This window comes from Hippichthys cyanospilos, chromosome 4 (genome assembly GCF_059441005.1).
Source record: "Hippichthys cyanospilos isolate Australia breed blue-spotted pipefish chromosome 4, RoL_Hcya_1.0, whole genome shotgun sequence".
NCBI lineage: Eukaryota > Metazoa > Chordata > Actinopteri > Syngnathiformes > Syngnathidae > Hippichthys > Hippichthys cyanospilos.
In genome coordinates this window covers 7,277,339-7,552,027 of record NC_142372.1, presented here as the reverse complement: position 1 = coordinate 7,552,027, position 274,689 = coordinate 7,277,339, and the positions used below count along the sequence as shown (strand labels likewise).

At 40.2% G+C, this 274,689-nt stretch overlaps 2 protein-coding genes across 2 annotated transcripts; one reads left to right on the top strand and one right to left on the bottom strand.

The window, feature by feature from the left end:
• The first annotated feature begins 13,816 nt into the window (after window positions 1–13,816).
• Window positions 13,817–17,013, top strand: irx3a (iroquois homeobox 3a). Its single transcript, XM_088412167.1, has 2 exons — window positions 13,817–14,288; window positions 15,188–17,013. Exons 1-2 carry the CDS (start codon window positions 14,034–14,036, stop codon window positions 16,211–16,213), a joined length of 1,281 nt encoding a protein of 426 aa, XP_088268293.1. The 5' UTR covers window positions 13,817–14,033; the 3' UTR covers window positions 16,214–17,013.
• Window positions 17,014–64,801: 47,788 nt separating this feature from the next.
• fto (FTO alpha-ketoglutarate dependent dioxygenase) lies at window positions 64,802–206,442 on the bottom strand. Its single transcript, XM_088413839.1, has 10 exons — window positions 206,293–206,442; window positions 179,926–180,003; window positions 178,767–179,775; window positions 174,868–174,990; window positions 170,583–170,662; window positions 170,236–170,379; window positions 160,356–160,475; window positions 142,281–142,405; window positions 66,518–66,658; window positions 64,802–66,110 (listed from the first exon to the last, which is right to left on the bottom strand). Exons 1-10 carry the CDS (start codon window positions 206,332–206,334, stop codon window positions 66,104–66,106), a joined length of 1,869 nt encoding a protein of 622 aa, XP_088269965.1. The 5' UTR covers window positions 206,335–206,442; the 3' UTR covers window positions 64,802–66,103.
• Window positions 206,443–274,689: the final 68,247 nt, after the last annotated feature.

Here is a 274,689-nt window from a genome sequence, read left to right as displayed (position 1 = left end):
TACATTTATTTACATATTTATTTTTAAAAAAACGTATATAAAATTATTTACATATTTATTAAAAAATTATTCACATATTTCATCAATGAATTCTGAACATTTTAGGAAAACCTCTATAAAGTGAATCTCTCTTCATAGTGAACTTCTCTCCTCGGACCCTTGAAGTTCACTATGTAGAGGTTCGACTGTATATATATATATATATATATATATATATATATATATATATATATATATATATATATATATATATATATATATATATATATATATATATATATATATATATATATATATATATATATATAGACACTGTAACTGAACAGTTACCCCTTTCCACCATTTGTAGTCTCATGGCAGCCGTGGTCATGTTAGCTACAACCAGAAGTCGAATTTATGTCAAAGGTGTACATTATCAAACATGATACCGAGAGTTTACAGCTGAAATATCATTTTACTATAAAAGAAATTTCGGTAAGAGATTTCCAATGGTCCGATGAAGGTCTTTGCTCCACTGCCCTGGTGGAATATCAGCCTGCGTGTTTTACGAATGAGACAGACCGGCACGCCCAGGTGTTAATAAGAAGCGGGAGTTGGGGCGGGAGTAGATTACAACTCCTGCCGTCATTGGTCGATGGTCTCACCGGGAGCCAATCGCGTGTCGTATAGAAGACCTTATATTGACCTGCAAGACACTCAAACTTGATTTCAAGAGGGGGATTGGCACTTTTATAAGACACGCGAAAGGCTCCTGGCGGGACCATCGACCAATTTTGGGAGGGAGGCACTCACCTAGTGCCCATTTCACATAAGACAACTTAACATTATTTTCAAGTTTTGATCCTCATACAGGAGTATGGACTCCACCGGGTCATTTTATGCTGCCACTATGTAGACTGTGCTCCTCCAGTGGTCAGGAACCTCTCCAAAAATCATTTGTGTTCACCCCCACGATGGCGCAAACACCCTTTTGTGAAATCTTGCTTGACTCTCATAATGGGACTTTACTTGTGAAACATTGCAATGGAACAGCCTACTTTCATATTCTTTTATTCATGTAACATTACAAATGCATTATTTTGATTCAATGCATTATTTTGATTCAACATCATTCTTGTGAACGCTATCACTTTTACTCGAAAGAATGCAAGACAACTAACAAATAATATAAGCAGCCAAGTAATCAATGACGAGGTCAAGCAGGGCTGAGCTGAAGTGAGGAGAGAAAATAAAAAATGTTCAATTACAGTGCAAACACGTTTTTTTTTCTCGCCCTCTCCCCCATCCTTTTGTTTTTTTAAAGAAGTGATTTTGCAGTGCAAATCAATGTTGGCAGGTCAGGCTGCCCGCTACTAATCTTGGCATTACAAGTCGCCAATCAGAATCGCTCAGGTAATGGAGTTGTTATTGAACTTCATAGTCTGGATTAGATTCTCGCTTGGAGATCAATGCCGCGGCGAGATGAGACTGATAAAGCCTTGATAGCAATCTGAATCCCCGCAAGCCTCTGAGTGAAGCATGCTAAGGCTCCAAAAGCGTAGGAGGATGAGGAGGAGGAGGAGGAAGGGAGGGGGGGGGGGGGGGGGGGGTGGAGGGGGATCTGGACACGTCGTTTTCCCCCACTTCCAAAGAAATGGAAACATAACAACCCGCATCGAAGCTCTTATTTTCCCACATGGACTATGACTGTGCAATTTGGGCAACATCCTTGCAGACACAGCTGCCATCACTACTATTTGTTTTTGTTAGTATTTTGTTCTAATATGAATAAATGTCTTTGAATACTTCAATACATAATTTAGTATTTTATTTCACATTCGCAACACTTTGTATTGTGTATATAACAATTTAAAATGTGTTATTATTGTTATTTTTGAGATAAATATGTGTTTTCCGTCATCTGTACTGTCGGACTATCTGTAAGTTAGTCACCGTCTAACGTTTTCTTGATGGATCTCGGAATGATGAAAACGTTTTTAAAAAAGATGAACTAAGGCAGACAGTGTATTACAGTATATTTTGTCTGTTATTTTAATCCATTATTGTAGTCATCACCACTTTTCATAATCTCACTCTGACCGACCGACTCTTAGCCAGGAAATTCAGGTTAGATGGTAGGAAGTATGTAAAAAAAATGTTTTGGAGAGTTTTACGTTGTTGTTTTTTTTTTTTTTAACATGAAACAAAAACATTGGTTTGATGTTGTTGTTATCGTTCAGAGCAATACATGTGCACAAATCAATAAATGCAGTCCGACATACAGTATGCTCCCCTAGTGGATATGATTGCTGATTGCTGTCTATTGCTAAGGAAACACATACTTGGCATAGTGATGTGTGATTAGTTTATTTTGTGTTTTTATTTGAAATTTAGATAATTGACTGTAAAGTTGTTTGCTCTTTGTTGAAAGTCAGGTTGTGGACAATATTGTTTAAAGTTATATTTTGTTTTGTTATTAGAGGTTTCATTTTTTATTTTTTAGCGGAATGACCTAGATTTAACGAAAGATGACAGGAGTGAGTAACTGACTGACGATTGGCTGACGGACCAACAATTACAATTTTCAGCTTGAAAACAATGGCGGACCGATGATGAAGGGTGAGTATAACATGAATCGCCCTTGTGTAAAAAAACCACAACACTGAATTAGAGGCAGTTTCCAAACTTTTGACTAATACTTGAGTTGCTCCTATCGCAATCTGATACTTGTCCGATACCTAGTGGGATGCATTTCCTCAATTCATTTCCAGTTTTCATTTGGTATACCGTTACATGATACCGAATTGGATTTTAGGTGCTCAATGCTATTTATTTTACGCACAAGTCAAAAACAAAAGTAATAGCTCATACATGTACACCACAATAACAAAAACAAAGTGAATACCTCTCTGAGTGTGTCAGTCAAAAGCGTAAAGGACAAATTATTGACGCTCATATGTTGGATCCCAGTGTATAAATGATAATAAGGCGCTAATCTATTTGAACGTATTTTCTTCTGGTAGGAACAACACTGAGTGACTCCAAACAAGTTGGCGATAAGAGGAGGGAGAGTTAATGAATGTGCTTTTATCTTAATGAGGAGACTTTTAATCCACACGTTTCCCTCTAATAGGATTATTGATAGGAACATCTTTGGTTTTTCTTTTACTCCTTATATCTATTAGCATATTGGCCATTGCGCTGTCTGCCTGGAGGATGAGAAACATTACATTTCATAACCTACAAAATATGCAGCAACTGATGTTTGTTCCTGCTCGAGTGCTTGTTAACTATTTATTCCAGCGGCTCAACCTCACCATTTAGCATTAACCCAGCCGGGCCAACAAAACGGCGCTCGCTCGATGGTGGATCAATGCGGACGGCGAATCAATCACGCCGCATTTTCTTTCTCCAAATATTTAATTAAACACAGTGGCAAATAACTGCAGGATTTATTGTTTGATGCTAAGAGCATTAGTGATTTTTTTTTTTTTCCTCTTCCGACTTCCCGAATGCTTTGGCGCTCCGGAGAGTCTTAAAGGGACCAAGGGAATAGCATGCAGACACTTTTCCAATACATAATCATGTGGATATATACATGAATATATACTCCCCTGCCTGGTGTTCCTAATCCACTGCTGCTCTGGGGGGGCTCATTTCATTAGGCGAAGGCTGGCATGGCTGACAGCCTATGAGGCCTTTTTAATATATGCTCTAATGGCTATCCAATACCGGGAAAACGCCGCTGATGAGCGATGTGCTCAGCCTATAAGTCTGCTAATGCCTAACAGAGTCACTGCTCAATAGTCTTCATAGGCAATGCAGTGGTAGCGCTTTAACTCTCCTGTTATTCTGTGGGTCAAACCGCCCCGTTTGAAAGTTACGTCGTTTTTTCAGAACTTCTGATTGGCTAATATATAATCACCGTGTCCATTAAAAACATACATTTGTTTGTATTTGTAAGGCGGCTCATCAGCGCAGTGAATAGCAGGTCTGCTGAACCCGAGTTCAAATCCACCTCGCTCCGGCCTTCCGGTGAGGGGTTTGCATGTTCTCCCCAAACCAGCGTGGCTTCTCGATGCACAGGCAACTGTGGGGCCTTTTATAGAAAGGTGTGTACCTTTCCATGTCATGTCTAATCAACTAAATGTACCGATCAACTCAAATTAAGATGTTGAATCTTCTCAAGGATAATCAGTGAAAAAAAAAAGGATGCAACTGAGCTCAATTTTGAGCTACATGGCAAAATCTCGGAATACTTTTGTAAATGTGATTTCTTAGTTATCTGCCTTTAATAAATTCAGAAATTCCCTCCATTTTCTCGAGCTGCGTATCCTCACAAGAGTCGCAGGCTTGCTGGTGCCTATCTCAGCAGGCTTCAGGCAATAGGCGGGGTACAGCCTGGCCTGAACTGTTTTTGGAGGGTGGTAGGAAGTCCGAGTAACCAGAGAGGACAGACGCAGGCTCGGGGAGAACATGCAAACTCCTCACAGGAAAGCCGGAGCGAGGTGGATTGGGACTCGGATCCCACTGTGCCACTGAGCTGCCCAAATTCAGAAAATTTCCGAAGTTTCATTGTTACAATAGAGTATTGAATGTAGAATGTTGAGGCAAGAGATTAATTTCATAAAATTTCGACTGAGGCTGTAAGATGACAAAAGCAAAGCACTGTGAATAATTTCTGGGTGCACTGTAACTATCTACCTTGATGACTTTTAAAACAGATCACACGGTCCTTTTTCACTATATATTGAAGATGTGAAGAGCTATTATGACAGTAAAGTCAAAAAAAAGCATAGTTTTATTAAAATAAAACGTAAAAAAAAGAACTTTACCAAACAACCAACGGAACCATGGTTTGGAGTACCATCTTTAGAACTTCTCATTTACTTGAAAACCTGCATAGGAAGTTTGGAAAAGAACCAATTGTCAATGAGATTATTGAACCTATGCCAGATAAGGTGGATGACACTTATAAAAAATATTTTCGCTGAACTAAATTTTCCACGATTAACAGCATTGTAAAATATCAGGTGCCTCCTTTGACAACATTGTCAAATATATTATTTTCAGCATGCTACTTGTATTCCTCCTACGTTTTCCTCATATCTTCTTGTTCCAACACGGATATTCTTGCAAGGCACTTAATTTAATTGGATATTAGCTTTGTTAAACCATCATTTTGAAAATGTCTTGCTTCCTTAAATAAAACTCTGTGACATATATTCCTGTCATCGGATAAGAGCGATACATATCGATTTGCGTTTAATCTAGCATCGCCAGAAGGACCCTGAAACCATTTAAGGGCTTGGAGAGAAAATGGCAGATGAGCGGTTCTCAACGAGTTCAAAAAATAAAAAACAGACAGATACTGAAAGATAAGCAGATCTCCACACGGCGAAATGGGTTCTGGCCGGGGCCCCTCCGAGGGTTGATAAGAGTGGGCGTGGGGTGATGATGAGGCCCACTCATGGATGCATTGTTCTCCGAAAGGAGGCGGATCTCCTGTGCGTTTGGCGGTAATGAAGCAGGGATTGAGGAGCAGGGAGAGGGTAATCATTATTGGCTGTGACAGCAGTGACCTGACAGCTGGGTCCAGTCGTGCTCCACTGCTTGTTGTACAACACGCACACACGCATACGTCTGTAAGCGCATGTGTTTGCACGAGTGTGTGCTTGCGCTTATATATACTCCAAACGAGACAAAAAGGCTTGTTTGTTGTGGATTGTTGGCCTACATTGGAAGATCTTGTGTCCACTGCAGCCTAAAATTGGAAAGTATTTGACTGATTGAACAACATAGTGACAACATAGCTGCCCCGAGTCGTTTTAGACTGTCGCCAACTACAATCTTGGAATGGTGGTTTGTCTTTTGGTTTGATCAGATGTCACCAAAGGGAGACTATTTGGAGCTTGGATATTAAATGTGGTGGTTCAAATATATGCGTTGCGGTGTAGTCTTTTGAATTGCATTTTTCTGATGTTTTTAACGTTAATGATGTCGCAGCCTGGAACAAGGCTTCACATCTGGATGTCTGACAGTACGATTCAATAATTTGGAAAACATATTCTCTTTTATTTGTCATTATGTAAAAATAATAGTAATAATATCTGGAAATGAATACTCGCATTCTTCATCAAAGTAGTAATGTTGTAGCGTGATGCATTTGACCAAAGAATGAATTTAATTTGACACCTGTGCATTTTCAAGAGGCAATCACATGAATTTATTGACTTATTAATGTTTTTGAGATCATAGCAGTCTAAAGCTGTTTTCAGACTTTTGATTAGTACCAAAAACTTGTAACTTAAAGGCTTAACATGCACATGCATTTGCAAATTGTTGGAACAAACTTCAAAACTACTCTCAGTAAAAAAAGTTTGGTTAAAAATAACTCCAGTTTTATGGGTCAAACAGGAGACACCAATTTGGGTAAATTTCACCCAACATTCTGAGATCTGTTGCACAAAACAATCACAAAAATGAGTCATTTTGTACAAGACAACTTCAAAAATTAGATTGTTTTGGATAAAACATCCTAGAAAGTTGGATCAAATTGACCCCAATAATGAGTCAGTCCTTTTTTTGAGCCTTTATTTAGTTATTTTCACCCAAAGTTTTTTAGAGTATAAAAATGCAAATAACGTTATAACCTTTACAGCAATCTTCCAATCACATGACAGATATAAACCTATTCATTCCTTAATATCAAAGATCATTTTTTACAGGGCTAACAGTGAATGAGTTAACTCATTCATTCCCTTAGGCTTGTTATATGACATATCAATCATTTTAAATCACTTATTATAAACTTTATGTTTACATTATTCTCACATAAAAACTTAGCAAGTCCTAATTTGCTGATTTTTTTAATTCAACGGGGCTTCACAACTATTGATAATGTCAGATGTGATTTGGTAAAAGCTTTGAGGAATCCTAACCTAAAAAGTTGAAAAGTTTCTCATCCATAGTACCTCCACAGTATGAACGTTCACCGCTGTCATCATAATGCTTGTGCTACGAGGGGTCAGTCTTTATCAAAGCTTCCCGGCTTAGCTCGAGTGTTTGTTCATAAAAGCCGTCTATGACCTCAGCCTCAAGGCATGCTGGGCCACTCAATGGAGCTGATTAGGAAACGCCAATGAGCCCCACAACATGACAACACATCAGGAACATTTCAGAGCCAGGTTCTTCACTTTCATATATGTCCAGAAATGACCTCACCAGTAAAGGAGAAGCCAGAATAAATGCTTCATATGGATTTTATCGACCAAAGATCTTGAGATAATGCTTACACGTGTAATATGTGACGGTTTCACAAACTAATTAGCCACACACCCCTTTAAAGTCCTGGCTGTTGCCACACCCTCATTGCTGCACATCCTCGCTCCCCCTTGTTTGTCCTATAACCTGCGGTCATCAAGTTTCCCTTTCCAGACGTCATTATATCTCCTATAACATTTAATGTTTGATGATCATTGCTAACTACGGTTGTGCATGACTTCCAAGGATATTGTCCTTTGTGACTTTATCTCGTACCCCCTGCGAGGCTCATGGCAGAAGATAAGGAGGCTTTACTTGAGTATGTTGGTACAGCTGCCTGCTCCTTGCCAGCAGCAGCAACAGCTGGAAAGACGGAGGAGGCTTTTGTCTGTTGGCCCGCTAAGCCAATGTAGCTGGGAAAGCAAACCCATGTCTGGACCCCGGGCCTGGCGCTGGGCTGTCATTGGCTCTTTCTGACATAAAACCGACATACGGGATCCGCGAAGGAATCAGATCAGTCGCATTGGCATGTTTCATCTCATCTAAGATTTGACTTATTGCTTCTGGCCAAAGAATTTCCCAGAATGCAATGGGTTGAATGAACAGAGAAAATGCTAATTTAGGAAAGTAATCAACATCATTGTAGTATGAACCATAATAGCAGCACCTTAACACTGACAACAGAGCCTGTTTAAAAACGATGTTGCTAACCGAAACAGCAGCACCAAACCATTTCAAACAAGCCTCATCTACAGCTTGCTAAGGAGCTCCCTCACCAGGATTAAAGGTGGCATTATGCCATCAAAAGACAACAGCTCGGGGCAGTAAGATGACCTAATCAGTTTGCTACATAACTGTAGTTTAGCATAGCACCAGCTAGCATGTTAGCATGTGACCAACTCATTTTAAATAGTACATACTTGAACAAAGGACCGAACACTTGAACACTTTCTCCAACACTTCCTCAACACTTGCATCTTGTGCAAAATGTTTAAAATGCTTCATATCTATTGTGCAGTGCTAATCAAGTTTGGAACACCTTTGAGTTCAAAATGGCTGAATAAGAAGTCAAGAAATTCAAGCTATTAACTCTTGAAAATAGACAGCTGTGAATGAAAGTCATTGGATTTAATAAAACATCATCCACATCTTAAAGATGAAAATATACCAAGATGGACAAAACTGTTATTTGAGCAAAGATCAACTAATTTGAATTGAATGTAAATTATAGGGTGTTTCAAATTTTTGAATGGTGCTGTCAAAAATCTGTAACTCAGACTTGGCACCTTTTACAGTCACCTTTCAATCTCATTTTAGCATACTAACAGATAGCAAGTTAGCATTTAATTTTGGAGTGTGGGAGGAAGTTGGAGTGTCCAATCTTTTGACCTTTACAGCCGATGCATTTCACATCAAAGTCAAAGCATTAAAAAGACACTAGGAAGCTGAAATTTCACCCAGATGGTGATAACAGTCAACGTTCAAAACAACATGGCATGTTAGTTATCACGATACCAGGAGTCTGCCATCATCGCTTGGCTAAACTACTACAAGAATTATTGGGATGAAAATGTCCCAAAAATTGTCAGAGTACTGCACACGGATTTTAATGAAGGCGTCACTAATAACAATAGCTTATTTGCCTTTTGCTGTCATTGTTATTGGCAACCTGAGAGCAGACATACTAATTACACTCATCGGAATGAAAGGAAACTAAGCTTGTCTCCCCCTTCCTCCCCCTCCCGCTGTCACCTTTCAGCTTGGCAGCATGGAGGCAGCATGCATTTTAATTTGCCCCCGTCCCGCCCTCCGAAGTTACTTATTTCATTATCGATCATCCGTAATGCCGAATCAATGTTCATCTTGTTACGTGGGCCGTAGCCGTGTAATACAGTGATAGCGGGGCCCGCAGACTCACTGGCTGACTTTACAAAGTGACTTTACCGTAAAATCGATGAATCGTACCGCCGCCGATGCAGGCCGAGCAACGCGGGCCGAAAGGAAACAAACCAAAAAAATAACGCCTTCGGGTGTGCTTCTTGAAGCCGGTGTCATTTGAAGGTAATCATTTATGGATCCGTGATTTCACGCCAGCCACGGGCAGTGGCGGTGATGGTTTTGCATACCGTATGCAAGCCTTGCAAATGATTTTTTTATTGATGTGGTGCCACAAAGTATAACATTTACAGAAAGATGATATATTATTTATTTTTTCACTATTCAAAATGGTTGCCAGGTGTCTTTGCCTGTCACGTGGGTTCATCAAAATATACAAAAAGAATACAGTCCACAAACCCCTTCGTCGTAGTCAACCTTTTTTGTTTGTCTGTTTTATTTTTTCCTGAGGAAAAATAAATCAATAAACTTAAAAAAAACTTACCTATTTGCAATTGTTCTCAGTTTTTTGATCTTTTTATCCAAGTACTCCTTAACCAGTCAAACATTTTATTCATTTATTTATATATATATATATATATATATTTATATATATATATATATATATATATATATATATATATATATATATATATATATATATATATATATATATATATATATATATATGGTATTAAATTAATCAATTAATAGTACCTTTAGTACCTAATGACTTTAGGTACTAAAGTATTGGATTATTTAGTACTTATTACTAAAGTATTTCATGACTTTACATAATTACATGTACATAATTACATAAGGTAATCCATTACTTTATAACTTTAGTAAACAAAATCAATTCCTTTAATACGTTGGTACCTGAACTGACTGATTACTCTAGGTAATAAGTATTATAGTAATGTGTTACTACGTTACAAATATTAAGCAAAAAGCTGTCCGGATGTGAACATTTTCCAAACAAATCAAAGTTAGTTGTTTAATATGCATGCTTGGTTAGTGCAATGGTAATTTAAAAGTGGGGGAAATTATTCCCGTCTTAATCTAGCCTTAAAGTAAAGACAAAATAACTTTAAATGCGTTTTCAAAGTACACTTGCTTCCGTCGGAGAGAACAATTAATTTATGACTAATTCATTTATTGGATTAAGCTCCAATGTGCTTTGAACACAGTGAGATTCATTGGGGCTTTATTTGGGCCTAATGGGACGCCCCTTTGAAATCCTTCATGTGGACTTTGGAGATTATTCAATGAGAGAATTTGGTTATATTTCCACTGAAGATGAAATGTGTCATTGCATGTGAATTGGCCCACATTTAAGATTTTGCTGGGTTAGGACAAGAAAATACAATTTTCCTTTACATGTCATTGTTTTTTTATATACATTATATATTTTTCTTGAATCTTTACAACATTATTTTGTAAAATAGAGAGTTTGGATTTTTTTTATATTTTTATATGTTCTTGTCAAACCATTGCTTAACTTTTTTCAATGTTTTGAATATTATAAAATAAATATTTGGGGGGGAGATTGACATTTTGCAGGGCAATTTTTTTGGAGAACAGTGCTTAAAATGTTCATCTTAAGTTTCTGACTTCTAAAGACTATAATTATATTTCTTTGACAATTAGGTTTCTGAAAGATTTTTTTAATGAAATGTTGAGTCAATTCGATTTCTTAGGTGAAATCACAATTCGGTAAGCATGATGGGACTTTGTAAAATTGTAAATTTTAAAAATTGTAAATTTGATAGTTTTTATGAAATATAATACTTGCATTATGCCCTTATTCTTGTTTAGTTATGACTTTTCCTTGAGGCATGTCTACCTTTAATGTCATTTTATCCTCATGAAATGACAAATTTTTGTCAGCAGAATTTTACTACTTTTCATAATCATAAGTACTATTTTTGAACATCTGTTTTCAATGATTACCTTTTTAGGCTTTTTTCTTGTTTTTGTTTTGTGCAACTATAACTTTATTTTTGTAATATTACAACTTTATAATGTGTGACTATTTTCTTTTGTTATAATTCTACTCAAAACAATATGACTGTGTTTACTTAAAATGAACAGTTTCTATAAAACTTAGATAACTCACTAACATGAGGTGTCCCTTGATTTATTATTATAATATGTGTTTGCTTTTCCTTTCACGTGGTTCTGATATTCTTGCGCTCAAAATGAAAAACGTGCACGTGTGTACAGATTGCATCAGAAGTCACCATGTACGGTTTTTTTTCAATGCGGAAATTGTGTCATGTGCATAATTACCATCTTAGTTATCACAGCACTCCAGCATAAGTGGCCTCTTTTTTTTTTTCAATTTTGCATGCGTGTGTGTGTGTTTTTGGGGGGTGGGTGTGTTGTTTGTGTCAACGTAATGCTTTTATGGCAGAGCCAGTTTCCCGAATGGTGTGAAAGTGTTAAGTTAGTGAGTGGTGCGTTTGATTGGAGATAGTAAATCACTGCGTGTGTGAGAGAAAGTGGAGGGGAAGGGGGGCGCTTTGGAGTCGGGGGTAGCGGATCTAGAGTTCCAAGGGAGGGAGTGAGAGACGTTGTCCATCCCGCCTATAGGAACGCTGTGTCGCGGACAGACGTACAGACGCGTACTCTCTCTCTCTCTCTCTCTCTTTCTCTCTCTCTCTCTCTCTCTCTTTCTCTCTCTCTTTCTCTCTCTCTCTCTCTCTCTCTCTCTCGCTCTCTCTCTCGCTCGCTCGCTCGCTCGCTCCCCCCCCTCCCTGTTTTGTGTCATCAAAATCAATGTATGTGATTACCATTCTGGTCGAGTGGCACCAGCAAGGCGCTGTAATGAATAACCTCGTAATCCGGTTGAATGGAAGACACACATACGCACGCACACACACACACACACACACTCCACACACTCGTGCTTGTTACAAATGTGAAGAGAGATTCCAGAGTTTTTTATTTTACATATTGAAGGGTTAAAAAGCAAATTATAGCTGTATGCTATCATCCCTTCCATTCATAGACAATGATCTGCTGAGTTCCAAAAGAAGATTAAAACATATTACACACAAAAACTGAAATATCGTAATATTAATAATAACAATATTGCATTAAGACTTGAGCGGTATTCAAATAAAAAGCGGGAGATTGGAGTAATCTGTCAAAAAGAAAACAGATGTTTCCCTTCTTATCCCCCCTCCCTCCTTTTCCTAACACACTTTTTTATATGCTTCGAGGAATTTTAATTTTTGAGCGCCTTGTTTGCTGGGGAAATCGTCTTATTGACACGAAAAGTTCCAATTGTGGTGGGGATTTATTTGTGCTTGATTATGATACGTGTTTCTTTTCAAGAACATTTATCATTACATTTATTATTATTAGAATTTTTAAGTCCCCCCCCCCCAATACACATTCCGAGTGTGTGTGTGTGTGTGTTTTTCAATCCACGTTTCAACTAAACGTGTTAATGATGATCAGCCTGCTCTTTCATGTCTAAAATGTCTATCTGCTGTATATTCCACCCCATACAAGAATAGATTTAAAGAACCACCCAACACCTCCAGCAAAAAGTGTCGGAAGTGCCAGTTAGTGGGTGGGGGGAAAAAATCCCTTGATTTTTAAGCAGGGGACAGCATGGCAACGTGTTCCCAAATACAATAATTAATTATTCTGATTGATGCGTGTCATCGAGTCTGACTGGAGGAGTCTGTTTGAATTTCAGGCACATTTACCAAACAAAAGACTAAGCTCTTTAAAATATGTTTTTCAAATTTGTTTTGGTATTACTTAGTGGAATTAAAGTTAATACAGTAGTCAGTTAATATATTGAAGAGAGCATTTTTTTACTACATATTCAATTCACAGTTTATTTAATTATATTTTATTGTTGTTTCTTGACTGTGGGCGGAACGACAAATTTAGAAACGTTAAGTCATGATGACTTGCATGTGAACTATAATTTTATATAATTATTCCTAATAGATAAAAGTACTATTTAATTAAACGCCATTGTGACTCGTTGTAACACGTGGATGTTTGTTCAAGAGACTAAAACATCGAATTTTGAATATATATATACTATATTAATTTATGAGTTTCTGTGTTTCTCTCTCACACACGCTCTCTCTATCTTCATATGCGTGTACATGTGCGCGTGCGCGGGTACCCTTGGACGAAATGAATATTGCTTCACTCATAACTCGTCAAGGCTCATTTGATTGTCAAAACGCACAGTATGTTTTTTTCATTTTATCAAAAAACGTTCATGTTTATTCAATTGCAATCATTTTAATGCGCGTCAGTCTAACTGTAGCACATGCACATATCCTTACTTGAAAAATTGAACGCATGTGTGTATGTGTAATATTGCGTTTTTAGTAAAAAAAAAAAAAAAAAAGTACGACTTTAAATCAGTTTATAAGAACATGCATTATCATTATTTTTATTTGCGAGCGCTGGCAAATGAAGACAATCAGAAAAAAAATGTAGCCGCCGACTGGTGGAAGAGATAAATGAGATTGGAGAGTGTATTCAAATGGGACAGTGCATTTATCCAAGTGGAAGGAGGGAGGGGAAAGAGAGAAAGAGGGGAGAGAGAGGGAGAGGGAGTGAGAAGGGGGTGAGATTTGAGAAAGGGGCGGGGCTTGTAAAGGACTAGAAATGTCAATCTGAGCAAGGGAGTCCCAATAATCTAAAGCAATCTGTAAGGACCTGACCTTAGTCCATCCAGATCAATAGAAGAAGAAGAGGAAGAAGAAGAAGAAGAGAGCGGAGCATCGGCTTTGGAACTACTCTTCCTCCCCTCCGCTCTCGCACCTTCCCCTCGGCCCTCATGCTTTCCACACTCTAACAAACCAAGCTCCCCTCCCCAAAAAAAAGTGGATATTCCTCCTTGTCGCTCGCTCGTGTCTCCGCCGCCGGCCGCCATGTCTTTCCCGCAGCTGGGCTACCAGTACATCCGGCCCGTGTACCCACCGGAGCGCCAGGGCATGGCCGGCAACGCCCGCAGCGCCGCCGCCGCCGCGGCCGCCGCAGCTGCCGCCGCCGAGCTCAGCCCGTCGGGCGCGCTCTCCAACGTGCTGTCGTCCGTGTACGGAGCGCCCTTCGCCGCAGCCGCCGCCGCGCAGGGCTACGGAGCATTCCTGCCCTACTCCAACGACATCTCCATTTTCAACCAGCTGGTGAGTCCATCCCGCAAAAAAAAAAAAAAAAATCAACATAAACCTAAGCTTTGCTCTCTTACGTTTCTGAAGCGCGCAACTTTTTTTTGCGGAGAATGTCTTGGGAGCGGTTTAAAAATTAATAACACGAGACACAAAGTGTTCACAGAAGATTTCAGTTCAACTCAATGCAGGAAAACAACAAAAGTGAAGTAACTGTAAAAAAAAATTTGGGGAAATCATGTGTTGACAAACTCATTCAAAGTGATTATCAATGTACGGGTTACTGTTTGAGATTTAAAATAGAGTCAAAATAAAGTAAGCACCGCATTTAAATGACTTTACTGGGGTGTAGAAGTAGAAGAAAAAACTTTGACGTGGAGAAAAGATCAAAGTGTTGCATTTCAAGCGTCTATAGAAAAAAGTCAATAAACAAAGCGTCAAGAGTGCCTGTAGTATTTTAAGGTTTTCAATTAATAAAAAATAAAAACCCTTGAACGTATTTTAAAAGATGACCAAAGTGGATTTATTGTGATTATTGGAGTTTGAAAGTAAAAGAATAAACCTAAATTGCGTCAAAATAAAGTTAAAAATATGTTTTAAACATGATCATAAAAGTGTAGTTTAAAATACATCAGAGTGTGCATGTAAAATAAATGTACTTTTAATAAAAGTCATAAAAATACACGTTTGAAAGTCGTGATAGGCTAATGCATGTAAATAATCATCAAAGAGAGAGAGTTTGGGTCTATAAATTAAAATAAAATAATGATTAAATGTGGAAATACAAGTTGAAAGTGATTGTAAAGGAGTTTAAAAGTTGAAAATAAACGCACACACGCATACACACACACACACACAGGTTCAAAAGTCGCAATAAACAAAAGAGGTGAGCGTAACCGTGTTGTGAACGTGCGCAGGGGGCCCAGTACGAACTGAAGGACGGGCCCGGGGTTCAGCACGCCGGCTTCGCCCACCACCACCCGGCCTTCTATCCGTACGGCCAGTACCAGTTCGGCGACCCGTCCCGGCCCAAGAACGCCACGCGGGAGAGCACCAGCACCCTGAAGGCCTGGCTCAGCGAGCACCGCAAGAACCCGTACCCCACCAAGGGCGAGAAGATCATGCTGGCCATCATCACCAAGATGACCCTGACCCAGGTGTCCACCTGGTTCGCCAACGCCCGGCGGAGGCTCAAGAAGGAGAACAAGATGACGTGGGCGCCTCGGAACCGAACCGACGAGGAGGGCAACGTCTACCCCAGCGACCACGAGGGCGAGGAGGGCGACAAGCGCGAGGACGAGGAGGAGATCGATCTGGAGAACATCGACACGGAGAATATCGAGAGTAAAGACGATCTGGACGAGCAGGACGATTCGGAACTGAAAATTGACGCGAGGAGCGACTCGGAGGGTTCGGACGGCTATGAGGATTTATCCGAGCAGAGGTTTCTCAAGGCGGGCCTGCACCACCACCATCACCTTCAGATCCACCACCGCGGCTCGTCTCCGCTGGAGATCAAACCGGACGGGGACAAACTCAATTCGGGTCCGGTCAGCTCCCCGCCCTCGGAGAACAGCCAGGCGCCGGCCCAGAAACCCAAAATCTGGTCCCTGGCGGAGACGGCCGCGGCCCCGGACAACCCACGCAAGTCTCCGCAAGTCCCCCCCACGCCCCCCGCCTCCCACCAGCAGCACGGCTTGGTGGCCCCGCACAGACTCATTGCGTCTTGTCCCTCCGTGGGGAAGATCCAGTCGTGGACGAACCGAGCCTTCTCGGCGCATCAGCTGGCCCTGTTCAACTCCAACCACTATCTGGGCCTGGCCAACCAGGCCGGAGGCGGACTGGCGCTCTACGGAAGCCGGCACACGGACGACAAGGGGCCCGGGGTCGGAACCGGGACCGGGGCGGACTCTGCGCTCACAGGTACCGGTCCACGACACTGAGAACCAGCATGTGTGCGTGAGTGAGTGTGTGTGTTTTTGTGTGAACGCGCAAAAGACTCCAAAGGCCACTTCCACTCTTTTTCTCCTTTATGGTCCATTTTGGATATTTTTTTTTCCCCCCTTTGGCCACAAACAAAGTGTGTGCGTGTGCGCGCGCACGCGCGAAGACGAGAAAGCATTTAAAAATAATACTATTAATAATGTCCTAATTTTATTTGAAGTTTTCGTGATTTCACATTTTTCCCAACATTGTTATTGTTTACAATGTAAGACAGAAACAGTCCAACGTGTGTTCTTAATAGGCAGTCATTGCAATCTTAATTTTTACGTGGCCACTCAAGAGGGAATCTTTAGTGCCTTTTGGCTGCACAACATTTGTTTTTTTTTCAAGAAACGATGTCGGTTCGTTGACTTCATTTTCCCAACTTTATTTTTCCTGGTTTCTTATTCAAAAGGCAACTGTCACTTTGTTTTTTTTTAAATCCCCTGGCCTCTTCTGCTTCTTTTTTTCTTGCTTTCAATCTCAATATGGAATGTAAAATAGACAATAATACCATCTGTGTATAGCTACATTGTAAGCATGTCTTGTGTTTTTTTTTAAAGGTGTAATAATGTATGAACCCTGTGTGTAGTCTGAGTTTTTTCTTTTTTGTTTCCCCCTCTTCTTTTTTTTCAATTTGTGAGGATTTGATGTTATTTTTTTGTATATAAAGTCCAGAATATGTACATACTTGTGAACCAAAATTGTACAAGAAAAGTCTATATTTTTGGCTAATAATAAATGAATTGCTGCAACTTTACCGAGGACCGCTTGTGTTGAAAGTCAATTTTACAGAAAAAGAACTATATACACTCGCCTTAAATGGATTTTAATACTAATCAGGCAATATCGCGAAATATAATTATGAGGTTATCCTTCCATTGAAAATGAATAATTGAAAAACGTGTTCATAAAGAAACCACTGTTAGAATTTTTTTCAAGGTGTTTTTTTTTTTTTTTTAAATTCCAGATTCGAGCTCCATTTCAACAGCACACACATTTCACACACACACTCTCCATTAACGACGCCGCTATAATTGTAATTTATTGTGGGTGTAAAACTAATAATAACGTCATTTATTTGTGTTTGCGCCCGGGGAGAGTGTGTGCATGAGGGCGTTAAAGTTGGTGTTGGAGCTCCCTCTACAGTCTGCTGCACACACACACTCACACACACTCTTTGATTATGCTTTGAACTCACTCATATTTGATATTTCTATGTTAATCAGTTAAATAGACCGGTGCAGGTGCAAATGTAATGAAGAAAAAAAAGTGTTTTGAGTCTAATAGTGCGGTTTTGTTATTTAAAAGGCAGCCAATCGAAACTTGGGAATCAAATGCTTCAAAGGAACTCACTACTGACGTAGTCAAAACAACTCCCGAATGATGAAAAACATCACTTTTATTAAATATTGACTTTGCAATTAAAAATCTTTATTCAAAAGCCAACCTGTGAAAAAAAAAGTCTTTTTAGACTGTTAAGATCTCCTTAAAATGACAGCGAAAGATGAATGAAAGCAGTCGTAGTTTTACTAACTCAAGTGAGAGTTTATGTATTCGATGACGATTTTTACTTAGTTTCTTAAAAAAAAAAATAAGATACAGTACCGTATCTGGATACGAAGTGTAATTTAAAATAAATATTAATTAAAAGAGGTTGAAAACAAAAGTTCAATTGAGGTAAAATGCTACGTTTACTAGTCGTAGAAATTCAAAACGATACTAACACAACCGCGCAATCGCTTCAAGTTAACACCGTGATGCAAAGTTTTTGTTTAATCAAATATGCGAGCATGACTTCCTAAACACATAAGATTACTGTTTATTAGGATTTCTTTCTGTAAAACGTCCATGTGCGTATTTAATTTCCATAGTTGTTTTATATTAAGAAGACAACTGGCGAGTGTGTTTAAACGTCTCAAACGTTGGCGCGGAACACGCATGCGTCTGTCCAATCAATTATCCAGCTTGAAAGGCTCATCTGAAAGCACCATCATTAATATTCACAAGTAGCATCAGCTGATTGAGCCCCCACCCTTTCTTTTTCTTTTTAGTTGCTTTATTTTACCCACCTTCTGTTCGTACAGTGGAAGTAACGGTCACTTTGACGTTACACGAAACGGAAGTTGGGCTGAGTGTGCACAAGAAATTAAAATATTAATTTAATGTACATGATTTTTAAAAGAAAGTAATGTTAGATATATTGTATATTTGTGGTTCTTTTATTTAATCGGGATTTTTTTTTTTTGACTAGCTGCTCTTGGGAATGCCAAAACATGCCTTTTCTCACCATCCTTTGTCGAGATGATTTCATTAATGTTTATGATTAAAAAGTACAGTAATAGCCTCTATAGTTTGTATCAAAAACAAAACAAATGTTTTGGTTTGTTTAGGACTCTAACCCCCCCAAAAAGAAAAAAAAAACATGGAGTCATTAAAAGGAAATCTAATCTGTCTTGCTCAAAAAGTGTTCATTGATCCAGTTTTGGACAGAAAGAAAAGGGGGTGCGATGGAGCCATCAGAGGGCCCCCTTGTGTGAATGAACTCGGAGTAAATAAACACCAGGGCGATCCATTAAAAGAAGATAGGGGGGTTGGCATAGCCCCCCCTTCTTGGAAGAAGCTCCAAATAAAGAAGGTCAGTCTTGTGTTTTCACCTCATCCACCCTTTCTGTCACGTCCCCCCCGACACACAAACGTCACCTCCTTTGTGGCCCCAGTCAGGCTTAGAACCCCTCCACTGTCTTTGTGAGCCAAGCTAATCCTTTTATGAGCCACTGTCCGACGGGGCCTCCTCGATCGCCGCGGCGCACACCTCGGAAGGCCAGTTGAGCGCACCCCTTAAGTTGAGAACGTGAGAGAAAGTTAAAGAACAGCCGGCGAGTTGTTGTTGTTGACAAAAGGCCCAGAGGAGTGAGTGACATTCTCCAGAGGGAGGGTTGCCAATTTCATGCCTTTTGTTCAGGCAAGTTAGCGATAGAAATTCTTTTGGGCAACAAGTGGGGGTTAAGAAAAAAGAAGAGGGGGGTGGGGGGTGGGGGGGGGATAGGCCGGAGGCAAAGGGGGCGGTTGAAGGATATAGGTGAACTCTTTTGCCGTTCAGCCAGCTGAAAGATTGCACTTTTCTCAGCCCTGCCTCCAGACAGGCCCGAGTTACAGGGCAATTATGGAAATGCGGCTTTGAAGCCGAGCACGGGCTCTTTTTCACTTGCTCCTCGGGACAAAGCATCTGCGAAAAGGGGATTTATGCACGCTTGCCTCCATAAAACAGCTTTGAGACTCGTCGCCGATAGCTTTACCTTCGCCACAGTCGGCGCCAAAGTTAGGCCTAATTCTTAAGTTAGGGTTGTTTTTGAGTGACTATCAAGAACTGGCAACATTGTAGAGGGCCATTATGTGTGAAAACAAAAATGTGTCATTACATTCTCAAGAGTATGTAGAGCACAACAAATTGATCGGTAAATAGTTTTGAATGATTTGGTTTGCTAAAGTTTTTTTCGAAGTTACAGTAGTAAAGTGTAACAAAATCTCAAATGGTTATTTATTACATATGAAAAAGAGAAAAGTTGGTACATATTTTAGCAGACATCATGGAAGTTGATGGAAGCAGGCCAGACCTGGACCGCAGTTCTTGAGTTTGACATATGTGTGTTCACCATCATCAAATGTCTCACTTTTATTATTGAGATGTGATGGAATGATTGCCAGGATGCACAAACCAAAAATACGGTCAATATGGTACTGGTCCATATTTCCAATGGTAAATCATTTTCACTTCACGAAAATGATTATGAGGAGACAAAAAGAAAAAAAAATGCAGGAAACGATGCATTTGGATCCACATGTTTGTCCAAAGCTTCAGGAAAATTTTATGGTTTCTTGTTACAGTTATATACTGTGTGTGTATGTATATATATATATATATATATATATATATATATATATATATATATATATATATATATATATATATATATATATATATAAATACTCTTTAATTGGGTGCATACATACATACATTTTTTTTTTTGTGATAGCCCCTATTTTTATTTATTTATTTATTTATTTTGGAAGTGGGGGATCTTTCTTCCTTGCTGGCATTGCAAAACTGTCTATGTCTGCAAGGAAGGTTTGCATAGCAAACGGTGGCGCAAGCATGCTTCCAGCGGAGCTTCGAGGCAGATATTTTTAGTCAACCTATTTGTACCATTGAAATACCCGACTTGGTCTATTCAGGGAGGGTCAATTCAATAGGGACGTGGTGTGCGTGGTGTGACTCGCACAGTCGTAAGCCCGTACACTGACCAACAAGTTGGAATTTTGGAATTGTTGTTGATGTTGTAAAGCGGGGATAAAAACGTAACAAGCGGAAAAAAAAACTTTGTATTCCACTTAGTAAAAAAACTTAAGCTAGGGACACCATAACCTGGGAGTTCACTGTCGCAGCTCTTCCTTGCAGAGCCAAAGAAAAATAATTCCAGTAGAAATAATTCTTTATAAAAAACAAGGACTGGTTAAAATCACCTTGTTTGTTTGCAGGAAATGTTTTTTTTTTTTCAATTCAACATTATGCGTGTGGAGGTATTGTGATCTAGATGTTTTTTTTTTTTTAATCAGGTTGCTTTCAAGCAAACTTCCTGACCTCAACATCTGCATGCTTTCTACCAGCCTGACGTTCCCCGCCCAGCTCACACGTCACTGTCAGGGACCCGCCAAACCCACGGGCCCTGCTCTTTCTCAGCTTTGTACATTAGTCGGCGGTGTAGCATGGAATTTCGCCGCCTCACGTCAACTCATAAGACACATTTTCTCCGGCCGCCGAGAGGATGGCGAGGGAGTGATTTCTCGACACGGGCCGACACAGCGGAGGCCTTGTACGACACTCCGAGCCTCCCCGACAAATGCCGAGCCCTCGGCTTTCGCCCATCTGTGTTAATGAGGGGACATATTTTTACACATTGCTAATATTTGTACAGACTTCATAGGTTTGGAGGATGAGCGCTCTTTGATTCACAGGCAGAAGGCTTAGTCACGAGTAGGCGTGCACCTTCCTCGGATTGGCTTCATAAATTCTTCCTACTCAGGAACACTGACAAACCAGTCCTGTCTTACATCTCCTATGAATACATTAGCGGCCCCCTTTGATTGATCGGAGACCCTCGCCGGAGGGTGAGCCGGTGAACCGACTCTTCCACAGTGATTAATAGACTTTATTCAAGAGCATCTTCATCCACTTCCTTCTAATGTACGCGTAAACGAGGGCATGGCAGGAGAAGGGGCGAGGCCTATCTATCTATCTATCTATCTATCTATCTATCTATCTATCTATCTATCTATCTATCTATCTATCTATCTATCTATCTATCTATCTATCTATCTATCTATCTATCTATCTATCTATCTATCTATCTATCTATCTATCTATCTATCTATCTATCTATCTATCTATCTATCTATCTATCTATCTGTCATCAGGCTAGCTAGCTAGCCAAAGACAATTTAAAGGACTAGCTAGCTAGCTAGTCATGTAGTCTCAACAAGAACTCATTGAATGTATGCAATGCCACTAAAATAAAACAGGTTTTTGCTGCCCTTTGGAATTTGTAATCTTGCCAATGAAAAATGAAAATGCCTGTAGTTCTAAAAATAAAAGCATAACTTCCTTAGCGGAATGATATTTGGAATGAAGTAGATGAAACAATTGAGGATTCTTTTTTTTTCTGATTAAACTATTTTCAACAATTTAATTGTTTTCATGTTGTGGCCTGTTTGACTGGAATTCAAATTGATACATTTGATTTTGGTGAAATGAAAACGACAACTAGGTTAGCTAATTTTAGAGCACTGCTGTAGTGCATGATATGACTTTTCTGTTTCAGGTAAATGTATTTTTATTTTAGTATTTATTCATTAATTTATCCATCTTTTTAATTACCTTTACTCTCTTTTAATTAGGGTTAGCTGAAATTAGCTGAAAAATGATATGGCCCCCTACCCAGGCACTACTTGCCTTTCGAAGTGTTTCAAATTTTGCTCAATTGTGACGTTTTCCCACATATTCACACATGTTTGAGGAAGTGCTACTGGGAAAGTCTTGCACGAGGCAGGAATGTTTATCCAAACAGCTTCGCTGGCTAATCATTGTTCTTGAGAGCTAGTTGAGTTCAGGCCCTGGCTCAAAGCGTGTCCAGGAAGTTATTCGACCAGCCGGCAGTAGATGCCCTCGCCTTATCAGCCAAACAACAGAAATGTCTAGAAGCATGTTTTAAAGGGCCCAGCACCAGTGATTCATTTAAACATGGATAGTCGTTGGGAGCGCGCTCTTCTTTTATTTCCTCTTCGTCTTTTAAGAAAACACATAATAGTCCTAGAAATAACTTGAAATAAAGGAAAGTAAAATCAAAAGGTGCGGTCCAACAGGAAATTTGAAAGAAGCAAAGTGAAAAGCATCTATAGTTACTTCTCATTTAAAACCTTGTGCAGTATTTTGACCATTTTTATCATTTGTTTCCACATCAGTCTTGCAGGGATTGCACACTCCTGGTACTGTGATAATAAAATGCTCGTTGTCATCATCTGGGTGAAATTTCAGCTCCCTAAGTGTCTTTTTTCAATGCTTTATGTTTAATGTAAAATACCTTTGATGTAAAGCTAAAAGCATTGGACAAAAGGGTTAAATAAATTCACATCTAATGAGATGTGTAAAAACAAACTTTGTTTAATAGTAAACTGAAGTTTATAGATTAATGTCCGCTTAAAGTTTGACTTTCATTTTTACAGGGTGAATAATTTGAATGATTCAGCTTCAAGGAAACAGCGTTTGGTGTGTAAATTCATACATATACCAAATGGGAATCACATTTGGACAGGGCACAAAAATTCAAATAAGATAATGGTTCATGTAGTCACAAAGAGACTCCTAATTAAAACCTCAGTTTCTTTAGAACACCATGTACCTTAAGAGGTACTTAGCTGCCACTGTAATTAATTTATGTAACCTGTTCACTTGTCTTTCAGATCATTTTCGCTCACACCTAGTGAGAAAATCTCTTCAGCCCTTCCAGGTGTGGAAGGTGACTTCACCAGTTGCATGTTTTAGCATTTCCCACAGATGTTCAATGGTTTAGCTCAGGGCTGGTCAGAATGTTTTGTACACTTTTAGGGGTCTTATGGCTGCTAAACTTTGGTTTAGATTAAACCTTTTGACACATTTGGTTTGAAAATATATTTAAAGACTTCATGGATTGACAAAACTGCCCAAGAACAAAACTAAGTCTGTTATTTGTTTCTAAGTACACTGCTCTTTTCTGTTCACACAGAACAAAATTGTTGGTACCTTCCGTTAGAAGGGAAAAAAATCCCACAATGGTCACGAAAATAGAGCAGAATTTGCTGGAATGCATATTGACAAGCCAAAAGGTTTCTGTGAGCATGTGTTTTGGATAGATGAGAAGAAGCTGGAACTTTTTTGCAACCTACATGAGTGCTTTGCTTACCAACACATAAAAAGAACTAGAAGATATTCTGCAAGTCATGTGACCTTCCCATAAAAACCCAACAATGAACAATCATCCAATTCTGAAGAGCAACCTGTTGAAAGGTGAACAAGTCACTGAAATATGTGGAAAGGAAGTAAGTACATACATACTGTATATATATATATATATATATATATATATATATATATATATATATATATATATATATATATATATATATATATATATATATATATATATATATATATATATATTACTATTTTTGTCTACTAAAGTTATAAAGTAATTGATTACCATAAGTAATTCAGTACATGTAATTTTGTAAAGTCATAAAATACTTTTGGTAAGAATTACTAAATAATCAGCTAATTTAAGTACTGGAGACTTGCTTTAATTTACATTAATTTAGTACCTAAAGTCAGTAGGTACTTACTATATGTACTCGTAATTGAATAATTTAATACTGAGTTATCAATTTTACCAAATTTAGACTCATTTTTAGAATTATCATTAAATTTATTTATAGATATATATATATATATATATATATATATATATATATATATATATATATATATATATATATATATATATATATATATATATATATAGGTAACTAGGATTGAAAATCTTGACTCATTAAAAAAAAAAAAATATTGAAGGAATTAAGGGTGTGAACATTTTTGTCCAGATCAGTGCACTGAAATGAAATGTATAGAATAATGTGTTTGGTTAATTGAGCAATGACTGATTTTCATAAGTTCATTTCGCGACATGTTTTTATTTATTATTACTTTTGCTCAAATTATTTCAGAGGCCATTGATTTTCTTCTCGCCACAACTTGGCCACAACATGAAGTACACTCACACTACCTGTTACTTTCTTTTCATCACAAAACTGGAGCTGGTGAAGGAAAAAAAAAAAAAGTTTATTGTCTTGTGCATGCATTGAACTCTTTGAATATTTCCTCAGCGTCTTTGGGAAGTTTCAAAGCGCGTTCAATGGAAATGCAAGCTAGGCTTTTCCTTAAATTAACTCTTCCACTCCATTTAATTAACAGCATTAATGAAAGCAATCCAACGTCAAAAAAAACAAAACAAAAGCATCAGAGAATTTGGCAAGAGCTGCCACGCGCTCAAGTGTGACAGCAAATTCCAGCGTAATGAAGTTGTGTGAAGCAAGCCGCGCCCTCACTTCACACGGCCCAAACAGCAGATTATCAGGCAAACAATATACTGAACTAATTGGAATAATGAGCCATGTCGTTAGTAGGGAGAGTACACTCATCAACATGGCAGTGAAGTTTTTGTTCTTAAATTTATGAGGTTCTATTTTTTCTGACGGTGCATTTTGGTTTCCATGCAGGTGCAAGCCTCGTTGTACCTGTTTGGGAATTTGGTTTAATCCTTTGATGTGTCCAGCACATCAAATATTTTGGTGGCAGAAATGTGACTAAAGCTCACACCTGGTGTATCCACCTTTAAGTTATGGCAGACAGAATTTGAGTTCTACAGATATGTATGTTCAATGGCATCATATTTCATGCGTGAATATGAAAACAGCAGGTAATGAACTTTAGATTAAATAAGTCTCACCCTACCCTATGTTTAAAGGTAATGAAAGGGAGCTGCTTCTTTGATTTGAGTCAATTGTGTACACACCCACACCGACGCAAAACACCCTCTTTTAACATTGTCACATTGCGTTTGCTTGCATCTTCAAAAATATCAACATACAATACAATACCAGATTGTGAGCACACCTTTTGCAGGACACAAAAATGGCTTGATGAGTTATTCTTTGATCTTACTCAAAAAGAGGACTTAATTTCTTAATATCAAATAATTGCTTGACCCGATTTTCAGTGAAAATGTGAGCAAAGAGTTATGCGTGAACACACATTGTTCACTTCACTTCTGACATTTTTTCCTATGTGGAAACAGGGGTAAAATGTAGTAGGCCTGGACGATGTGGCCAAAAACAAAGATGATTAATGATTTCAATCATTTAACGTAATGTCTAAACCTTAAAAAAAACACTGTATTAAAAGGATTGAGTCATTAAAAAAAATGACATTACATATTATTATCATTCATAACTTGTGAATAACTTTAATGTATTAAATTCAATAAAAATTTAAATGATTAAATTTAATTAAATGTTTTTTTAATTATTAATTGTACTTTGAAAATAATTTATCATGTGAACAAATACGTATTATAAAATTTTTAAGAGTTCAGACATTCCATCACAGATACCTACTTATATATTTTTTAATTATAATTATAAAAAAATCATAGCTGCGTGATATTATTGTTTGTCATAATAGATTCATAGACACATTAAGTCATTTTAAAAAACATACTCAGTATCAGTACAGCACTGTTACTTTTACTTTAAAATCATATGATGGATGGATGAATCCAAGTAAAATTACTGTATTCGGAGAAAAAAAAAACAAAAAATGAATAATTGATGAGTAACTTTAAATGCATTTATTATGTGGTTAGTATAATTATTCATTTTAATCCAAACGGAATGTCAGCTAGACAATAATCTATGAAATGCAAAGGTTTTTCTTTTTTTAATGAGAATTTCTTTTCCCCCTTTAAAGGCTTAACTCATCAATAAATAGTAAGATTTTTGCCACAATAAACTGTCTTGAATAAACTACTCTGAGAATTCACTCCAAAATCTAATCAGTGGTAAGTAAATGTGATGAGTTATTACCCACTCCTACTCATAAGGCACGCACGCTCTCCAACTCTGTGTAAAAGATGGACGTCCGACTCGTGTAGACATTTCCGTAACAGTGCCACTGTAGTAACAGAAACCCGCGGATGCCGAGCAGACTAGGGAAATGGCTGCTACCCTCAATAGTTTTCCCATTTGTTGAAATTTTGCCCAGCCCACGCTCCGCTTCTTTGGACGCTTCTAAGAAGGAAACGCTTTCACACAAATGCACGTTGCTTTTACCGATCTGCGAACACGCTCAATTAGCAGATGACTTAAGGGCGGAGAGTATTAACCCAAAGCCCCCATGGGAGCCATCTGGAGAGAGTGCCCCCCAATAACTCCCTCTCTGTAAAAGTGCATGAGAAAAAGCATAGCTAATGTCATTTTACAGGTAGATAGAGCAGGAGATTGAGGTCTAATTGGACGTAATAACGCATCGTTCCCGCTCAATCCGGCAAAGGACTTGCCCACTCGGCATATTTGCCATGGAAGTAAATATACAGCAGATGATCTTTGACCTTTGCTCCTCCACTTTCCTGAAGGTCAGCCGTCCGCTTTACATACACAGATGAGGCCTTCTTCTTCCGGAAATTATAAGACAAAGCAGCCAGGAGAGGTAAGGTCAGAGAGTTAAACCAACAGCTAGGATGACATTTAATTGGCTGGAGGCTAGTGTAACTGTCATCCCTTTCCCCTAGGCTGACTTGGGAATCCCCCCCGCCCCCTCTGGGACTACAACCTCGCACTTGTCAGCTGTCTCCCATAGGTCCAACCAGTGGACATTAGCGGGCAGGGTCTGAAAATATTATAATGCCTCCCGTTTGATTATTTCTTCATCATTACTGTTTATGTGATGGTAATACACAGTAAAAAGTGTGACAAGTGAGAAGATTAAATGTCAGAGTGAATTAAAGGCATATGTGTGAGCTGGCTCGCAAATCAGATGGTTGAGCTAAAAGGTCCAGCTTGCTAATTGCTCATATCCGACGTCCGGTTGACTTTGGGTGTCCTCATAAGACTGGACCGTTGATCTAAGGACTTGTTTTTCACACATATAGAGGACAAAATGGAGGGAACAATAACTGTGCATCTTGACAGTACTGTTTATTGATACGACTTGTGCAAGCTGTCTGAATAATTTCCCTGAGTTTTTCAGACATGGCGTCATTTCTGCACGCCATTCGAAGCTTCCCTCGCGTGCAGCTGGCACACAGCTGGTCATCCAACCCGCCACCGCCCCTCTACATCCCCTTTTATTATCATTCTCTTCCTGCACTACCCACCCGCCTACAGAATGCCAGGCATGCAGAGTAAGACAATACAGGAGGATGGGAGGATGCGGAATAGCAGGGAGGAAGATATAATGGGGGGGGTCAAGGGATCCGTTATGGAGGACTGGCACGAGAGGATCAGACAGGTGCTTCTCAAATTGACATTATCTGTGTCGAGATCTGACTTTCCAGGAGTAAAACTTGATGCTAGCGTAGCATCAGTCGCAAATCAGCACATTGTACATCTGTTTTTTTTAATTCAAAAGTTTTTTAAGGGGAAATCAACCCCATTTTTCTTTGCAGTAATATGTTCTATGGATCCCCACTAGTCTGATCACTATATTAAGATTTTTCTACTCACTGGGCAGCCTTTTTAACACTTCCTGTCACCTGAAAATTGCACTACAGTCTGAAGTGCTTGAAAACAGCATGAAAACATCACATGACTAAACTCAGAAAACTGGTGAAATGTGATTGGCGATGAGCTGAGCCCTGAGAAAATGTAATGTCATTTTCAATGTCAGATGTGTCAAAATGCCCGCTCGTGACACAAATAGACTGCCACAATTTGAAACACTTTTCGACTGATCATCAACCAAAGTTTAATCTTTATTATAATTTCCCACCAGCCAATAGGTTTACATCTTATTTGAAGTGTGAAAAAGTAAGGGATTAGTAGACAATACGCACTAATGATAACCAAAACTAATGTTTCTCAAAACTAGGGATTTCAAACAAAACATTGTGACCTCATCATTTTTTCAGCTACCTCCTTGTACTGGACATCATTTTAAAGTAATTGAGTTTAGATTTAGAATCCATTAATACATCCATATATACATACAGTCTGCAAGTGCAAATTATTTAAAGTGTTCAATGTGTAATAAATAATAACGTGGAGATTTTGCAATGTTTTTTGTTTCCTTTTTCGCAGCAACAACAGCTGTGTCTGTCTTCTGATTTCTCTATCAATGTGTTGTGTATTCTGTAATAACATGATGAGACAGGTAAACATTTATTTGGTTTTACCTAATGAATGCATAATGACCTTCTGTGGGAAGCTGGAACTACAAAGTGACTCGTGACAAAAAAAAATGAGTTTGACAAACCTGCCTCATGTCACGTGTCAAGTCATTAAAGTTAGGTTGTTTGTTTAAGTTTTAATTCAGGCTAATTATGAGGAACATCTAAAAGCCAACACCCAGGTCAATAATGGGAAGACAAGAGAGACGAGTTGCGTTCTTGGCAAATTTCCAGAAACGGTTTACAAAAAAGAAAAAATGCAAAAATAGCTGTGTAAATCATTTGCATACAAAAGTTACAGTGAGGGCGGGCTGAAAAAAAATGGCTGAACCACATGATGGCAAGGTTGTGGCGAGGCAGTGATGTAGATAAGAAGCGTGCAGAGTTGAGGACAGCAAAAGCACATCCAGATGACTGCGAGTCAACACAATGTAACCCCGTGACATGAGTGGCAATCTAAAATGAGATGACTCTGCGCAGAGCTACAAATTAAGTAAAGACCAAATCTGGATTCTATTATCGTGTCTCCAATTTTGTAGCATTTAAGTGGTACAATAAATATGAATGTCGCAGCAGCCAATGGAGCTCTAACCAGTATTTGTTTTGCGGGAAAAGTGCAAGAAAAATGAGAAGCTATGGCGTTATAAACACAGTTCCTTTGGCCTGAAAAATGCGAGCGGTACCAAATGTTCCTTGGTGTAGTAATTGTTGCTAGATTTGTAGACGTGTGTCTTCATAAGTTCGAAGTTAGCTGATTGACTGAGACAACAACTGTCAACTGAAAATCACATGCACTCAGGACTCAGGTAAAAACCGCGATTCAGCTTCTGACTGTCACCAAACCCCAAACATTTTCGACCAACTTACATTTTAAAGTAACAAATAAATCAAGAGCAAACAAAATGGCATCAACACGAACTTCTGTAGGAGAAGGTGGACTTCTCTGGAAACAATGTATGGACATTAGTTTTAATATTATTATTACTGTATTGTCTCATTTGATAGAACTTCCTTGTTCGTTTTTGTACTTTAATGATGACGCAATCTCGTTTGCTCATTCACACAACAAACATTCTAATTGGAGAGCAAGCTGTCAATCAATGTACTTTTACTCGCTTTGATTGGCTGGATTTGTGGCACATTCGTATCGTGTGTGCCACACTGAGCGCGCAGAGAGTACATAACTCCAGCGAGCAGAGAGCGAGATGCTATCGTGATCAATCAATGAGAGATTTTGGGCGAGTTAAACATTTTTTTGTTCACAAAATCCATCGTTGCTTGCTCACACGCTTACTGTTACTCGCTCAATATTTTTTTCCCTGCTAAAAATCCATCCTTGCTCGGTCAATATGCTTAGGACATCAGCGAAGGCCTAAGCTAAAATGCACGGACCGCCACTTATATATAGGTATCAAATAATTCAGAAGTAATATGACCTTTTTACTGCTGTAAATGGCCAAATAAGTTTAGTGTCCCTTAAAATTCTGCTAGGGTCGCAAATCATCATCGTAGGGCCCCCTAGTTGGGGGTAAGAGATCCCTGTTTTATGTAATGCTATAATTAAACTAGTATGCTCAAACCGGTCCAAGGGGAGCCAGCCCAATAAAATGCTTTTTGCCTGATATCCTCCTAAGATCCAGGCTATTTAATGGACATGACTTGTTTTTTTATGTATATCTATTTTAATAAGTCCTAGTGTGCTCGGTAGAGGACAAGCCGGCTAAAATGAACATAATACAAATAACCCTGGATCTCAGGAGGATAAGAATACCCATTTAAAATGTGTCCTTATGATGTATGTTGGCGGTGATGGCGGCGAATGAGTTAATGTTGGCTCTGTGGTGTGTATTTTCAGAGTGGCCGGTCACAAGTGTGCTCAACAACTTGTCAGCCCGGTGCGACACGTAACGCAATCACCAAAAGTCACACTTCAACATGTGTTTGCCAGGCCTATCACTTGGGCAGCAATTTCACAACGGGTCTGGAATCCCCCACCCACACGCCCACCCCCAAACATATCATAAATGAGTCAGAACCACTTTAGAACTCGCTTGTTCTTGTGAAAAAAAAAAAAAAATACGATTTAATCACCAAGCTCACCAGTTTTGGTAAATCGCTCGAGTTGAATCTGAAATTTGCCTAATTGGTTTTAATCTAACTCACTGTCTGTTTCCTGTATGTCTTTTTCAAATGTCGTGCTTAACTGTGTCTTTGTGTGTCTCCTTGAAGTCTACTTTTCTCCTGGCTGCTACCACAGAATGGTGCATCCCTTCTATTACGTGCAATTTCCCGTCTTTTTATAAGGTACGTTGACTCCCTTGCCCCCTCTCATATCATGGAAACCATTATCTGGTGCAGCAGGATTAGTAGAGAAAAGTTTGCCTGTGGGTGACACCCCAAGCAGATTTGTACACGCTGTGTGCGTTAAGGCATAATTCACTCTAATTATAACCTCACACTAAGAGTGCATCGTAGTCCCTGTCGATACGTCTGGCAAGTTGAAGAGGAAGCCATACTTAATTGTCATTCCATCATAATTATATTAAGTGGTTTAATGAGGGCACAACAACTAAGTGGATAACTGCGTAAAAGCAGCGTCTTGATGGCGTAATGAAATGTTGCGATAGAACCTTCACCCAGTTCTTTTATCTTTATTGCACTTTAAAGTTCTAGGCTAACAATAACTACCATTATTACCCTGAAAATCACTTTTATATCATCTTGACATTCCACACTGTCATTCCTACAATTGTTACACCCTCTTACGGTTAAAAAAGAAAAAAAAAAGACACGCCTGTAGATCAAAAGACTGTTAGCTTAGCAGGTCCAAAAGACCTCTCACCCACCCTTAAAAAAGAAAAAAAATCCTCCTTTTCAAAAACATGGTGAAAATGACATTTAGGTTGAGGCGGCTAATAAATCTTGGCAGTAGGCGGCCGGAGGAGTGGAAGTATGCGCTCCCTCGTCAGCGATGTGGACGGTGATGGCGGGTGGAGGGGGAAGAAGGCTAGCCACATAAGAGAAGGTTTGTGTTAGCACGGGGGCGAGATGAGGTGCACAGGGAATTGGATGGATTCGAAAGAATGAAACATCTTGCTGTCGAATTTGTGTGTGTCAGTTCGTGTTCCTGAGATGTGTTTATTATGATGGCCAAATGATATAATAATGGTTGAGACTTTGCTGTTTCCACTCATTCAATCCCAAAGACGTATTTTTACGTTTTTTAATCATTCAATCCCAAATATTTATTTTTATTTATTTTTTTTAAACTCCAGACACTCAATGCCATATATATATATATATATATATATATATATATATATATATATATATATATATATATATATATATATATATATATATATATATATATTTTGCACTTTACCCAAAGTAATGGCTGTTTTAGTTACTTAACTATTGAGCATAATCAAATATTTTAGGACTTAATTACAATTGTTTTAGAGCCTCCTTTAGCCAAACACTTGAATAAAATGGAAAGAATTGTGAAAAAGTACATGGAATTAAATGGTCTTAAAAAAACAAACAAAAAATAACATTAAAATATATAATTAGGGTTGACTGAGTTAAGAGTTCAGACTTTCAATCCAAGGTACATACTCACAAATTTTCTTCCAATTTTTTAGTTTGCATAAAGGATTAAAAACAGAACTGAGCATATTGTTTGCTGTTACTTATGAGACAAGTTCCAAAGTGTGTGTCTTTTGTGGAGACCATTTCAACAAAAGCATGTACAGTTATTTTAAGGCTTGGGATGTTTTTATAATCCTTGAAGTGTATTTTACTGAAAATCCACGCACGCGCGAGCATGTAGTGACACGAGCAGACGTGCGCCACTTTCAATCCTTTTTTTTTTGAGAGAGAGCCCAATCAAACGAATTTCTCAAAAGCAATAAAGCGCTCTTTATTTTACTTGGCCGGGCATCAATCCCTCCTCGCACAAAAAAAAAAGAAAAAAAAAAACCTTCTCCACCCTCCGCTCAACCTTCCAACCACACTACGGTGGGATCAGTTTCTCCCCACAATCCCATTGAAGCGCTGCCATGTCGGCTGGAGACAATCAGCCCAAATACTGCTTTTAGATATTCCTGCTCCTGCCCCAAATTCAATTTACGGACACATTTATTACCACGTCTGTCGGTGACTAAAAGGGAGTTTTATAATCAGGAGCACGCATCTGATTTGGTCACAGCAGGCCCGCCGCGCTTTATTACACGGTCACAACGAGGCGATCTGTAGAGGAAAGGGAAAACATGAGCAAACAAAAGAGTCGGTAGTTACACATGGGATAAAATGGGAGGGCCTTAGATCTGATTTGGAAGCCGCTGGGAGAAGAATCGGTACCAGTAAAATCCCGAACGGGCATAAATGGATGCATAACAGTGCTTCTGTGAGTCTGGTAGTGAAGGGTTTTAAAAATACAATGGAACTTATCATTGTTGTCCGTTGAGTTACATGTTTTGTTTTTTTAGTATCTTTGGCGATCTTCTTTTATGCTTGAGAATGGAACATTGAAAAGGAACATAATCCCTTCATCATTCACCAAGAGATATTGATCACTATAAAAGTGGTGGTCAGTTAATGAGTTCTGTCACTACAACTGGGACCCATCTTGGATTTGTTGGAGCACTTTGACCCTTGTGCAGTATTTATTTCAGTATTCTGTTGTGGATTCAGTTTGTTTTTTTCTGTTTGAGGGATTTTGGTATCTGGGTATTTTGGGATTCTGTTTAGTTCTTGTGTCAAGTTCCTAGTTGATTTCCCTCGCGTCCGTCCTCATTAGTGTGATTTGTTTCCACCTGTCTGTTTTATGTTTCCTTGTCGAGTCTCTAGTCTATTTAAGTCAGAGTTTGCGGTCGGTTAGTTGTAGGGTCATTGTCTGTGTCACGTGTTGTTGTTTTTACTTTTAGTCCAATGTCCACACCTGAGTTGCCTGATGTTGCTAAAGTCAAATCCGCATTGCCCCCTTCGAGCCAGGTACTCCAAAAACATCTATGCTAGGTGTATTGAGAACTCGGAATTGTCCATAGGTGTGATTGTGAGTGTGATTGGTTTGTCTCTGTGTGCCCTGAGATTGTCTGGCAACCAGTCCAGGGTGTCCCCCGCCTGTTGCCCAAAGATGGCTTGGATAGGCACCAGCAGGCTAGCCATCCTTGTGAGATTGCATGAGCAATTATATTATTGATTCAATTCCCATTACTTTTTTTTCCTTCCGTAAAATCCAAGCAAACACGAGGTTGACCAGCATCCTTGAACAAATTCCGTTAAGTCTCGTGCTATATATTGGAAAAGATCAAGTCTTAATCGTCTTGCGGATTTGTTTCTAACACCAATATGTTCCAGTGTTGGTCACATTTAATTCCCCCATGTTGCCAAAAATGACATGGCATTCACTTTTAAACTGTGGTAATGTAGACAGAGACCAGCTTGTTGGAGCCAGTTAAAACAACATGCTGGTGGTTTGAAGGATTTACAGTCCTTGCTCGGCTTGTGAAACATAGAATCTAATGAGCGCTCCACTGGGTTGTATGTCATTCGGTTTCGGAGCACGGACTGGACTGAGGAACAGTGATTAAGGGTCCTGTCTACTACTAAATACACACACACACTTACAATCCCACAGACCACACACACCACTAATGTGGTTTTTCATTGGACAGTCTTCAGTGGAAGTTATAGACAGTATTGTATGTATCTACCTGAGACCAAGCCTATTCATTTGTGTCAAATGCCGTGGACGTTTGTTTTTGGAGTTCATGTCCTAAGTCCTAGTGCGCTCAGTAAAGGACATCCTAGCCTTTAAAATTATACCTCGTTTGGTTAAGATGCAATTAATGTTTCTGTCTTGCTATGACAAAATAGACACCAAGAGTTTACTGGATTAAAATTAAATGATTATGTTGACACACTTACAAATACTTATTTACTTCCAATAAAAAGAAAACAACAGCAAAAAACGTTAATAACTTGGGATGTAGGGAATCCGATCATGTGACTGGAAATTGACACAAACACATCATTTTTAGTTGATTGGAATTGGAAAAAAACAGAGCAGGGTTTGGGTTCTGGAAATTACCAAACAAATTTTATTGGGACAGCCCCAATGGCTGGAGCCTTTAGTTCATTTGAAGAAAAACATCCATACATTCATCCATTTTCTTCAAGTCATGTCCTCACTAGGGTCGCGGGCTTGCTGGCCAATGTTAAAAATCAATATATTATTTAAAAATAAATAAAAAATGGGCATTTTCTCAGCCTTCAAAAATTAACATCAAATGGATAAGGCCCAATTCTAAGTACAGATAGGCAGTTTACTTCTCAAAAAGGAACTGAGGTCAACAAAGTAAAAATAGACATCAGTCCAAGCGATGTGGAGACTTGGACTAAAATATTCTGTGTGGAATAGGGCACGCATAGTGCGTGGTTGAGTCTGAAGGCCACTGTTCACCCAGGCTGGAACCCTGGAGAACTGCTCAACTCAGGTCACAGTCATAAATCCTAACTTCTTCCACAAACGGCCACCTCAACACTTGCCAGTTCAATAAAAAAGAGGAATAAGCGCCCCCTAGAGGCTAAAAGTAGAATGTGAGTCTGTTCGGAAAACTGAGAAGGCTTTTAATGGCGTGAGGGGCTCTGCGATATGTCAACGCTACCCTGTTCGAGGCTAATTAGCATGCTATCACCTGACACAGGTAATCTTCTGGATGCCTGCCAGAACTGAATTTCGCCACCACCTCCTTTGGACCGATTGCTGCGGATTCCCGAAACAGAGAAACCAAACACTATAACCACCCCAAACCCCAGGTTAGAAAAAAAAAAAAAGTCTTGTCCCGTGTTGGTTTTGGAGGCGATCTCTCGGATAGTCGTGCCAGATCCTTAAAAATTAGTAACCGATACCCCCCAAATGTCCCCCCTCCGCAAACAAAACTGCAAATGTTCAGTTATTAAAATGGAAGCAAATCCCTGTGGAATGCTTTACACATTTACGGGGTGTGCGTCAAGGTGAGAGACAACACTGCTGAATTATAGCTGGCATTTGGACCTGAAAGAAGGCGAGTCAGGGGAGGGTTTTAACTGCGTATGACAGGTCTGACTGCTGGGGGATTTAAGGCGAGCGTACTGCATAGAAACCACAGTGCCCCCTACAGCTAAAACCCGCAAGTCAAACTTTATTGGCCCGGCTCGTAAATGCCAGAACGATGAATAAAACAGTATCAAGAGTCCTGCTGCGAGGAGTTTAGTATGAAAGATCAATGAGTGTGTGTCTACGGGGAGCAAGCTAAAAGCATCCGTGCCATCTGCGGAAGCAGTGGGTCGACATGGCACACTAATCTCTTCTGGTTTGTGTGTTCGGGATCCAGGATGTCCAACAGGCTCGTGCGACAGCTGCGAGGGGGGGAGGCGGATCTAAAAGGCCCGCATGCGAACGCAAGGCAACTGTGAGCTTTGTTTGTCGACAAAAAAAAAAAAAATGTTTTGCTTCTCGCGCCTTTATCGCAGGTCTGCGTAATAGCGCGGCAATTAGGGCCTACGCACCACACGCGCCGGCTTCGCTTGTTTCTAAAGCACTTAAAATGAGGGTGAAACGATCAAATGGGGCGTCTGTGTTTCAATGGTGTTTTCCTCAAAGAGCAAAGTGGCTTTAATAACAGAGCGGCGCTATGTGGGATGGAGACAGCAAACATTTAGCTGGAGGTAGTTAATCAGATATGCAGGAAACATGTGCTTAGCACACACCAGTCACAAGATTTGGCTTGCCGTAATATACAGTAAATACTATATGGCGGGAGTGGGACGAGACACAAATCCCACGAGATGAGACGTGTCACGAGATTGAGACCGTGAGATGAGACTGAATTCTTGCAAAATGTGTGGGAATTTCTCATTAAAATAATGGCGATAGCATAGATTTTCCAGTTTTTTCATGTTTTCTTTTCAATGAGCAGACTGCAATCAAATCATACCGCTCCAGTAAAATGCTGTATTTATTTATTTATTTTTTTAGTTTCACACGGTTTTTTTCACACAGTTTTTCACGGTTATTTTTTCTGTTTTAGACTAAGCTATAAAAATGCTGTAAATAATAATAATGATAGTTGTTGTTAATGTTAAAAAAGATACAGGATTAGGTATACTTTTTACTGTATACTTTAGGTCTACACGATTTTTACATAAAAGTGCGTCGCAAACCTTTATAGAACCCTTCTTTACACAAATATTTGAAGACAAAAAATACTGCAAATAAGTCCCTGTGATTCAATGTGTAGACTAGAGTGAATGACCATTCAGTTTTTTGTAGACCCTTTTTCAAGTTCTTATTTGAAAAAAAATGAAAATAACAATTTAGGGTTATGTTTCACAAATAGAAAGTAAACAATTATGGGTTAAAAAAAAAAAAAGAACGGACCAGTCAAATTGACCCAAATATAAGGTGGTTCTTTTTTGACCCATATTTTATTTTTTAACTCAACAGTGTTTTGAGTGTAGATATCTGTAAAAATTGGCAGACCCCAGCAAATAATTGTCAATGGCAAAGTGACGTTTGTACAAGATGAGCAGACGCTGCAGGCATTGTTTGACATGCTAATTGTGGGAGATACATCCTCGCTGTTAATGTCAAGTGGGCTTGCCATGAGCATATCTATCAATCACTCTGTCTATTTGTGATTCCAAGGCTGGGAAAATAACTTATGTCTCAATTCAAACATCAAAAAGAGAATTTTCACAAAAGGGAGATTTTATAGTCCGGCTGTCCACTAGCTAGTTGGCATGCCAGCTAACTGATGATGATATAAAATAAGATGTCTGTGTCATTTTTGTTCATTTATTTTTATTCTGAGATTATGAACAAAAGACTCCAAAACACAAACTCAATTCATTTGACAAAAGGGGAAAACTATTTTTTGCATCAGATTTGTGTGTTTGTAGACATGTGCTAGCTCCTATGCTACTAGTTGTTTCATGTAGGATAAGACCAGATCTCAAGAACAGGACGATGGCTTGATGACGATGCTGGTATTCAATGTCATTTTTTTCAAAATCCTTTTACTTTATTGTTACAACATTATGCCACTTCCGCTAACTTCTCTTGTCTTTAATGTTAGCATAAAGACAAAAGAGTCTTTGGCATGGTATCAGGTTCAGGTTGCAAACCATTTTTTACTCTCCGCTAACCGTTCAAACAAGCTAGGTCAGTGAGGACATGGCTGGAAAAGACAGTAGATTAAAAAAAAAAAAAATTCTGAGCCCTAATAACTTTTTTATAGCTCAGTCAAGCATAGCAAGACTATCATGTGTATAAAAACACCAACGTGGGGAGGTATGCGAACGTTTTGGAATGATAGCATTCACTCGCCCCAAAAAATTGATATTGTCACGGTCTCCACTCCCTCCCATCCAGATGAGCCACTCCGCTTGTACAAACAGACCACGTCAGAGTCGCAGATCACTTTACACGGATAACTGTGGACATCTGTTTGGGAAATGAAATAACAAAACTCCACCAGCTTTTTACATGTTCGCCGGAATTCAATTAAAATGCGATTAGCTGGAGTATTAAGGGACGGCTGGCTCCGCCGACGCATGTGCGCCCGACGCGATCCCTCGGCTTGGTCAGGTTACTGTTGGGGATTAGTCCCGACAGGGTGACCTTTCACCCCCAGACAGGTGCCTGTGGGAAGGATGGGACGGCGTTTATGTCATGCCACCCCAAGTGGGATTCTCACAGACTTGGTGACATCATTCCAGAGGATGCTAGCACGCTAGTCGCTTATGCCAGACAAATGGGTTACATCGGAAATCACAATGACTGTATGTTTATTTCCAATGTATTATGTATTAGCTCAAAATTGAATTAAGCTGTTACGGAAAATAAAAACGTTATTATGTCACATTCAGCTCATAGATGTGGATTCTCAAAAGTTAATTGCTTATTAAGAGTTATCTTGTGGGTCAAATTGACCCATTTGAAAATTAAAGTCAATGTTGAATGTGATTTTTCAGTACAAGATGTTCTCTTGGCTTATGTACTGTATAATCAACATATCCATTAACCCATTTAAGGCCATTTTTTTCCTGGACATGCCATTGGTAACCCTTTGAAATAATCAAGAACTAATAAAAAAAAAGTGAAATAGTTGACAAAAAGGTGTGTCATAACAATGTAAATACTCCTTGTGCAAACACACCAAACCAATTTGAGTAAGTGCAAATGCATATATCGTCTTAAAGATCACATGTGGGAAAAAATCTTTGTTCTATGTTTATTTTAACATACTTTACTAACCTTTTGTTTGGGAGCTTTGAGGCTGTCATCTTTCTCTTGAAATGCAACCACAAAGTAAACAGCTCTGGTCATGTGATAATCTTCTCTGAACATGTGACATTGCACACGTTCCACATACACATTGTAGTATTTCAGTACTTCATGAAAAATGATTGAAAAATCATTTATAGAGCCTCATGAATATAATTTTCTTCATGACCGATGGGTTGAAATGGGTCAAAGTGGCATTTGTTTGAAATTTTGTCACAATGCTTATTTTTTTGTGTTTGAAACTTTTTGGATCATTACACTGGGTCAAGTTGACCCATGATGTTATTGCAATTCCAGAGAAAGACATGTAAATGTAAAAAATGAGTTTTTGACAAGTTTCAAAAAATACTCCCACCTCTGTGTCATTTGGACATTATTGCAGATCTTGAGAAATCAAAATAAATCTCAATTTAAAAGAAAATATGCTTGGATTATACACATTTCAGACATGGTTTGGTTGACTAAATACACCCGGGTCAAAGTGACCCTGAGACACTACTGCTGTTGCTTCCAAACAAAAATAACTGACTGTGAAGTCAAAGGTGTTTTCAAATATTTGTCTGGTACTGTATATATAATTAATCGAAATTCAAAATACAATAGGAATAAAAAATGAAACAAAAAATGAATTTCCTGTTCAGACAAACCAACCAGCAGTGAAAACAACCTCCACGACAAATGTCGAAAAAATTCAATTTGGCTTCTCACAGCACGATTTTGCCATCCCGTCAAACTAAATATGCCTGTGTTTATGCTACAAGCACTCCAAACCTGAGACCTGTACTTAGTCTCCATGTGGAATAAGCAGCTTTTCCTCAGCGGGCCTGCGAGCCGAGCCGCCATTGGAGAGGTGAGTGGCCGTCTCATTGGATGAGCCGTTATCTCGGGCCAACACAGCACAGATGCGAGAACGCTTTTTTTTTTTAAATATATATTTACATCTTCTGGTAGCAACATTATTGGATAATCAGCGGTCTGCTTTCCACGCCTGGCTGCGCTCCCAATGACCAAATTATGTAAAGACATAGGGAACGGCGCTGACAGTGTTTTTGAGCCTAATACGCCAAGATTTGTCCAAGCCCGGAGGTAGGACATCAACCCAAAGTGTTTTCAAACAGCGGATCTTCGCTGTGGAAAAAGCGAAAGGAGGACTGTAAACACACCGAAGCAAATACGCAGCGCCGGTAAAATTCCCTCATTTAAGGATCGTGACCTCCTCCTAGCGAGCAAATTATCTCGGGAAGAAAGCCCCCCCGCGCTGCGAAATCAATTAAAAACCAGCAGACAGAATGGAAGGATTAAAAAAAAAAAAGAGTGCAAGTGCACAGCTGATAAGAGTGTTTGAAATCCTCATTTATCAGATAAAATGATTATCCTGGAAAGTATTTTGGAGTGGCCAATAAAAACAATGCCGTGGGATTATGAGGTCTCTCAAAGTTTACAGTTAAATGCCAAACAGTCTTGATTGACTCACTGGAGGCTGGTCTATGCTAAAATGAAATGGGCTCATATGCCCAGTAAGACAAAAAAACCCCCCCAAAACTGCAGTTTATATGGTTGAGCTTTATTTGGGTAAAAAGTGATTTACAGACCTACATTGGAAAATAAACAAGAAAAAAACAGCCCTCTATGGTTTGCTCCCATTTTTCACAATTTCCTTTTTCTTCATTTCAATCAGGATATTGAAACCCGACTTTGAAACCTTAACCTCAAAGTAAAAAAACGAAAAAAAAAAATGAAATTCTAATACGTTTGAAACCCTACTTTAAAAACCTAACCCAACCTTAAATTGAAACCTGTGACCTTTTTGAAACACAATAGTTGAAAACCCTACATTGAAACCCTAACCCTGGAATACATTTCTACAGTGAAACCGTAATCCTAGTTTTAAACCCTGCTTTCAAACCTTAAACTCATTTTAAAGCCCTACACCACCATATATGTGTAGGATTTATTGATTCATCTTCCGAAAAACACAAACACATATGTAAGGTAAGGCATTTTTTTTCTTGAAAAATAACTGTATAGCAGAGGTCCCCAAATTCTTTCATCCGAGGGCCACATTACTCTCTGGGTCACAAAAGTGTGATGATCGCAGAGATGTCTGAACGTGAACGTTTATTATTTTCCAGAATTCCACACATAACCTATAGTAATAGACCTTTTTAGAATCTCCCTTTCAATTCCTGTGTATGTCTCGATTGTGTGGTCAGAAAGAAAAGAAAAAAAAGTTGTTTTGGGGGCCGGGCAAAATGTGGAAGCAGGCCGGATCCGGCCCGCAGGCCGTAGTTTGGGGACATTCGGTGTATAGTAAGCTCACTTTTGGAATAAAAACAAAACAAATGTGAATTCAGAAAAATGACCAAGCAAAGTTTTTATACTTTGAAAACCGACCATGTCGACAGAAAGAAGACCATGTATAGCAGCTGTGTCAAACTTTTTTTAGACGATACATATTCCCAAGTGGGCTGGATCAATAATATCATGCTATATATTTATATAATTTTAAAAGAACAACTTCATTCATTTTAATGCTGTCCAAAATAGTACAACGTCAATATTCATCAGAAAACAAACAACAACAAAAAATCTGTTCATTTTTATACTTTACATTACAAAATCATCTCATGGGCCCGATTAACCCATTTGCGGGCCAGAGTCGGCCCGCAGGCCATATGTTTGACACCGCTGATGTCTAGTAAGGCCTTTTTTTTCTAACAGGTGTTTACAACAATAATGACATAGCTCAATGCTAAAAGGGTAATCTCCCAAAGCAGAGGTCTTGGGTTTGATCCATGGCTGTTGTGATCGTGCGCACATCAACAAGAAGTTAAAAAAACATGTGTAGGAATGTTTTATTTTTGCATCCCCAGAAAACTTGACCATTCAGTTTTTTTTTTTATTTCTATCTTTAATGACCAAGTGCTTTTTGTTGTGAGATAAAAACTTTTTCTTTTAATACAATCATGTTTAAGGCCTGTATTTATTGTTTGTATGTATACAATTGGAGAAATTGAGGTTGTGGGATCAATCGTTGTCCATTTTGATGGTGTAAAAATGTTTTTTTTTCATCAAAAATGTATAATATTGCATATATAATAATGCATATTCAATAATGCAAAAAGGTAGGTTTTTTTTTGTCTTTTGGGTTTAAAAAAAAAAGAAGCGGAAATTATGCTGACAAAAGGTGGAATGGCTCAGCGCCAAAATGAAATGACCATGCATTTGGATATATTTCAAGGCGGGGAGACATTTTAATAAGCGTCACTGAGTCAAATGACTGTAATTGATTGTAATCATGCATAGAAATGAATACAATAAAAGGATCCATCCCAAATTAGCCTGGGCTTGAGCGAGTGGTTTGCCAAACAGCCTCCCAAAGATCGATACACGCAACACTTTGAAACTTGTATCATTTTGGTTTTGCCCACCTTTTTCCATTCCGCGCAGCAGCGCCGTCGAGGGAGAGGCTCGAGGTCGGAGCGGCTTTGTTCTGAGGCGATGCTGACAGTCTCTTTATCTCCTCCTGTCAGACAGAACTCTGTTTGATCTGCAGCTTCTTTTGCACATCTTCCACATTCTGGTCAGATGACCTCAGCCTGCTGCTTTTTCTGCAACAAGAGAAAAACGTGCCAGGGAAAAGTAGTTGTGTTGCAATTAGGGAGTGACCTTTACATGCTTTGTCAGGTTCGCGCATGGAACACAGTAACAACGTATTTTCTTTATCCACACAATCCAAGCGAGGGTTCTCGGCCTCCGCTATCAAACGGAGTTGAAGCGAATCTCCGCCTAGGTCTCCCTCTCCCAAGGTGACTTTATTTTTGTTTTAGTAGTTCACCACAAACGGCAATTAAAAGAGATGTGCCACACTAGCGATGTATAGAGAGAGACAGGGCTAGAAAAAGAAGTACGCCTCACTCAAAAAAAAGTAAAAAAGAGCCACTGACGCCACCTGCCTATTGATCTTTATTACAATAGCAGCAAGCTGTACAGCGTTTGATGGTTTTATACAGATCTTAGCCGCCCTCATTCATAATTAGCACTACACATGTAGAACCAAGGGCAACTTCAGACGGGACGGCGTTTGAAAAAGCCGCCAGACTGGAGGGGATGATGGGAAATCTCAACGGGGCCCTCGCAGTGTAGCGCCGCGAGCCCCGAGGCTATCGCTCCTCCCGCCGCACACCTGCAGCAACTTAAGTTTTACAAAGATCAAATTATGGAGCTGATTCCAAATGAGCCAACGGGGCCGACCTCGTTTTTGTGCGCTCGAGGTACGAAGGAAAAAAAATGGTGTCTTTGCAATTGACTTGAATGACTTCAACATGCAATGAAATTGAACAATATTTGATTCTTTCAAACATGTAAATGTTGATAACTGTTCAACAAAGTATAAACTTTGCAATCTTAGTCCATGCTTGAAACCCTACTTTGAAACACTAAACCGAGATTGAAACTCTACTTTGAGAGCCCTTACTTTGTTTAAAACCTAAATCTGAAACACTAACTAGTTTGAATTCTACTTTAAAACCCTAATCTTTAAAACCCAAGCTTGAAACCCTATTTTAAAACCCTAAACCTAGCGTGAACCCTACTTTGAAACTGTAATCTGGGATTGAAACTCAAATGTGCAACACCTTATTATTTTTTAATCAAGGTCAAAACCCTGAATCTGAAACCCTACTTTGAAAATTTAATACATATTTTTTTAATTTAATATTTCAAACTCCACTTTGAAACATCATACTTTGTTTAAAATCCAAGCAAGCCTCAAACACTAAATTTAAAACCACACGTTGCAACCCCAATCCCAATTTAAACCCTACTTTAAAACCCTAAATGTAGTAGAACCCTAATCTGAGATTGGAACTCGATTTTGAAACATGATACTTTGTTAAAAACCCAAGACCAAAACCTTACTTTGAAACCCTAATCTAAGATTGAAACACCTTACTTTTTTTAAAGACCAGATCAAAACCCTAAATTTGAAACCCTGCTTTGAAACCTAAATTCAACATTGAAGTTCTACTTTGAAACCCTTTACTCTGTTTAAAACCCAAGACTGAAACCCTACATTTAAAACCCCACTTTGTAACCTTAATCGCAGTTGAAACCCTACTTTAAAAACCTAAACCTTGTTCAAACCCTGCTTTGAAACCCTAATTCGAGATTAACACTGTATTTGGTGATGCCTTGATTATTTTTAAAAACCCACGTTTAAACACTAATCCGAGACCTTAATCCAAGATTGGAACTCGACTTTGAAAATCGTTTACTTTCTTCACTACCCAAACCTGAAACCCAAAATTTAAACCATCACTTTGCAACCCTAATCCCGATTAAAACCCTACTTTGAAACCCTGAACCTAGTTTAAACCCAATTTTAAAAAACTAATCTGAGATTCAAACCCAAAACCTAGTTTAAAACACATTTTAAAATCCTACATTTCATAACAATACTTTGAAACCTCAACACTAATAATAACAATAGTTTACCTGGTAAAACACAAACTCTCCATATTTCCATTTCCATATTTGTGTTTGGTTGCCAGGGAACGTTTAGATGAAGCGTGAGTATGAGCAAACACGGTGATGCAACTTTGACTCGAGCATGAAGAACATTGTCCTTGTGAGAGGACTGTTGCCTTCAGCAGCGGAGAACAAGAAGAGCCGTCTTTTAGCCGGGCGCGCCCTTTGAATAATGCATCAGCCTCGGCGGAGCCGGCCAGATATACAGTAGTGATTTCTTTGCCCCCTGGCATTGTGGAAGAAATAAATAATGGATAGGTTAAACGCTCGTGTTTGGGATGAATTAGTAGTGGAGCTGTTGATGTAATAATGTGACGTGCGCTCTTCAAAGGCGCACATATTATAACGCTACGTGCATTGTGCTTAAGGATTATGGCAAAATTGTTGAGACCGTTGGAGAGGTGCGGATTTTCGCTTCCATATTAAAACCTTACTCTAATGTTATTTTAAAACCTTATTTTGAAACCTCACTTTTTAAAGCCCGAACCTAGTTTACTAAGTAAACTAATCCAAGTATAAACAGCTCCATTGAAACCATACTTTGAGGTTAAGACCCCACTTTCGAGTCTTAAACTTCTACTTTAAACCAGGATTAGGTTTTCTTAGTTTAGAACCCTAATTTGAAACTTTATCCATAGTATAAAACCCTATATTGAAAACCAGTTCAAGTATAAACTCCAGCTTTGAAAACTTAACCCTAGTTTAAAACCCTACTTTGAAACCTTAACCATAGTTTAAAACCCAGTTTAAAAACCCAATTTTGAAACGCTAGTTTAAAACCAATTGATGAGAGTTTGACATCCTAACTTTAGACTAAAACCTTATTTTGAAACCCTATTCAAAACCTTGAACCTAGTTTGAAACCCTAGCCTGAGTTTAACACCCCACTTTAGGATCTTTAAAGTCAGGTTTGGGCAGTGCTCCTCAATTTTATTTTGCCAAGCCCCCCTTAGGAAAGAGAGAATATTTCCCGCCCCCCACTCAACGTGCTGACTATAAATAAGATTAATATCCATAAAAATTGTATGCCTAAACCAGTGTTCTTTTTAACATCAACAAAAGCAAAACACAGAATAAATCAATTTTCAACAATTGTTAATTATTTTGACAGCATTTATATGGGTTACAGTATAGTCTAAAACTGAAAAAAAATGTTTAACCAAGTGCATCAAAGTGCCTCAAATTAAAATAAAATTAAAAAAAAAAATACAATTGCAATAACACTTCACACGACATAAAAAAGCCTTATGCCTGAGGCCTCGTGACCCGCCACTATTAGAGAAGCACTGCATTCGGGTTTCGTAGTTTAAAAACTTACTTTGAAACCCTAAGCATGAATCATATTCAAAAAACAATTTAAAACTGTAACCGTGCAAACCAGGAAATTTCCTTCGGTTGGCACCTCGCATTTTTCGCATGTGCTACCCGCTCGGAGGCGGAGCTTTCAACAGTGATGGAGCCACGGTGAGAATGGCCGCCCCGGTCGGGCCGTCCCGCTGGTCATGTTGGAGGAAATCCGTCGACCGTACCCGCTTTGTGTTTAGACAGTCTGACAGCTCTGAAGCTGGAACAGGCAGGGAACTAGAGGAGTCCACGCAACCCCCACCCTCCCCCCGAAGCCCCCTCCTTGCTTCAGCCAACATCTACATCCTCTCTATCGCCGCTTTCTGCGTCTCTTCATCCTCCCTCCGACTATTTTCTCCCTTTTCTCCGCGGGTAGCCCTTCAACTCTGCTCTTTCGTGTTCTCTCATGCTCCCCACCCACCACCACCCTTCTGCTTTTCCAGATTCAATAAGCACCCCGGAGGCAGGAGAGGGAGAACGGGTGAACGGAGGGGTTGCGAGGGGGTGTAAAAACATCTATGGCTTTATTTACAAAGGGCCCAGGTATTGCTCGGCGTTAAATCCGAGGGAAATGATTTATTTTCCGCCCCGTGTGTGGCACTGATCCCCGAGGCGTAACTCAACGGCGGACCGGCTTCGCGCCGGCAATTTACGGTGGCTGCAGAGGCTCATAAAGGAAGAATGGATTAATCTGGAACACGACATAAACAATCCGCCTCTGACAGCCCTATTAAAAGCCGCGCCACTCGGCATCAATCGCCCGCGTCCACCCGTTGGAAAAACGGACCGGAGCCTTGTTATTGTCATTCCCAGAGTATCGGATTCGTCTACATATAGCAACCGGGCCTTTTAACTATTTAGCCCATGCGGACACCATCAGAGGTATCGGATGCGAGCGCTCCCACAGCGCTCGTTAGGCTTCCTGTCCGAGAACCCTCGGCTTCTCCTTTTTCCATCAAGTGGCTTCTTTTGAGAACGCGCCGCTTGCACTCATGTCAAAATTTGCGGGGAAACATGCCGTGCCTGCGATACTCGATACGGATCCTTCCGTGCACGCGTACGCAGTCGAGACGCCCGCAAATAAACACGCGGTCCTCAGCTGCTCCCGGGGCTCCCTCTTGGGAAGAGGTCACTCAGCATCTTCATTGACCCCCCAACCGACCGGAGACTGATGACACTCATGCAGCCTGTCCTTTGGTTAGCTTGGCCTCAGGAAGGGGACAGGTGCACCCTAAGTCATGTAGAAAGTGGCACGGGAGCCCTTAACACATTTAGAAACAGCATTTCCAAGCAAGCTTCCAGCACTTTCAAACCAATTGCCTAATGCAATTCTAAACAGTCAACTAATCCTGCTAAAACACTTGCATGGCTTGGTCCACCATCAGGTTGCTTAAAAAGACGCCAAATAAAGAGTTTGTCTTCTTATACGAAACTCGTACCGAACCGTGACGAGGTAAGGACCAAATCGTGACTTCTGTGAAATATATCATCCATTTTTATATATGCCTGACATTTGAAAATATTTGATTGACGGAATACTGAAAAACTTAAAAATACGTCTTTGGGATTGACTGTGTTAATTTGAGAGCTGAATTGTTTTCCACGTACAATTAATACTTTTAGCTTGGAAATATTTTACCATATTTTTCAGACTATAAACCGTATCAGTATTTTTGTCACAGATAAGCCGCACTGGACTATAAGCCCCAGATCTTAACATCAGATATTTTCGCAAAAAGATGGTATATTAGTCATTTATTTATTTATTTATATTTTAATTGTCTGCCAACAGCAGCATCCTCACTTTAACAGACTGAACATGAACATATTTAGTCCCCACACATTTATAGAAAATGAATGGATGGATATACCAGAATACTAATATTTAAATAGCAGTTCAAAACTGAAATCAATCCTTCATTATCATATTCTTTTGTCTTCCTTTGTTTGATAGATTATTTTACTGAACTTAATATAAACACATTGCACATAATTTGTACATACATTCATAAATAAATGTACACGTAACAAATTTACCCAAACTTTTCTACAATCTCTGATTAAATTTATACTTTTTTATTTATTTTTTTAATATTAAAGACAAAAAACAAACAAACAAACAAACAAACAAAAACACATAAGCCACACTGGACTATAAGCCGCGGGGCTCAAATCATGAGAAAAAAGTCGTGGCTTATAGTCCAAAAAATACAGTAATATATAATATTATATATATGTATATATAATATAAATCATTTTATTCACTTGCATCATTTGAATTCTATTTTTTTTAACTGCATCAAGTCAAACCACGGCTAGACTGTACCACTTATTTGAAAAAAACAAAACAGGGTGTTTTTCTTATGCTCGCAAGCTACCTATTTACAATGAAGGATGTTAAAACACTTACTTAGATGAAATCAACAGTAGATTTTGTGTAATCCTGCAAAGAAACAAACAACCATTATATAGCAAGATCTTTCCACTTGTGTCTTGGAAAAAAATCAGGAAAACTCCCCGGAACGAGAGTTACTAATTTATCTCCAGCGATGGATGGATGCTTCAGGAGCGCGAGGCGAGCGCAGGCCTGAAATTGAAATCAATAAGTTCATTAGACTGCTGAGGCTTTCCGTGCCTCTGACCTGCACTTCCCCTGCAGACAAACACAGCAGCACCACGAATAAAAAGCACACATGAAAAAAAAATAAAGAAAACATGGAGAAACACGGCTTGACCTATGTCCACCGGCTGGCCGTTCCATTTATTTCGGCCCGTATCGGCGGTTTGATCAGAGGAGGCAGCTACGCACTGATAACGCCCTGAGATGTGGATAATAGTCACACCAGACCAAAGACACCAAAGGAAGGGACTCATAGTCAAAAGAAAACTAAATAAAGAAAATGCATCGGGGACTTGCTCAATGTTGATTCTAGTTTTCACATCCAGTGTTGAAATATGAAAGAACCCCGGGGAAACCTTTTGCAAGTTTTCTTTTTTCTTTTTCCGTGCCTGTAATTTAGCAGATCCCCCCCATTAATAAGTGAGCAAAAAGTTTTGGTCTGACGGCTAACAAGACCCCCAGTCGGCCTGCACCAAACACAAAGAATGACTAACCCTGTTTTTTTTTTTTCTTTTTTTACGTGTGTGTGTGTACACTGAAAAAAACAGTCTCATCATTCATGTAGAAGTGCATTGCTGTTGTTTTTTTTTTTTCTTCTTACCATTTGTGTTACTTGTGTAGTGTTTCTAGTGGAACAATCTCCACAGCCCTGCAGGCTGCTTTAAGATCAGTGAAGCCGATGTTGCCTTGGACTGATGGATCGTGTTAGTCTGTCCCTGACAGATCTCCATTTTGCTGTTGAATTATGAGAAATAAAAAAATAAAAAAAAGATGTACAGACAGGTGCCAAAAATTGTAATGTGCTAGTTAGCATGTACGCCTAATTGTGCAGGGGTCACCGGTTCGATTCCATCTTCAGCCTTCCTGTTTGGAGTTTTCATGTTCTCCCCATGCCCGTGTTTTTTTTTTTTTCTCTCAGGTATTCCTTTTTCCTCGTACATTCTCTAACACATGCATGGGGGTTACATTGGGCAGTCTGAGTTGGGTTTGTGAATGTAAAAGGTTGTTTGTCAACGTGTGCCCAGTGATTGGCTGGCAAACAGTTAGAGGTGTGCCCTATGATAGCCATCATTGGAGTTGTATGCTCCCTCTTACAAGCATCATTTAGGAGACAAGCAGTAGCATTTTTGACCAACCGGAGTCATTGATGGAGGACTGGCTGATTCCAAAATAATCAAGCCGAGACGTAACAAAAAGATGGATTACTCTTCAGAAGTTTTGTCATTCAAAAATATTGACAGTATATAAGAACTGGACACTCAAGAGATTGTAATTCCAGCCGCAGACTCCACAAGGCATAAATTGTCCATGACCTGAGCTCAACCCAAAGACAAACCTGTCTTCAAGGGCGCCTTTATCAAGCACCCAATGCCCTGCACCCTCCCTTTTCACCTGCAGATTAGCGTACGGGGCTAAACGTCCCAAGTCCAGCCAGACCCTATCTTTATTCGCACAAATGAAATACAAATGGATTTATATATCTACAAAAGAAAATCTGGACTTCAATCCCTCTTATCCTAATAGCCTTACCATTTGAATCGGACATTTCACCCCCCTTAAATATAAAGGCGACAGTGTTCACCATTTTATCCGGAAGCTTGGGCACAAGGGGGGGTCGGCTATCCCAAGGGGGTCTCTGGGAATGCAAACACATTGGCGCAGTTGGCGAGTGTCCCATTAGACTCGAGAGTTCAACAGAAGCCAAAACAGTTGTTACGGGGCTCACTTCATTTCCTGCTCCAAGGAAGACCAATGTGAGAACATGCATTGGGATCAGAGGCGAGCGGGAGGGATCATTTCACAGGAAGTGGGTAGAAGGTAACTCGTTTGTAGGAGAATGGCAGGGAGGAAATGGTCGGACTTTTGAGAGTCCGACTGCAGCACGGAGCAATTCAATGGCAGATTAAATGTAAAATTTTCTTTTTATTCACCTGTTTTGTGTGTTTGGCCATATGACATCCACGAGCTGAGCTGTGATTGGTCTTTACCTGAGCTCTGAGAAACTACGCTTCCACATCAGTGCTCCACCAACTTTTTGGAAAGGATCGCTTGTGACGGGGTGTCCTGTTAATTTTTTTCACATCAGATATGCTCGAGATTAAAGCCAATCAACTGATAATAACTAGAAAGCAGTAATATTTTTTCATAAGAAACATTAGAAGAGACTTGATCTTGTTGATCTAGTCCGCTAGTTGCTCCTGATGCTGCGTCATCAGTAGGTAATTGACTAGTTATTGTAAAGCGCTTTGGGTACAAGGTAGAAAGGCGCTATAGAAGTGAAAGTCTGTTTACCAAGTCCATCAAGTGATATTAAGAATCTAAGAACAAAGCACCAGTATGAGAAAAAATGACACATTTACTCCAAATATTTAGGTTATATACTATAAATTCAAGCTCAAACATGATAATGTATTACTCCTGAATAAAATATACAAAACAACTTGAGGGATGCTGAGGGGGGAAAAAATCTAATAAAGTTAGTTGAAATCTATATAGAAACAAGTGCAAAATAATGCTGTTTTATTTCAGTACATTTAGAATCCCCTTACATTTAGTGGGAACAGATGGCAGGACAAAAAAAAAGTGCAGTCTGGAATGTACTGCTTGTATATAAATCAATATGTTCCTAAAAATGCTAAGAATAGAGATTTTGAATGTAAACTGACATAATCCGATATTTTATTCTGTTTGTATCATATCCTCTTTTAAGTCTTTCAGAGCCACGGACGTGATTTCTCCTCTTTTAAAATAGTAATGGTAAAAAACACTAAATTCTCGTCAAATACATTTTTATGGAGGGTAGCTGACACCCTTGAACTAATGCTTAGCTGATATAAACCTATTGAGCACTATAGTGATAACCACGATCATTGGATAGCAGTGTTTCCACACTTATAACACAGATATGACCTACATGCAATTCAAAGTAAGGAATGGAAGTCAATCTTTCATATATTAGCACCCACATTTGCACAGACAAAGCACGCAATATTCTGTCAGCCTTGAAAGATGAGTGAAAATGCAAAATATACTTTCTTTTCCGATATTACTTTCAGATTAGAACATCAAGAATAGAGGTTTCCTCTATATGGAATATATAAAACATCTACAACAATTGGTCATTTTTGGTCACTGAAAAATATTTAAGTCTATGAACCAGTACAAGATTGGACAAAGTATGAATAACTTGTTGTTACCTTCCTGAATCAATTTTGTCGCAGAGATTATGAGTGTTTGGTGCTAAAGTTGGGTAAGAACACTGGTTTCTGGCTTGGCATTTTTTTTTCATATCGTTTCAAAGAAAAAAAAAGCAAAAGAAAAGAAAATATGACAGTGACAGCAGCTTGCTTTTATCTGTCAACTAGCATTGCTTCTCTCAAGATGGCATATGTGTTTAATATTTAATTTCTTTTTTAAACTACATAGGTAGTGTGTCCAGAGGCTTTTCACTGCTTATCCATATTTAAGGCTTGAAACTTACTGGAAGTGTTTTAGCCTCGGGCATGAACAACACAACCATATAGTTCCCATACAGGCGCATAAAAGGCCACTGTCGGCCATTTTATTTATGAGGTCACAAACTCTGCGGCAAACAAGCGTTCCACAGCAACTTTAATATCCAAGCTTAATATTTCATCGTCAGACCTGCGTTCCCTTTGGAGTCGGGGCTTCATACTTTCATGCTTGAAGTAAACAGGTGAGCTTGTGGAAAAAAAAGACGATGGATGTAAGAACACGAAAGGAGGAAAGAAGACTCTCAATCCTCTTGAAGGTCGGAAGAAGGAGAAGCTTAGTATTCGCGCTCCAGTCGATCCTGCCGTGTCGGAAAACTTCTGACGTAATGACGGGGCCTGTTGAGGACATAAAAGAAGCATCAGAAAAGGAGATGTTGAGCACTGATATGACATCATCCGGGGGAGCTTCCCATCTCCAGGAAGTACTGCGGTGCACAGCGAGCGAGTGAGAGAGAGAGAGATGCTTCTCACTGGGAATGGTAAACGGCAGAGGGGAGCCTTCTCCTCCTCCTTCGCTTTGCTCTTCTTTTATTTTGATCTGTCTATCCACAGCTGCTGCGAGAAGCGGCTGGCAGGTGATATTGAAGCCTATGAAATATTTACCGAAGCAATAATGACTCCCTGGACAGAAGGGAGGAAGACAAGAATGGAAGTGCAAGTGCAAAATGTTGAAATTGAGAATACAGGACCTGTCTTGGATTTCTGATCAGATATAAAGAAGGTATATATATATATATATATATATATATATATATATATATATATATATATATATATATATATATGGACACCAGTTCTTAGAATATCATTTCCCAGCATAAGAAATTTCTGTTGCTGTTTGATTTGTTTCCTAAGCTTATGAGTAGACAGTTTTACAGTTTTGAATCATGGTGGTCAGCATCTATAATAACTATAACTTCCCTTAGGCTTTGTTTACATGATGCATCCGGCAGTCTGGGCAAAACAGAATGGGAATGAATACAATGCCAGGGGGCCATGGTTGTGGTGGATGCTTGGCAAGTCCTTCAAATCGTATGTATCGATGCACTCGCAAGGAGACTAAGAAACCTAGTCGTGTATAGTAAAACAGGGAGTGCATAAATAGACATGACAGTTTATAATAGGGCAAAACACAACTTTGAGGTAATCCACTGTGTTTGGGAAGGATTGCCTTCCCTGGTGTCTCTCACTAGACACCTAATATTTCTTTTGCTGTGAAAATGATGACCCTTTATTCCCACTTTGAACCCGTGAGGCCCGACTGTGAGGAGGATTTTACCTGATGGCCTCACCTGCTCTCAAGGCCTCTTTTCACTGGACACCTGCCTAATATGGCACAATGTGTTTTTTTTTTTCAGCACTCTGCATCTAGTGCAACCAGTTGAGCCTGGAAGGGGGCTCCTCCCACCTGCAATCCCTTCTGAAGGTTTCTTATTTTTACCATATGGGGTTTTTGAGATTTTCCTTCCTTTTCGGAGAGCTTCGTTCGGGGGACGGTGTTGTGTATTTATGATTTATGCTGAAAACCCTTTCAGATCTTGGTGATTCTGGGCTAAACAAATAAACGACTAATTTGACCTGCAATTGTTGTTAAAATGTATATTTACACTTTTAATATACATTCCCATACATGCATAGCACTACGCGGAAGGTGTCAAACGTAGTTTAATTAAAAACTAGAAGGATCGACAGAAGCCCCAACCCTTCAGTGAATACCGTCTTCTGGTTGATGCAATGTTCCAAGACAGCCACAAACTAAGCACCAGGGAAAATAATCCTTACTCTCCATTGTTTTTGTTATGTATGGTCGCCGACATCACTGGTGAGGTAAGGAGCGGATTCTCAGCGGAAACGTAATGTTAGTTGTTGTGGATCTGAGTAGTGTTGGGTAGAAACTGTAATTGGAAAGAGCAGACACAAAATAAAATTGTATCAACTCGTCATAGGTTCCTTATCATAATTTCAACCCTTGTGGTACCTCTATTTCTAACTGTGTGATACCGGTAACCGACGACGTAATCTTTGAGTATGTAAAATTTGTAGCGAACAAGAAATTCATCTGTAACACGAGTCTCTCCAAAGTCTTCACAGAGTAAAACTTCTCACACGGCCCCCCGCCCCCGCAGCGAGCCTTTACCGCGGGGGCCTCCGTTTGTTTGCAGACGGGACTCCGCATCGCACTTCGGGCCAGCTTGATCCGGGCAACCAACAGAGATTGTTCACAATGAGACAAGGGAAGGAAAGCGGGCCCACATAGCGCGTCCAGGATGCCGGGGTGGCTCAGAACAACAGTGAGCTCTCTAACCTAAGGCTTTGGGTTCAAGGATGGAAGGAAGGGCTGGCTCAGTACAGCGGGGGTACACTTTGGATGTGTCTACAATGGGAGTGAGCCGTGGATAGAGAGCAAGGGTTGGGACAAACAAACATGAACCTTTGCGTTGGACTCTATGTGAAAGCGCGCCGCAGATGGCAGGAAAACACTTTCGCTCAGAGCTGTCAGGCCTCGCTCAAGCTTCACAACACGCACTCGCAGTCAAAACAAACTTGAGGTGAAACAAAAGCATAGTTTTGCCATGGACTCCAGCTTCATTGAGTTCTCATATCAGCTTTACACTAAGCACTGTAAACAAGAGCGGTGCAATATTCAAAGTCGAAAATGGTCGTTTGTGTTAATGTTAGCTCGCTAACTACGGTATTGTATCTGAGTATCTGAGTTGTAACTTTTTGGATTATTTTCTTCCAGATCATTTTCGCAGTACAGTGTTTTAAGTCAAGGGATGGCACACTGCTGGTAGTGTGATAACTAAGTCAACGTGCCATGTTGAACTTTAACTTGAAATTTCAGCTTCTTAGCATCTTCTCTCAATACTTTCCCTTTGCTCTGAAATGCCTTTGATGAAAGGTCAAACGATTGGACAAAATACTGCACAGGTGTTAAACAGGACAAATATTGAGTTGAATACGGGATAAACGGGAATAAATAAAATACCAAGTTAAGAAAATATTTAAACATTACACGGTCAATAGGAGGGAATCATGTGAAAATTCAAATTTTACAGGGGACCCAACACCAACAAAGGGATGAAAAACCAAGATGCAATGTTGAATACAGTAAAGATGTTTTTTTTCACTCTATTTTCTACAAAACTGAGATTATGAAATACAAAAACGGAATATTTTGCTGCGAAAGTTTGTTGGATTTGGCGACGATAAACGGCGTCTTTAATTTCGTAGCCATTCAGCGTCCTCTGCGACGAGATGTTTTGGATTGCTCGCATTAAACAGGAAAGTAGTAGCAGTAAAGTCAAACAATCAGCTCAGCTTGGAGTAGCAGTTTGCGGCGCCCTCTGACCCACCCCTTTAACCCCCCCTCGCCGCCCTCCCGTCCTCCCTTCCTGCCTCTCACGGACTTCGCCTGGGCCGCGTGTAAGATTTATGTCAAAGTGCGAGTATGTGTCGACGACACGACGCTCCCTGTGTACTCCCCTAAGCGAGGGGCTACACTTCCTGATCAGCAAGCTTGACACACTGGACAGCTGACCCCTGACCTCTGGGTTTCACCTGAGTTGCAGAGGGGCGGAGGGTGGGGAGGTCACAGTTGACACAGCAGTACTCTGTTATGCGGCGCGTTGAGAGTCCGTGCATATCGCCGTCACCCCTTCACTCAGCAAATCAGTGTCAGACCAAATAGAATTCGCAGAAGCATTTGGGGGGGGTGTGAGTTTGTTTCCATTAAACAGTGGTTCAAAAACCTTTTGTCCGTGATGGACCTCCTGTGAAATATCATTTCATCCAAGTACCACATAACAAGTGCAAACCATTTGGGGGTTTAAAAAAAATAGACTTGATACATGCCATCAGTGTTTGATTTATTAAACATTAAAACCCCTCACATCTAAAGTCATCTAAAGTTTCCTCTTTTGGATCATAGAAGAGATCATTTTTTTAAAATAACTAAAAAATAAATCAATATTCAACATAAAGCGGTAAAAGGTTAGGGTTAGATATTTAGGGATATTTATGGATGAATTATTAACCTAATTATTAATAAATATCTGTCCACAAAAAACAAAAAGTGTCAGACCTGTTCTCAAAAAGAAACATTTATAAATAAATATTTCCCCACGGAAAAATATTCAACTTGAAGTCTAAGTTTGGGACTGTAGTCGAGATGTGTTCACAAAAATAAATCATTAATAAATAAATTAATGAAATAAATTTGTTTTATAATCTTTTATTTTCATGAAACATTTAATTAACTCAAAAATTATTTAAAAATATTTTTGCATTTTATTTGTTTTTCAATTTAAAATCTGTTTAATTCCATTCCGGGTCAATTCCATTTTTTTTTCTTTCCTTTGTCAGAAGTCAAGAAAAATAAATAAAAAGCTTAATAAAATGCGACCGTGCTCACTGACGCAAACTATTTTGCAGTAAGCTAACTGCTCCACAAAAAAAGGCATACGGGATCAAATAACCACGATACAATTTTACTGTCAAATTTAGAATCTAATTTGGAATTGTGCTAACTGAAATATGTTCCACTTTTAAGGTCTTCATATATTTCCTTATCACGATTCACTGCACATGTTGACGTATCGAGCTTCACATGAGGAATTCTCCTTCATTGTAAATATTGATTTAGTTTCCCACGCTCCATGCTTTATTCATAGAAATATTAATGTGTCCAGATGCAGATTGTGTAAAACGAAAGAGCAACAGGAGGAGGGAGGGAGGGAGGCGCATGCACGACAAACGTTAAAGGCCTGTACGTCATGCGGCTTGTTTCCAAAGGAGGCTGTCACGTGTGATCTGCAGTCGATCAGGATGACGGAATGGAGGATTCGCCGACTCCCTCATCCCGCTTGCAGTATATGACAACAACATTAAGTGTTTGCAGCACTATAACGCTACAAAAGAGGAATAAGTCATATTATATTTGGCCCAAGAAGAATATACAACAATGTTATGCAAGAAGGTTTATTGAAAAAAAAAAAATGCCATTTGAAGTCAAACAACAATAAACGTTAGCATGATTAGAGTGCTAGTTTGTTAGCAAGCGGAATAATGGTGTAGCACAGCTCCCATTAGCATGCATGCTTTTAAAAGCCCTTGCTTAAGTTGTCAATGCTGACAATTTTATTTATTAGTAAATCGAGACAGATGGTGATGAGGAGCTTGTATTGACCAGACTGGCCATTGCCTTCTAAATAGGAATCAATGAGATCTGAGGCGGTGGCATTAAGTTGCTCATAAAAAGCTTTAGCATGGGGCAAAAAGGAGCTTCTATGCATTCCCCATGATTGTGTTGATCATTTGTTCTTTGCATTTAGATATTGCAATCATAAATCAAAAAAATGAAAAATTGAGCATTATTAACATGGGCAGCACGAAAAACAGTCCTATACTAAAACAATACCAAAACATGCATCCATCATCCATCCATCCATCCATCCATCCATTCATCGTAAAATCTTGTTCTCATAAAGACTATCCATTCATCTGTACATCCATCCGTCCGTCCATTCATTGTAAAATCTTATTCTCATAAGAACTATCCATTCATCTGTACATCTATCCATAAGTCCATCTAGCCATCATCCATCCATCCATCCATCCATCCATTTGTGTCCATCCATCCCTCCACTAATAAGAATATGTATGAAAATATGAAAAGTATTTACTATCTGAGCTCTTGAAACAGACAACCTGGAAGGCCCTTGCCTTCCACTGCCATTATCTCGCACACGGAGCGCCTGGTTTGCAGCGAGCCAGCGCAGAGGCAATTAAGAGTTTAACCTGGACGCAGCCCACGGGACCCCCGAGAAGACATCGCAGTCAAATAGAACGAGGCTGTGCACCAAGACTGGCCGGGGGGGGAGGGCGTCAGTTTTACCGGAGCGTACGAGAGACGGGCGCAGCCAGAAAGGGACAGATAAGGAGAAGGGAAGAAATGGTTGGATTGAGAAGAGGCAAAGAAAGGGAGCAGAGTGTACACAAGCCGGTTCCTCCATGAGAAGAAGGTCACCAGCTCTCTCAGAGGAGTTCCTTAAATAAAGTCCCGTATCCTGCTGCTCTTCACTGGGCAAACAACCTCCTCTGCTCTTTATTAACTAAATATGAGGGGACTCTGACCGGGGGACAAAAATTCAATATTTCCCCCCTCCTCTCTTCCACCGCCGCCACCAAATATTTAAAGCAAGCAAATAAACAGACAAATAAATAGACCTCTGCCAGAGGGAGAGAGGGCCAGCCGGTCCCTTGGATGTAATTTGACGGCCCACTTACTCGGAGGCCAAGAGCCCAGCGCTACTCGAGATGCTCATTTGAAGAGCTGTCAATCAAGTGGGGCGGCGGCGTTGGGGATATTTGTGCCAGTTTGTGGATGTGAGTGTGAGTGTTTAGGAGGCGAGCGGCAATTCATCTTCAAGGTTGGAGCAGATAAGGTGAGCGTTTTCCTGATGAATTCATCATCTCCGCGCCACACGGCTATTTCCCAATATGCGTTGACAAAGTTTCCCAGACTTGAGCCAAAATGGCCGCGCGCCTCGCAATTCTGCAGTCGTGTGATTTTTATCCGGCCGATCAGGAACCGTATTTTGGGTGCATAAACTTGAACCAAAATCAAGACTATCATTATCAATTGTGTATTTTTTCCCCCAGCTAATTAGCAATGAGAGATAATAACAGCACAAGAAACTTTGCTAACTTTACCTTAACAAACTAGCACCACATTTTTTGTTCACAAGGAACTTCACTTTGCCAACTTGGGTTCGAGCCAAATTTCTAAGTTTGGCAGGAGTTTGAGTTCTGTTAACCAGCCCCAAAAACTAAAAATATCACAAGGAAAGGAAGCATACTAAATTAGGTAAACCTGAACCAAAATAGCACCTCACAATAAGTAAATACAACCACATGTATTTATGCACCACCAAAGAAAGGTATTACGGGTACAATGACTCACAATTGGTAACATAAACTTGAACCATAAATTGTGCTGTATGTATTTCACATTAATATATGAATTTGAAAAAACAAATAATCAATAACAAATCGATTCACTGCCATTGGCAGCTAAGCAGCTAAAAGATCCATTTTAACGTACCTTATTTTTCGGACTATAAGCCGTGACTTTTTTCTCGATATTTGAGCCCTGTGGTTTGTAGTCGGGAGACAATTCACCAGTCAAGCAATTTCATGTATCTGTTCTAAGTGTCGATTTATGGGACACCTATGAAATAAATCTGAAAAGATGTGAATCAATGGCTTAACTCAAAAAGAGTTTTAAAAAGAAATTATTAACTATATGTATATATATATATATATATATATATATATATATATATATATATATATATATATATATATATTCATATATAATGATATATAAATGATATATCATTATATATATATATATATATATATATATATATATATATATATATATATATATATATATATATATATATATATATTTTTTTTTTTTTTTTTTAATTTTTTTAAAACTTCCATATACCATCTTTTTGAATAAATATCTGATGTTATGACCTGCATCTTATAGTCCAGTTCGGCTTATCTGTGACATTTTTTTTTCTCAATTTTTGCTGCTGCGGCTTATACAACGGTGGTAAAAAAGTGTAAAATACACACACTACAACAGTTTAAAATAAAATGATGTTTCATTGAATTGATTCATTTGACAAAGTCACAATTAACAAAGGTTGACAATTTGTTTCAATAACTAAAAAAAAGAAATTTAACCCGTGTCATGCTGGAGCAACAGAAAGTCAAGAAATACGCAAAAGTGCCTATGTTGATGTTTCTCATCTGGACTTCCTTTCTTATCCCGCTCCTCTATGGAGTGATGGAGGGGGATGCATGAGAGGTGGTGATATCAAAAAGTCCTTTCATCCATTTTAGATGAGATGTAGATGACTCAATTATGCTTGGCCTGACATCAAGACCACTTGGCGGCGAAGCGGCTGCTAACGCCGGAAAATGATCCACTTAATCCTGCTCATATGAATGGCGGGGCGCTAACTCGGCTCACGATGCTAAGCGAGTGAGACGCGATGCTCTCCGCGAGCAGAGCTTTCTGATTATGAAGGGTGGGAAAGAGAAATGAAGGAAGTTTTTGCAAAAAGATGGAGGGAAAAGATGCTGCTATTTAGGGCTGAAAGAAGAGTCCTGCAGGACGCATGATGTCGGGCATGAGTGTAGTGACCCACAAACATGCTCCACATTTAGGGGTCTGAGGTGTTTGATCTGTGAGCCCCCCCACCGTACCCAACAGACCTCCTCCAGACTGCTGCAATGCTCATCCTGTTTGAACGTCAACATCATCACGCTGGTCCTCAACATGGCTGGTCTGACTAAGAAACTCAAGTGGTTCTCAAATGGGGGTACACCAGTGCACCTCAAGGGAAGTGTGAGAGTTTAACAGGCTTTCTGCAAATTTAACGTTTTTATTGCTTTGTCAGGATGAGAACAGTTTTCTTTTCAAATTAAGATCAAATCAATTGGAACATGAACTTACTGTTCAATTGTGTTGTAGTGACATCTTGCCGCATGCAAAATTGTGTATCGCTTTCTTAAAATGCACCTAGTTAGATGGCTATAATGTACTGTAAATGTCATTACATGAGCAGTAGGTTTTCTTTTCAAATTAAGAGCAAATTAATTGGAAGATGAAACAAGCTATTGCTAAATTGTGTTAAAGTAGTCCTTCTCAAATAGAGGGAAACTGCTATGATTTTACCATGTGGAGTGTAATTGTAATTTTCCCTTTTCTGTTTTCAAAACATTAAGATCGATAACAATGCAGGTTGTCATTGCCGACACAAATTTCCGACACACAAACTGCTGTCAATTATAAACTGTCAATTTACTTTGCCTGGTATCTTATTAAACTAAATATTGTAAAGGGCCATATTTAAGCTAATATACGCCCCAAAAAGTGTGTGATATGATTTAGTCCAATCAAATAGCCAAGAAGGTCAAACAACAATATTTGGTGATGTAGAGACAAAATGGATGCCACACACCCCACTACAAAGCAAAAGTATTATTTCTTCCTGTCATTCAATCAAAACATATAATGTAACATCATTTGAAAAGAAACATTTGACAAACACAGCGGTGTTTCGTCACGAGCAGGCAATGCACTTCCTGGTTGATGGAGGTTACCCGAGGACGCTATTGTAATAACTCAATCGCTTTAAAATACAAGTAGAACCAAGCCTGCCGTCCACCGACCCAAACCGTCTACAGTGTGCCACATCGGTGACCTCAGCATTGGCGCTGGGATAAGTCAGCGCCGATTGGTGTTCGTCTGCGCCACTGACAAATGAGCGCGGCCCGTTGCGGCGACGACAGCCGCCCCGAAGCTGCAATGCTATCTTTGTCTCTTCTACAATTACCTCTTCTGCCTCTGCGGGCCCCCAAGGGCCCTCGGGCAATGGCTTGCACTCTGAAACCTGCTACGCACATGAGATACGTTTGTGCTCATCTGTCCCTTCGTACAAACATTCCCACGGACAACTGTACACATGTCGTTTGCTGTGAGATGCTCTGTAAATAAGAAGGATTAAACATAGGGTCTCATTTTTGTCTCTGTGTAAACACTCCTTGGATAACGTGTTTCTTCATTTACGGGTACATTTTTGCCATTTCTGGCACTAAAACGTCAATATTCGGTCTAATTGGATAAATTCGATAAAAGGTCAGGCGTAATACTGATATTATGGATTTGGTATACTTGGCATAGATACTAGAAATTCTTCTTAACCACATTAGCAGCCCAAAAGAGAGACTTACCTTTTCCAAAATGGATTTTCAGCAATATGTGATGAAATTAACGGATTCAATACCTATTGTGAAAAAAATAAATAAATAACAAAGTGAACTCGCCAATGGGAGTAACTGAAATAATTATACATCTAATCTCTAGATTAAAATGTCTCAATACGTTTAGTATATTTTTAAGGTTCATGTTCAATGGTTGGAGACTTAACGATACACGTTATTATAGTTTTTAAATATATGTTATTTTCATAAGTGTCCATATTTTTATACAATAAAATAATTGTGTAAAAGGGTTATGTTTAATTTGGTTTTGTAAGATTCCCTCAAAAGATTGTAAATTAGTACAACTGACAGATTCCATTATCAAAACATAATATGTTAACGTCATTTCATTTGTACTTAGTTGCATATGATATTAATATAAATATTGGAAAAAGAAATCATTCCAATTTATACGGATTTAAATGGCTTTCTGACTCATTGGCTATCCTTTCCAGTCTACTATATCAGCAAATTTCCCGACTTAGGGATCAATAGACACATTCGTCATGGTTAGCTGGAATGGGAAATGAAATATATTTTCATGAGTTAACAATCAATGAGTGAACCATTTTGAATTTCTTTGGCCTAATGCCTAAACGTTCCTACACAACTGGGGTCAGTTTACAGAACGTTTTTGACCTAAAACAGATTTAGTCTGTTGTTGACAGCATCTGTCGCCACAACCTACTTTTATACTAGCAAGATGAATCTGATCATGTTACCTAAATAATTCCGTTTCTGTCTAAAGTGTAACATTTGACTGGACTATGACCCCAAAGCGATACCTTTCCCTAGCGCACACCTGGTTATTTTATCTCTCTGCGCACCTATTGTTGGGCCTAATTGACGGTGGCCCGGCTGGTTGTGACCCCGAGCACAACAATGCAGAGCCTACCTGTAGCCATCAGCACCGGCGCTGCGTAATTGTCTCTCCAAGTGGGGGCCCTTTTGTCCCAGTCGGCCCCTGGGGGGAGAGGCCACTGCGACCATCCATCACTCAGTCGCTCAGCCACAACAGGAAGTAGTTAACATGGCTGACCTCGGAGCTCGGTGTGTGTGCGAGGGAGGAGTCGGCGCTCCGGCGTGGGGGACGGGAGTTCTCGGTGGGACACGCACAGAACATTAGCCGTCTTTTCATCCCTTCCACTGGCGTGGGTCCTTCGGTCGATCCATCAATCAGTGCGATGTGGCGCTCGACGCTAATCCGGCCGTGTCGTTTGAACCTTTGAGGAACAGACGGCACCGAGACTACGGAAAAAGACCAAAAATAAAGAGTCCGATTACACGGGAGTGACGAGAAGACAGGCCGTGTGACTGAGCGGTTTCGGGTAAAGAATGACGGATGGTTGGAAAACACCTGTTTGTGTTTTTTTAAGAATGTAATAAAATCTACAGACGGCACTTAGGGAGTTAGCAGGTGACATCACTTACGCGACTCTGCCGTCCCTGAAAAATTGCTTACACGACATTTTCACAGTAGTTGTGAAAAGTGTAGAGCAGGCCACGTAAACCGTCGATAACGAGCAACCGATCATCACCCTAGGGATTGGGGTAATCCAACGTCATTAATAAAGTACCGTATTTTTTCCAGTATGTCGAGTAAAAATCAGAGAAATTTTCTCCACACATCTGTGTTTGACAACACTCATTTGATTGTGAGATAACAGTTTACTTTGAATATCGTAAACATCCACTCTCATCAAGTGTCGCTTATGGTCGAAAACGAGGCTGCGTGGTTTATTTTTTTTTTGACGCATTGAAACTTCAAAGAAACTACACCACACAAGAAAAGCAGTGTACATATCCTCTATTCTACATCGACAAAATTGCATGTTACTGAACGAAGACGGCCGGCTGAGGTTAGCATGTGCCGCCCGTTTGGAATTGCGCAGTGTCTGGGGGGTCTCACAGTCTTGTTGGGTCTGGAAAGATGATGCTAGGACTTGGACTTTCGCTAAAAGATGAACAATTCACAAGATACGATATGTGTAAAATGTCAGTTCCCGTAAGTAGCACGATTCACAAAAGTTTAGAAAAACCTCTAAAAGTAATTTAATCATTAACATAAACCATGGTGTGTTTTAATTGGATGATAAATGTAACCACTCAAGTCAGCCGGATTGACATAATTGGGTCAAAATCAGCAGGATTGCAGGAAAAACGAGTGGTCAATTTATAGTCCAGATCGACTTGTACTCGAAAAAATACGGGAGATGCCAGCCTATGAAAAAGTAGATATCAGCATATCATCCGTTATGAGATGTATCACTTGCTGACTTCTCATTTGTTTCGTTTATGTTAAACTCAAGAAATTGTATAAAAATATTAGAGGATCAAGTAGAGATGCTCCAAACTTACCTCATCAATATGGAGTGGGAGGAGAGCCTCTTTTTCAGACCTGCCTGTGTACTGACTTCACAGAAAAAGGGAAATGTGGAGCGGCATATTCCGACAGTTGATAAAAACAACCACCATGACTTTATAGATGGTTTCGCTTTTTTTTTTTAGTCGGTAGATCATTTAGTTGTGGTCATTTTAATAAAATAGTTTGCATGCTTAAGAAATAAGAAATGTGGGTACCCTAGGTGCACAAATTCAATACATGTTCTAGGTGCACAAATTCAATACATGTTACGCAAGATGTTTGTCAGAATGTTGGGTTAGACAAAATTCAAAACCAGCAATGATTTCACGAAAACTAAAGAGCAATTAAAAAAAAATAGCAACCGAGAACAACCTATAAACTTGCACCGATGAAGATGAACATATTTCAACCACTGAGCAAATGTACTTGACTTTTGCTTTGACATATAAAAAGATGAAAAAATTCGAATGGTTTCAGACTTTATTGGTGCTAAAAGAAGTACAATCAGGATTTTTTCTTCAATGAAATTGAATAATCCATTTACCATTGACAGCAACAGAGAGCAAGACAATCGCGGCGAAAACGCCATATTTGATTAGATTTTTTTCCCACTCCTATTTTGTCACACAGACAAGCTGTGGCAAAGGGAGAACGCAGAGGGATGCGTACAACGCTAATGTCGCTCGAAGCAAGATGAACAATGTTTGGCAACCAACAATTTAAATCTGAAAAAAAAGTGCAATATGAGTTTTCCATTTTAGCTATAAAGAAATGTGGAGAGCTGCTATGCTGCCTCGTCGTCTGCCCCCATTTATAGCATCTTGTCAAAAACGTTAGATGGCCGTTTGGCCCGCAAATTTCCAATGAGGACAAACAACCAGTTGTAGAATTCATTGCAGGTCGCTGCTTTCTTTCTTTGGTCAGTCTGGGAATTAAAAACTGACACGATTCTTTCCCTAGTAAAACAGAAAGTGCCAAAGAGTTGCGGATGCACTCTGTAATTTCTAGTGCTCAAAATAGGTCCTTTTCACTTGAAATGAGTCGAAAGAAATTGTTGGTCAAACGTCTTGCTGACAAATTTTAGCAGCTGTTTAGCGGTCGTTGTTCCTTTTAACTAATTTGCCTGGCTCAGACAGAAATCAAAATCAAAAAAAGATTCTTGCTCTAGGATTCCGGCTCCAATATAGAACAATAAAGTGACAGAAAGGTGGCAAATGGCAGCAGCTAGAGAGCCGACGACAACTTTCTCAGCTCAGCTCCTATTCAAAATCAACGTTAGGTTTTGCTTCAAAACGGATCATACTGCAAGGTTCATGGATTCCTTCTTTGGTCGGTCTGGGGAAATAAAAGGTTTTTTTCCTCAAGAATCATTTCTAACACTGTGATTTTCTGATGAATACTGACAACGCCCCCTCTAAACAAAGCTGGATTATATGATATTAGGTGATACAATGACATGATAAATAGTTACACACTGAAATGCGGATACCACATTCGGTACGTGTGGTTACACTAGTAGCTTGATGCTAAGCTTGCGTTGTTAGCATGTCACTAAAGCGCTACGATGCATTTATATTGAGGGGGGCGGGGTTTGGGCTGCCCAGGATGAAGATGAAGCAATGAAAAATTCCTCTGGGTCGGGATCGCGACAGATTTGTCCGCAACGGTGCTGCCGCCGCCTCGGTTGACGTCGGGGTCGTTCGGAAAAGCTGGTGTTTGTTTATTTTCCGTTTTCTTGCACATCCTTCATGAGGCCTTGTTGAGTCCTTCACATTCTGGTTGAAAGAGAGACAGCAGCAAAATGTAAAATTGTCAAAACTTCGGGAAGTTCATTTTAGACTTGTAAGTTCAGAGGAGCTTCGATTCGAATGTTTGAAAGTGACTTCAGCGTGACTTCAGCGTGACTTCAGCGTGAGGGTGAGATCTCAGCAAAGCAATTTCCTTTGCTTTTGTTGTAAATATGACAAATGACTTCAATTAGTGGATCCAAACTCAGCTGTCAAGAATGACCGAAGCATTTAAGGAGTTATTTACGTGTGCCTGAAACATAGAATTCCAGTATCGTTACCGTGCTGTAAAGCACCTTTAATCCGGTGTGCCTTTATATGAAAACGGACCTGTTCATTGAGACTATGCTACAGAATCAGAAATAAATAGGGTAAAACCCATTTTAAAAAGTCACCTCCACAGCAGCGACTCCACTCTGTTGATGATGTCAGCCAGATCAAACGGCAGCGGCATGCCAGGGTCATCCACGCCCCAGAAGGGCCTATCTACCGGAGCCTCCTCAGGGGGTAATGTTTGGGCCAGGCTGGAGTGGCACCTAAGATGGCGGGACACAGGCAACATAAGTAAACATTATCTCTTTCGTTAAAAAACAAAAATGGCTTACCGCCAGGTCTTATTACATATATAAACATCTGGAATACATTAAAGACAGGTATGGCAGAGATCCAGAAAAGTTGGGGCAAACACATAATAGAAGCCAGAGGAGTTGCTTACAGCAGCTTTTGTTTGTCAAGGTTGTAAACATTATTTTCATTAAAAGAAGCAAGCAGACGGAACCAACGTCTGAATCCATCTGTGTTCACAACAGGGGCATTAAGATGATATTTATTCTGAGTTAAGAATCCTTCAAGTGCTCTTGTTTGTATTTACTTACCTGTGTTATCTTATTTTTCTCCGTTCGTGGTTACCAAGGTTGTTACCTTCTTGGTTTTAAGAAAAGAACCAGCAGACTGACCCCATGTTTGAGTCCATCCTTGTTCACTTGCTGACACTGATGACATTTATTTTGTGTAAAGAATTCTTCAAGTTTTTAACGATCAGTTATATCTTACTTTGAAAAGGTCTGCTTTTAATCTGGAAGGTCGCACTATATTTCTGTTTCCTGTGCTTACCTTCCCCAAAACAATCGTCTGTCTCGAGTCACATTTCATGTCCCGTGGCACCAAAAACGTCCAATAAATATCACCCTATTACCGAATTACACAAACATCATCGGCTGCAATTCAAATGCGTCGCTTGTTATGCCGTCAATGTAGTCCATCTGAAGCACGCATTATTTAGTTTCCCAAACCACTGAGAGCCGCAACATAAATATAAAAGAGCCACATGCGACTCTGGAACCGCAGGTTGTAGACCCCTGGTGTAGATGATGACAGCGGATGTCCTGATATATACATTTTTATGATTGGCACCAACTGTTCCTGTGGCGAGTTAGCAAAGCGTCTCTCGTGTAAGCCGCGACGTAAACGCCACGGAAATGCAGCCTATGATGGATAATGGCAGGTTAAGAGTAAATGTGACAGCATATGACGGCCCACGGTAGACCCAGGTCACATCTTTTGTCAGAGCAGTGTAAATATTTACTGCGCTGCTAGCGGGTTGTCATTGTAAATCTGCTCCCCCCGAGCCCTCATCCCCGCCGCCTTTTGGCAGACGAGATGGACCTTTAACCCCAGGGTGCAAGAGGGAGAGGAGCGGCGCGGCGAGGCTATGTCAGTCGCGTTAGTTACCATTCGGTCCAACAAGATGTTTTCAGAAGGCAGGAAATTCTAAGCAAACCACACTTTTGGAGTCTGCCTGAGCAAAAGTCAAGAATACTTAGGTGTCGCTTGTCATATGCTAGCATACACATATGCGCGCACGCACACAACCGCACACCGTAAGACAAGAGGGAGGTGGGGCGTTTGTGCTCGGTTATGGATGAGGTGAAGGGACATTAGGTTGCCACAGTTTGCGGTTATATATTTTAACGTGAGCCACTTAATGTTCCACTGGCGCTCGGCCTAAGTGCTGCTTTTTTGGTGCGGTTAGCGCGGGAACGGCATTAACATCGCGCCGCTCCAATATATCTTGGGCGCCTTGGATCGAGGCCTGATAATAGCATCTGTTAACACGCGCTAAGTACCATTATGTAGCACATCACTTCATAAATAATACGATTAGGCGACCTTGGGGCTTTGCAACGAGCCTAGTGTTTAAATGTTCTCATCATTTATTTAGGGCGCGAATTAAAGGAAGCGCCACTTCAGAAAAAGAGGACGAGGAGGAGGAGGGAAAGGCACGGCCGGCCATCTTTTCCAGTGTGAAGTGAAATGTTGCCAAGATGGCATTGGTGTCCCGCTGACATCAGTGTGATTTCACCATCGCATCATGGGGAAAAAGCAATTCTTGATTCTCAATATACAAGTGCAATAAGCCACTTTCTGTATGAAGTCATACCTTGGTCGGTAGATTGCTTTGTTGCGTGATCCAAAATGTAAATTATGAGTGACCTTCAAGTTAATTACAGGATTGCACATGTACAAAGTGAACAATTACAAAATGAGAGCACTTGTGAGACTAAACCGACATTCACACCCAGACACTCAAAGACTAACAAGCCATGTTCTTGTTGTCAAACAATCATATAATACTCAAGTTGTTGTGAGTCATCTTATCTCAAAATATAGTAATTGCACATGAAACCAGCTTATTTGCATTCACTTTTGTTCTTATACAAAATAATGTCTTTTTTGATGACTAAAAACACATCACAACAAATTGTGTTGATTCAGGGGGCTGAAACGGATGATTAGATTCTTGAATCTAAAAAAAATCTGAAAAAAAATCTAAGCAACACTATAATAAATCTATTTTAAACTACTGTTCTCTTCTTGACATTTTTGTTGTGATGTAAAACTTAAAAAAAAAAATACATAGCATATACATGCCTAACTAGCTGTGAAAATTAAGCACAGCTGACTTTGCGCTGCAAATTTAATTATTATCCTTACAAACCTTTGCTGTATTGCATTCAGTAACCAGGACAGACATCTTGCACTATGTTTTTTGTCACATTTATTCACATGCAAAATCAAATAAAATGGGGAAAAAAATCTACATATACCATTGATGCGCAATGTTTGACAAATTCACTGCCATTGACAGCTATACAACAAAAATCAGTTTAAAATGGGCAGGCCGTAAACGAGTTAACACAAAAGTAACCAGTCCAGGGGAGATGATGTCTCTCAACCAAAGTCAGCTGGGACAATCAGCCCACTAAACCACGGAGAATGCAAAGATGGAATACGATCAGAGATAACAATGTGCATGTATTCCAGCACACATTTCCAGTCAGTGTATTCCTGCTTGCCAGCTTGCTAAAATAGAACCACAACAAAAAGTCAATTCCAAGCAAAGTGCCTTTAAGATCTCCTGGGAGATGGCGTGTACAAACACCTAGGTTCACTCGTGCCTCAATGCTGAGGTGAAAGACAAAAAGAGAAGTTGCAGAAATGATGCTTTCTTGGGAGTCCACTCTGTTCCAATGGATTAACCCCAGTCAGATATGGACCTAACTATCCCATCTGGCGCTCAGTCAAGAGAGATAGGCAATACAATCAGTCATTTCATTTGCCCTGAAATCTTCTAGCCAGGGCAGGCTCATGCTCAAATGGTATGCTAATGTGAAAGGTATCTGGGTTTCTATCGTCTCTATTCCACCGGGGCATCCCCTAACTCCACCCCCCGCTCCCAAACTGCACTTGAACTGAAGCCCGGGTGGGCGCTCGGAAGGTTTCGCAATCGGCGCTGGAACACCCCCAACCGCTTTGCGCTCAAACTAACCACTTTAGCTAAAGTGAGTGTTAATTATGGACAGGCAAAGCAGTCAATAAAAGGTTAATGCAAAAGTCAAAGGATAAATTCCTTTAAGCATTGCATCATTCCACCATCTCCACGACCACGGGCTACCTCGCAGGTCTCCTAATCAATACGTTTTACTGTAATGCGCTCCTCATCGATTTTTGCCCTTCCTCAGTCCCTTCTATTACTCCATTAAACAGAGACACAGAAACATAAGGAGAAACAAGTAAATAAAATAATTAACCTTGCTTTGGCTTTGTTTTGTATACTTGGTGTTTCTCCTCAAGGCTTGCGAAGAAAGCGTAGGCTGGTCCACTGTCACCACAGCTACACTTCATCATCAACTGCTGCGTAATCGTGTAGCGGTCCACTCAAGTGGGGGATGAAGCGGCCATACATTAAATGGCCCTCAGCTCTTAACAGAATGGAAATCCACCTAATAGACAACATCAGTGCTTCCGACCAGCGTAATTACACTGATAAATGCACAATTTTGTCAGGCTGAGTGAAAAAGAACCCGTAGTGGAAGGACAGGAGACTACACTTACTGTGTTACACATGCACAAGGTCCAAGGACCAAGAAGGGGTCAGGACTCTTGGGGCAAAGGTGGAGCTGTAATGATCAAGAGCTTTTGGGAGGTGTAGCAAGATAATTGTTTTCATTTTGGAGCATAAAAACCTTGGCACTGTATTTTTTTCCTGCACTGAAGCTCCACAAGAGCTTATGTTAAGGTACCTCAACTTCTTGGAGATGATTCGCAGTAGTTTCACCCCAAAAAAAAAAAAAAAAAAAAGCTGGGATGGGATCCAAACACCATGGTGAATGATAAAATGTCTTCGAAATATATTATTTTTTGCCGCGATATAGAGTGAGAGCTCGATCATTTGGGAGGAACCCAGAGTCGAGCCACTGCTTCTCCATGATGAGAGGAGAAAGATGAAGTTACTAGGGACTACTCTGGTTAGGATGTCTGGATGTACTACCGACAGGAGGCCCTGAGACAACCAGGATACTCTAGAAAACTATGACTACCTGCTGGTTTTGAAACACCTTAGGATACCCCTGGAAGGAGTTAGGGGAAGTTGCTGGGAGGACAGAAGTTCCCTACTGAAGCGGTTGTCCTCACGACCAGATTCCAAATAAAGGATGGATGGACGGACAGATGGATGGATATATTTTGTCTACAGCTCTTCCTGTTTAGGACCAAGAGTGATATGGCGCCTCCATCTGATTGGGACAACCAAGAACAAAGTCCACTTTTCTTCAATTGGAATTTTGTGGGCTTGCCAATAATATTCAGCGTAGGTATCAACACCATTTCCGCCTCACCGTATTTCGACAAACGGCAAAATTTTGAAGTATTGACTCACTTCAATTTGAGTACCTAAGATCACCTGTTCTCTAGTGCTAGTACTGTCAAATTGTTCCACGCAGGTGTGAACATTTATGGCCTTGGCAACCCCTCATTCTTTAATTGCTGAGAATGCAATCAAACGAGTTGCGAAAAAACAGGCATGTTTCTCATAAATCACGTCGACCCTGAAGGTAAAGTGCGCAACGCAAGACAAAGAGCAAATTACCCGAGCATATTTCTGTAACAGTTGTGAAAGTCGAAGGAACACGTGTGTATTTCATACGGTAGGAGGCGGGCAGACAGACAGACAGGTAGAGTTTAACTGTGCGCAAATCCGTCAACAGTTCAGCAAAACGTTAGTGAAGTCAAGCAGAGGGCATCGACAAAGCCAAATGTTAAGTACAATGCTTAACCTGTGATGTTATATCTTAGCGCACCACCCGTGCCAGCTACCATAAAAGTATGGCTCCACTGGCGGAGTTTTTACGGCTTTGTGATTGTGATGAGTGTGATTCACATCCATCAGCTTGTACGGCATGCATCCAGCCATGTTTTTTTCCCTACTAACCTATTAACCAATGAAGCCGACTAAACTTGACAGCTATCTTCATTAATCCTTTCAATCCATTCGCCAAGTAAGCATGTAACTAAATAACCAACTAACCAACCAAACCAGCAACGGGAGACAGCCTCTCGTCTGTCAATCCATTCATTCTTTCACCATCCATTATTTCACACTCTTTCCGGCCTGCGAGCGAGCCAGCACCTTTGCCATCCATCTGCCAGCGTGGGCGGGGCCACATCTCAAGCATTCACTTAGCATTAATCACATGCCATTGTGTCCGCAGACAGCTGCTGACTGTACAACTTTTACGATTGTTTGAGGTGGGCACTCATGTGGAGGAGGGAAGCAGAAAAAAAGGCGGATGGAGGGTAGGCGGGTGTCCTTCAAATGCATGACATATGTTCATTTCTCTTTTGATTCCATCGAAAGAGCCTCGTCTAATAAAACTAACATCTAATGCACTGCTCTGCCTTTAATCAGTGCGAGCGCACACCACGCAGAAATAAACCAGCAAGTTGAAGCCGGCACGACCGCTCAAGCTGCTGTTGAGGCACCTCAGAGGTAGTCCGGGCCAATTCAGAGAGTCTGTGAGGTCCCCCCGATTTTGCAAGCCAACGTGGAGACCGCTCGTTAAACCGCCTGAAACAAATGAGGCTCGTTATTGGCATCGGACGTCATCGGGGAGCGTGGCGACCAGCGTTTTCATTATGCCAAGGTCTGAAAACGCCCTAAAGCTAGCTGGCACACACATGTAAGGATCAGTGTACCTGACCAGCCTTGGCTTCCTTCACACCCTGAACGTTTGATGTGGCCTGGCAGAATGCCCTGTCTTAAAGCGTGCTAATCCACATGCAACTGAAAAAGTTGCAGCCAGCCAGGTAGCCTCTAAAAAGCCTCCCATAATTGGAGGCCATAAAACACTATTGCCGTCTGGAAGTGCAAAGGAGGTAAAGCCCCTGAACTGCAGCTCCTGTTTAAAAAAAAAATCAGGTGGACGTCCATTGGGTGCTTAACAGCGTAACAAATTAGCAAACACCTCGGCCTGCTCCCGCTCTTCCTCAGGCTATCAGATGGAATGTGGCCCTAATGACAACACAGTGGCCAAATTTACAATCAGACAAGTATTGTTCCAATGTAATCAGGCTCCAATAAAAAAATAAAGAAAAAAGGTTGGAGAAAGACAAATACATACGACGCGACTGACTGTTTACTCTTCCAACAAGGGGGAGAGATAGATTGCCCCTGGGGGCACTGGATAGCTCCGAGTAGCTTTGCGAAAAAGGCAAGGTGTGTTTGTGTCTGTGAGCTTCAGGCAGACGAGAAAAATAATTCTTGTTCAAACCACCTGTGCCAAACTAGCTCAAGAATTTGCCTAAATGAGTAATTCAAGCGGAAGGGAACATGCTCAAGACAACTAAATAACAACGTGTGTAGAGGTAAAGTGAGTGCTAATGTTTTCCGGGACAAAGTCAAACATTGGTCCAGGTCTGTTGTTGTTCCCGGATTACAATACGATTATTTTGAAGTCTTAACTTATAAAAGTTGCAATAATGCCGATGATGGATGAGGCTCCCCACGACAGCCGCTGGACGACACCTGACCCCAGTCACGTGATAAGTAGGGCACAATGGCAGCAGGGTCAAACCGCCCTAGCTAATGATATATCTATTCTATCCTCAATTGCCAGGTCGAGTCATCTTCGTTGCTGCAGGGGATACGGTTTTAAGTTAGGGAAACCTTTGTGTAACGCCAGAGGCCTTTTTGGTGTTTTGCGCTGGAAAAGATATCAAGTTTAAGAAATAGCTGCTCGACAAAGACAAGCAAAAACACTGAAGTGGTTGTTGGAAACTGGAAAGTAGTAGCAGACAACATGAATATTTTGGAAATGGGAAAATAGCAATTGTATAGAGACAGTGGGAAAGTAGGAAAAAAAAAACGGTGAAAGTTTGGACATATCCATGCATATGAATACATGCATGTATGTCAATAAATGAAAGTTATGAATTATATTAAATGTTAATTAAGAAATAATTTTGTAAAAGAAACATTTGATTAATGATATTAGCTGATTCATATGACGGACAAGGCTGCAAAGTCAAAACTTAAAAAAAAAACATTACGCAATGATGGACGTATCTTGTATAACAGCATGACGCTTTGCTAAAACAAAAACTTTTTTTTTTTTTTTTACAGAATTTAACTTTTCCTGTGTGCATCGTGAGGTTTTCAGCAACAATCATGACTATTTCTTCATAAAAGCCTCAAAATTGAGCTTAACTATTATGACTACATGTGTAATGTGATTTCCCGCCCCCTCCCAAAATGCAACTTTTACTTTGCTCATGATGTTTTTCTTAAAAGCTAATAATTGTAATTCAGTAAATCTTTGCACAATCAAAAGCCAATTTGAAATGATTATCATAAAGATGTTGAAAGGGATGCAAGAATTTAAAAAAAAGTAAGACAAATGTAGCATTGTAGTCTAGATTTGAAAAAAATCAACAAAACCCTTTCAAAAGTATGTAATTCATGAAACCCACAGCAAATAACATTTAAATACCAACAAAAACGTAAGCACATTGAATTTTGAACAAACAAACTCACTACACAGGACACCGTTTGATCATTTCCCTGGCCAATAACAATTAAGGCTTTGATGACCTTTTACCTGCTGCTATCTTGACACAAACGAAATGTCATATGCTAAAGGTTAGCGATAGCGATGATTGCGAGCATCAGACCTAAGATGACATTTGACTGGGCAAACAACGCAGAAGCCAAGTACAGTACACACTTAAAATTCCACCGCCGAGACTTCTTTTCCTTTTATTTTTTTTGTTATTTACAGTACAGGATGAAGCCACTCTGGAAATGTCAAGTAGGGGCAGACGTATGGGTTTAGCGCTGTTGAACTCTGGCCTAGTGTCGAGCGAACGTGTTCAGTATGCGCTCGAATGTGTGAGTCAAGTCTTTGTTTTAGCCTGCTAAGCAAATAGTGTCATTAAAGGGCCTCGGCATTTAAAATGCTGTCAACTGCCAACAATTTGTTTGGAGGAGCAGCCAAGCTTGGGCCCCGAGGCTGGAGAAGGCACTATAATGGTGTGTTTATGTGCGTGTGGGCGTTGGTGAACACATGTGTACCTGCCTGCCCGGATGATTCGGGTGTGTTTGTGTAACCTTTGTGTAAATGGCTCACTGAAAGTTGCTCAAAACACCTGTTTGCGGTCTAACAGGTATTAAATGGAGTTTTGTTTGGTGTTCTAACATGTGACGATGGTGTGAAGAAAAAGCCGCGCTTCCAGTATTGGAACATCTCTGCGTACAAGCCTTTTTTTCATGGTGTAATTGTTTTTTTCCTAGGGTGCCAAGTTAAAAACAGTTTATGCAAAGACAGCACACTCTTTTGTGTACATCTGAATTGTGATGGTATGACGTAAAAAAAAAATATGTGTAATTATGTCAGTAGATAAAACATCTGAGAACAAAAGGGAAACCAAACAATACCAACTGTTTAGCAGTCAATAATCTAAAAAGCAAGTCATTGATGGCAATTCTGTTGCACCTTTTGATGTTCCAGCAACAAAGGTCCGCTTTGCCCGAGAAGGGAAACGGTCAATTTTGCATGAACCAGGCAACCTGCTAAAAAGCAAATATGTCATTTCATAAATTTTGCATTGATTTTTTTAATTTATGTTTTTAACAACATCGCCAGGCTGATAAACGTCAAATACATCTACTCCCCCAGATTTTTTCTTTTTTTTATGTGTAGCATTTTGTTGCATATTTTTAAATCTTTGGACCAACTTCAATTTGTCAGACAGGTTCTATTTAAGTGATTTATTCATCTCACGGGTGTGAAGGCAATCAGGCTTGGGTGTAGTCAGGAAATATTTCCAAAAAGATGATTACCTAAAGGTAATTTTCGATTAAACAATTACTTCTCCAGGTAGCTTTGAATAGGTTTTACTTTTCCAACGCAAAATACCCTTTTATAAAACTGCATTTTATATTTACGTGGGTTATCTATGACCTAGACTATACTTGCTTAGGTTTTCTTGATACCACGTTTTGTGAAGTGAAACCAACTGCATTTTGTATTCGCTAGCTCTCCCGCTCGCTTAGCAAAAGCTTGCAAAATTTGGTCTCTCTTAGACACCGGTGTGCATGCTGCACCCCTTGAAATATCACACACCGAGAGGTTAAAAGGTTTTAGCCCCATACCAGTGGTATGTATACACTATGTGAGTTTCCATTACCTTCGTATTTGCACAAATACAAGTTGCGCACAAAGCAAACTGGGAATGAAACCAAATTTTGAAAAAAACGTAGACTAGTGGGCTGATGTGTTTGCTTGCATGCCACTGAAAACGACGGAAGCGGCAAACCCTGCACAAGCCCCATGCGTTGTTGCCCAGGCCTGTGCCTGTACCAAATTCTGCGCCTTTACTGCAAGGGATAACCTCTTCCTTAGCCTTTCGCAGACGCACAGATGGCGACTGATCCAAAAACTAGCTGAGAAACTGAGCTGCTGTGGCCGCAGTTTAACCCGCTCCGCCAGTTCCTCAGCCCGGGTGACGGCCAAGGTCGCAGACGCTCACTCGAGAGGCGGAATGAGAGAGTTGAAGGAATTAGATCCGGGCTGAGTGGCCCTCATCTGGCTAAGCCTGGTAAGTAGCAAGACTAACAAGCTCAGGCACGGCGCGTTGGCTTTTTATACACACACGCATGTACACGCACACATACACACACGCTTGCGTGTGCTCGTTAGCCTGCACGCAACAAGGGAGGTAAACACACAGGGAAGGAAGCACTCCGAGGGGCTACAGATGGTGCGCCCTGGGCCTAGTGACTGAAGCTCCGATTGAGCTGCTTTTGGAATCTGTGTGGTACTGATGAGTACGGTGGAAGACAAAGCACACCAAGGGGGGCATGAGATGCTGCGAGAGAGAGTTGGACCCGTTTTTTTTCTTCAAGGGGGTGAGAATAAGACTTCACGGAGCCTTGCAAATGTCCAAATGGTTGATTCAAACTTGAAATGACAGGAAAGTTAATGGTTTGTAAGGATGGGTCATCAAAGATTTACGCGGATCTGCTCAAGGTCGCCATGCCAACAAAATGCTACCAAGTGAAACCGGATTCGGGGGGTTGATTTTCAAATCATTCACTTTTTGTTTTGTTTTCTCATTCACTGCCATTGAGGTAATTAGCTGAAAATAATATATTTTCATAGGACATTTATTCACTGTCATTGAGATTATTTAAATCTGAAATCCATTTAAACTTGGATGGCAATACATGAGTTCCTATCAATCTCATTATAATTCCTAAATTACTGAAATTGTCCCATAGTCATTAAGGTTCCCTATATGGCTTACTTCTGTATATTTTACTTCATAGCGACCAAAAATAACGTTGCTTAGTTAAACCTAAATGCATCCTTAAAATATCGAATAGATATAAATTTAACCTGGTTGAGTTTGAAGTCTGAATCCAGATTTTGGCCTTCCTGTGAAGAGTTTCTCCTTGTGCTTATGTGGGCAGGCTAGCAAGTAAAAACTAAATTTGTATCAGGATGGGCATTGCCTGTTGGCTGAAGTCTTCTGGGATGGGCTCCAGCAGATGAATGGGTTATTGTGATTTTTTTTTTGTTGTTGTTGAAAAATTCAGGCTTCTTAAAGTTTTTTTTGCTCAGTGTTAAGGGGCCAATAATTTCCAAGTTCAAAATGTTTTAATTTAAAATTTCACCAGCATGCTAGATTTAGTTTAGAGTTCTGGAAAATACCTAAAAAATGATATTCATTCCGTCAAAGAATTGAACAAACTTAATTATAAGAGGGCCTAAACTTTAAAAAAAAAAAAAAAAAAAATCGAAACATGCCAATGAAACACCCTGAAAAAATTCGACTATGGCAGGGGACAAAGAGGAGTGAGGACAACAAGCTGTGAATATGGGAAGAGGCAGAAAATCATTGAGACGCTTGCCTTTATGAATCTTTGATGAAGGAGAATGGGGGTCGGCTGCACCTGGTTAAATCAGAGCATTCAGTGTGTGTGTGCGTGTGTCCGCATGTGTGTATTGTGTCGATAAACAAGACTTGGACCGGGCCCGGGTCTCTGCATTTGTTGTCCCCCGCATCTGTCCTCCCGCCTTCACATCGCATGTCCTGTAAGCAGAACCGCTAACGCTAAAGCTAACCTGCCGTTGACCAAGGCATGCTCGAGTGCAGCGCATCTTCTATATTTAATACTGCAGCTGTCAACATGGCGTAAAGTCATAAACGCACGCTGTCAGATAACATGTCAAGTTGAATGCAATGTCAGTAAACCTGTCACGAAGCAAAGAGGACATAACATTGTGAAAAATGCTTGCAGAATGTCATTACATCCAGTAGGACAAGTTCCTGTAATAATTTACTTGTAAAACCAAACTGCACGTACATATGTAATGATTTTAACATTTTCCTTATATATGCATATCGCTGGTGTCAGACCAAAACATCAAAACTCAAATTTAAGTGGACTTCGTATTTTTTCAAAAAAACATACTCTGTTGTTTGCATTTGATCGGTTTGGTTTTTGTACCCTAGGTTTGTCATCTTGAATTCTTTCATGAAAGCAGCAACGTGACACTTAAATCTAAGGTACTTTCCTGTCACCTGTTGAATGCTCATTCATGGCATTGAAGCGTCTTAAAACTTGCGCAGGTAACACAGCCGGACTGATGCGGCTTTCGGGATTAGCCTCCATGTCCATCGAAAAAGATTTACTAAAGGACGATTTATTGATGGTTCTTAAAGGCTCTGATATTTTGCTCAGAAGTTTTAGTCGGTCAACCGTGGAGACGGTTGTCAAAGACAATGTCCGTATCTTACCTTCAAGCTCGTCCGTATGATGTATAATACGTGGATTTGGATAGTTATTTAGAAATTAGAGGATATTTAGGGTCTTTAAAAGGTTCGTTCCGACTTACGTGGAAATTCGAGTTACGTCGCCAGCGTGGGAATGGAACTCGTTCATTACCTGAGGAATGTCCGTATTATGAGGCGTATTAATTCAGGTAGGAATAAATATGACATCACTTAAACCCCGGGTTGAACCGTACGACCCGCCACTGAGTCCAAATGTATCTACGTGCCAAAAGTGTACTCGATTGAACTTTTAAAAACCTTTGAAGTATTCAGTGGGATACTTTTTGATATAATTCAATGTTTCCATTGCGGCGCTTACTGTTAATAACCGCCTTAAGAAGTGCCTTTTGTCACTCTCCTAACAAAGGGCCCATTCAGCAAGCATCATGACGTTTGCGTTACGCCACCGCGTGCACTGTTTTGCACTCGGCCGCGATGTGTGTCGCAATGTCTTGTCAAGACAATCTTCCAATTAACACACACACACTGACACAAACACATACTTGAGGGTTTTCCCTTCATTGTTTCAGCTTCACACCTGTTCTCGGCTTTCGGACACATGAAACGCTGCTGACAACTGTTGGGCGGTTGTTTTAATTAAAATACAAGACGTGTTACAACAACCATCCTTCACATCCTCACCGAAACTTCCTTCTAATGGATGTCACCGAGGTACCAATTATCTCCTCAGGATAACACGGGCTTGGTTACGAAACAAGACGAGCAGCGTCGTTGTGCTTGTCTAATCTGGCACCTGCGAAGCCTTAAAACCTGGCCGCTCGTGTGTGTGTGTGCGTGTTTTATATCCGCCAGAGGGTTTTCTGAAGAAGAGTATTTGTTGAGCCAGAACAGAGATGCCGCAGACGCATAGTACGTTTGGCATGTTAGCGATTCGTCTCAGAGTTGTCTCAGCTTGCGTGTGTGTAGCAGGTACACACTTGGCTATGCTATCCAGAAATAAGTATGGTAAACGGTCTAAATTTAGTTCTGGAGCTGCTGGTTTTGAAAAGAGCCAGGAATTTTAGGGACGGGGATTGGATGCATTTCAACTGGATGCATTATGGATCATGGAAGTCCCTATATGAGGGGCAGAGTTGGTTCTGCAGTGCTGATCATATTGGACTGGATCAATTTTAACTTCCTTAACCAGCAATTTTCCATTCACTCATTCATGACCAAATATGGCTAGAAAATAGAATAGAATAGCTGGCCATTAAGCTTTCAAACTGTTTAGCCTGGTTAGCACCAAAGTGCTCAAAAAAGCTGGACAAACAGACACAGAGATAGATTATTTTCCCGTAGCTATTAACACTTGTTGATTTGTTAGTTTTTGATCATGTGTCCTCGCAACACCTCCACACATTGTAACACACATACCGCTGCCTTAAGCGGAAATGTATTTTTTCCCATCCTCCTTCCTCGAGTAGAAGGAAGCAATTGTCCGTAGCATACTGTTGTTGGTGTGTCATAGTCATAACTGTACACCAGACTATTGGATGAGTAGTATGAGTAAATATCAGCATGATCGTGCTGATTTAAACAAGACATGTAATTGGGTGTGTAATGTGTACTAAAATTCTTCAGCATTGTCCTGGGGAATTCATGTCATAGACATGTTACTGAGACACCTGGGAACCATTTTGAACAGTGAAAATGTTTCCTGTAAAGTAGTGGACAGATTGACAACTTAAGTGCCTGACTTTGGAAGCTTGCAGAACTGCAATTCTTCTCGTAGCCTCAGGTGAAGACGGCAGAGCCAGTTCTTGGAACCTTGAGAGCCTCGCAGTGCCCCCTAATGGTCCATGAGTGTTTTTTTTTTTGTCACAGCACAGCCAAGGATAAAAAATTCCAGTACTTAGTGGAGCTTCTAACTTGCACTTCTTATGCGGCGGACAAATCAATAGCAGCGTCTGAGAGGTGAGTTGAGTATGCTAGAGGGGGAGCTAGAGGGGCCCTCGCCTCGGCCCGCTGCCCCTCGGGCGCCTCCTGAGGGGGTTTGAGGGTCCATGTGGTACCTTCCTACCTGTCTCCTCATCCTGCATATGTTCTGCATGGATGAGCCTACACAGATAGTGTGCATGCACACATAGGATGACGCCTAAACAAAGGACAGTCTCAAACGATACACAGGAGTGTATGGAGCGCTATAAAAGCAAATCGTATACACTCTGCCCCATCCCCTGATACCTGAGAGTACATGCATCATGGTCCAGACAAGACTCACCCCATGGTGGTGGTCTTTCACACAAGAACAGGGGCAGAAAAGACCCAAGAGACAATTGCAACCACGGCGGTACTCATCTAAAAACTGCTGGGATTGATCGAGGACACTAAAAAGTCCAAGAGCACCCCCGCCCCCTCCTGTTTTTCTTTTACTTTCAATCACAGCGAACATCACTTGACAAGAAGAAGTGGTGAAGGAGGAAGAGGAGGCGGTGAAACACAAGCCCACTGCAGCGTGTGCACTTGTCTGGCAGATGCCTGCGCTGACATTTGAGGCCATGGGGACCGTGTTGAGAGAGCAGATGCTCGCTGATGTACAGACACAGGCAAGTACATGGCAAGCACACAAGCGGCTCAAGCAGAAGGAAATCCGTGCAAACGCAAGACAGAAAACAAGGCAAGAGGAAGGAGATGGAAGGAGAAAGCTTCAAATGCTGGGACAACAGTTGAATGGCTAAACTGAAATGATAGGATGTTTCAGATGGAATTGTTCCAAATTTGATAAAGAACCAGGTGGAACTAAATAAAAATGTGTGGTCTCCGGCTAATAAAAGTGATGTATAGGGGAGGAAAAAGAAAAAAAAAAAAATCAAAACACCCACATTAATGAACACTCTAAGGATTTGGGTAAAGTGGGTCAAAAAGGGGCAGTTGCAACTTGGGAGACTGACGCTTTTTGGGTTCCTCACGTCTCCCCAAAATGTTACGTGAAATATATTGTTTACTGGATTAATTTTCTTTTAGCCATTTGGATGCCAGCGAAAGTAACAACAGTCCCATCTGTTGTTGCACTACTGATTTCAATCCTAAAATGTGTTTAATGCACCTAAAGGGTATTCGTAAAATACCCAAAATGGGGTTGTTTTGTAGTTTATTCATATAACTTTGCAAATGGGTTGTTAACACAGCAAATATTTTGAATATTCTATTGATATTAGGCAAAGTATATGTCATCCAATGGCAAATCTTTAACAAAAAACCCATTGGCAAGGTATCAAATGCCATTTTAGCCAATTAGAAGCCAGAAAAACAGCAGTGACATTTGTTGTGAAAACCAAACCCAGAAAATTTGGGAACTGTAACTCAGACATGCTAACCACCAGGCCCACCATAATGCCGAAGAGAACAAGCTGCGAATCAGTGCCGAGAAGTTAACAAGAACAAAGTGCAGTGTGAAATCAGCACCGCAGCTCATCTCCGGGTGAGAGGAACTAAGTTTATCCGACGGAGGTCCGCAGGCGCCATTATGGAAATAGCTAGCTTGGAGCTTCTTTGGTTGCCCGTAAACAGGATCTTGGTAAGGCATATAGCCTCCGGTGGGGCCCTTGGAGGGAAGCTGGCTTGGTGGCGCTTGCCGAATCCCTACGACGGTCCCTCCCTCTATGACACGCCTTCCTTTGCTGCAACCTGCCCGAAATGCAATATTGAGTAATTTATGAAGTGAGGCGGGGGCGGCAGCGGAAGCGGTATCTGCACATCCTGACACCGACTACATGACATGTTCCACATGTCTTGCCGTGAAACTACAAAGAGCCCTTTTGTTCTGACGAAGAAAATGAAACTTTTTTTTTCTAGGGGATAGAGTATTAAGGAGTGCGTGCATCATTGCATTAAATGAGAAAATATGAAATGATGTTACCAAAAATATGACTGGTTTGGGGAAAGAAACATTTGAAACTTTCAGGTAGCTGCCGTCTAAAAGTTTACATGTCTCTAGGGGCATAAAAAACTAAATGTGCGAGTACCAATACTTACTAAGTATTGGTATTTGGCCTTATTTCAAGGTAAGCTGATACTAGTCTCGGCTGCTCACTTGAAGCAAGGTTTATGGTCGCATAAAACTAGAAATTACACATGAGGAATAATAGGGAATTGCTTAACGATAATATAATGACCTTTTAAGTAAAATATTATTTGCGCTGGTATTGATTTGAATTTTGAAATGGCGTCGAACTAGCAATAATTGTGGTTAGCATTAGCCACTGTATACTGATGATCCTTACTATAAGATTAAATGAAAAGTTGTGCGTGCCCATGAAGGGACGAGACATGCAAACCAGACTGTAAATGTTGTACTGCATTTTTGAAAATTTCTTTCACCTTTTGTGAGTACAAATTCCCACAGCAGCGAATAAATGGATGGTGCACAACTTCGGGTACTTATGGCAAAATGAACTCAAGCTGCATCGCGAGGAAAAGCACTCAAAATGAGGGAAATGTGAAAAACACTGAACTTAACCCGTAACAAATGGAGATGACCACAAGAAAATATGAAGACAAAGATGAGACTTATTCTGTTTTACTATAGTTTTTACATCATTGCCAAACTGTTGGTGTGTCCTATACATGGTATCATAGAAAATACCACAATTTGAATCAAAAATTAAGGATGCACCCTATGTGCAGGCGCGTGTAATAGTTAGGGAATTACAGCAAGTATTGTGACAGGCCTACAAAGGAGCACGTTAAGCTGCTCATTTTGTCAAGCTTTGTTTTAAATGAAAGTCTACAATAAGCCTTGAGTGAGGTCAGGCTAATGACCATAAGGATTCAGAAGTTCCATTAAAACCATTAGAGATGCTTGGCTTTGCCCACAAACGTCCCACGCCAACATCCCAATCGCTGCTGTGTGAACTGTAAGGTGATTTTGTTGTCAAATAAAAAGCTCTTGACACACTCGCATGTGTTTGTGTTCCGCTTTCGTAACACGTCAGTCGCACTCTGGGATCGCCTCTTGTTTCTCCGCCACTAAGATGCTGTAGCTGACACAATTAGTGCCCCAAATTATCTTCGGTGTACACAAAAGTGGCGCTGGCGTAATACGAGTCGCTACACAAAAGTAAACAACTTCATCTCGTGTCGGAAATGTGTGTCAATGTGATTGTGAAAAAAAAAAAAAAAATAGCTGCCCTGTGTATTGGGTTAAGGGACCGTCTGCTAATTAACGAGAAGTCTCTTCTGCTCGTCAGTTTGCCTTCAAACAAAAAAACTTCCTGCGGGACTCCTTTGTTTGGACCAAAGCATCATGGGTAGCCTTATTTACAGACTTATAATTGCTCTGGTGATCTGAGGGTACAACGCGACTTGTCGTAATAATCCAGCAATAGAATGGTTTCACTCGCTGACAATTGTAATAAAAAGCTGTACAGTGTCAAAAGGGAAAAGGGGTCGACAAGGTAGAAAACAAAAATAAATAAAAAATAAGGTCCGACATTCCTGTCGGAGATTTAGAAAACAATTGGTCACTAACCTACAAAAATGTTGTTCAATAAATATTGAAACCTTGTCATTTTTTAAAGATACAGCGGGCCCTCGTGTTGCGAGATTTCATCCGTTCTGTGGTTGGGCTCGTAAGGCGAATTCACCATATGACGGGCCATCCAAACCTATGTTAAATAGCTAATGCGTTTAGAACCACAGGAAAAACCATCAAAATTGTACATACATATTAAAAATTGGTACCAAAATAGTACCAAAATAGTAAAAAAAAGTGCTATGTATATATAATATTCATGTATACAATCAGAAAACTTATATAAAGGATTTATTTACCTTTGAGTAGCACTTGTTATGCCCATATTCCCTAGTAAGGGTTATCTCTAGCATCATTTCCAAATGAATCATCTTCTTACTTCTCTCTTTAACATCACTAGCAACCATGGCTAATCCTTTAAAATGCACTATAAATACGGTTTTGTAACCACTTGCAATAGTCAAAGCTTTACCATTCCGCCATTTTGAAACAAGTGAGGCTGACCAACCAGCATTTCCGTCATGTGACGGCAACAGAAATAAGTGCAATTACCTAAAAACGTCTGGAGATGGAGACAAAACAACACAAATACGGCCAACCCCCTAGGGTCATGACAGTTTTTTGTCGCAAAACCGGAACGCTGTAAAATGGGGGTCCACTGTACATCCATGTATTATATGACATAAAAAAGGGAATTAAGTGTACAATTAGAATACCTCCATTTTAATTTTCGCCATCATAAGCCTGGTTTTGTGAAAACATTTGTATGAAATCATGCTATTTTGGTAACGGGGCTAAATTCTGAACTTGTACCGGTACAATGCACAAATAAACCAGGGGGGAAAAAGGCACAAAAAGGTGAGAATATTTTGGATGCAAATATTCCCTTCATGGGAGGAACTAATCCGAGCAGGCGGGAAGCAGCGATGGGGACGGGACTGTTGTCCAAGGAAATGATTGCTCTCCCACCTCAACGTGACAGCCATGAGAAGCTCACCGCTCCCGGACCTCTGAAGTGGAACCGTGGAGGAGACGTGCGGCGTAACCATCACACAACACACACCTTAATACAAACACACCAGAGATACACATAAATCTCGAAAGAGGAGCTGGGTTACTTACAGGAAGAGATTAGCGTCAGCGAGAGTGTGACTGTCAACTGCTGCTGTCCCGAAATTGAGCCTCAGCTCCCTATTATGTACTAAAATAGTCGTTTAAGAACATTAAGACCTAAATTAAAATGTAGTTTACTCACTATGATATTGATTCTGAAAATTGACCCTCAGCGGAGCCAGGTAATCCAGATTACGCCCACATTCCCAAAGTATGCATGTTAGACTCACTAAAAATGTGGATCTTAATGTGTCCATCATTTTTAATCTGATTAAAAAAAAAAAAAGATTTGACTAAATTCAAAACAGGACAATATTGACAACAGAACATTCTAAATAGAAATTAAGATACAGTAAGTGGTTGGTGGGTAATACGTCCGAAAAAAATGAGCAAAACAGGTTTTTGTTTAGTTTAGTTTAGTTTAGTTTTTTGTTTTTCTCCAAAAAATGTAACACAAACAACAGACATTTCATCTTTAAAGGCGATTTCAAATGAAAATAAGAGAGCTGTGGATTTTTCTTTGCTTTCTTAATATTTTTTCTAAGTAGCTGCTAATATTGAAATGATCAGTTTTCAGAGGAATAGAATTCGCAGGTAGATAGATATAGATAGGCAAGCCTGGAAAGTCATCTTGTGGTTTTCAGAGTGAAAATAATGTGAAATTATATAATACGTAATGTGTTAATATTCTCACATATGAGTCACTGGAGTGTAATTCGCATCCTACTCCAAACTGGTACAAAACTGCAACTTAAGGGTCCAAAATGTAATCAGTTAATCATTGCAGGTTTACTGGTAAATGCTCGACAGTTTGCCCAACATCTCGTCCAAAGCTGAGATCGAAATGAGGACAAGCACAGCGACGGCAAGAAAGTTTCCATAAAAAATTAAACAGCCAATCAGCTGGCAATTATTCTCTTTAATCTCCTAGAGGCAGCCAATGGGGATATGCCCTGCGGTGGTGGCGGTGGCCCACGGGGCTCTGAACGCCTTCGGTTCTGCGCAATTCAAATACTTTTTTTGCATTTTCCTCGCAGAATTAAGTTTGAGAACAGCATATAAAGGCGAGCTGTGATTGGTCGTTAGCCGTTAGCAACTCAGATGCAATTTTCCGCCGACAGCAAATGACAAAATGGCCAACCACTGACAATTGATAAAAACGTGGATTTCGTCGCTTAATTTTTATTCCACAAACAAAGTATTCATCGGAATGTCATGTTTAGATGACATTTTTGACTTGAAATCCCTTTTAACCACCTTGTTAATAATGATGGCCAAGATTTAACAACGTGTTTCTATTTTTAACCTGTAATGACACGGAGTGTTTGTTTCCTGTCAATGTAGTCTGTTTGATAGACTCTCCTGTCCAATCCATCTACACAAACACCGACGTCGTCCTCGCTCTGATCGATCGGCGCGTGGAGAAGCTCAATACCAGCATTACCTTTAGCAGCACATCAGACACGAGCAACATCACCAAACCATCGACAAGCGCGCTGGGAACATCATATGCTTTGAGCCTTTTTTTTTTACACTGCATTTTATGAATAAAAACACGTAAAGCAATGGAAACTGACTAATGCTCAAGGTGATGATTTTTGACAATTTTGGCAAAAAGGGCCGTGGCTGCATTCTTTTCATTCTGTACAGTGAAACTCTTTGACAACAAAACCAGCAAAAATACCCCCCTTCCTCATACAAAGAAAAATTCCCCTGTCGCATAATGTTTTTTTTTTTTCTGCATTTGCGTCGCACAAATTCATTACGGGGAAAAAAAGCCCGGAGCAAAGGTCTAGCTTGGTTTATACTAGACGCGTGGGCACGCGTTTTGCAGCACTTTTTACACAAAGCGGCTTTCCCTCGCAGTCAGATGATAGTCTCCCATACTATAGGTGGCAGCAAATGGACTCTACAGCATACAAACAACACTATAAAATGTTTGAAGAATCCTGGTTGATTGAAATGATGAAAGCAAAGTGAAAGACATGATGAAAGATATTGATGTAAGTATGAAAATGAATGCTTATTGTAGATTTGGAACTACAGGGTCTTCACAAATAAGGTATCATTAGAAAGAGAATTCAACAAGTTTATCAACTTGACCTTATGATCAATAACTTGAACTTGACCAAAAAAAAATTGTCTAAAAACAGAAACGTTTCAGTGATGTAAATATTTTTGTTGCCATAGCCTCCAAACCCATGCTTTGATTGGCCTAAAATTTTAGGTATGGTGTTGCCATCGCTGTTACCAAGTTTCATGAAAATCAATATTGGTTAAATCCACCAGGTGGGAGTGACCCACATGCTTGTGAAATATAAATCGAGTTTTTTTTCGGCCCACGTTATCTCACCACCATACTACACAGTATGCTTAATCCATTTCCATTTAAACATCTACAGTTAACACAAAACAGATCTGTACCCCCGTGCAAATTTTGCACAGCACGATAAGATCATCTGAATACTCTTGACTCCATTTTTCTAATGGTACCACGTCTAGAGGAAAAAAAAAAAAGACTGCGATGACAAAAAGGCAGACGGAGGCTTGGATCAATGGCGGAAAGTAGCAGCGGCAGCAGCTTGACAGGCTCCTTAGCCGCATGGCTGAGTGCGTAACGAGGAACACTGCCGCTGAACACCTCGGCACAAAGACGAGGCTATTTAGTGTGGCGATGAGGGGAAGCACAAACCCGTCAAGAGCGCCAAATGCCGCTACACACATGTTGACTTTATTGGAGCACATACGCTGACGTTACTCAAATATACGCGCATATTCGCGTATACACCACTGAGGGACTCAATAGTGCTGATTTTCCTTGTCAGCTGCTGGGCAGGCACTGCTTTAAAGAGACATCAATCTGTGATGTCAGCACTTACCTAATGAACCTTTTCGGATCGATGGAAGCACTGGTTCGCTACACGCCCCGACTGTGCTGCCTGCCTCGCTTTTATGTTCTCTCACGCTATGCTAGGAGCGTCCGTGCCAAAGAAGGCCAACAAAAGCACCCCAAAGGCGCAGTTCAAGGGAGTTCATCACGATTGGCTTGATCATAATTAACCGGGCTGAAAGAAGATATTCATAGAGCTATTTTATGGTGTCTGTGCTACAAATACAATAGCTTACTTGTTCTTCATAGAATAAACAAAACATTTTGATTTTAATGTTGGTGCATTTTACAGTGAAGAGATTCAATTTGTTTCCGTTTTTCTCTGATAACCTTCTGTCACATTGCGTATAGCGCGGGGCTCAAGACCGATTACTGGCCAGACCGATCAGCAGGGCCAATTATCAGTGGCGATATCCAGCTTTTTGACCAATATCGGTATTGGCAGATATAAAAACCTGATGGCTTGTGTAAGCACCAGCAAACTAAAGTTCCAGGTAACTACGAGTATCTGCTGATACGCTGAGAAGTCTGTCTTTTGTTTTGTTTGAAATTAAAACAAAGATGAGTGAAGTTTTCCTGATAGTTTAAAATTTTGAAGAACTTTCTTTACGGCACCAAAAAATAAACTCTTCACGTCTTATAATTTTAAGACATCATGTCGACTCTCGGGCCTACCAATTTTTTTTGTTAAATTTTTGCCACTATAAGAAATACAATAACCAATTTAAAAAACACACACACAAATGTGAACGGTAGTTAAATAAATACATGTGTAATTATATTTCCACAGTTAAATGTTAAAAGCTTTTGATACCCTTCACTGAAAATTACACAAATATCCATTCTCAGGCTTCTACTCTACTAATAATTGTTACCTGTAAGAGCCCTGAAAAAAACATCATCTTATCTCTAGAAAATATGTACTCAATAACCGCAGAGTGTTTTCATTCAGAAAAAAAAAAAATCCAAGGTCACTAACATGGACTTGAAAGAGGGCCTGGCCCAAAGCCTTATCATCACCTCTGCACCTATGTGGAATATGTACGCTGTCCCCACACAATCAGCACAAGATGGCAGCGGATGAAGCTATGGAGACAGCACAATCAGATTAGTTCCATTTCCTTTGATCGGGCCGCCGCCCTCGTCCCATCTCGAATGTGCCACATTGAAATACGGTCACCTTCCCCCCGCGCCACTTAATTGACCAGAATAAACATATTATATTGCGATAAGTGCCGCGATTGTAACAAATTGTGTGGCGTGACTGACACAAATCACGGCATTAGCCGCACATCTCTTATCACCGTGGCCTTCCAGCGCCTTTTTTTTTTTTTTTTTTTTTCAATAAACAATCCTCGCCGACAGCAAGGTGCCGGCGGGTGCGGTCAGGAGGCGGTGAGGGTTCGGGGGTTTGAAAGTGGGCGTGCCGAATGGGCTCACGATCCCACGTTCACCCACTTAAGCATTCAAAAAGTCATCTCCTTCCATCAGTGCCTCGCTCAGCGCTGCATGAGAAGCATTATCTTTCCACAGGGGCTATCACTCACAAATGCTTTCTGCTATACGTAGCAGCCTGGCCTAGATAGTTTGTGTACATCCGTGTGCATTTCGCTGTGCGCTTGACACTGGGTGTCTATTGTTGAGGGGACGTGCCTTTGGTTTGGAGGAAAAGATGATATATGGGTTTTGTGTGTTCACATATTAGCACAGTGGTCCAGTGGGTTCGCATTGGCACATCAGAGCAAAAAGTCTGATTTTTAGGACCTTGGATCTTATGGTCTTCATTGTTACCAATATCAAATCTGAACATGCAGAATGTACTTGTTGTATATTCCTGGCAACAGGCCAAAATCTCAATGTCTCATTATGCATTTGTGCATGTGTTTGCATTTTAAATGCAAACCATTAGTGGGTTATTTTTGCAAATTATTGACCTATGAAATTCAGTGCGGAAAATCGCTTGCTAACTTTCACAATGCAATCAAAATAGTTGAACAAACTTGTCCTTTTGGGGGCCTCCTGAAGTGATGATTTTGGACATGCAAGGTTCCTGCATGATGCTAGTGATAATAATAAAAAAAAATTAGAACAAAAAACATTTATTTTTACTGGTTTTAAGAAAGAAAGAAATGCAACCCCATTGACTAAAAACGGTCGATTTATGAGGAAAAAATGTTGCGTAAAACATTTACACAACTCATACCTGTCACCATATACGTTTTTCCGGTATTTTATGTTTTTGATCATTTCAGATTGTGTTCCACGTACAACAACTTTTGTACGGGGGAAAAAAAAAGTACGTTTTTCAGCTCAGCCATTTCGGCCGTAATCCGGATCCTCTCGGTCACTGGTATCAGACGGCAACCTCATTGCTACCATTGTCGCGGTACACTAGCAAAAGTTATATTTTGAAGTCAGGCATTTGTGTTGTAATGGAAGAATCAACCCGTTATAATCGTGAAAGTAAGCACGGAAGGACCGCCAAGTAGGAAGAAAAGAACTCAGGGATCGGGTCGACACCAAACAGAATGGGAGTCTCTTCAAGGTGCATATTCTGGATGGATTTAATAACTTATTAACACAAATTATCTTTGTTTTTATTCTACATTGTCTTGCTGTGAGTAAATATGTGCCACGTTGTGTTTGTAACGTTTATTATCGCTTAATAAGGGGAACTGCGATCATTAAGGGAAGCAATTGGCCGAGGTTGATATGTATGACAACTGTAATGTATACTGATTATAAATCAGCTTTAGAGTAAATATAAGCATAAATTAAACTCATATTAATATTCAAAGCTTGTGCATAACTTGCTTAAATGCCACAATGAAGTAGTCAGTGATTATTGTAAAACACTACCAGAAGAGTACGGTATATAACTGGGTATATTCCAACGGTAACTTCAACCCAAAACTCCAGAATATGAGGCAGGTGTGCAAACCACTTCTCCTGTGTGCTCCTAAATACTTTTTCTGCCATAAAAGAGAAAAATGGCAAACTGAGATACAATATCAACTAAAGTAAACTGAAGTGAACTGGAAAAATGGAGTCTTCCGTCTGGCAGGCGACGAATCCAAGGTGTACCGCCAACTGGGACCCCTTGTGGTCAGGAAAACAAATGGACAAATTTTCCAAATGGCCCATTGCAGAGGATTTGAAGTACTACTGTTGGAATGAGGAGGAACGAGGCGGGGCAGTTACGACGTGAGGAAGCTGACGTGTTAATCAGTGAATCAGCGTCCCACCACTAATGTCTGCCTGTGTAAATAAGGCCCTCATCTTCTGCCGTCACATACGCTGGCTTTCCAGCCCATTAGGCCCAAGCTGGCTGCCTGAGACGGCCCACTGCTCACTGGAGACTCATTTAAGTGTCTATAGGCATCTGTGGCTGCTGATAGGGAGCCCTCACCAAATTAATGGGACTGTGGGCGCTGCCAGCCAGTTCTCTTGTGCTCCGCACTCACAGATCACCAGCAGGTATGCTTGAATGCATGAGCGGGCACACCTACCTGCACACACATACACATTCGCTGGGAAACAGATGCACACCCACTCTGTGGTTTTTATGCATGCAGGCTAAACTAACCTTTGCAATAAAGACTGAGCAGCTTTATTAGTTTAGGAAATGGCTGTAATTATGGATAATTCTTAATGACTGCTTCTCGCCCCTTAGCAGTATTACAAAGGAGGGCTAGGCTAATTTTGGCTGCTTGCAGTTTGTGCGCAAAAGCACAAAAATGACAAAGGCACGGTGGAAACTCAAAATCGGAGCAATCGAAGAGGAAGTTGACTGCTAAAGTTAGCTGATAGTGCTGAAACAGATCCAGTGTTGCTTAGTGTAATCTCAATAGCAACAATAAAGGATTGAAAAATGGCGAAAATTTGTTAAAGTGTAGGATAAAGGAGAATTCTGAAAATCAAATTGAGCCTTCTGGATAGATTGAGCGTTTGGCGTGGGAGAAATGGCCTTTTGGAGGAATGTTCTAAAGTGATACTGCCTTTGGAAAACTAGGTTAAAAACATCTTCTAATTGAAGTACGGTGACCCCTTGCCAATTTGCGCTTCACAGTTTATGGGTTAAATAATAATTGTTTCTTCTTCTTAAGAGAACCATCTTTATTATTGTTGTGTTTTTAAATCCCCAAATATGGCCGCCATTTGAGACTTCGTTAATACAAAAACATTACATGAGGTCTTGGCAAATCATATAGGACTTCAGCTCTACCACAAAGATCGCTTAAAAAATACCAGTCAGCATTGTTCCTTTTTTTAGTTTTATTGTGCTGTAGTTAACCTTTATAAGTATTTTTTGTAGCAGCAATGACCATGAAGAAAGAAAACCGACATAATAAGGATTCTTCAACACATTCCTTGCAGTTATTGATCACCTTGCAACATTTTATGTTGATTTAACCATAGGCACGCAATATGCGTATGCTAACGTGTATTTCATGTGAAAAGTTGGCAAGGGCTGCTTACATATTGCAGGGCACACAATCACTGTCAATCTACTTAACGGCCACCGTGCCTTCCGGTTGGAGTGCAAGTGAAGCTTGGGCGGAGACCCCGGGAGTGCAAAACATGAAGCGGAATGAAGAGCATCCTCCATGTTGAAAGGCCTCATAACCCACCCACTCTCCAGACGCTTCCCCGCTTTTTCTTTAGAGAGATCAAAGACCATGAGGCCCTTAAGCAGAAGTACTGTAGTACAGATCCACCCAACCTGGGGGAAGTCGCGCAGGAGTTCGGCACAGCAACATATTCTGTCAATTCTGTTCCATCCAAGTGTGTTGACAATGGATGGAAAAAAAAAAAAAACTCCCCATCCCACTCCCTCTTTCCCCCATCTCAGTGAGAGAGGAAGCATTTGATTCTCTTTTCCCCCCAAAAATCCTTCTTCTACAACTCGATCCGATTGGGCCTGCCAGGCAAAATGAATGGCAAACGCTTGTAGGACAGAGGTGAGACCCACCGGAGATAGGAGCTGGAGAGTGCAGGGCCGACTTGATCAAATTCCAAGGTAAAAGAGGTCAGGTGGGGAAAAGGGTGGGAGTGGGCAGAGTGTAAAGCTGAGTGAAAACACAAGCGCTCCTCTAATACCTTTCATAAAAAGAAAAGCCCGCTCATCTGGCCAGCTCTGATTAAATACAACCTGAGTGCTCAAGAACGAACCCCCCTTAACCCCCAAACTCTGCACCCTGCCCACAATTCCTAGTTTGTGCACATACGGACACTGGCTCCAGGGTGAGGAGGGTAAAAGCAATTTGTGAAGAACTTGTCAGGTGAATGGAGTGGATGTTTTGGGGTGACTCCCGAGACGAAGGGGAGCCAATGCGGGGGTGTGATGGTGGGCCAGAAGCTCTCAGACGAAAGCGAGGCTGCGGTTAATGCGGTTGTCCCAAAGTAGTGTTGTCATCAGCGGATCTTTGCCGAGAGCGACAGCACAAGGGCGAGACGTATTTATTTTGTTGTGGAAATCAGTGCATCCAACAACGCTGCAAATCTCACATTTTAGTTCCTGCGATACTACCACTTTTGTATGATGTCACAATGTCAATACTCACAGTTGAATATTGCTTGCTAAGCTAATTTAGGATCTCTAGCTGTTAATTTTACAGTGGGGCATCTATAATGTAAAGACTGTTTCTGGCTAGAACACAGTTAAAATATTATTCGTGCACCATTTTAGACTTGTAAGACTAAGAGAAGCAGCTCAGCGAAAAGAATATGTTAACACATGCTAACACATCCCTGGCATTCCAGAAATGTATTTTCGCATTTATTAAGGGCCCAGACATTCAATCCCAGATACTTAAGTATCGATTTAATACTTCATTATGGAAATTAATGTCCTTAATGTACTTAAGTGTCGATTCATTACTGAAGTATTTGGGATTAATTGTCCGGACTCTTAAAAAAAAAAACAACAACAATGTGAAAATACGTCCCTGGCAGTGAATGAGTTAAGAAGGATACAAGTTGAGGTATACTTTTACAGTTTTTACAGATAATAATCTTATTTTTAGTCAGCGCGTCGACTGGGGTAGATGCGCGAAAAGGTTTCTGTAAAATATAATTAAGAAACACTGGCCTAGCTCATTGTTTAACTACCATTACTGCGCCAAAGTACATTATATTTTACATTTGAAATATCTGAAGGCAAATTTACTCCGTATGACATTTGGGCCTCTTAATTTGAACATGCCAATTTTTGGACACAACTTAAAAGTCCTTTTGTCATGCAATGAAATAAGATGACATTTTTCTTATTGTTGCTTTATGACGCTGGCAAAGATAGATGTGAAAAAAAGGTGTATGGAGCTACAATGTTAGCGGTGGCCTTTTGCACAGTACTGCCAATATTAAGAAACGCTCCAGCAGGAGCCTTGAAAACAAGCAAGAGCAATGACACATGCATGTGAGGAGCCACTATACAGCATAACCAGATTACATATGGCTATGTGGTCCTCGGAGATAGACAGAAATTGGACCATCAGTGTCACAGTGCTGAGGCTTGTTTTAGGTGATCTAATAGAAGGCGATGATCCGCAGGCATCCTCTAAGGCGACCGGGGCCTCCAGGGGCTCCTCTAGCCCCCCTCCCCTCGCAATATGAATAAATACATGCGGGCGGTGGAGTCTATTTGGCCAAGAGAGAGTGATGGCTAGCATGTCGCCTATGCCGGCTCAATAAATCTCCATACGGGCCAGAGAGATGAGCACCACTTATCTCATCAGCAGCGCCACGGATGCCTCGCGACCGCTCGCCGCCCGCCGCTCACACCTCCGATTTATCATAGACAAGCGAGGGGAGGAGCAAATATGGATGGGAGATGCAAAAAAAAAAAAAGGCAGAGGGGGGAGAAAATGAAATAAAATGTGTGAGGTGGTGGCGGAGGGGAAGAAAAGACATATTGAGAGGCAGAGGGCAAGGGCACATAATGCAGAAATATCGAGAGCAAAGAGAAAGGTTTTGCAGGGAAAACATGGGCGGCTCAGGCGCAATAAACTAAAAATAAAAAACTGCAGGGAGATGGAGAGGAGAGCGTAGGGGCTAAATGTCACCAACTTCTTGTCAAAGGGGAAGAACCGAGTGGGAATTGCTGTTGATGGCTAGATTCGGGGAGATTCAGCAGTTTTTACAAAGAAACCGGCCTTTTTTTAGCTGATTTTTTTCATCCATTTATAGACGCATCATAGCATTTGCCTAGTACTGTATGCTTGATCATTTTTACGTCAATAATTTCGTTTTGTGTCCTATCCAAGCAAAGGTTAAAGTGTTAACCAAAATATCATACATTTGGACACATATTGCATATTACATATTTATATTCCTTTTTAAAATGTATTTGACTCTTTTATCTCTTGTTTGCTATAGAAAATGAATGGATGGATGTATTTGGTGGTTAATTTTTATTTTGCATTTGTTAGCACTGTACTCTATCTTTTTAACATGAATGTCGCTTCTCTTTTAATGAATCTTAGTTCATTAGTTTTTTTAAATATAAATAAATAAATATAAATAAATACATTCAAAATGTTATTATTCAAAAATATAATTCCACAGTTTGTACTCTTTATAATTGTACAAATTCATGTGCAAAATACACATATTCAAACATTGAATTATTTATTGTCAATGGATTTTGTTAATTCTTTTTGTATTACTTTATAATAATCACATAACTATATATATTTTTAATATATATTATCATAAATAAATATATAATATATATATTTTTTTATTAAAGGTATTTCTTTGTTTTGACATTTTTAAACATCTTCGGTTTGGAAAAGAAGATTTTACTGCTTTCCTGTTTTATCTATTCATTTTTTTTACACTGAGCAAAGTTGCGAGTGCTATCAATGTCAATTGATGTCAGTTACTTTTTTTTTATTTTTCTTTAATGGGAATGAGCAGAGACAAGTTTTATGTGAAAAATTGGCTAGGTTCTTTTTTTTTAAATGAGTAAGAAAAAAAAATCACATTCTGGGTCATGTCGAGATGATTTAAGATCACAATATGTGGTTATTTCAATTAAATAGTGTGACAGTGCAGTGAGAAGAAATTGATTGCCACTATTATCTATTTTGTTACTCAACCACAAAAACATGGCTTGATTGTCAAAGAAGAAGCGATCGTACCATCGGTTTCAACCAAATTGCTCGGTGGGCGTCAAGTCAACGGAATAAACAGCGAGTCAGAAAGTTCGAAGAGAGCACGCGGTTGGAGCTTGCGATGGTTAAAAAGAGAATCATCAGTCGGGGGTACATCAAGGCATTGAGGCGACCCTGTCCGTGCAGTGTCGCCGCCTCCCTTCCGCACTCTCCCTGTGAATTAGTGCGGCGGGGAATGAAGGAGGGTTGCGAAGGGGGACGGCGGGGTGGGCGAAGGGAAACAGATGGGTATAATATTCTCATCATTCTTCAGTCGGCGGCGAGAGCGTGGCCCAGGGCATTCGGCGGCCCAGCCAGCCGCCTCGCAGACCCCGCAAATATTCCTAAAGCTCCATTTTTCATATTTCCCTGTATGCATAAGGAGATGAAAAATCATCCCATCATTTGTATTGTCTGACTGAGGTTATACACAAATATTAGTTTATATACTGCACCTAAGATTGCCTCTCTAAGCAAGATGGATTGGTCCTTTGTAGGGTGGGGGTAGAGGGTGGGGGTGGGGGGGTGGGGGTGGGGGGGGGCAATATTCCCTTGAAACATATTCAGTCCATCACTTTTGGTGTGCTGCAAGCAGGTATATACGAGACACTGTTCACGGACTGCATTAGGGCCTTAATTGGCAATTTTCAGTCGGATAAAACTCGTGGTTTTCCCCCTATATTCATTCCGCACACTTAGCGGACACTTAGCGAAAATAAATATTAAAGCAAACAGGCAAAGGAATCAATTGGACTGGCGAGAAGCGTCTTCAAATCACAGCGCAATTGATTTCCGTTAGCTCTCGCGTGAACGCTGAGAGAGGGCGGAAAAAAAAGTGGAGGAAGGAAAGGGAGGTGTGAAGAAGTTCTGGGTCAGAAAGCAGCGAGTGATTATTTGCCACTCAGCCAAGTGTAAAACTCATTAGACAATGTTTAAATGCCTTTATTCAAATCAATGGCCAACAGACGGCCCCAAAAATGCGTGGCAAATTTTTCATCGGCGCACAAAGTGTAAGTGGTGAAAAGTAATTATCAAAGTCCATCGTGAGACTAATTGTCTCGCTGTCTTTGGTTCGATACCGCGGTGGAAAATAAGCAGCTTTAATGGCAAAAGTAAAGAATGGAATCTATACATATACAAAAAAACCCAAAAAACTACAGTATAAGAAACTGTTAACCATGAATGGAATCTGTAAAAACTAACAATCTTTAATCATCCTCATTGGAAATCAAAGCAGTTCGTCATATTAAAACCTTCATTAATGCATACGTTTTTAAATTGCCAAAAAAAAGTCCCAACAAGAGTCATCATGTCAACACACAAATACTCTCATCTGTAGAAATATGAATGAATGCTTGAGTGGAATCAGAAAAAAAATCGAAATGTTTTTATCCATCTCAGGTTGTAGCCATTTTGACATCACAGTTGTTCAGGGCTCAGGGAACATCCAATCACAGATCTCATTTTTTCTATTTGGTTATGTGACATCTGCAAGCTGAGTTGTGTTTCTGAATCGCAATCAACTTGTGATGTCATTTTCAATCGACAGCAAAAATTCTACCCATTCACAGCACCGGTGTTAAATCATATTCCACCAACACAATAAAAACTCCAGGACCAACACATTTGTATCTTTTCGCCACTAGCTGGTACCCTTGATGGTAACATTCGCTCTGGTGTTCATGCTAGCATAGAGGTACTCAGTGATAAGTGTTTTTGTTTTGGCGATTGGGATATTTATCACCCAAATTACGCACAACCAAGGTTCCCCATCCTTTTAAAATTTTGCAAACTCACTTTCTCCTTGGACTTCTGAGACAGTTCATAGGAAGTGTTTGGGTGTCTGTGGCTAATTAGGCGGGGCGGCGGTACAGATGCTGCGCTCGCGAGGACACCAAAGAGCGCCAACGCATGCGTAACCCTGCATCTGCCTTCCTCCTGTCAGCTCTAACTACCTTGCTTTGTTGGCCTTCATTTTTTACCGCTGACAGGCGGTGTTATTTCCGTCATTTTGAGGCATCTGCTTTGGTTGTTTTGCCAGGGCGAAGGAGAGCGGGGAGGGAGTTGCGGGGACGTACGCACATACGCTCACACACATCACGCTTTTAATTAATTGCGGGGGAGATTACATGGTCTTCCAAGCGTGTAGTTTGTCATCAGAGCCCATTACACACTTCTATTAGATGTTTCTCCACAGTGTCAAGTGTAATTTGAAGGAGAGTCTTGGCGGAGGATCTCAGTGTACGGCAAGAGGCCTAATCGCAGCTTCCAAAATAACAAACTCCACCGCACGTCAATTAGCGCCGGGCCGAGGGTAAACAGCTAAGTTTCGCTCATTTCATGGCGCGTCACTCATTCACTCATACGGGCCCGTGACGCCATTGCTCTTCATTTCAGCCCCGGGGCGGCTTTATTTTCATTGCCGAGCAATGAAGTGTCTTTGCGCGCCGCCGCCATTAATCTTACACCAGCTGAGTTAAACAGGACAGAAAGCGATGCAGCCGTTAGTCGGCACAGAACATTACCGGTGTATGGACTCATTATTCATCAGAGGCTCCATTAGACGGCGCCACGCTGCACGGGAGGCGGAGCGGCGCGGCAAGTCAACGTGGAAAGACGAACACGCCGTTGCGCCGTATGTTGCAAAATGAAAGGTTTGCTGACTCAATGGCGGCAAACCGTGTGAGCACGTACTTATTATCTGATCAAAGAAATTAACTGTCTTTTTTTATGATTATTACCAACATCCTGTAATTTAACCATGCTTTTGTACTTTTATTAGGATTATATTAACTCCACTAGGTAATATGAGCACTAAAAGTTAATACTAGTCATCACAATATCCATTAAAGAGTCCGTATTGATGGTAAAAAACGAAACCTTTTATTATCTGCAAATGATGCGGGAAAAATAAGAAAACAAATACAGTATGTGTACTATGAGAGATCTCTTGGCTTATGTTTAATCAACATATCCGTAAAAATGCCACATTTATTGACAAATTAAAAAAAAAAATCTGAAACTTTTGGATAATTACACATGACCACAGGTCAAATTGACTGAGCATGTTATTACTACGTATTCCAAAGTAAGAAAAAATACACATTAAGTATTGCCGTATAACTTTGTGAATGGGTGTCCAATCAAAAAAAAAAAAAAAAAAAATGTTTTTGACACTGTTTACATACACACTCCTGATATTGACCCAGAGACATTAATGCTGTTTTGGAAAAATCAACACATTTTACTTGTTAAAATAAAATATTGCATTCGGATTGTCCATATTTCAGACATGTTCGGGCGACTAAAATGCCCCGGGTCAAAGTGACACAGGCACATTATTACTGTTCCTTGATACAAACAATAACAGGAGGGGTTTCTAGGTCCGGCACAAAGATTTTACTGAGCAAAAATGTACTCTACAAAGCTGTAAGCCAAACTAAATTTTAAACATGCGTTTTGAGTGTTTCCGAACCTACTGAGGCACCGCATGTGTAGTTGCTTTACTCACCGCTATGTCTAGTGTATTTTGAGTATTGGGCATGTTTAGTTAGAAAGGAGGATGCACCATAGAGACTGTATGGGATACTAAATGGCCAAAAACATTTTTGAATTGGAGGGGATTTGATTTTGACATATAGGAGCAGACAGAAGCCTCAAACTAACACCAACAAATGGTGCTAACACCAATAGCCACGAAATCTCTGCTCAACAAGGCTTTTAGATGCCACAGCTCTGAAAATACCCAAAGAGGCAAAGCTGCGTTTTTAAAACCACAGAGAACAGATTCAAAATTGTCTTTATTGAATATAGTTGCTATATATTCGCACTCTAATCAGTCTTTAATGACAGTTACGCTTTCTGGAGAAAAACTTTTCATTCCCACATCATTAAAACATTCAATATGCTTATTTTACTTTTAAGTTGTTTAACGTATACTAGATCCTCCTTACACTGTGCTCTAATGGAATCACAAACTGGATTCCCAGATTCCCAGACCATAACCATTTGCTCATTTCTTTAACAAGCGACAAATGTTTTAGCCTTGGTGCACGCCAGCACTCTTGTCGAAAATGTAAACTGGTGAAAAAGAATGTTCAAATTAAAGCCATTACTTTTCATTTAATTGGATGGCAGCAACAATGTGGTTTTGCCCTCCTAAAAGCGGGCGAGACGACAGCCGGTATGTGCAGGCGCCCACAGGGACACATGCACGACAGACTTCCTGTGCCACCGCCGCCATTGCTGACTAATGTCACATCATTTTAATGGTCAACATGAGAGAGTCATTGACTGTAATCCACATGCCTACCTCATAAGCGCAAGCTCTAATTGGCCACACATACTGTGGGATAGAACGCATGTAGGACTTTACGGCATCAGTGCTCAACTTCTAAAATGTCCTCTTTCATGGTGAGCAACGCCAAAATCCACAAAATGTTGACTTGTGTTGGACAAAGAAGACACAGGATAATTGTCACCGATTTTCATGGTGTTTTCATAGTGAAAACTGCAATTTAGGTGGGCCTGACTTTGCAAAAATGGCTCTGTAAAGCACCTCTGAATTTTCTAAAGGAAAACAGAAATAGGAAAGCTGGTGGCCATGTCTATCAAGACTGGGAGTACAAAAAAATAGATATTCAAAATAATATGCCGTACTTATTTCGTCATTTCTAGCAGTAAAAAGACATTTGGCCTCTTGCTGACAACTGAAAATGACATCACATGTACTTAGGACTTTGGCAACAACCAATCATGGCTCAGATTGTGAATATGCCAAGCGATGGTCGTTACCAGAGCTTCTGAGCAAGTGATGTCACTTTCAGTTGACAGCAAGTAGAGAACGGTGTTTTTAACAGTGTTAATTGTACTTGAAAAATAATATAGTCATGAACTTGGCTGAATAGGTTTAGTATCACTTTAAAAGATACACAGAAAGTCAGCCATTTTGATTTGAAGAAGACAATCTCAGGTGATCTTGATGCTTTCGTGGTACCCCCCATTCCTAACCATTCAAAAAATAGCTTGGCGACACAGCTTTTTTTTTTTTCTTTTTTAAATTCAGCTGCATAAAAACATGGCCATGTCAATCATGAGAAGATCCCCCCAAAATATCAAAAAAAAATTCCTTAAAACAAAAATTGCCTTTTGAGCTTGACCTGCTGCTTTCAGGGTCTTTCAAGACGTCATTCAAAAAACAACTTTTCTTTGGTCTGATTAGCATTTGTGCCACTCAATCATTAGATTTGAAGTTGAACTTCTGCTTTGTGAGTTTTCACCTTCTCCCTTTGATTTTGTTGTTTTCATACATCCCAAAAAATTGCATGGTAGGTTCACCAAAGACTCAAAATTACCCATTCTTGTTAATTCTAGTTAACTATATTTTTCTGTCACATATTTGAGGGTGTTACCCGCCCCTTGTCCAAAGTCAGCTGGGATTAGAACCAGCTCAGCCGTGACCCTAATGAGGACAAGTGACATATTAAATGCCGCTTTGCAGTCAAACCATTAAAATCCTGCAACGGCTTTACTGGTACCGCCATATCCCACCACCACAAACATCCACCTTAGCTTTTTCTCTAGCATCAGCTCACCAGAACCCTCCTGGCCTGGAACCACAACCCCACGGAAATCGGGCTTTCTCACTCTGGGAGCCAACCAGCACACAGGGGAACATTCCTGTCTTGCCACAAAAGGCATGTTTTAAAAAGGTGCAGCATGCAAACAAACGTCCCCTGGGAAGCGAGCCTCGGTAACATCGGTTGGGTAGCGGGGACCAGAATATGGTCAGGGAAAACAGGAAGCGCTCCCACGGGCAGGAAGTGACAATCTAATTCTGATAACGTGAGAGGAGGGGGTGTTAGCGGTGCTGGGGAATAAAAAGAACAAGCTAATGAGAAGAGCAAAGACATACAGTAGGTAGGATTGTTTACAAGTGGCTGCCTTCAATTTAAGTGGGAACTGAAATGGAAATGGAGAACAAACAATCAATGCCTCATTATAATCTCACATCATGTACGCTGCCTTGTTTTTATACCCCTGTCAGTTTATTGTGAGAGACTAATTTTGGCTTGTGTTTGTTATGCTGCTGCAATTACAGGCTGATGTGTCCTCATTCGAAAAAAAAAAAAAAAATCTGTCCCAGTTACGTTCTTGTTTATATTCACTTTTCCTGTTGTAATTTTTTCCCCTCGCTTAAATGAAACTTTTTTGTCGAGCCACGTGACTGCTTCGGCGTCAGTGAAGTAGCAAAGCAGCACACCTTTTGCTCGTTGCTTTATCTGCGATATATATTTTTTTTTATTCTCACTTTCCCCGGCCCAAAGGGGGAGCGCTGACGTCTGCTAACTCGAGCCCGACTCGCAGTCAAAACCTGCAATTACCTCTATGTCAATCCCTACCTTAAACATTGCTCAACAAGAAAAATATGCGGATACGCCGCAGAAAAAAAAAAAAAAACTAAATTAAACAAGCGGCTCGTAGGCGCGTTGTAAATTACCCCGAGGAATGTGCGACCGGGTTCAGAAACAAAGAGCACATCACGTAAACTGTCTCAATGGCAGAGCACTTATAATTTGTAACATTTTACACATATTTATTATGTTTCTTTTCCCCCGCCAGAGTCTGTTCTTTGTCCAATTGCTAGCCTCGCTAGCCTCGGGGCTTGAAGTGCTTATCTGATTAGCGTGTCATGTCAGGGATTTGTCACAAAGCCATAACATACACTTTGGATTTGCAAAAGGCGTTCCGGTACTTCCTTAGCATGTAAAGACACGTATGAAGGTTGCAAGTTGTACGTTGTTTTTTTTTTGTTTTTTTTATAGTTAACATGACCAAAAAAACGTCATTTACAAAGTATTCTGACATATACGTTAGGATACGAACCACAAGTGGAAATATTTCAGCTTTGGTTTTAGGCATGTACTGCTTGTTGCAGTCACTTGAGCAAAACAAAGGTAACCGAAAGTATAGTGTCGGACAAAAAAAACACAATTAATTTCTTCACTTGTCAAACTGTCCACAACATAAAATGGCAACCATTTAAACATTCTTAACTGTCATAAAAAAATAACAAATCAATAACAAATCAAATAAATGAAACACTACTTTTGCAACCTAGAATACTATTTGATACCCATTCTGTATGATATCAGCAGTAAATATACATGCACATACGAAATAAATTAAAAGATGCTGAGAAAAAACCCTTAAGGTCCCCATCTCACCGAGGGTGGAATGTTAGCAAGAGTCCAAGTGTGTCCAAGTTCACCAGCCTTCATCAAATTTGCGTCAAAGGTCGCCACACGTTTGCTTATACTGCTTTCTTGAACGTGTTCAAAATCTACTTGCAACAAGCACAGAAAAAAAACAAAACATTAAAAATGTTTGGAAACCTTTGGCAACATTTTGGCAAATATTTGCGACCATGAATAAACCCCTCAAATAACCGCAACCATCACCACACTCAACATAGTTTGCCCCCAGTAGGATGGGAGGTTAAAAGTCAATCAAAACAAGTTATTTTTTTCAAGTGATAATTCATGTTCATTTTAGTATATGCCAAATAGTTTTTTTTTTTTACATTCAGTATATGGTAAACAGTGCTTGATCAATATAATTAATGATCATATCTGTGGAAATTATGTTCAAAATATAGAAGCAGATATTTCCGATGTCAAATTTAAATGACATCCTTAACTTATGCAATGCAATAAAAACATAAATATTACTTGGAAATAACCAAAAAGTATCTTTACGTCCATAAAGAAAATACGGAAGAAATTTGATTCTCAATTCACCCTTTTCTCACCTTAATTTTTGGGTATATAAAAGACTACAACGTACAGCGCACAGCGTTGTTAGATCTGAAGCTGTATTTGGTGTGTTGTGATTTGTTGAATTAAACTCCCAGTGACCACTAGCACCTGGGGATAAGTGGTATGGACCAGGGGTCCAGAGCAATCCTCAATACCTGGTGTCCCGCCCGAGGCTCCTGTCAGCACACTTGATGGATCAGACACGCAGATGGCTCTATCTCTAACAAGCATCTCCTGAACCCTCATCAGAGCGCTTTACTGAATGGTGATTAATTCCCGCCAAAGTCACTGACAGACAAGGTGCTTCATCCGTCATCGTACGATTTGCCTGCACGGGCCCCCGAGCGCACAAGATGGAGCGATGCGAGGCACGGGGGAAGGAGGGGGGGGTGTAAATGTAATGCCGTTTAACTGCTGGGTAAAACAAACAATATTGAGAGAGAGAAAGAGAAACAAAGAGTGCGAGTGATCCGCCGGAACAAAGGGAGGACAGTCGGGGCCGCAAAAGGAGGTTGACAAGAAGAGAGCGGGAGGCGTAAAAGAAAATGGCAGGCGAACAACAAAGGGATTACGGGAGGGAGAAAGACGCAGCCGAGACGTCGCCTGCGCGGTAAGCGAGGGAGACAAAGACAATCCTGCTTTTGACACCTTCGCACGTTAATTGCCAAAATAAGAAATTAGCACCGGGCTCTTTGTGTTCTCTCCCGAGGAGACGGCGCGCTGACAAGCAAAAGCAGCAATCGACAGGAAAAAAAGAACAACGCACACAAAAGGACGCATCCGGATGTCAAAGTGGAAGCCTCTATCTGCAGCCTCGCGAGGTGTATGCAAAGAGGCAATTTGTATATGTAGAGCCTATGGACGGGTACTGGAAGAGGCCGACCTCTCCTTGTCAAACCACAGAGACTGTCACAAGCTATAAAAACAGAGTGTGCTGAAAGTGAGAAAAGAGGGGGGGGAGTAACTACCAAATCAACATCCCGTACTTCTGAGTGCGTTGAATAATCCGCATCGATTTCAAATAGTGACTCGTACCGCCTTTTGATGGCGAGTTAGCATATTAGCAGTCAGATCGGGTTAGCATTCGATTAGCGGGAAGCGGGCTGCGAGTATCCGCCGTTGTGCTGCTCAGGCCTCTGAGGCTGAAAGAGAGTAACGGTAAATCAATGCTAGCTGTCATCGTTGATATCATAAGAAAGTGCTAATTAACTTACTGCAACCTCTGGAACAGCTCTGACCAGAGGGCTAATGTAGCCTAATCGCTTGCAGGGTGGGATGGGGGGGGCGTACCCCACGCTAGATTCCCGAGGACTTTCGACTTTCCCCGTCTGGCGAGATCGATTGTAAACTGCAGCTGGGGTCGTAGCTGCCCGCAAGTTCCTCCGCTGACCCATGCGCAGCCCCGGGCAGGACCTTAATGGAGCCACGCTCCCTGAAAATCAATACTCAAACTGGGCATGGATTACGATGGGACTCCTTCCCCTGATTAGATTTGAAAACAGGGCTGCGGCCTTGAATGTCAAAACGCCGCCACCTGACTATAGAGCAGAATTTATAGATTATGGAGGATTATTAAAGATCATTAAAAAGAAAGCTTTTTTCTTAACAATAATACCTTCTACTAGCTATTGAAGTCTACAGACAGCAAAGATCCATTTTAACTGGAATGGCACTCAATTAGTTAACTCATTCGTTGCTAGCCCAGTCAGAATTTATCTTTACGTCCATAATCGTCTGTGGCACTGAATGAGTTGTAAATTGGGACATGATATCCTAAAACTGTAGAAAATAATATTTTTTGATGATTGCTAATTGGTTTGAGTCAGAAAATAGGCAAAATACTGATCATTGTTTTCCAATATAAACATCATGTTTATATATACATTTCATCTTTATTTAACACAATACAGTAAGGTTTTTTATTTGAACTAAAAAATATGATCATATTTAACGAGTGAAAGGCTGCAATTTTGCATTATTGCTTAGGTCTCTAAATATTTAATTGCTTATCAAAAATAGAAATCGATTAATCTTTTTAAATTGCTGAATACTTGTTACACCTCTAATAATGTGTTTGTGTTATGTGAATCAGCAGCACCATCCACCCATTTTCATCCATTTTGCTCTTAGTGCTCTGCTGGAAATGACAATGCAATATCTCAGGCCTCTGGGAACAACCAAAGCTCTGTTTTCTGAAGATGGTGTTATGAAGTTTGCAATCTTAGCTGTGACTGGTCGTTATCTGAGCCCTGAGCAACTATGATGTGATTTTCAGTCAACATTTTCAGCTAACTGAGAAGAACATGCAACATGTTATAGAACATGCAAAGACAAATGCTGAATCGAGTCCTTCTTTACTAAAATTTCACTCCATGGTTAACATTTTTGTCCGCATCCAGTGTGCAAAAAAAACCAAAAATCATTTCTGGACAAGCTCACCTCGTGAGACATCTAAGCCAAGGTGGCAAACGACCGAAACGACAATAGCGGCCAGAACCAATAAGCCATCCGCTCTAATTCCCCCTCACCTTGGGATAACTTGTTTGAGTGTTACGTCCCATTCGGATTAATTCCCGCCTAATACTAATTGGTTCTTTAGCTGTGAGGGGGCCCCGGGGGCCGGCGATGCACTCGGGAAGGGTTCCCTGCGGTCCCCGCTCACTGGGGCTCACCGGCGTCATTGACGGTGGCGCGCTGATGAGCTGGCGTTTTTTATCAGCCTCTGCATTCCGCCAGAGCTCCCTCCCTCGTCGAACCCCCGGGGCTCCGCGCTCGCTATAATTAAGTCTCGCACAATCCATAATTGCTGTGTTTACAATTACTGTGTAAGAGGAACACAGAAGCGGGAGAGGAGGGGAAAGTAAGATGAGAGAAGACTGAGCTTCAGATTAAAAGGTGAAAATTTCATATTCACTTTTTCTGCTGCCCCATCAACCCTAATAAGCTCGCAGGGTTTTTCGGCAGGGTCAAACAAAGGCGTCGTATTTGTTTTTCTCAGAAAGACCTATTAATTTCTCCCAAGGATCCTTAGTCCATTGGGAACCGGCTCGAGGAAGAGCCATAAACGATCCAAATGAAAGGGGTACTTTTTTGAAGGCTGAAACGAAAGGCGCCGCTGCCATTAAAACTAAATGAAGTGTTTATTAGCCATGCCGACAGCGCTCTCTAAACACAGCCGGATCAAGGGCAGTTAGGGTAAATCTGTCTCTCCCCAACCCTTTGACTTTTAGAACGCCTCCTCTTTGAGATTTCACCCACCTGAGTCTTTCTTCATCTTTTTCCACTCCAGTCTCGGTCACGGTGAAAAAAAAAGCCTATATACAGTCAACACCGGTTTCCATGGGGAACGTTAATAGCCATTATAAGATGAAAATCAACCGGCGATGAATGGGCTCAATTTTCAACGGCATAATCGTGATACGTTGGTGTTGTGTTTCTCATCTAAAATCAATTTAGCGGCACTGACCTATCCAAGATAACCGTTTCCAGTTGACGTTCAATAGGCATATTACGATTCACCACTAGTACACAAGTTTGTCAAGATTTTCATCAAAGACCAACCCTGGGACTAAAATAATTTCTTCAAACCAATATGGCTGACGTTGTGTTGCCAAGTCTATTCAAATCTGTGGTACTGGTCAAAAATCTGTTGTCGAGTGCTCATAATTCCTCTTATTTTCACAAAATATGACAAATATCCTTTGCAATGCATATAGAACACTAATAAAGCCTGGCTGGGCATGAGACAGACAACAAAAGTGGAGTTTAAGCCTGTGATTACTCGGTATTCCCCCTTAACAGTTTCCCTTTCCCTCTAATTATGTTTCATTTTCGACAAACTGTAAAGGAGCAGATAAAAAAAAAAAGAAGAAAATCCAGGCTCCATTTCATTTGATTTCTCCTTTCTAACAAGGCGTCTCGAGTTTATAATGAAAGAAATGTGGCAAAATGAGATAAAATTGAGAAATAAACTCTCCATTTATCTTCCTTATACTTTTCCCTCGAATAGACAGGAGTGACATAAAACAGGCATTTACATTTGCGGAAACACATTTCATCGCAAAGGCGGCGTTTCGGTGGCTTTGTCACTTGTTTCAACGACGCCTAAAAGTGACTTGCAGAGTGCTATTTTCTCATTAACTCATATTTTAATGTGTTTTTTTTTTCCCTCTCCTCACAGCTTGGGTATATAAATTCCCTCCACCACAAGTGAGTGAGAATAATGACACTCATTTAGGAGTTGAATTAAAAGTTTGCTGTGAAACTTTTTAAAAGGCGTTTTTTTTCCCCCCCCTTTCACACAGATCTCTAATTATTTTTCATAACCTGCAGCGGTGAGCGGTAATATTGACGCTTCCTGTTGAAACTTGCATACAGTGCAGAGGGCTGACATGGTTGAAAGCATCTCTCCACACATACCCGCGCTTAAAGCAGAGATAAGGAACAGCTGTTGCGGCTCCAGGGCGCCCCCTCCAGGTGTAAAGTCTCTAATAATTGGACAATGGTAAATATGCATTTGTGGAAGAGTACATTGAAATTAGTGTTGTGCTGCACTTATTCACTTCCTTAGATGACAATAGACATCAAAGATCCGTTTGAAATGGAGAGCAAAATAAGTGAAAAACCTGTTTAAACTTATTCAATGCCAAGGACGTATTTTTATGTCTTAAGAATCTCTACATTCCATTCCAGGTACGTCCTCCTATGTTTTCCTTCATTTTGTGTTTGCAGAAATGCAAACCGGCAAGGTTTCCTCACGTAGCCATCAATTAATATTAATTAATTATCATGGCAAAAAACTGAGATAATGGTCACATAAACCCTTGTTCAGTATTTTGAGATTTTTGGGTAATTTTCTTGAACATCATTCTCACAGTGTTTTAGCCAATGAATGGCACATTCCTGGTAATGTGATAACTACGTAGTTGCACCATTTTGAACTTTGACATGTCACCACATGGGTGAAATTTCAGCTCCCTGGTGCCATCTTTCAATACTTTCCCTGTAATGTGAAGTATTTTTGATGAAAGATCAAAGCATTGGGCAAAATAATGCACACGAGTTAAATTAACTTCAGTGCTTGGAAAAAAATAAATTCTGCATGAAAAGTGTATACATTTCAAATATTGATTAAAAACAGATATATAGAACGCTAACTCCAAAAGTTATTATACAGTTATTGAACTCTTTAACAAAGTTCAGAGACAATATTTTCACATCGTACGTATGGCAATAGAAATTTTGAAGCAGATGTACAATGCACAATGTACTTCACATCATCCAAACTGTGTTATCATGAGTATATGTAACAGAATTAGTTTAGCAATGCATTTATCATGAAAAATAGTTTTGAGAGATGTCACAACACAAAATTAAATGCATAAACTATATACGGTCACTTTAAGGAATCCATTCTGAAAGATTCTGCAGAGGTAAATAAAGTGGTCCTCCTCGGCGATCTCTAAGATGGATGGTGGACACTAAACTCCACCAAGTCAAGAAGCTGCAATTACAATCCAGAGTGATTATCCTTGGCCATTAATAGCAGCAGATAACATGCCACAATCAAGTATGCGCATAATTAATCAGCGGTTACTCGTTGTTAACCCTCCCACCTCTTGCTTTCTTTCCCTGCTGGCTATTTCCAATGTAAAACAGGGTTACGGACAATTCCCAGCAGTGTAACTAAACGCATCGCCCAAAGCATACAAGACAAAAGCGAGTCGCGCCATTGACAAAACATCAGCGAGTGCGGTAATGAACATGGCGAGTGCTCTGACTGCCTCTTAATTCGCCAATCTATCATCCTTAAGCGTGATTAGAAGAAAAAGCACCTCTTGGAGACATTAGGGCAATGCTCTTTTTTTTTTCCTTTTAATTTAATTTCAACTTCATCATGAGGTCACATTTTCCTTGACTTTTACACATACTATGTACATACATACACATACATACATACATACATACATACATACATACATACATACATACATACATACATACATACATACATACATACATACATACATACATACATACATACATACATATATATATATATATATATATATATATATATAGATAGATAGATAGATAGATAGATAGATAGATAGATAGATAGATAGATAGATAGATAGATAGATAGATAGATAGATACTTTATTCATCCCCGTAGGGAAATTCACATTTTATTTTTTTTTTAAATATATATATATATATATATCACTTTTAGCTGCCATGCTATAACAGTGAAGTTTATTTATTGCCATGCCTCATAAATTTATCTCAATAGCTGGATCATAGATGTTTTTTATTCCATTGCATGTAATGTTTGCGGTTATCGTGACAGTTTATCGTTTCAAAAGTTATTGGGCAATTCCTAATTCTCACAATGAAAGGTTGACTGACCTTGGTTGAGGTAGGTGCGACTGCCGGAACATTCTGGTTATTTATGTTCTTTGTTAATATTCCCTCTTTAAAGAGAAGTCTGTGTATTTTCTGCATGTTCATAGCGAGACAAGGCAACGTTCATCTGAATTCAGACTTCCTTAAATAAAGAAATATATAAAACTTCACCTGTCTGAGGGAGACACACTGTTTGGAGATGACTATCAAAGCTTTAGCGCTGTTTGACCTTCATTCCCAGATGAAAAACTCAGGCTTATTTCCCTTCACAACAAAACACTGTCAAGCACAAAGACCACAGACTTTCAAACTTCCAACATCAGCATTGCCCTTATGGGTCCTCAGGGGAACCAGACCTCCATCAGCAGCAGAACCCAAATTGCGGTACTTGCTGCTCATGCCTTGTAATTTATTTAACTTATTATATTCCATTGAAGGGGGGCAAAAAAGATGTCATGTCAGGATCTATGCCAAACTAATGGAAACCCACGAGTCACGTCCGGTACACGCTTGAACTGTCAGCACACATTGTCTTTCATTGAATTTGGAACATGGTCTTGTTTCTGTTCAATTCAAACACAGTGATGTTGACAAACCAGAACACTTGTCCTGTAATCCACCTCAAAATTAGATTCTTGCAAAGGGTACTCTGCCTCTTCATTCTGCAAATCTCTAACCTATTTGCATTCAAAGCAATTGGTTTCAAGTCAGTCATCAAGTATTGTTACAATTGCATTGATGATCTGGTGGTGTGACAAGTTTCTCCGTTCGTAGTTCAGGTTTCTTCAAAGTTGAAAGTTCCCCTCATAGCATGAGGAAAGTCCAACAAGAATGATGTGGAAATCTATTGTCGTGAAACACTGGTTTCGGCCTATGTGAATGTAAAAGGCGGATTCAAAGATTGTATGACGTACAGCTGGCAGGAAAATAGGACCACAGATATTTCACAGAGATATACTGCATGCAATTGTAGATAAATACAGTAGACACAGTAGATAGCTAGATGGATAATTCCTCCTCTGAGAAAATTAACATGAAATGGATGACTGATTTGGTACTGACTAAGTTCATTGTTGTTTATGAATTTGACAACTTTTCCGGGAACTACTCCATTCAAAACAATCACATGGCATCCCAATGACTGATGAGCTATTGACGATTGTGTGCCAATTCATTAACAAAGACATGTTCACAGGTATGAGATGACTTAACGTCAATGATCCCATCGTGACAGAAAGGCTCAGAAATGTGTTCAGTTTGCTAACCCAAAGCCTTGTGAATTAGTTGGTTCTAATGTGGCCATTTTTTTCACAAGATCAAACATTGAAGAGGTGAGTCATTGCCGAAGGGATCGGCTTGATGGCATGCCTGTGCAAAGACGTTCTGATTCGCACCATCTTCATATTCCGACACTAATGATGAGACTTGTACATCTGTTCATGACAAACACCCCGGGCAAAATATTACAAGGGTAGGATCAAGACATAATTCATTTTGTTTATACGATGCTTTAAAAACAAAATACAGCACACACACACACACACAGTGTTGTGCTCTTTGGTGACGTTAGTGTTTGATCTCTATCTCTGATAAAAAACACTAACTCACCCAGACTAACTTGCTCGGCCATGTTCTTCCCAGATTGCCTGCAGGGGTTTTACCGCACACCTGCACAAAGAGTGGCATTGGAGGAGGATTTGGGGAGAAGTCGAACAGGAAACAAAGTAAGAGTTGGGTGGGATTTTGGTACTAGTTGACCAGAACAAGAGTAGGACAGATAAAATAAGAGCAGAATTTGGTCAAATTTAGAACTAGTCTTAGCCAGGAATTAAGTGAACGTGAAAACTACTCGGTCTGAAATGAGAGGTGTTACAGACTTCAGGATTTAAAAATCAAGATATAAGAGTTTTATTGTCAAATACATAGTAATATCACATGATGAAATTCTTAATCTGTTCACTTCCCTGAGCAGACTACATTCCATAATCGAGCAAAAAATAAGGTAGGCAATAAAACAAAACAAAAAAAATAAAACCGTAATAAAGCAATGAGGGCAGTAATAATGAACCATAAATAAATGAGCATAGTACGGAGTAGAGTGAGTGAACAGACTGTATGAGCAATCCTTCTGTAGGACTACAACAAGACTGGAGTATCAGTTGAAGATGACAAGACTAGACTAGTGCTACTGTAGGGCTTGAGCTGAACTTGGGAAAAATATGGGTTTGACCCTATTTGCACTTCCATACTTACTTCCATGTCACTACAAGTTTTCATTAACGCAAGTAGGCACTGGCATTACACAAGACATAGGACAAAGAGATTATCAACATGACTTTGGCAATAAATGGACCAGACTTGATCAGGACTTGAGCGCTACCTTGGAGGCACTTGGGCCGGAGAGCCACGAGGGCTTAAGTAAAATTTGGGGCGAGTAAGAAACGAACAGGCTTCGAAGTACCTCGACCAGGACTTGAACATGATTTGAACAGAACTTGGAGGGGACTTGAGCAAAACTAGACCAGGATTTAAGCAGGACTGGGACCATGACTAGGATACAGTTCGATATGGGTAAGACTGAGTATAAAACCTTCAGCAGAATTTAGCAGGACTTAGGAAGGATCTGAGCAAGACTTGAGCCATATATTAACAGGACCTAGGGTAGGACCTGGCACAGATGAGAGCAGAAATTGAGTCGGATCAGATCCACACCTTCGCCGGAAGATTTAAATTTGAAAGTAGGTTTTTACTAAAACCAATATGTGTTGATTAGTAATAGTGTTTGACTCGAGCCGGATGAAGGAATGACTTGAGTAGTATCTGACAGTATTCTTGTGAGATTTCCCAGAACCTGGTCGGCACTTTAAAGAATTTAAAAGGAGAGTGACTTGGGCAAGATCTGAGTCAGATATGAGAATAAGTGTTCTCAACTTGCATAGTATGCCTGCCTCCTGGTGGCATACAGGTATCAGTGCTGTACATGAACAAACTCAAATCGCATCTCCTTTAGAATAAACCAACAAAAGCCTAGGTAGACTCCATCACCTTAAGACTTTAAAGCCCGAACGTACCATTGCACCCCTTCAAAGGTGCATTCCTATCACGTGTGCGCAGCCACCGCCATCTGCATAAGAGTGCGCAGCCATTTGCATGTTGTCATGCCTATGTGAGCGGCAGCTGGGTGTAAATTGTGCGAGGGTGTGGCGTAATGAGGACTGATGGCTCATGCCTGCCGTATATTCCGAGAGGGTGTCTTCTGACAGCTCTGGGAGGCGATAAAGTAATAACTAATAACGCGGCAGATAGCGGCGCAACCGTGTGACAACTGTGCTGAGAGAGTGCAAGGCTTGCGTCGTGGTGTCGAGGAGGGAATGGAGGTAGCGGTGCCTGTGCTAGGGGGGGCTTCCTTTCAAGTTTCAAAGACAACCTCCGGTGATGGTTTCAAACTTAATTCGCTACCTCCAATAAACACACAGGCAGAAAGAGAATACATAAACTGTTTAACAATGCCTCACTTTGAAAATGAAAGCAAGGAGAACGCGAGCAGCCATCAGTTCGCTATTGCTTTTTCATAATCCATCACGACTAGAAACAGAAATTGAAATGAGAGGAGCAGCAGTAGGTTCGCAAAAGAAGCACCGGGGACAGGAGAGGACCCCCTGCTCAGGCCCTCTTCTATTCCTACAGAGGTGTGCATGATCATCCTCAGGTCCTTAAAGGTAAGAGGTTCTTCCATAAATCATGCCCCCCCCCCCCTCCCCCTCATGCAGAAACATTGAAGAGTCTTCGCTATGTGACACTGTTTCTTCTTGGCTTCAGTGTGTTACCATCAGGGTCATGGCTTTTAAAGGTACTGAATTAATATTGAAGTGAAATGGTTGTAGCTTTGGCAATGCTCAAAACATCAATTGGTCATTGTTAGGTTTGGGTAACTTTTGATTTAAAAAAAAATGTGACAGTTATGAAGTACTGTTTTGTTTCCCTGTCCGTAATTGACCTCAAGTTGGTTGTTCTTTAGTCTGAATCAAGAGTTTCTCTGCCGCCAATTTGTGAGCTCCAATGTGTCTCAATTGATTCAAGGCGCCATATTTCAACAACCAATTCGACCCTAGTCGTCGCCATCGTATTGATCTAATAATCAATTAACAAATTATAGTGTCCATTCCAAGTGGTTACTGTGTACCAGATATCAAAAATATGGGATATCTGATATCGATTTTCTTTTGTTCGATTTCGAAAAGGTTAGTGAGGACAACCGTCCGTCTTGTGTGATATTACATATGGCAATTGTTGTTTAGTTCTTTGTTGTCACAAAACAATGCCAAATAAGTAACAATTAGTAATCATCTGGGATAATAGTTTTGTAAAACACTTTCATAAATACAATTTTCACATTATTCAACTAACCAATGGAATAGTGTTAGTAAGGAGATCCGTTGGTCTCATGGGACATTACAGTTAACATTTGTTGTTTAATTTATTGTTGTCACTCACAACACCAAATAAATGATAATTTATTAAAACCATTTTGTGAAATCATTATGTAAAACAGATTATTCAATTAATAGAAGACATCTTCAATAGAAATCAAGTTCTAAAAATATTTGAGAATGACAGTCCAACTGTGCTGTGTAAATTGTGGTGGATTAACTGCAAAAACATTTCAATGGATGGTGCAAAAGCAAAGGCTAGCTGGCTAGCTAGCTCAAGTTTTGAGAGTGCGGGGGAAAACTGGAGAAGACACACACAAGAAAACAGGCAGCATGTAAACTCCACAAACTCGAAATATACTAAAAATATGTATATTTAGAAAAATACATTTCAAACACACCAAGATCCGCTGTTCAGAGACAAAACAGGCAAAACGGCAAACAAGCAAATGGTGGAAAGAGAATCGCTGCAGACTATAAAGTCATTTCAGCAAAATTGTGAACAAATCTGTTGTGGACGTCACTTGTGTCATGATGACATTAACAAGCCAAAATCAATTCGCTTGGCTTGGACTCTGCCGGCGCAGATGGAAAGTCTCTTCGGCCGCACGGCTTGAAAGCTAATTTTAAACACCGTGCACGGCATCAACACTCGGCTGTCAGACCACATTTTGGCGCTGCCGCTAATCTGTTTATTTACAGATCTGCAGCTGCATGATCAATTCTGATCAAGTTTAGCCGTACGAGAAAGGCGTCGCGACAGCGGGCCAGAGAGCCCAAAAGAAAGCACAGACACGTGCGGTTTTGTTTCAAGAGGTAAACCGCAGGTTTGGGTATCGGTCGGGGGGGTGGGCGGCAGTACCGATCCGTATTTTCCCCCGCTGCGCCATCGGGTCTCTCATTAGGAGCCAAGCCTTGTAACCGGAGCGCCGGCTAATGCTTGACTAGTGTTTGGAGAAGCACAGAAAGCATTTAGCTATAATAGCTAGCCCATTTTCATAACAAACCTCAAGAAATAAAAAACGGCTAGAATTGCAAAAAAGCACAAGGCGGGGCCTTCTAAAAATGGTGATTCCTTCAAATAAACCACGTCTCCATTTTGTTCTCTACCTGCGGGTGTTCATCTGCCTTTTACTCACCTTTATCATTGCCATGAGTGGTGTCAAAGGGGACATTCTCACATACGCGCTCACTCACTAGGCCCTCCATTCCTAACTGATGCTGTCACACGATAAAGATGCCCCGCTTGTCAGTTATCGTTAATTTACGGCTACTTTTTCACCCGCCCGTTTGTCTTTCATGCAAAATAAGCTTGTTTCACCCTGAGCAATATGACTGCTGCTGCAAAAAGGGCACGTATGCGCCCCGAACACGTCCAAATGCAATGTGCGCGGAAAGTTTTTGAACTGGAAACATCAAAACAATGTCGTTTTTAGCCGTTAGTTTTCCTGGCGGCGTTGTTTTTGGAGACTGAATAAAAAAAGTTTTTGAAAACAACATGCTTTCATTTTGTCTAATGGCTTAGTGTGCTCACCTTTGAAAATTGAGAATGTATTTTCTAAAGTGGTTCGCACAATACCAAATATTGATAATGCAGGTATCAATACTGATAGAGTGATGACATTGATAAGTTTCTTGCATTAGATATGATATTAATTACTATTGTAAGCTGTTCCTTGGTTAAAAAAAATACGGATGGTGAATTTATGAACATGTTCACTCACTCGCTACGCCATGTCTCTGTTTGTTTTTCTTTTTGGGGTGGGGGACGAAAATTTATGTTGGAGGTTTATTTCATGTATATGCATATTTTAGTTTATAGACTACCAGAAACTCTGCCCTCAGGGAATAATGAGCTTCCACTACAGCTTTAAGTTGTAATATCACCAGTCACCACTTGATGGCAGGCATCATGGGTCTCATACTTCACTATAATTAACATTTTTTTGCAGATTTGTTTAGTACTTTTGAAAAAAGTGGTGCCTTTGAGTCGATCCTCGATGACAGTGCTACACTTTCCGTTAACGACAATATATTTGTATAGTTAAACTAATGCAATGGTGTTGGTGATTTTGACTGCATGGTCTTGAATTTCTGCCTTAAAACAGAAATCCTCCCATTGCATAATTAATGAAGGCTATTCTGGCGTGGAAATTCCACCATTTGAAGTCATATTTGTAGCCCAGGTTGAACAAGGATAATTTTGACAACGTTGCAGTGGAACTTTCCCATCAGTCAGTCTTATTGTCATTGTGCCTCGACATGCACTGCTGATCATATCAGCCACTATGTTCACACCTTGATCAATGAGAATTCCTCAAGTCAATATGTCTGTTCACATGACCTGTTTAAATAGCAGTAAGAGGTATCTGAGTTTATGGTCATGGCCAATGGGCGTGGAGGTGATCTTAAAAGTAAGACCTGGATGCTGCGGGGGACAGGCCGTCAAAACGAGAAGCATGCCACCCTCTTACGAAACAGGAGATGAAGCCCAAGGGGCGTCCACCGGTGACAGCTCCCATGTCAAGTCCGTGGAGCGCCGGTAGTGCACCCCGGGGGCCTGCTCGGAGGTAATAAAAAAAAAAAAAAAAAAACATACACCAGGACACCTGTCACTGAAGCTGTAATTTGTCTTCTCCCATGTTCAAGGTGTTTTATGAGCATGAGAGGACAAGGTGAAACAGCGAGCAAAAATGGTAATCCTCAAACTCCTGGCAAACACCTACTTTTAAGTTTTGATGTATAATTCCTCAACTTTGATGCAATTCGAAAAGTTTACTCGGGAAGTATTTCTCGGTTGTTGTGGGGGTAACCGGGCATGAGTGGCTGGGGGTGACTTGTGATCCTTGCCTCCTGCTGTATATCTAATACTAGAGTATTAGCGAGGGTCCCTCCCAGAGGCAGTGACTACACAGGCTCTGGCGAGAAGCCCCCCCCCCCCCCCCCCCCCCCCTCAACAGTCCTCCCCCCCTTTCAAAGACGGCTTTAGCCATTCAAAGCAATCAGCCCGCTCGGGTCGGCCCATCCAGCCCAAATCCTTTCATGGCTATCAGGAGATACTCAGCGCTCGGGTCCGCTGGGGGCAAGGCGGAGACGGAGGCGGTGGGATTCGCTCATAAGGGATTGTGAAAAGGCTGTGACACACGCTTATTCACAGCCCAATAACCCCTCAACAAAAATATTAAGTATAAACTGTTGGGGAAAAAAATAATTTACAGCAAAGGAGTTGAAAACTATCCATGGTATAAAAAACTGAGGCCATCTTGAGTATTTGATAAACATAAACTTCAAGAAAAGGAATTCTATTCTATTCATCAGAACAAGTGGTTCTCAGCGGTTTGTTTTTTTCCCAATGAGTAAAATATTCACCCCCTCAGTGCAAAGCCTTTTTGTTTCAAAAAATAAAATAAAATACAGAGAGCTGTGCAGCGCAGCAATATGTCTGTTTAATTAAACTTTGGAGCTACATTTGTTGTGGTATCTAGAGACATACATATTCAGAACTTTCACTTCGAGGTTGTCTGCTGGAAAACTGCATCACTAATGATAATCTGCACCCACATAAGACTTAACGAACTAAAATCATGCAAAATTTAGCAAAGGAGTCAATATAACACAATTCAACTATAAGTTGATGCATGTTCAAGGTGGGAAAATAAAGAAAAATGCCCGGCTCCTGTTAGCATGAAGTTAGATTTCTGGGTTGTTAAAATAAATGTGCAAAACAATCCAGAAAAAAAAAAAAAAAAAAAAAATGTTTTTTGAGTGTTTGAGACTATCTTGAAAAAAATGACCGATTTGGGGAGGGTTTTTTTCATGCAAAACAACACAGAAACTTGGAACAAATAGGCCCACATTTTGAGTTACTTTTTTTTTCCAACCATATTTGAGTTACATTTAACCCAACTCCTTCCTTAAAGATTGCCTTCACGTGCCCCTAGGTACTCTGACTTGAGAAGCATTGTTCTGAACTTCGATTTTGCCAGTAGGCAATGCAATGTGTGAGCATGGGTAGAGAAAAGTATGCTAAACTAAGTTGATTTAGACCGTTTATCATTAAAAAGGAATAAACGAAATGATTGTAAATTTCAAAAAACTTGCAAATGAATGTGTTCTTAATGACCAACAGTATTTTTTGAATATAATCTTTGGTCTAGTTATCATTAAATAATATTAACTTGGGGGGGATTTCTCCGGAGGCCGCCATGTTTGTTATAGCTATGGACAATGGTAAATGCAGCACCTGCAGCACCTCCTGCCGGATGAAAAACGTTTGAAATATTGCACACTATCCCTTTAAAGACCAAAATCTGTCGCGTCAAAATGTCCAATTGAAAATTCTAGGTGCCACTCTGTACACCAGTAGCAGTGGGTCTCCTCAAAATGTATCTAATTTGCTGAGTCAACAGCCTCGCTGTTAACTCTCTGAAGGGGAGTGAAGCTAGTGATGCAGAGGTGTACCATGTACATCCTCGCTGTTAATCACAAAATATAAACATAGTACAAAAGAACCGAGGACATCTTGACCTGAAACAGGATGAAGGACAACAGGAAAGGACAGGGAAAGGAAGGAGGCTACTGTACCGACCTTTGAACATACAGCAATTAGCAGAGGGAGTTTGGACTTGAGACTCTGTGCCCACAATGAGCTGTGAGTAGCGGTGCTTTCAAGATCTTGACAGTCGGGATATTAAGACAGTAGAAGGGCTGAGCTATCTCACCCTGGCGCCTAATCAAAGGGATTAAAGTATGGGAAGCCGAGCACACAGGTTATCCTCCAGGAAGCCAGTCGTTATCAAAAAGCTCAAAGCGGCTCAATTTTCCTGTATCAGAAATGTTTTGGGCCGGGTCATCCGGCATGACTCTGCTTTGTAGAACTGAGTTATATCCAAAAAATAAAATCTTTGGATTCTTTAGTGAAGTCTGTGAACCTTATCATTGTGTGATCAATGAGTTCCCACAGTCACATGATGAAAATGTCGCTGGCGAAATTAGAACCTGCCGAGGATTCACCATCAGTCGCCAGCCAGCTCCAAAGTTGTACCTGATTATATATATATATATATATATATATATATATATATATTTGTGGCGGACACTAGGACCATGTCTCTCACCCAGTAGGCATGTCGCTATGATCCTTTGATGCTTTGAACCTGTTGGCTTTGTCTTTGCTGTTTTGGACTTTGTTGTATCAGTTTTGTGATGGCATGCGAAGAGTAAAGATCTCCACTAGCACAGCAACGCGTGGTTTCTTCGCCTCGCCACAATATATATATATATATATATATATATATATATATATATATAGGCCTCATAAAGACAGAACGGTTTAGGTATAGGGTACGCTGTACTATACTGCGCTGGAAAAGGGTAGCTCTAACATTTCATATGAAACAGACCATGTTTCATATGTCATTCTAATAGCTTTGTAAATAAAACGTTGACGTGAAGGACAAGATTCGGGACGGATACACGAAGTCCTGTAATCATTCGAGGCCAACACCGAGACTAATGCACGACAGATTAACTTTATGAAAAAGAATAGCATTACAGGCCTTGTCATGATGAAATCAGCCCGTAGTCTCATATTTAGCATGTTCATTACCGAAACCACTGTAACCTGCCAGGACTCTGGTATGGCTTCAATACGCACGGCCCATCTGTCTAACGTTGAGCACATTGGAAACAGATGGGAGATAAATTGTGTTTTGTCCAAATTGCAAAATAGCTACTTGAGAAAGAAGCTAAAATAACATACAAACAACAGCAACTATGATAACAACCGTGGTTGGAATGAAACGCGGTACAGTAAGAGATCAAAAACATACGGCAAAACAAATTCAGCTTTGCTCTTTGAAAGGGGATAGCCCTGAAATTAGCGGACTCGGTATTGATTTACTCTGCAATTCCTTGTTTTGTTTTTTCAACCTAGACATGGCTTCACAGATGCCTAAGCACACACAAAAAAAATCTAGATAGCACTCATACGGTTTTTCCAAAACATAAAAGATTGATACCTTGCTTCTTTTTCCAGACAAAAGAATAATTGAGGAGGCGGTTGAAATTGGTATTTGGAGAGTGCGGCGATGAAAGCAAAAGTAGATTCCTGGGCCCCAGCATTAGTTTAATAAATCATAATAGGGGAAAATGTTGCAGCGAGGGCACATTTTTTTGATCGAATATCTGCGCCTGGTGCTGAAATACGCTCCTTCCTATTACGCCCCCTCAAATATAATTTCATGATTAGGTGGATTGTGCAAGACAAACTGAGTTAGCCCAAGTTTGAAGAGTGAACGGGGATGACAGGGAAACATGGGGAAACGCTAACAATGTCAGAAGAACTCAGACGAGGATGTTTTCACACTTCTGTTTACTTTCTGGTCCCGCTCACTTGATTGGTTTGTAAAAGTGCTTCCATTTATTTTCACACAGTGAACCATCCAAACAAATCCAAATCCATGACAACATACCACATGAGCTCACAGTCTTTTCTTATTAGTTGCATGAAAGTAAAGACGTAGAAGAAAAGTGAGTGAAGGAACTCTTATGAACAACATGGCCAGACCTTGTACTTTGACGATAACTGGAGGCAAACATGGTAGACTGGAATCAAAGCGGGACAGCACTTAGGCAAACCTGAAACTGGACTTAAAAATATGCACAAATCGTTCAGTTGTGCTCCAAAATACTACTGAACAATAGTGAAAACACAAATGACAAGCTATTGCATGGTGGGCCACCAAGTGTGACCAATGTGCTAAAAAGGGATTGTGTAAGGAAGCCATGAGAAAACTAAAATAAAAATGAAAAAATAACTTAAATAATCATAATTAACTCTTTGGTGCCTATACAGAACCAATATCTCATTTAATACCATTCTATTGATAGTTTGATCAATCAAATTTAACATTTAGGCCATTTAGAAACATTTAAAACCATTTTTCTTAGAAAATGTTTTCAAAATCACTTTCATTAGCATGCAGTTTGAAACCATTTATGGCAGAAATTACCCTTTGAATGGAAACAAATCCATTTGTAACCTCGCTGCCTAGTACCACGTCTTCTAGGACCTTTTTGTCTACAACTGCGTCAATATTGAACATTTTTGTAACAACTTGTGTGAAATTGTCACATCACAGTTTCTATTTTCGACTGTTTCTATTTAGGACCGTAACTGTTGGAAAAGTTTCATTTGGCATCATTGTAAGGATTGCTTCACTTATAATCAATTTTGTGTGAGAACTTTGAAACAATGTCCTTTTCCATATATATATATATATATATATATATATATATATATATATGTATATATATATAAAGGTTTCTTTTTGGGGTGTTTGCACGAAACCGTTTCGTTTGGAATCACTTTGCCTCTTAGTGGGTTGATTGGGTCCACACCATTGTACAATTGCTGTACAATTGCCAGCCAAGCAAACGGGGACCAAAAAGGAAACCTAACTCCGGTTCAATTAAAACAGACTTAAGGTTGCTAGCCTGAAAATGTCCTTAACGTCCAAGTCGAATTCTCCCAACTGCCAACACTAAAACAAAAGGCAAACTAAACACTAAATAGCCTCTCAAAGTCTCCTAAAGCCAGCATTCAGACACGGGCAAAAAACACATAAGAAAAGATAAACAGGCCTTTATACATATAAAATAAATATTTCAGTCCAAATCACATCAAGGTATAAACAGTGAGCCCTGAGCACATCTCCAATTCTTTTTCAAAGTAAGTCCCGCTGTTCCATTTCAAATACCTCGGGGTTATGGGTCATAATGCTGCTTTCCAGCTTCTGAACACGTTTATTCAGGCATCCTCCTGTAAATAGGGAGAGATTCAACATCAAATATTTCTATTCCCCATGCTGGCCCCTTTCGTCTGCTCCGAGTTGATGTGTGCTTTTGGCTAACAAAGTAATAGTTTCTGCCTCAGACGCAGCACACCCGGAATACAGAATGGCAAAATAATTGAGCCGTGGAATTTCTTTGGTGTCCCAATGCATTAGCGCCATAAACAGGACCTGGTAGAAAAATCAATGAAGTTGGTCAAAATAACCAAAAGATAACCCGGAGCCAATATATGTCAGGAAATTAAACGAGTGTTGCTTATGTTATGGCTCGCATCTCGCAGGCCATTAAAGCGGGTAATAAATGTGTTATAAAGCTCTTACAAGCCCCTCAGGCAATTAAAAGGCTGAGCTTCAGAGCTGTTTACGAGATTGTTTATTACAGGCTCAGCTTATCATCATTTACCACACAGTGATGGCTGAAAAGGAGGCCCGTAAATAGCGGCTTCCGCGCGTGCCGGGCCCCGAGCCGGATGAGGCAGTGGTATCTTCGATAGGTGAGGAGGAGACGGGGGGCTGCTCTACCATGGCTTATACGAAAAGTGAAAACGTAAACCTCGATGGGATTTGTGTCTGTAAAAGCGTATGGCCCAATAGGAGGGAATCACTTTGTGAAAAGGCAAATTTTACCTGGGAGTGAGAAAAGGTCACGGCCACGGGGATCCAGCAGCAAGCGAAGGTCCAAGACAGTGAAGCAGTGTCGGTTCATTTTTGCACACTATTTTCTTTAAAATTCATGATTTGTAGTGTGAATTACAGGATAAAACTGAATATTACAATACTTAAGTTTGATTTGCGGTTTTTTTGACCGGAGCTCCGGACTTAAAATCCCCCTCCCCCCCAACACAAAAACAGCCCTATTGGACTACAGCAGTGCTTCTCAATTATATTTTGCAAAGCTCCCCAAAGAAACAGAAAACATTTCGTAAATATTTTTTATTATCTATAAAAAAAAGTATTACTGTACTTTTTAATATTGACAAAAAAAAGCAATGTTAAAAAAAAAAAAATCATCAACTGTTAACTACCCTTTTACAGCATTTATAGAGGTTAACGTTTTGACTAAGTCTGTGGTGCCAAACATACGGCCCGTGGGCCGGTTCTGGCCCGCAATTGGATTTGATTGGGCACGAGATGATTTTGTAAAGTATAATATTGAGCTGATTTTTTTTACTATATAAAAACTGTTTTACGATTATTAGTAATGTTAATGTTTTATGATGAATAGTGATGTGCTTTTACTATTTTGGAGAGTAATAAAAAAAAAAACTAATACTGTACATTTAAAGTTGTTGTTTTAAAGTTATATAAATATACACCATGATCTTATTGGTCCGACCCACTTGGGAATATATTTTCCTCCATAAGGCCCAAAGCTAAAACGAGTTGGAGACCCCTGGTCTAAGCAGAAAAAAAAAAACATTAAAGTGTTTGAAAAAAAAATGTGAATCCTTATTTTATCACAATAACAGTTCACATGGCAAAAACAAATAAATCCTTTTCCCTGGGGTCATCCGTACCCCCCCATTTGTGGGAAAATGCTCAAATGTGGCCCACCCTTTATGTACTGCAACCCAATTCTCTCCATGTTGTTCATCCAAACACAAAACATCCCAACACCAAAGTTGGATCTAAAGAGGGAAACGCGATTGATTCATATTAAGCCTTTGCCGCGACTATGTGTCCATTTGCATATGAGAAAAGCGTTTCAAAAGCCTTGTCTATAATGCATTAGCGCCTTTTAGGCCGTGTTTACTTCAACACTCCATTCCTCCCACTGACAAGCCGTGCATGGGTTTGCATCATTTTGTGAGACATGCCCATTTTCAATTATTCACTCATCTCATCTCTAGCCATCGTTAACGAACGGCGGTGCAAATTTGCAGCAGATTACCGCTTCAACAACACCCGAGAGAAACCCCTCCGGACGCGGTGAGAGTCGTCAGAACCTGTCGGGTCCCGAAAACGCTGAACACCGCCAGTCCATTTAGAGGCCGCCCGCTTTGTGTACTTTAATGGGCTGTGATTGTAACGAGCGAAGAAGTACACGGTTCAAACAAGCGCCTCCGCCGTAGCGGCCCGATGCATAATTCACCAGTCGTGATGTGCGTCTTAAATGCTTTTGAAATATACATGGTGGCATATGCAAATGTGCTTGCTAGACAGACAACATGAGAGTAAGGAGCATGAAAGTCCTCTATGGATGCAGATGGTATGTAGTACAGTATGTACTTATGTGATTGCGTCTTTGAAGGCGTGTTGTCAGTACATATTAGGCTAAGAAAGGTCATGTTCCCATCCACCCATTTTCTGTATCCTCAGTAAGGTCACAAGTGAGTCAAAGCATATCACAGCTGACTTTCTGTCAAAGGTTTTCAATGTGTTATACTTTGTAAGTACATTTTTCGATATAGTTTAAGAATTATTTTGCTGTCAGAAAATACTTTCATATGCAGACATTTTTCCTCTGCGTTATATTGCCCGACATGCCCTAAAAAGGAACATCACCTTCCCTTTAATAAAATACCCTCTAAAAATAGAAAAGGAAGCTCAAAATATAATGTGAAATGATTGTATCAGTAGAATATTTAATAAGTAAAAATAAATGTTAGCTAAACAGCTAAAAAAAAAATCAAAATATAATAATTGGAAATGTTTGGAGGAATAAATATCTTAATAAAATACTTTATTAGTAAAATAATCATTTCTTAATTGATATAGAATGATATAGTCTCATTTAACAATGTGTTGATGAAAATATAAAATGGCACCTTCTCATTTAAAAGTTGTACAGTGAAACATAACTCCTAACTCTTTATGAGACACTCATTTCAAGGACTTAAAACATAAAAAGATTAAAAAATTTTATATATGTATTTTTTATTATCATTATTGTACTACTAATAATAATTATTACTACTGATGTACCATTTTAATTTCAAATATTTCATAATTATAATTAGTCTCAAGAAAATCTATATATCTGTACATATTATTTCCCACAAGAGGGCAACTATTGGCCATCGTCCTGACAACGAATACCTTAAAATAAAGCTGGGTACTTGCCCATCTTAACTTAACAGATTTATATAATAATGAATGTGGAAGTCACACGATTTTATAGCTTTTTGATTCATTCCATCAAAATCCATTTTGCCTCAGGTGACCAAACATGGTTCCATCAAGCACTTGTATATTCTTTGTGATCAGAACGCCTTTTGAACTGCAGGCATACCGCAACTGCATTTATTTTTTCCTGATGAGGGTAGGGTCCCGTCACATGTTATAAATGAGGCAGCCAGGTCTTTATTCCAAGTTTAGAAGCATCCCCGACCTACCACCATCCTTTCGTAATCCCTCCAGGGGTGTGTGTGCCGTACGTATATGCGCTTGTGTGTTTTGGATCGGCCGCCGGTTCCCAGCGGTGTATCTTTAACTGGGCCGTCCCGCCGAGCTGCCAGCCGGTTTCCTTGTTGACAGGACAACGGCCCAGCTGACACCCCCACAACACTGCCAAAGCAACTCATGCTCCCCCCATACAAGCTTCCCTCACCTCATCACAGAGTCAAAGACAACTAAAAGAACCGTCATTACTATATACAATTGTATCTTTAAAAAAGAAATAAAACCACATTGTATGCCGTCTAACATTGCAAATACTATTAAGTCAATAGAAATCACACAGTAGGCAATTTGGGATTACCGTATTTTCCACACTATATAGCGCACCGGATTATAAGGCGAACCCTCAATTAATGATAGATTTTAAAACGTTTTCCATATATAAGGCGCACCAGATTATAAGGCGCACCCTCAATTAATGACATATTTTAAAACTTTTTCAATCACTGTATAGCAATACTCAAAGTAATAACAATAATAACTCAAATAACGCTAAACTCTCAATAGCATAATAACTCAATGTCAATATGAGCAACCGTGTTCAACTGTAAACACACTAAAGAAACAGGTCAAGCTTACTTATCAGTTCATTCCCCATCTACGAATCCCAATCTCAATATCGATCCATATATAAGGCGAACCCGATTATAAGGCGCACCATCAGCTTTAAAAAAAAAATAAGGCTTTTAGGTGCGCCTTATAGTGTGAAAAATACTATACTTCCAGAAATATTCAGAAAGTTAAAAATAATACTGGCGAAAACAACATGTATAGGGATGGTATCTGCAGCTTTGTGGTCATTAAACATGAAGGCGACATTCACTGAACTGCTGCCACGAGTGTCGGTTTGACATTTACATAAGCACTATCTTCGCTTTGTATATTGTTTTTACTCATTATATTTTTTTAAATGGCAAGCAAGGCATACAATGTGACAAGGAAGCTCTTGCGTTCCTAATTGCTGCTTCAGATGTCAGTAAACAGACTAAATAAAGGTCCCGTGCATGTTTCCCTCATGCATTGCCCGCAGCGCACATGTGCGGGCTGCCAAAGTTGTTGTGTCAAAGTTGTCGAACATTTAGTTAACAGGATGTGTGCGCTTGGCCCCCGTGCTGCATGGTGATGCACTTACACACTGCATATCTCGCCGCTATCACTGGGCACTTGTGTTGCTGCTCTGCTGGGCCAGTCTAATTACAGGAGAACAGCGTGCACCAGTCTGGGCCTCCAAATGGCACCATATGTTTTCCCAGATGAAGCGGCTGAGTAAATGGCACTCACCCATTCAGGTTTCCGCACGTCTGGGAATCCCTCGCTTGTATTTACTGTATATACACAAAAATTGAAGACGCCGACCAACGTCCTTGCAAGATTCAGTTATTGGCTACTCACACAAATAACCGCTTTCTATGACTCCGTGTCCCTCTGAACCGTTCTCAAATATATTGTCTCACTCACCTATGCACGGTGATACTAAGCGAATCATTAGAGAAATTTGGAGTGTCCATTATAGCTAACGAGCGTGTTTTGGGGAATATAGAAACCAGAGAACCCAAAGACAACCCCAATGGGCACGGTGGTAACATTCCAACTCCAAAGAGCAAGTCCTGAGCAGGAATTGAACTGCGAGGCAACAGTGCTAAACACGCTTCCATAAAACATTGACGTCAAAGCAATTATTGTAGTTGGCTTTTGTTTGTGTTGATTGGTGTTTATTTGTGTTCGCTACCAGCAAGCTTTACTCCTTACCGCTTTTATTGCCAACAAACCAACACATCGCCATAAAAAAAAGTCTATTCAATCATTAATAAAGTATGGTGAGAAATCGCTAGCTACTTACGCTGTCATTGTTTAATACGGCACTAGGGAAGCTCACAATGTGGTGCATTCAAATGCAGTTGGATATTTCACCCTCAGACCAAAAAACTTAACATCTTTACATTAAATGTTAATAACTGCAAATATTTAAACAAAGCGGACTTTCTATCAATATAAGTTTACATACTGTATACAAAAAAATGATGGTGGTGAAATGAGTCATAAAAAATGTCACAGCCTCGTTAGAGGTCTCCACTGAGTGACAGTCATTTTCAGTCATTTTCGTGTCACTAAAACAATACGTTTAATGATACAGCACTGTTGGTCTCTTGCCGTAACAAAATACAGGCTTGTTAGGTTTGAATACGCAGGGTTAAAAAAAAAAAAAGGGGGGGGGGGGTCTGAAACTCTTTGAAGCCGAGAGTGTAAGTGGCCGATGGCGGCGGATAGCTGCGGCTTAGCAGCTCCTCATTATGTGCTGTAGCAAGCTGATTAAAACCTTTTGATTTGTTCCCAGCTTGCAAGTGCAAGCGTGGGTTTCTGGAAAGAAAGAAAAAAAATAAATAAATAAAAAAAAAATTAAGAAAAAAAAAGACCCTGGAAGCAGTACGCTCTGCGTTATCTCTTCTTTCAGCCTTGTCATACTAATTACAATCTGTATTTACTTACACTCTCTTTTTGTTTCCTGCCCTTTGATAGGCATCTGCGAGCGCCGCTGCTTAGTCTGTTCTCATTAACACGTCGACAAAGTGAGATATTTCTTTCCAGTGATGATGGTGATATGGGCAGGGGAGAAAAGAAAGAGGTCACTTTACAAATGTAGTATTTCTGCAGCCCCGACAATTTGTGTTGGCATTATCGGTGACACCACCGTTTGAACTTTACATCAGTGAGGGTTCAAATAGCTGCCAAATGCCAACAGGGTGTCAACTTTAGCCTGAAATAAAATGGTTCTCAGCAATAATGATTCTGAATGGCACATCTTGCTGATAATTTTTTGCTATTATATCCACACATGTTTTTTTCCAATGGTTCTTTTGAAAAATGAGATAAATAAATCAGCAACAAAGTATTAATATCCCTACAGCCAAAGGGATGGAAACGGAAGGGATAACACTACAGTTACTGTATACGGTTCAATAATGTACGATTTAAATTAATGTGTACTGCAGTAATCTTTGCCTCAAATATGTAAAGTATAAATACTTTTTCACAAATTCAAATTCTGGTACCCAAAGACAAATGCATGAAAATTCCTGGAGGGTTGGGGGGGTCATCTTACTTCATATATTTCACTTTTTGTAGGGGTTTTTCGGTCCCCATTCACCCTGAAAAACCAGGAAACACTGAGGGTATACCGTCAGCTGGTCATATGTCCCCCGCAGGCTAAATATACGGTGAATCAAACACAGGTCTATTGTGTGTGAAACAGGTATGCTAACCACCCCCAAAGCCACAATTGGTCCCGATGCCGCATTACAGGTTGATGTCGTGGAACTATTCAAACAAAAGCCCATTTAGTCCACCCTTCTTTCTACACATGCAATTGAGCTTTAATCAAAAACAATTACCATACCGAGAAGCAGGTAACCACTCAAACACGAGCACCCTGTGGGAAAACAGACAAAGACAAACGCACCCAATTGATTAACAGCATGGGAACGCACACGGGAAAGGTTGTCTGGGGTCCTTACTCAATGGCATTGCCAAACCGCAGCACATAAATCTGACGGTGCACGCCGAGGCCTTTCGCATTCCTCGCATAACGTCACAATAACTGACAGTGCATCATATTTACCTCTCACCTGGAGAGCACACACCTTGACAGCCAAGCGCAGCACCTGGGCCCGGCCACACCTGCCGCATAGCGTCGGGCCATCACATGAATCAGTCTGACTCGTTTCCACACAAGTGCAGGAATGTCCCACGAATTACTTAACAGTCCAGGTGCGTCGTGTGTGAGAGGAATATGTGTAGCCGCGCACAGAATGCGCGCAGGTGGGTGTCCTCCTCGCACCAATGTGACCTTTAAGAAGAAGACTGCAGACGTCCCACCCACCAGCTGGAGAAGTTATGACCCGGGAAGTGAGAGGGCTTAAAGAGTGTCACTGTCCTTGTCTCACCGCGACCCACGAGTGACAATGAAAGAAAAGTCCGGGGGCACGACCCCGAGTGTCTTCCATCGCATTACTTTTTTAACTCATACACAGCCGGTGTCTCCTCAGGGTTACCGTGATTCCTCAAATAAAGGACACACTTTTTTTTTCCCCAAAATGAAGCAGAAAAGTATGGGTGCATCCTATAAACAGTAAAATTTCTATATCTGAAGTATTCTTGTAGTAATTATGATAATGGGACAAGCTAGATGGTGGAAGTCTGATGACTTAGCATTCAGCGTTTGAGTTGGGGCTAACATCAGCTCATGTTGGTAGAGTTTATCACCGCATTAATTTCAATTAAAGAGCAGAAAGAACTATTTCCAAGCATATTTTAGTCTGCAACTCCACAAAATAGATGGTGGTGAAGGATCATCTGTCAGTACACAACTTAAATGAAGGCAAAACATGTTTTGCACATGAGTCATTTTAACACAGTAAATTGCTTCATGTTCCAAATATTTTGCTCTTAATTGGAAAAAAATAGCACTCTTCCTGTAACAGCATTAAAAACCATTAGCTTGATACTTGCAGAAACCCTGTTAAAATCGTATATACTTGTATACCCCATTTGATAAATGCTGGTCTAAACCTTTTTTAGCAAAAATCTGCCATAAAAATCAGTTTTTTAAAATATTGGCAATGTTACATATATAATCATTTACATTACATTTAACTTGCATTTTACAAGACCTTTTTTATGTTATATAACACAATTTTTAATATAACTAACATTGTTTCTTTTTATTTGAACCGCCTTGTATCACATGATTTTTTTCTTGCCTTAAAAGGAGGTCTCTGAAAAATCCTTTTCAAAAAGACTGTGACTAATTCCAGCACAATTATTTAGTGAACAACACTCCAAAAATTCTCAGGAGAAAAGCATTACCTATTAGTCTGGTATTCTTGGGAAACAGCCAGCAATGACCCAGTCTGTACATGCCATTAAATATTGATATTACCAGGAGATGAAACTCATGCGCAAACTTGTACCCAGTACATATTGATCAGTGCCAGTATAATGCATCAAAGACATAGTTGAATAGGGGCAGGGCCCGGCTGTTTACAGTTTACGACACACGTCATGTGAATCAACTGCACAACTTCTATGGCGACATCCTGCTGAAAAATAAATGACCGCGTTGGCCGCATTCTCGCAGGTGAATTGTGCTGCTGCTACAATTATCTTAATGCCTTCCCTGCCAGGATGCCGGGGGTACCAAATGCTGCTGTCAACCCAGGGGTTTAATTAGTTTGGCACATGTGCTGCTTATAATCACCTGCCATTACTGACTCTGGCTGCATCTGCTTACACGTCTGTCAGAGACTGGGGGTCTTTGGTGGGTCCGGAGGTAGGTAGATGAATGTGTATTTTGACCATCAAACACAAAACCAGGGAAACCAGACACGAAAACTTGGAAAACAATATATATAAAATAAAACGGATCCATATACAACCACCATATACAACCTCAGAGCACCATTTCCCTTCATTGGTGCATTTCTTAGTATTCCGTACTTATTCTGCGCTTTCAACACCAGACCTACCCAAGCAGATAAACATGACTTACAAGAGGCCTGATGGAGAAAAGTAAATACAAGCTGACCTTATCCATGTCTTTTGAGTTTGATTTAGGTTCAGGTGTTGAGGAAGAGGGATTTTGCACTGAGTCAGACAAGTAAACAGTAACGTTTGTTTGGTTACAACATTTAACCGTAGAAAACATCAAAGTGGCAAAAATGTTTTGGGTGCACACAGCTCAATTAATGTCAGTAGTAAATATTTTACCCGTGAGTGGAACTGTTGTTATAAATACTGGTTTACTGAGTGCGGCCTCTTGACATTGTTTTGCATTTTAATGACGGTAAAACACCTGTTTTGACACCTGCCTTGACAAGGCAGCCAACACGATGAGAGGTGTGGCTTCAGTAAACAAGATGTTTCACTTCCTGTTTAGAAATATCGGTAGCCTAAAACTCATATTTAGAAGTAATTCAATCGCCATTGCGCCAATCGCAATTTATATGCATATATTTGACTATGGCCTTTTAAGAAGGGCTGCTTATGACAGGACTCATCTACAGCGAGGTGACAAACTCTCTGTGCAGTTACAGTTGAAGGCAAAATTAAAGGCAAAGATCCTGTTGTAAGTTTTGAGTATGTTATCTTTTTTACACACACATTTTTGGAAGGAAAGGGATCCTGTCGCTTTAAAACCAGGTATAATATAGGGAAATTGAGATCAGCATAGAATTCCACAATGAAAAAAATCATAAAACACAGCTGTCTTGACTTTAAAAATTACTTTTCACCAATGACCACAATGCAAGACGAATGGTACAGTGGAAAACATGGATAATATTTGATGTTAATTAGAGTGAGCATAAAAAGGGTAAACATCTCTATTTAGATACCAGGTTTCTGAGACATAAAATTAATGAGACAACATAATTCCTGTCAAAACCTTTCCCACCTTCTGCGGGGCGCATATGGACAAAAAAAAAAAAAAAAAAAAAAAAAAAAAAAAATCACACTCCCATTCACACATACCATTTTAGTCAATCAACATACGAGACCTTTCAAGTCACCGACTTGGAGTCACATGACCACTGAGTTCGCTTTCCCACAGACAAAGCAGCCTCCGAGTCCTCCGGCTCCAGCACAACAATGGCTATAACTAGCTCTATTATTCTCACAAAGTTCCCATTTAGCACCGAAGCGAGGTTTCAATATTATGCCGCCTGCAAAAACATCTGTCGGGGACTTGTGTGGCAACACTAATTACAAATATCTGCAGTAATCCGCCGCCGATAAGAGAGTCATTACTCCAGCAGACATTTATCACTGCGGAATTGATGACCCATTTCAGAGGGAGCCTTTGTACGAGGAAGTGAAATCGCTGATATCCCCTTTATCCGACATCGCCATCCATTCGTCAGGAGGCAAGCTAGTTAGAATTGTAATTAACAGCTTTGGACTTTGCCCCTAATAGAATTTTTGCAGGGACTGGCAGATTGGCATTGGTGGAAGGGAGACGGTGGGGGAAATCGGTGAGCAAGCGGGGGGAGTTTTATTGTGTTTTCTTTTTCTTTATTCTCTCGCTAATTGCCGCTTGGAATGGCTGAGGAGCTGTTGTGTCAAGAAAGTGCCACAGGAGAACTCCAAGTTCAGTCTTTATTGGGCGAGAAAACATATTTGGGGACTTGGATGGCTGCTCAACAGCTGTTATGTAAGTCATAACAATTTTATCATAAAATATAATAAGAGCACATGGGGCTATCGTGTGCCATGCTGAGGCACGAATATAGTTTTTCTCCTACTCCTTCATGCGGCTACAGAAGTTGGCATGAGCGTCGAATCATGCTAGGCCAAATGTACAGATCCTAAGCATGGAAATGAAGGCGTATCTCAGTCCAAATTGTAAACAAGGGAACAGCTAAGAATAATAACTTCAAAATCAGTACATTTTCAAGTGAGGATATTTGAAAGAGAACATTAGCATCTGATGATGTGTATTTTCTGTTTAGATTGAGACTCGGACCAATACAAAACACCGCAAAATTTATAAACATATAATTTGAGATGTTCACGTTTATTTAATTTATATAATTTATTATTTTATTTCATCAATTTATTCTGTTAAGTACACTTTATTTTTATTCATTTTTACTCTGCAGCTTTTTAGTCAGTGTGAGACATTATATATTTCTTTAGTGCTTTGCGGTGTTTAATGTTTTCATTTTATTAATGTATTGTTTTGACTGTCTTTCTTATTTTATAACAATTTTTCTTAATCCAAGACCTGAACTTTGTTTTGCAACAATGTTTGTTTTAAAGTGTTATTTAAATAAAGTTGAAGTACCTTATTGTTTGTACCAAAAGGTATACCAGATTATATGGCAGTCTCAATGTACAGGAATAAAACACAATTACCAATTTTGTCCATTTACGATTTCTACAAAAACAACCCCCTTACAGTCTAGACTTTCATTTCCCAGCAGCCAAAAGGTTGAAATTGTAAACAAAGTGTATGAAAATAACAGGTTAGGTGACAATGTGCACCACTGGAAGATGAATGCGGCAAAACATAAAACGTGTTTTTCTCAAAACTAGAGATCTCAACTTGGCAACCCTCAATTGCTGTAACTTCATCAATGTCTGAGGTACCTCCATGTGTTATTTCAGAGACATAAGTCTGCTTTTGTCAAAATACATAATCTATAATTAGCCTATTTTGCAGTGTTTGTTCACTTTTACAAATATGAATCGTTTATTCCTTATTAATTTATTGTTGTAGAAATATGACGGCCTGCAATTGTATCCGATTATTTTATGAGCTTCTATTTTTGATAAAAGTTCATCTTATGTGTAATAAACTCATTCATATCTATAGTATACGGAAGCCCGTGCACACTCGTGAAGCGGCAGATGAGCACAGCCAGTGTTGACTAAAGGTCTGGCCTCCCGCCGGCCGCGTCCCATTCTCATAGAGGTAATGAACACAGACAGCTTGGGGACCGCCCCGTGAGCTCATACCACCTCTCGCCAAGTCGCCACCCCCCCCTTCAGGTGCTCCAGGTGACAGGGACGGCAGAGATGCTTCCTACAATGACAGCCGGGGGTCTTAACTGGCGGACTCACGACACACATTGTTCTCACATGCAAACAGGAACGGCACATAATATGAGTGGTGTTAGTGTTCATTTATATACTGCATATCTATATGGGAAACACACATGCACGTGCATGCACACACACTCTTTCACACTCTTTAATTATAACCTACGGCGCCGGAGCACTTCATTTCATAGGCAGCATATTGTCTCTTCAAAGCTGGCAGGCAGGTCATAAATTATCCTGAAGGTGAGGATGGAAGTTGGAGGAGATAGTTATGAAAATTTCATCTGTCTGCCGTAGCGGCCGCAGCTGCTCCTGTCACCAGCCGTGCACTGGAGAAATTACACCGGGTCAGCTTCACAGTGTGTGTTGCGTGTGTGCCAGGTGAGGTGGCAGGGGGGGAAAGGGAGGCGATGAACATGTGGCACACATGTCTTGCATGTGTCTTGCATTTATAAGACACACCGGGCAGAGCTTTGGTTCATTCTAAAGCAAAACAGGAAAGCCTAACATTCATATATCAGGTCGCTATATCAAAACACTGACTACGTCTGCACAACAATCGGAAAAAAAGGAGGAGTATAACGAATTAAGATCAGCTAAGACCATTTTACTCAATTTTGTCAGAAAGAAAATGTGTTTGTCATGAAGCCCATGAGAAAGAAAATGTCATCTCCCAAAGACGTAATGGAGGAATGCAGTTTATTTGCTTGGGAACGCAACTTTGAGGAGTTAACAGCAAGGGACGGCGTACCAATGCGTACAACAACTTTATGGGAGCACACCCAACGGTTATTCTAAATGTGCAACACTCACTCCAAACGTTTGTTGCCACACATCCTGACCCAATGATATTCTATCAGCTCTCTAGGATCTTGGGTTTAACCACCAAGAATGTTCTTATTTTCCCCGACTAACCGTAAAACAAGTAAAAACCCGTTCCTTCTGCCTGACTTGTCACCGCAAACACAAAATTCTGTTTCCGTATTAAAAAAAGGCTTAATGGGCGAGCGTCTGCGCAGTAAGGCTCTTTAAATATCTGTGGGACGTTTAGTGGCACATTTACTTCCACATGGCACTGCAGCTTTTCAATGACTCAGTCAAGCAGATGCGAGGAAACAAACACAAGGGTCATAATCATTTTTTCCATTGGATGGTACACCAAAAATAACTATTTTCTCCTGAGATGCGACTAGTATCTAAATAATCAATGAATCAGATTTTGAAAATTGTGTTTTAATTCCCATCTCTTTATTCAGAAACAGCTTGTTTAATTGACAGTGCAAATAAATTCAGTTATTTGGGGGGGTTATTCGAATACTAGATAAGAAAATAGGATGAAGCATAGATGACTGTTTTCGAAAGTAATATCAGATGTATGTATGTCATTGCTAATCAGTCTGCATAGAGGATTAAATCAGTGAATATTTACTGTTGAGGCTCTGAAATTCTAGTGATTTTACAATTTTATGTTTAGTTTTTTCTGTTTTGATTCCTCCATTCCCTGTTCATCAACACAGTATTCTTGCGATAAGACAGCTTTAGCTAGGCTGAAAAACTAACATGAACCTCAGAACCTCTCATTAAAATTAGCCTTAGATATTAGCATGGCTTCTCCATCCACCCCTACTCTTCATTGTTCTGTGTGTTGCATGTTACTCAACGTTTCTTGGCCAACAATACTTGCATTTAAAAGTTTGCTGTTGAGACAAAGATAAGTCGCTTACAAGAGCAGTAGCCTATGAAGTTGGGTACACATTTAGCGGGGAAACCATGAAAGCTGGGCGACGTCAATAGAATGAGATGTAACCTCTACTTGTTCTGAAGGGACCAAATTTCTATTCAAACAGAAGCTGTCATTGATTTTGCTAGCTATGACATGATAGCCGCTATCCGATTCCAACCAAAACACACTAATAAATGTATCAATAAATGCCTACAAATTACTGACTTCTCTGTAAATGACTATACATGACCTGAGTGTCAGCATAAGAACAGCTTCATCAGTCAAATGATTCAAAGTGCATTCCTGCAAGAGTGACACACACATTTTGGAGTACTGTATTTTCCAGCATGGAAGCAATGTGATACAATACAAGGACTACTTCAGAAGCAGCATCTGCAAGGGTGCCGAGGTCAGGGCGTGCCGTGCATAACTGAACGATTGCTAAAGTAGGGGGTGTATAGGAATCCATAATTTAAAATGAAGCAAGACTCACAAACAGTCCTGTTCCACGGTGGCCCTCGTAAGTGGGACCACACGGGGATGTCTGAGATAAAGACAGAAAAATTAGATGCCAGTTTTAGGCTGACTGCCGGGCGCATGCTAATTACAGGCTGATGAAAGAGACAGATGACATGTTCCTATTTTCATTTGACTTCACGTTACAGGAAACAAGTAAACAACGGTGATGGAAATGGCAGCACAAAAGACGAACAGAGGTACAAGGATAATCCTTCCACTTTGTATGAATGGATGGAGTAGAGGTACGCTTGGCTGACTTTCAAGCAGTCATTGCTGTGTTACTGACTGACCAAAGACACGACTGTGAGTGTAACTCGTCTGTTTGTGTGCCCCATAATTGACCAGTGACCAGTTCAGGTTGTGCCGGTTGTTTTATTCAAGCCTCCTAGTAACCTGAGCAGAATGAGCTGGTGAACATGAATGGCTGCCAACATGAGATCAGTCTAGCTTAGTGAAGACTTGTTAAAGGTTACCTGGCTCTAAATGTGTTCTGTAATTGGCCAATCCATGTGTAATCTGCTTCCAGGCTTCAGATTCTCTATGTCCCTAGACTGAACAAACTATCGCAAACTGAAGCCTATCATGACGCATAAAGAGAGGTAAGAAGGGTAAACCTGCTGTGGGAATGGCTTTTGTCCCACTGTATAAGGAGGATGAGGACAATGAATCGCGGTTGTCTTTACAGAAAATGCACTTGTAGCTGTTTAAGGGAAAACACTAGACATATTAGATAAGGCTATGCATCTTAATTGTGGACGTGACACTGACAAGTCCTGCAAATCCCAACAGGGACAGGGTATTGCCATTGTCTCCCAAGTCTTTGTCCAAACGCTATGTTGGAATGGAGCAGACTTTGAAAGGAACACAAAAGACATGTCAGCACTCCAGGAATGAAGTGTGAGCCAATGGAGGTCTCTCTTCCCACCAACCACACCGCCTCTCCGGGTCTCTAAGCTTCCCCTCAGGGGTGATACGACACTTGCGAGGGTCATCCACGACTGGGCACAGTTTTAACGTCGACGCTCCAGCCCCTCGCTGCCCTCTGGTGACCCCCTACTGCTGATGACAGACCGGCCCTTTTATGGAGTCGCTCCCCGTCCAGGTGAGGACAAGAGGGGATGACAATAGCAGGAAACATAAAGCTTGATGGAAGCGCAAAGGTCAAGCAGCTGAGTGATGAGTGCAGCTAGAAGAGATGTGGACTTTCTTGTCGCCGCCTTTGACCACATCAGCTGATGCCGCCTTTGTCTTTGGGTAGAGACAACTTCATTCACTCTCAGAAACTGAAATAAATGGGCAGCCAAACAGTCATCGGTCATGATGAAGATTGAGGGTCGAGAAAAGACCAAGACCTATGGAGGTTCAGATCTAAACAAGACAGAGACTGCATGTAGTAAAGAAAATCAAACAATATGACGAGTATCTTTTTTTTTTAGTTTCCCACAAAAAAATTCTGCTGTTGTTTTTGAAATATGACAAAAATCTCAAATCTAAGTAAATTTTTGGTTCACTACAAATGCAACTTTACTAAATTCTGATTTTACGATTGTCCCAGTGTCAGCCTCCGAAACTATCTTCCAGAAAATTTCTGAGGTTGTCTTTAGCAAGCTCAAAAGTGGCCGCTGCCAGTGTAGAGTTCAGTCAAAGTAGAATTTGGAGGCAAAGTATAACCTCCATTCACACCTAAGGACAATTTGATCAAGCTAGAAAAAAAAAGTAGGGCCTAGTCGCCTGCATCCTTTTTTTCCTTTTTCTTTTTTTTGTCCGCTTTCACCGCCTTGGCTTGCTACAAGGTCCGAGTTTTTAAAATGCAAATGAAACACACTAAAACTAAGTGGCAACACAAGAGGTGGCAGATGTTCAATTGTGGATACAACCTTGTAGAATTCCATTAAATGTAACTCTTTGCGCATTTATAACTCCAGAAATGATCGACTGGGTTTAGATACCCATTGTTCGCCGCGGAAAAAAGAACAACGCAGCATTGATGTTGCGATTTAGAGGCGTCATTACTGAGCGCTGAGCCGCAAATGACCACTGCGATGTCTTTATTCACATATCCGGGTCCAACTGTTTCCAGCGTCAAAGGTCATCTGCTGTCTTTTCTCATAGTTGAAGGATGGGAGGACCAAGTTTGCCAAGTCAGGCGCAAACGCCGCTTGGCTCATAAACACCTCCGCCTGTCAGCCCTCCACACAACCTCTCCATCACATACACACACACCCACTCTTTTCTTCAGCACCGAGGCGAGGTGGGTTTGCACTCTGTTAATCTTTCACTGGAGGCCTGCTCTCTTTTAAAGAGTGGCTCTCTGGAGAACAGAGGCGGCCAGTGAAATAGGGCTAGTAAAGGACGAGAGTGGATAAAAGAGCAGGAAGAAAAAGCTACAGAGAGGAGCCAGATGGGCACCTTCACAGTCCATTTATCAAACCCAATGCGGGGCCCCTCCCCTCGCCTTTTTCCCCGCTGCTCTCATGTCCTAAACCCCCATGTAATTCTGTAATGATTTTCATTATCGTATAATGACCTTACAAAGCCTACAGCAGTTTGCATGGTCAGTACAAAACTCGCAGCTGTTCCCCTCGGTGTTTGTCCGCCCGCTGTGACAAAGCACTTTGCTTTGTTTTTTGTGGAGATGCCTGACCTCTGGGCTTTTTGGAGCGTTGGCTTGAGGTGACCTCACCGTGAAAGGTCAGCCAAAACAGCGAAGGCAACGTCACAACAATTAAAGGTTGTTGGAATCGAATACATTACCACTGAAACATACAAGGCAAATGAGGGTGGATTTGGGTTTTGGGCTTTTTTTGGGGGGGGTGTACCAGTTCTCACCGTTCTGAGCACAACCGGTGAGCTAAAACTATTACCCACCGAGACACAGCTCGACACTAGGAGTAAATAGATTGCTATTTGTTAGCATTATTAGTTTAACCCTTGAATGGAACACGACTCCAAAACGTCACATACCAACTACTGCACAAGTCCAAAATGATGTTTTTACACTCTGAGTTTTATTTAGTTATTCATTGAGGATATAGGGCAAGGCATAGTAAATACCTTGCTCGGCCACATCGGGAACGAGGATGGTAGAGGCACGTAGCATGGTGTCACCACGCAATAATCCACTCCAGCATGCGTACACACTAGCTCTCATGTCATAAATGCAAGTACAATAATAACGTAGTGCATTTGGTGAAATGTATTGTATCTTTATCTTGTTACAAATGTGAATCTGCAGTTAGCTTTTAGCCTCATTGTTTGACTTTGTTTTTTTGTTTTTTTTAATAGTAGTGCAATGGCGTGAACAGCTAATATGACTTTGCCATCAACACATTGATCAAGCCGATTTAGAAAATGAGTCCTTATTTATCTTTGGCTGCATAAACAAGCAGTGGAATTTTTTTAGCACCTGGCATCTCGAATGCTAATTTTTCATATGACATTTGGATTTGCCATTTCTGATCCAACTATCTCTGTTCCCTGGAGATCACGTCCTGCTCGACAATCTGCACTTTGTGTGTGATATATTCTCCTTTTCTGTTAGTCCTAGTCATAAATAACAGAATAATAAATGTGAAATTTTTAGGAGATATAACTATATACCGTGATTTTATTGGTCCACTTGGGCATAGCGTTTATTTTTTGCGGCCCGCAAGCAAAAACGAGTTTGACGCCCCTGATCTAAAGAATCCATTCATGTCATACGTGTTGTACGTGACTGTTTTTGTTTTTTATAAAAATAGGAGAAAAAAAAAACGCTGATAATGTCTAATCAGTACCAGTACGTTTCACTTAACATTGCACCCAGCCATGTGTTTAGTTTTGTGTAAACGCTATCTGTTGACAGCCACTTGAAAGGATGACCTCTGGCTTTTTGGCAAGTGGAGGGGTCGGGTGGGGTGGGGGGTATTCAACGTGCGTAAAGGGGGAGAGGAGATATCGGGAGCAGCTGGAGTTCAAACACATTGTGTGGGGTGGCGCTTGGCCTCCTTGAAAACTAATCTAATCACTCTTTCACTGCGGATAGAGTAAACGTATGTCTGCCCCCGCTGACAAGGATGGAGCATTTCCTGTCCGGGGCTGTGTTGAGATTGCATAGCAGTATCAAATGATGCATTCAAAAAAAAATTGGAAATTGTATTTTTTTTCCCTTTACATTGTAACGGACTATTTATTTAGATATGACTTATTTAATTTGTGATGCTATCTTGTTGCTTCCGTTGTTATCAATATGGACACAAACATGACTAAACATAAAAATAACTAGTGACTACATTTTAAGCATTATGGGTAAGCTTCAGAGTCGCTGGCAGAGGGAACAGCACTGATGTTTTGGCCAGTGGGTGAGGGGTGGGTAAACGAATGGTGTGATGGCTTCTAGCTTTCAGCACTCGCGTCTTGGAATGCGCCATCAGGGCCGTGGGCGTCGAGGCGGCCAAGCAAGGTGTGTGGAAACAGCTTGTTTACAAGGCTCATCTGGACTGGGGCACCTTTTCGGGTCAATTGGGGGTGACACGTCCAAAAAAGACAGCCATCGTGGGAAGACTGCGGAGTGGTGTGTCATTTTTCAGAGGCTTTGTTTTTTAATACTCTCTAGTTTTAAATGTCTTTTTTGGCTCTGGGTTGTGTCTATTTGTGGTGTGTGTGTGTGTGTGTGTGTATATGTGTTTGACACAAGGGTCACGTCTGAGCAGGACAATAAGCAGGGAAATCATATGTGAACGTCGTTAGTTTAGACAAGACTCGGAGTGATGAGAAGCAACAGCTAAAACAACAATCAGTGCATGTGTGTTTTCCGCGAGTGTGGCCATTCTTTATCAGAACCGATGACCAGTTGTGCTGCTCTCTGCACTCTTATCTAGAGGGAAGGAAGTGAAGGGACTTATCCGGGACACACGTGTCGCAGCGTTAGCTGTGATAGGTACCAGAACCAGGGGCGAAAACAAAGCACCAAACGTTTTGATGCGTTTGTGTGCAAAATCCACATGGGGAATTTCATCATTTGACCATATTACCGTTAAAAGCAGCCCGCTAGACATGTCATTACGTGCATATTTTGCTTCAAGACAGTCACTGTGTTAAATTCATTTTCTTTATGTTGTGTGGCTTACCTGTCTCTCCATGTCTGTCTTTGCTGGTGTCTGTCTATCAATGCAGACAGGAGTGTCTCTGCCATGTCTCTTCTGCCCTCACCCACTTGGCCCTCCTCCTCCACTTTAGCCAAGAACAACATCGTCTGAAAGGTAAAAAGTACAAAAAGAGATCTTTGTTAATCAAACAGAATATGTTTTACAATCTAGATCAATTGAGGCACCATTCGCCAAAAGACGTGTTTTCTATCAGCATGATGTGGATGATGCTTCATGACCAAGACTGACTTTCATTTCACAGTTGTGCATTTTCAAGAGTTATTGTCTTCGATTTCTTGACCTCTTAATGCGTTTCAGACTTTGAAAGTGATTCCAAACCTTTGACCTGTACTGTACATCCACATATTCTGAGAATCTCTCCAGCTAAGTACACAACAAAACTATTGAAATACAATTAAAGATCAGTTTGGATGAAACCAACTGTCGATTGTTAGAATCTAAAAAGAGTTGGATTAGAAATAACCCCATTATAGGTCCAAAATGAAAATCGACCCAATATTCACAGTTTTTTTTTTCTTTTCACAAAATGGCTGTTTTGTATAGGACAACCTCAAAATTGTTTTGTTAAAACAATCAAGAGAGTTGAGTCGAATTGTCTCATATTGGTACTTTCTTGTATTTTTTTGTTTACATATAGGATGGTGACATGCAGCACTTAGCTCTCCAAAAGCCCAATTCCGTTATACACCTGTTGGAGACATTAAAGGCTTTCCTTTCTATTCTTTTATATTTCTATTCTAATTCCATTCTACCCATAAAATATATATGTAACAGTGTGCAGTGTGTAGAGCTAAAAAGTGAATTTCTATAATACCTTTCAATACAATAAAGACAGATCAATTTAAAAAAAATGCATTAAATATATAAAACTAAAATCGGTAGGAATTTCGTACAATAGCAAAGGTTTGACACTGAAAAATATCATTCCTAGTTTGATTATTATCAACGAAATCACGTGATACGGGTCAAATAGCATTCTGGGTTGCATGGCGTTCAAGACGTGTGATACGTAAAATGAAAGTGGGTTGTTTTTAAGCAGTTGCAGCTATCCATAACGTGCGGCAGTAAGTCTGGCATTGCAGTCAGTTTCACATCAGAGGACGGGCAAATTACATCCAATATTAAAGCATGAGTCAATTAATCACGGCCCCGCACGGCACAGTGTAATGTACGAGTATCCCCCTGTTGAACATGAATTACAGGCTGGCTTAAAAGTGTGACGTGGCACATCAGCGCTAATCGGAGGCATCCTGGCAAACCGTCGCCCGCAAAAGTCTTCCAGCGCTTTTAAGCCGGTTGAGAGGGAGTCAAATGAAAAAGGATCTGGCAGTCCAAATTAAATGCGGCGCTGTCAGCCACAGTCAAATCCTCTCTTCCACCCACCCCTACTTCTGCACTTCTTCTTCTATCCTTCACAGACTCCGCCAGCTCTTTGAATATCCTTACAAAAAAGTCGGGGGCCTTCTAGGAGCCGCCTGTGAAAGTGATGGATCTGTAACTCTGACTGACTGTGACGCCTTGTTAAGAGCACTCTCTTCCCGTCATATCCACCAGTCAAGTGCATTCATTTCTTCCCATTAACAGTCACCCGCCTCGCGAGTCTTCTTAGCTATCTTAAAGAAAAAAAAAAAAAAACACCCACAATGCAGGGGGGGGGTTGGGACACTTTTTCTTCTCCTTTGCCTTTTTTGGTGACAATCTACCTGTCTGTCTTAATTCCCACTGAAGAAAGGTGTGATTGTTTCTGTGTGTTTTTTTCCAAAGGAGAGTAGTGTGATTCGCAGACGACGTAATGCGCTTACATCTTTTCCAAGACAGGTGTCAAAGAAAAAAAAAGCTGTCTCCTTGAGTGATTACATTCGACTTAGAGGAGACACCAAATATTAGAGTGACCGGTTGAAATCGGGGCTGATAACTCTGCCTATGGAGGCTGTAACTTTGTGATCAAAACATGTCTTCCTAAGATAGTTGACAGGTCAGGAAAGTCATTGCAATTCGAGCCGCGCGGCATCGATGTACGGTGGATTTAAAAGCGTTTGATGGTCACTGTATCCGTTTGGCGCACAAATTTTAGAATGTTTTAAAGTTTAAACATTTGCTTAGAGGTCAACTTCAACGCGTCAAACATCTGATACTTGGTGTACATGTTATGCATAAAAAAAACACCTCAAGACTCTAGATTTCTAGTTATTTTTTCAAAGGTTGGAATACCTACCTACCTACCCACCTACCTACCTACGTACCCACCTACCTAAGCACCTACCGAGCATAAATTCTGCAATGAGCTCCGATATCATGAATAAATGAGTGCTTTCCCAGATGAAAACGTGCATTTAACGCTCCACGGTGTTGACGGAGACCCTCAGGTTTACCCTCAGGCTGATCCCAAGGCCATTTAGCCAGACCACTGTTTGTTTGTTGGTAAAGCCCGGTATCAGTCAGCATGAAGCAGACAACATTCATTTGTCTTTCTTCCTGCGTCGTCCAAATTCACAGCCCTCCTCCTATCTGTTTACCCTCTGATGGCAGTAGCTGTCCTCAAGCCTCCACACCCTCCGACCAAACGCTGACCACACAGGGCCGACGTACCCTCAGGTGAACCAGAGGACAAATGGGACCAGTGTATCCCAATTGTTTGGGAGGACCAAATACAACACTGTCTATTTTACTAAAGAGAGGCATAAACAAGGCCCGTCCTCTTTCCAAGAAAGGTATGTAAACAAACACTAAGTAGGGCTAGAGGGCAGCCTAAAGTCGCTAACCAAGCCAAAACCAGATTTTGATTTTGAAGCCTTTGCGTATGCCGTCAAATAGCAACACGCTTTTTACTGAGCTTTAAATTATCTTGTGCCGGACCACTATTGAAAATCATTTCAAAACACAGTTGAGGTAAGCTGGATGAGTAGTGGCTCATTTGAATAAAACAAAACTTAAAACGGATTGTCTTTAACAAGGCTGACGCAAGACGGGTAAGAAAAAAAAATCCCTGACCAATACATGTATTTCCGTTGACAAATTGAATAAAAAGTTTTAATCTTTAGATATATAGTACCTCAGAACTAAGGTGATACCAGTGAAAGAAATGTACTGCATGATAATAACAATGGTACAAAGCACATTTATCCTAACAAAATATACATAATTCATGCACTCAAAACATTGATATACCGGTGGCGATAAACTACATTTATGGCTGCCATTTTTGCGCCTATGGCCCCTCAGACCAACCACTGGAGGCAAGATGGAGGACAACTACACAACTCAGAGAGTGGGATTCCAGCGGCCGACCCTACGGTTTTTGGACGACCTGCTCTACCGCCTGAGCCAAATGATTAGTGGCGCAAGCATAGTAATGATTTCCAAAATATGTTTTTTTCTTTCTAAAACAAACATATAATGAAATAGATCAACATGATGTGTTATTTTGTCTGCACCCTTCTGTAATAGTTCAACCTTTACCACCCAGAAGATGATGTTTTCACTTCTACTTTTATTCACAACGGGATGTCCCGATACTGCATTTAACACCCGAGCTTCAGGTTCAAACAACATTTCACAAAAGTGTCAACCGGTGTATCTGACAAGCCCAGCTGCAATGATATCTGATTCAACCGAGCCGAGCCAAGTGGGAGTTTGGCAACCTCTTCGCTGTCTCAATCTCTCCGTGCTAATACAAGAGAGCAATATTGCTTTGACCGCAGGGGGAGAAAGGCATCAGGTACCTTGCTGGGGGAAAATGGAAAGCTTCAGCTCGCAAACATAAACAACTGGCAACCCGTGATCCCGTCAGGCCGAGTCGTCGTCCGGACGAGTGATCTGTGTGTTTGTGACACGCCGCCGTTGAGTTACTTTGCTCCTGAGGGCAAACTCTCCACTGGTGGCAAACTGATATTAAGCCCAGGATGGAAAAATGGCAAAAAGCATTGACTGTTCTATGACATGACTGAAGTGTGTGTGGGTGTGTTTTATACATGTAAGAACTGTTTTGAGTTTTCTACCAACATGGTGAGGACATTTAGGAGAAATGAGGATTTTTTAGCCGGTCCTCCCTTGTTCAGACCACTTTTTGATAGTCTGGACTTGCTTTTAGTGTATAGGTTTGAATTGGGTTAGGGTTGAGGTCAGGGTAAGGATTAGGCAATCATTTCTGATGGTTGTTTAGGGGCTAGGAAATGCATTATGCCAATGTATGTAAGTAAGTATAGCTGTAAAAATGTGTATGTGTGAGTGTACATTGTATTACCGTTTGCTTTGTATGACATTATTTAAGATGGCTCTTATTTCAACTTGCCATTCAAGGCTTTTTCCAAAATACAGTACAACAAGGTACTATTTGTTGTTCTTGCCTGCTTAATTCACCAAAGTATATATATAATATATAATATATATAAAATATTGAATTTCTAAAAATATGTTATATAATATTTATATCTTTAGAAATTTAATCATTTAGAAATTTGTCTAATCTACAATTACTAGCTATCAAGGTGATGAAGCCAGCCCAGCTAAAGCAGCATTTTATTTTTTAATGCTATTTTTGACTAAATAATTGGCAGCGACCCGTTTGCAGGAAATTAACCAAATTTGCTTTTTTTGTAAATTTCAGTATGGATGAAAAGTAACAAATATACTTGTCAAATAGAATCTGTTGGTGAACAGAAAGGCCACTTATGTTCAGCTTAAATGATTTTTTTGTTTTGTTTTGTTTCCGCAAACAGTTGCAAATAAGGGTCCTTGGAAAAATTTGCTTTCATAAAGGGGTCCCTAATCTAAAAAAGTTTGAGAAACCCTGATGTAGATCGTTATTGGTTTCTGAATCTAAACTATATAATAAAATGCTAACTCTAACTTGTGTTCATGTCGTAGTTTGTTGTACTTGTGACATAAGGCCTTGGTGCTGAATTCACCCATGCAAAGTTGTTGGGTCCATCAATTATGTCACTCGGGGATTAAAAAAAAAAAGGGGGGGGGGGGGGGGTCACCGCACACAGCAGGTTATATGGAGTGTAAAACATTAGAAAAAAATGTGTCTGCAACATCAGAGTAACATGTTTGAAGTGAAAAGGAGCTGGATGGGTGGTTAGGTGGGGGGGATGAAGACACTCCCAAAAAGGGAAGAGTCCTGACAAGTGATTTTGTTTGAAGGCATTGTAACACAGTCAAGTGGGCAGAGAGGCTCTCTATGGCCCCAAAGGCAGTCCATCTTGCGTCCAGAATATAAGCCGTTTGGAATGGACATATGCTTTGCACGGGATCAAATGGAGCAGAACTCCCGGGCTTTTGTGACACTCCCTTTTTGGGGGCACAAGAGAAGAAAAGGCAAATCTGTTGATGGGGTGTCGTCCCGCTGGGGGCCCACAAAAATCACATAAAAATTCACCAATCTGTTTCTTGCGAGGCTTTTATTTTGTCCCGAGTCTCATAATAAAAGGGGTGTGGATCCAGTTGGCCCTAATGGCTAAACCACCTACTTCTTTTCTGAGTCAGGAAGAGGCTACATACGCTTGAACACTCCTCATTGGCTGTGCGAACATGGAACACCCATCCATCAGAGGGACACTTTTGAGGGGTGAATGCAGGATAATTCCAGCCGACTTGGGCTGAGATTGCAATGAGCAAGACACTCAAACGCCTTCTGCTCTCTTTAAAGGTCCCTTTCTCTCTTTTGTGTATGAAAAGACTTTTCCAGATTCTTGCTGGATAGCAGATTGGGATCAGCACCTCACCCCCTCTTGCCAGTAAAAAGCTTTTTGCTAACTGGGACCAAGGCCAAGCATTCTATATGTTGAAGTGGTTAGGTCAGAGTGATACATGTGTCTTAAGATGGTGGAGTTGCTAAACCAATATTAAAAAAAAAGGGGGGAGTGATAAACATTCATGTTTATTTTCATATTTTGGAGACATGTTTGGTTGATTAAAAGAATTATGTGAATAGTGAATATTCATGTGATACATTTTTCAGAAAACAGGCTTATGTGAGTAAAAAGCAAATTTGAGATATTCATATATTCTAATTCTACACAAAATTCTCTTTAAAATGATCTATACTGTACTACATGGTGGTAGCTCAAAAATTGACAGTTACAGCAGTTTTTGACATTTAAATCCCTGGTTTTTATATTTCAAATGTTCATAGCAACCAGTACCATAGGAAACAGACACTGAGCCGAAACTTCCCAGAAGTGCTAACTGAGAGTAAATTCCAGGTAAGGACATCATTTGGGATTTGAATACTTTTAAATCTGAGGAAGTTAAACAACAGATCTCAACAGATGAAAATGGGCATACCAGTATTGTTTATGGTTCTTTGGCCTCAATCACAAAACAATTTTCCAATACGTTTATAATTAATTCATGAGGTGTCATCTGCCGAAGTTTGCTTGTTTTAATGTTGCTGTGTGGGGATTTTGATTTAAGATTTTTGTGTCAATGAAAAAATGATTTGCCATTTGCTTTGGCCTAGATGTGCCCCTAAAGCTTTATCATGAAGATTATACCGAAAATGCATTGGGGCAAAAAAACTAAATACATTTTGATGACATGTTAATAGATCAACACTGTTTTCATTTCAAGGTCACATTATTAGTGTTTTTGACTTTCACTGCTCACTTTGTCCATTCATATAACTCGTTCGTGAAATGATATTTGGGACGAGGAAGTCCGGGTCATTCGAGGCAGCTTCACAGGGATGCGCTAATCAGACAAGCCAGATTAAAAAGTGAACAACAGCAGGCACCATCTACAAATGTCTTATTTTCATACACTTTGACTATAATTTGAATTTTTTCGCTGCTGAGAAATTAACTTTGAGACCTTGAGGAGGTTGTTTTTGTATAAATCCAAATCCAAATGTATAAATGACAAATATTGAGATGCGTAGTAAATAAAATAGAAGTATTTTTCATTGGAGCTTTTAGAAGGAAACGACATGTTTGCAATCCTGAGAATTTTATTGAAGACAATAAAGACGTCCTTGAATTGAGCCATACTGCATCAAATCACAATTGCGCTGTCAATCCGCATCTAATCGTTCAACTTTTCAAATCAAACCGATGTTAATTTGCTTCACATCTCACGATTCAAAAACCATATCTAAGTGCCTTTCTTCTTGTAAGTCGCAAATCGGAAATCTATAGTCTTAATCACAAATAGTACTTAGCGAACTTTCAGCATCCCCCACAGTTGGTGAAACGATTCCACCGTCCTGCATCCCCTCGCAAGATAGAGAGATCCGGCGGGGCGGTGCAAAATGGGCAAGATGTAGGACGGTGTAATTAACGCTAGTCCTTAAAGCGGGCCCGCTTTGGCTCCGCCGGGAGCGCCCAATATAGTGCTCATTAATTCCTATTTGTGCATAATGAGAGGGTCATGTTAGATGTAATAAATGGCTCTTTTATTTGGGCGAGAGCTGCGGGGCGGCATCCACTGCCGGCTAACAGTCTCATAAACACCCTTAAGCAGCTCTCATCAGCCTCGTTGGGTGGGGAGTGATCATATCCAACAGGCGTAATGAATCAGGTGTGCTGAGCAACTCCTGAATGCCCCTTTTCTAATTAAGTGCAGAGACACGCCGCATGATTTGAGAAATATTAGACTCATTTAATAGCAGGAGTGTTTTCCCATCTCCCGAAGTCAATTGTAACCTCGTTCACGGGCTTTGTTCAAAGGTTAAACTCATGTCATAAGCAATCGCAAATGTCATGAAAAGTAGCCTGAAATTGATTCTCTCTTCCTTTCAAACTAAAGTCAAATCTAATTAGAGCCTCCATTCCTCAAGATAATTAGTTACACGACGTAACTCAAGTCTAAAGTGCCTTTTCCCGGATTTCCCATTTAATCCCCTTGATGGAATCAGATGGTATCAACTCGAGTATTCCAGGAGTGAGTTATTTTAGGATCATACACTGTACACAGTATGTTGAACATACAGTGTTCAATGTAAAAACCGCCAGTGTCACTAACCCCTTTTGCCAGATTAAAGCGGATCCCATTTTATGAAGTGTATGACTCCATAATCCAATTATATATTTCAAGAGGTCCTTTTGTTGTGTGCGGAACTGTCCATTATTGTTCAGTCAAGTGGTTGCTCCGGGATTGTTTTCTGGGGCATCTTAATCACGGAAAAGATATATTCAAACAAACCCGGTTGAAAGTTCATCGATCGTATGTTTTCGGGGTCTTTCATGTGCTAGAGTGCAATTGATCAACATCAGAGACCGAAGAAGAACGCATTCTAACCCATAACCGCTACTTGAAAGGCTACAATTACATTTTGGGACGATAATTTGATTCTGCTGGCTTTCTTTAATCATCAAACTTTTTAACTCAAACCTTTGCTTTTCCTCTGTGTCAGTATGACACGGGAAAAATAAGCAGGTGCCCTGCAGCCAATGCCGTCGAACGCGATTAAAGCGAAGCGGTGATTAATCTGCGCTGCCCCATAATTCCTCTTTACCACTTTAATGGATGTTATCTCTCCTCCTCTTGAAGGTTTATCTAACTGATCAGGGCCAAGGATGAGAAAAAGGAGAACGTGGTTGTGGGTAGGACGATGGATGAACAAAGAGGTGGGCTGGTGGGCAAGCAAATCAAATCAAATCCATACAGAGGTAAGTGAATGAATAAGTCAGTAAATAAGTAAGCAAATAAATAAATGCGGGGGATTGAGCGAGCTGCTAAGCGGATAAGGCAGATCAGGCTCTGTAAAGTGCTCATTTGTTTTTTAAGAAGATGTGACAAACCAATTTTTAAAGCCTGCAGATGCAGTAAAATAAAAACGCTGTCATACAGACAAACAAAATAAATGATCCGTACCGCTGTCAATAAATCCAACGCCCATCAAGACAGGGATAAGCTGTGATCCGCATTGGGTGAGAGACTCACAGGTACAAATACTCAAATGTGCTTTTCGTCTGAATCATATTTCTTTTCAAATGAGCTAATTTTCTTTTGTGGAATGACAGTGATGTAGAACAGCCTTGTTGTTTCCATGCAGTGACACAATCCAGAGCACAAAGCACTGACACGAACTTGATGATGTCGCTCAAATGCGCTCCAAAACGCCAAAACAGTCCCCCACTGTTTCATACAATCGTGGGAAGTTCTACACACCTTCGCTTTGAGGACAAAACAGTCTTTATTTGGGATTCAAATATAAACATAAATGTGCATTGATGGGATTACTCCTCCATCCATTTTTTTATAGCGTTAGTTCTTGTTGGGGTTATGGATGAGCTGGATAACCCACGCAAATATGGCAGCATATAGAAAACGCCACACAGCAACGTCAACATTTCAGACCCAAAACGTACTTTGAGGATAAATTCAAAAACTTGCCCAAAAGAATCTGAACTGAATCGCTTATATTCAGGTTCAAAGGTATGCTGGAGCCCATCCAACCTGTTTTGGAGCAGGAATTCATTGATCATACTTACAGTACATATGAGGAAATTACACAAAATCATATTCTCTAACATGACTAGACAGTCCTGACATCGGTCATCTGAAGTGGTCAGAATGCAGGTAGAAATTAAATTCTTGTATGCCTTTGTTTTTCACATCCCAGGAAAATCACCATGTATTTTGGACTACAGTTTAAGGGTCATCAGGTCATGTATAGACATGATTGCAAGCTCACTTGGTTAAAAGGTAGAACAAGTCGTTAGGCTTATTACTGCATATTAAGGGAAACGAACCAGTACAAAAATATAACAATTGAGAAACACTGAAATAACCCAACATTTACGATAGGGTTTCATCACATGTGAGGAAGCTGGAAACAGTGAAAAACAGGAAGGCTCTCGAGTGTGTGATCAAGTCCTCACATGGCATTTGTGGAGCATCCTTACCCTCCTTGCAGGACATTTACCACACATCATCAAGGACAAGACACACCCACAATACAATCTGTTCAAACTGCTGCCATCAAATAGACGCTACAGAAGCCTGAGGACTGCCAGGCTGGCAAACAGCTTCTACCTAAAAGCCATCCGAATTCTCAACAAATCTCTCACATGCTTATCGACCTCTTACTTCATGCATAAATTCTATTTTGCACTACATGATATTTGCACTATATTATTATCACCATTGCTTCTGTTGTTGTTTTATAGTTATTTGTAGTATTGTTTCACTTTTATTGTTTATCTATTTATGTATCGCTCGAACATGGAATGTAGTCTGCTACTCGAGAGTGAACCGAATACGAAATTCATTGTGTGGTATGATAATACTATACATATGACAATAAAAACTCTTGAATCTCGAATATGCAAAATAAACCCCCACAAATATGGGCAGAATATGCAAACACCTCTGAGAAAGGCCGTAATGTAGATTAGAAACCCAAATCTCTGAACGGCGAGGCACACGTTAACAAGTTCAACAGCATGCCGAATATACTGACTGCAAATACATGCCGGTATCCCGCTGATTTCAAAACGACCCACGTTTCCTTTCTGCCGCATTGTTAATGCATTGGGGATTTCCATCTTTCCATATCATTCATCTCAAAGTATATAGCATATGACAATATGTAGAAGAGCGGCAGGGTTAAACTTGAACTCACTGTGATTGTACAACAGACAAACGGCACTGTGACATTTGCCATTCACAACAAGCGCACGACCGAGGTACAAAGCCGGCGAGCCCCATTGGCTCCAGGTAACACATACGCTCGCTGGGAGCCGCCACCGCCATATCTGCCCGTGAAAATTCTCCAAAGGGGTTTAAGCGTTTACGCAGAGCACTATCAGGCAACTGCTGAAAATTCAGCTTACCCTGTTGAATGGGAACTTCAAAGGGAATGGCAAATTCCTTCACGATGCGACATTTTTCTCCCCTTCTTCCTTCCCGGGCTCCTTTTTCATTTGTATTCACAAACGAACGCTGTAACAGGCGTCACTGGCCGCATATTTTCTGATTTAAGGGAATAATAACAATAATCTTAGGATAATTTCTTGACGTTTGAATGGAGCAATGCTGTGGGTAAACAAGGCTGCACAATTATTGATTGCAAGACTGTATAAATAAACACAAACAAATGTATTACATATATTAGGATCGGATGTTATTTTTGCCCAGAAGAATAAAATATAACATGTAAGCTGGTAAACCATTAATGCTAAAATAACCAGTGACAAATAATGACTGCATAATGAGCCACAATTGCTCCCCAGTTTGTGAATGGGTGGAAAAAAATATACCTGGTGACGAAAATAATTGATACATACCATATTTATACATGACGAAGTATCAGAATTCAGTGGACTAATCTTTGCAGCCTTACCTGGCACACAATCAACCATAAAATAACCTAAAAATCCGTAAAACGTTTTCATCAACACTGTTGCAATAGGATCCTTTTTCTTTTCCTCCAAAAAATTGTAAGTTTTAAGTGATGAATCTGTCGTCACTGAAAAAAAAAAAACTGAAAACATCATACAAAACACAAACTGTAATAGAAATAAATGATGCGTTTTGAATATGTTTGATTGAATGGATTTTAAAAAATGGCGACAAGCGGGCAAAAAAAAGAAGAAAAACGAGTGCCTCTAAACATTGGCAACATTTCTTTAACATATGCCTTTTTTACAGAGCTCTCCAATATCAGAAAAAACTACCATTGCTTATTTATGTTTGGGCCTCACAAGAGAAAGCATCGCATTCATAATGTTTTACAAAGCCATCAAATAAATGGGAGAGGGGATTAATTGCCCCCGGCTCGACCTTAAAATAATTATTTGGAGCCAGGCAAACTCCAAACTCCAATGAAATTGATACACTTTGATAATTAGATTCTTGGCACTGACCCGCCGGAGTCAATAAAGGTTATTAAGGCCAATTGCTGTCTAAACGCATTACGGGCAGGGGTAAACTGTCCGTCCGAGTGCCCCCCCCGCCACTACTCTAGCAGCGCCAATATGATAATCCATTCTCCGTCCTGGGGCTTGTGTCTCCACTCTGCTGTACAAAAACCAGATTGGATTCGCTTAACCTTTTCCCGGACTCTGATCAAATGAGCTAAGGGCAATAACATTTACATTGACCCCCCCCCCCCCCCCCCCCCCCCCACATCAACATCCACGGCAGTACAACTCCACCGCCTCACCCCAACTCATACTTACTGTTTCTCAGTAACACATGACGTTAAGGTTGACTTCCTTATTGTAATTTCTAACCTACTTCTTCTGTCCTGCAAGTACTATAAGAAGCGTATCACAGTTCAAAGTTAAAGTACAAGTAAAATAAAGTTAACAGAGCTAACAAATCCTACATGCTAGATAGTTAGCATCACAGCAGTACTTTGGCTTGAAATAACTCAATTTATTATGAGTTGCTCAAGTGAGGTTGAAAAAAAAGTTGGACTTAAGATTTTAAGTCAAAACTAAAAAAAATAGCCAATTTCTGGCATCAATGTCCCGCCCAGTGTCAATTTGCAAAAATGTTGCTATAGTATATATTTATTCATGTTTTTTATTTCTTTTTCCGCTTCTGTGTCCATGTTGTTTCCATGTTGCTTTTGTGATTGCATGTTTTTGCCTCATTTCTACATTTGTTACATTGTGCCAGTTTCAACGTGTTTTTTTTAAAGCTAAAGTTATACTCTTGCCAACTATTGTTCTTTGTTCGAATAACATCATTTGATCCTCTCTTCAAACGTTTAATTCTAAAAAAAAATCATGAAAATCATGTATTATGCCTACTAATGTTGAATTGGATCAATATCGGCATTCTATTAGAAGTGAAATTTGTATCAGGACACCCCTATTTTTGTGTACAGTGTGATTTCTCTACAAATATGGAATAAAAATACGGGGTGGAACAGAAAATGTCATTAGTCATAACTAATGCATTCATAACTAAAGAGGTAAGTCAATAATGAAAATTCCAAAAAAAAGTACAGCCTCTACTAAATACATCCCCCATAAAAAAAAAAAAAAAACGTGGTTATGGATAATCTGTCATTGATGGAATTTGTGTAAAAAGGTAATATGATGAAAAAAAATTGTATTTATAGACATGACCAATCCGATAGAAAACAGGGAGTGACAGGCTGCGTGAGCAGAGAAGGGGAAGACACGGCCCCAATACCATTTCCAGTTTGTTATATCTTGATGTATACAAACATCCACGGGCTGGAGTGGAACCCGTTTATCATTATGAAAGTCTATTAATTTTTCCTTGATATAGAAAGAGTTCACTCTAACAAGGCTGCTGTCAAGGCGAGGCGAACGGGAAGGGAGAGCGGAAGAAGAGATTTCGCCACCGCAGCCGGCTCCGCCTTTTTGAAGTCGAGACGAGCCGCCACTGAAGTCGGGAAAAGTGACAAATTAGGTGGTGAGGGGGGGTGCTGAGCGAGAACTGCTAAATCAATTAAAGTCACACCAAGTGCATACATTAGCATCAATGGCGGGCGAGCACACACACAGAAAAAGAAGAAGAAAAATAAAAAGAGGAGGATGGGATGCAGGGAAAAACCCAACACATCTTTTTTTTTTTTTTTTTAAATATTCAGCACCAAGCCAAACTTCTTTCTCTGCCTATTGTGCATTGTGACTCATTGTTGCGAGTTTAACGGAAAATGACACTATGATGTGATGGGTGAGATAAAACATCAGGAGGGAACCAGTAAGACAGGTCAACACAGGGGAATGAATAACCTTTATGTTTAAAAGAAAAATCAAAGAAGAAAACTACTGTATACTCCCACAACACGTGGACATGTGAGTTCATGTGCTAAATTTGAGTTTTGAACTGGACATTAGAGCCAAGTCATAAGCAGTTGTGGTAAAACCCCAAAAATTTCATGTATACAAGTACTGAATAAAATATAGTTTAGTTTGATGATAGATGATAAACATTAAGATAATAATAGCCTGATATAATAGTAAATAAAAAAGTTATTGACTGATGACCTTTCTCTAAACTGTTGATAATTCCTGATTATAAAAATCAAAACCAAAAGCATATCACAAACTCTGACCCCAAATGTTATCCTAACAAAAGAATGGCTTACGTTTGATTTTCAAAACATGCACTAAGTGTTCATGGAACATGAAGCTCAGACTCTCGGGAACCTCTGACAACCTCAACTAAATTTAGGATTGTCTCTTATTGAGAAACAACACTTCAACATATTTCCTTGACACCAAATTCTATTTGGACAGGGGTCTGCTGAAAGAATAGAGCAACTTAGAGTGTTTCAGAAAACAGACAAAAAACATTTTTTTAGCAAAAAAAAAAAAGTAGGGATCGGTAAATTTGCGAAGAAAATTAATGTAAACCCGATTCCCTTCCTCAGTTACTTTGTAAGGGAAAACAAATTCCAAATCTTTTGAAATCCTACAAAGTATACTTCACTAAGAGGAAAATGAATATATATAAACTGAAAGGCTAAATACATGTTCAGTAACTTTTTGTTGTAATGAATGCAAATAACGTAAATGTTCTTTTAATGAAAAAGCATAATGAAAGCAATAAATATTATACAAATATAACAAAACTGCTCTATGGGCTGTATAAAGGCCTGCAGTCCATATTTTGCCCACCATTGCCCTTGGTTGCAATTTGCATGACAAGATATTATCAACTGCCAAGTATACATAACCTAGGCTAGGTTTGGCATGAGAGCACCACCACAACTCAAACAAATACACCTCGGTGTGCTAAATATGACAAAAGCAAAGGAAAAGATGTTTTTCATGCTCTTTTATGACGACGCCTGGAACCTCTGGCCGTTGGGTCTGACACGCCCGGAGACGTATAAAACCCCAGGGGAACTGTTTACGTCCAAATGCTCATATTATAACATTGTGATTTTGGGCATGTTTTCATGACTCAAATGCCCATTGGAAGACTTTCTGTACACTGAAAGATTCCAAATAAATGCAATAAAAAGAATGTGTGTGTGATGTGGAGGGTCTTGATTTAAATAACTCAAGAGAAATGTGGTGTGATCCCCCCCCCACTCACACACTCCCCAAAAGGAGGATAATCTATAAGTCACATGCATGAAGTGCTTTTCATCAGCGTATGGATGAGGTCGATGCACGGGGATGTAAATATTGCTTGCCAGAGCAATAAATGTTGTCTTTCATCACGACGCCTGAATTATTACGGTTCCGCGCCGGGCAAATGTAATATTATTTTTGCATCGGCTCAATGAATGGACAAAATGGGGGAGACGTAAAACAAATAAACAAACCAGCAGTATGTCTATAAAAATTGCGTTATTTATTGTATATTTAAATCCATCCATACTATGAAGCATGTCTATACATTTTTATTTTATTAGAATTATTCAGATTTTATTCGCTGTATCTCCGCACAGTGTATTTTTTGCATTCATTTATGCATCAAAAGTGATCTCGAATTCCCTTATTCTTACAAACGTTTCTTATTTATTGCTTTGTTCTTTGTTTTCATTTCGCTGAACTTCAATTCTAGCGAACAAACTGCGTATGCTTATTTTCTTTTATATCAACTTCCAGTTGTGTTGATAAACACATTGCACATGTATTTAATTATTGATTTTTTAACTGTTTTAATTATTTTAACAGATATATATATATATATATATATATATATATATAAGCAATATTAATATTTATAGATACTAAATGTTTATCATTAAATTAAGCTATTATATCTTTTTTCACTATCAATTTTTTTAAAAAATAACGTCAAATTATGTGCTTCCTTGTGGCTGTATTTTATCAAGTGATGTAAACATTTACAAATATACACAACTTGCATCGATTAAGTGATATTTATTATTTTAATTTGTTTTTTTTTCATCATTTTGAACGACCACGATTGCCGCAATATACCAGTGCAAGAAAGATATAAATCTTTGTACATTATTTCTAGATATAATTCCAAGACTTATTAAAATGTGAAAAGTTAAATGCGATACAACGCTTCATATCTTTGAAGCACGTAAAAGAATGGCAAATGCAAGCGCGCATTCAGCCAGGCTCTGGCTTACCTGGCTGCTCCGCAACATTAGGAGAGCCGGGTGACACCACACAACACAAGGCGGGAGAGCAAGAGAGAGAGACCTCACATTTCACTTGATGCCCTTCTCTAAATGCGCCTCCAAATCACTCACTTCATCTTAGGGCCCCCAGAGGCTGCGCTCCAGATGAGTTTAGCCCCCCCACCACCCCCCAAAAAAACCTCACCTGCCCACCCACTCACCGCCAGGCAGCGCCTGGACAGTGAGTGGGCGAGAGAGCTATGGATAGAGAGGGGAGAGTGAGTGAGCGAGTGGAGGTGCTCTCAGTCTTTATCCCCGCCTGAGCATTAGATGTGATTACTGCTCAGTTCTGCACACTGACACAGACTGAGAGCTCCTCCAGTCACTGTCGGTGGGCGAGAGACTCAAGGAAGCAGTGAGAGAGAGAGAGAAAGAGGTTGCAAAATAAGAGGATGCTTCAGTGATACAAGAGTGCCCCCTGCTGCTTTGAGCCTCAAGCCTGTTACACACACACACACAAATACATACACACAATCATTTTTGAGCCCAAACACTGTGCGTGTATGTGTGTGTAAACGTGTGTGGCACATGTGTACAGCAAGATGGCGGAGACTTAATTATGAGTGTGACATTACAAAGTGATTCCTTTACAGTGGTGTCTGACTAATAGCCGCGTCCCTCCGCAATAAAAGTGTCTGCCAGGCTGCGATTAAACAAATGACACATCTTTAAGAAGGCGCCCGTCCGTCATGTTACAATAAACACGCGCACAAACATGCACGCCCGCCGCCTGGACGATGGGCATTTATTGGGCACCGCGTCATTTGGGTTGACTTTTGTCTTCGTGGGTATTTATGTTGGTCAAGGAGTTCAAGCTAAATAATGCTTTTATAGACGTTTTTACATTAATGGCAGGTTATTTTTTGATTATTATTAGTGAGCAGTAGATTTAAGGGTTAGTGTTATGGTGCGAACTCAAAATTTGGTTATTCTTTGGCACAGTCGTGTTGGGTACAAGTAGCTATGGTATGTCCATATACTGTCCTGCTTTATCCACATGCTTTTTCTCCGTTTTTGTGTTGATTTTATGGAATGTTTTGTTTTGTATTTGCATTAAGCATGCAGCGTTCACACTACAATAATTTGGGGTTAAATATAACACAATTAATGGTCAAAAAAGGGCAAACCTAATATGTGGGCCGATTTGACCCAGGTTGTACATAACTACCCATTTAGGGTTTTTCTTTTAATCATAAATGGGTTATTTTTTTAACCAAAACTTATTGTAGAGTGTTTGTATTTCATACACATTTTAATTTCAACATTTGAATCAAAATCCTGTAATTGTGACAGGAAATGTACAAATTTCAGTATCTTCTAGTATTTAGTATACACACACACACGAATCCTGACCTTGAACATAATTTGGAAATTCATTACTGTATGGACTATTGTAGTCACTATTTCAAACATTTTTTTTTAGAAAACACACATCTCTAAGAATCACCTGTATGTTCAAACCGCCATAATTTTCCTTATATTAGAGCAGCTTTGAACTTATTTTTACACTTTTTGAGAAAACTAAAAGTATAAAAATTGTGCATGACGCTTCCCGGTATGCTTATCAACTATTTAATGAGTTATAGGGAAAGCACTGAAAAAAGACACTAGGGACCTGAAATTTCCCCCAAATGGGGACAACATGTTAAATTTCAACATGGTACGACCACTCAGTTATCACAATACTAGGAGTGTGCTTTCCCTTTGCTAAAATACAGGAAAAATTATGCGGAAGAAAATGAAGCAAAAATTCTCAAAATACTGGACAAGGATTAATATAAATTATTTTCTACTTGTTGTGTTGACAGTGTCAAATATCAAATGCATGTAGATTGCATTAGGTTTCATGATTTTTCACCCCAGAACTTTTCATCAGACAACTCATGTTTTGAATTAAATTCTTTTTTTAAATGTCAGTAGCACTTGCTTTGCTTCAAAACCGCTCTGAAACATTCCCCCAAAAAATCTGTCCTTCTTAAGCCCACAAAAAAGCTCACCATGGTCTCCATGAGCTTCCAGTCCTTCTCCAGCTCCTCCATGGGTTTGCCCCACCAGCTGCAGAAGCGCGTGTAGCGCCGGCCCTGAAACCAGTACTGCCTCAACCACTCGAACTCCACCTGCACACAAGCCAACACACATGTAACGCTTTACGGCCTTGATGGAAGAGCCAAGTAATAAGCGGCCTTTTTGTTTTCAGTTATTAAGCACAACTGATCACTGGCGTAACCATGAAGCATTAAATCATGACACTTTAATCCCATCACGGCAATTTAAGGGCGAGCCCGCTATGCCGTCCTCGTCTGTTCTCACATGATTTACGCTGTGGTTGTAAATTACCAGAGTCAACTTAAATGCATTAGAGTGAACTAATGTAGTACATGATTTCATGTTCCAACAGTCTTTAAAGGGAACCATTATTGTTTCAAGTGGGAAATAGGAATTTGGAGAGCGCAGTGTAAAAACAGATAAACACTGTAAAGTACAGTAATAACGTATTTGCAATTGTCTATGGGCAGTGCAGGAATGATGAAAACAAAACTGGATTGTATAGACAATGTTGTTTTGTTTTGACTTTATTTTAGAGGCTAATTATTGTAAGCTTATTCAGTTATTTAGTTAGTTACAAGAGAGGAACTTATATTCTGTACAAAAAAAATGGTTTCATACCGCAATATTTCATTGCCGCCGATCTACCAAATTTGACAGTTAATTCTCATTTTTGCACTTAATGGTACAGGCCCTTTGTTTGCCCTACCAGATTGCTGTATGATTAAAAAAAAGACGTCTGTGATGATGGAGAACACTTAAAAACATAAAATAGTTTAGACATTTGTGTAACATTTCACCATTAATTGGGTAAAAACTCAATGAGTCAAATGATTTTTTTTAAAATGATTAAAAATAGTGGTCACATATTGATTTGACAATTTTCACATAAAGTCCCGTACTAGTGTTATATTTTCCACAAGCTTTCTTACTAAATTATGTTAAGATTTTTAACGTAGAATTACTGGTATACTGAACTTATTTTGCCATTTTCATCAGTAAAAAGTTCATATGTCTATACTTAATTTGAAAACGAACATATTTTTTCACATACAATTAATACCTTCAAAAACACTTTTACGCGCACTATCAACTGAAAATGACATCACATGTACTCAAAGCTCAGGTAACAGCCAATCACGGTTCAACTTGTAAATGTCACATGATCAAAATGTATTTTTTTTTTAAAGGGATAGTACACTCATTTAGCCTTTTCAGCAGCAAAAAACTTAACAATTTGTCTATAATTAATTGGATAAATATTTTTAATGTACGATTATTACCTTTAAAAAACGTTTTCCTCTTGGTGGACTGAAAATGACATCACCTTAGTTTAGCATCCCGTTAATATTGTGACAATAACAAATTGTTTTCATTCAAATTTTTATGAATTGATTTTTTTATTTGTTGTATGACCGCTCAGAATAGTGTGATTTACCAGACTGAAAACAACACAGTAAGCAGTCTTACCCACTAGAACACCTGCAAGCTCCGCCCACTTCCAACTATCCCGCTCCCCCTCCCCTCTCGCCTCGTTTGCGGATGACAGTCTCGCCTACCGATACGCTCCATCTCCTCCACTGGGACTGTATTTTTATTCCCATTCTTTTGAAGTGCTGATTTAATCCTTGCAAGGACGCGGCATACAGCCAGGTGTTTCTAACCGCGCGCAGGTTTTCGTGTTTGTTCTTTACGTCGATGCCGCCTGTGCCCTTTGTTTGCATCCCTGCCTAAAAAGTTGCGGGCGTAAGCGCGGATGTCAAACGGCGCCCCCCAATTGCCGCCGATGCGAAGATGATCCCGTCCTCCCCCAAAACGTCCTACAAAGCATCATCGGCGGCCTAAACAAAGAAAGCGGCACTTCATTTTGACAAGCGCACTACAAAAAGTGGAGTTGCACACATTTCAAATGGGATGTGGGCGCTATTGTTTCCTTTGTGAGAACTACTTGGTTTACAGTACTTCTAAAGGAGCTTTTGCCCGTGTGTACAACAGGCCCTGTTTAACATTGCTTCGCAAAGAGTAGCGGCAAGCTTAGGCAGATGAGGTGACAAGTAGGGAAAAAAAACATGAAAAAAGCTTGTTTTTCTATTTAAAATTTTTGGAGTCTATTCCTACTTTCTCATTGTCAAAGTCTTGATTTTCAAAAGAATAACAGAAGTCACTTCCATTGGTCTAAAAGCACAAAACGGCTGTATTTTACTGCGAAAACCAAAAGAAAAAAAAAAACGTACCCATACACAAAATGTAACTGCACTTTGGTCTATGAATTGTGCTCGTAACGAAAAGAGAGCCCTTAATGTTAGTCACAATATCCTCCTGGGACCCATCTTTATTCCTTTGTGTCCAATATAGTGGACTTTTTTTTTTTTTGGCCGACATTTTTGACTCATTCGAGCTACCCTACTGAGTCCTAGTTAAGGACAGCCTGCTCTTTTAAAATTACTTCTCATGTGTTTGGGTGGGATGTCATCAACGTTGCAGTCTTGTTGACACAAAATGGACATAAAAGTGGACACAAAGGAATAAGCTGGGTCTCACGGAGATAAAATTGAGAAATAACTCTTGATTTTACAAGAATAAAGTCCATTAGGAGGAGAACACTTGTTATAAACACACATGAGTTAATATGAAGTAAAATGAGGACATGGACTCCATCCACTTTCTATAGCCGCTTCTGCTCACAAGGGTCGCAGGCTTGCTGGTGCCTACCTCAGCTGACTTTGGGCAGTAGGCGGGGGACACCCTGAATTGGTTGGCAGCCAATTGCAGGGCACACAGAGCAATCATTCACGCACCCAATCATACAAGTTTACCTTAAAACTAATAATCGTCCCCAATGACTGAAAAAAACAATATTTCATTTTTTGGCACCCCCACTTAACAGTCGATTCATTGTTACTTGCATAGTAACGCAGAATGAAAAATGAGTTCATGTTTAAGTAGTAATGGCACTTTCTTGTATTTCCATATTTCCGACGTGTAAAAATCGGTCAAACAGGCAGCTCGATTTTAGAGCTTCCACAGGTTCTAGTGTTGTTTTTTTCTGGTAGTATGTGATGTATTATCTAGTGAAGAGGAAGAAGACAGGATCATGGCTCTGATCCCAGCAGGGATGACATGCAAGGACCGGGCCTCACCGGCACCGCTCCGAAGCCTCTCAGTGGCTCCATACAAGCCAGCCTTCAAAGAAATGTCATCCTTTCTGCTCCCCCGTATCCACTCCCCTTCGATCACCGCGGCTCAAACAAACAACAAAGCCGCGGAGGCCCAATATCGGACATCCTTTCCTCCCTTTTCTGTCTTCTGATTGTCTGCCTGTCCTTCCGCTAGGAGAAAACAAACCGCTTTGAGCCGCGGCGGACTTTGTGGAGTAGTGGCATTTTGGACTGGAGCGTCCAGCTGAGCACTACGAGGGTGGATGGGTGAAAAGAAAGAGTTGTTGGGTTTGGTTTTTCCTCTAGCGGCTCCCCCGAGGCGGTTGCTGTCATCTCTGTAGGTGACGGACACACCAGCTACACATTAGTCGAACGTTATGCCACCTGGCTGCCCACTATGGCCAAAAAGACAAGCGGCCCTTCTTTTTTTCCTCCTCCCATTTAATGAGGCACATTGTTTCGGTTTTTTTCTTTATAGTATTCCCTTAGCGGACCCGATCAATTTCCAGAGGGACGACGGGGAGCCTGAGGTGGGAGCTGATGAGAGTTGAATCGACCCCTTTCCGTTGACTTGTGTTTACTTTCCCCCAGAATGACCTCGCGGATCAGGTAGAAGAAAATCACACACACACATACGCCACCTCAGGTAGGCTCCAGAAACAGGGTTATGATTGTTGACTTGATTGTGCAGCAATCTAATTGTCATGACTGGACGATACTTCTGTGATTGTCATAATTTGCCAAGCGATCAATGATGTGACAGATCAGCTACACAAATTATCTATTGTATTAGTGTGACTGTTCATTTTATAGTTGTAGAAACATTTGCAATAGCATCAGTTCCTTATATGTTGTATTTACTTGGTACTGTAAAATAATGTAATTACAATATAGTAATTTAATTACAGGAAGGCCCTCTACACACCAAGCAAACATCTGCAGCTGGAGCTTGTCGTGCGCCGTTAGCTTGGTGTGGCGAAACATCGTCAGAACGTCTGTTGCTAAGCTTGGGAAAAGAGTTTTGGGCCGATTGGGCGTGTTGAATTGGGTCGGTGTTGTTGCAACAATCTTCACTCTGAGTGGCTGTTTAACTAGAGAATTAGCAAGCAAGACGAGACGAGAACCGAATGTGACAAACGAGGAAAAAAACAAGCAGGGCAAAAGGTTGAAATCCATACAAAGACAGTACTGTATACAGTAATTGCTCTAATTTTTTTTTTTAAACATCCCAACTTTTGTGTTCAACGAATTGGCTACCTGGACAGAAGAGCACAAGGAAATATATCATGAATGAAAATGAAAAGTCTGTTTATTTGGATATAACTAAAGCTACAAACATGACATCAGGGATTTCGGTCTTAAGTTGTTTTTTCTTCGAATGCCTTTTGAGCATGGCAAAGATTGTTAAATTGGAAAAAAAAAATTACATATACAGTAGCTATTTTATAAATACTTTTGTTGATATTTTAATCTTTTATAAACAGTATATTGTCCAATTAAGTGCAGTAGTTAAAGAATTTATTTAAAGAGAGATTTTGCAGCATCTTGTGATCGGATCTGTGATCAGTTATTAGTTATCATTTTAGTGGTTCATTATTACTGCCATGATTGCTCTATTACTTTTTTTTGTTTTTGTTTTATCGCTTACCTTATTATTTGCTCGATTATGGAAGGTAGTCTGCTTGGGGGAGGGAACAGAAAGAGAATTTCATTGTGTGGTATTACTATGCATATGACAATAAAACGCTTGAATCTTAAATTTTGAATCTTAAACTCGTTGACCTACAATTGTGGTTGGCCCCAATAATCCTGATCATATAAAGTCTTGCAATATTCACACACGGTAAATGTTGGAAGATTAATCCAGGAAAAAAAACATATCAATATTTTAGTGCTTTTCCAAGATACCATTTTAGAACCTTGCCTCAAAATAAGTCAGTAGCATTGCGCCATTGTTTTGCCCTTCTGTTTGTGCAATACAGCAAACAAAGGGTGAACACATGAATTAAATAATAATAACTGTGTCACACAGACTGCATCTGGCACAGATCAACATGAGACACACTTTAAGAGATTACAACAAGATGTCATACGCCCCTCAGGTGAGGCGTTTCAAAGCTGAGCAAAGAGACCTTGGAAGGTCACGTGCGCACTTCCCCCATAAACATGTGTGTTGGGGGTGTGAAACTTGCCCCTCCTTTCAATATTTACCAACATCATTAGCGAGGGGGGTCCCTGAGGGTACTCTGTCACACACACACCTGGGAGGTGACACAGTAGCTTTAAATGGGACAAGGCATTTGCGTCTGGGATTAGCATTTCAAAGGTAAAACATGCACGCGGCGGCTGTGTGGCGACGTTGGGTTGGACAACTCCTTCAAGTTAAGTAAAGAAGGAAGTACGACCAGGAAGTGACTACAAGGGGCTGCTTACAGTAGTTAAGGCTTGTAATGTTTAACGAATGGATACAATTTGGACTGCTTATGACCACTTTTGTTTCTTGTGGTCTGAAAAGAATCATTCTCTTCTATCACCCATGTGCTCATTACACAGCGGTCACAGCTGGAGCCTCTCCCAGCTGACTTTGGGCAAGGTGGAAGAAATATTTAAAAAATTCAATTACACATAGTTTAGTCATTAAATCTGGAAATGTAAAGCAATGGCACCAGCACTAATAAATAATGTCAATTTCACATGCAAAAACACGCCATTCAAATGCCCTTAAATTGCTTTTAATTCCTAAAAATTGTTGAAAAAATGAATATACCACCTAGTAAGAGTCCAAAGCGCTCGTTTTGAATGTATGTATGTGTCAAAGTGACTGTTGTTTTCACAAAAAGCTCATTTTCCTTTCATTTTGTCCAAAATAGCACCGATTTTCAATCAGTGATTACTAAAGAATAGAATAATGTAGACTCATATTTGAAAAATGCCGGCCTAGAAAAATGGCAGAAAAAATAGTGTTCATTAAAGCTTATTCATTTATTAAAACATGTTTATAAATATTTGGGGGGGGGGGGAATCATTGGCATTTGAAGTGCATAAGTGGAATAAATACATGCACCACTGTAAGTTCCACAAACAAATGAAAATGTACACTTGATTTTGTTCATTTTCAACATAAAAGATCTTAAGTCTCTTAGTGAAGCTCTATCACTTCAACAGTACTCCTTTAACACAAATTACTACTTTCCTAGTCTGGAATTTCATGACATTTTTGGCAATTCACTGGCACAAAAATACACAAAAAGTGCAGTTTTCAGCATATGGCTGAAGACAGGTCGCACAAAAAAATTGAATCCAGATGAGCGAAACTTGACCAAGATTAATTGTATTTGTTTTTGAAGATATCTCAATTAGGTTTTTTGTGAGTTTTATTTGCTGAATAATATTATCATAAATGAATAACTGTTACATTTTATGTGGGTGTGTGTGTTACAAGCAAAATAATGATGGACCACATCATTTTTGTAGAGCTTCTGATAAAATTGTGTCCAGATGAATTACCGTAAGTACATCTGTCAACATTGCTAGATATACTCTTGAACGAGGGTAAAAATATGAAAAAAAAAAAAAAAAAAAGATAAAGCAGCAGTAAAAAATGGAATCTGCTTTGAGTTAACGTGCTTGGAATACATAAAAGTTCAACATAACAAAGAAATGCAATGGTTTTAATGTGAAAGTTATCTACAAAAAAGCTCAAATCTTTACTTAGTATTTTTCTGAAATTCATCCACCCCCATAGTTTACCTCCCTATATTGCCTAATTAGCAGGTGCTAGCTTTGCCGTTAGCGCTTTCTTTTGTTAAAAGGGCCCACAGGGCGGTGCTCGGGTCAGGAAGCCTGCACGTTTCAGGCTTGTTCACACTGCGGTCGTCCATGTCAAACACAACCTGCGCAATATGCAGCCTGCTGCACGCCAAACGTGGACCGCCGTCATAAATAACGCCGCTAACAATACATCATTTAAGTGGGTGTTCTGCTCTCGTGGGCAACTTCAAACAAATGGCCACATCGATCATTGCAAATGCCAAGAGGGGGCCCCACCAGCTCCCTTAAACACCAAACCACTACACGCTTTAACATACAAATGCTCTGTAACTGTATAAAAAGAGGTAAGCTTTTTGAATAAAAACAAAGTTAGGAATATTTTACTTAATTTAGGAAAATCTATGAGAAGGAAAATTTGTCTTGGCAACAATTCTTAAAACATATTCACATGAAAGCCTCAAAAAAGGCCACCGATGTATTCAAACAATTGTACATGTAATAAAATGACACATAATATGCCATAAAAGTTATAATATCAAAACCATTCAGTCTTAAAGATGTATTTCAATGTTTTCTTGTTTATTTTTTAAATCAAGACAATCAATCGAATAAACTTATAAATCTTTTTTAAGCATTTTGCTGAATGAGGATCAAAAACTGGCTGGTACGATTTTAATTAAGAACTCAAGTAATCAATCACTTTTGTACATTAACTACTCAAGCAATCAATTATTTCAGCACCTTAAGTAATCAAATAATTTTGTTCTTAATTACTTAAAGTAATCATTAGTATATTACTAAATTCCCTAAAATAAACACGTATTATGGCACTTAATTACCGAGGTTATTAACTATTTTAGTACTTTACTCCCTAAAATAATCAATTATTTTTGTATTTAACTACCTAAAGTATTTGATTACTTGCATACTTCATTCATTTAGCACCAGACATTTTTAGAGCCTCCTTTAACACTTAAATAATAACAATAAAATTGCCAAAAATGTTTTTGGGATTGAATGAGTAAATAGGATTTTTTTAAACCTTACTTTTAATTAGATTACTGCGGTGTTGTACTCCTAATGGGAGATCATTTTTTTGATAATTCTGTCAAGCTAGCAGGTGTTGCTAACTCAGCTAGCATTTCTAAAAAAAAATGCACAAAACCAGCAGCCCTATTGTTTGACTGCGCTGAATAATTAATATCGTCTACAACCTTTAAACAACCTTACGTCAGACTCATCCGTCATGCAAGCCCAATGAGGGTCTCGGGATGCTAGCGTTGGCCAGGATGCGCAGTCCTGGGGAGCCCAAGGCTGCGGAAGGGAGGGTGAAGAGGTGAAGTGTGATATTAACTGTTTGCCTGCGGCCAACGAGCACATGGGAGTCTCTGTTGACCCCACAACACCCCGAGTTGGAGTTGCTCATTGTTGAGAGTGAAAAGGGGTTAGCAAGGAGCGCAGGGCTAAGACTCCATCTTTTGATAACATATGGGGAGGCTGTTACCATACAATCCATCACAGGCTGGGGGAAATGAGAACAACCTGGACTTGGAGGCGTTGTTTCCCATAGTGGAAACAAGTAGCTAAGTGGAAGGAGAGAAAGGTTCTTTTTCGGGAAATTTAACATGCTAACATAAGGCCTTCGGGCACCGTCCCACGGCGCAGAAGAACGTGAGGGCATGTTAAACAAGGATTAAATGCATGTTTATGCTAAACACTTTCTTTGGTACCATTTTGGGGACTTCAGCTCAGAGTTTGGACATGCTTGACATCTAAAGTCCAGCTCGCTTAACATTTGCAAGAATTAAACCAATGTCCCTTCACTGCTAAGCTATTAGAGGACAAAAATGTTATCCTTGTCCTCCACGAATGTCAAGATGTTAAAGAAAAAAAAGCGATTGTAATCTAACTATTTTCGAAAGCGGCTTGTTGAGGGAACACTGCAAGTCCTAGTGATACCGTATCATTAGGCCTATTGTTCTAAAACTGCACTGCATTTCCAGGAGTCCACTGTTAGAAGCACTAGACTAGGTAAAAATATTCTAAAAAACTTTGACATGTTTTCAAAATGACATAAAAAGTTATTACTTGGAACCCTTACAACAGTACATGCTACTATACACAATCCTTGCAATCCTTTTTTTTTTTTTTTTTTCTAAAAGATACAAGTGCATCATATCAAACTGATGTATATAATTCTACCTTCAAATATAATGAGATAAGTTTTAAGCCATCTTTGGAGCAATAAATCTTAAGAAATGTCACATGTCACAGCACTGACGAGTTGAATCAAATGTATGGAAAATGTCAACCCGAAATAATTTGCATTGTGCTTTCTTAAGCAGAGTCATATCATAGCGAACCAAATAGTAACGAAAAATTGAATGAAATCAAAACGTTGCACTTTCTAATCGAATCATCCTTGAATCGTTTTGCACCCCATACACAAAAACAGCATAGATGTGACAGGAAGGAATGAGAATACTTAAATGTGATATTCCCAACTTTGCATGTCTTCAGTGCACAGACATCAATAAACTGAAACAAATGTCCTGTTGCTAATCAGTTCAAGGACTAAGTTTTATTTTACTGTGATTCCCCCACACATACACACAAAAAACACAAAGCATGTGCAAACAAACATCATAAGTCACTCGGACAGCTTTAGTGAGTTATTTCCCAATCAATGTTTTTATGAGTAAAACAGATGTATTTTATGGTTGCTATTAATTTTGACAACTTTGAAGTGTTCTGTTTTCATTTGGACTCCAGAAAAAGCCTTATTTTCCATTGGATTTCAATGTGGTGAAACAACATGACACCGATAACATTAGTAGCTTTTCTATCATATACAAATGTGACCCTCCTTCCAGCACTGTGATGCGATTATGGGGTGACGCACCTCGTTGTGAACTTCCTCGCAGTGTTGCATGGTGGCTGGCCTCAGAGTGGTCAAGCTGTGGGAGCCCGTCTCTGGGTCCTTGTGCAAGCTGGACAGGGCCTCCCGGCACCGTGACTGGATGTAGGTTAGAGTCCCAGTGGAACACTGGTTGAGGGGGTGTTAAAGGAATAGAAACAGTATGATGCACACACTTGACCTGAAGAGCAATGCAGGCTTTGTAAAATGCATTGTTGACAAGGTCATACGATTGACAAATTTACAGTCATTAAAAGGGGAAATTAGAATGAGCTAACAGCGTATTAATTCTGTAGATTGGCGGTGAAGTGTTCCTCAAATGAAAACCTCACCTCAGCCACTCTGTGGGTTGAGCTGAAGCGAGCGGCGTCTCCAGCGAGGACGCAGTGCTGATGAGTGCTATTCAGATTATCTGAATAAAAGAACAAGTTCAAACATCATCTAAATATTTTTAGCACCTGGTATCACGCTGTTATCACATTGTTTTGTCACTACATGAACTTTACATGGAATATACAAGTGGATTAAACAACGTATATCTAAATAACAAATTTAGTGCTGCAACTAATGATTATTTTAAAAATCAAGCCGTGCCATAATTCCCCAAATATATAACACAAATATAAAACACACCAGTGAACAAGACGCACCCTGATTTTTGGGGTCAAATTCTGGTATTTTCTATGTTTCCATCTAAGACGCAGCAACATTTTGCCAATGATGTAAAAACCCTATGTAAAAACTATAGCAAAACAGAATAAATCTCATCTTTTGTAAACGTTCTATATTTTCAAGTTTAGTGTGTTTCAGATTTCCCACATTGTGAGCAGTCAGTAAATGTAACTTTGAAGTATTTGTTATTTTTCTCAAGACGTAGCTCGAGTTAATTCTACCATGAATAGGGGGAATGTTCAAAGAAATCTGAGAGGATTTACTGAAAAGCGACATTTCAGAGGATTTGGACAGATAACTCTCTCCGAACGATTCATCAATTCGCGGAATTGATTGATTGATTTCATCCTCAATTACCTATGGAATAATCATTGCACCTCTAAACGAATTGTTCAAAAAAAGCCTGTAATTTAAGTTTGCTTAAGTTTGTTTAAAATGTAATACTGAATGAAAATTAGCATACTGTAGTGTAGAAGATACAATAATTATAAACTTTCTGTGGAACAGCAAGACTTACAAAGCATGAACCAATATTTTAAACCATTTTCTGTACCGCTGACCCTCAATATTGTCGCCGGAGCCTCTAGGTGCAAAACATTTTTCACATTATCATAGTCCAGTATTGTGTATAGTTTTGAGCTAAAAGATTAATTTAAATCCAATTTGGAATGCGGAGGCAAAATAACAAAATGTCCAAAAAGTGAAGAGCTGCGAAGACTTTCCGGCTGCATTGTACCTGCGTAAATGCGGCCCAAATGTTTGGGTTACGTGCGACAGACTGTGTTGTGTCCACACGGAGCAAGCAGCAATATACTGCGGTCTCTTAATTAGCAAACAACGCCAGATCACCCTCAATCTGTCAAAAACGCCAGCGCCATACCGACAAACATTTGTCCAATATCGCGGGAGCTTTACGGAGAGGCCTTACTGCTGTTTCCCGCCTATCCCGCCATGTGTTTCTTGTGAGTATAGATGTTCCTCTGTGCTGCCGTTATTTGCCTCGTAGACCAATAATTAATTTAGCCGCAACAGGGCTGTCGATGGCGGCACATGTGCGTATTTACACCCGCCTGGAGCGGGGAGTACACCGTCTAATGCCTGCGATTTGAAAGTCAAACAGCCGAGCGTTTTGGGAGGACGATATTATTGTTTGGTGGGAGTGGAGGAAGCGAGAAAAAGACGACGACAAAGAAAATAACTTTACCGCCATTTTTTCCCCTCCTTCGCTCTGATGAGATTGTGACGGATTAGGTCCCCCGGCGGAATTACTCGGCGTCTTTAAAACTGTTTATATCCAATAACAAATTATCTCCATCAATCTGTTCTTTTCTTGGCGCGCAGGATGGATTGGCGGCATCAGGAGGGGAGTTGAAGCAAACTCAATAACTGTAATAAGTATTTATCTTTCTTTCAACCCCTGCGCCTGCTGCCACTTGTCCTCCTTTTTCCAGAAAGCAGGCTTTTAAATATATTGGGTCAAGTCATGTCTGCACCCACCGCCTCCCTCCTCTGTGCATTGGGAGCTGGGAATCTGATTATCAAACAGGCCCGGTGTCAAGACTTGCATTGTTCCTTCTTTAACTGCCCAAATTTCATTTGGGTGGAGATGATGGTGATTCAATTTGCCTCCAGCGGCTCAGACATTAGCGGTTAAAAAGGGGCCACCGGCAGTGTCCGTCACTTTCTGTCCATCCATCCCTCCGTGCATCCATCCACGCATCCATCCGTCTCGCAACACGGAAAATGCATCTACTTGGAATCGGCACCTTCAGGTAAAATGTCAATGGGATACCTGACTTTTTAAGTTAATATTTTGTGTAGAATTAAGTTGATTAAATTGACATTTTGGAAGACATTTTGCCACTTTTTGTTGACAGGAGATTACATCACAAGTATTAAAGGCTCAGGTAACAGCCAATCACATCTCAGCTTGCGAACATTCTGGGGCCAAAGCCCTAGCAAGTATAAAAACCATTTTGTTATCACATGAATCATTGACATATGGTTTTGAACATCTCTGAACTTTACTTTTGCAAAGGGTTGCACTGGTCGACACCTTGACGAGGTCAAGGTGAAGTGGTTGTGACTAATTTCACATTGAGGTGTTGTGTTTTACAATCGCAGTTATGGGCAATTTGGAGTCTTAGATGAACCCAACTTGCATGCTTTTAGAATTTTAGAATTTGGACTGCTTGGGGAAAATCCAACCCAAGCACGGCAAGAACATGTAAACTCCACACCAGGACAAAAAGTTTGATTATGAGACGGCTGTCCTCCTTAACCTTCATCCAACCCCAGGGAAACAGACTTTTCATCTTGTCTTTTGATAGGGAAAAACGCAATATAGGCCGAGGGTATTTCTTACACTGCAAAGTAAAGAAGTCCTGTCTGGAATGAAAAAGCTTCAGCAACCTTTACATGGGCACTTGTGCCAAGTACTTAATTCAGGTGGGCCGACAAAGCAACAGACGGCCGAGGCCCCCCTGGCGCGAGCCACTATCGGCGCGCCGCAGTCGGGGCCTCTCAAGGGCGTGCTCACCGAGCGAAGCATAAATCCCCCACTGATCCGCGACAGTCAAGTCCCATTAGAACGGTCTGCGCAACAGCCCATCACTCTATTATCGGGCCCCGGACGGAAACTGACGGTTCTATTGTAAATCTCATTGCTGCTAAAAGGAGGTTGGCTTCAAGCCCTGTCAAGACGAATATGAGGGACAGGCTGCGACGCTCTCACGAGAAGAAATTGGAGTCACAGATTCATTTGAATTAGATTAGATTTCCTGCTTGTCAAAAAAAAATGGCAGCTATCTATCATAGCCTGTTTGTAAGGCCATCCAATGAGATTAAATTAGTGACACAAAAAGTGGCTGTGGAAAGGAGACTTTTTTTTTGAAACAGTATACAATAATTTCCACAAAAACAATAAGGACCTAGCAGCGGTTACTGCCCTGGCCTTAGTAAAAAAATAACCTGGAATATTACAGTATAGTGTTAAAAAAGGGGCGACAGGGTGGCAGACTGGTTAGTATGTCTACCTCACAGTTGAGAGGTCCTCAATTATGTTAAAAATATGGATTCCACATAAAAGCATTTCAAAATGTTGCATGGTCTTATTACATAAATAACGATAAAAAGGACAAGAAAACTATAACCCAGGCAGAGCTATTTCAATTTACCTGAGAGACGAGTTCATTGGGTGCCACTATCTTGGTTCCTAAGGGAGTGACACACCTAATAGTCCTCTTGTGCCCTTGCAAGGGCTTTTGAAAATTAACAGATGAGTTTATTGTGCAAGTTCAGAAGCACTTTGTAGAGTAAATACTACCAATCAGGGTAAATGGGAAAATGTGTCCAGAGCTGAGAAGCTAGCGTGCATAGAGCCAAAAACTTAGTTTGTCCTCAAGTCACAGGTGAGATACAACCTGTCCCAGTCGGCTTTTGGAATTGTTGCCAATTAGTGGACAGAGGGCGATTTAGAGTGACGAAGAAAAAGGGTACCTTAACCTAGAAAATAGCAAGCTTTTTTTTTTTTTTTCAAAATCCTCTTAAATTCTCATAAGAACTGAAACATTTGTTGGTTTTGGCTTTGTTGACGGCATAATTAGCATGAATGTGTTTACTACCCAGTACAGCAATATGACCTGAGCCTTAAAACTTTGATTTACACCCTAAAACTTTCAGTCCATCTGCCTGGCTTCAGCAAATGGCATTTCCCTAACCTCTGCTAAGGCATTCAATTTCATGGAACTTAAGTCCGCAGTCGCTCCCGCGCGCTTTCACAACCCATCAGATCGCTTTCGCCGGCACTGAAGTTTAAATGGCGAGAATAGAACAAAAAGCCAGTGAATTACATGGTCATGGCTGCTGGTATGGATCATTAGGGAGTGAACGCTTGAAAAACTGGAAAAAAAAAAAAAAAAAGTGTGCGTTGTGCAGATTTAGTACCTCGCATATAATAGCAGTCTCCAGACTGGAGGGGCAGCATCAAGCCAGGTGTGTGGATGTCCCAGGCCACCTTCAGCCCGATCCTCCAGCTCGCCTTTTCACCGCTGCCCTCGCCGACCTCGCCTGCCAATGGCAACAAGGCCCGACATTACCACACAAAACAACGCTCGCATTTCAGGCAGGGAAAAGTGCCAAACTTGGATTATAAACACACAATTTGCGTAGCTTCGTGTTTTATTGTGTTATAGCAGCCGCTCTAAACGTGATGGATATCAAAACACTTTTGACCGTTAAACTGTTACCAATAAATATCGTTGAGGACTGTCACTTTGGTTTCAAGTTCAATTTTAAGCACTTTTTAGGTTGAAGTTCCAATTTTATGGAAATAAAAGACAAAATTGTATGTTTTGAGTTAAAAAAACAACAACAAAAACTGATATATGTTGTAATGTGCATCTTGGAACTACAATTGACATAATAACGTAAAAACATCCAATGTAATCCGGTTTAACTCATTCACTGCCATTAACGCTACGGACGTCAAAGATCTAGTTTCCCTGTGCTTGCTGAAAATGAGTTAATTATTATACAAGTCACTATACTGGCATGCTGTATATCAAAGAACCAAAATGCAGTAAAATAAGTATGCTATCATCTGACATTTAATCAAAAAACATTTTACTCATTCATTGCCATTGACGGCTTCAGACGTCAGATTCTTAATGAAGGCTGCTCTGTATTCCACTATAAGTGATTTATGAGGATATTTACACAGTGGCAAGGAGTAATGAGCGTTCAATCAGATTAGCTCTGAAACAATAAAAATAAAAAAATAAAAATTGACATAGGCCTACTAATAGGCTTTTTAACTCATTCAATATCAAAGATGTATTTTTACGTATTTTACACTTATCTGTCTATCCATCTATTTTCTATAGCTATCCCAGCTGTCTACACCAAGAACTGGTTGCCAACCAACTGCAGTTATTTATTTATATATACAAAAAAAAACTTGAGACCCTCCTTTATCCTAAAATGTAAAAAAAATGCAAATTAGTACTTGGATAAAATGTCTAGATTCTATAGACATCAATACGTCATTGAGATGGAATGAGTTAAAGTCTACACGTTTTCATTTTTATACGACTAAAAACATTTTTGTAGCCACTTCCTTGCCATTTCCTTCCAAAATGTATCCATTCAACAAATCATTACATTTGTTCACAATTTTCTCTGCATATGAATATTTGTCTTATATTTCAAAGGAACATTTGTGAGTCTGACCGTTGTAACTAGAAGCTCGTTTGTTATAACTCTAAAAAGATTTATCGTATTTGTTACAATCTACCTCCTCAATCTGATTGCTACACATCCATTTTTTTTCCGAAATGACTCAATTTCTGCAATCTTCAAAACATACAATTGATATGCCCCTGAAATTCAAGCACACTGCAATATGCGCATCTATGGTCTAGCAGGATGCGTACGTGTTGCGGGCTAATCCAAGCTGTCTGCACAAGATCGTTATGCTATCATTAGGGCCTGCAATAGGACACTGTTGGATAAAAGCTTAGGCTTGATGTTGTGTTATTGGATGGCGGGCTAGGCCATGATGTTCCTGTTTCCGTTCACTGTTCTCCCCTCTCCTCGCTGTTCTTACGACGGCACACTCATAAAATAAGATTCAACCTGGCTGGCCGACACCCTTCAGCATAAATCGATACTAAAGTCTTTTCGGGCCTCTTTGCCCCGCAGCTGCCTTTTCCTTTTTGCTCAGCACGGATAAATAGTAACTTAATTTCCCGCCATTGTGCTCTGAGTAATGACAGAATTCCCCAAGGCCTCAGCAACGATGGAATATCCGCCTCTGTGTGGGTTAAAGCAGCCACGGTAGATTCCTTCAGAGCTTCCTTTAGGCGACCAGCCTGGAAACATGGAGAGGCCTTACGGTTAAAAGAGTTTTATTTCGTCATCTTGGTCCCGGGAATGCTCCGACTCAACCACCGGAATAATGCTCTGGTCAGACTTTGGTCTCGGCAGTCTGGAAGAGACGCAGCTGCAAAGTGTGGCGAGGTGTTAGGCCGCAATGTGTGGAAGGTCCAAATGGAAATGGGCCGTGGCGAATGGTTGAAGCGGGCAGGTGTTCCTGCTTACGACACCCCAGTGAAGGAAAACCAGCTGCGGACCATGTTTGACGTCACACCCGATTCACTCGAGTTGGACTTTGACTTGCTTACAGACTTGTAACTGTAGCCATTGCAGTCTTTTGCCCGTCAGGCCTGTGCAGTTGTCAAGTGGCAACCTCTCAATGGACAATATAATATATATATATATATATATATATATATATATATATATAAATATATATATATATATATAGATATATATATATATATAGATAGATAGATATATATATGATATATATATATATATATATATATATATATATATATAGATATATATATATATATATATATATATATATATATATATATATATATATTATATATATGATAGAATTCAATATGAATCAAGCAACAAAAACCATAGGTTTTTATCCATCTTATAGGAGCCCATTTTGCCAGTGCAAATTATATCTAAGTTGCTTAGGCCTCAGATAATGACTAATTAAAACTCAGCTGTTTTCTATAGGGTTGCCACTATTGCATATTCTTGTAATAAGTTATTGTATTGATTTTATTATCGATTAATCGAATCATCAGATGTAATTTATTTTGCATGATAGTGGAGTATTGTACAAAACCATTTTTTTTCTCATTTAATGTACTCATTCAATGTACATTTCAAAACTGATTCTATTACTGGTTCGGTCATTGCTTTTCAAAAGTTAATTCAAATGGCATTTTGATTCAATACGAAAGCTAAATCAAATTTCATGTAGTACTACAGAAATTAGAATAATTATTGCTGAGAGGCTAAAATTGGATCTTTTTAATGTTTTTTTAACCTATTCGATTGTTAAAACAGATGTCAATTAATCAATTAATTTTACACCTTTTGACTCATTCGAGCTAACCTACAAGTCAAGAGGTGCAGTCGAGGACATCATGGCCTTTGCAAAAAATATTTTATGAGTTTGGGTGGAGTGCTATTAACTATGCTATGTTATGAAGACAAACACAACAGCAGACACATGCATGAGCTGGCAGTGTGCGGGTTTAATTTATGCATGTCCTAGGACTATAGAGTTCTATAAAGCAGGAACCTTGTAAAAAAAACAAACAAACATAGACAGCAACAATTTTACCTGTCAAACTAAACTATACCTACTTTGTCAGCAAACAAGACCAACTATTCACCACGGCCGCCTCGCTCATCCGTAAATTGCTTTGTGTGTGCTCCAGAAAGCAAACCTCTCTGGTGGAGATGCTAAAGTCAATCAGCGAATACTATCAGCTCCTTAGATAGCGCAAATCCCATGCTTAGGAGATGGGATTTTATCCATCCAGTACAGTTGAGAAACACTTATCAAAGCGAGGTTCATTATTTCCTATCAGATAATTGCGCATTGATCATTTCTCGGGGAAATGATTTAGATGAGATGCGGCGTGTGAGATAAGGCCTGTTTGTTAAAGGCTGCGCCATTGAACTTGGATACCGATGTCTGTGATCTGACGATAAGGCTGTCAGCAGCGAGCCACTGATGACATTTGCTAATGCCCTGACACTATCGCGCAGATGAATCTGATGGCGGCTGCGCCGGAGGCCGCCATCTACAGATGCTGCCGGGTGCCGCAACACGTAAGGTTAGCAGCATTTTGATCCACTTGAAAGCGACGCAGATAAGTTGACGGGTTATTGTTGTGATGGATCTCATCGCCGGCCCGATGGGATGTAGATTAAAGTGTCCTGTCTAATTAGAACACAATGACACTTACCTTTGTCGTCGTGGCAGCTGTAGCTGTAAACAGCCACCGGCGAGCGACTGATCAGGTTCTCGTCGTGGTGCCAGCCCACGGCCATTTTCCCCATGCCGTAATAGGGCTCCTCTTTGAGCTGGCTCATGGCTGCCGGGTCCATGTAGTTGAGTAAGGTGACATTGAACTTGACTGATCCGGTGAATTCCCGCAGCGGGCTGGGCTCAGAACAACTCACTGGTTCACCCTTGTCCTCAATGTGGTAATCAGAGAGGCTATGCTTGAGATGAGCCACGTGGAGCTCCCCTCGGCCTCCTGCTGGCGGGACGGCAGCAGTCTTGAGCGCCGAGGTGGGACATTTTCCTTCACTGTGCTCCAACCCGACATCGGCCGACTTGCCTTGTGAGGATTCTCCTTCCTCACTACTGTGTTTGGACGCAGTCTCCCACTCGCCTTCCCTTTTTGAAACTGAACAGCCTTCGTCGCTGTGTTTGGACTCCACGTCCCACTCCTCGCTGTGCTTGGACTCGGTATCCCCCTCCTCGCTTTGCCTGGACTCCGAGTCGGCTCCTTCACTGTTCCTGGAGTCCTCGCTGTGTTTGGACTCCACGTCGGCATCATCGCTTGCCTTGGCCTCAGTCTCCTGAAACGCCTTTGCACATTGTGCTAACCTGTCTCCTTCTTTTAGTTGAGACACGTCCAAACAGAAGAAGCTGTTGAGCTCCCACAAAGCTTTGCAGGCTGCCCTTAGACCCGGGTCGCAACAGTTTTGCCCTTTGACCTCGGTGTCCTCGCTGTGCCAGGGGATGGCAAAGAGCCTAGTGTCCAGGTAGCGGTAGGTATGGCCCGGCTCACCCAGCAAAGCCCGCGACACCGATGTAAAGACGTCCCGGTCCCGAACCCGGACCAGATCCCTTAAGAGGCAGCCCCTCTTGCGCAGGGTGAGCAGAGCGGCCTGGACTCTGCAGTGGAGCTCGGCAGGCAATGAACAGGCTCTCCTCAGAACCAGGCCGGAGTAACTGGAGTCCCACTGAGGAAGACGTACGACAGATTGTCATACAAGACTAAACTGCATATTATCTAGTTCTGTAGCACAATCCTCATTACAATTCAGTCAAAAATGAAGGCTTTTTTAAAAAGTGGATTGTGGGAGCTTAAGAAAGCAATGGTGCCGACTTACCAGTTGCTGAAAGCCCTGATCAGAAGGCCCTCTAAAGGGAATCTTTTGGTCTCCCAACTCCTGAAGTAACCTCCTCTTCTGTAAAACAAAAAGGCTATACTTATGAAAACAATTTGATGGTACCTCAGTAGGTGTTCTTCACAACAATACGAATTGTAAAATAAGAAGTCTATTCTGTGAAAACTATTCTGTGTTTAGTGTTAAGTGACTTGAAATTAAAATAAAACATTGTATCACATATACGAGATAGAGACCATCATTAATTTTTATCCACATGTGACTTTTTTATGATTTAGTGAAGGCTGCCAGTTGACCTCTGTAGATCATTTCTCACCAACCTTTGCAGACGAAAAGAAAAAAAAACAACGATCAACCGTTTCAAGGAATCAGAGTACCTTTCATTGGTTCACATTCCACATTTCATCCGTAAATCCAACAATGACAGGGATGAATATATATATATATGTCTATACACCTTTTGTACATGGTGTGTTCATAGTTGGGTTCAGAGCTCATGCTTGACCTGCAGCTGCCCATCTGGCTTTTTACATCATTTGAACGTCCTACATGAAAGGCTCATACATCACTCTTCGAAACTTGGAAACGGTTTAAGGAAAACTCAACTTGTATATACTATATAGGCATTGATACTACATATTTCATCCAACCTGGTGTTGGAAAATACCTGGTGTACTCGTGTAAGGATGTAAAACAGTAAAACCTCCAAGTAGAATGTCTTAAAGCTAGTTCAAGCAGAATTTTAAAGAAGTTTATGACCTGAAAGTCGTCGTGCAAGATGCACTACATGCACTGATTTAGACACTACTTGACAAATTTTATATTTTGGAAGCTTGTCCACTCAAGAAATGTCACATGGCGAAATGAAATCTTCCCACTATATTTGATCTGAATGGACACAAGTAAGGGGTTGACCGGTAAATACAAACCGATTTGGTTTGACTTTGGAAATTTCATTCTAATATGTCACTAAAATGTTCTGCAAGTATTTGAGAAGTTGAGGTTATCGCCTTGAAAGGAATGCAACAGATGACACTAAAAAGAAACCAGTAAAAATGGTGTAGGATTGTTTTAGCAGCTTGGTTCACCTTCAGGGCTGAATCTTCTACGGCTGAACAACATCACGCATGCTGACAGTTTTCTTAAAGGATGCACATGAGTGTGCAGGTCGGGAAAAAAAAAAAAAAACGAAGCTGACTCAAAGACAGTTTGATTCTTGAAAAACAAAACAACATGCACTATTCATGGCCGAAGTACGTTCAAAGGCCGTTTGGAAGAGAACTGACAACTTGACACACATTCGTCTGTGTCAAATTCCGCCTCGTGACAGAAGCTGACGGTATGAAGGTGAGGCGGTGAGCCGGTGTTGCATGTGTATCCTTTTGTGTGCGCACACAGACTGTATGCATATATAACTCTCGGTCTGTGAAATGTGTACAGAGGCACCAAAGTGTGCTTTCATTTTGCGACTTAGAAGCAGCGTGCGGTCAGGACTAGCAGACGGTGCAACGCCGAGTGGCTGTCACGCACGCGTCAAATACATCAAGCCGCTCACAAATTCCACGCAAAAGAAAGAAGTTGCCACTGGATGGACTCAAGACTTTTTAAACCAGAGAACCAGCATGTCTCTCTGCGCGGCCTTGATGTAAGCACCTGACTATGGAAGGAAAATCACACAAAAAGAACCCAAGAAGCGAGATTACCAATCCAATAATAATGCTTCACGGTAGCCATGCCAACCGTCTCTGCGCTGAGTGATATATCAGATGTGTTTTTTTTTTCCTCCCTCCTTTTTTAATCTCTCGCTTGCTTGATGGGATTATCCCTTCAGCCGGACTGTTTATCACAGAAAAACATATTAGGTAGAATAGGACTCAATTGGTTTTCTTTGATCCGAGCCCATAAGAGATATCACATTTTGTACCATTCATATATTAATTTAATATTTCTCCCACCCATCTGTGACATATAAGTGGACACTTTCTTCAAAGCTTTCAGAGTAGATTAATGTCCGGTTTTTGGCATCGACAGCTGAGAATAGCCAGATAGCTGGGCCTCTTTAAAGGATAAAAAGCCTTTGGAGTAAGTCGCGGGTACGGTTGAACACACTGGATGTTGAGTGCTTTCTGTGGGAGGACAAGTCAATCTCATCTGGTTTGCCTTAATCTAACGAATACATCATGAAGAGCAAAAACATGCTAGAATTAGACCCGGGGATGACTTCATAAGTAGAATTGACACACTAGTTCATTACTCGTACTTTGTTGAGACAGGTTGTCTTCATTGCTCTACCAAATAGCGTTATAGTATCATAGAACCTCAAGAGTGAAATAGTTCCGAAACTACATAATTTGTCATTTGTTTTTCAAATTCCCGTGTTACATCATCACCAATGATCAAGAATTTTAACACTTTACGCCTTTTTTGGTAGGCTAGCTGAAATCAGAAATACATCTTTAAATTATGCCTCCATACAATGAAGAAGTGATCCTGTTTCATGAAAATTAGCTGGTACTCATGACTCTGGTGGAACTCTGGTGCCAGCGATGAATAAAGTTCTGTTACCACGACGACTGGGCAGACATGGACAGTTACAAAGAGGTGAGTAGTCTCTCCTCGCCAAAGTGGCAACCCAAAGTCCGAATGACTATAAAACCAATAAAAGCTTTTATTATATTTTCACTTGTGAAGGCCCAACTTCCCCAAACCTGAATTACAATGCAAGTGTTTGCAATGGCATAGCAAACATGTGTTCATGTCAAGGGTTCGTCATATTTTGTTAAAGGCCTTAAAACATCCACCAATTGTTCTTAGTAATTTCTTCAGACATTCTTGTCAAGAACCATTACATCTGTTTCAAAATGAACTTTTGGTGAACATGTGAGACCTTGAAGGACCCTGAAGGATGCAACACTGGTTCGATCGTCAGTGGCACAGGGGCTTTAGCTTTCAGTACTTTTTAAACTTGGCGTTTGAAACCTGGTCCCCATAGAACGTCATATGGCTTCTAATATGAATTGGTGGTATGTAAATAAGATTCTTACCTTTGAAATAGCTAGCAGAGGAAACATTAAACACTATTATCCTGACCCGAAACAGATCAGAAGATAACCGCAAAAAGTTTAAACGATGGCATTGTACGCTTTGGACAACCTATCAGTACTTTAAATTATTGCAGTCTATGGGACATTCTAATTATTGTAGTCTATGGAAGGAAACCAAACACATGGGTATGGTCAGCAACCATAAACTACAGCACTTTTTGTGAGGCAACTATCTATCAGAAATCACAATCTATTGGAAAAAAATGGTATTTGCCTGGCATACACCCTTTATCACGTTGGGTCAGTGACTTATAGTTTTTGGCTCAAGCTTGCCCTGACTCCGCTCCAGCTCCACCTTGTTGTCCAAATACCTCTCAGTAAGACAGAAGGCAAATGCAGAAATCAAGGGATGATGTCACTTCGGACCATCTAAAGAAAGCTAGAGAGGTGACGCGATGTGAGAGACAGCTGCGTAAAGGAACGCTGTGTTTGGACAGCAACACCATTGGTGCTTGTGTGGCACCCGTTTTAGAAAGCACTCGTCTTGTGCAAAAGTGACGGTGAATCAACAGTTTTGACAAGTGAGCTGTAAAACTGAAGAACGAATCAGAGGGGCTGCCCGCTCGCATCAAAGGCGCTTCCTACTGGGTCCATTTGGCACCGGATCGCAGAATGTAGCCAGCTGGTGTCAAGCAACTCAGAGAACAGAGAAGGTCAGTGGCCATCCACCATCTGCACACATTTTTGTGTGTGTGACAAAAGTCTCTAAAAGCTTTGATTGCATATTGGAACTTTGAAATCAATGAGGGATGATATAAAGTGGAACTTGTACAATAAATGCATGATTTTCTAATGTTAGACCTATGGGCAATCTCGACAAAGGAAAGGCCCTGCTACTGAATCGCGGAGCTGCCAACGTGGGGTAAACATTTTTGACTAGCGAATAAGCTTGAATGTATTAAGAAGTATGTTCAGAACTACTTTTCAAATATGTTTGAATGAACGTGTACATATGTTCAAATTTATTTACAAATATGTACAAACATACTAAAAAATATAATGAACGTACGTGTTTGAATGCTCCGAACATATTATTTGTTCTCATAACGCTACGATGTGTTGACTACCAGAAAATGTACAATTATGGGAACAAATATGTTTTTAGCATTTAGCTTTACAAGTTTGACATTGAAATTGTTTGATCCCCATTGTCAGGTCCACACGTCCATACCCAGCTGAGATTCTATGTGCTAACAAAATCAGAGAACAACCAAACATTCACAGACTTTAATAACTCATTTATTTAACATATTGTGTGCCAATATGACAACGATTCAAGATAGAAGCAATAATCGCTGAAACGCCGACTAAAAATCTCATTTGTGTCTTACCCTGAATCAGCGTCACTGCTGTAACAAACACCTAAGAATGCACGATAATCCCTGAAACTACGAATAAAGATCTACTTTGTGTCTTACCCTTAGTCTCACTGTTGTAACCGATACCAAAAAAATGTGGCTCGGTGCATTTTGAGCTGGATTAAACATTTGCAGAGCTGCAAATGTGTGATGAAGGGTGTCCATTTAGTCTGCTGTTTAGAAGCTAGGGCATGACCTAAGACGTTTTAGAACCTGCTGAACATATAAACATGTGGGGCTGTCACAGTCAAATGCCAGCAAAACATACACAGACTAGATTGGTACAAAGAAATCGCACGGCGTGAATAACAAGTAGTAGTTTTCGAGTACAAAATTTAAAGACCAAGCACCGGCATACACAGACGTAATTGTAAACAATGTTGTTTGGAGCCGAGTGACATACGGCTATCAAATTCTTGGCAAGGGTGTAGAACTCGGTGTGATGGGTAACTTGGCAAAGTGATAAATGACTCACTGGAATGTGATGGGTGTTGAACCACCACCTGTAATGTGTAACTAACAGTTGGCATAATTTGGACCAGGACTAACTTATGAATATAAATGAGATTGCCGCTGATCAGATGGATGCTACCAGGCCAATCTATAGAATTAAATGTGCTTTTCACCTTCGCACCATTACCCATATTAGGGTTTGAAACCCTTAGTTTTAGTTATGTTATTTTTGTTTTTCAACCCCATTTTCAGTCCGGAAGTCATTTACTAAAAGTACTTGGATTGTGGTAGTTCAATCAACATTCTTCATGTTACTGTTGGACTCAAATGCTCAAAAACTGTATGAAGTCCTCAAAGTAATATGTTCATCAACACCCTCTAATGTCCACTTAATAAATATTTACTTTCTACTGTTATCAAATACATACCACTGGGGCTTCAACTAAGGATAATTTCAATAATCAATTAATCTGAAGAGCATCGATTTCCATCGGTTTATAGTCCAGTGTGTCTTATCCTTGACAAAAATTGTTCAAAAAATTTTTGCTGCTGCGTTTTTTATGCGTGGCTTATACTCTTAAGATATATGGTTATCAGTCCTGTTTCCATGAAACCCCATCTAAATCTAAAAATACTCGTTCTAAAGTTTGAGAGGCAAACATTGAGTATTTAGACAATTTTTAAACTGCAAGCGATATCTGTACGATGAATTACTTATCAAAAATAATCAAATAATCCTATAAAGCGCAACATAAAATAGTTTGTCCCCTTAAAAGAAGAACACCAGAACTTAAGGGTATTGAATACTCAGGCACACATACTGTACCCACGAATTTTGTTGAACGATGCTTTCATATGAAGAAAAAAAGAGCAGTCAATCATTTTTAAATTCTGTTCTGAACAGCGAGAACACAGGTTCACGGTGACAAATGGCAAACAGGCTGACTCTGACTGTTAATTGTTGTTAGCGGACGGCGGCCGCGTTGATCATTCCGCACGTCGGCGGGGGGAACGTGATCATTAATATTAGAGCATTTCCATCCATCTCCTTGAACAAGAGGGCCAGTCATTCCGGGCCGATGCTGGGCAGACCTTTCACGCCCTGTTTATAACACCAATCTGCACACATTACCGGACCAGTGGGAGGCAGGGGGGACCACTGCCGGTCATTAATTAGATTCCCACTCATGGAACCTCACACGTACCGAGCGCTGCGAGTACAGTGCCCACACCAGTTTGAAAAAAGGTCACACCATGCTTAGAGCCAAAACTCATTATTGCACCTCGAACATCAAACATCCGTACGGTACATTTCTCCCCTGGACATACATTTGCTTTTACTGCTTTTTCAATCATCCAAGGATACTTCCATTTCTGGCACGATGGCTGAGAAAAACTTTTACCTGACCCTCATTGTGTCTTCAGCAATTTCAACAATCTCCGATGATGCAAATTCAGCATTTTTGTTCCAGGGTTTAGTAATATTTTTGGATGGCTTGAGAAAATTATTTTCCAAAAAGTTGCGATCTGAATGATATTGAACCGGTGAAACTTTAGTCATTTATTACAGTTCATTCTCTTTATTTAAAAATATTTCTCTACATTCTACATGCACGTCATTTTATTGCAACCTTGTTTGCATTGCTATGGTATTCGAATCAAACCTCGGGATCATTATTCTATTTTTAATTTGCTTAAAAATGCTAGCATTTCAAACTATCAAACCGTTTGTGTTTGTACCAGCATCCACACAACATTTTATAATCAGCATTACATGTGAATATAACTTTTTGAATCAGACTATTCACACATCAAAGTTATGTTTATTACTATTGTTTTATGTTTTTCAAAATTCGCCACACTGACAGCCCTGTAAAAGCTCATCAAAAATATTTAAAGATGCAGAAAGCCAAGCGCGGGTCAGTCTTGGCGCACAGCCACTCTGTTTAAGTGCTTTTCACTGTGTCTACTGTGTCAACATCTATTTCACATTTATCTACACATCAATGCAGTGAAATATGTTGCATGTGACCTTTAGCTAGCGTCAAATCCAGAGATGAGGTATAGAAAGAATGGATGGCGATATAAGAGACGTGACGATGTATTCCTTAAAAAAAAAAAACATTTCATTTTTCTTGGGGAGATAGGAGCATGCTCTTTATCAAAAACTAGGTGCTTGGAAACATTTTCTGCCATTTTTCAAACAGTAATGATATTATGGTACATTATATGTTTAAAAATCTGTATAGTGGAAAAAAAACATCCATAATAGGTCACACTATCTATAAACACTGAGGCGCGAAACTATTTCATTGCCATCAGAAAAAAATTGTTAAATCTTCTGGTACAAATCCTCGACAGTGAAAGATAAAAACGTGTATCTACGATCCCCATATTTGAGCGAATCGACAGGATTCAAACTTATCACCTTGTTGCCACAAGAGTCGTTTCTTTCGAGAGGTTCCCTGACAGCAACTCCGTGCCTGTTATCCACTTTGCCCTAACTGTTACTTTTCAGCAAGACAGTAATGTTTCCATTACGATTATGTCGATGGGGGTAAAAGCTTTTTAGTTTTCACCTTCAAATTACACCATGCTTTCATGAGGTCAGCTGTTTTCCACGTGGAATGGTCGTTTTTAATGCCGACAGAGTCCCTTGGTATTCAAGCGGGGTTCAGCGCTGGGGAGGGGGGTCGGGCAGAGAGCAGCGAGAGGGATAGAGAAAAACAGAGTTGATTGAAAGACTGTGATTAGCCGTTTTCAGCGAGCGACCACCGAGTTGTTCAAGCAGGGCCGTCGTGCCTTGGGGTGTCAAGGAGAAGTCAGTCCTTTCGAGAGCTCGCTCGACTCCTCCCTCCCGCTCTCGGCAGCCTCCCCAAAAAAATCAATATGGTTGTGCAAAGTGGAGCCCGGGCCCAGGGGGGTGGGTTGAATTGGCTGCGGCGAGATGCAGGCCTTGCAGCAAGGATGACAGGCGTCCTCCAGGATTGTCCCAAAGGCGGTGTCAAGGACAGCTCGAAGAACTAGAGGACTGAGGTCACTGGTTCCAAAGATCACCTTCTCTGTCCATTCACTGCCCAGGCTTGGTCGCCTCAATACGAGGGTGAGGAAAACAAGAGCAAATAGAGAGTTTAAGAGGGTGAAGATTCTGAACTGTCCAGAGTCGATGGAGGACAACAGAATGGTGGTTCTGGTGGAACTACCTTGAGCATTTTTGAGTTGGAGAAAAAGGGATTTAATATGACGCACAATAAAAAATATCTGCACACTGCAGTAAAAAATAAATACTGAGGGCAAGACCAAGACATTATTAAGACAAAACTGAATTCAGACAAAGACAAGACCAAGTCTTTTGGAGGTCGATACAGAGACAAGACCAAGACTCTTGAGGCTTAGACTGAGACAAGACAAAGACTTTTTGTAGTCCAGTCAGAGACAAAACCAAGACATTTGGGGGTCAACCGAGACTTTTAGAGGTTGAGACAAGACCAAGATCGTATATATCAAAGATAAGACACAAGAGAAAAAAAATACGTTTGCAAAGTAAAAACGGCTTCAATTTCTAGATGAGACCCTATGAAAGTGATATTGAATCCAAGACCAAACTCGAGAACTACAACAATCAGTTTTACAGGTAAAACAAATATGTGTTCAGTAATTTCAGTAACAAAACAACAGATAATCAATCCGTAGTCAGCAGCTCTGTTTTGGCTGATATCAGATTGACTGTTTCAGAACACTTTTTGGTAGAGTACCAAAACCTTCCCGGTCTCATTGTTTTTGCTTTTATCAAACTGATTTTTTGTTTTTTTATCTTCATAAGATGGTAAAGAAATTCGCGCCTCGGCAACTTTAGGACTGATAGCTTATACTAACAAAGACCAGCAGTTTACTGTCTCCGACAATCAACTGTCAGCAGCTGCGTTGTTCATTTCCATACAGTAGCTTTGACGAGGAAACCGTAAAACCCGCAAAGGGGGATTTCAGTCCCGCCGTATGTCTCTAGGTCTGAGTGACTGATCACAGCCGAAGTGGCTTGTGTCTCTAATCCAGTACTACTGTTAGACAGTGCAAAGACCCAGCTCTGTGTACTGCAGCGCTGCCTGATCAAACCCATCATGTGACAAGCAACCTCTTCAAATGACGATGATTTCCAGGCTCTCTGTCCTTTTGGCTTCATATTATATCTCCGAGTGACACAGCAGAGTCAAGTACCTCATCTCGGATAAAGATGATGTGCAATCCGACCAAGCGAGGTTGCAAGTCAAGGGTAAATGCAGGGCTAAGACTGCATCGGATTGCTTGACAACTGGAACAATTAGCATGCACTCTATTGTAACCTTATGCTAAACACCAGATTTTACTCTGTGTTTTCTGCTAAAAATATTCAAAGACTTCAAGTTAAGAATCGCAATTACACTACATATGAAGAAGCCATTTCAGAGGCTATTATATCAAAAGATATACAGTATGTGTGTGTTCATATATATATATATATATATATTTCTTTTTTCATAGCTAGATCCCAGTATATTTTAATTTGAAGAAGAACATACTTGATCTGCTTATCTTTCAAACTGACAAGCCACGCTGCTATCATTGATATCCTGTTTCTCATGGACAACTAGGACAAACTCTTGAATTATTTATTACTATGAGCACGTGCTTTTTTTTTTATATATATTGCAGCATTATTACAAAGTTAAAGCAGATGCTGACAATCACCTTAAACCACGAGAAAAAAATTGTGCCTCAAAACAAATCCAGACTGAACATCTAGTAGGGGTCTGATTCAATCTCATGTATCCGTTTAACCCAGATAGACTGACATTATGATGTGACCTAAGATTAATATCGAATTAACAACCAGGAACATTTGTGACTGTTTACAGGACCGCCATCCTGTCTTTCTGGAATTCAGAAGCCGATAGGTTTTCCCATAATGGCATTAGCTGAGTGCCAAAGTCGGAGTAGACTGCGGGCCAGTCGTCTCGCTTGACAAGTCTACGTGTTTCTTTATTTATTTTTCCTTCACTCATTCTGAACAAAGGGAAATATTCTACCAGGAATTGAATGGCTTAATCCTCTTCGCTCTTTCCCAGTAGCTTGAATGGTGACAGATTAACACGCTGGAGGTTTACAAACCCAGCCATTTGAAAATGTAATTGCTGGTGGCGCGCCGCATGCATGTGTTTAAGTCGAAAGTTAATATTAAAGCCTAAAATTAATGCCCGGGTCCTCGGACTCGCTGCCATGGCGGGTTTTCAGTCACGTACGTAATCAACGAGTCTCCCGATGTCCCTCGCCGAACGCCTCAGTTACTGTTCACTTCTGCTAATTATTACAGCCAATCAGAGGGGTTAACGGGGCGGAGCCTGGCCAGACCATGTTCTGGGGCATTTAACAGCTGGCAGGAACGGAGGTGAATGCATTACACACTGCCCTCCGTCCAATAAAAATAAAACACGCTGACATGTGAGGTGTACTTAAGAGATAGAGTGGAGCAAAGGGTGGAAAAAAAGGGGAGGCGGGCATGAGATAAAATGATGTCCAAGTGCCACCTAGTGTCAACTTTGGATCGTCTCTGTCTAGCCATCAAAGCTTAGGTGCACAGGACTGGGGCAAAACCAGGAAAGACACTGGGACAGATGGTGGGAATCTGAGGATGTGCATAATTAGAAATACAAATTGGAGGCATTTGCTGCTCAATTAACCACAATGATTTAAAAAACGAAAAGAGATCTTTCTTTTTTTAATAGCTTTGTTGGCCTTATGGCTAAAAGTAATCACACAGATGTACAGATTGATGTTTATGGACAATCGTAAGGATTTACTTAAGCATTAATTAGGAGTTATGTTGTGAATAAGGTGATGGACTTCCTATCGCCATTACGGGATTGCCAGTTTCCTTATTCAGTTCCAAAGCCAGCAAATTTGCAAGTTGTTGTCAATAACCCCTGTTCTGTTTCAGGACCTTTCACACTGGGCACCAAAGGCAGAAGAACGGCTTGAGAAAGTGGCCCTGTGTTTGTTGAAATTCAAATCCTTGCTTAACCCTTGTGGCATGATGTTACAATTAAAGGAAATTCCTTAGATTTCTCATGGTATCATAAAAGAATCAATGGGGAAAACAACACTAGGAAGCTGAAATTTTCAGTAGACGATCAAAACATGTAAAATTTCAAAATGCAACAATTTTGACATTTCTATGTGATTGCAGCTGGACGTGCAAGATTTTGTGTACAAAAATCATCATTGTCCAAATTTTGGACCATATAAAACTATTATAATTACCATTTTTGAGATGCATTTTAATATGGTTTATTACATTGATTTTCCTGCGACTTTTGCAACATTCCATTGAGCGGCGGTCAAACTGTGCCATCAAAAACTAAATTCTTTGTCGACTTGTGTTTCAGATCAAGAGAGTAGGTGGCGGTAGAGACCAGTTAAAATGTAACCGTCACGTCACAGAGACTATAAAGGCAGATTATACCATTTTTCACATTTTTTGTGGATGTGTATAGTTTGCGAAGTGCATGCACAAGGGTTAAACAAGCCGTGTAAATGCGGCCACAGTTAGGAAACGAATCCATAGAAGTATCCATCAACAAAATTATTCAAATTACTTGGCGTCTTTTTTTCTGACAGGAAATCAATGACCTCGGAGTGACGGTAAAACCGTTAGAGGGGTGGACCCGGTCATTAGCCCAGGTATAAATCACACTCCGTCGGTGCCCAAAGGTGAGAGGGATGAGAGTGGAGGTGAGTTTGAAATAATGCTTATGTCACGATGGGTCAGCCCTCCATTATGGCCGTTTCAAAAACTATTAATCTTGCTTGAAGTCAGTGGCCTAGAAATAATTACTTCATCTAACCCATGTAATACAGCATGACCAGCAGTCGGGCCCAGTCAATTTGAGGATGGGGGAGGCAGGATGCGAAGTGAGGGGGGTGAGGTGGGGGCTAGATGGGTGAAAGAAGCCACAAATTACCCAGCCCTGTCTCTCGCTACATGGTGACTGATGTCCCACTGACTTCGGTGGACGGCCTTTGTACACTCGCAACAAGGATTTAGATAGATGCGCGCACGCAAGTGCTAGATCATGTATCAGCGCAGGAAGGTCCATGAACATGTTAATGAATGATCAAATGGCAGGCACGGAGCGAGAGGAAGACACATTTTCTTTTTAACTGTGGGGTTCAAAGGCATCGCAAGCCATAAAACTCAATTGTGCATTTGTTATTGTCAGCAAGAAGAGATGATTGTTTGGCAATAACACATCCCATATTGCATTGCTTTAATAAACCGAAGCCCGGGCGATATGCAGTATATGACTGGTCGACCGATTAAATGGACAGATATTGGCATTTCAAAAAAATATAGGAGTATCCGCATACACGTAACGATGTGCACTCAAAAGTCACCATAAAATATTATATTCGTCAAATAACCTAATCATATGATTGGTTTGTTACATGCTTATGAGGTTTTATGGACAGCAACTGGAAATTCTTGGTCCCATAAGAGATTATCTCCCTCATCGTCAATATATGAATATAATAGGCTAAACAAAGTAAAATTAAAAAAAATTTAAAAAATGCACTTGGAAGAAAGTTAAATATTCAGAGTAAATACAACTAGAGGTTCAACAATTATTTGACAAAAAAAAAAAATCACAAAATTTATGGAAAATTATTTTATAATTTTTTTTGACCTGAAATGATCCAAATCTTCAGAATTCCAGCCTTTAAGTAGTTAAAACTATTATAATTCTTCAGTATTTCATGAAACAGATTATCATTGTGTTGAATTAAATTTTGACATTTACAAACATATGCTCCGATGTTGGAAAATGATTCAAATGTTTGTTTATTTTTCATCAGGTACCATCTATCTATTTGAGAAAAAAAAATCAGTCATAGTATGGATTTTTTCATTGTAGGGATGGAAATGATTTTGTTCAATTTGATTCAATGACAAAATAATCTGGTTAAATTATTAATTGAAAAATTGTTAATTCAAGAATACATTTTACTTTGGGACTGGGACTAAACATAGTTTTTTTTTTTGTTTTGTTTTGTTTTTTTAAATTATATGTACTCCAGAAATTTAGTGTGAGCCAACCCAAGATGGAAAAAAATTGGTGGATTTAATTCAAAGTGCATTAAAGTCTCAACTTTCATGTCCAACAGCCAAAAGGTTCAAATTCTAAGCGAAGTGTATGAAAGTAAAAGATTTGTAGACAATGATGGCCAATAAAATATGAATGCAAAAAAAAAAAGAAAAAAGTTTTTCTCTTAACTAGGGACTTCTTGGTGACATTCAAATTGCTGTAACTTTTGTAAATTTTTGAGCTACCTCCATGTACTGTACTTTATATTATTTTAAAGGGAATTAGTGTGAGAAGGGGGGTGTATTCCAATTAATTTTAAGGACATTAAATCATGATATTTGTCATGCAACAAGTTAATAAAATAAATCAAGGCAGTACTACCAAAAAAAGAATAAAAAAATATATATATATATATAATATATAATATATATATATAATAAAAATATATATATATATATATATATATATATATATATATATATATATATATATATATATATATATATATATATATATATATATATATATATATCAGGTGAGGCCTATTGGAAATATTATCATAAAGGTTTTTTTTTTTTTTTATTGTATAGTGCTGCTCAACAGTGCCACCTAGAGTAGCTCCCAATTTCCGATTCCACCGCCACCCCCGTAAGAACCTTTTTTCCTAATTGATATACTTTTTTTGGCCCCAAATCACTGCAAACACAAAGCACAATAAAGGCGGTTATTGGAGAAACCCACACCGGTGCGCACTCAGCTTCCATGATCGTCACAGGAAGTATGTATGGAGTGACATAAATACATGCAGCCCTCCAGTGGCTGTCACAGCTGGCATTGCAGGTGCAAATTTAATTAGTCAAGGTGAAGTCTCCCTTGTTGTCTAAGAAGGAGGGATAAGGACGAGGAAGAAGCGGGGAGGGGGACTGTAAACACGAGCTATAGCCTAATCAGGTGTCACCGCTGCATTTGATCATCCCGCTAAAACTTGTCACGGATCCCCCGGCAGAGTGGGCCGCGCCGGGTTGAGAACAAAGGAATGGAGCTGTCACGGGAGAAATGGGGAGGGTGACGTCGGTGGATGAAGAGTTTGCCCATTAGCGGTCTCTTCCGTTTCCCGCTAGCCTCGCCTCGTTTGTATGCTTCTTCTGCGAGGAAGCTGCCCGCTACCGACTGTTTGCAGTCGCTAGCGCTTCGCATCATTGTGGAAAAGGAAATCTCAGCCAGCGACTGCCATCCCACTCGTGCGTCAAACTCCCAAAAGAAGTGTGCTTCTTTTGTTTACCTCCTCATAACACAACAACAAAAAAACAAAACAACACTTTGTACAAAGATACAAGCTGTTTTGTTTTCATCAAGTGTCACTCTTGAAGGACCTAGTTCATGATATTTTTCCCACTTTGCACAGTTAAATATATGCATACAAATTACATTTTGCACCCTGCCAATTTCATTTCTTGTGAAATATGACTTTTTCTAACCAGAAAGTCAATCATCTGTAGCCACAGATCTCAAAGTGGTGCTGCCTCACCCCCTTCATGACGTTGTTCAATGCCGGCCAACCACGAAACATCCATCTATCATCTTGACCGCTTATCCTCACAAGGGGCGCAGGTCACTAGAGCCTACCCAATCCGAGTTGAATGAGGGAGCCAAAAGAGGCATTTTACTGGCATTAAAATGCAAAACAGTGACAAGAGACCGCATTCACTAAGAGCCGTTCGTCCAATCAAATCGGCCCTGTGGGACACCAGTATTCATATCAGTTCAGCCCGTGGCTGAATTATTTACGACTAACGTTGATTGTGCGGCTGTGTGCTCCAAACACACATTTTTGCTATTTCAGCATTTTCCACAGTAAAACATCGTAGCTAATAAATGAAACAGTGCTGTTTACTTGGCCGTCTTGGTGCAAAATCCCTCCTCCTCAACTCCAGAACCAAAACGAAACCAAAAGACTTGGACAAGGTAGGCGTGTATGGGTTGCATGGGTTGTACGAGGACTAACTATCATCAACAGGCCTGTTGAAAGTCATGTTAATCTACTCAGAAGGAGTCGGTGCTAAGAACGCAGAATTAGCAGGGAATGCTAAGAAATGCATAAATGAAAGGAAATAACACTTTGGAGCTGTTTGGGGCGACAAATCATCTTTGTAACATAGTTAAAACCTCCAAAACGTTGAGCTCCCATGATATGGGCCCTAGGAGTAGTTCTTTGGTTGGGAGAACCTGGAGAGGCCAAACAGGTCTTTCATTTTCATGCTCCCGTCAGGCTACCACAACTACAGTACACACAAACACACACACATCCACACTGTTACTGTTTACCTTCCGGTTTTCTGCAGCTAATGAATACATTAGCCGATTGAACCACATGTGAAACACCGGCAAGGCCCAATCGTCTTTGTGACGAGCCCGGCAAGCGAGATTACAGGCGAACAAAAGAACAGGCAGGGGGAGAGGAATATTTAAAAGCCTAGAGAAGCGATACATAAATTAATTAAAGGACAAAAAAAAAAACAAGCGGAGAATTAAAGTTGGAACATCTGTCAGCGACTTAGCTTCCCAACGTAATACCAGTGTTAGAACATTTATACCCTTGAAGTTAATGATCCTCTCTTTAATTGACAGTCAAGGAAAAACTCGCAGCAGCAGCATCCTGCAGAGACCACGATAAGCGAAGGGGGGGGCTTCCCTCCCCCCAAATATAAAATAAGAAAAAAAAAACAGTTTAAAGAACCTTGGCACTAATCCCTATTGTCATCCCGGCGCAGCAGAAGGACTTACAAACACCGATAACTCCGCTGAAGCTGACTACTCCGCAGCAGTTACGGGGACAGCCAGTCGTTCAGATTAGCCCAATCCCGCCGCGCTGTCACTCAGCCTAGACACTAGCCTGTCACCGCATTTACGTGAGTCCGTCTCATACGTGACAATGCCCCACTATGCGTGACAAAGACTGCCACGAAGCAGTCCACTCGTCGGCAAGATAACGATGGCGACGGTGCGGCGCTGTTGTTGGATTAAGCTCCCGGCGAACGCCGTCGCTGACTTTCTCGACAACAAGTAGAACAACTATTTAACGCCGACGAATGCAGTTCCCACTTAGTGTCAGATGAAATTTATGGGAATTGTGAAACTTCTCATCCGTTGTAGGAAAAATTGTAAAAAGAAGTATTGGTTACCCCCACAAAAAACTAACTTTAAAGTGCTGCAGTCAATTCGGCACAGGTAGAAATAATGGTAAAACAAAGCAATATAACGTGACCGTAATTGTCGCTAATCATGATTGTTGTCAACTGAGCCATGCTGCGAACAGTGGAAAAAGATTAGTAAACAAAACTAATAACAATTTGTCAATAATAACAGATTAACCTGTTAAAACTGTCACTGTTAAATTTTTTGGAATAGATTATTCTATCAATTATGTCACTAAATAATCAGATAAGGCTTCATTTTGCAAACAGATGTATTGCAAAATAATTTTCCCAATCCTTTTTTAGAAAAAAAAGTATTATTGTTTAATGGATAGAAAACAACAACAAAACAACTAAGCAATGCCAGACAAGATGGACTGATATTGATAAAGTGATAAACCCAACTACTTCAGTCATTGTTTTCTAAAGTAAAAGCAGATGTTTGCAAATACCTTATTTTGAGTTCTTGCAAAATATAATGAGTCTGGTTTCACGAAAGACTACATGAATCAGATAATAAATTATGCTGAGAGGCTGAAATCAGAAGATCAGGACGATGGCCCTTGATGATTGCTTGATTATTATAATAGTTGTTGTTTTTTTATAATCAATTACTTGTCAATTAATCGATTAATTTGGACAGCTCCATGACGGCTCTCATCAAAAAGTCATGGGACAAATGACAGAGGATGTCCTCTCCATTAAAGGGGCTGACGCGGGCATGACACAGGAGTTGACAAGTGAACCCCTACACTTCCTAACCCCAGACCTTGCAATGGCGCACACACAACTAATAGACACAGACACACACACACACACACACACACACACACACACACACATAAATAGGCCTGACATGCTCGCTCCTCGCCCCGCCGTGTTTCTATTTCTCTCTGCATCCCGTCGGAGACAAACCTCAATTCAGGAGACCTTGAACCAGGCGAGTGGATGTGACCCGCTTGCCCCCTCTCGAGTCAGCCTCATCTGAATAAGCAGAGCCCAAGAAGAGGAAAGAAAAAAATCTGCCTCCATTATAACGGGGAGGAAAGAGGGAGGGTAACTCATCGTTTATGCACGTTTGATCAAGTGCTTGACAGCGCCAGTGGACAGAATTACGGACGGTTGAGCAGAAAAAAAAAAGTTGTGGGTGTTTAGCATCTATGCGGGGTCGGGCTGACAGTGTCGGTGCCTCGCCGGGTGCGCCAAACCACACACAGAGCAGCCCCGGCCGCCCACCAGTCAACCTTAGCGGCCCATCACTCAGGACGGACCAAGGGAAGTGCCATGAAAGGAGGTCAGGCAGGCAAAGAGGAAGAGGAGGAAGAAGGAAAGGGGGGGAGGCTGGTCAGAGGGTTAAGTGTAGAGAAGACAGCGATGAAAGGCAACTGTCATGCACCAGTGCTCGCCCAGGAGCACCTGTCTCAAGAAGAACATGCAAAGCGTGCCGGTCAAGTCCTGACAACCCCCCTCTCTTTTTCTCACACACACAAAAGCTTAAAAGTAAGGGCCAATCCGATGCTTCGCCATTGGGAAGGAAGCACCTTTCCTTGACAGCATGCCAGTCAAGTTGTCACTGGGCCCTGTGCATATGCAAGGAGAACTTAGGCTGATAAAGAAAAAAAACACAGACGGGAAAGCTGAGATGAAGAATCACTGAGACATGCAAGGAGACCGCATGAATGGAAGCGGCAAGGACTTTTTACCGATTGCTGAAAAAGACAAAACGTCAGATTTAATGTCATTCGGGCCGAATTTGGGAACTCTATTTTGCATAGAAAACTATCAGAATTAAGGGGGACTTTCTTGACATTATGTTGTATGTGCCCCACTCATCTAAACACAGCCTCCAAATTGTTACCTGATGATAATGACAAACAAGAAGCAATGCAAAGATGATCTGTGTCGTCATTAGAGTGTTTCGCCGAAACAGAAAAACCTTTTTCGCACATCGTCTCGCAGCAGACAAACGTCTTCGGGACTGGACTTGAATTGCACATGGCGCATCCTATGCAGATATGTAAATGTTTAAAACTAAATAAAACTGCATACTGTGGCTTTGAATACTAGTTCACCACATACGTAGATACAAGCTAGAGCATTGAGACGTGTGTCTCATTATGCAATAGCAGTGTAATCAATTGCCGTCTTTCATCAGTGATACCGCATTATGTTTCCACCAGCGTGCTTCACAGAAGGTGTGGTGTTCTCGCAATGCAGTTCAGCATTCCTCTTCCTTCTCCGTTGAAGGCCTCCAAAATTCACTCAAGACACTCTAAGTTTGAATCTTCCCAAATCTCCAAGAAAAAAGCATTTAACTGTTTGAAAATGTCTCAAAAATATCTTAAGAACATTTGGTGAGGTTTGACCGAACTTTAGTAAAGCCTTTAGTCAACCCTCAGTGGGATTGGGGCTTATGTAAGAAGCAAGCCCAGAATTAAGTCTTGGACGAGTCCAACATCAGGTATTTTAACACGCTTTCATCGCTCACATTTATGGTCAAGAAGTTATGATTTACAAATTAACAGTTGCTATTTACACAACCTCGTGAACATGGTCTCCTGCAGCGCTTGGCAATCAAGTTTTTAGGTTTTCTATTAAAACCACATGTTGGGCATCACTGTAGCAGCATGAGTTTTATTGGGAAGGTGAGTCATTAGACAGGGAAATATCTTTAAAAGTAGGAGGATTTCTATGCTAACGCACGCTTTAGTACACCGTATGGGTAAATATGACGCATTTGGAAACTACCCGTCCAAACTCATGGCTCCCAATTATGTACGTCAAAACTCCGGCATCAGATTGTCAGCCCAACTGAAATGGAAAGTAACGTCTGAGGCGGATCATAGCCTCGGCGAGCTAATGAACCCCCCGGAGGCTCTCGCCTCTTTGTAGGAGGTGAGCGGGTCACTCCCATGTTTATTCAGCAGCGGCCCAATGAGCCACCGCCATCTATTGATTGGACTGATTATTCCGTGTCTCTGCGGTGATGGGACACGCGCATGACAGATGAACCCCGACGCGGGCGGGTCACGTTGGACGTAATCTCATTGAATGTGACGGCTGATCTGGTCGGCCGGTTTGCCGGAGCCGCGTCGCAGCCTTGTTTGCCAACACTCTGACATGTGTGGCTAATGTCTCAACACCATTAGGAGGTGCTCGGCAGGGGCTGTCAGACACAAAAGCTGTCAAGGGCTGTTTACATAATCAGACTGACTGCTGCTATGGGAGGAAACAATCCGGGAGGTAAAGGTACACCGTGAATGCACACGATGACGGTTGTACACCAGTTAATGTTTCAAGTACGTAGTTTGCTCCAATTCGGGCAAGAAATGATAACGCCTTCTTCAGCTGCTACAAAGTCATCTCGAGAATTCTGCATGAGTGACTATTGCACAGATCAAATATGAAAATGAAAGACCAGCTGTACCATTATACAAAATATAAATTACGTTCAATTTTGGGAGGGTGGTCGTACACAAAGTGATTCCTCAACCCTGAAATATACACGGAAGTAAAAAAAGTGTCTAATATAGATGTTTTAGAGTGTAAAAATATTTCGGTGTATTTTTGTATGAATGGGGATATTTTACATTCATATTGCTGACGTACTGTCATAAAATGTTTTTAAAAACGTTTTTTTAATAAACCTTCAACTCAATGATCTGGCAAGGTAAAAATTATCTTTAAAAAATTGACATGAAAGTGTCAGTTGAAATTCCAAATGGCAAAATCTCATAAGCATTCCTTAAGAAGTTCTATTTATTATATATTATAGATTACAATGCACTTTATTGAGCATTGTAATTGATTCATCCACAGGTGTCCAACTCCAGTCCCCGAGGATCGGTATCCTGCGTAATCTCTGACTTTCACGCTCAAACACACCTGATTCAAATGATAAGGATCATTTTCAAACTCCCGTAGAGCTTACTAATAAGCTAATTACTTGAATCGGGTGTGTTCTGGAAAGAAAACCAGAAAACATGCAGGATACCGGCCCCCGAGGATTGGAGTTTGACACCTATGCATTAATCCATTGTAGAACTGCAATGCCAAATTAACCCATTTTGAAGAAACAGGAGCAGGATAAGCAGTTACCTCCAATATTGGGAAAACTCCCCTGAGTTGGAATATTCTGCATAATTCTAAACATGGGAGTTCATCATGTTCAAAGAGAAAAAAAATCCAAGCGCAAAGTCAACATAGTCAAATGTTGCCTATAGATTAGAATGCAGGATCATTGCTGGCAGACGACACTTTGATTTACAGGGACATCTCATCAAGGCGAAACCACTCCAAACAACAAAACCCCTTGAACGGAGTATCTGATTTTCCATTTAAGAGAGTAGTTTGATCAGAGCCTCAAAAGCGCATATGGGAGACGGTGGCAGAGCGTCTTCACAAGACAATGCAGATGGGCCTTTAAAAGCTGATTATTATCGCTCCAGATGCAAACCAAATGTAGACATCACGAAACCTTTGAAATGTCACGCATCTAACATGGATAAGCTGCATTAAAAGAGAAGAAAAAAAAGCGTCAGGAAATAAGGGAACGACGCGCTTGGCTTCCCACGTTGAGCACGAGAAGCTATTCCTGACCCTTTATAGTTGAATAACAGGAAGTCATCGCCGGCGACTCATCACACGCCTCATAAACACCAACTTAGTGGCTCCTTTTATTCTCGGGAATTGTCTCACGTATTTCTAAATGTCACGATGATCCGCGCTGCCATTACCGCACGCTCTAAAAGCTGACTTACGACTGATTAGCACGGCCCGACAAAAGATATGACGACCTTACACCCAACGACAAACTGTCGTCCCGGTTTTAGTGGCGGCGGCGGGAATTAAATTCGCCAGGCTTGACTAATCAACTCGATCTGTTACCTTCCTCTGTCGCAAAAGGATCAAACGGAGCAGGACAAGGTAAAAACACGTCGAGGAAAACATGAGCTGCAGACTAATCAACGCTCACCGAGAAGATCAATGAAAGGCCCGAGGGCTCGGGCTCACACTATATTACACGCCAAAACTTCATATTCATTCATTGATTTTACTTTTCAGAATAGTATATCATTGAACTCCAATGGGAGCAAGGGGGAAAATAGAGGCTGCGGGGCTAGGGTCAACCCTCGCGCGGACAGACGTTTGCACAATATTGATGGCTGGAGCTGAAAGAAATGACTGAATACCTGAATCGATAACTTCAGGTTGTTGCAGATGGAAAAATATAAATACATTTTTATGGCTAGTGGAGTGGCTGGAGCCAACGGGGGCTAAATGCCCCCCTTAAGGTAAACCCTTTGATTAGCCATGGCCAAAGGTGCGCTGATGTGAGGATGCTATGCTTCCTAATGCACACCGGGGCCTTGTAAAGGAGCCAAGGTTATGACAGGTCGCACACCCCGGGCTTCTGACCTGACCCTTTTCATTTGTAATGACGACGGGCTCCAGCTACATCATACACTGCCTTGTTTCCATTATAAATCCAACACAATCCTCCATTTACCCTTGAAAACAGATGTAATCGGACTTGAAACTGAATGTGAGGCTTCATTCAAACTTGTCAAGTGTGGTAGGGTTAAAAGGAACTAGGCGTAGATGCCTAGGAAAGGCTTCAGATCACATCGACCCTAAACAGAATGGGCCTTGACGTATTTGGACTCAAAATTGTGCCTGAAGTTCTTTCTTGTTTAAAACAATCTCTATTCCTCCTTATCAACCAAGCTAAAGTTTGGTGAAACTGACTCTATATTGTTCCATCTATTGATCGGATCAGTTTTTTCGGCTCCACAATCCTGATTGTGTAAAGCTTAGTCCAATGAGACTCAAAAGAACTGCACAGATGTTAACAAGTATTGAAATGTGAATCACATTTAAATATCATTCCCGCTAATAAAAACGGTGCCGCATAAGAACAAATGTGAGTAACTTTTAATGATAAAGTCAATTCTGTCACACCACACCTGAAAAAAATGGTTATGTGGTTATTTTTACTGGACAAACTTGTGTCTGATCATGAAAATGTCAGCGTAAACCTGCATAAACATGCATACTTTTAACCATACCACGAGTGCAAAACTACAAACAGCTCCGCTTCAGCCACAGGAAGTAACGTTATAGATGTAAAGCACTTTGTAATCAACACTGACCCAAGAGCCAGTGCAAAGCATCCAACCTTGGACTTATTTACAGCACAATTACTGAGAACAACACCCAACCCCGCCGCTTCCACAGAACCATATCATTGCCTACGCCTTAATTAAATGAAAGCCGTTAGCTTCATTTGCTTGCCTTTCTGTTTTATTTTTTGAGATGGTGGGAGGGATAATTGAACTGACCGGCCCGTCGCCCGCCAAAGACCTCCCAGGCGCAATCCCCGTTTGGCCTTAAATCAAGGCTGGATAAATGGCCCAGTGGGTCCCCTGCTGGACTCCCGGCGGCAAGGCCAGTGTGGGGCATAGCGGCGAATCGACACCTTGCAGGCGATAAGTAATTCAGTGGAGGATTAGCAGCATGATAGTCTGATCAATACTGTGTGCTCAGGGCCATTAGGAATGCAGCGAGGAAACGACCCCCTCCGGTAATAAAGTAGGGCATCGGGGTTCTCCTTCATTTGCCAGCTCCATTAGTGTAATGGTATCATTATCTGGCACAGCCGTATTTTTCGGGAGGCCCGGCTTTTCCGCAGCTCAACCGGCGGGGGTCTGATGAAGCCCCCCGTGCCGAAGCGTTCACCTTTTTTGCCATTCCACAAAAAGCCGGGGTGTAAATCTGGCGCTGTTGGGAGCTTATGTGCTACTCTGTTTTATGTCGCCGTCCCACACTATTTCTCCATTACAGGCTCATTAATAGAATGAACAAGATGGAGGAGAAAAAATGGTGGACAGAGAGAAAAAAGTGCTGATGGCGCCGAATCGGGCGAGACCCCCCTCTCCGTGCACCCGCCACCCCTTGCTAAAACACCACGTCCGACATGACAGCACGTCAGCATTAGTCGCCGTAAATCGTTCGCTTTACACTAATTCACCGGCTAGCATTTTGCGCGGCAAGAATTGATTAACCGTGTCCGGGACGCGCGGCCACGTAATCAGCTTTTACCTCGCTAGTTGTTAATTTAACAGAAGTGCCGAGGGAAGCACAAACCATTTTAATGAGCGTTGGGGAAGTGAAAAAAAGAAAACGAAGCCTAAACAGCCTGCCGCAAACCAATGAGGCTGATCTAAGCAGAGAGCCGGGCTGAGGACCAGACCTCGGAACATCTGGTGACCCTGTGCGATCATTACTTAGCCTGCTGCTCACACGCGCATACACATGCACACACTTCCTGTTTGGATGCCGCACATTACGCTTGTCGTCAAGGGCCTGAATGGCAAGTTGCATTTAAAAAAATGACATTAAAACATTAGGTTAAGGGACGGGGTCAAACCGTTTCATCCTCGCGTTGACAATAAAGATAAAAATGATGAAACTACAAGAACTACAAGAACAACGTGTGCTTATTTTCAGATTAATATGTAAATAATATACTAACAAGCAGCGACAATTAACATGGATTACTGTCAAGTGTCGTAAAATAAGATAGCCATTACTAATATAAAAAAAACATTATTGGCAAAGGTCCTTAGAAACTATAAAAGATATTTATAAGAACTGATACAACTGTCACATTGATATCATGGAAACATGCTAACCAAGGCTAATGATAGCAAAATCTTGCCTATTCTGCTTACAATTTGAAAAAAATCATGTCTTTTTTTAAATTAGGGCCACTGTTAATCCACAATGAAGCAAAATTCAGAATGGAATTCTTTAGACATTGTTTTTTGTTGTTGTTTTTTGTTTATTTTTTTAAGCAGCTGACAAAATAATAACTTGGTTATTTAAATTATTGAGCACACAGGAATACCACAGACCGATTTTTTTTCTATGGAAGAAATTAAAGTCAATTTTCCATCTGCTGGCCTCGAACCGAGTCTCAAAAGTTGAACTTGTCAAACTCCATATTGAATATACAGCAGCTTTGACTTGTAAGCATTTCAAAGTCACTGATAAAAATGTAGACAGGATGTCTGGTCTGGTAGGATTTTCTAGGATTGTGCGTTTGTCCCCTAACTCACAATGACAACAGAGGCCATGGTAGCGCACACAGTTCACAGTGAAAAAAAAAACAACCACAATATCCAACTTATTAAATATCATCCTGCCCGTGTCGTTATACAAGCGCCGATAGTGAATACGCTCGAGCAGAGTAGACAGAAAGCGATGCCGCAAGGTCTGCCTGAGGGCCAGCTGGAACCAGTTCTGGCTCTGACCCCGACGGCTCATCTGGCCACCATTGGCTTTTTTTGGTAAACAGGAGGAAGTGCGTTCTACATAGTTTTCACAATCCAAACACATGTGTGCAAAGACGAACAGTCTAGTCAGGAGATAAGAGACAAGATAGACTTTTTTTTTTTTTAAGTCTCATCTCATGAAACCGCTAAGTTACTGCTTGTGATATAAGTACACACGCACCACAGTCTGTCGGTCCTAAACGGTTATGATAATAGCAGCCAGATTCATTTATTATTGTCAAAAAATAAATAAATAACTCTCACAGCTGGTCCTTAAGAGAAGTGAAGCCGTCAACTATTAGTCATAGAAACAACAGCACATGTGGGCAGCATTCATCAAGCATATGCTCATATCTCAGCAAGGTAGCTATAGAAACTCAGGTCCAGAGGGGCTGGTCAAACTTTTATTTAAGAGATTTTGCTGACTTCAGTCTACTTTTGCAAATTTTTATAGTAACCACAACATCGTCTATCTTGATTAAGTTACATTCATAAAGGCAGCAGGTTATTGGTTTAAAAAATGTTAATTCAATGTTGCATTATGGTCAAAATTGTTGATATTTGGTTAATTTTTAATTTTTTTAACGTTTTTTTAAACAAATTGTGATATTAGGTTGTTTATAATATAGTGCTATCCAGGTCAGTTTTTGCATGACTTCCTTGCATTGTTCACTTAATCATAGTTTGTAAAAAAATAAGGTTTGCTTTGTTTTGAATACATATAAGAATACAAGATAATGGTGATGTACATGGTTAGAGAACACAAAAACAAAAGTTCAACGAATCAACAATTATCGGACATTTGGCCGATTATTTTTGGACAAGGTTTGAAGTTGGGTCCTTCATTTTAAGAGCAAAACATTTCAGAGTTCAATTGCTATCAAATATGCACATTTCTGCACATAATCTTTACCAATTTATGCAGCTCAAATACGTAAATCTATTTCTCCATAAATTAGGAACACAGCGTTATCATAATCGTTTATGCAACTTGTTGCATGGCAAATCTGTTGTACCATAGAGTACAATTAAAACTAGAAAAGTCAATCATGGCAAATCTGTTGTACCATAGAGTACAATTAAAACTAGAAAAGTCAATCATGTCTTCGAAGTCACAGCTCTCCTTGCCCCCCTTTGTTTGCGGGGCCAGTGACAGTGTATTGTGGAAATTTAAAAAAATCCAAAATGATTTCGAAGTTAAAACTAAGGGTGGTCCTGTCATGCAAATAGGAGACTGCTCAAATCCGCCCCCTCGGCTCAGTGGCCAATGTCAAGCACCTTTACGTTTCCGCTCAATCTGTTGCTTTGCATACCTAATTGCCTTGCTCGTTCTTTACGCTTACTTTTTGCTATCATACCAATTTCTATGGTTGATTACTTATTTGTATCCCCTACGGACGTCTCAATGCCATTTCTCCCTCCGATTGACTGAGGCTGGTGTCATATTCGCTCATCTAAAGAAGGATGAGGAGGAGGATGAAGGATGTTGCACGCCTGCGTCACTTAGCTAACTCAGCTTGTTATTCTTCTAAAATACGTTTGTACGGAGCTCATTGCTGGTTGGTGATAGTGGTTGTTTTTGTGAGGGTAAAGACTCTAAAAACAAGAGGAAAAAGAAAAAAAAAAACAATGAAGCAGTGAGGCAAGGTGAGGTATGCGCTGGCTCCCGCAGGCTCGTTAGCCTCCACAAAGCAGCCAGTAGCGTCACGATCGGAGCGTTAGGCATTCATCGAGCACGCAGCCGTGAGAAAAGACCAGACGTGATGAAGATAAAACGCTATCAGTACCTTTCTTCTCTTCTCCCCCTCACTGTCACCCGATCTTTTCATGTTCCTGGAGTTGTGTTTACGTTGCCTGCCTTGGAGTGCGGGGCTACACTGGTTCTTGTAGTGCGTCAGGATTTACGTTTGCGTCGATTTTCAGCTATCTTAAAACGTCACACGCGTGCGTCGTGCATGGTTATTTTTGTTTGTCTGCTTCCGATAACGTTTGCTGAGATACGATGCCTTTTGTACGGGCTTCGCCTAAAGAGAGGCGAAGGCGTAACAAAGACAACTGCAAGTCCCAGAATGCACTGGCGCTCGAAGCGGAAGTAGCCTCGGCATCTTCCAGATGTTTTTCATCACCGGTAAAGGCGCAAGTACAAATCACCAAACAAATTAAACACCGAACAACCTACCGACAAACATTACATTTCACTCAGGTGATCTAATAAATACAAAAAAAAATGCATTAAAGATAAATACGTAGTATGATGCTGAGTTGGATGTTGAATTGCAACGATGTTATAGAGTAGTAGGGTTGTTAATAAATATTTGCATTTATCATAGTAGGGTTGTTAATAAATATTTGCATTTATCATACAAACACAGGTCAGGTTTAAATTTAAAATACACATTTTGGCAAAGTCTCAAGTGCAGAAATCTGCCTTAGAGTTGTGACTTTTTTAAAACTTTTTTTTTCCTCTAGTCACGAGGTGGCATAGTTTTTTGTTTTTTGTTTTTTTTTTAATTATACAGTATATGGCTGCTCTGGAACGTATCCTTCAAGGGGTCATCCAGCTGACTCCCTACATGTTTTAAATAGCCCTGAAACGTGCCCTGTGCATTGTTCTTTTTGCAGCACATGTGAAATCCATGAAAGAAAGGGAGGTCTGAACCACCTGCTACATATTACCACAACACACTTTGATCAGTGTCTTCATTAGGTCACTTTGTAATCGCTCTTTTTTATGGGTGGAGCTGACCAAAGCGAACAAGGGGGGTACTGCATTGATGTAATCCACATGCTTTTTTTCACCTGTCTAGTAAAACACTCAAAAAGCTCTCAAAGATCTTTTGCGTGCCTTTGCCGTTAAAATAAAAGTGGGGGTTCTTTTGATTTCTATTTATAACCATTATTTTCTCCTCGCTTTTAGAAAGCAAATCAATGGTGGGAGATTTCTAACTGAAAATACTTTGTTTACATACATTAACTATATTTATTTTTTTCCGAGGACTTTTTACTTTTACGCCCTAAATTCGGCGCCTGTATTTCCTACTCCTTACTAAGATTAATTTGTGGTATTGCCTTTATTGTTCAATAAGTCTATGTGGCTCAAAGGCTGGTCTATTTTGCCTAAAAAAAATCTTGCATTCTCATTGGACCATGTAAAATTATGAGTATATAAGTATAGAAAGTGTTCAATTTGTGTCGACGAGACCCTAGTGAGGAAGGTTTACGGATTTATGACTGAGCCACTCCAAGGGAGTTGCTTTGATCATAATTGGGGTTGATTGGTTTAAAAAAAAATGTATTAGCCTCGTTTGTAAAACGGTAAATTCAGTTTGACATTTGGGGAAAACGTCCTAATAGGTTTTCTTAATGAAAACATAGATTAAAGGCCTGTAGTTAGTTATCTAGTTTCAATTTTCAGCAGCCATGATTGTTAGCATGCTCTATGAGCGAAATAATACTTTTGTTCTAAATTAGCAATGTCTATACTTCCAACAGTATCATTTCAAACATTGAAATAATAGAATAAACATAATAAAAATGTTGTGTTTTAACACATCAGGAAGCCACTGCCTTTATTAGTAAGCTTCAGATAAATTAAACCAGCAATGCATGGGCCAGTTGTTATATTTGATGGCAGTATAGCTCATTTGTAAGAACTTTGGCTTTGGACCCAGAAGACAAACATTTGATGCTCTGTTTTAAATGGGGGAAAAAAAAACAAAAAAAAACTTGTTTTTGGATGGATGCTCTAGCTTGCTAGCTACTGTAGCTACAATCTGGAAACCTGTTACTCTTTTCATGGCTAAAAATGTGAAAACAGCAGTTCTACACATCCAGCTTTCATTAGGTAAAAGCTCGATCAGCTAGTTCATGTTGATAAAGTAAGGCTAGCATTTTGCGCAAAGCTAAAACACATTTGGTACCACATGCGCTGGACATACTGTACTGTAGATTTAATGGTCAAAACCCTAAAAAGAAGCAGCTTTGAAATGGAAATTGATGACTGTTATTATGGATGAATCCATGGGCAATTCTGGTGCTTTCAATAAGGCAAGGTTAAGCTAACAAACATCTGGTGGTGCGTTAGCTGCACATATGTACAGTACACGCTAGCGGGTTGTTATTTTTCTTGAGCCATGAGGAGAACAAAAATAATATTTCCCAAATGTTATTTTCATCTTTTTGTCATAATTTGTTCGGGGTTAAACACGCAAGCTTAACAGCAATGTTCTTTGTGTTTCTCTCATGTCTGAAACCTGTTAACTGCATACCGCTTCGCTCCTTTCACAAAGCATCGTTCTTAAGTACGTTTTCCCCCGGTGCACATGTCAAACTATCATTCACATGTTCTCGCTGTCAATCAGCAGCCCAGGGGAGAAATTCAACAGTATCGTTTTTTTTTTTTTTACCCGATCAGAGGCCCTGTGAGCGATTAGGACATCCTCACGAGCCGATTACCTCCTTTAACGAGGCTTGACCGTTTGGATCGGCACATGAAGCTGTGCTCCAGTTCCACCTGTGGGGGTTCACTGTATGGCAAAGTCAGCTCTGATCACGCGCACACGTGCGGCGATCATACGCGATGCCTTTGAATGTCTGGCCAATGCATTTAGCGCTCATGAAGGGAAGTATGTTTTGTGTTATTGTGCATTTCATCATTGTCGGATGACCCTATGACAAGGTCTCCTTATGTGATTTAAAGACTGCCAAGATATTTCTTCTTAGCGGTTAGCTGCAAAATGTTACAGTCATTTTTATCCCAAGCCTTTAAACTTTAATTAGAAAAAAGTCTTAACAGCAGGGGGGCATCAAATACTTTTTTTTTCCACATTCTGCAATGGCTTTGTCCTTATCTACCAAAAAGTTTGGTCTTACTGTACAGTGGACCCCCGGGTTATGACATCCCTGGCTTAGGTTTTTTTCACATTACTCAGTGGATTACTAAGTTTTTTCATCCCCTCATTATGGCATTTTTTCCTGCTTTACGGCGTCAACAACGATTACACAATTCAAACTTCAGTGTGCGTGTGCGCACCACGCTCATGCGTCACTACATGTGTCACTGCACACGTCACTAAAATGCTGGTCTGCCATTGGTCGACGTCAGGGCGTCCTTTAGATGTTGGTCTGCTATTGGTTGGCGTCAAGGTCTCACGAAGATGTTGTCATGGTGTCACTAAGATGCCGACATGCTAAAGACTTGTGTGAGTACTTACAATATCGTATTTCTGCATCTTAGGGCTTAATTCAAACTGTTTGGTTAGCCACGGGTCCCAAGATTGCTAGTGATGTTAAAGGGAGAAGTAAGATTAGCATGGAAACGGTGCTGGAGATATTCAAGAAATACAAAGAAAGCTAAGCTAGGCTAGGCTACCCTTGCTGGGGAATATGGCATTAAGTAGCTCAAATCACGTCACTCTAAAGGTAAATAAATCCTTTATATATTATTTATTTATGATATTTAATTATATACATTTATATTATTTATAAGTAGCACCTAATATACTATTTTGTTTCTAATTTTTAATACGTTTATAAAATGTGGATGTTTTTACCTGGGGTTTAATGCTCATTAGCTAAATATCATAGGTTTCCATTGCCTGCCATACGACGATTTCCCCTGACGAACTCAACTCCATAACGGATTAATTTCATATGGTGGGGGTCCACTATCTGTCACTAACATATAATGTATTATTTTCTGGGTCATTGTGACTTTTGCCATATCATTCATGAAAATAGCATCGTAAGTACACCAGGCAGTGTTTTAATGCTGATCCAAAGTGAATGAACACATGGGGCAAGTATGTACATTTTCATGCTAAACTTAACCATGCTTCTTCTTTTTCTTCGCCTTAAGGAAACTGTTATTTGTCAGAGCCATGAAGCGGATTGCTGCCCGGTGGTTTCCATTAACATCAAAGGTATCCATGTAGTATATATCAAAACCTGTATTGTATTTTGGAGTTAATGTGCAAGACCCTGCTTAACAATTACGTCCTTATCCAGCTGAGTTTTTTTTTTTCTCCGCATGTCTCATGCTTATGTCCTGCCTACAATCTTTGCCTGGTACCTTTGAAGCACACCCACGGTAGGCTGCTTTGTAGCTACACTGTACCTGTGCACCTCACTCCTGGTGGCCTCTTGGTTTCAACTCATAAAGGTTGGCCTTGAAATCGAGATGGAGAAAAAAAAAAGTAGTTTGGTGAAGTTTTGTTTGCAGGTGTAGCTATTTGATTGTCACCAGGCCAGACCATGTTGCAGCCATTAGATCAAAGACAAAGTTAATTGGTTTTAGGGCTGAAACGAGTCCTGCTTGAGCCTTTTTATTTGCTTACCCTGGATACCCTCTTATTAATGTACATGTTAGAAAAAAATATGTCATCAATTGCAGCAACAGCTTTTAATGCTCTCTATGACAGTAAAACATGCTGGGAACATGATCAACTTTGAAATGCACCTTGGAAATGCATTGGTAAACTTTTTATCATGATAACAACTTGATGTCTTGCTACTCCTATCTATTGATCACTTTTAACGAATGATCTGGACACCAATGTGCAGTTTTAGCCTGCAATTTGCCTCTTAGACTACATTTTACGGGGAGTGATTTGTCTCAACTCTAATGTTTCTTTAGAGAGAAATTGTGCTGCAAAGAAGTTTAAATTTAAGTAAAAAATAAATGTTGATCATCAAAAATGTATAAAAGCGGGTCATTAGAAATGAATGCAAATGTGTTCATTGGTGTTTTGTTTTTATGTTTTCACCAAACATTTTTATCTAAATACTCAATATTCAATTTTATATCTAAATACAAAAAAAAAAAAAAAAAAACTCGATAGCTGCAGCCCTTATTGGTTTACAGTAAATTTTTATTCAAAATGCATTTTCATGCTTTTGGTACTTCTGAATCACAACAGTCAAATGCAGCCATTTCCTCAGGATTCTCTTTGACCTCTAAGCAGTTGAAAAGTTTGAAAAAGGAGAAATTGTGAATCTCCCTTGGAGGTATTTCACCAGAAAGTGTTTTCTTTAGACAGGAAGTCTCACACTGAACCAAAGTCTATTACCGCATGAGCTCTCTCGTCACTTTGCTTTTCTCAAGCCTCCAAAAGTGCCACAACTGAGCAGCACCTGCTGTCTAGTTTATGTAACGCGCGGTGACTCAAAACCACCATGAAAAGCTCCTTGCGCTAAGCTGCGATATTGTTTAAAACCGTCACAACCGCACGGCCAAGCTCGTAGTGCACAGAAGGGCCTTTTAAAAGCATTCAGAGTGCGCGTACAATGTTCAATGCATGTCGATGGAGATGCAGTAAATGATCAGGAAGGAGCGTTTTGGTTAGCGAACATAAAGAGCGTGAGGCCTTATTCTAAGATGTGGTACACCTCCTTCCCGGGATGGCTTCCAGACGGCAGGATCAGGAAGTGCTTTGCTCTCGCCGTGATTTGAATACCATGATCCTTGAGCGCTCGTCTTGAAAAACTTGAGGTTTTTGACACACAAAAGAACCTCTTGTTTAAATCTCGCACACAATGTCAAGCTAAGGGAGGCTATAAAACTAGACAGAATCACGTGCGGTTGCTTTGAAGAAGGGCAAGAGTTATTCAAAATGGCTCAGACAGACATTGCAGACTTTTCTGAATAATCACATGTATGTACTCGAAAAGTTCAAATTGAATTTCAAATGACATGACTGGAAGTCATCTGTGTGTAGAAATCCTACAAGAGGTCCAGCTAAAGTGAGCACACTCTTGGCGTGAAACAAAACAAATGTATAGGGCCCCAACCCAGGCTATAATGTGGCTACACGTGCCTACTACCTTGATTTTGAAGTCCCCGCACTTCCCTGTTTTCAAGTCATGAGCACCGCTTGATTAAGGTGACCAGACATCACGAAGGTCAGATTTTTTTGGGGCTGACCAGACATCACGAAGGTCAGATTTTTTGGGGGCTATATGTATACCAGTCACACAGTTTGTCACAGTGATTCATAAGTTGAACCATTAAAAAGGAATTAAACCGTTCATTTGTTTGGCATAGTTGAATTATCACCTGTGTCTGGTGAGCATTCATTCATTGCATATTTGATTTTTTTATGAGACTTTAGTGTCCCGGTTTTTCACTTTGAAAACCTGGTTGCCCGAGTCAAGGGAATCCTAAATGCTAATTTACTACGCGTCAAATAGCGTGGGCTGACTACATTTCATTGTTAAAGCATCGTTCAATGATATGGGAGGAATGTTCTTAGCTAGCAATCCTTGCCTGGAATTGTGCAAGTTTAAGCATTGAGCATCAGCTAAAGCAATAAACAACCACCGTTACCCAGATTGACTAATGATTAAATATGTTATAGTTCCTGGTGAGTAACGTCATTGTGTTTTAGATTTTTAGTGTTGTTCATGTGGAAAATCTGCTCATCTTAGCCACTGCATTAAATAGAGTGAGCTGCCTACCTATTGTGGCTACGGTATTCTTAAGTGATGAATACTGTTTTAAGCTACTGATCTTTGACTCCATAGCAATTGTGCGAGGTTCAATTTTAGCACAAATAACGCCTCGCCCATTGGAGAAATGCATAAGAGTAGAATTTGCTTGACCAAACTATATTTTGAGAAACACAACGTCCTCTCATTAGCACCCTCATCCACCCCAAAGGGTAACAGCAAACTTGCAAAGCAAAAGCGTCATGACTGCGCGAAATCTCAAGTGGCATTAACAGCAAAATGCACTAGTTCAGCAAATATTTGTCAAGGTCTGCTTTGATGGGGGACTGTTTCACATTAGAGGGCTTTTTATAGGGGATTTTCTGCTTTTTAATGCGCATGTTTCCCTGCTGACTCAGTGTTCGCGGGTCTAACCGTGTGACCGCTCGCATGATTTTGTTCAAGGGACACTTGCGATGATGAATGTTGAAGCAAAGTCGAGTTTGGCACGCGACCAAGAATCCATCCGAACCATACTCCGGAAAGCCGAAAAAAATCCCGAGGCTGAAACATGTTTATTTATCCAGCCACTTTGCAAATGAGTTGACATGAGGGAGTGTGCTGATGGTGACAAGTATGTCGAACGCAGGGTGAAAGATATAAATGAACTTGTCATATACAGAACGTTTTTCACGTGCGCTCTCGCTGAGGCCCGCTTCGCTTCTAATCAATGCGTATCCCCCCCGACTGACAGGTTGGTTCAACGCCCCCCATCGTCCCCTCTCCTGACTCGCCCCAAAGCTGGAAATGCATATAGAACATTTTTTTAATATTATATATACATTGCCATCCTTGTAGTATACACAAAATATTGTTATCAGTATTGTGTTTGTAGAATATGAAATAAGCAGCAAAATCAACCTTGAAAAAAAAAGCTCAATTTCCATTGCAAGCTGTTTTTGTGCTTTTTTTTTTTTACCCATGAGTCAACTGTCACCGCTGAGCTTTCTCCTCTTGCTTTTTTCATTTAGCAAAGGGGGAGGAAATCTTGTGGATGCGTCGCCACATGTGTTTGCATGTCTGTTTGCTTTGGCCAGCGAGTCGCACAGCAGCTTCTGGTTACTGGGCCCTTTGATGCGAATTGAGGCCTTTGCTCCCATTTGCCGGGAATTTGATTTGTTCCAACGTGCTACAAGTACTGCACTAAGGATGACAAACTATTAGCCGAATGGAAAAAAAAACCTGGATTTGAAAGATTCTTTTAAGTACGGTTGTGCCTTAACTTACGAGTACCCGATAGCAGGAGAATTTACTTGTACGCTTTGTGTTGCAAACCAAAATTTGAGTTATGTTGGAATGAAAAAAAAAATGGAGAGCCACAGTGCCAATGTACTTATAATTGTATATAATACGATCATAAGTACTGTGTATGAACTATATTTTTCTGCTCACTGGTGTCGGGTGGAATCCTCTCCTGTTTCTAAATTATCGTTTCTCAGGAGATAAAAAATTTAAAATCTATTTTTGTCTCTATCACTTTTATTTCTATTTACTGTATATCTCACTCACTCCAAAGCAGTTTTGCATCGTTAAATCCTATCGCACAATATGTATTAGAATACTGTATTTTTTGGACTATAAACTGCAACTTTTTCCTCATGATTTGAGCCCTGCGGCTTATACTCCAGTGCGGCTTATCTGTGACAAAATTGTATATATATATATATATATATATATATATATATGTATTTTTTTGCTCATATTTTGCGGCTGCGATTTATATACTGGTGCGGCTTATAATCTGGAAAATACAGAATATATACAATCAGTCTTTTGTGGGAGATACACGCCGTGTATTAATCGGTATGAATCGAATCAACATCTTTTTGTGGAACGATGCACAACCCAATTGAGTTTGGGGGAGCAAACATTTAGGTGTATTCGTTACCAGCAAATCATGACTCGGTTCACTGTGATAAGCAAGTTACGATCCCGTTATTTGAAGCTGTCTCACAAACGATGTCACAGCAAAGGATTGAGGACAATGAATAAAGGCTGAGGACACGAGCAATTTTTTTAAAAGTCATTTTCAAAACATGTGCATGCCAGACCGAGTTGGGCCTCCATTTCAACGCAAAACGCTTTGGATCGCATCCCTGAGCTGACTTGCTTGTTTGTCTTTAAAAAAAAAAAAAAAAAGAAGGAACAAGTATCCCGAAGCAATGCATGCCTGACAGCATGACCGCTCCCGACTCAGCTGGTCCCCAGATGTGTGTGTATATGTGTGTGTGTGTGTCGGGAGCCCTCCATCTGAACCAGATAAGTGACTTCTCCTCTTTAATTCCTAATAAATAAAAGCCCCATCGCATGCTGGGTTTGTATGTGTGTAAAGGGAGGGCACAATCCAAAGCATGTGGCCTCTTATTGTGCAACAACTTTTAACTTTAATTGTCGCTCAAGTGGCGAGATTGCGGTTGGAAGTGTTTTATTATTCCGAGAGTGGAATCAAAGCGCGGCCAGCGTAATTATTTTAAAGGCAGGGCCGTAATTGCCTTGTAATGGCTGGTGGGCTGAGCTCACAGATACAGTATGACGGCCACATGCCAGAACAAAGCCGGCAGTGTGTGTTGACAAGCCGCGTGGCATTTCGAGCGCGGAAATTCAATACGCTGGTCACTTTATTTAGTTGCGGGATAGATTTGGGGATCCAAACAAAATAAGGACGTAAAAGCACTAAAATGCGTGCTCGACATCAGCGCGGCCATTTTGCGGAACGCTTTCAATTAGTTTCAAAGTCAGGTTAATTAAAAACTAGATGAGTAGTGCTACTTCATGTTGACTTTATTTATTTTTTTTTTATACAGTGTTGCACCTTCTGTTTACTAGTCTTTTTTGAAAATTGAATATGGTTTGGATCCAGTACAGTACTGCATTATTCATTGCAAATCTTTGACTGTATATTGTGGTCTTTTGTTGCCAGAAACTAAGTTGAAGTTCAAATGAGGAGCTTCATTTAGTCAGACGAAAAATAGAATTTAACTCCCATCTTTTGTCACGCAATTATAAATCTTTTTAAAAGGATACTAATATAGACTTTTTTTATCGGTCAGGAGTTCTTTTTTTCATAATTATTTTACAACTAGAATACCTTTTCATTCATATTTTAAAAACACATTTTCCAATTTGCTGTTGACTGAAAATGGCAACACTGTACCCACAGCTCATCTGTTTTTTGGGTTTGGTCATGTGATGTTTGCAAGATGAGCCATGATTGGCTGTTGACTGAGACAAGAGTGATGTCAGCAACAAGTGGTCAAATTCTTTCCCATCTATTACCATTACTGGTAATGAATGAGTTGATTGTCCATTAAAAATTATTTAGTTCTCTAATAATATAATAAAATATTCACATTTTACTGTAGTAAATGGATAAATTAGTATCTCTTTAACATTTGTGCAGTATTTTGTCCAATCCTTTAAACTCCATATCAAAAGCATTTCACAGAAGCATTGAAAGCTAACACTAGGGAGCTGAAATTTCACCTAGATGGTGAAAACATGTCAAAGTTCAACATGGCACTACTTAGTAATCACACTACCAGACGTTTGGCATCCCTTGGCTAAAATATTGTGAGATGGTTGTGGGAGAAAATGACCTAAAAATCATCAAAATAGTGCACAAGGGTTATGGAAGTGCGAATGGATTTTATTCATTTGGACTGACGCGAAAAACAAACTTGTGTTGGGGGGTTAAATATATGTATTACGGAAGATTCGATTTGTTAAAAATGTAGTGCATGAGTGCGTATGTACAGGGCGAGGCTCTTGCTAATTCCACTAACAACCCAGGTTAAACCTAGCTCCTCCCCAACATACAAAGCTTGTCTCTCAGTCAAGATGCATTACTTCAACCTACTCCCTTGACTTCATACGTTTGAGATCATTTCATAGTTGAATTTTTCACAGACGAAGAACAGTTGAATTTATGAATGTCTCTAATATATCCCGTTCAATTGTCTTCAGGGGACAGGGCGGTGACAAATTCACAAAAATATAGGGAGTCTGTTCTAATTTTCCACTCCCATGCCCGACTGTGACGCAACTCAAACTTTCCCCAAATATTTGTTGGCCAACCACAATTACCGTAACGCTATAATTCAATTTGCAGTACATCATATTGGATTTGTACGGCGAACGAGCGCACATTATTACATCAAAACTCCCCAGTGTGTTTTGATGGAGAACTAGAAGTAGGCCATTGTGGTAGATTTCGGCGCGGCGTCGTTCCGGGCTGGAATTGAGGCTGAAGGCCTCCAGTGAGCTTTTCTCTCAACATGGCGGTGATGAAAGCTGCAGAGAATGGGATGACACACCCTGTCTTCATAATTCGCTGCTTCATCATGAACAGAGGCATTAAAATACACGCACACACACAGACACGCACTCCCGCTTGTCATACGGCACCGAGGAGTCACCTGGGGTGTTTGACGCACACGCACACATCAATGGGGGCTTGGCACCTTGTCAGGTTACTTCATCCACAGCGTCGCAGATCACACATGCGCTCCAGAGTGATTGATAACGCCAATCATCGACGCTCCCCCGCACACACGCGCGCGCACAGCTACTATCTCCCCGCGCAAGACCTTCAAAATCAACGCATGACAGATTCATTTCTTGGGTTTCAATGGAGCATTTTAGCAGGGGGTTTTATCTTTTTGTGGGAGTTCTGAAACGGAAACTGCCAAGGAGGAAAACTCTCGGGAAACGTCGGCAGACGCGCGTTCGCTCTATTGTGTCTCACTGAATTTGCACGGGAGAAATGTAGTGCAGTGACAGTGAAGATACTCCATTATGATCATCAGAGCTTCATTGCCGAGGTGGTTGTGTTTTCATCTCAGTTTCTTGATTCTCTAAAAAAAAAAAATACTGAGGAATTTTATGTAACTTTATTGTGAGCTGCGCCAAAGTAAAAACATCATATTATGGTGCAGATTTGAGAGAACTTGAATGAGGGGCTATGAAAAATATTTAGCCATATTAGGAAGTTATTTTTTATGTTCTTTTAATACCTTGAACAAAATATGTTTTACTTGCTTTGGACTGATAATTACATCATAATCTTGAGGCTCAAGTAATGAGCAGTGACACAAAACTCTCCTAATTTTCTACGATCATAAATGTTGATTTTTACTTTTGTGTTTCGGGGAAACATGGATGTATTTGGTATGATAAACATTGACTTCTCACCTTTTGATTGACATTGACTTTAACAAGTTAATGTTCTTTAAAAAGGTTTAGAAAGATTTCATATATATATATATATATATATATATATAAGCATTTATCATGGAGAAAATTTCAGAGGAGTCCTCACATTGCTTACTTGACTCTTTGGTGACTTTTTCATCTGCCACATATGTTAGTTGTAAGTCATTTAACACTTTTGCAACGCTCCTCTTACATAACTGCCAATACTGTCCTGTGCACTAAAATGTTTTGGGTTGATTTTTGAGGGGGTTTTCCATGTCGTATCTCTTAAATGTCTTTAAATGGGATTGGGAATGTTCGTATATGTGTAAACGCAGCTTTAACGAATAAGAAACAGGCCATCGGGCCTCTGTGTGACACGCGCGCTGTCGTTAATGACAAAAATCTTTGGAAAGTCGACACACTGTCGGCAAAAGAAAACAACAGTTTGGCCTGCTACGTTGTCATTAAGTGCATGCAAATGTGGGACATGGCTGCCTTTAACCAGAAGCAAACATTACTCTCTGGAAAGCAGTCTGCTCCGCCTTCTGCATGCCACGTGCAGGCCAAGCGTACCGGATGCAACTGTTGTGGGTACTGCAGCCCACGATGAGTGAGATGGTCACTTTCTATATACGTGTGTACATCTAGAACAAGTGTTTGTATGTATGAATATCTTTTTTTTTTTTTTTTTTGTAATCCCGCAGTCTATGCTGCCCCCCACAGGCTGGGCATTTTAGTGATGCATCTTGGGTCATTACAGGATGTGTTTATTGAATCCTTAATAGGCAGTAGTAAGTCACGTAATTATTTTCAGTGTGGTAAATAATGACCTAGTCATTATGGGGCAGTTAACTGCAAGAAGGTTTTTTCAGATATAATCTTTAACACATTTATCAGACCATCCGTCATAAAGAAACGATCTGGCATCATGAAGTGTTTAATGCAAATTATTTGAATTTGTATATGTGCTTTTACAATTTTGAACAGAATGTTTTGTCACTCATTTCCAAAGGTAACCTATATTGGCTTAAACATCTTCTGCACACCATTGTGCGTCGTGCTGTATGCATTGCAGACCTATGAAAATATTCTGGTGCTGTACTTTTCATGCAGCTGCCAAATAGTGCTCCTGACACACATCGCACCTTACATGTGGCTAATAACCGATATCTGAAGCTTATGTTCATTTTTGGTAAAAGGGGAAATATTGACGTTAAAATGATAAAAGGTACATTATAAGTAAAATCAAGTAAGTAACATATAAACTCCAACCAATGACTTTGTTGAATGTTTTTTAAGAATATGTTTCGTAAACAATTTTAAAGTTTGCAAAGTGTAAATTAAAAAAAAAAAACCTAATAATTCAAGACAATAATTATCATACAAAGAGAAATTCACTGAGTTTGCATCTCATGGTCATCAGCATGTCTTAAACAGTTAAAAATAAAACAAACAAATTAGTAGCACCCTACAGTTTTCTTCAGTTGAAAAACAGTGTTCCAAAATTTCAAAATAACAGAAATGTTGAACTTTCACTCATCTTTACTTCCACTTATTTTCACTTCCCTTCAACAAAAACAGAATGTACAGTGTTCCCAGTGTTAATAGAATCTCTATAATGTTCACAGAATTTTTTAAGAGAATCATTCCCAATAAGTAAACACAATTTTGAATCAATCTATTATTGGCCCTCACATTTAAAACATAGGCAGATATCGATATTCGTCATATTTGTATCAGTGATTATTGGCACTGACATTCAGCCAGATCGATTATTGCTCAAGGTGTTCGTATTCATAACAAGCAGTAATGTGCTTAGCAAAAACATGTCTCTATTTTTGTTGGTATTGTTGTTTTTCGGTCAACAGGTTCAGCAAAAATCTACCAAGTAATAATTGGTCATATTGGTCACATGATGTTGGAACTGATTGTAATCTGTAGTTTGGTTTTAAAAGAACAAAACAAAAGTAATCTAAGATTTAAAAAAGATTAAAGACATACCACTATTGAATTGGGTCCTGCTTGACACATACAAATATTTTTTTTTCTAGTTGGTAATATGTCACGTAATGCAACTACAAGTTATTATACAAGTTCACTGCCAGCCAGTCTGGATATTACCTGACAGACATGACTGCAAATTTAATTGCAACACAACTCCGAAACAAGTGCTGCTACTCCTTAGCAATTTTCTTCCTCCGGTTCTTCGTCACTGGCGAGCTTTGCCATCTTGTCCTGGCAGGAGCCGCTTGTAAACAGTCGACCATAATGACATGTGCCCTGTCGAACAGACATGACAAACCTAATCCCTGCCTGTCTAAAGACACACCAAGAATGTCTGGAGCACTCTGGAGGTCTGGTTTGGTCGTGTGTGTGTGTGTGTGTGTTGTGGCTGGAAAAGGGACAGTGAGGCCAGAGGCCAAAGAAGTTTGCAGCTTGCGCGGGGGTTCTTGACCTCTGTGCATCCTCCAAAATAGAGATATCATATTTAGCTTTGTTTACCAAATAATGGAGTGAGCTGCCAACCTTAAGCCACTACGGAGGCTCCAAGTTAACTGCGTCTATGTCCGCAATTTTGGGGCTCTGTCAGGTAGAAGAGGGGGCTAAGGGGTGTCGGGGAATGGGGCGTTGCTCAGAAGCGTTTGCTCAGCAGCCTGTTGCACCGGTTTGTTTGGAGCTGCGGTCCTTCCTTGGAAATGTGGAAGCAAATTCCTTTTCCCCGTCCCCACAATGAGAGCGCGCTGCCAGCTTCCCCTGGCAACAAGGCCCCAGAACGAGGGCCAGTTCTCCCTCGCTCGTCCCACAAGAGCCTTTCATGTTCCCAAAACCGCAGCCGGAGCGAGGCGCCTCGGTTTCAACAGCAGCAGACCAGCATGTGTTTGCCTAATTCCTGAGACATGATGACAGTGGTCTCTCAGCCCGCGAAAAGACAGCTCGGCTTTTTATCCTCCACCCCCCACCCCCCTTTTACTTCTGCACTTTAATTATTATTTTCTGCTCTTGACGACTTCCAATCCTTACACACCACATGTTTTCTCATTACACATGTTTTTATGGGTGACCCCAAAACTTTTTCGGTTATCCCTCTCCTCCCACAAATGCTTTGCCAGCAAACAACCTGACAAAAGCCAAGAAAAAAAAGTGAGGTTTTTCATGGCTCAACAGAGAATAGAGGCACCACTGCCATTATACTCAAGGTATATATATATATATATATATATATATATATATATATATATATATATATATATATATATATGGAAAATACTGATGAATTCCACAGACAAACAGCAATCATAACGCGGAAGCTCATTGGGCAGCCGCTGCCAAGTACCCAAGAAAGGCAAGGCAGATCATCTGACCAGCTTGAATAATGTTCAAGCCATTAACACCTATGCCTTGCCAGAAATCAATTATCTTGCTGTTATAATTCCCTGGCCACCATAAGAGATTCAAACCACTGATATCAAGACAAGAAAGCTTACAATTGCAAATTCCTCAGTAAACGGAAGGCGGTAAGGAGAAGGAGCCAGATGGACTGTCATGGAAAGACAAGCCCTTGCATGGCATTTACCACCATGAAGCAGTTATGAAATTGAAATAGTTTATATATCTATATATTAAAAAAAACCTCAGTGGTGCCCTATTAAACTTTCTTTCACACTTTGTGGCGCCTATATTGCATTATTCTGCTTTTTTTTCCATCTGACTGATGATTTGATATTCTTTTTAGGGAAGAACACAGCAGAGTGTTATAGAGGTCATGCACCGGACTAACGTTCCGCCAGGATCGTCAAACGGCGACACTTTGTCATGGTCTTTCGGCGCCTGACGCTAACGCGAAAAAAAGTCTGGATGACATGCTATCTTTAAACGCCAACATCAAAATTTCCACATCAACACGAGACCCTTCGGCCATGAACTCCGTTTACTGTGACCCTGTTACAAGTGCATCGTCAACTTTCGGGCCAAAATGACTAATTGGAAGGGAAGTAAATGGTTTTTGAACCATATACAGCAACCGTGATTTACAACATTGACTTGTGGTTGCAAACAGGAACTCAACACTTGGCCTGATAGCTGTTGGACCCTTCGACCTCCTTTACAACAAGATGATACCGCAAGTCAAGTGGATCTTACTGTCATGTGAAAGCACATACATTTTAAGAAGCCATACAAGGGAATTGATTATATTATTAAAACTTGGCCCTTTTCCATGCAGCTAAACACATATGAATAACAACTTTATGTATGATTAAGATACTACAATTTTCCTGGCAACAGGCTGAACTCGGAATCACATTACATAAATGACAGGGAGAGTCGACAGGAACATAGCAGGACAAATGTATCTCTCCACTTCTAGTTACCATGCCGTGCCTCCCTCTCAAGAACTCAACACCACATGGACGGCTTGGTGGAGCGCCCGTGGCTGTCGCTGCACGTGTTTAGTTTCACCGCTCGTTTCCGACGGCTTACCAGGACCCGTCCCTCCGCCAGACGCCCCGTAACACGCACTTATCCCCGTGTTGCTTCAGTGCCAAGTCAAACAAGCGTCCCATCTCACTATCGCTGCATTTTTTTTTTCATGTACGAGCGCTACCATCGTTTCGAATAGTCTGCTCTGCCATTTTCAGCGCGCCTTTACGTTTATTTTATCCCTGCCCATACAAGCAGCCGCAGTGTGTTTTTTGCCTGCCGCAGCAGCGTATTCTAATACGGCGGCCATATGTGGCACCGTGACCTTCATAAACAGAACTGTCTGGTTCACCCGTTTGGGACATAACATCAGGAAGGGCATCCATGATGGAGGGGATGTGGGGGATTGGACCTCGAATGGAAGTCATGTTGGATCCTTCTTTCCCTTTGGGGTAAAATACGGGCAGCACTTGAAACTGCCGCATTGGACGGAGGGTCCAATTCATTCTTGTTTCAGGCTCCCGTCCGTCTGTTCGCCAGAAGGTTGACGGAATCCGCTTGAAAGCGTTCCCCGTCCCTAAAACTGTCAGGCAACACGTGCCGTGCCTTCAAACGTGGCCAACAACAGTGTCCCCAAAAAATGACTCGCTATTTGAAAGCCTGTTACTGACATATAGTTGCGTTTAAGTTTTAGGCTCAAGTAAACCTCAATGATGGTAAATGTACAATACACTTTTGGAAAAAAAAAACGTTTTTAATGAAGTGATTCCTAAAGTATTAAAATAGAACAATTTCCTAGGGAAATTAGCATTAGAGGTGCAATAATTAATCAACCAATAGATAATTAAATTGACCAATACAAAGCCATTATTAAATTAACCGATAACTGTTTTTACAAGAAATTAAATCATTTGTTTATCATCTTCTCAATTTGTGCAGTCCTCCATTAAAGCAGACTCATATTTTTTGTTAAACCAAAATAAAACATGTGTTATTGGTTTGGAAAACAAAGATCAACGTTATTGCCTGTTGTCTGAAACGTTATAAACCAATTTAGTAGGAGAATCGTAATTCATCAGTATTTTGTTTCTTATGCAATTCATTTGTCATTTTGTTTTGTTTTTGAATAAAGGATGAAATTTGCTTTTATTTTTATTCCATTCATCAAATAAACCACAAAGTAATCAACTTGCAGCTAACTTCCCACAAAACTGACATGTTGTACTGTAGGGCAACATTTCTGGATTCAAATAATAAGACTTTGAATGCATGATTGCACTATTTCCTATATATTGGGCTACTTTGAGGCCAACCCCCCACCCAGATTTTTTGGGGCTTAGTTTTACGATGCAGACAGTTGGCAAAGCGGAATAAATAAGCTATTTTCTTTCTCGTCCAATGTGTCCGATTGATGTGTGTGGGCCGCCATGTCCACCATAACTGACCCCGCCCATAAAGATTTGGCTGCAGGTATCAGGTGCGTTGAGCGTCCTAATTCCACGGGTGCGTACAGACCTTTTCAGCGGGTGGTCTCTGCGGCCAATGGGGACCTCTGTCTGCGGCTACTCACCCAAGTCAACAGTTCGGACAATGGCGCCCAGGCGGATGGGCTACCCTCCCGCGAGGAAGGGGGGAGGGGTGCTCCCAAAACAGCTTCCAGGCATTTCATTGCATTACATCACATCAAAAGCAATAAGCTAATTACAAGCTGGCGTGGTGGGCAGTAAATAGCGAATCAGCATAATTGATTTAATCCTCTCAGCGCTCGAGTGAAAAATGTATCAATGTGCGGGCCAAAAGGGCCTTTTCTCCTTCTTCTTCTTCCCGGCAATAGTGACGATTAAAGGAAATAAAGAGATTATGTGAGGTTTATTCAGGCAAATTGAACTCAAGTGACATCAACGCGAGAGGATTGTGATACCACACCAAGTCAACTTTCATAGCTACTAATACTTTTCAATATTCAAGGAGATGCAGCAATTTTAATACACATTTGAACCGATTTCCGTTTCTGGAGGCCAGTGTTTTGCCACACTAGTCAGTCAAATCAATTTCAAGCCAATTACAAGTAGATACAAACCAATATCAATATAATTAATATATTAATATATATAATATATTAAGATAATTAATATAATGTATATATGTATACTGTATATATATATATATATATATATATATATATATATATATATATATATATATATATATATATATATATATATATATAATTTATTTTATTTATTTTTTTCCCTTTGCTTTGAAAATTCAACTTAAAGTAACTTTTTCTACCCCTAGGGTCCTCTACAAACTGAACACTTTGTAACAAAACCAAATTTCAAGCAGAATGTGTGTTAACGAAATATAATACGATATAACTAACATGTGGTTGATTTTTTGTCTAACTTTCCAGGGGGCACTCTCCAGATTGTTTTACAGGGTCATGTTCACAATACAGACTGGAATAGAATCTGGACACATTGAGAAATACTCACTCGTGCAGCCAAGACGTTTCAGTGTGTTTCCTCTATCATTTATTGCAAAGAGAGACTGCATGTGTTTTAATATGCATCTTAAAAGCAAAAAAAAAAAAGTGTTTTTCATCATTTCACTTATTCATGGCACTGTGAGAAAAGTATTTTAGAGCAAAGCTGTGTTATCGCCGAGGAAGCATTCATCGTTTTCCACCTGAGGACATGCACTCTAATGACAGTTTGAGGTGGCGCCGCCAAAGCACTGATACACGCTCCATGTTCACAACACATGCAATATCAAAAGGTAGGAGGGAGTCGCGGAAAGGGATCCAGTGTTGTTTTTGAATCACATAAATTTGTTTTTTAATCTAAAAGGTTTCTGGAGACTGATTGGGAGATTTCTTACCACAGAAGCAGCTCAAGTGTAGCCTACCACATAAATGCAAAGCACCTAGCTTTGACTGCAACGAAAGCTAATGATAACAACAAAAATAGTAATGTAGAGAGCCATAGCAAAGTATAAAAAAATAGATTGATTAGATAATTTAATTTCAACCTTAATGAATTATTCATTTTTTTCTGTACTTTTCGAATGCATTACTTAAAATCATTATTAATTCTACAAGTGACTTTTTGCCCTAAAACATTTCTAAATGTCAAGTGAAAAAAAGATTGTCCAAGATTACGTTTGTTTTAAATTGTTCCTAATAAAAGGTGATTCAGTGAAACCCCAGTTTTTATCATGCATTTTTCAGTGATTTGTTTTCATGGCATTTTACACAACAATCTTGTTTAAATCAAAATGTGAGGGTAAAAAAATCCATTCATCCATGTTTAGGTGGCAAGTCTCATCAACTCAAGCCTCATGGACCACTAGCAATGTTTTTTTATTCCTCTAGATGGTGCTCTTGGTTTACAGAATAAAATTGCAATGGAAATACATTACATTTTCATTACATCTTAAAACCAAGGGTGCCACCTAGAGGAGCTGGAATGTATCACAAGTACTTCATGAAGCTTCATTTTACCAGCGTATTCTGAATACAAGAAATAAAAATAAAATAAAGCCAAATAACATAAAAACAATTGGAGTACATTCGGTTCTTGTTTTTTTGCCTGCTTAAAAAGAACATTCCCCTGACCTCAGTTCCAGCAAAGGACACTAAATTGTTTGGACATGTCCATCATAACATGAAAGTTTGCTGATTGTTCTAGAGAATTTGCAAGAAAAAAATCAGATCAGCTCTCTGTTTCCAGCCACACTATATTACATTAGTCAATAGGCAAGGCGGGTGAAATCCACCACTATTTGGTATCATTCATCTAAGATCTAATCCGATTTCTGGAGACAGTTTGTGAGACTGACAGCCTGGCTGCAATATTATTTGTATTATCAGCTTCGGTGCTAGTTTAAAAACGCGGTGTTCTTTGAAACTGTGGTCAGTGTAACAGAAAACTAATTCAATGTTTTACTGCCATGTAAGAACAGGAAAAAGATGAAAGTCAGGAATAAACCCAAATGCTTTTCTTTTGCTTTTATCCACGTCCAAAATCCTGCTGGACACACCTTGACGGCATGTGGAGGATATTTTCGGACATTTGGAATCAAAACGTACAGAACGCGAGTGAAATTGGCCCCCGCGCCTCGTCTTTTTGGCCCCGTCTGAGCCGAGTGGCAGCCCTCTCGCCGACCTCTCATGTGTCAAACAGCGCTGTGATCCAACCTGGTTTTCTGGGAGGATGTGGAAGATGTGGCCTGATCATGAACTAGCCTGCATCGCTGATACCACGCCGAATTGCAGCGCAACTAAGCCACCTAGAGGACGACGGCGGAGTCCGTCTATCCAGCTCTGTGTTTTCGCACTTGTCCTGCATAAATAACCCTAGAATTATCCTATAAAAGCATATCATCTTCAAATTCCTCCCACGTCATCTGCTTCTGATTAATGTGTTTTTTGCAACGTGGAATTAAAATGCGGCGGAGACGTGACCTGTGCATGTCCGAGAGGAGCTCTAGCTCTGTTCTTTCCTTAACTCTTTCCATGCGTTCGACTCCAAGCGTGTTTTAGAATAGAAAAGAAAAAGGTTTTATTAGTTCAGTTTTATTGCAGCGACGTGGACAGCAGCGGCACACCACAATCTCAAAAACCTCCAAATGTACGTGAATATATTTTCAACACCAAGCAATGCGACTGAGCGGCCTGTGTAGCAAAAGGCAGCTGATGAATTTTCAGGCAATATTTGGAGACCTTTTAATGATTCTGCTCATACATATCAAGCAACCGTGTTACAACGTGAACCTTGAAGCTTTTGGATTTGACAGTTTGTAGTTATCTTGAAGTAACTTTCTTAGCTACAGTAAAAGTTTGTTTTTACATTAAGTATGACAGGTTAATTTTTACATTAAGTAGATGCTGACAACTTTGCTCTCAAAGTTAACAGCATTTTTACAGTGACATTTGTAAAAGTTTTGTCTTTTTCTTTTTAATAATTTGGCTTTACATAATTTTTATTCAAATAAAATAGTGTTCTTCTAGAGTTTGCAAAGTATGAATGGGGTATTTTTATAAATTAAAGATTTTTTTTTCTCAACTTGACAAATATTTGATATTTTTCAAAAAATAGTAAAAAAAAATTTTTCAAAAATAGTACTTAACATATAAATATTAATGTCATAAAATTTAATACTTAGACTGTACATTATTTATAAAATTATTTACCGTAAAAAATTGTTTTATAATAATTATAAAATTATTTACCGTAAGGATGTCCCAATCCCAATTATCTGGTCGTGTATTGGAACCGATCACAAAATTTTCAGCTTATCAATTAGGATTTGAGGAAAAATTATCTTTGTTTTTAAGTATTTCAAAGCAAAAAAAAAATAACGCAGAGGTACACAGAATTAACCAGACTGAAAAAAAAAAAAAAAAAAAAAAAAAAAAACATTTGGACATCTTATGTGATGCAACAAATGGGAAGAGTGGACAAATGGGAAGTGGAATGCTAATGTGAAGCTAGCATCATGTACTGTAGCAACGATAATGTCTAATATAGGAACATTCTAACATGGAAATCGGAGCAAGTATATTATGTGTTTTGCATGGTGGAAACGCTCGAGCTGCATTTAACACAAGAAATTTAATACGGCACTAGAAAACTGATATTGCCTCCCCCAAAAAAGGATCTAAATATTTTACTTAGTTTAAATCATTGCTGCACTGACCATATGAAAGGTCATGTTGGGAAAGTCAGGAAAAAAGCAAAAAAGAGACTTTTTGTCCCTTCTCAACACAGTTTCACTGTCAACATATCGGATCAGGACTTGAGACAAGCAGATTCTCAAAATCAGGTGACTGGCTGAGAGTAGAGTGCAAAAAATTGTGATCAGGTCATCGCTAAAAAAGAATGATTACATTTGGGGACCCGAAAGCATACTGAGATGCGATCCATGTTGTTCTATTGTCATTAAAGCTAAATATCAAAGAGTATAAAATGAAACGTCATGTTTTTTATTCTAGATGACTCAAACTCAAAATAGTGACCTCCGAATTTAGGTTAACTAAGACGATTTGGCTTTGGGGGCGGACTTCAAGATTGTGGTAGATGGTCTCTAAAATGGCCCAGATGACTAAACGTGCTAAATCCCCGAACGGCAGCTGCCTTGCTCAAAACGGGTGGTCGTCACTCAGCCTCCGGAGTGGGCGTGCGACGTTGGCGGCCTTCAAAATATACGCCTCACGGAAACGGTTTGCACGAGCTTCTGACTGATGAACGTCGCTTGTGTCGCCTAAAAAAGGCTTCTTCCCATTACGCTGGGCGGCAGCTGTCTAATGCGACCATTCCGGCGATTCAACACACGACTCCATTATGGACGGCGAAGCGTGAGAAGAACTAGAGCGGAGGGTGGCGGGGTGGAATGCTTTTGGAGCTCCGGCTAAATGGGATCTTTAATTTCACAGGCCTCCTGATATGCCGTTTGCGTAACAGAAAAGAGGAATCAAGACTTTTTGAAAGCACATTAAGCAGAAAGCAATTAACCCTCACACACAGTAGTTAATTTTTGTATTAATACTTCCAACAGCTGGAGCAGTACCGCTTCCTCGTTCTTTATCTTCGCTCCAGCTGTTGCGAGGACATTAAAGAGGATTTGTCGCAATAAAGTGGCTCTGCATAGGGATACCTCGCAGAGGATTGGAAGACACGGAGAAAAGGAGGTGGTGGAGATTTACATATGGACCGCTGTTTTCAATAACCTGCGTCTTTTTTTTTTTCCATGCAGAATTTCAAAGGCCATTCTTTTTCTTCTGCGGTGTGAATTTCAAAGACATCTATTGACACCCTCAACAGATGTGCTGCTCCGTGGAACACTTGTCAGGCTAGCGATTGGCTCCTAAAGTCAAGGCCCAGGAACATTTGATTATACGCATTCAACATCACCAGCAGTCCCCGTGTTGAAAAAAGAAAGGCCAGAAGGCAGAAGGATAAAGCAAAATAGAAATAAATAAAATGTCATTAAAACAGTGGTGGAGTGGTAAGCACAGCTGCTTCAGTTGTGAGTTTGTGGGGTTGAATCCAAGCAACATGGAAGCTGGAAGCAAGGTGAACTCTCAAAAATGATGTTTAATCTCAAAGAAGGGCCAAAATCAGGGTGGCAAACAACAATGCAAGGTAACAACCAAAAGAAATCAATTAGTAAAAAAAGACAGATAGGGACAGGCTCAAAGGGGAAACACGGAAATTAAGCAAATGGAGAAAAAAGGACTTCACTTAGCAATGTAACGCAACCGGAGCATAGAAATGGGCAAAGAGAAAAAGACTAGGACCGGACAAATAACTGAAAGCAACTGGGACATAAATACAGTCACGCTAAAAAAGATGTCACGAAACAACTGGACAAGAACAACAGGTAGCGGAAACTGATTGGTTGGCAGACAGGGGTAGGTAAACGCAGAAAGGTGGACACAATAATAGTAACGAGGACAGACGCAAGGGAAGCAAAACAGCAACATAGAACCCAGAAATGAACATAAACTCCAATAGTAAATCTACAACAACAACCCCCAACAAACAGCAACACAACATGACAAGAATATAATTTTAAAACATGCCATTTTTGTATTGTCTTCGCCGCTTATCCAACGCTGTTAAATTTATCTTGCCTGTCCGAGTACTCAGCACCCTAAACCGCTGACCCTAGAATTGCCCCTGGGAACACACCTGAAGTTAAGTGTGCATTCATCCACCAAATTGTCAGATGTGCCAGGGGCTTGTCAAAGGAAACACCTTTGGTAAACCAAAATCTCCAGCATGGCATGTTTCATCTCCTAAATGGTCCTATGTTCTATATTGAGCTTATCCAGGCACATTTGCGACATTTTTATTGGTTCTATTGTTTTCCCTGCACTTTTCCTACGCGGTCAGTAGGGCGGTTTCTGATTCTGTAGTGGAAAAATCCCAAAAGGAATCATGTTTTTTTAGCTTCAGCCCATCGGAGGTCGTCACCGATCGTCAAAACAAACATGCCAACAAAACGTCGCGCGGGAGCGGCCGCATCCGTCTGGTCTTAAATCAGCGTAACCCGCGACACGTGTGCGCTCGTTGGGGCCGCGCAGCCCGAAGCATGCCTGGTACATGACGTGTCACAAGCTGCGACATATTAGAGTCAAGAGGTTAGCCGAAGACAAAAAGGCTTGCTCAGCACTGGAAATTGTCACGGCGCGTACGTCATCGTAACGGAAGGGAGTGACGGCGAGGATTTATGCGGAGTGCTGTAATTGAATATAATTGAGCAAGTGCTTGACACTTGATATGGATTTACAGCACCACCACTCAGCCTAAGATCATTCTTTCCTCTTGGCTGATGACTGATTTTGGTTTTCCGCGCGTGGAGCTTTGGCTAATTATAACAATACTGCACAATTCGTCTTTGAAGCCATCACTTCATGCAATGACTAACCTACCCAAGGTTTGCCATGGAAGAAAAGTGCACTGCAGCATTTTTTTTTTCTTCCTTGCACAATTAGTGACAGACATTATGAGAGCGCAATTAGAGTGAGAAACGTCTTAATTTATAGCAACGCTCTGTTTGTCATTGGGCTTGGCTACCGCTTTGTTGCGTAAGCATGTGTGGCGTAATTACCAGTATAGTTAAGGGAGATTTACAACAGTGGGTGATGATGATGAGGACCGTGTGGGAGGATGAGGTTGGGGGGGTGGTTGGTAGGCGGATGAAGCCCTCCAGATGTGTGGGACGGGGGGGCCGCAAACGGGGCGACGTGGTTCCACTTAAAACTCAGCAGGAGAGGAGCTGTGAAGTTGATGCGCCACGTCCAACCTGTGCGAGCTTGAGTATGATATAGTTCGCCATCAAATATTTCAATGTGCATGTCATGCATGCACGTGTTGTAAAAATACTACTTTTTCATTGTGGTTGCCTGTGTTATACACATGCTCCAGACAAAAAAGATTTATGGGTGACAACAGATTCTACGTTGCTTGTTGTGGCATAATCACATCATGTATTTACTGGCTGCATTCGGCATACTCGCACTCGCATCTAATTCGATCCAACATAAGCGCTCTAAAAGTTACCTTTTACATTGTGAATGTGGCCACAATAACATTCATTTGCAGCCGTAGGTCTACCTGCAGGATCTAATGAGACCCAAGAGTAGGTAACGATCAATATATTAGTGACAAGTTGCTTGTTGTGACCAAAGACAACGATGCATCACATACTCACCGACTACAAAATTAGGTATACAGAATTGATCAAATTCTAACAAAGGGGAATCACCAGTTTATTTGTGGCAATTTCTCTGATTCTTTGCAGCCTTGTGTGGTATTTTGTTCAATCTTTTGATCTATGCATCGAAGGCATTTCACATAATAGCGACAAAAGGGAGAGAACCACAGCTTTAATTTACATCTGCATAAAAAAAATCAATTTAGCTGCTGCAATGATTTACTGGTGTCAACTTACCTTGTCCCAGCATGATAGTATAATATTTTAGATCATAAAACTACCAATTACTTTCAGTATACCGGCACAATTTAATAACAATACAAAATATTTCATAGACTTCCTTTCAGTGCACCCCAACTTCCATCAAGCAGCATGGAAGGAGCACCTGCAGCAACCAGGTGTTATTTCCTCCTGCTCCTCCTTTCACAGTGTGATGCAGTAAGACTGGAGGCATGGAAGGTATTAAGGTCCAGATTTGAGTCAAGTCGACTTCCTTACCCAGCTGCTTGACATGAAAGCCAGACGTCATATCAAGTGCATAGCAGCACATTTATTAGGCTTCTTCCTGTGTTAGAGCGGAAGAAGGGCAGCAACAGGCTGTCGAAGCATGGTGGCTAAAGATGGAAGACTGTACTTTTATATATACACACTAGCTCACATGTTTGTAATTGTCCTCCTTGCAAAGATGTCAACAAAAAAGAACAGAGCACTGCAGCAGTTTTTTTTTTTTTGGGGGGGGGGTTATTTCTACTCATATAAGGTCAAATGTCTAATGTGATGGCCTTGTTATTTGAAACTGGACTAATGACAGCATTACAGTCCAATGTAAACGGAACCTACAAGTGTTGTGAAAGTCATTCTATTTGAAGTCTTATTTTTGAGGACAAATGAGCCCCTTTCACACCGCAGTAACTCTTCTGCTGTACCCTGGTAGCTTGAGTTCCCCTTTCTATTCACACCAAAAAACGTTCTAGGTTACTTAAGGTTCCCCTATGTCTTTGGTTACCTCCCAGGGTCCCTTGATTGGGGCATGTTGTGCTAATTAATGCTGATTGGTTGGTTGAACTTGTGGGTGTGTTGTTTTAAGTATCAGCAGCAGTCATTACGTTTCGTTTTCTCTGTGGCCAGTTTAATATTTTGAAATACTGGAGAACAAAATAGAAAGGTGGATGGGTACTCTGGATTAGAGTCTACTGGGTATTTACCAGAAAGAGGATATCCAAAAATTATTTGTTTCAACTACCAGAAATGGCGAGTTGCTGACTTAATGCCCACAATGAGCTAGTGCGTTTGAAAAGGAGAGCTTCAAAGAAATATATTTTAAAAATTACACGAACAGAACACCGACCGAAGCAGAATTACGTCCCGAAACCCTAACTCTAACCCTAACCCAACCCTAACCCACTGCGGTTGATGTTCAGTCTGTGTATTCTCTTCATAAGTTTTTTCGTAAACATGCCATGAGACACAGAAACGCCGTCCAAAGGCGGGCGTCAGCAATGCATAAGTTGGCGACTTTGCCCTCTTTTTACTTCTCGGTGTTGAAGCAAACTGGTGTTGGGTGTCCGAGTCCCTCGCCGAGTCACATTCAGCGAGCACCTCGATGTCTCCCCGCTGCCCTTCCACGAAGCAACAACTGCAGCGGGCCCATGTCCGACTGAAGCAGACTTGTCAGGGATCAGAAACCCGCCACAGCTGGCGCCCATTCAGTGGCGTGCACTCCCCTAAAAGTTCTCCATCTCAAAGCACACGCGTCAGGAGCTCTTACCGGCGGCTGCCTTTGCCATGCGCTTCTGTGCCGCCGACTTTTCCGTGTCCTCCGGCTAAATCGCCACAATGAAAGGCCAAGAAAACAACATGGACCAAGCATACACAGCAGCATGTCCACACCTGCCGATTGTTGTCAGTGAAGATGATCCTTTTCGCCGTGTACTTCTCGCAAGCTCCTCGAAATTTCTTTGCGAAGGTTAAGGTGTACTAAGCTGGAAAAAAATTCATAAGGGGTACATCATTGACAGGTAACATACAAATAGAGAAGCGACAACGACTATCTCTGCTGTTGGCCTCACCCAAGACAAAGAAAAACTAACTCACGAACTAAATGCATTGAATAAAAGTTTAGAACTACTTTTAGAAGTACAGTACATGGACCTCAAGATGGAGATAAAATGGTTGAGCAAACTTATCAGGATACAATTTGCTGCTATGGTTTTTGTTGTTGCTCTCATTTTCCTCTCAATTAATATTTAAGTGTTATTGCAGCATTTTTATAGCTGGAAATCACAAAAACAAACTTGATGTGTTTGTAAAGTCTCCTCTTTGCTGCAGTGCCCTGTTATTAGCTAGTCTTGACAGTGGAAACACGTTATGGAAGTAGGTGGCGTACAGTGGAAAAGGGCTACGTGTCTTCCAACTTCCTGCGATCACTTGCAATGTCTTAATGGAGCTTTTTATGCTACGCAGGCTTGCTGCTTTAGAGGTCGCAAAAAAGCTCCTTTGATTTTTTTTTTCCATTTCAAAGTGTGGTATCATACAAATATGTCGGGCACACGCACACATTTGTACATGCGGCTCTCATCATGGAGCAGAATGGACTGTATCCCTAATAACTTGCAGATGTTCCACTTTTTGTCTAGCGCGGTTTACATCGGGCTATAAATTGAAGGTAGGTCCTTTTTTGTGTGATGTAGAAGACAGGTTTAAATGGGCCTAATTTCACTTTGAAATGGGCCACTCGTTAAACGGTGCCACTTTCCGACTCTACATTTTTTTAACTGGTCACGGGGACATCTGGCACCCATTCCGGGTCGAACGCCAACAAGCGACGGCCCAAAGTGCTGACGACTTTTCGACAAAAAACGGAACGCTTTTATTGTGCATTTCAACGTTGCGTTCCTGTCACGACTTCCTTTCTCCTGGACACTCTCTGCTGCAAAACTGATCCTTATTGAGTTATATGTGAGGGATTGAGCAACCGTGTAACACAGCCCCCTTAAATCCACTGCGGTCGACGTGAAGAGGGTGCTTCGTTTATGCATTAGAGCAACCTAAGACCCGCAGGCTGAATACTGTCTTCCATGAAATTCAAAAAACCAAAAGAAAGATCGTAGGAGCTGTTGTAAAATTGCCACGAATAATTGTACAATCATCACAGTTTGCTTGTCACTCCGCTCAATAAAGGAATGTACGAAGAAGCATCTGTAAACAGTTGGAACTGAAGACAATCCAAAAAATAATAAATTCCTGTGAACTGTCCAGGGCCAGGGCGTCTTTTGTCTGAAGTCACCTGGGATAAGTTCCAGTTAACACTGATCCAAAGACAAGAGGTTAAAAAAATGAATTGATGGAAATAGTTAAAAAAAACACATATAGTTACATAACACATGAAGATGATGGCAAATATAAAGTGCACATAAAATATGCGCTCATTATAAAACAAACTAATGAGAGCCCTCGGCATGCTTAAGTCTCGAAAATACCACATTGATTCAATCAATCACACAACTGAAATACAAATGCTATCCACTTCAATACAAAACGTTTATTGGATACAAGTCAGTACTTGTAAATGCAAAACCAAAGCATATGCTAACACATACCAAAGGGAAATGCCTGGCACAAACGAAAATGCTAACGAGCTAAACGCCAGCACTATATAACATACTGAAGATAAGAAAAAACATTAGCTAACATTTTATCCACATTCACAACCTGTTGGATCAACAAACAAATTTTGGGCTCATCATAAATGACAACATTTACAAAGAAACAACTTACAGACGCTCGTGGGCCGGATTTCACACAGGGACAGAACAGCCGTGTGCATTATAGATAGTGACTGCTCTCAATTGGAGCCACACCGTCCTTCCTGACGACAAAATGTACTATCAACAGCGGCCAGAGGCGGCGCCAAAAACAAAGATTAAGCCAAACAAATCTCAAATGAATTAACTGTTAAAGGTTAAACTAAATCAGTTCCGAAACGTCATTATTTCAGGAGCAGCCCATACGGTGAGGAACTTGTATGAAATAGTTAAAATATACTCTAGTTGTAATTCAAAAATTATCGTAATAATCAGTGGAAACTTAAATTTGAAAGTGATGTAAGAAAACGATATAGCATGATTTTAGATGTGTTTCCCATTCATAGTTATTCTTGCTAAGTTATTGTTGGCAAAATGATCCAATATTCTTTAACATGGAACAATTTATCACATTACTTGAGAGAGAGAGCAATCATATTCCATAAAACAAGCGTCTAGTGTTATTTGGTCCATGAGTCCTGGAAAAACAATGCCATAACGAAATGTAGACCGGTCCAGTTTTTCCATGGTAAGAGCCATTTGTGGTTTAAAAGGTTTAAATGCGTATATTTAATATTATTATGGCCCATAAAAACATACCTTTTGGCTTATTTTTCTGCATGTTTTATAGGAATTGAAGTGCGCAAATAAAAGCATTGGTTTACAGCAGCTTGAATTGGATAAATGTGAGACATTTTGAATTTAATGTCTGAGAGAAAAATCCCATCACCTCCATGTTTGAGTCTTTGCTGTATGTTGACTGCCAACATTTGTGGCATTTGCTGTGCTGCTTTTCCAGACAAAAAAAAAATGGCAGCAAAACTCTTCCCAGAAGAAGTGATGAGTTGTAAATTGACAAGAAATGTAATGCAATTCTTCTCATACGTCATACAGCATTCACAAAATTCTGTGTTATAAATCCCCGAATATCCAAAATCGAGTTATTGGCTCACCATATTTAGTCTTTGGAGCTGTATTGCCAAGGTAATCACTGGGTTCATCTTCTTGTGGACGTCAGCGTACGTCAGAAAATATCACGTTCCATGAGAAAAGTGCGACGTTGCAACCTGGCATTATGCAACGTGATGGTTAGAAAAGCAGTAACTTTGTTCTTGATAAGCAACTGTATCATTTAATAAAAGCACTGTTTAATAAAGGAGTAGTAAAGATTATACTGTACATCTGGTATAAAAGGTAATAAAAAAATACAGTTCCTGTCTTGTGTTTTCACAAGAGGGAAATATAAATTTAAATCCTTATTTAGAGAAACACTTTAGAACAGGGTCTTGGATGTAGTTGCTCAGCTTTAGAGAGGCATTATTTTTTGGAGAATTCAGCCACCAAAACAAGCTTGACTTGGGAACATGACATTTGGAAGGCACATCTGAGTACACCAGTAAAAGCGTCAAAATCATGGGAAGTCTGACATTTGGTTTGAAGCGGCCATATTTGAGCTCAAGTGGTTTGGATTAGTATGTCACTGGCCTAAAAAAATTAAAATTAAAATAAAAAAAGCTATAAACAACAGGTTGAAATTTGTGTATTTATTTATGCAGATTTTGCTACAAGTGCAAATAGTAGCATTAATTATTACTCTTTTACAGAGTAATCTGATTTTTTTTTTAAACATCCGAGCATTTATGAAACATTTCTAACTTCATTTTAGTGGTTATCAGTGCATCTTCTAGTGGGTGGAAATAGCAACAACTGTTAATTTTAGTGAAAAACTGCAGTTTGAGTTCTCTCCATACGATAAACTGGACCTCCTGATGGGCCAGTCCTGGCCCGTGGGCCATAAGTTTGACATTTTAGTTTCAACATAACTGATTATTGACCCTTTTTTCTGACTAAATCGGCAAAGAAAAAAAAAAAAAACACTCGTCACATCAGCGATTGCTCGGCATGACCTTTCAGAGACATCCAATAATCTGACCTTTGCTGATTTTGATTTGTAAGGGTTCAAAATAAATAAATAAATAGAATCCAGCCTAAGATGCTTTGGTTTACAGCATTTAAATAAAAACGCAAACTTTAATCAATAGCATATGTTTTTGTACAAAGGAAACATTGTGCTCCTCAGCGCTACCGCTGTTAAAATTAATCAAAATTAGCTTCGTAAATCTGTGTCTTTGGAAAATCGTCACACCACTCCCATCAAGGAAGATCAACCCAGCATTCATCTCTTCAAGCTGTTTGCAGGCCTCGGGGGCATTTTTCAACAAGCGCAACTCTCACAGACAATTAGGCCTTGCTGCAAAACATTGTGGCTCATCGCAAGTCTGGCGAACGTGCCTTTAGCGCGGTTCTCGATGAGGACGACCCAAACAAACCCAACAAAGCGTTCGCTAGCGCACAAGGACAAGGGAGAGAGTTTCCAGATCTGTCACTCCGCCTCTCCAGACGCCGTAATGCGCATAAATGGCGGATTTGCGGTCAGCCTTGGGAGCACATGTGCGAGGGAATTGAGGAGGAGTCGCCAGGGGGACGGGCGGGGGTCCGTGCGAGGGCAGCTGCGAGCTTGTTGGCGGGACGCGCGCTGCTTTGATCCGCCGTTGCTCAGGTGTGACGGGACGTTGACGGATGGCGAAGAGGCACGGGTCCATGTGCTCGCCGCGAAAGCGTGAGAAAGGGCACCTGTTAGGGCGAGGGGAGGCTGAAAAAAAATCTTTTTGGAGTAGATGGGCCGCCGCTACACTCATTTATACACTTGTTTGAATTTGCTGGGAGGTCCAGATGTGTGAAAATATACTGGCCAGTGATGGTTGAGGTCTAGAGAGGGACATTTGCTATTTTCCTATGGGTCCTCTAAGTGTCCCACTATTTTTAGGAAAAGTGGGACTATTGACACCTAAAGTCAACTATAAGATTCATTGCATATGTGATGTTGTGAAAAATTTCGCAAAGTGGACAGTGAAATAAATTTCTCTTAAGTGGCCTTAAAATGATTTAATGGCACCTAAGGACACTGGGACACTGTGGAGTGTAATTGTAGCATACATTTATTACAAAAACAGGCAGTCCTCGAGTTACGCGGTACTTTGTTTCGACTTTACAACGTCTGATTCTCACCCACCGTTTTATCTCCAGTAGCCCACCAGTGTAAAGTGTCTGTTTGTGCTCTGTCATTATCTCTGTATGCTTTCTGTTTTCATCCTTCTTTTTCACACCATGGCCCCATAAAAGAAAGCAGAATCTTCTAGCTATGCATGTCTCTCCAGGAGGAAAGCATTTACGATGGAAACAAATCTGAATATCACCAAAAGGTGGGAGAAGAGTGAATGTGTATTTGGATAGTTATCTAGACATTTCGGGGTTATTTAAGGATATTAAAGCATTAATTCCACCTCAAGCGTAAATCCAGGTTACGTCACCAGCGCGGGAACGGAACTAGTTCATAACCCGTAGACTTCTTGTAAATTTTCTATTGTTACATGTTTTATTCATCCAACAGTTTTCCGTACCACTTTTACAAAACATATAATTGTGTTCAGAAATGTCCATACAGCTGTACATTTCACCTTAAAAGTGCTCTGGAAAAACAAATGTTGTTTGTCCAGGTCTATCTACCTACTTACTGTATCTACCAATTGTCTATCCAGCTATCAGCTAATCATCGTACGACTGTAGCGTTGTGTGGCTTTCTTCCAGGAGAGCCCTATAAAACGCTGCTTACCTCTCAATTAAATCTCAGTGCATCTTGATTAGCGACTGTCATTGCACTGACCCTTAAGCCGGCAAGCTTCAGAGGAGCCTAACGGGCTGTGCTAGCACAAACATGATGCAAACATCACCATCATCACTATCGTCTTCTCAGCAAGTTCATGTAGCAAGCGGCCGTCAGTAAATCAGTCGTGGCGAAAGGATTTATGCAAGAAGCCAAGTGAACCCAAAAGGTTCACGGGCGGTTTCATTTCATACTTGACTGTAAATCCTCTAATTGTTTTTCATTGCGTCCTTAAAGTTTGCACCACAAAACGAGCGGCTTGCATATCTGGATACGAAGCGAGATCGTGCCTCTGGACACACCTATGTTTACTTTAATTGAACACTTGATTTAAAAAAAAAAAAAAAAAAAAAAAACTCCTCTGGGGGAGAAAAGGTCATTAGCCACGGCCTAATGAGCTGACAAACAAATGAGGCCTTGTGGAGATGTTGCTAAGGTTTTCTTTTTTGTTTTATATTTGTCATGTCCTGTGGGATGATTAAGACGTTAGATGTGATACTAAAACATTCAAAATTAAGAGAATTGTGAGCGCTCTTGTAGGATTCATTCCAAGCATGCGGGCGAGGACTCGAGGCTGAGGTTTTTCGGCCGTCTGCAGCTGTAAATCTTGGCGACGGAAGATAGTCTGCGACCGCGGTGACCTCTCTAACCTCGTCCATCTTTCTCGGCAACTTGGAGGACGGGATAAAAGTTCTCAACAAAAGGTCACCATCAATGTATGCTGCCATTAACAAGCTCTGTAATGAGAGACAATATCTCGGGGAAATAGTCCGAGTGTCAGCGAATGTTGCGGCCTGATGGTTTATAAATGGAATGTATCAGCGTGTTTATGTTGCCTGTTTAGCAGCACATTTTCATGCCTCGCTGGAGCGCAGAAGCTGTGTCAGTGCATTCACACCAATGTCACTTGCAATAAGACTGAGATTCGGTCCTTGTTTGTGTCTCGCCCAGAGCCTTTAGGGTAGCAGTTTACTTCCTTAACTGTTCAAAAATAGCATAATAAAGGACTTCTATTGACAAAATTGCTTCGGTATTTAGCTATCTGACATTGTAAAAAATCATTATTGCCGGTACTAGGTAGGTAGACAGATCATGTTGATGAATAGGTGGCTTGGTAGCTTGACAGATGAATAATACAGTATATGGGGTTGTCAAAAGAGGACAATGAACAGAAGTTAGCCTAGCAGTAAATTAGCTATAGCCTACAAAGGTATGCTAGCTAGCTTATGAATGAAAGCTGATTAGACAGATACTTGGCAGAACGCTAGATAGACTGCTAGATAGATAATGAGATAAAAAGTTGGGGCTGTGACTGCTTGTGAGCAAAGCTAGATTTGGCTAGTTAGTTAGCTGATAGCTAGATACTTGACTGTGGGCAGCTAGATATGTTGATGTCCTTCAATTTTAGAACGTCAGAGTGTACAGGAAGAGGGTCACGTTCAAAAAAAAAAAAACTGGACTAATTCTGCCTTTTAACCTTGTTTCTTTGAACACTCCTTGAATTTTCCAAAGCTTTCTGTTGTGCGTGTCACTGTGCCAAAACATGCTGTCTGTGCAAATTAATCAGATTGACAGCGGCACAGAGAGAGGGAGGCATGTTTGGGGTGTGTATACAAGTTGCAAAAAATAGGGGGTAAAAAGCACAGCGTGAGGAGCTAGGCGTGGGTTACTACAATAGCGATCAAAGGCTAGGACTGCTGGATCGCAGCCACGCTTGCTATCCGGCTGCCGCAGAACGACCGCAGAGGAGCTTGAAAACACACTTCATTTGAATCAGATCTTCTTGTAATGAAAGAAAAGCATTGCATGCCACCTTATTCATGAGGAGCACATTCCTTACTATTGCTGTCATGGTTGATACGATGGTAAAGCTCATGTGCAACCAAAAGATATCAGGGGGATTGCTATAAACTGCGATAAACTATATAGGGTGTATGAATAATAAGGTAAATGATGAATTCCTTCATTTTGCCATGTAATGCCATCTGCCTGTGGAATTATAGCTTCCTGATACGCATGACACAGGAGATGAAGCTGTGAAAAAAATAACTTATCCACATGCACCATTAGCACTGGTGTGCTCCAAGGATCTGTCCTTTGCCCCCTGCCCCTTAGCTATATAAATGACTGCACCTCAACTCACCGAGCGGTCAAACTACTGAAATTTGCAAACACTAGTCATTGGTCTCATCAATGATGGTGATGAGAGTATATATTGACAGGAAATGGAACGACTAAAGTCATTTTCCCACTCAGGGGTGAACAATTGTGAATGTTGGCAAATGGAGCAAATGCACATCCCCGTTATTGGTTTGTTTAGGGTCCCCGGACTTTTTCCAAACGTTTTCCAGCAGCTATTACTTTTTTTCCTGTAGCAAGGAAGTGTTAAACATGTTCAAAATTTCCTTGCGACAAAAATAGTATGTGGAAGTTTGGCGAACATTTGCAACCGTCAACGAAACCTGACGAATCCCTCTCAGTACGCCCCTGACCTTCAGTACCTAGTTTATTGTCTAGTTTGCTTTAGTAGAGGTTTACAAGATCATTCATGGTTTAATTTTGAACCTTGATGTTTTAATTCAATATGTATCACCAGATCACACGAAGAATTATAATTTAAAACAAGGTTTAAAAAATGAATGAATAAAAGGTACCCTTTCAAGTTACTTAACTTACTTTCCCTGCCATCTGCCCGATCTGATTGACAAGTCACTTTTCTCCAAATAGATATGTGCACATTTGCGCTGCCATCTTGAAGGAAGCAGGAAAAAAAGCAGACCTTTTCCGTTTGTTTTGCGCGCAGCACGCCGCAGCGTTTGTATGTTGTCCAGTAATGACAATGTCAGGCACAACGAGGCCCCACAAGGTTTCCTGGGCCGCAAAGTGACACATGCATGCGAGGAACCCTCATCACGACTCTGCACAACCGCAGCCGCCGCCACCGCCACCCCTGGGTCCTCGTAGCCAAGACGTGTTCAGTGACCAGGATAGCATAACCTCAAGTGGATGACATAGTCCCATGGCAGGCGCTCACAGAAAACGCGATGTTTTTCTACAAGGGTGTAACCACTGTTTCTTTTTTTTCCCCTTTTTAAATCGTTGAGCTTTTGCAGTGCCTTCAGACTGACGGTGGAAAACAAAGCCACATGTCCACTGTTTGCATTGGGATTTATGGACCGGAGTGATCCTTTAAATGGTCATTGGAGTGTTGCTAATTGTTTCAGCACACGGCCATCGTGGCGAAGTTTAATTATAACAATCCACAGTTAGCAAAGTATTTGTTACGTCTTGAACAGATTAGGGTACGTGACTCGCGATTCTTTTTATCCTCGTCAAACTAGTCAGCAAGAAGAAATGTAGTGGCGGGGTCCTTAAATAGGATGGTTAATGGTTAGCATACCAAACAGACTATAAACACGGAATTCAGCTGGACTACTTTACACAGTATGTATACCACAGGTGCATTTCTTTCAGTATGAAAATCTCATTATCATCCATCGACAAAGTTCTCACATAGAATATATTATAATTATAACAGCATTATGCTTCACCCACACATTTACGCCAAAAACACATACACTGCAGTTTATGGCCAGCAGTATAGTTTTTTTTCTGTATGTCTCGCCACCTGTGCCTAGTTGCCTGCCATCTTGATGATAAATGATATAGCTTTGAACATTTTTCTTGGACAAACTCGTTTTGGAACCCATCATTGAATGACATTATTGATTTTGTTGCTATGACAATGACATAAAGGGTTTCCAAATGTTTGGAGATCTGAATTTGACACGAGACCCAAACACAGTTCAATTTATTACATGTTGCAAAAGTGTACATTAAAGGATTTTACTAGAAAGTGTGCATCAACTTAATGATAAATTACATGGCTTACAACATTTTCCAGGCCCTGGACCCATTCACGTTCCTGCCCCAAAGTTTTGTGAAAATGTTAAATCAATACTGTCAACATCCCATTTCAAAATAGGAACCTCCTCAGAACATTTTCCAGTTGTTGTCATATTTGTCGTCCAGAACAAAATTAACCAACCATCTGTCAAGGCGCCATTAAGAATTAGAGACACGCAAAGTGAGCCAAAGGGTGACTTACCTCATCGTTGTTGACGAATTCATTGTTAGTGCCTCACGCTACATCATAAATACACGCATATGCATGTAAACCACTAAAAGGCTAAACCGAACGGGAAAAGCAGTAATCATGTTTCCCTGTTTGCGTTCATAGTCAAGCTGAGAAGAAAACATGACATCGGTAAAAGGGAAAAAGTGATATTTATGAGATATAATTAATACCATCAACATGACATGAAGCTCAGTGTGTTGAGTTGAATTACGCTGCTTTTCTTTGCACACGAAACCGCTCTATTAGTTCTAGAAGTTTCCTCCAAGGAGGAAGAAAAAAATACAACACACAAACCCATTGTGGCCCGGCGTTGATTCTACCTGCGTCAAAAATGTTCGACGTGCCTTCAGAAGTCCTTTGCGAGCTGCCATTTCAAAGACAGCAGTATGGCGAGCGCTCTGATACAACACGGGACGCTAGTGTGAGCGACGACGCGTTACAAAAAAACGAGGCCCCCAGTGTTCCCAGGAGATGTCCTCGCGAGGTAACGCCGAGGACAAAGCGCTCTCCGTCTTGTCTTTAATGTATATTAATAGAGATCCACGTGCATTTAAAAAGTTTAAAATGCTATCTGAGGCCTGATGAGGATCTTTGATCTGCTTCTGAGCATAATGCAAACAGATAATTATGTTTTCTTTCTTACGCCTATTGATGCAGACAAAAGTTTTCCTTCTGAATAGACGAGGCGTTATCAAAGACGAGCCTGTTCTTACAAGCAATCTGCGTGACTGCAATTTGTCGCTGGGATATTTATATTCGCTTTTATGTCACCGCTGGCTTGCATAAATACAACAAGATTTATGTGAATTAAAATAGGATAAACATTATCATACATAGCTGTCACAGAATCATGCACCCACTGATGTTGTTTCAAAGTATTCTACCGTTGTAAATGACCATCCACATTTTATGGTATTAGTAAGATGTTAAATATATCCGTTATATTCTTTGTTCATTAAAGAAATATGTAGTATTATTTTGAGTCAATGCTGGGTTACTGCTTAGTGATCTAGACACGCTCCCAGTTTGTAAACAAATCCACAGCAGCTCATGCTAGCTGTAAATTGGACAGTTCCTGGGATTTATGTGAGACTGATGTTTACAATTTTTTTATTTTATGACGGACACTCGCCATCGCCATCCACAACCCGATGTCAATGATGACTTTTGGCTCTTTTTCCCTCTCCACGTTGACAAACAAATTGCCACTTTTAACTAACAAATTGCCAATTTTTCACATTCTGAACTTGCTAAGTATAGTATGCTAGCAGACACGATAGCTAGCTATCTAAAGCAAACGAAACGGATGTTTTTAGAGCATAGCTTTCATACTCTTCTAACAGATTTCATTGCATTTGTCTGAATTGTTCATTTTCGCCAAAATATCTACGATGATATACATATTTTTTTATGACATTATTTTGTTTAATTGTCTTCAGTTTATTAGCTAATACACTGCGGATTTGTTCAAGCTACTTCATGTAAAACTAAGATTTTAACATTTGTTAATCTTCTCCCTTTAGGATCACCAAAGCAAAGTAATTCAAATTACTTTATGTACTTTGACGTTGAAAGCAGACATGATGAGTTTTTGAGCAAAAGCCAGTAAGCTCATTTCGTTTAAACCGGAACAATTCGACTGTTATACATGTATAGTTTAGGACAGGGGTGTCAGAACTCGGTCCTCAAGGGCCGCTGTCCTGCATGTTTTCCTGGTTTGATTCCCTGACACACCTGATTCAAACGATCAGCATCGTTATCAGGCTTCTGTTGAGCCGGCTCATGAGTTGATCATTTGAATCAGGTGTGTCAGGTAAAGAAACCTGGAAAACATGCAGCGAAACTTGTGGAGCGGATTTGGACACCGCTGGTTTAAGAGCTTTTTACAAACCAACTTGAACTATAATGATCACTTTATTATTACATTAGTATTAGTGCAACAGAAGTTTGTTAAACTGAGGACCCCATCTGTATTGTGTGTGTTTTCCTTCAAATTTGGTGACACATCACGCAGAGCCAGTCCTGGACACAACGTTCTCTGTAACAAAACAATAAGGGCCAGCTACATGACAGCAACAGGAACAAAACATTAAAAATTGTACTTTTATGCTTGCTAAATTGACGTCGCAATAAAAATGCCATCTCGCAGTTGAAATCATCAGTCTATGTTTTAATAAAAAATAAAATAGACAGTCAGCCTCATGTTAAATTGGAAAGAACCCGACAAATTCATTTTTCTCATGTATTCATATTTGAACACAAGTATAGCTAACAAAGCCATTTTCGTTCTGGTGGCTATTGGGTTGTTTTTCTCAACGTCTGACAGTCGATCATTCACGCTTTTTTTTTTTTTTATCACGTCGCCGCTTCATGCTAGTCAATCACTCGCAACAATAAACTCTGTGGCCGCGGGCGTGGCGGCTACTCGTCGGACTAATTAAGCAAACAGACGGCGGAGGGAAAGGTGGGGGCTGGTTGGCGTCACAACCCAAGACAATTCCAATCAGAGGGTCTGTAATTGAAGTGACAAGTTAATTACAGGCTGATATTATCGCGCGTTCCTTGTAACGCCGCCTTCATGAGACGCCGCTCGCCTTTCCCAACCTGCTCCGGTTCCTCAAATGTGTTTATTAACAGTGGGACCCCCTGACCTGTTCACCCGCCTCGGATGTATAATTAAACGGGAATAAGTCCACTTTGTCTCGTTTTCATTTACAACATTTATGAGCTGCACTTTTAGCAGGCGTGCGTCGGCGGCCATGCGGGGCCCTCGGGCGTCGCCCCCCTGATCCCACCTCGGCGCACCTCTGTAATTAGCGCTAGCATCCCCTTTAAACAAGCGACAAGCAAAGTTTAGCGGAGGGATTCCGTCAGATCATTACCATAATATGGCGGGCGCAATTTGCCCCCTATCTCCCAGCTTTTCCGCCACATCAAAGTCTGGCAGGGCTGTGGTGTAATTGGGCCATGCCGCCTTGTCAAGATGATTCAGCCTGATGGCTGCAAAAGAAAAAAAAAAAATCCTCCTGGGCATGATAATTAATGGAGAAGAAAGTCAAGTCAACGTTGGGAGAGCGGAAGGAGGAAAAAGTTTGGACAGCTTGGCATGAATATTTCACACCTATGACTTATTTAAAGTGATCAATTTGATGTATAATGGATATTAGCTTTGCAGACCGTGTTTTTCTTTGAATCCGCATGTTTTCATTTGTCGACAGGACAGGACAGCGGCGATTCATCCTTTGAAATGTCCAGCTACGGAGTATACAAATATTGATAACCGATTTTTGAAATGCGGCTCTATATGGGATGAGGAAACAACTGAGCCAACTTCACATATAGTTTGTGGTATTTTTGAAATGACATATCGCACGCGTACCAATAACTTCAACAATCGTAAAAATGTGAAAATTAGTGAGTTGATAGCAGGATCATATTCATTTGGGATTTTTCATAATACTAATTTTTATTTAATTTAAGTTTTTAAATTATGTTAGCTTCCGTTATTTTTTAGCGCAAGTTTGGTCATTTTTACTATTTTTTTTTAAAATGTCTGGTTTTTGTTTAATTTTTTACATTGAGTGGATGTCAAGTGCAAGATTAATACATATCATGACTAAGTGTTGAGTAAAAATTGAAACTACTATTATCAAACAACATTTTGTAAAGACAAAATCATAAGACATTACCTCAACAATTATAGAAAGTTTTAAAAAGTAGTTTCATTCATGTTTCTTTTTAAATCATTTATTTATTTATTTCATAAAAGTTTTTAATTTTTGTTCTTTCCTTAGTTCTTTTTATTTATTTATTTATTTATTTATTTATCTTTCCTTAGTTCTTTTTATTTGGAATAATTCTGGTCAAGTCCGGGACAGCAAAATAAAAATAAAAATTAAAAAAACTTGACTCCAATTCCGTCTGAAAATTACAGCCCTGGTTTTGGTACAAGTCATCTCACAAGTTATTCAACACAAAATGACATGGACAAGGTTTGTAGGTACCACAAGATAGGTACCAAATAATTAGTGAGGATTTTTGATTGTATATATTGAACATGTTTCACATTTACAGGTACCAATCCTAACAATATCATGAGCAAATCACAACATCCTTCTTTAAATACCTTTAGTCATCTGTTTTGTCTCCCCCTGGTGGGGCTCTCCCTCATTGCAGGACGGGCCGGTCCTTGTGCGAGGTTCCTTGTCGCGTTTTGTTTCTTCGTCTTCTTCGTTCGCGTGTTACCTGCTCCTTTTGTTGTTAAACTTTTTTGTTGTTTGCTACTTTGTGTTCAGCATCTGTTCGGTCCAGTCACTTTCGATTATTCTCGTGTCGCATACATAAAACATAAACATAACTATTAACCTTAAAACACGTCAAGTTTTTCTTATATTGAAAAAAATTCAGCTCATTAATATACTTTACATTAAATCCTCTTGCGGGCCAAATTAAACCAGTTTGCAGGCCTGAATATGTTTGGGTCATATGTTTGACACCACTGAACTACAGGATCTTCATAAAAGGATCATCGTTTATGTGTCTGTGCCAACAAACGTCGGTTATGTCTGAGCCTTCAAAGACAATGACCAACACAAAAGTGTCCTCTGCATGGGCACTTGATTTGTTGCAAATTAGCAGTTGTCAATTTCATCTCCATATGAATGGTCGAAACACAAACAAGGGAGGAACTTTTGGGGTGGGGGAGCGGGTCATCCGTGTTTGTCATCTGTTCGGTCCGGACAATGACAGTAACAGTTGGCGACAGCTGGTTGTCCTTACCCTAAAAACTCGGGGGGAAAAAAAGTCTTTGGCTAGTCTAAAATGAACGCGCCAGACGCCTTTCGTCTTGGCGCGAGGCGAAGACCTCCCGAACGCCGCCTCGGCATCAAACGCGGAACCTTTCATTTCTTTCCGACCCCAAATTTGAATATGAAAAGGGGTCTCTCACTGTCTGCCGAGCAGTCAAAGACCATCACTGTAATGACATTTGGCAGTCATTTGATTTATTGGGTTTTAGAGGGCGGGGAGAAGAAATCCACTAAATATTTCATACGCCATGCTAATCCTTGTAATATTGCCGGCTGAAGCCGTGTACCTGCGCCCGCTAAGACGCGAGCCACGTGGATCTCCCTCACAGCCTGCAAACGCCTGCGAGTCTCCTGAATAATAAACCAGCGCCATTGAAATATTTAGACTTTGATTCCCATTAAAGGAATCTTTAAAACATGAGATTTACATTTCGGGAAGAAAAGAATAGCGATAGCGGTAATCACACCACCTCCAGCCGGTCGGAATAACAGTCGCTGTTGCCGTGCAGGAAGCGGATGTGGGGATAAACACAAGAGTGCAGACAAAGAGATCAAATGCGGCGATGAGAGATGAGAGGTAAAACATGAAATGACAAAAGGCAGCTACAGAACCAGGAATGAGACGTCAGCAGTTTTTGCAGAACGGCACCATGCTTCTTATCCTGTTTCTGTGGCGGTTCTGAACTAAAAAGTCAACTTGTGTGCGCCAATGTCACCTTTGTTCAGGCGACATTTTGCCAATTGGGCCGCGATCCAGACTCACAAGGGGAAAAGACAAAGACGGAGCGGAAGCGTGGGTTTGGGGCTGAAGCTTGAGGCCTTCACGAGGTACGGGGTACGGTGAACGTTACAGTTCAATTGAATTGGGGCCAAGAGGGGCAGTGACCAAACTGATGGCATTGTGCTAAAAAGAACAAAATGTAATATGTAATATTGTAATATGCATCATCACGTTCAGGGATGGATATTACCGATGTTGAATCAAACCCACATTTTGGCGATTGTTTCGCCTTGGTGGTGGTCTCCAATTGCATCACCGTCTCATGAATGAGACTCAGGAGAACAATGTTAAGGCCAACACTCAAAACTAGTGAAACTAATTCAGTAAATCTCTTCATGAGCTCACCTGTAAGATAGTAGCTCAATTAAAAAAAAAAAAAAATGACGTGGGTAGGTATTGCTGATGCTGTAGCTGGATACTTTGGATATAGGTACCTTGATTAATTGATGAATTGACAGCTAATTGATTAAGAACACACTGAATATTTTTGAGGCCTGCTATAGTCCAAATGCTCACAATTTCAGCATATCTGAAAAAAATACTGCCAGATTTCTTTAGTCCTCATTTTAAAAAAACAGATTAGCATTGTGCTGTAACAGACAATAAGATTTTGCAAACATTGACTTAGGACAACCAAGATCGGGTTTTTTTTGCAATTTAAAATTGGTTTTGTTAAAAAACATAAATATAATGATAAATAAATTAACCAACACAATAAGTCAAGTCAATTATTTCTGTAGCGCTTCATCAAAAATCCTCGGCATCCCCTAAGCCAGGGGTAGGGGACTCCGGTTCCTCGAGAGCCATATCCTGCCTGTTTTTTATGTGTCTCACATTCAACACAGCTGATTGAAATGATCAGGATCGTCATCAGGCTTCCACAGGGCCTGCTGATGAGCCGAATTTGAACCAGGTGTGAAAAGCAAGGAAGACATCGAAAATAGGCGGGATATGGCTCTCGTGGAACCGGACTTCCCTACCCCTTGCCCGAATCAAAGCTTCAAAGGGTTAAAAAAAATAAATAAATAAATAAAAACTTGGGGAAAAAAAATCAACAGATTTATCAGTTATTAAAGTGATTCTTCTTATTATAATTACAGTGTTCACTCACTACTTCGTGCTTCATCTGGCCCACTCCAGGGCAGCGAATAAAATACACCGTAATAATGCAGAAGCAACATCACATATAAGAAAACAAAAACTGAATAACAACCTTACATAAAGGATCAATTCAGAGAAATAAACTTGACAAATAATAACATTAAAACAAATGAACTCACTGAATTAACAAAGTTCTTACAAATATAAGTGGGTTATTCTGAATGTTTTAAAACTGTGTTTTTACCTTCATTTGAATATTGACGGCATGCAAGCGTAGTCGGGACTACGTCGTCGTCAGTGTGAGTGACTTGATGAAAAACCACCATGATCAGGCCACCATGCCTGTACACGAATTAGCCAGGCCGCCATCGACGCAATGTGGCGCTCACATGTGGACCACCACAGCACAAACACATACACACACACTCACACAAACACACAAGTTGAAAAAAGCACATTCCTCTCCGCATCCCTCCGCACATAAGTGCACCGCTTGAGGCTATTTGCAATATGCAGTACCCAGTAGGCTCTGCAGCTGCGGAAGACGAACGTTGACGAGAGGAGTGGCTGTGATCTCCCCGTTGCTCCCCGTAGATGTTGTTTAGCTACAGGAACGAGTGTCACATGACATGTGTCGTTTGGAAGTACGCTCGCAGGAGACCGCGCGCTTACATGGGATGTACAATATAAATGTGTATTCGCAACATGAGCTACAACTGCACAATTCAATGCAGGGCTTATCTCATACAATTGTGGATTAGTGATGAAGTATAGTGGACCCCCAGGTTACGGCGTCCCTGGCTTCCGTTTTTTTCACATTACGATGTGGAAGACTGAGTTTTTTCGTCCCCTCTTTAAGGCATTTATCCCACTTTACAATTAACAACTGTCATGACCTGTGGGGTTGGTTGTGTTTGTTTTGCCTCCCTCTTGAGGCAATTTTAGGTAATTGCTTTTATTTTCTGTTGGCGCCAAACTGCCTTCGCTGCAGCGCCTCACTACAATGCTGTGTTATAAGCGTGGAAACACTGCCATCCAATGGTTACAGTTATAACTGCAGTGCTCAATTGGCTTATATTAGGTAAACATTAGGGTATATTAGTTAAACATCAAGGGTGTCAGCTCCTGTCCATAAAAAAAAAGTATTTGACCAGAATGTTATGATTTATTCTTATCATTATTTTAAAATGTGAGAATTCTCATCCATGGCACTGAATGAGTGAGTATCATTCCTAAAGACTTGAGGGAAAAGTGATTTGAAATACAAGTGTATTCACTTAAGAAATGTAATCGTATTATGGTTCAAGTGCCAAAACATAACTCATCCAAGTGAGTTTTTAAAAACAACACGAGAAAGTGAATTCACCCGAGTAAAAAAGTAGGGGATTACTGTGTTACCACGGCAGAAATATGTGTTTTGGTTCGCAGTGCTGTTCATTCAACCTTGCTCTGGGTGGCGGTCTAATAAGTGTTCAGCTAACTTATTCTTACAGTGTTTTTCTTCCCGCGCTGACAAGTGCAGGCAAATAAATGAGCAGCCATGACGTGCCGCCAAACGCCTCGCCGCTTGATTTGCCATCAGGGCTGCGGCGCCCAGGTAGCACAATTACTGCGCGCAGGCTCCCCCTTCTAAATTGTGACGCGGAAGGGAAGTGACACCCATAAGGCATACATCACTATAATCGAATCTAAATGAAGCCTGCGCCAAACACCGCGGCGGCCCACCTGAGACGCCACCGCAACAGCCTGTCAACACCGTGTCAACGACGCCGCTCACAGACCCCGTCCGGATACATAATCACACCCATCATTAGGATGTCACTGATGATAAGGTTAATAGAACGAGCGGAGCGGCGAGATGGGGAAAATATAGGACAAAGTGGGAATTGTGACCAATGCGGAGATCACTTTAAATAAAACACGTACAACACTTGAGTTGTGTCATAACAACTTGTGACAAATATATGCGAAATCATCAGACTGCTCTGATAAATAATAGAATTATTGCTATGTGGGTAGTTTTGCAATATTAGGTAAAAATGTTTTTACCAGTGTAAATATGGTGGAGAGGCGATGGATTAGGTGCTTGATAAATTGTTGGTGGGTACATTCTGACATTCGCCGTTTCACTTGATTTTTTTCGATTATTCATGTAGTTTCAGATGCTTTTTGTGTGGGTGTGTGTTTTATAAAAAAAAAGTGCCAGCATATCACTATCTTCTTTGACCTCGTGCACCAACAAATAGCAGATCAGCATCTTAGTGATCCCGTGACAACAACCAATAGCAGACCAGTATATTAGGGAGTCTGACGCCGACCAATAGCAGACCAGCATTTTAGTGACGTAAGCAATGACGTGTGTAGTGACGTATGAGCGCGGTGCCCCTAGTAGACGCACGTGCACACTGACCGCCATGTTTGAGAATCTGTTTTTGATGTCGCAAGGTGAAAAAAATGACAACAAAAAGTCGCAGTCCACGCCGTAAGGCAGGGATGTCGTAAACCGGGGGTCCACTCTGGGTGACAGACAATACAGAGCATAAATGTCACATAAATAGTGTTAATCGAGACAACCTCTGGTTAACATATTCTATGGTAGCGATATTAAGAGTGGCGCAACTGATTCCAAGTCCAAAATAAACCTTTATTGTGAGTACAAAGAGTAACATTTAAACATTCTAAACGCTTACAAAAGTGTAAAAAATAAGGTTTATAGGCTTATTGTGCAGTTAAACTCAAATAGCTCAAAAACTGAATTTAACAAATAAAGCCTCGTTTTATTTTTGTATTTTACCTTATAGTACTCAATGGTCAACATCCCACTTTTGGCATGGACTTTTATGTCATCCTTTTGAGAACGTCACCACCCTGTTTAATGAGTGCATGTACTTTGTGCTGCAACATAACATTTACAGTACCCCGGAATTATTTTTTAATGGTCCACCTGACATCTTAGGTAATGATGAAGTGGCAGCATGTGGATACAGACGGTGGTCCACTCTATGGAGGCGTGCGTTCGCCACAATTACAAGTGACCGTCACCGCCCCCTAAGTCTCCCTCTTCTCAGCAGAAATATATTTATCTGAGGATAATTGGCCATTAAATCCTTACTTGACAACTGTGGAAAATGCCAGCCCCAGTAGTAATCTGGCTGCCAGAAAATGACAACGACTGGCAGGGCTGTCGACTGCTGGGAGCCACATCAGGAAGGGACGGATCTATTCCATACGCACACATACACACGGTGAACAGAGCTGGCGGTTCAAATCAAATCCTGTCCTGTTCAGACGCTTGTGATATTCTTCTTAAAAAAAAAAAAACCCTCATTATGATTCCTAACAATAGACAGGTCTCAGCACTGAGGATAAAGCACAATCCATTTAGCCCAAGTATATTTTTTATATGCATTATGACGACAGAGTTTGATGAGCAAAGTTAGCATATCTGCTTCACAGTTCTGAGATTCGGGTTTCACTGCTCTGGCTTTACTGTTTGCAGTTTGCAACTACTAAAAATGAAAATCCATGTCAAGAAAGAGACCATATTTAACAAATACATATTGTTGTTTTACTATTCCCACATGCCTTGAAGACATATAAATATAATGAAAAACTCTTCAAAAGACACTGTAAGTGTATTTATAGCCGCTCTTATCGATTCATTAAATATTGCCTCTACGCTATCTTGTCTATCCCCCATCCTCTAAAAAGATGCTTTGCCACCATTTTGTGGTATTTATAATTAACTCATTCAACCCAATCATATGTTTATAATTTTTAAGGCCAGATATTCAATCCCAGAATTTTTTTTTAAGTGTTTTACGAAAGGAGTGGCTGGTATGAATTAAGTCATTTATTACTCTTGGTAATCAAGTACTAAAATGAAGGATTACTTTAGTTGATAAAGTACTAAAGTAAATTAAAGTTAGTAGTTAATTATCTAAAGGTATGAATTACTTTATACAATTATATTAATTATGAACAACCAATTTTATATACGCATTGAGCCAAAAATCTGGAAAAAAAACATAAACAAGTACCTTTGATTCAATGTCTGGACTCTTGTAAATAAAAATATGTCTTTGGGATTGAATAAGTTAAATACAATTTAACTTTGGTCCTTACCTCCCAAAATTTGGAGTTCACCATATTTGAAAACTAATATATGCAGCCACTGACAGACTAATAGTCCATTATTTTTTCTAAAAAGAGGAAAGTGACAGGATTTAAAAAGGTAAAGAATATCTGTAAAATTAAAGAATTTTGAAAATTGGATAAAGTACTAGGGAAAAAATTTGCCTTATGTTTTGGGGAAAAAGCTGCCATTTTGAGGAATGTTTTTATGTGATCACTTAAAAACACCCACAAATCAGAGTACAAGTGTATAACCAATATTACATATTATGTTCTTCTCACTTCTTTATTCTTTGTCTTCTTCTGAGTGAAGCCTCTTTGCGGGGGTCCGTGGCCTGACTGCTTGGGGTCTGTGAAATAATTAGCGTTATAAGTCAGAAAAAAATATATATTTGTATATATTTGTAAATATCTATTTCTGAGTATATATTTGTTTACTTCATGTTTTATTAAATTGTAAAAATATTCATTTGTCTTCAATAAAGCAATCATTTCAACAAGTTTAAACCCCTTCAATGCCAGCGACGTATTTTCACGTTTTTTTTAAGAGTCCAGACATTCAAACCCAGATACTTAAGTATTGATTTAATACTTAAGTATCTATAAAGTTTGAGAACCCATCTTTTAGATGCATTTCTCGTTCCATGCGTTTTTAGAAAATTCCAGAAAGGCGCTGACCACACCGTCACAGTGCTTCGAAAAACTTGACCGCATTTTGACTCATGCTGTTCCGATGTTCCTTCATGCTATGACAAAAACCTGTATCTGAGATGCTCCAGCCAGAGTGCGTACAAGGGCACTTAAGGCACAACACCTCCGCATAGAAGCTTTCACAAAAGCCAGCTAAGAAGTCCGGAGGAGGTGGCTTTCTAACTTTATCGTCATCTCATATTTCCACAATGTCACTCGTGTTGCTCGATTCGACCGGCTTACTCAAAATCACAGCAAGCTGCCAAATCTCGTTCCGGGAAACACTCGTCTCCAATTCCCAACCAAGGAGGAGAGAGCTTTCTCGGATATCTACCAGACAACAACGGTAGGATGAAAAAGTAATAATACTAATATTAGGCTGAGTGGCGCAGAGAGAAAGGGGATGCGCTCTAAAAGCACCAGCCCGTGTTGTTTATTAATTCAAAACACTGTTTCACTTTCCTCAATTCGTGTTATCAAAAATTCCAACATTGTCTTGAGTGCAATCTCGTGTAGGGGTGATAATGGCAAGGGAAGTACACGCAGGTATGTGGCATCAACTATTCACCAGAGAGGTCGGGAAAGTGTGTGGGAGGGAACGCCGGGTCTTCCTGCTCCGGCGACAACACCCCGAAACAGTCGCACGCCACGTTTTAACACTTTGTCGAAGGCGCTTTTGTTTGTTCCATTGTGTTTTCTCCCGCTGTTGTTTTTCCGCATTGCCTCCCCTTATATCATTCTCATACTCTGGAGGCTCACAAAACAGCGGCCCGTTTCCCTAGCCGTCTCCGTTTGATGACCTACATTACATTCTCCGCAGCGGAGGCTTACACGTCGTGCGTGTGCATAAAACTGCGGTGAACAAAAAAGGGAGGAGCCGGCATAAAGAGATGTTCAAATGAAAGTGTACGCTGGCGGGTGGAGGGATGTTGCATCGTCTAAACAAGCGTTTGTGTCAGTGTGGGAATAAATACACGCGGGATATTGTCGTTTGGGGGTTTGTTGTGCCTACTCGCAGTTCCTGTGGGAAACCATCAATTTTGACAATGCAAGGACGTGCCGTGCTGTGCATCAGCCGTAAAGTCACCGAATAATGTTTTTGAAGCCTAAAAATAAATGACAAAAATATTACCGTTCACTCAGTCCAGTTAAGTGGAAAGCGGTGAGATAATTATGTTAACTAGTTCATCCAGTTGCATTCACTCAACGTATTTTTTTTCTCCTTCACAGTTTGTGCTTCTGCATAGTGCCCTGCTATCAACGATCCATAATTAGACCCAAAATTCTACAAATATAACTGCAGATGGGTCATGTCTGTCAGTGTGTTCGGCATGTAGTGACTCTTCCTACTCTATTTTTTAAAAAGAACATACTATTCAATAGAAATGAGACTAAACTGAGAACATTGGTGAACACAATTCTTGTCTAATATCTGAGATAAAGTTTGCATGCTGTATCCAAAACTGATGAAATATTCTCCTCTATCACATAATGTTTTGAACACAGAACGATTTAGAATGCTATGCCCATGGTTACAAAGAGAAGCACCGATACCAATTACCATTAGTCGTGTAAAAGTGTAACAATTGCCGTAAAAAAATTGAATAATGCAAACACTGGACGTCATTCAAATGCCTAAAGCATGTTTACTGAACTGCACAAATAGGAAAATGATGGCTCAAAGGAGGTACTTCTATGTGCAAAAACGACAAAGATACACCTAATATAGATACTCATATGTTTGAATTATAATAAAATGAAACTTGCAGCATTCCTGCCTGATAATGGCGTCAGATAGCATTCTGTTCGATTCACGCGACCGATTGGAAACCCGGAAACGGAAATGCATCATCGGCAAACCTAAAAGTACTTCTATCAGAAAACCTTTTCGTTTAGACCAGCAAAATAATAACCATCCATCAAAATGCAACAATCATTAAACAAAATAGAAACTATTTTCTTGGCATTATTTGAAACAAAATGTCCCCATGAATCAGCCATAACTCAACACATCTGCATTGATTTCTTCATATCAGCCGGTTGAACTAAATAAGGCCAATACCAATTTACGTCAAATTTCCAAATATCAGCCCAACCAATAATCGGTCGCGCTTTAATATACATAAATAAATACTGACTTGTTGGGAGCTACAATAAAAGACTGCAGTTGTTTGGGTGCAAGTACAATGACGCAAAACCCACGGTATTGTAATATAACCCCATCTTGTCAAACGACAACGATCTAGTAATACATGGTAGTTATAAGTTATATAGTAGCCCAGCTCTAAAACGCTCGGAGGTCGGTCATGGGAGCTTCCAAGCATCGCATCTGTAGCTCCTTCCAAAAATCATCTGAAATTAGTTTCATCTGGCAAAATGGCGAGCGCCTTGTATGCGCTTTGATCACGAGGCATTGTGCAGTCTCGCCGAACATCATGTACTCGCTTGCACTTTATGTATGGGGATTGTGCTCGGTAACCCAAGGAGCCTCTTTTTCGGAAAACCACATATGTTCAGCGTGGATGAAAAGTCAACTCCGTGATGTTCGTCCAACAATGCGCCCCTTTGATTGTGGCTTTTCAGGCACGAGCAATTTCACCATCTAAAAACCCCAGAGCCTGTGAAAACGTGCTGCGACTTGCGTAAGACGTCATGTGAACGTCTCGCCAGGGAAAAGAGACATCACGCGTATTAAACCCTTCGGTTCCTAAAAAAAACTCCCCAAAAAAGTTTGGTGTTATCCCAGTGAGCAGCACTAAAGCAGGAAGCCAGTTAAGCCCTATTAGGAGACGACGATCTCATTGGAAGTGCTGGATGAAAATTGCCCAGATTAATGTGTTAATCCACCTCTTTAAAATGCTAATGTCCATTTTATGCCCATTAAATCTCAGTGTGCGTTTTCTTTGATGCGTGCAATTTCTATCAATTAAACACAGAGGAATGAAACGGGCAGAAGGAAGATTAGTCGCTTTGCTTCAAGCGTGAATTTCTCCGTTTGGTTTCATATTTATCTTGAATGGCGAGAGGGGGTGTGGGATGTTTGGAGTGGTTTTAGGAAATACAGAAGGAGAAACGGGGCGATATGAAGAATTCTGGAAGTCCCACATGCCTTTCGCAGAGCTCGCAACAAACAAACAACAAACAGTAACATTTGCTCATCTCCAATTTATTCCAAACAATTTGTTTCCTGCATGATTCTTTAGTGGGCTTGATTTTTTTTTAATAAAAATAATGTATGTACTCATGTCACATGTCTGTTTAGTCCAGTGCTTCTCAATTATTTTTTGCAAAGAAAGAGAAAACCTTTCTCACACCCCTCCACTCATCTATAAGATTTTTATCTTTAAAACTTGTATATGTGTACCGAAAACTATCCTTTTTACATTAACAAAAGGAAAAAAAAAACAATATAAATCAACTTTCAACAACCGTTCTTTTTATTGTGTTCATATAGGTTACAGGTTAGTCTAAAGCTGAAAAAAAAACTACCAAGTGCATCAAAGTGCCTGAAATAAAAATAAAATAAAAAATCTGATTCCAATCTTTAGTTTATTGCAATTACACTTCACATAGCAAAAACAAATAATATTCATTCCCCCCCAGACCCTCAAGTATTACTAATTGAACTAATACATGCAGCAATGTTAAAAGTGGCAGAACAATGTATAAGATTTTCTAAATGCATTCTGCATTGTGTTCTGGATGAAGTCACTTTTACATACTTTTCAGTTTGCACTTTATTAAACTTCTCACAATGCTAATTAAAACACCAAAAGCGAATGGATACCAAGTCATCAAAGAATTATTTAGCAGACTTTTAACAGCTAATTTGACCACATCATTCTGATTGTTTGTTAATAATCTTCTTGAAATTAAATGCATCAAATTATACAATCAGAATACCTCCAGATGGAACCAAAACAGAATTGTTATTAGCATGAGCACAAACAACAAATAAGTGACTTTTTTTTTTTTTTTTAGCTAAAATTCAAAACCAAAAATGACTTTTGAAGAAGAGTTCTGGCGACAAAAGTGGTAAAACACATTTCTGTAAGTGGTACAGCAACACAGTTTTAACAGAACCAAGAATAAAACTGCACGCCAGGTCACAAAACAAGTATGGCCTTATTCATTACCATGCACCATAATGTCGAATAACCGATATGAATCATACAGAATAGAAACTAACAGCATGGATAAAGCTGCGCGGTGAAAATTTCTCACGCCACAAATTGTGTGATGACTTGCGGATGCCCTTGCCATTGTACAAAAGCCTTTTAGGAGCAGGAATGGAGCTTGTCCAATCGCTGAGGGCTCTGCGGCTGACCAGAAAATGCTTCCAGATTTGTCACACACACATGCACAGATTCATTGTTCGGCGTTAAAATGCTTCCAGTAAACTTGCATCTATCATGCGAGAGCTATTTTTGAGGTACGCTGCTCGCAATGATTTATAGAGGCCTTTCGACGCCACGCGCGACTCACCCTCCATCACGAGCAAAATCCGTCGCCGTAAAAGTAAAATACACTCGCGCGAACCCAGCGAAAATGTACAAAGTCATATTTTATTCAAGCTGGCTTTGTGTGACAAGTTGCTATGTGCCACTGCGAAGGGTCGGGGAAGTCTGCGAATCTATTATTATTGATTATTTAAAGTATAGGCGAAATAGCTTGAACCAAAGGACTCCTATATTATTAAGGACACTGCAGAAATTCACAAACAATTCCTAGGCAACAAAAAACTAGCAAATCAAGCTCCCTCTGTCTACCGCGAGCATGCGCGGGCGATAATTTATTAAAAACTGCACCTAATTTTCTGTGACATATTATATCTTTGCCTCAGTAATCATGGGCCCCATTTCATTGAGTGAATTAGGTGCTCATGGCTCGGTGCAATCACAGACCTGGAAAATGAGTGTTCACAGGCCGCTAATGGCCGGCAGATGAGGCGGACGATCATATTTAATGTTCAGCAGCAACACAGAGCAGCCTGATATAAAACCACACTCTGTTATTACCATACTATCATTATTCCGGCCTAGTAGGAACATACAGGGGCAGTTTGAAGACGGACAATTGATTATATGGTGGGCTCGGGTTAGTGTTGGTCTTCTAGGTAATTATAGAACTGAAATAAAAATATATATGTCATGGAAAATTTGTATCGTGAGGGTTAGTGTTAGCATAAGCGTTTCATGGCAGTAGTAAGGTTTGTATTGTTGAGTTAGGGTTTGCATGGTAAATTTGGGGTTAGCAAAAGCATTTGTATGATTGGGGGAGATGTTGGAAAGTTATTTATAAATGTTTTCCTTCTTTCCTTTTTTCCTTCAACCACTCAAATTCTGTCCATACATATGTAGGTTCAATTGATCAACACCCACAAAAAAATTGAAAATGAGGATGGTCTTTGTAGTCTGCCTAACTGGTCTTTACCGCCACCTACTGTCTTGAGGTGAAACACAAATCAAGAAAGAATTTTGTGTTTGCTAGACATAGTTTGACCACCACTCAATGGAATTTTGCAAAAATTGCAGGAAAATAGATGTAATAAATCCTATTATTAAAATGCATCTTGAATTGTAATTAGAAAGGTTTTATTTGATCCAAAATTTGGATAGTGATTATTTTCGTACACAAAATCTCGCATGTCCAGCTGCAATCACATAGAAATGTTGGAATCGTTGTGTTTTGAAATTTTACTTGTTTTAATCCTCTGCTGGAAATTTCAGCTCCCTAGTGTTTTTTGCCCATTGAATTTTTATGGTATCATTCAAAAAAAAAAATCTAAGGAATTTGTAATATAATGCCACAAGGGTTAAATTGGGTCTGCACTGTAGGGTTACAGTAGACATAAGATTTGTCAGAAAAGTTTTAGGGCCAATCAAAAGTTTGGAAACACCGATGAATTATTTGGTAATTATGAAGAAATGTTGATGAATTATTTGATAGTTCAGACTCTTCAAAGAAGCCACATTTATTCAAAACTTAGCACATCATGGTATTTTCTCTGTCACCTTTTTTATGTAGATGGTTATTTATGTCCTGGACTCATTCACATCTCATAGCTGTGCATTTAAAGAGTAAAACGCTTGAATTTCTTGACCTCTTAAAATGTTTGAAGACATTTTAATGTGTAGGTGTTTCAAAACTTTTGATTGAAACTGTCCATTTCAATAAAATCTTGTCTCTAATGGGGTCTCTCACTAAATTAACAACAAGGTTCTGTGATCTCAACGTCTAAAATGAACTGTATGCAGAACCTATTCGCAGCAACATAAAGTGAAAATGTGATCCAGTCAAACAACTCGCGGATGTGTGGTTATCGTCAAGTTCCTGTGCTTCTGAGGTTTGTGCAAAATTACGGTAGTTGAGTACGAGGTCAAGAGATGAGTAACCTCCCACAATGACTGGGCCACCGGTCGCCTTCGTACAATTTCTTGTATCAGTTCTAGACAAACAGGAAACAGAAGAACAAAATACAGGCTGTCAGAAAAGTTTGGTCTTTTCCCTCACATTTTTTTCTTCTGTGAAAAGCCACAGGACACATGCAAAATGCCATTTATGTTATATTTGCCTCTGTTTCTTTTCTTTCTTTCTTTTTTTTTTTTTTTACAAACATATGACATTGTGACATTCCCTTCCAAGTGTCCCCCTGCCGGTTCCGGCTGGTGTTACAGATCATGATCTTCAGGGAAAGTGTTGTCCTGGAAGTTAGGTCTTTTCTGCACCATCTATTCTAACTCCATTCAACAGCTTCCCCCCGTCCTTAACACCGCAAGCTGTCAGCAGTGTCACAACATGACGGTCTGCGACACCAGCGAATCTGGCATCGCTTTGTCATCCTGATACACTTAAGCATTGGTTGCACTGCGCTCCGGCTCGGAAAAGACATGCTGTCAAGTGAGGAAAGGCCATTATCTGCAATAGACACAAAAGTACAGGGGATCCCTGCAGACAGAGAGATGATTAAGGGCTAAGTGTCATTCTTCCCGTCTTGGCGGCTCTTTTAAAGAGCTCTATTTCTTACTGTCCTTTTTTACTGCGGAGCCCGCGACTTATCGTCCTACCCCCCCACATGCCTGTGAGGAAGGGACACGGGCCTTGACAACCACGCCGGGGGTATTATGTCGAGGGCCCGGCCGTTCAACCGTCACCGCTCCAAACAAGCCGAGAGCACAGAACTCAGTAGGATTTAAACACATGTGGCAAGGAATAAGTGATGACGGGCGTGAGCGGAATTCGACAGGGAAGTATTTGAGGAATGTCCACACAGGGATTGGACACTTGCTGAAAAGGTGGGGGGTAGCGGCGTAATATGGATAAGTCTCATTGACATGATTCTGGCTACGGGTGTCTGATTCCTTGATGTCGGTAGCAATGGCAGGTCAGCGATGGTCTCGTGGTGCACTCGGCAGAGTTGATAACCACTCGTTGAGTGTGAGCGTGAACGGCCGTGCGACCAATCCTCCTTTATCTCATAGTTTGGCAGGATACGTTTAAGCGCCGTCGCGATTTTTAACGCATTAAGCAGTAAATAAATGGGCGGTGATAGTGTCACATGGTTGGGGTGATTGTCATCAATACTATTTTGCATTCTATCATTAGGGGCCCGTTCTTTCAAATCATATTTCAGTTCTTCAAAATTCTTAACCCCTATACAGTATTTTGACCATTTTTGGCTCATTTTCTTCTACGCCATTCTCAGAGTTTGTTAGCCAAGGGATGGCACACTCCTGGCAGTGTGATCACAAAGAGGTCGAGCCAAGTTGAACTTTGACGTGTTGTTACGATCTGGGTGAGATTTCAGCTCCCAAGTGTCTTCTTTCAATGCTTTCCCTTTGATGTGAAAGGATTAGACAAAATACCACAAGAGTGTTAACACTAGGGATGTTTGGAAATTACTTTTTTTCTTAGATCATATTTAAGAAAATCACACATATGCCATTATAATGTTTACCTTAAATTAATGGCAATTTTCCATTCATTTCAAGGCCCGATACTGATATATAGAGTCGGCCTATGACTAAATATGAATGTGTTGAGCAAATTATGTACATAAATGCATTGTGAATTGTCTCTGTTTAAACCGATGCATACCATACCAAACCGTACCACACCATACCAGTACCATACCCCGACTATAGTCATAAATGGTCAGGTTCTTGCTTTGTCACTACAACGTACAGCGAAAATGGATTAAAAACCAATGCCAGTCTGTTTCATGATCTCGATTTCTTGGGATTTTAAATAGTCAAATTCTTCCCCGATAGACCGAATGTTTATCCAACTCAAAATGCTACAAGAGTTTTGCCTTGGGGACTGTCAGTGGCAGCTAAGCGAGCGTTTGGATTTGCATTCTGCCTGCCCCAGATTTTTGCAGCCAATGTTGTGCCCTGAGTGGGAATTCCATCAACAGAAATCCGCCTTCCAAAATTTCTAGGCTAGCATGTGTCCCCCGACCAGCAGCCCGAAGACTGGCATTAGTATTCACACGGACAGACAGACAATCAGGCGGCAGTTTTATCACTCAGCTTTTGTAAGAATCAGATCTGAGACACGACAGTATCAATAAAAGATCTCATTTCCAGCCTCGCTGCTACCGCTTGAGCCTCTTTCAAGCGACACTGCGGGTATCAATGGTGCTCTGAATAATGAAAAGCAATTATGTAGCTAAACAAAGCCGCTGCTGTAATAGGCTTTTGTTTTATTTTTACTTTCGAAATGGAAATAGATTCTGTGGTTGTAAGTGTGTGGGTGTGTGCGCCAGTGTTTTTTTTTTTCTTCCCTCTCGTCCTCCATCTTGTGGGTCACACTCAGGACAATCTCCTCATCACACCCGTCGACCTCCGGCATTATTTGGGACAGAGGTTGCAAGCCGCATGAATTAGACGCTAGAAAGCTCAGCGCCAGGCAATCTTGCCCAAACAGAAAAAGGGGAAACAGAAGCCGGCTCCCTAGATTGTCTTTATTAATTATTCAAGTGTCAGAATCTCTATCCAATGACCCTCATCAAATGAGCGCACATTATTTAGCAGGCAGCCACGCGTGAGCATGACGACAATGACTGAGGTATCACAGATGCCACGGGAACCTCGCATCATACTGCTCAGGCACGGCCTCGAGTGTATTGAAACTGCAGTACTACAATTTTTCTCATTCATGATAGCAATTTTAATTCCTGAAGGAAACTTCCAGTATGAACGATAATAATCGAATATACAGTGAAAAGAACTGCGTTGTATATCAGAATCAAAAATTGAAATGACATTTTAATAAATAGTGGCATAATGCATTCATCAATGTATTCCAGTAATGTTTAGTAATTGTTACGTTATAATATGATCATTTACGAGAATGTGGAAAATGCGTTTGTCAAATGTTTAATGTCTTTATTGTATTACATTGTATTGTAATTATTGTACCAGTGTACCTTGATAATTTAAGAGTATTAATAAGTATAAGTAAAATTCATTGTATTTATAGTTGGCTCAAAATGAATGAATCAAAATGTGAAACTACCATTGTGAATTGGTTATTTACTGTACTTAGTTAAATGCAGAATGCCAAGCATGTAAGATTAATGTGTATGTATTATTAAAGAATTATTTTATTGATTGTAATAGCCTATAGTGAAGATTTATTTGCATTTGCAAAATGAATTTGAACAAATGGGTCAAAATTTATGAATAAATAAAAGAAGTAATATAACTGCCATTTAGGTCATTGATTTATGCAAATGCAAAGAATGTGGGGCACTTTGAAGGCCAGGCGTACATTTTTATGTTAGGATAATAGAATTATAGTATATTTATTTTTCACAAAAATAACATTTAAATATAAGAATGCATTTATATTGTATTACATTATTCAGCCAGAATACTGTTATAACTTACCAATATCATGAAACCATGCATTCGCATAAGTAGGTCAACATAAATTAATTGAGATTGATAACATCAGGATTTCATTTATTAATAAGGAAGTCCACGGCAACTATTTGAGGGGAGCTTTTTTGCTTTTTCATACAAATGGATTGAGGTGGGACATTGATTAGAGGCTACTGTGAGTGTGAACGTAGAAATGCATTCATAATCCTTCATTTAAGATAGGTTCCAGTTTTATGGCCCACAAATGGGAACGTTTGAGTTATTTTGGTCTGGAAAAAAAAACCTCTACAAACAAGTTTTAGCAACAAGAAGAATGGAACCAAATTTATTCCGATGGCCTTGTTCTCCTCTCAACCAAATACATGTTTTTGTCTTTCTTCTCTTGGTGATAATGCATGTTTGTGAGTGTGTGGCGTGGTGGCAGTTTCCAAACAAAGTCCTGAACTTCTTGACATGGGCTGGGACACGTGTGTCATTGGCATGGTCTTCAGCCCGGCCTGCTATTTCCATCTTTTGCCGCACCCCACCGTTCAATTTCGATTGTGTGATCATTTGTGCCAACAAGAGCAAAGGGGGGGATGTTGGGAACACTCACAGGTGTGTTGTATGGAGTTCATGGTGAAGACTGGGAGTCCATGCTTTGGAGACCTCACATGGTGGTTGCGGTTGTGATGGTGCCTGGCGGGAGAAGGTGGCCACGTTCGCTCTGGGTGTGGAGACTTGGCCCTGGAAAGGAGGAGATGGAAAAGGCTTCATACTACTGTAATCTCAACATTGCACAGGACTGTAAGTACTGGTAAAAAAGCATTGGCTTCAACGATGGAAACAGGCTGCCATCTGCTGTCGTGTTTAAGAATTGCACGTCCAATGGTCTACACAGACTTGTGCCACTGGAGGCAGGGATGGGAAACTTAGTCATGAAAATAAACATAAATACACTTTATATATATATATATATATATATATATATATATATATATATATATATATATATATATATATATATATATATATATATATATATATATATATATATATATAGAGAGAGAGAGAGAGAGAGAGAGATGGCTATTTTTTATTCATACATATGGGAAATGGGAGGAAAATCTCACTTAAAAGTACATGGGAAAAAAATCACTAACCCTAATCCTAACCAGCAGGTTTTTAAATTGCAAAAATACAGTGGTTTATTGTAGTTTTACGTTGTAGTATCACTAGTTACCACTAGATGACAGACAGACAGCTATGCTTGCCTTGTGATATAAAGGTATTGCTTTGTGCCATCTTGACATCTTGGTACAGAGCAAATACTGTTGATTAAGTGGGAGGGACTTCAATGAATTTCACTGCGTGGTTTCGTGCTGTACATGTGACAATACTTTGCTACAATCTACAGTTCGGGCCATACTAGTTAAAAGACAAAAGAAGATTTTTAAACCAGGCACAATTCAAATCATGTAATTGTAGAAAACATATTTAGGCTAACAACTAATCTGATAACTTGCGACTGCAAATACTGAACAGGGTTCAAATGTATGCTTGTCAACACCAACCATTTTTTTTCCTAATCTTTCAGAGTGTCAGATAACACGACTTTTAATGCAAGGGAAGAAATATGCTCTGATTTGACCCGATTATCATATGTATGTTTTTCACACGAACACATAAACCACATATTGAAAAGTATATTTGTTTTACTTTTTGACTCACGCCATTTTGGTGTTGACCACACACAATGATTTGTGATCAAAACAAAACAGTTTTGGCACTACTTGAACATTTAAGTTTGATGGATGAACTGTTTTCCGAGCAGATTAGGGAGATGGATCACTCTTAACTCACAACATAATAGCTAATACACTAGCTCGAAACTTATATAATAGTTAAAATGCTATAATTCCTGAATTCCTGCTAAAAACTGTCCCATGCATGTAAAACAATGGCGCTCGTAAAGTTGCTTAATTAAAAGAATCCATCGGCTAACGCTCGACCTTTCTACTTATGTTACAGTTTTCCAAACGAATGAATTATTCAGTAGCGGAGGCGAGGCAACAAAAGGCATGGCCGCCTAATGCGTTTGCCTAAATAGCAGTAAAGAGACGAGCCTCGCTTCTTGCCGCGGATAAGGTACCACTGTTCTGCTTGTGCTAAGTGTGTCTCGTTTAATTTAATTCAATAATCCCGATAAATGAAATAAATCCCCTCTGGGATAGCCGGCAAGATAATATAAAATGAGTTTGGCGGCGGGAAAAAAATTAGGACATTACGGTTGATTGAGCGTTGACAAAAAGCGGGACTATTACAGCGATATTCTTTATGTTTGTAATTTCCGCAATAATGAAATGAAGGCATCCGGGCGGAAAGCAATCAGCGCCCAAAATGGATGACAGCGATTTGGCGGCTTAGCGAAGGAGGGCGCATTAGCATTTTTGTGCACTCCCAATGCAAATTGTTTCACTTAAACTTTTTAAAGACCAGTTTTCGGCGTCGCTTCATTTTAATAAGTGCCGGGCGATAAGAAAACGCCGACTTGACTGGCAGATCGTGAGCAACACTTTTGATTCAGAAAATTGAAAAAGAGCGTGATTTTCTCAGTTTACGCTGAATTGAGATTAGTTGACTATATAATGAAAAATATCCATATCAAAACATTCATTTGAATTTAATAGGGACGCCGGTGTAATTAAATGTGCTCCTCTGCATAAATGGAATTGGTCTTTACTCGAGGCTGCTTGATAATCTTTTACTTACAACCGAGGCCTTTCTGCACAGAATGGGATTGATTTAATTAACAAGCTATTAAATATGGTTCATACTACAGGAGCTATATTAAAACCGTACTTGTGTTTGACGCTGATAATGATTTTTCAAGACTTTAAACCATATACAGTTGTAGGATTTTTTGCTGTCGGATTTCTGGGTTTATTGATACCTTGACCAACTATAGGGGGAATAAATGTTTTTAGTCTTTGCACGTGGCATTGTATTGACAATCAAATCTATTATTTCAATTCATTGGGACTTTGATAACTATTTCTATTTTCTTGGAATGGTTTGATTTGATGTATTTTTACATTACAACTATTTTTCTTGGACCGTAATCACATAATATCATGCACTACACTCTAAAAGATGCGACCAAATGTAACTCAACTGAACAATTGCAAACCAGTTTCAGCTGGCTGCCACTACAGAAAACGAGTGTTTATCAGGACACGACGTTTTGCGGTGCCACACGCTGTGTAAAATATTTTATTGGTGTAAGTCGATTCTTTCAGAACCGTCCTCATTCATTTCGCGTTGTTTCGGAACGGCAGCCTAAATAACCGGTCTCGGCTTAATTGCAGTGTTCTTATCCAAACTAGCTCCGCGGATGCGTGACTGGTTTCCGGCAACGGCGGCCTCAAATTGATTGAGCCGTCCTTGAGCATCTGTTGTTCCGCCAAGTCTCAAAGGTAATCCCGCTAATGGCGCTCTAAGCTATCCACATAAACACATACATAAATAAAAGTGTTTCCGAAGAGAGTCTCGTCATTGACTCGCCGGTAATCAATTTTGCAGTCACATCTGTTGATGAAGGTTCAGCAAGTAGAGAACAAGATATATACGGCGATCAATGGCTGGCGCTGGACCGGCAACCAGTGACAGACACGGCTACGGCGGTAGCCTGAATTTACACACTAAGTCTGTCAGGATGGAAGCTGGTGGAAAAGTGAGCGGCGGAATGTTGTCTGCATCGACGTAGGAGGAAAATTATGGGCCTTGGTGGAGCTGCTTTAGTGGAGGAGTGACATTCTATCATTTCATGTTGGCTAAGACAAAATGTAAGTGTGGCTGGTTGAGTGACACCTCAGGACAAGTGTTTGTTGCGGTGTTGTTCGAACTGGAAAAAGTTGTCAATCCGAAATCAATCACCGTTTTGAAAACGTTAACAACGTGTGTGGTATACGGCCACGATGTACTCCGCCGGACTTTAATGGTGTGCAAGATTGATTGATCACTTACCATGTAAATACCGGCAGTGTGCGGGGTCGATACAAGTATATCAATACCTTGGGCACCAAATTTGTATGTTTGATAATTGGTTCTCGAGTCCGAATGTCAATACTTTTGATACTAAAGTCATTTGAGGTAGTGTATGTCAAAAATAGAATTACAGTGAAAGTAATCAAGTTTGAGAACATATCTAAAACTGTGGTTCTCAAGTCCGGGAGTACAAAGGCACTTTTGTTGGTCTTTGAAATCTTAATAGGGTTTTGGCAGGTATCAGAAAATCTAATTTCATGCTTTTTAATGCGGTGACAGGAAAAATACACTTTTCTTTTCAAATTGAAAGCAAAGTGAATGAAACATGAAGCAACTTCCTGTTAATTGTGTTATAGTGACTCCTTTGAAATACGTTATGTCTTCATTTTGTGAAGTTTGATACGGATGCACATTATCTTTAGTGACACAATATATATACTTGTTGAGAAAATATGCCTCGAGATGCATTTATAAATATTGCTCCAAATCAACCACTCAATCACACCTAAGGACAATTTAGAGTGTCCAATACCACTGTCATGCATGTCATCGAAGTGTGGGAGGTAGCCGGTATGGCTCGGGGAGAACATGCAAACTCCACGTCGGAAAGGCGAGAGTGAGTTGGATTCAAACTCAGGACTCTGAACTGTGAGGCGGACGTGATAACCACTCTTCCGCCGGGCCACCCCTTTTAATGTCCTCAAATTTAAGGTACCTGTATGAGTAAAAATAATGTGACTAGCATGTTTGCTTTGTTGAATCAAATAACACTGTTACTCTAAATGTTAAAAAAAATATCATTTTAAGTTGTCCCCACTTAAATTTAAAATTTCAAAACTGTTTTCGCCTCCATCGCTGCAGGGTGTCAATAAAGTTCAGTTGAGCTATTTTACCCAAGACATACAAAAATAGAAGATCTTTTCTTGTCTCACTTTTAAGATAATGTATAATAAAGTGAAATAAAACATAATAAAGTTGAGTTGAGTTATTTCACCCAAGACATACAAAAATAGAAGATCTTTTCTTGTCCCACATTTAAAATAACATACATATCTTCATAGGAGAGACAAAGCTCTTATTTTGGATTGCTCCTACTGCCGTGCAATATTCATAAATTTGATTTCAGATCTGCTCTTCTTTTATTAGTTTGGGTATTATTAAACACGATTGCTTCATCTTAATAGAATATATTTCCACCGGCCCGCTGGATATGGTGAGAAGCTGATATTCAAATTCAATAACACGGCCTGTACTTAGTGCATGGCACTAATAAATGCCAGCGCATGATGCATATGCAGACGGGGCTCTGCACGGAAGTTGTGGCAGGCGGTAATAATGCCGTCAACGTCCTTCGCGAGAAAGGGAGCAGCGAGGGGGGACTGTGTTGAACGAAGCCCAGGTGACCTACATACTGCCGCAGGGAGGAGAAAATGATGGAGATGCTAAAAGGAAGAGAAGTAGCACATGGCTTTTCCTTGTATTCAAGCGTTAACTCGACAAGACAAAGCCCCCGAAGAACGATCTGTCTAGGGCTGAGGATCACAAAGAAACTCATGATACCATACATAAGCAACAGTTTCGATAACTGATGCAAATATCAATGTTAGTAAACAAAAACAATATATTTTGGAATACTGTTCACTGTAGAGATATTTTGTCTCATTGCATGGGAGCAGTGAAACCTTCGGCACCACAGCTTTGTTTATCAAGAGCATATTTTAATAACAGACGGAATAGATAAAAACAATTACGATTCAATATGTCATGATATTGATTTTTGTCTCATCCCAACAGATATGAGATATAGAGCACATCTTTTTGTTAGTACAGGTAACCCCTCCTTTAAAATTTGACCAATAGTTTAAAAAGCAATTATTAATCCGTGTCTGATTTTAAACTAGTTGCCCATTGTCAGTGTGTTGTGCATATTGTGGGATAATATCAGGTGATCATACAAAGTCAAACCTCAGGACATAATAACTACACTTACAAAATAGTTGCATCAAAAATGACCCAAATTTAGCCAAAGAGGGATTAACCAAATTTTTTCAGTTATTCATTTAACCCCAAAATGTCAGATTGAACAAATAATCCACAAAACAACCGAAAAATGTGTTGCTCTGTGCAAAACAACCTCAAATTGAATGTTTGGCACCTAACATACTTAACATACAAGGTTTAAATAAATCTGGATGTTTTTATTTAATTAATTTTGAGGGTTAATTCAATAAACTGAATAGTCAAGTCAAATTCATTAAAAAAAATGTGTGGGATAATTTTGGTTGACTTGTGCAAAGCAACACAATTTTACCCAACTTTTGGGTGTATATGAATAACCCCAAAATTGGATCAATTTTGGGGGGAGAGGTTTATACATTTACCCAAATATTTTGTCAGTCCATTTTTTGACCAAACCTTTTTGAGAATTTCCACAAAGTAACTACGATGCGGCCTTTGACAAAACCGTAACCGTATCAAAATCTGAGTTTTGTGTAGCCATCTATTTCAATATTTTGTCCTACCGCCAAATACACTAATAATATTAGCAACTGATATGAAGGTTAGGATCTCCACATTAGACACCAAAGGATTTTTTTTTCCAGATCCCATAATGACAACGAATAATGGAAAAGCTAACGTTCCAGTTCATAGGCGAAGCTCTGCTGCTGTGATTCACCTCTTGGCCTTTGCGAGGTTAAAACTTGGCGTCCCCACCGTTGTTCCAATTTTTATCAAGGAACCTGCTCCTGCAAAGGTTACAGCTTAGGAAGCTTAGCAACGACGACGAGTGACCTTTACTTTTATTATGAATATTTCTATTTCGTCATTATTATGATGGAATGAAATCTATGCATATGATCAGCACAATGGATTTCTTTTTCATTAGTTGTGTAAAATGCCAGTCGGGCGTATGAATGGAAGGGCGGTCGCCAGTTCCTCACAGATTACTCACACTCTACCGGTGTGATCTGACAATGGGAATTAATATGTGGACCCCCTCATGCTCTCCATTTGTCGGCGGAGGTTTTTTGCCAGCAACTTTATCAGAGGTAACATTATCAAGAGCTTTGCCCTGAGCTTCTTCCATCTTGCTCGCACGCGGGTATGCCCAACACTTGTCACTGTCAATCACAGCAATTTCTCTCATTTGGTTTAATAAAATCTCTGGGTTTATTTGAAGTGCAGTCATTACAGCAAATAATTGCTGCATTGAGGTTTTAGCCCGGCCATAGCCTAGGGGATAAGAGAAGACTATTGCTATATGAAGGATCTGCCAACTGGGTGGATTTTAACTCTTGCTCCCCAGTTGTTCATATTTTTAAAATGAATAATACATTTGAATCTAGACCTGGCTTTCTTTATTCAAACTAACATTGTTATTCTGCATTATCCCAATATGGAGTCATCTGTTTTCCACTCTTTCTCGGCGCTTAGGCGGCTACTATAGGAGACCGCTAGCTGTCATTTAAACCAAATTGTGGATGTGAATGGGCAGCCTAAAATTCTCGGAGGAAAAAGTCCCAAAGGAAGGAATGTGTTTCATATCCAATTTAAATATGCCGCTGGTCATCCGGATTGAGGTAATGATTGGAAAATGAGCACAATTTGATGACAAAATAGCCGTTGTTGACAAGCTGACTAAAATGAGGGAAATATTTGGTTGTTCTTGACTACATGACCCGGGATCCTCTAACAACAATACTTTTCATGTATTTTTAACCTCATGACGCTTAACTTTATTTCTACTAATTAAAGAAAGCTTGCTTTGTTTTTGCTTTTAAGAACTGTAGAAATAAATACAGTTGAGTATGTTTGAGTGCAGCACACAAAATAGATATAATTTTAAATGTGATGCTAATTATTAGTACTAGTAATAAACTGGATTTCACAAAAACTCTGAAATTTAGTTCCAATCATTTAAAAAAAAAAAAAGGAGTTTTTGCTTTTAAATACCATAGATGCTAAATAAAGTTGAGCATGATAATTTCAGGACAATAAATACAATAGATATATATTTAGGTGTACGTAATGTAGTGACATTGGTACAGTAATAAACTGGATTAAATAAAACACCAATTCCAGCTCAGGTATGGAGATTCTTTTATTGCCACTATTGTAAAACACATCTATAAACTATAAAAACTCAGTTTATCTGACTTCAGTGCAGAAGTGTCACTTCAGAATGCTATTGTTTGTATTTAGGGTGAAAAGGTTTTGATTTGCAGGATCATAGGCCAAAGCAACAACAAAATGCTTATTCAGTTTATGGCAAACACAAAATAATTAGCCTCACCTTTCCAGTACTCTTGGGAGACGGTGTATGTTGGTTAAGTGACTGCTTCTCTAATTATAAAAGTTCAAGGAAAGTTATTGGTTGAATAGTAGACGAAAGCAAAAAACTGCAACGTTTCACACATTCAATTAGTTAATCCAATCTCATCGCAGCCATTACATCCATTAGTATATTTGTTTGACCAAAACAAGGTCACAAGTTGATGAGCTAAAAGTAACTCATTAGAGAGGCAGCGGCGTGTGCATTTGTTAGCGTCGGATAGTTGATCCCAATGTCGAAGGAAGCAAAGGCACCATCAACTTATTTGTTTGGAGGTCGCCTTTGATTTGTATGTGTCAAAAAAAGCGCATGTGACCTTGCCTCCTCCTCTCAGCTGCTCAAATAAGCAAGCAGGACACTAATTAGCTTTGTCACTCAAGTGTACATGGGACAATATACAATCAAATAACAAATAATGAGGTCAATAATTTCTATTTACTCTCAAACTTGGACAATGTCACCCCCCTCCCCCCATTAATACAACCGCTCATGCGTTAAATTAGTTTTTTTTCCCTTCTCACCCGTAGAACTATAATTAGGCGTAATTATTAAGAAATCAATCCATCAATGGAACGCCAAGGAAGTGTGGTCAAAAACTGAGAGAAATGCAAGAAGCAGATGGTGTGGATGCGCTCTGGCCACCAGGGACGGTTGCTGCGCATCACACCGAAACGTTCAATTTGAAGCAAGCGTGTATACGTACTGTTGGGTGTCCTCAAGCACTTAGGAGGCGCTTGCCCTGGAACTTTGCTACTTTAATGCATTGTTCCACAGTGCCACTCATGGGTAAATGATTATAATTTTTAATTGTATTTATTAATTCAAACTATTTGCCCTGGCAATGTATTGAAATCTTTTTTTTCGGCCTCTTCTACTGAATTACCCATCCAACAATGATATTTACTAAATACATAGATCTCAAGTAATTTCGATGTCCACAGTTTGAATCTTGATTGATTCATTTGTTAAATAAATAAAAAGTAAAATAATCCGCCAGCATGAATTATTATTATTCATTTCATTTCATCAGTATTTTTGCTTGTTGTGTACTGAAGGCTGGGTAAATTCAGTAAATTCGTCAAAAATTTTACTAAAATGTCCACTCCTCTCATATTGAAGGGATAATACAGTACACTTAATTTGCCGTTTACACTTTTTTTTATTTAGAAATAATTTGACAGCTTAATTATTTTTCATGTAAAATTTAAACCTTCAAAAACAATTTTCCACTTGCTGATGACTGAAACTGACCCCACATGTGCTAGGTAATGACCATTCATGACGTTTGCAAGCAAACGGTCATTTCTGAGTCTGGTGCACATCTTACGTTTTATTCATGGGAACATGGTTTCAAAGACATTCAAATAATTTAATTGTCATATTACTTATGGATTAAATAATACATCTTGACTGCTTAAAATGGCTAATAAAATGGACTATC

Excerpts from the sequence above, each read along its gene's own strand:
- irx3a (XM_088412167.1), top strand. The coding sequence starts at position 14,034 with ATGTCTTTCCCGCAGCTGGGCTACCAGTACATCCGGCCCGTGTACCCA. Across the intron at positions 14,289-15,187 it reads TCTCCATTTTCAACCAGCTG|GGGGCCCAGTACGAACTGAA; the intron begins GTGAGTCCATCC and ends GAACGTGCGCAG.
- fto (XM_088413839.1), bottom strand. The coding sequence starts at position 206,334 with ATGAAAAGATCGGGTGACAGTGAGGGGGAGAAGAGAAGAAAG. Across the intron at positions 160,476-170,235 it reads GCGAGGAAGTTCACAACGAG|GTGGAGTTCGAGTGGTTGAG; the intron begins GTGCGTCACCCC and ends GCTTGTGTGCAG. Across the intron at positions 66,659-142,280 it reads AGACAGACATGGAGAGACAG|GTGCCACTCCAGCCTGGCCC; the intron begins GTAAGCCACACA and ends CCGCCATCTTAG.